Raw genomic sequence first — 288,358 nt, 5'->3', positions numbered from 1 at the left:
GCGAAGCTCTGCCACGAGATCGACCTGTTGAAGGAGAAGAACGCCGGCTGGAAGAAGCTAGATTGCGCCATGGATTAGCTTTGTACAGCAGTAGTATCGATGGATTGCGCCATGGAGCAAAACTTGAAATTAAAAAAAGGTGGTACTTATAGAGAGCGCTAGTCGCCAAATTATGCATATAGTACTATTAAAAAGGCTAGTCATAATAATGGTGTCCAGCACAACCCACCCCTCAAATAAAACTAAGAGGGTGCATGGATACGTTTTAGTCCCATGACTAAAATTAGTGGGACTAAAACATGCTAGCCTCACCAATGCTTGGATCCAAATACTAAAAAGGCTAAAATCAAGTTAATGAGCATTTATTATCCTCCAAACCCTCCAATCCAGAACTCGCCTGTGTTAAAGGAGAGGAATTAAATGAGTAGAGAGAGGACTAATCCACATTTTAGTAGGGGTACCCCTGACTAAATTTTTTTAGTCTCAAGACTAGTTTTAGCCCCTCTTTAGTCAGGGGTGCTTGGAACTTTAGCCTCTTAAAGAGACTATTTTTAGTCAGACTAAAATAAGTCCCTTGGATCCAAGCACTCTCTAAGCATCCTGGAATTCTTTGACAAAACTAAGCACCCTGAAATTCTTTGACAACTAAACTGCTGGCTATATGATGTTGGCCATATATATTGTACGTATATAATGTGAAGAAACGAGTGGTAGTACTATACCAACTAAAAGATGAAATGTAAGAAATACTAGTATGTAAGTACTGAAGAGTTAAAGTAACGAGAAGAAACATAACATAGTTCTGATGGGGGCTCAGCACAACACACCCCTCAAATTAAATTAAGCACACCTAAAATTAAACTTTGCAACTATTCCGGTAGACACTGCATTAGAACCACCATGAGCAACGACACTGCCACCTTACTCGGAGTCCTCGTCCACGTCCTCGACTTCATCCTTGTCCCTCTTCCTCTTGGCTGATACTTCTTTGCTTGCACCACACACTTGGCTGTTGCTCTTCACCCAACCCTTGTAGATATTGAAGCAAAGGTAGCCATCCATTGCAGCGTAGTGGATGTGGTCTATATCTAGTACATTCCGCTGCCATGCATGACGATGAAATGAGTATAGAGGTTTCTCCAGTTTACCGTACGAAGGATGAACCATGGCTCCTGCCAGGGTCAGCATTGAAGGCTGACGAGCGGACACCAGCCGATTCTTCTGGAGGTCAAAGGTGTTGCCTACAACGAGGCCTATCCGATGCAGGACTTCTTTGTTGTTACCAAAGTCTACAATAACGAATTTGACAAGGTTGCTCTTGAGGAAGTCCTTAAAATCCTGGCACTCAACCTCGGCATGGCATATGTGGTAGACCAAGCATAAGTCATGCACGCAAACCTGGATCACGGCGGGCTTCTTCCTCTCTTCGTCCTTTAGATCCTTCTCTCGTCCCAGGACTGTGGTGTACTCAACATCTAGCCCAGTGGCCCACTCATCATCTGAGTCTTCGAACGTGCGTCTGAAGTGAGAAAGGCATCCTTTCACCATCGCGGAAGAACGGGTGTAGATGACGTCGAACTCATCACCGGTGATGTTTCTAACCTTGTACTCACCGCCGATCGTGGAGATTTGGGACGCCGTGGATTTGGGAGGAGGGTTAGGATTAGTGGAACTGCCGTAATGTGAATGGATGGGACGACTAGGAGCGAACTGTCGTAGTATTGAAGGATGTGCGGGGACGAGTAGGAGCGAATTGCCAGCATGCGAACGGCAGGGTAGTGGATTTCCATTCTCCCATGATACGGGCTTCCGAGAGCCCTTGGATCAGAGATCGAATGGTTGCATGGCGTGATTCTAGACCTATGGGTGAATATCCTATCCTGGAGGGTTATTCTGCAAATTTTCAGCAACTTAGCATGCGACCGTTTGATCTCAGATCCAAGGGCTGCCAGCAGCCCGTATCATGGTGGCGCCTACCACGACCGTCGCGTCGCTTGCGCGGTCGTGCCTTTGGAGATTTAATACGGTGCGTTAGGCTATCTGATGTTGGCATGTCATACATAGTCATCACTTAGTCACTCATACTACAACAAGGTTGGCTATAAGTGTATTTTTTTACTCCTCTCTATCTCTTTCTTCGTACTCAAGGAAGAAACGGTGCTAAGCGCGTGTATTTATTGCATTTGCCAAGGAGTGACCTCTCCCAATGAAATGGTGTTGCTAAGTTTGCTTCATTTAATTATCTATAGACTCAAAATTGTCTTTTCACCTAGGTACACGCGCTTAGCACCGTTTCTTCCTTGGGTCACCAAACTAGTCTCTCTCTTCTTGATTAACTTACCACATCAGACTTTATGCTTATGTGGCAAGCTTAAGCACCTGTAGGAGCAAGTGAAAGTAAGTACAATAGTGCTCTTTACATGGCATTTTTGCATATGTGGAGGAAGGACGGGCAAGGAAAAATTGGAGAAGCGGGCTCTCATGCAAGAGCCAGCCTCTACTACATGGTGGAGCATTGGGAGAGGCACCTGTATGGAGGTGGTCAGGAATCTAGGAGACTCACGCCGGTCGTAGCGCCGCAGTTAAAATGATAATGGCAAGTCAAATCACGGGCCCCACCTGTCCAGCAGTAACTCGCTGTCAAATCACACATCCCTACATTTCCAGCAGCCTACTCCCTCGTCTTCTCGCGTCTCTGTCGAACCGACTGGGCGGAACTGCCCCACCGCCTACCACGCAGGAAAAGCCCCGCCCTCGACTTTTAAATAGTATACAGTATACTAATTTTGTATCCATGGATTGCGCCCGCGCCATGGAGCAAAGCGTCTAGAAAACGGAGGAGAGACGGTGGTCTTGCAATAGAGAAGAGGGAGAGGCGAGACGGTGGTTTTGGAATGGAGATAATGGAGAGGAGAGGAGGTGGTTTTGCAATGGATAAGAGGGAGAGGAGCGTGCGGCAGCGATTTAGGATTGGACGAGAGGGCCGGCGCGCTCTGACTGGATCAAAATCAAAATCAATTTGGTGACATGCATTCACATTTTGCTTGTCAAATACAGTACGTGGTCAAACTTTGATCCAAAATACGCGAAACAACAAAAAAATACTTCCAAGACCAGCGCCGCTCTTCCGCTCTTCTCCTCTTAAACCAGCGCCGCTCCTCTCCCGTTCCAATCTAAATGCAGTGCCACTCCTCTCCTCTTCCATTTCAAAACCACCGCCCTCCTCTCCTGTTCCAGTCCAAAACCAGCGTCGCTCCTCTCCCGTTCTAATCCAAAACCAGCGCTGCTCCTCTCCTCTTCCATTCAAAAACCACCGTCGGCGAGTGAAGGTGCTGTGGAGAAGTAGATCGATGGAGGAGTACAACCGATACGTGAGGATCGCAGACGGCGACCCTGTGAAGCTAGCTTGGATGTTGGAGATACAGTCTTGGTTTGACAACAAGGACCAACTAGCGGCGACGGCGACATCCATGGCCAAATATATGCAACAGAGCGAAAAGGCGGCGATACTCCCGGAGGGAGTCGCGCCGGAGTACATAGAGGTGCTCCTCCGGGCCATGGAGCAAACAGATTCACCGAATCCGATCTAGAGGGAGCGGTGGTGGGAGTATCGATCCCAGATGGAGCATCCACCAGAGATTGAAGGATCGAGCATCTACGGGGTGCCGTTTGTGAGGGTGTCCTGCCAGAGCAAGCCGGTGGAGTCTTCGTCGACCGAACCCAACTACAAGAGGAGAAAAGCAGTTGGCCCGACGACGCTTCCCCGCCATCGTCTCCCTCGCCGTTCACATCGTCTCACGGGGCGGTTGCCTGCCGCCGAGGAATAGGAGGGGGCTGCCTCCCAGCCTAATAGTCGGGCAGGTTATAAATTGTCAGGAGGAGCTTAGGGTTGTCAGTATTTGCAGGTTGTGATTTGTGTTTTGTGTTGTGTATTTTGAGAGTACTTTCAGATATGAATGTCTTTTGAATTTCAGATTTGCATTATTGAGCATATGAAGTATTTTATGAATTCTAGATATCTAATTTCGCACTTAAAAATGTAGTTTTATAGGAGTATAAAAGTGCAGACAATTTGATTCTCAGAGAAGAAACTGCAAGTTTCAGTTTCAGATAAGAAACTGCAAGTTCAGTTTCAGATAAGAAACTGCAACTTTCAGAGGCAGAGCATTTATATTAACACGGCCTTTTCAAATAGGATTAACATCATATTGGAAGTTTTATTCATGGTCGAAAATGGAACTACCAGCCAGTTAACATCATGCTGATCAACATTCATGCATAGCACATCTTCATATGATGCACAGTCAAAATGCCCACACAATGTCGAGTGTGCGAAACACAAAGAAAACGAGTGGCGAAGTTTTGGCAAGTGTTTGATGTGGTTTTGGGCTGCCCTGTCTAGGCTTTCATTTTTAACATGCGCAGCCCACGTCCTCGGATGGGAGGTCCATAGGCCTGTTTGTATTTTCTTAGGGCCGTCATGTATCGAACGGCCTATGGACCTCCCATCCGAGGTTTTATTTTTGGCAGCCCAATTTATGTATTTTTTTGAAGAAAACACAGAGGTCTGTTCTATTTTTATATAAGAATAGGAACGCCAGGTCCAACTTATGTTTCCCTTCTAACTATATTGTATATATTTAAATTATTTTATATGTTGACTGTTTAGTTCACATAATTTCCAAATAGATGACCGCTCTCGCGATCCCCTTCGCCCCCGCCACCACCTCCACCCTCGCCGCCGCCCCCGCCACTACCTCCACCCTCGCCGCCGCCATAGATCTCGCCACCACCCCCCGCCTCCTGACTCCGGGCGTGCCTGCCCCCCTCAGCAAGTCCGCTCGCGCGCCCCATGGAGTCGCCGGCCATATCCACGGGGGAATGGCTGGAAGACAGGCAGATGTACAAGATGCATCTCCCACATGTCTACAAAGCCTTCCCGCGGATTCTCCAGTCGCTCGACTCCATCGCGCCAACGGTGCTGCGGGAGACTCGAGGGAGGAGATGGAGGGAGCGGGCGATGCGGATCCGCGATGACGCTCTCTCCTGGACCCAGTGCACGCGCGAATGGAGGGAAGCAAAGGAGGAAGCAGCGAGGGAGGAAGCCAAGGAGGGACCGAATCCGTTCTCTCACTCGCGCAGGTATGCTCGGATGTGAAAGGATCATGTGGATTGGGAGCTGCTGAATCTAGCCCTGCGGATCTACTTCGAAGGAGATTTCTCGGAGAAGCACAGGATGCCCCACCCAAGTGAGCCGCCGATTGCGTTCGTTTGATGGGCGAAAGTGTGATGGCTAAGTTGGGACTCCCCTGCAGGGATTTGAACTTTCGAAAGCCGTGCCCGCGGTTATGGGCAGATGGGAATTTGTTAATGTCCGGTTGTAGAAAACCTGAAGTTGACCTTAATTAAAATGCATCAACCGCGTGTGTAACCATGATGGTCTCTTCTCGGCGGAGTCCGGGAAGTGAACACGGTGTTGGAGTTATGCTTGACGTAGGTTGTTCTAGGATCACTTCTTGATCATAGTTGTTCGACCGTGCTTTTGCCTTCTCTTCTCGCTCTCATTTGCGTATGTTAGCCACCAAATATGCTAGTCGCTTGCTGCAGCTCCACCTCATACCTTTTACCTTACCCATAAGCTTAAATAGTCTTGATCGCGAGGGTGTGAGATTGCCGAGTCCCCGTGGCTCACAGATACTTCCAAAACGAGCTTGCAGGTACCGATGAGTCCGTGCAGATGACACAACCAAGCTCAAGAAGGAGCTCGATGAAGATCTTGTCCTTTGTGTTGTTTCCTTCTAGTTGATCAGTAGTGGAGCCCAGTTGGGGTCGATCGGGGATCTGTGTAGCATTTGGGGTAGTCTTCTTTTATTTTGGTTCCGTAGTCGGACCTTGAGTGTATCTGGATGATGTAATGCTTTATTCATGTATTGTGTGAATGTCAGGACCCTGATTCCAAGTCACATCGATCTAGCTGGTAACACCTCATATCTCTTTGCGACCTCACGCATGGTATCCCTCGGGTGTCGCCTTACCATGGCCCGGGACCGTTTGCGCCTTTTGGCTCACGTATATGATAGTGTCGCTAGCATCCATATGACAGAGAACCCGGGCCGACATGACTAGTCGTGAACCCAAAGTGGCACTAACTTATGGGGAAAAGCATACATGAATCAACATCGAGCATGTCGGTCAGCAGCGTGTGAATCTGGGCTGTAGCACTGGGCTAACAGGACTCCGGAAACCCGGGCTATAGCAGGCTAGGCAGGACTCCGGATGTCACCGCGTGACATTTCCCCGAAGGGACAGACACATGAATGTAGTGAATTACATGCCGGCTAGTCAAGTGCTCCGGAGCAGTAGTGCTGGGCTAGCAGGACTCCGGTGAACCGGGCTGTAGCGGACTACTATGGCTCATGGAAGCACAAGACTACATTTCCCCACAAGAGAGGCTACCAAGGATAAACAACTAGGTTGTCGGATCCCACACATACCAAGCATTTCAATCATACACACAATATGATCAATATGTGCAAAAAACATGGCATCACAACAAGACTCTACGACTCAGAGTATTATTCATTAGGCTCCAAGGAGCGAGATATTACAAACATGGGTCTCATGACCCAACATTCAGAGCACACAAGTCAAAGCACATGCGGAAGCTTAACATGTCTGAGTACAGACTTCTACAAAGGAAAAAGGATGAGAAGCCTGACTATCTACTAGATCCTGCCGAGGGCACAAGATCGTAGCTGAGGTATCAAGCTAAACGTCGAAGTCCACACGAAACTACTAGCGAGACTGACGTCTCTCTGCAAAACATAAAATAGGCAAACATGAGTACAAATGTACCCAGCAACACTTACATCAGAACTATCTACATATGCATCGGTATCAACAAAGGGGTGGTGGACTTTAACTGCAGCAAGCCAGCTTTGACTCGGTGGCTATCCTGAACTACGAATGCAAGTAACTCTTTTGAGGTCGCGCACACGAGTCCACAAATTCACCATAGCAATACACCACTATGGATCCGCTCCCGTCTCCCTGTGAGAACGCCATCCATAGCACTCACGCTTATCTTGCGCATTTTAGAGTATCCACTTTCACTTATCTATGAACTATGCAAGGGGTCCAAGTTTCCATATCCGAGGAATCCGGCTATTCGAATAGATAATGATAACTATGTAGGGGTGTACTTCTTCACACATGCTCTCGCCACTTATCGCCCTGTACACGTCATGTACCTCGGTAACCTTCAAGCGGAAGCCGGGCGAGGGAGTCGGCCATGACCTGACTAACCAACAAGTCTCTAGTCCAGTTTATCACCAATTCGGGTTCCATCCGCCAGGAGATCTGGCCGGGGTGTCGCTCATGGCCCCAAACGATGCATACAGGGTTCCCAAGCCCACCATCCGGGTGCCACTTGGTACACCGGGCCACGGTGCCTAGTCTGTCCCAAGCCCACCTATACCGGGTGCCACTTGGTAGACTACTAACACTACCTACAAACACCAGAAACTAGTTGCAACTCCTGGATAGAGATTAGGTTGATTAATAAGTCGAGAGGGGCACTTAAGCATTCCAATGCGTGGTAGTAGCTGTTCATGGATCACAAACACAGAACTCAGTTCCTAAGAACGGCTGCAATGAGACAACCCACCATGTACTCCTACATGGCCTCTCACCGCTACCTTTACCAAATCATGTTCACACACTTAGCTCTCAACAGTAGGACATGTTCACCACATTCCAATTCATCCCCGATGAATCAGACCTGACTCAACTCTAAGCAGTAGCAGGCATGACCAACAAACATGAATGAGTAGGCACATCAGGGCTCAAACAACTCCTACTCATGCTAGTGAGTTTCATCTATTTACTGTGGCAATGACTGGTCATGCAGAGGAAAGGGTTCAGCTACCGCAGCATGTAATAGTTGAAACATTGTTGTCTTAATGCAGTAAAAGAGAGCAGGAGCGAGAGAGTGGGATTGTATCGGAATGAACAAGGGGGTTTTGCTTGCTTGGCACTTCTGAAGATAGTATAGCAAGAGCAGAGCAGCAGCGCGAGCGAGAGCTAAAGCAGCAGCAGGTCCTACTGATGTGGACGTCGCCGCCAAGGGAGCGGCACCGTGGAGGAAGTGGTCGGCGACGCCGCCGTGGATGGAGCCGCGCCGTGTCGGCTCGGGACTGAGCGCCGGCAGCACTGTGAGATCGAATCAAGAAGAAAATGCGGCGATTAGTGTACAACCTCTTTGGTGGCGCCGATTAGGCCACAGCTTCATCCGAGGAAATGGTGATGATGATGCTCTTCCGGTGGTGCAGGTGAAGACGGCGGTGTGGTAATGGAGGTGGCGCGAAAGACGAGGGGAACGTCGGGGCAGCTCCTTGGAGGTGGAGGACGGTGTGGCTGAACTGGCGGGATGATGAGATCGACGACGGATCCTCATCCGGTATGGTGGATGAGGGACGTCGAGGTGTTGGTGTGGATGACGTCGTCGGGGAAAAGGCTCCGGCTGGGTGGCGGACGGAGCAGGGTGTGGGGTTTCGTCGCGGGTTTTCGTGGCCTCGGTGTACGAATGGGTGGGCGGATGGGATGGCAGCGAGGAACCATGGCTTAGAGACGCGCTTGTCCGAAATGTGGGGTAAGTTACGAAAGTACCCCCACCAATTTGAGGCGGTTCTTTCGGTTCAGGGGTACCACGGGCATTTCGCGTGTCGGGATTTCACAGGAGGTGGGATTTTCTGCGCGCGTTGTAGTTTCGGAATAGCAAGGCGCGGGTTGAGATGGAGGGAGTTGTTGGAGCACAACGAGACAAAGATATATCTTAAATATTTCGGGCTAACAAGGCGCGGGTTGAAGAGGCGGGAGTTTCCCAGCACGGTAGACAGAGACGCTAGCTTGAATTTTCGACATAACAAGGCACGCCTTGAAATTTCGGAAGAACAAGCTTAACGTGTACCCCCCAAAAAAAGACAATTTGCACCTCAACACGCACAACACACACACAAACACCATCTAGAGTAGAGTAAGGTACACGTGCATTGCACACATGAGATTTGGCAACCAAATTATGAATAAATACCACATTATAGCATGCAACATTTGAGTCATATATGCATGATGTAGATGTTCATTTAATTCTTATATTTCATTTCATTCAAAATCATCTAGTTTTTATAAGAAAGCTAATCTATTTTAAGATTCATGGAATTGTGCGTCGTAAGACATAAAGTAAAAACAAATAATAGCAAATCATGTAGAAAAACATTTGGGCAATTCTGATACGGAAGATTCTAGAACAAATAAGAAGTGCTTGTGTTTTGATGTTTGTGCATTATGCTTAAATTCAACCATGGAGTCTTCTAGATTATACATGTGGCGAAATCTGGTGGAATCTAGATGATATCCAACGGCCAGTAGTGCTCAAATTTGCCATCTTTGGACCATCGGATTCGCCTCATCCAACGACCATCTTTCAAAGTTAAAGTTACCCGCACACAATATAAAAAAAATATAAAATATAAAATATATATATAGGGGTATAGATATAGATATGTGATGCAAAAGCCGCCCGTCATCTCCAATTAGAATAGTGTGTCCATGCACGGATGCGACGTGGGCAAATGATGTCTGCCATCGATATCTCAAATTCAAATCAGTCTGACCATGTTCAATGTGTATACATTACAACATGCTTGTTTCCAAACCACACCGCGCAGATCTCTGTTATATTCATGCATGCATGGGTTTCAAACATCAGGATCTCTTATTCAAATATTTGAATTCAGCTTTACATTGATTGTGACCTCACCTATTCAGCTATTCTTTTACACCCACACAGTAGTCTTCTCTTTATAATTGTACCACTAACCTTCTCTCGTGCATGCATGCACACACACTACCAGTCGGCATTATCCATCGCACGCATGCAATCTTTTTCTTCAGGTCGGTCTCCCATGAAGGCACACACCAACACACATCCCCCTCTCCATCATATCGGGCATTCTTTATCTCTCACGCGTGCATGTGCAACGATCGATGTTCCTCTATGTATGTGTGTATATAGCTAGGTCTTTCATAGTTCTCCACACAAACCGATCAATCGATATATCCAGTGAGGTCTCACCCTCTTTCCCACGTCCACATCGATCAATCTATACCTCTCTATATAGGATTAACATATATAGCTAATACACCCACATTAATTATGTATCCAACGTCCCTCTCTCATCATCCATGCCTTCCGCTTCATCTCTCAGACGTGTGCACAATGGCGAAGACAGGGGGCAGTAAGGGACCTGCCCCCTCCCCCCTAACATCACTATATATCAAGGCTAATATGAATGTGATCATTAGACAATTGCTGCTAAAAATGGTTTAAGTTCATGAATTGACCCTCCTCGTAAAGGATTAGCAATGCTTGGCCCCCTAGCTCATTTATTTTTCATGGCTCCACCACTACGCGCATCAGCGCACGTGTTCGCCCTCTCTCTCTCTCTAAATATCGATCTCGCACTTGTGCATTCCTTCATAGTCTCCCTCCACTCGGCCCCTTGCACCATCTTCTAGCCCCCACCGGATTTTGCCACATGTACAATCTAGCAGACTCCATGGTTGAACTTAAGCATAATGCACAAACCTCAAAACAACAGTGATTCTCTTTTATTCTAGAATCTTCCGCATCCTAACTGCCCAAACTTTTTTCTAGTTGAATTGCCATTATTTGTTTTTACTTTATGCTTTACAACGCACAATTCCATGAATCATAAAATAGATTAAGGGCTTCTTTGATTCAAAGGATTCTCAAAGGAATTTTGGAGGATTCTAATCATTAGGAATTTTTCCTATCTTGGTTGTTTGATTCGTAGGATTGTAAACCATAGGAATTTTTCCATATGATTCATTTGCACTAGATTTCATAGGAAACATCCCATCCACTAAAACCTCTTTGAAAGAATTCTGCGTTTTTTCTATGCACAATCAAACACTCGTACAATCCTGTAGGATTCAAGACGACATTCCACTATAATCCCATGTTTTTCCTATTCCCGCGTTCTTAGTTTTTTATAAAAACTAATTGATTTTGAATGAGATGAACTATAAGAATTAAATGAAGGGCTACATCAGGCATATATGACTCAGAGCTTACATGCTATAGTGTGGTATTTATTCATAATTTGGTTGCAAAATCTGTTGCGTGCAATGCTCGTGTACCTTACTAGTACTTCGAGTATGTGCAAAACACGTAAATTAGAATACCAATGGCACGCTACACAGTGTCTCTCTTACAGTTCATGAAGCCACGTTGCACATGTGTAGGCATTGTCGCGACCTCCTTGCGTGGATTGATCACAGTGACGTGCTGCTGGTTCCAGAAGAATGTACTCGTCCTCCCTGAGCCATACTGGCGGTACATGCACGAAGCGAAGATGTGCACGCACGCCATGCACGCACTCATTCCTCGCAAGCACACGCGGGTACACGGGCGGACACAATTTTGTACCAAGATCCACCCCATGTGATAATTTGACGCATGTAAAGTCATTCACTTCATTGATGGTCAATTAATACAGCACATGCAAATTGAGTGGACGTGAGGGCGGAAGAAAGACATTATTACTCCACTGCGCGCATGCGAGTAGTTAAATCATGGGTTGCTAGTAGTACTTCCATTGGTCTCCTTCGTATTTTGTGACAATTTTTGACAGTAACATAATATTTACGCATTTGAGCAGTGTAGTAGTACTTGAAATTTATGTTCTGCTAAACTCATCGGGAGCCGTTTCGGCCTCGAAACCAAAACCATCAATTAATCTTTACCTTGTTCCCATCACATTCGAAAGCCTGCTCACACCTACTAGGAGTATGTACCAAACCTAAACGTGTTCCCACTATGCAGGTATTAGTACTAGTGCTAGTACTTAGGTTATAAAAAGGGGAACTACCTAACCGAAAATCACTCTACCTTTCCTCCTCATAAGTGCTTCTTCTTCGTCCGTCGTTGCCATGGCCGGTGAGCATAGCTCTAGGTCGAGAACTACTCGTAACAAGGGAGCGGCAACCAAGGTTGCGGGAAAAAAAGAGAGGGCTCGCCGCCACGCAGAGACCTCGAAACATCTCTCACGGGCAGGCGATGGCTCCCAGGAGCGCCCTAGCCATGGAGGCGAACATGCCGAGCCGGTGGAGCTGGAGTCGTTATCCCTCGACGACATGCCCGATCAGCTCAATAAGAAGAAGGAGTTCATACAAGGCTTGATGGAGTTGCTGAAGGAGAGCCTCTACGACATGCCTGCTGAGCTCAATCAGCAGGGGGAGTTGACCGCCGGTTTGGTGATGCTGCTGAAGAAGAGCATTGCCTCGGAGAAGACAATGCGAAGCTTTGCCACGAGATCGACCTGTTGAAGGAGAAGAACGCCAGCTGGAAGAAGCTGCATGAGAATAGTAGTTCCTCGATGAAGATGTTGCAGGACCTCGCCATGGAACAGAAGGAAGAGTTGGCGAAGCTCCGCATCGAGCACCTGGCTGCTGTCAAGGTACGTAATATGGCCGTGGAACAGATGATGAAGGCTCGCGTCGAGAAATGCCGCGTCATGGACACAATGATGACGATGGCGGAGGAGACGCGCAAGGAGATGGAGGTCGTGGAGGCGATGAAGAAGCAGTTACGACTCCACGGCGAATTAGATCATTTGGGGTGATAATCTTCCTTCTTCTTTTGCTCCTGTGTTTCATCTTTTGCTTCGGGTGTTTCGCCGCACGTGTCACGTTCTCTGCGAGGCATGAATAGAACAAAGTTTTTTTGAGGAAATGAATAGAACAATGCTAACAATGAGATGACTAGCAAATTAGATCATTTTTATCGCCATATGGCACTGGGCTGCCGTGTTTCGTGCTCCTCCGTCGCTGTACTACTCTAGTGGAGAACTTGAGTATATCGCACGGTTCTTTGCTCCTCCTCGATCAGGTCGTCGGCGCATTTATACGAGCAGTCAAATCACAAGGCCCCGCCTTCCAGCAGTAATGAGCCGTCAAATCACAAAGGCCCTCGCATCTCGTGAAACCGACCAAGCTAGACTACCCCGCCCTCTAGCCTTTTAAAAATGTATACTTTTGTACAACAGTAGTATCGATGGATTGCGCCATGGAGCAAAACTTGAAATTAAAAAAAGGTGGTACATATAGAGAGCGCTCGTCGCCAAATTATGCATATAGTACTATTAAAAAGGTTAGTCACAATAATGGTGTCCACCACAACCCACCCCTCAAATAAAATTAAGAGGGTGCATGGATATGTTTTAGTCCCATGACTAAAAGTAGTGGGACTAAAACATGCTAGCCTCACCCATGCTTGGATCCAAATACTAAAATGGCTAAAATCAAGTTAATGAGCATTTCTTATCCTCCAAACCCCCCAATCCAGAACTCGCCTGTGTTAAAGGAGAGGAGTTAAATGAGTAGACAGAGGACTAATCCACATTTTAGTAGGGGTACCCCTGACTAAAATTTTTTAGTCTCAAGACTAGTTTTAGCCCCTCTTTAGTCAGGGGTGCTTGGAACTTTAGCTTCTTAAAGTGACTATTTTTAGTGAGACTAAAATAAGTCCCTTGGATCCAAGCACCCTCTAAGCATCCTGGAATTCTTTGACAAAACTAAGCACCCTGAAATTCTTTGACAACTAAACTGCTGGCTATATGATTTTGGCCATATATATTGTACGTATATAATGTGAAGAAACGAGTGGTAGTACTATACCAACTAAAAGATGAAATGTAAGAAATACTAGTATGTAAGTACTGAAGAGTTAAAGTAACGATAAGAAACATAACATAGTTCTGCTGGGGGCTCAGCACAACACACCCCTCAAATTAAATTAAGCACACCTGAAATTAAACTTTGCAACTATTCCAGTAGACACTGCATTAGAACCACCATGAGCAACGACACTGCCACCTTACTCGGAGTCCTAGTCCATGTCCTCGACTTCATCCTTGTCCCTCTTCCTCTTGGCCGATACTTCTTTGCTTGAACCGCACACTTGGCTGTTGCTCTTCATCCAACCCTTGTAGATATTGAAGCAAAGGTAGCCATCCATTGCAGCGTAGTGGATGTGGTCTATATCTAGTACATTCCGCTGCCATGCATGACGATGAAATGTGTATGGAGGTTTCTCCAGTTTACCGTACCAAAGATGAACCATGGCTCCTGCCAGGGTCAGCATTGAAGGCTGACGAGCGGACTCCAGCCGATTCTTCTGGAGGTCGAAGGTGTTGCCTACAACGAGGCCTATCCGATGCATGACTTCTTTGTCGTTACCAAAGTCTACAGTAACAAATTTGACTAGGTTGCTCTCGAGGAAGTCCTTAAAATCCTGGCACTCAACGTCGGCATGGCATATGTGGTAGACCAAGCATAAGTCATGCACGCAAACCTGGATCACGGCGGGCTTCTTCCTCTCTTCGTCCTTTAGATCCTTCTCTCATCCCAGGACTGTGGTGTACTCAACATCGAGCCCAGCGACCCGCTCATCATCTGAGTCTTCGAACACGCGTCTGAAGCGAGAAAGGCATCCTTTCACCGTCGCGGAAGAACGGGTGTAGATGACGTCGAACTCATCACCGGTGATGGTTCTAACCTTGTACTCACCGCCGATCGTGGAGATTTGGGACGCCATGGATTTGGGAGGAGGGTTAGGATTAGTGGAACTGCCGTAATGTGAATGGACAGGACGACTAGGAGCAAACCGCCGTAGTATTCAAGGACGTGCGGGGACGAGTAGGAGCGAATTGCCAGCGTGCGAATGGCAGGGTAGTGGCTTTCCATTCTCCCATGATACGGGCTTCCGAGAGCCCTTGGATCTGAGATCGAATGGTTGCATGGCGTGATTCTAGACCTATGGGTGAATATCCTATCCTGGAGGGTTATTCTACAAATTTTCAGCAACTTAGCATGCGACCGTTTGATCTCAGATCCAAGGGCTGCCAGCAGCCCGTATCATGGTCGCGCCTACCACGACCGTCGCGTCGCTCGCGTGGTCGCGCCCTTGGAGATTTAACACGGTGCGTTAGGCTATTTGATGTTGGCATGTCATACATAGTCATCACTTAGTCACTCATACTACAACAAGGTTGGCTATAAGTGTATTTTTTTACTCCTCTCTATCTCTTTCTTCGTACTCAAGGAAGAAACGGTGCTAAGCGCGTGTATTTATTGCATTTGCCAAGGAGTGACCTCTCCCAATGAAATGGTGTTGCTAAGTTTGCTTCATTTAATTATCTATAGACTCAAAATTGTCTTTTCACCTAGGTACACGCACTTAGCACCGTTTCTTCCTTGGGTCACCAAACTAGTCTCTCTCTTCTTGATTAACTTACCACATCAGACTTTATGCTTATGTGGCAAGCTTAAGCACCTGTAGGAGCAAGTAAAAGTAAGTACAATAGTGCGCTTTACATGGCATTTTTTCATATGTGGAGGAAAGAGAGGCAAGTGTCAGGACCCCGATCCTAAGTCACACCGATCTAGCATGTAACACTTCATATCACTTTGCGGCCTCACGCACAGTATTCCCACGGGTGCGACCTTACCTGGCCCGGGACCATTTGCGCCTTTTTAGCTCACGTATATGATAATGTCGCTAGCATCCATATGATAGAGAACCCGGGCCGACATGGCTAGTCGTGAACCCAAAGCGGCACCAACCTATGGGGACAGGCATACATGAATCACATCGAGCATGTCGGTCAGCAGCGTGTGAATCCAGGCTGTAGCACTAGGCTAACAGGACTCCGGGAACCCGGGCTATAGCAGGCTAGGCAGGACTCCCGATGTCACCGCGTGACATTTCCCCGAAGGGACAGACACAGGAACGAAGTGAAACACATGTCGGCCAGTCAAGTGTACAAGCAGTAGTGCTGGGCTAGCAGGACTCTGGTGAACCGGGCTGTAGCAGACTACTATGGCTCATGGAAGCACTAGACTACATTTCTCCATAAGAGAGGCTACCAAGGATAAACAACTAGATTGTCGGATCGCACACATACCAAGCATTTTAATCATACACACAATATGCTCGATATGTGTAAATACAGCATGGCATCACTACATAACTCTACAACTCAAGTATTTATTCATTAGGCTCCGAGGAGCGGGATACTACAAACATGGGTCTCATGACCCAACAATCATAGCATACAATTCAAGCACGTGCGGAAGCTTAACATGTCTGAGTACAGACATCTATAAATGAAAAAGGCTAAGAAGCCTGACTATCTACCAGATCCTGCCGAGGGCACAAGATCATAGCTGAGGTATCAAGCTAAACGTCGAAGTCCACGTGGAACTACTAGCGAGACTGAAGTCTCTCTACAAAACATAAATTAAGCAAACGTGAGTACAAATGTACCCAGCAAGACTTACATCAGAACTAACTACATATGCATCGGTATCAACAAAGGGGGTGGTGTAGTTTAACTGCAGCAAGCCAGCTTTGACTCAGTGGCTAACCTGAACTACGACTGCAAGAAACTCTTTTGAGGTGGCGCACACGAGTCCACATATTCACCATATCAATACACCACTATGGATCCGCTCCCGTCTCCCTACGAGAACGACATCCATAGCACTCACGCTTATCTTGCGCATTTTAGATTATCCACTTTCACTTGTCTATGAACTGTTATAGGCAACCTAGAAGTCCTTTACCACGGACGCGGCTATTCGAATAGTTTTATACCCTGCAGGGGTGTACTTCATCACACATGTTTCCACCACTTAGCGTCTGCACACGACATGTGCTCGACAGACTTCAAGCGAAAGCCGATGTGGGTGTAGACTACGACCTGACTAACCGCACAAGTCTCTAGTCCAGGTTTATCGCCTATTCGGGTTCCATCCGCGAGGAGATCCGGCCGGAGTTTCGCTCACAGCCCCAAACGATGTGTGCAGGGTTCCCGAGACACCAAACGGGCCCCCGGTACACTGTGCCATGGTGTATCTACCGCATCATAGCCCACCCCTAGGGTCAGCGCTATGCACGGCCGCCAACACATATCCTATAAACACCAGAAACTAGTTGCAACTCCTGGACAGAGGACGAGAGGGGTCAGTAAGTCGAGCGGGGTCATATTGCAGGGCCCAATGTGTGGTAGTAGCTGTTTCATGGATCACAAACACAGAACTCAGTTCCTGAGAACGGTTTCAATGAGACAACCCACCATGTACTCCTACATGGCCTCTCACCGCTACCTTTACCAAATCGTGTTCAGACACTTAGCTCACACACAGTAGGACATGTTCATCACTGTTCCAATTTATCCCCGATGAATCAGACCTGACACAACTCTAAGCAATAGCAGGCATGACAAACAAGCATGAATGAGTAGGCACATCAGGGGTCAAACAACTCCTACTCATGCTAGTGGGTTTCATCTATTTACTGTGGCAATGACAGGTCATGCAGAGGATAAGGGTTCAACTACCGCAGAGAGTAATAGTTCAATCGTTGTTGTCCTAATGCACTAAAAGAGAGTAGGAGCGAGAGAGTGGGATTGTACCAGAATGAACAAGGAGTTTTTGCTTGCTTGGCACTTCTGAAGATAGTAATAGCTCTTCATCGGTGTCATCGAACTCATCATCGGAACCACGTTTACTGAGAGGGGACAAAACCGGCAAACAAGGAAGAAACACAATCAATGCAATGCAACAATATGATGCATGCTCATGACATGGCAAAATGAGTGTGTTTTGGCTAATGCAACAAAAAGTCATTTTAATTTAAGTGGAATTCAAAACTATATCAAATTCCAACTCCAAACCTATTATGAAATTTGCCCTAATCATGTTTCATCCTAATAAGTGAGGTTAACTTGCTCAAACATGCATGGAAATGGTACATATGGATTCCTTGAATTTTTCTGATAATTTTTCATATATAAATTATTTCATTTGGAGTTACGGTTGAATTTCTATGATTTTTAGAAGTTTAGGCAATTTTCTGGAATTCCTGGATTATTTTAAAATCTAGAAAATCACTTACTGCGTCAGCATGATGACAGCACGACGTCAGCAAGGTCAAGAGGGTCAAAACTGACCTGTGGGGTCCATTGGCCAGTGAGTCAGACACTAATCCCGCGTTGACTTGGGCTTTGACCCGCTGCGGGGCCCATTGTCAGTGTCCAAAAGTGGTTTAGCTGGCGGTGATTAGCACTAATTACGCGGCCACGTCACCACGCCGGAGTTTGGCCGGCGGCGACCTCAAGTCATGGCGGAGTCCGCTTGGGATTCAGCTACGGACGACGGTTTTGGGCGAGGTTTGCGGCTATGGGTTGCTGGCACACGCGCGCATCCAGTGGTGGCAGCGACTGGAGCTGGGGTGGCCTGTAGCGGCCGCGGCGGCGAGTTGGGCGGCGGCCGGAGTTCGGCCGGCAATGGTTTGGGCGATGCCGAGCAAGGGAGGAGCCGTGGTTAGTCGTGTTAGACTCACGGAAGTGCTGTGAGTGCAACGGTGAGCTCGAACGCCGGGTTGCATGACCGTAGCTACGATGGCCCGGCGGGGAGCTTCGGGCTCGATCAGAAGACGGGGCTAGGGAACAGCAACGGAGGGGGAGAGCGAGGCGGAAACAACAGGAGCTCACAGGGAGGTCGAAGAACAGCTCAGCGGGCTTGGGGACGTCCTCGGTGGCGCGAATCGACCGGCGGTGATCCACAGGTCCGAGGAGGAAGAAGAGCTCGGGGTCGTTGTCACGGAGCTCCTGGCGGTGCCTGGATTGGTGCAGAGGACGCGGGGGTCGAGGCGGAGCTTGTGGCATAGCTGGATGGGCGTGGGGAGGTCGATGGCAGCGGCGAACGACGGCGGTGCGTCCATGGAGGCTTCGGCCATGGCAGGGAACGGGCGAGGGGGTGAGCAAGGGAGGGAGAGATCGATCCCTACGGTTCTGGGGGGTGGCGTGGTGCTACGGAAGGCTCAGAGCGCTTCGGGGAAGTAGGAGGTGGCTCGCGCGTGGACACGCGCGGCATGCACACGCCTTCGTCCTCCTGGCAGAGGAGGAAGACGACAGGGAGGAGGCCAGTGGGCTGGGCCAGCGAGCTGGGCCGGCCAGGCAAGTGGCCCAGGTAGGTCCTTCTCTCTCTCTCTCTTTCTTTTATTTCTATTTTTCTTTTGTTCTGTAAGTTTGTGGCATTACTAAAAATATCTAGGCACTTTCAAAAATCACCAAACTGTGCATGCCCAATGTTTAGAATATATCAAACATGGAACATTTTGGTTTGGGATTATTTGGACATTTTAAATATTTTATAGTATTTAAGTGCCCAAATTCAAATACAATAAGATTTAATTCAAAAATCCAGAATGGCCTAGAAATATGTGCATGACTTTTGGCAGAGGTTTTCACCTTTAACAAAAATCATGAACTTTTCTAAAGGGCAATTGGGATCATTGAAATTATTTTTTTATTGAACCTAGTTGAATTCATTTGGTGCTAGGGTTTCAACAATCCCCATTTCAAGTTTCATGAAATTTAAACATGATGCATGGATGTAAAGCCACTAGTTACAAGCAAACTCTAGGGCTGTGACAACTCACCCCCACTAAACAAGAATCCCGTCTCGAGATTCAAGACGCGAGGTAAGAAGACAGAGGGGACACAAAGCTAACACGATCTTCATGATCCAACTGTCCTTCTCAAAGATGTTGATTCATTGCTTCAATTTTATCTTGACGTCTTTGCTTTCGAGATCTCCATCCAGCACAATGATGGCAGAAAGAAACTCTACAGGAATCGATCTCCTCGAAGATCGAGTACTCAGGATCAACTCAGGGAGTGAGACGTTGAAACATCTCTTGATCTGAGAGACAAAACACACATCGGGGGTGATGGAAAGAAGCGGATGACAAGGGTTCAAATTGGTAGACAAAAATTCCACACCTAAGAGGGTGGTGATCGGTGTCAACGTAGCGAGGACTTAGGTTGCCAAGATACCACAATGAGACACCTTAAGGAAGGTGACTCGCAGAAATATTCCCTTAAGTGGCAAAAAGAATTACTTTTGATCCATAGATCATTGAGACTCTCTATACCAACCTAAGGCAATTCACAAACGATCCTTTGACGGAGTTCGAGAGAACGACATACTCGGGCTAGAATGGATGATGTGGACTACCTTGTTGAAGAAAATGCGATGGATGATTTGCTTATCATCGAAAATGGATGGACCCCATGGTAGGACCACTTTGAAGATGATCCTGATCAGTAATTACTGAGAAGGGTAGTCCGTAGTAGGATGACACAATGGCGGTGCAAGCTGGGAACAAAATGCAAATGCTGGGAATGATTCTAGTAACTGGGGAGAACTCAACAGTCGAGAGTGAGTCCACTGTTTGAAAAGGTTATAACATAACCGAGGAAACTGGAAGCAAATCCCAGTTAACGCCAACGGTAAAACCTGGTGCTTGCGCGTGCTCTCAAGAACTTGAGCATCTCCATATTCATCAAGGTTTTACCAATATCTGTGTCAACGATCCTGGCAACACAACATACCACCATGATGAATGGTGATGGGTGATGCAGATGCAAAGGAAGATAACACTTTCTCAGATTTCACCTTAGCGAGGCCAAGGGAACAAAATCTGGATGATCGACCGAGAGACATATAGCACTCCGCTTCTAATGTTCTCCTTGATGTGCTAATGTATCCCATTCATAGATATGGTTTGATATATAGAACATCAAGTAAAAGGTCGGACTTCGGGAGCACAAGAATCCGTAAGGATTAACTACGGAGGTAAATCCTATGAAATCCTCATGGGGAGATGGCCAACTTTCTTCAATCGAGATACTACAATAATAGGTCTTCCGGCTGGATGTGTTGGCCACGACATCCACTTACCGGTTATCGAGAGACCAATATTATAGTTCTTGGAAAATGCTCCAACCATCATATCTGCCTGAGATTCAGATCTGGTTGGTGTCAGGATATTCCAGACTCATCGAGTCTAGAAAGGAAAATGAAAGTTTGCAACACAAATCGACGATATGACGTTGCGAGATTCTCGGGGAATGAACTGCAATAGCAAGCTCCAAAACATGAGCTGGTTCTGCTACAACATGTGAACACGTTGTCCCAGACAAGTATGACCACATAGTAGTCTTATAATAAAACACTACCGAGTTCTGGTGGGGAACCATCATTGAGGATATCGAAATCTTGTGCATGACCTAGGATAGCACAACAATTTCTTTTCCTGGAACAGGTCAATCAATGGCAAATAGCATATGGAATGAAGATGATTAGTCTATCAGACCATGGAATACTTCGCACATGCATGACTGACTTGGGATGATTCCAGAGGAAGCAAAACTAACTTTCTCGAACTCACGGCGGCAACTTGCACCAAATGCACGTGAATCAGAGGAAGTCACTTCTTTCATCCAACATATGCTTCATGAGCTAGCATGAAGAGATGTTTTCAAAAGTTTCCAACACTCGCTTAATGTTCGACAAAATCATGGAGAGGACATGGATGTTGTCGATGGGCTCAACAACAATTCATCCAGGTTTCCATATAAATGGAATTCCATAATTAAGTGAACATGGTGATAGCATTGGTCAGACCCAAAGAATATAATGATGTATGCTCGAGGGATCAACCACGAGTAAGACAACATTATGAACATCGTTGGTTCTGATTTGATTTGATGATAGCCCATACTTAAATCAAAGTTTTGATACGACAATAGGTCCAACAACTGATCACAGGGACCAATCGATGAAGGTATCATCTATCTTCAACACACACAAATATATCCCTTGAGATGAACTAAGCTGGCAAGCTTTTATCTTCCAACTCTCCAAGTTATTGTTTAGCTTAACCAACTAGCTCAGGGGGTAACCGACATAGATTCTTGGAGAATGGCTGGTTTGCAAGAAACCAACTTGATCATGAACTCCACATAGCGGTTAGGTGACAACCTGGTAATACTTCTGAGAAGATATTCGGAACATCACGAACCACCGATATGTTACTAAGCTCGAGAACAATCTTGCTTTTCAGGGCAAGACAATGTGATCAAGAGAGTGATGGATTGACACACTCCTAACTCATTGATCGAAGAGTGCACCAGAAACAAGGATTAGGTAGCACAATCTACCTTAGAACGATGATTCAATAACCAATATGCTAAGAATGAAGTTATGGTCCTTTAACTACCAAGCAACGGGGTTGCTAGGAGTATTGATTTCACACATCACAATTCACTTGTCGACATTCCGGTTGCAACAACACAAAAACCGAGAAATGAATAATGATGGAGAGAGTATCACGACGTCAAGAATTCATGAGAGATGCTGCAATTCCTATGACAATCCTGACATAAAGGGGGTAATACTCCGAGGTAGAACAGAACAAAAGCTGGATTGGCATTTTGATCTGTGGAAAACAACTACTTTGACCAGTCAAAGAAATGGATGAGGTGCTGGAGTTTGTTTCTCCTAGTCATTCCGGAATAGAATGGCTCGATGGACCACAAGAATAATAGGCATCGATAACACGAATGCATGACATAAACTTGGCTATCAACTGATAGACAAGGATCGGAATACAACTACAGAGGGACAACTCAAAGGAATATATATCTTTCTGAGTTGTGGATGCATAGGTTAGTATGTCGAACAAGTTCAACATATTTCTTCCGGATAACCATGCTGAGAGGTAGGACTGGCAGAGTCACAATTATGAATGGAGAACTCCTCAAGAGTACTCTGATTGTGATCTTTTGATCCAACAAACTTCTGCCATAAGTGGTTCATAGTATTTGGAAGAAGGAAATACCACAGACCTCGAGGACTAATGCAAAGGTTAATAATAACCTAAAGGAACGAGCAAACACTATCAACATGAAGTAAGTGGAGTGAATCTTGGGTCAGGAACCCAAGAGTAGAATACCTACTACTAAGTAACATTGCGGGATGCTTTCGAGAATGATGGCCAAAGTCATCACACTTGGGACACAAAGCATTACTATATTACTGGGTGGTTCTCTAGGACACCCAGGGTCATAATAATAGTTCCAACATATATATCGAGGCAATAGAATACCTCAACACACTGGTTAGTGTGATTAATCTGGCCCAAAATACATCGAACACAGGAGAAAGGGATTTGCAAATGCATCAGATTGTTTAGGAACCTGGGATGACTCGGATAGCATAACGACTATAAATGCTCAAAAAGATTTGAGACATCCTACAAAATGGTGGCATAACCACTCAATACACAATATCAAGGTTCTGAGGCCAGCTATGAACATATGGAAGTAGTAGGAGCTGAACTGAGGCTCAAACCCAACAATCCTAGGCAACTACGGTTTAGTAACACGTCATCCTGAGAGATAGAAGAGAAGCCTAGTTCTTAACCCCGTAGAAAAGATAAGATGACTCAGATCAGAAGGTCATGAGGATAAGGAGTAAAAGAGCCTTACGTTCCCTTCCACAATAATTTCCCTTACACAACAAAAGCATTTCTAGACACAACTTCGACCATTTTGGCTTGGTAATCCTACAGGCAGTCAGGCTCTGATACCAACGCTGTCAGGACCCCGATCCTAAGTCACACCGATCGAGCATGTAACACTTCATATCACTTTGCGGCCTCACGCACGGTATTCCCACGGGTGCGACCTTACCTGGCCCGGGACCGTTTGCGCCTTTTTGGCTCACGTATATGATAATGTCGTTAGCATCCATATGACAGAGAAGCCGGGCCGACATGGCTAGTCGTGAACCCAAAGCGGCACCAACCTATGGGGACAGGCATACATGAATCACATCGAGCATGTCGGTCAGCAGTGTGTGAATCCGGGCTGTAGCACTGGGCTAGCAGGACTCCGGGAACCCAGGCTGTAGCAGGCTAGGCAGGACTCCGGATGTCACCGCGTGACATTTCCCCGAAGGGACAGACATAGGAACGAAGTGAAACACATGCCGGCCAGTCAAGTGTCCTGAGCAGTAGTGCTGGGCTAGCAGGACTCTGGTGAACCGGGCTGTAGCAGACTACTATGGCTCATGGAAGCACTAGACTACATTTCTCCATAAGAGAGGCTGCCAAGGATAAACAACTAGATTGTCGGATCCCACACATACCAAGCATTTCAATCATACACACAATATGCTCGATATGTGTAAATACAACATGGCATCACAACATAACTCTACAACTCAAGTAATTATTCATTAGGCTCCGAGGAGCGGGATACTACAAACATGGGTCTCATGACCCAACAATCATAGCATACAATTCAAGCACATGCGGAAGCTTAACATGTCTGAGTACAGACATCTATAAATGAAAAAGGCTAAGAAGCCTGACTATCTACCAGATCCTGCCGAGGGCACAAGATCATAGCTGAGGTATCAAGCTAAACGTCGAAGTCCACGTGGAACTACTAGCGAGACTGAAGTCTCTCTGCAAAACATAAATTAAGCAAACGTGAGTACAAATGTACCCAGCAAGGCTTACATCAGAACTAACTACATATGCATCGGTATCAACAAAGGGGGTGGTTTAGTTTAACTGCAGCAAGCCAGCTTTGACTCAGTGGCTAACCTGAACTATGACTGCAAGCAACTCTTTTGAGGTGGCGCACACGAGTCCACATATTCACCATATCAATACACCACTATGGATCCGCTCCCGTCTCCCTACGAGAACGACATCCATAGCACTCACGCTTATCTTGCGCATTTTAGATTATCCACTTTCACTTGTCTATGAACTGTTATAGGCAACCTAGAAGTCCTTTACCACGGACGCGGCTATTCGAATAGTTTTATACCCTGCAGGGGTGTACTTCATCACACATGTTTCCACCACTTAGCGTCTGCACACGACATGTGCTCGACAGACTTCAAGCGAAAGCCGATGTGGGTGTAGACTACGACCTGACTAACCGCACAAGTCTCTAGTCCAGGTTTATCGCCTATTCGGGTTCCATCCGCGAGGAGATCCGGCCGGAGTTTCGCTCACAGCCCCAAACGATGTGTGCAGGGTTCCCGAGACACCAAACGGGCCCCCGGTACACTGTGCCATGGTGTATCTACCGCATCATAGCCCACCCCTAGGGTCAGCGCTATGCACGGCCGCCAACACATATCCTATAAACACCAGAAACTAGTTGCAACTCCTGGACAGAGGACGAGAGGGGTCAGTAAGTCGAGCGGGGTCATATTGCAGGGCCCAATGTGTGGTAGTAGCTGTTTCATGGATCACAAACACAGAACTCAGTTCCTGAGAACGGTTTCAATGAGACAACCCACCATGTACTCCTACATGGCCTCTCACCGCTACCTTTACCAAATCGTGTTCAGACACTTAGCTCACACACAGTAGGACATGTTCATCACTGTTCCAATTTATCCCCGATGAATCAGACCTGACACAACTCTAAGCAATAGCAGGCATGACAAACAAGCATGAATGAGTAGGCACATCAGGGGTCAAACAACTCCTACTCATGCTAGTGGGTTTCATCTATTTACTGTGGCAATGACAGGTCATGCAGAGGATAAGGGTTCAACTACCGCAGCGAGTAATAGTTCAATCGTTGTTGTCCTAATGCACTAAAAGAGAGTAGGAGCGAGAGAGTGGGATTGTACCAGAATGAACAAGGAGTTTTTGCTTGCCTGGCACTTCTGAAGATAGTAATAGCTCTTCATCGGTGTCATCGAACTCATCATCGGAACCACGTTTACTGAGAGGGGACAAAACCGGCAAACAAGGAAGAAACACAATCAATGCAATGCAACAATATGATGCATGCTCATGACATGGCAAAATGAGTGTGTTTTGGCTAATGCAACAAAAAGTCATTTTAATTTAAGTGGAATTCAAAACTATATCAAATTCCAACTCCAAACCTATTATGAAATTTGCCCTAATCATGTTTCATCCTAATAAGTGAGGTTAACTTGCTCAAACATGCATGGAAATGGTACATATGGATTCCTTGAATTTTTCTGATAATTTTTCATATATAAATTATTTCATTTGGAGTTACGGTTGAATTTCTATGATTTTTAGAAGTTTAGGCAATTTTCTGGAATTCCTGGATTATTTTAAAATCTAGAAAATCACTTACTGCGTCAGCATGATGACAGCACGACGTCAGCAAGGTCAACAGGGTCAAAACTGACCTGTGGGGTCCATTGGCCAGTGAGTCAGACACTAATCCCGCGTTGACTTGGGCTTTGACCCGCTGCGGGGCCCATTGTCAGTGTCCAAAAGTGGTTTAGCTGGCGGTGATTAGCACTAATTACGCGGCCACGTCACCACGCCGAAGTTTGGCCGGCGGCGACCTCAAGTCATGGCGGAGTCCGCTTGGGATTCAGCTACGGACGACGGTTTTGGGCGAGGTTTGCGGCTATGGGTTGCTGGCACACGCGCGCATCCAGTGGTGGCAGCGACTGGAGCTGGGGTGGCCTGTAGCGGCCGCGGCGGCGAGTTGGGCGGCGGCTGGAGTTCGGCCGGCAATGGTTTGGGCGATGCCGAGCAAGGGAGGAGCCGTGGTTAGTCGTGTTAGACTCACGGAAGTGCTGTGAGTGCAACGGTGAGCTCGAACGCCGGGTTGCGTGACCGTAGCTACGATGGCCCGGCGGGGAGCTTCGGGCTCGATCAGAAGACGGGGCTAGGGAACAGCAACGGAGGGGGAGAGCGAGGCGGAAACAACAGGAGCTCACAGGGAGGTCGAAGAACAGCTCAGCGGGCTTGGGGACATCCTCGGTGGCGCGAATCGACCGGCGGTGATCCACAGGTCCGAGGAGGAAGAAGAGCTCGGGGTCGTTGTCACGGAGCTCCTGGCGGTGCCTGGATTGGTGCAGAGGACGCGGGGGTCGAGGCGGAGCTTGTGGCATAGCTGGATGGGCGTGGGGAGGTCGATGGCAGCGGCGAACGACGGCGGTGCGTCCATGGAGGCTTCGGCCATGGCAGGGAACGGGCGAGGGGGTGAGCAAGGGAGGGAGAGATCGATCCCTACGGTTTTGGGGGGTGGCGTGGCGCTACGGAAGGCTCAGAGCGCTTCGGGGAAGCAGGAGGTGGCTCGCACGTGGACGCGCGCGGCGAGCACGCGCCTTTGTCCTCCCGGCAGAGGAGGAAGACGACAGGGAGGAGGCCAGTGGACTGGGCCAGCGAGCTGGGCCGGCCAGGCAAGTGGCCCAGGTAGGTCCTTCTCTCTCTCTCTCTCTCTTTCTTTTATTTCTATTATTCTTTTGTTCTGTAAGTTTGTGGCATTACTAAAAATATCTAGGCACTTTCAAAAATCACCAAACTGTGCATGCCCAATGTTTAGAATATATCAAACATGGAACATTTTGGTTTGGGATTATTTGGACATTTTAAATATTTTATAGTATTTAAGTGCCCAAATTCAAATACAATAAGATTTAATTCAAAAATCCAGAATGGCCTAGAAATATGTGCATGACTTTTGGTAGAGGTTTTTACCTTTAACAAAAATCATGAACTTTTCTAAAGGGCAATTGGGATCATTGAATATTTTTTTATTGAACTTAGTTGAATTCATTTGGTGCTAGGGTTTCAACAATCCCCATTTCAAGTTTCATGAAATTTAAACATGATGCATGGATGTAAAGCCACTAGTTACAAGCAAACTCTAGGGCTGTGACAGCAAGGAAAAATTGGAGAAGTGGGCTCTCATGCAAGAGCCAGCCTCTACTACATGGTGGAGCATTGGGAGAGGTACCTGTATGGAGGTGGTCAGGAATCTGGGAGACTCACGCCAGTCGTAGCGCCGCAGTTAAAATGATAATGGCAAGTCAAATCATGGGCCCCACCTGTCCAGCGATAACTCGATGTCAAATCACACAGCCCTACGTTTGCAGCAGCCTACTCCCTCGTCTTCTCGCGTCTCTGTCGAACCGACTAGGCGGAACTGCCTCGCCGCCTACCACACAGGAAAAGCCCCGCCCTCGACTTTTAAATAGTATACAGTATACTAATTTGTATCCATGGATTGCGCCCGCGCCATGGAGCAAAGCGTCTAGAAAACGGAGGAGATACGGTGGTCTTGCAATAGAGAAGAGGGAGAGGCGAGACGGTGGTTTTGGAATGGAGATAATGGAGAGGAGAGGAGGTGGTTTTGCAATGGATAAGAGGGAGAGGAGCGTGCGTCAGTGATTTAGGATTGGACGAGAGGGCCGGCGCGCTCTGACTGGATCAAAATCAAAATCAATTTGGTGACATGCATTCACATTTTGCTTGTCAAATACAGTACGTGGTCAAACTTTGACCCAAAATACACGAAACAACAAAAAAATACTTCCAAGACCAGCGCCGCTCTTCCGCTCTTCTCCTCTTAAACCAGCGCTGCTCCTCTCCTGTTCCAATCTAAATGCAGCGCCGCTCCTCTCCTCTTCCATTTCAAAACCACCGCCCTCCTCTCCTGTTCCAGTCCAAAACCAGCATCGCTCCTCTCCCGTTCTAATCCAAAACCAGCGCTGCTCCTCTCCTCTTCCATTCAAAAACCACCGCCGGCGAGTGAAGGTGCTGTGGAGAAGTAGATCGATGGAGGAGTACAACCGATACGTGAGGATCACAGATGGTGACCCTGTGAAGCTAGCTAGGATGTTGGAGATACAGTCTTGGTTTGACAACAAGGACCAACTAGCGGCGACGGTGACATCCATGGCCAAATATCTGCAACAGAGCGAAAAGGCGGCGATACTCCTGGAGGGAGTCGCGCCGGAGTACATAGAGCTGCTCCTCCGGGCCATGGAGAAAACAGATTCACCGAATCTGATCGTGAGGGAGCGGTGGTGGGAGTATCGATCCCAGATGGAGCATCCACCAGAGATTGAAGGATCGAGCATCTGCAGGGTGCCGTTTGTGAGGGTGTCCTGCCAGAGCAAGCCGGTGGAGTCTTCGTCGACCGAACCCAACTGCAAGAGGAGAAAAGAAGTTGGCCCGACGACGCTTCCCCGCCATCGTCTCTCTCACCGTTCACATCGTCTCATGGGGCGGCTGTCTGCCGCCGAGGAATAGGAGGGGGCTGCCCCCCCAGCCCAATAGTCGGGCAGGTTGTGAATTGTCAGGAGGAGCTTAGTGTTGTCTGTATTTGCAGGTTGTGATTTGTGTTTTGTGTTGTGTATTTTGAGAGTACTTTCAGATATGAATGTCTTTTGAATTTCAGATTTGGAGTATTGAGCATATGAAGTATTTTATGAATTCTAGATATCTATTTTTAGCACTTAAAAAAATGTAGTTTCATAGGAGTATAAAAGTGCAGACAATGTGATTCTCAGAGAAGAAACTACAAGTTTCAGTTTCAGATAAGAAACTGCAAGTTTAGTTTCAGATAAGAAACTGCAACTTTCAGAGGCAAAGCATTTATATTAACACGGCCTTTTCAAATAGGGTTAACATCATGTTGGAAGTTTTATTCATGGTCGAAAATGGAACTACCAGCCAGTTAACATCATGCTGATCAACATTCATGCATAGCACATCTTCATATGATGCACAGTCAAAATGCCCACACAATGTCGAGTGTGCGAAACACAGAGAAAACGAGTGACGAAGTTTTGGCAAGTGTTTGATGTGGTTTTGGGCTGCCCCGTCTAGGCTTTCATTTTTAGCATGCGCAGCCCACGTCCTCGGATGGGAGGTCCATAGGCCTGTTTGTATTTTCTTAGAGCCGTCATGTATCGACCGGCCTATGGACCTCCCGTCCGAGGTTTTATTTTTGGCAGCCCAATTTATGTGTTTTTTTGAAGAAAACACAGAGGTCTGTTCTATTTTTATATAAGAATAGGAATGCCAGGTCCAACTTATGTTTCCCTTCTAACTATATAGTATATATTTAAAGTATTTTATATGTTGACTGTTTATTCACATAATTGGCAAATAGATGACCGCTCTCGCGATCCCCTTCGCCCCCGCCACCACCTCCACCCTCGCCGCCGCCCCCGCCACTACCTCCACCCTCGCCGCCGCCATAGATCTCGCCGCCACCCCCCGCCTCCTGACTCTGGGCGCGCCTGCCCCCCTCAGCAAGTCCGCTCGCGCGCCCCATGGAATCACCAGCCATATCCACAGGGGAATGGCAGGAAGACAGGCAGATGTACAAGATGCATCTCCCACATGTCTACAAAGCCTTCCCGCAGATGCTCCAACCGCTCGACTCCGTCGCGCCGGCGATGCTGCGGGAGACTCGAGGGAGGAGATGGAGGGAGCAGGCGATGTTGATCTGCGACGACGCTCTCTCCTAGACCCAGTGCACGCGCGAATGGAGGGAAGCAGAGGAGGAAGCTGCTTGGGAGGAAGCCAAGGAGGGACCGAATCCGTTCTCTCACTCGCGCAGGTATGCTCGGATGTGCAAGGATCATGTGGATCGGGAGCTACTGAATCTAGCCCTGCAGATCTACTTTGAAGGAGATTTCTCGGAGAAGCATAGAATGCCCCACCCTAGTGAGCCACCGATTGCGTTCGTTTGATGGGTAAAAGTGTGATGGGCTAAGTTGGGACTCCCCTGCAGGGATTTGAACTTTCGAAGGCCGTGCCCGCATATATGGGCAGATGGGAATTTGTTAATGTCCGGTTGTAGAAAACCTGAAGTTGACCTTAATTAAAATACATCAACCGCGTGTGTAACCGTGATGGTCTCTTCTCGGCGGAGTCCGGGAAGTGAACACGGTGTTGGAGTTATGCTTGACGTAGGTTGTTCTAGGATCACTTCTTGATCATAATTGTTCGACCGTGCTTTTGCCTTCTCTTATCGCTCTCATTTGCGTATGTTAGCCACCAAATATGCTAGTCGCTTGCTGTAGCTCCACCTCATACCTTTTACCTTACGCATTAGCTTAAATAGTCTTGATCGCGAGGGTGTGAGATTGCTGAGTCCCCGTGGCTCACAGATACTTCCAAAACCAGCTTGCAGGTGCCGATGAGTCCGTGCACATGACGCAACCAAGCTCAAGGAGGAGCTCGATGAAGATCTTGTCCTTTGTGTTGTTTCGTTCTAGTTGATCAGTAGTGGAGCCCAGTTGGGGTCGATTGGGGATCTGTGTAGCATTTGGGGTAGTCTTCTTTTATTTTGGTTCCGTAGTCGGACCTTGAGTGTATCTGGATGATGTAATGCTTTATTCATGTATTGTGTGAATGTCAGGACCCCGATTCCAAGTCACATCGATCTAGCCGGTAACACCTCATATCAATTTGCGGCCTCACGCACGGTATTCCCTCGGGTGTCGCCTTACCATGGTCCAGGACCGTTTGCGCCTTTTGGCTCACATATATGATAGTGTCGCTAGCATCCATATGACAGAGAACCCGGGCCGACATGACTAGTCGTGAACCCAAAGTGGCACTAACTTACGGGGACATGCATACATGAATCAACATCGAGCATGTCGGTCAGCAGCTTGTGAATCCGGGCTATAGCACTGGGCTAACAGGACTCCGGGAACCTGGGCTGTAGCAGGCTAGGCAGGACTCCGGATGTCACCGCGTGACATTTCCCCGAAGGGACAGACACAGAAACGAAGTGAATCACATGCCGGCCAGTCAAGTGCTCCGGAGCAGTAGTGCTGGGCTAGCAGGACTCCGGTGAACCGGGCTGTAGCGGACTACTATGGCTCATGGAAGCACAAGACTACATTTCCCCACAAGAGAGGCTACCAAGGATAAACAACTAGGTTATTGGATCCCACACATACCAAGCATTTCAATCATACACACAATATGCTTAATATGTGTAATACAACATGGCATCACAACAAGACTCTACGACTCAGAGTATTATTCATTAGGCTCCGAGGAGCGAGATATTACAAACATGGGTCTCATGACCCAACATTCAGAGCACACAAGTCAAAGCACATGCGGAAGCTTAACATGTCTGAGTACAGACTTCTACAAAGGAAAAAGGCTGAGAAGCCTGACTATCTACTAGATCCTGCCGAGGGCACAAGATCGTAGCTGAGGTATCAAACTAAACGTCAAAGTCCACATGGAACTACTAGTGAGACTGACGTCTCTCTGCAAAACATAAAATAGTCAAACGAGAGTACAAATGTACCCAGCAAGACTTACATCAGAACTATCTACATATGCATCGGTATCAACAAAGGGGTGGTGGAGTTTAACTGCAGCAAGCCAGCTTTGACTCGGTGGCTATCCTGAACTATGAATGCAAGTAACTCTTTTGAGGTGGCGCACACGAGTCCACAAATTCACCATACCAATACACCACTATGGATCCGCTCCCGTCTCCCTGCGAGAACGCCATCCATAGCACTCACGCTTATCTTGCGCATTTTAGAGTATCCACTTTCACTTATCTATGAACTATGTAAGGGGTCCAAGTTTCCATATCCGAGGAATCCGGCTATTCGAATAGATAATGATAACCCTGCACGGGTGTACTTCTTCCCACACGCTCTCGCCACTTATCGCCCTGTACACGTCATGTACCTCGGCAACCTTCAAGCGGAAGCCGGGCGAGGGAGTCGGCCACGACCTGACTAACCAACAAGTCTCTAGTCCAGTTTATCGCCTATTCGGGTTCCATCCGCAAGGAGATCCGGTCGGGGTGTCGCTCACGGCCCCAAACAATGTGTACAGGGTTCCCAAGCCCACCATCCGGGTGCCACTTGGTACACCGGGCCACGGTGCCTAGTCTGTCCCAAGCCCACCTGTACCGGGTGCCACTTGGTAGACTACTAACACTACCTACAAACACCAGAAACTAGTTGCAACTCCTGGACAAAGATCAGGTTGATTAATAAGTCGAGAGGGGCACTTAAGCATTCCAATGCGTGGTAGTAGCTGTTCATGGATCACAAACACAGAACTCAGTTCCTAAGAATGGCTGCAATGAGACAACCCACCATGTACTCCTACATGGCCTCTCACCGCTACCTTTACCAAATCGTGTTCACACACTTAGCTCTCAATAGTAGGACATGTTCACCACATTCCAATTCATCCCCGATGAATTAGACATGACTCAACTCTAAGCAGTAGCAGGCATGACCAATAAACATGAATGAGTAGGCACATCAGGGCTCAAACAACTCCTACTCATGCTAGTGGGTTTCATCTATTTACTGTGGCAATGACAGGTCATGCAGAGGAAAGGGTTCAGCTACTGCAGCATATAACAGTTGAAACGTTGTTGTCTTAATGCAGTAAAAGAGAGCAGGAGCGAGAGAGTGGGATTGTATCGGAATGAACAAGGGGGTTTTGCTTGCCTGGCACTTCTGAAGATAGTATAGCTCTTCATCGGTGTCATCGATCACATCGTCGAAACATCCTCTACCGAGGGGAAAAAACCACCGGCAAAGACAGAAAGAACACTATCAATGCAATGTTCGATATGATGCATGATCATAACATGGCAATATGCTGTTGATTTGAGCTAATGCATCTAGCTATGATTTAAATGAAGTTGGTTTGAATACATGATTCAAATTCCAACTCCATATATACTTATTTAAATGCCCTTTATTTGTTTTGTCCAAAACAGAGGACAAACATTGTTCAAACATGCATGAAAATGGTATAGATGGATTCCTTGAATTTTTTTGATAATTTTTCATATATATATTATTTCATTCTGAGCTACGGTTGAATTTCTATGATTTTTAGAAGTTTTAGACATTTTCTAGAATTTTCTAATTATTTAAAATCCAAAAAATGATTTACTGCGTCAGCATGACATAGCTGTGATGTCAGCAGGTCAACTGGGTCGGCAAGGTCAAACCTAACCTGTGGGACCCATACGTCAGTGTCTCAGACTGGTTTGGTGGATGACAGGTGGGACCGGTCCACGTTGACTTGACCAAAGTCAAAGCTGACACGTGGGGTCCACACGTATTAGTACTAATCTTAACAGAAAATTAGACTAACCTAATTATGCTCGGGGACCCACATGTCATTGACATAGGCAACAACTAAACATGATTAGCACCTAAACTAATGGTGCCACGTCAGCCACCGGCGTTTAACCGCCGGCGACGACAGGCCGCGGCGGTGCCCGCGTCGAGTTTGCTCTACGGGCCACCGTTCGACGAGCGGTTTGCGGCTACGGGTTGCTGGCGCTTGCGCGCATCCAGTGGTGCTCTCAGCTTCGCCGGAGATGACCCAGAACGACGACGGTGATGGCAAGTGCGGCGGCCGGCGTTCGGGCGTCGAACGAGTCGACGGTGCCGGGCATGGAAGGAGCCACGGTTAGGTGCGTTGGACTCGTGGGGGTGCAGTGAGCTCAGTGGTAAGCTTGGACGCGTGCTTGCACGGCCGTAGCCGCGGTGGCGACATGGCCGATGGCGAGGAGCAATCGGCTCCGATGGCCAGGGTGGCTAGAAGGCACGGGCGAGCACGGGGAGAGAGGGGAAAGAGGCACGGGCTCACGGCGAATCTGGTAGAGGCAATGGTGAGGCCGGGGAGGGACTGGAGCTCGCGAATCCCCGAAGAGTTCGCCGCCGGCCAGAGGTTGAAGACGATGTCGTGGGCGACGCTGCAGGGCTTCCGGCGGGGCGCAGCTCGGTGGAGAGGAAGAGGGGGTCGAGGCGGAGCCTCTGGACTCATCGGTAGGGCGAGGGGTTGACGGTGGCTGCGGCGGCAGCGAGCGGCAGCGACGGCTCCGCTCGGCTTCGGGAGAGAGAGCGAGACAGAGGAGGGGGAAAGAACACGAGAGAGTGAGAGGGGCCTGGGGGGTGCGTGGCGATGCTAGAAGGGCCGAGGCGTCGCGGTGGAGGCAGGAGGTGGTCGGGCGTGCGTCGGCCATGCGCCCATCCTCCTGGCAAAGGAGGAAGACGACAGGGGAGGGGGCCAGGTGGGCTCGGCCTGCCACTTGGGCCGCCAGGTAAGTGGCCAGGCGAGTCTCTCTCTCTCTCTTTCTGTTATTTAATTTGTTCTCTTTTCTATTTTTGCTATTATGTTTTGATTTAGTTCAAAGACCAAACCATTTTCAAAATTCATGAAAATAATTGTGTGAACTAAATGGACTTCTCCAAAGCTACACAACAATTTTCAGAATTATTGAACATATATTTATTATATAATAAATATAGATCCAATTCAAATAGTTATTGAATTAATTTGAAATGCCCAAAATAAATATTTCTGAAACTCCAAAAATATTGGTTTTTATTTTACCTCTTGCCAATATTTTTACAGAATAACATGAACATTTCCTTGGACTCATTTGAAATGATTTTTAATGTTGATTATTTCTGAAGTGATTTCTGAGGGTTTCAACTAACCTCAATTCAACTTTCAGAATTTAGACATGATGCACACATGAAGGGCTAGCCTAGAGCATACCAAAACTAGGGATGTGACAGTGAAGTGGCGATTGTAAGCCAACTATGTATCTCTTTTCCCTATGTATTACATGGGTTGTGTGAAGATTACCTCACTTGCGACATTGCTTTCAATGCGGTTATGCCTCTAAGTCATGCTTCGACACGTGGGAGATATAGCTGCATCGAGTGCGTTACAAGTTGGTAATCAGAGCCTTCCCCGACTTTAGGAGCCCCCTGCTTGATCGAATCGCTGGCGTTGTTGAGTCTAGAAAAATGTTTTGAGTCATTTAGGAATTATACATATATCGGAGAGTTAGGAATTCTTTTCACTCCTCAGTCCCTTCGTCGCTCTAGTGAGGCATCCTGACGTAGAGTTTTGACTCTTCTCATCTCAAATTTCACTAAAAAAAAATTTAGGATCACCCGGGTATCTTGGAATCATTCTGATGGTTTTGTGACGAGAACATTGTTCTTGGTGCCTCCTGACATTTAGGGATTGTAGCAGAGTCCCGGGGAGTTGAGCTCCGAGGTGTTGTCCTCACAATTTTATCGTTGCAGTTCTGGAATACCTGAGTTTAGTTTCGCCGACATCGAAAATCTCTTTTATGCAGTTGTTGGTGAGATAACCTCGACGCCACCCAGTACTGGGTGGGAGTTCGGGAGTATTGCCATAACTCGTATAACGGATGCTTTTCGAAGGTTGAGGTAAACGATTTCCGAAGGTTTCTTGGTTATGTGTTGAAGCATGGGTACAGCTGGATGTAGGATTTGCTAGTTTTGGGTGAGATATTATGCTTCCCCTGTATCCCCAACACCTGATTGCATAGCCGGAAAATTTCGGGAGTTTATAAGTGGGAATTCAAGTAGCTCTTAGGATATCTTTTCCGACAGATGTATGATATGAAATTGGGGTTTGACGTCTAGTGGTCCGCCTATCCACGGTTGGTTTTACAGTGGTCTCGTTGTGTCTTAAAGAGTCCTTGGCTATGCCAACTCGGGGATGCTTCGTATGTCATGTGCACTGCCTTGTCCATGATGGTGCTGTACGATCGAGCCCGTGTAGGCCGCACCACGAAAACTTCGGGCGAAATCTCTATCATATGTTTGTTCCGGCTTATTCTGCAAGCCAATCCTTTGTTTTGTTTTGAGTTGTGGTATTCGAGTTGCTTCAATGTCAAGTGTTGATTCCATACCTTTTCTAAATGGTGTTCTCATATTCCTATGAGGATACTTATCCTTCTCGATCATCGAGTTTGTCTTTTCAATTCTTTTTAACCGGTGTGCTCCTCTTCAAATGGATCCAATCTTGTCAACATTCACAAGATCAATTATCGGTTCTTCTCAACGGTGTTTGCTTCATCCGTCTTCAAGTTGCCTTTGTTTTCCCACCCTCCCTCCCTTTGTTTCTTCGAGGACCCAGATTTCTTCATCAGGTATCCATTTTATTCTTGTGAAGTCTCTTCATTCTTTTCTTTCAATGTTCATATCCGATGATTCTCATGAAGATTCTAACGAAGCTTCAAGCTCGTCACTCTTCACTCATTTCTTCTCCGGTGGATTTAATTCAAGCTTTGGTATTGAGCATACTCCTTTTCTTTTTGCCCAATGCCTACTTATGCCGGTGCACCTCTTAATCTTCCCTGCTTGCTATTCTTTTGTTCCGGAGTGCTAGAGATATCTCAGAAGATTCGTGTTTCCACTCTTAATCCGTTCAAGCTATTTTGAGGATGTTATCTCATTCAAGCCTTTTAATTCAACCGGTGCAATCTCTCCTTTTAATCGTTCAACGGTGTATCTTTTCAGTGGGCCCTAACCCACAGGTCTTTTCCCAGGATCTTACCTGACTCTTCTTATTTTGCCAGAGCTTTTCAAAATCATTTCAAAGATTGACATAAGAATGATTTATCATCAGTAAAATGTCTTTCTCCAAGATCTTTCAAATTCTTTTCATCGTTGGCTCAACCTTCCCATTCTTCATTCCGGAGTGTCTAAATAATTCATGGTGGTGTTTCTTGTCGTCATTCTCGGATTTTGAAGACCGAAGAAGAGTTTCTTTTAAATCTTGCCCCATTCTCTGCCATCCTCCCATAATTGTTTCGGTTGTGAGTATTTCTTTTCACCCATCAAGAGTAATTCAGAGTATTTTCAGTTTGATTCTCTGAAGGCCATCATTTCGGGATTATTCATTCTAGCTTTCATCTCTCATCCTCCTAATTTTAGCGATGCATCGATCAAATATCCTCTAATCAGTGCATGATCTCTTCGTTCTCTCATATATAATTTCTCTCAAGCATCTTCATTCATTTGCTAATTCTTCCCGGTGTTTTCTTTATCTTCTCTTCGTTCATTTTTAATTCTTACGGTGGTTCGTTCAAGAGTTCTCGTCATTCGTTATCATATCAATTTATTCGTTGTTTCTATCCTACCGGTGGTTCGTTGAAGATTTTCTCGAGTTTATGCGATATCTCTCTTAATCCTTTCTACGAGAATAAGTAATATGCCAAATCCGCTGCTTGTCATCAATTTAAATTGGTGAAGGATACACATAACATAATTCTTATTCTTGTTTCATCCAAGTGATTAATTCCTTATTCCGGAGCCTCATCAAAAGTCTTGATCTCAATTATTCATCTTTCTTTTCCAGGGTTCCAAGCTCTCTCAATTTATTTCATCGCGTAGATCCATCTAATCATTGCAAGGATTCACCTTGTGTTTTCAACATCTCTTTCTTTTCATTCCTTTGTTTAACGGAGTTCTTCATGGAGGTTCTACATGATAGTTCACCAAGGATTTAATTCATTCTTGAAGTTTTCATCGAGATTCTTTTCTAAGGAGCTCAAGTATTCTTCATCTTGCAATCCGGAGTGCAATTATTTCTACCGTATCATTAGAGGTGGTGTTATGTCATTCTTCATAACTTGAGTTCATGTTTCATGATTCACATGTTGTCAAGAATGAGGTATCTTAAATCCATCAATCTCTTCATTGGAGTTATCTTGGGTTATAATTCACCTAAAGCCTTCCCGAAGGATTGTTGCTATTTATGGTGCTTATAAAGGACCCAAGTTCTTCTTTATCCTCCCGGTGAAATAAGTTTCTCGTCTCCTTGTTCTTACCAATCAAATCTATTCCGTGAGTGGCAGGATTTCACCTCAAGTTCTTGAGATGTTTTTCATAAGCCCTCAACAAGCCTGTTCTTTCGTTGTTGATTTCCCAACAACTCTGATAAATCCTTCTTTTTAAGGATGCTCTCTCAAATTCATTTGAGGTAGAACATGTTGTTTTCTTCTCTGTTCTTTTCATTGCATTCTTTAATTTCTCCCGGAGGCATTGTGTTGTTGCTCTCTTCAACCCATCTTCTTGTTTTGTCAAGATCATTTTCTTTCCTTTGCTTATCCATTTAACCGGAGTGCTTTCAACTTTGTTCTTCTCTGTTGCTTTCTTTCTTTCTTTTTGCTCAACCTTTTCAAGGTTCTTTGGTCTCACTCGTTTGTCAAAGAAGCAACTTAGTTTTACCTCTTCTCTTTTCTCTCCCGTTTTCCCTCCGGCGCCGTTCTAGATCTTGGGACGAGATCCCCTTATAGTGGTGGAGTGTTGTGATGCCCCGAGGCCGAGGTGCCAGGTGTCTTCCAGTATTCGCTGGCATTGTCATGTCATTTGCTTGTGTGTTGCATCTTATCATGTCATCATGTGCATTGCATCATCATGTTTTAAAACTTGCATCCGTCCGGGTTCCCCCAGTTCCGTCCGTTGTCCGTTCTGAGCCCAACCACACTCGCACGCGCCCGCGGCATGTCTGAAATAGTATTTTACAAGTGGCCAGAAAATGTTCTCGGAATGGGATGAGAGTTGACGTGTGGTCTTATTATAGTGTAGATAGACCGCCTGTCAACTTTCATCGCATTTGGAGTTCGTTTGATAGCCCAACCGTTAAACTATAGCGGCAGTATAGCCGGTCTTTTCGTCGGACGTTTTCGGTCTCCGGAAACAGATGTCGGGCCCTCTCTCTCTCTTCTCCCCCTCGCAGTCTTGCCACAGCCCACCTAGTCCATCCTCCTTCCCCTCTTCGCTTCCGGAGTTGTCCGATGCGATCGCATGGTCCGAAACCCTCTCTGCTCAGTGCATCAACCCCCCTCGCACACGCGTCCGAAAAGCTGTCCCGGACCCGACCCGAGCAGTCGCCACCGTTGTGTCCGGATCATCCCCAAACATCTACAAAACGTCACCGTTTTCTTATTTGGACTCCCTAGCTATTTTATTCGCGACCGTCCGATCACGATCGGAGGGTTCCGTTAGCCCCTAACCTAACCCACCAGCGTATATAATGGGCAACCCTAGGAATTAGGGATCTTGTCCCATCTTTCCCTTTCGACTACCGCCACTCTCTCATCGGGATCCTCCCCGATCCACCCACCTCCTCTCCCTTGAATTCCCCATCGAGCCAACCACAGCCACCCACCTTTCTTCCTCGTTTAGCGACCACCGCATCTCCCCTGCCAGTTCCACTTAACCAGCGCCGCCATTGTCTCCCTTGGGTTCCCTTCCGATTCCCTCGTTACAGCGACACCCAGTCACCACCACCTCCCTGCCTCGCTCCTCCAGCCCAAGCTGCTCGTCCCCGTCGGCGACCAAAGTCACCAGGATCCCGCTGCTGAAGCAAGTAGCTTCACCTCGCCGCCCCATGCGGTACGGTGACCCCTGCTGCCGCTTGCCTCTCCCTTCCCCTCACGCTCCTCTCCTTCTCTCACCTCTCTGTTTTTCTTCAGGAAACTGCAGCAACGCGCCTCTGCCTTGCCGGAGTTCAAGCCGCACCGCGCCGCCCCACAGGAACTTCCGCTGCCTCGCTGATTCCACGCCTTCGGGTCGCCATCCCTGCCGGACCTGCAGGACGCCAAGTCCAACGCCGTGCTTCTCCTCTACCCCGAGCTCCTCCCATGGCGCCCTCGTTCCTGAGCACGTCGACCCCGCCGCCTTGATTTCCTGTGCCGAAGCACCACCTCGCGCACCTCCATCCTCGAGAAGAAGCTCGACCTGCTGCCGGCGACCTCGCCCTCCGACGACCTCCATCGCCCAGGGCCCCGGCGACCTCTCCGCCATGGCCTCCGCCGCCGCACCAGCGAGCGCGACGCGGGAGCACCGCCTGCGTCGCTGCTGCCGTCTCGAACCTCTCCTGCCGCTCCTTCATGGACCCCGCGCCAAGTACGTGCCTCGCCAGAGTGGTCCTCACCGCCGCCCTTCTCCCTCCACCTTGCCCGCTCGCCGGAGCTCGGGCGCTGCTCTGCTTCGTGCCCGCTGGCCCTGTCGTGCGCTGCTCTGCTTCGGCCAAGCCTCCCCGTTGACCCGTTCAAGCGCCAACGTGGGCAGCCACCTGGGCCTCAAGCCTCCCCGTGGCCCAGATCTGTAAGCCCAGCCGCAAGCCAGCACCAGGCCTCCCTCCTCCACCGAATGGGCCAAGGCCCAGCGCGCACACTCCTCACCCCAGCCGGCCCAGTTCGCCTCTGCCTCACGTGTCAAGTCCATGGGTGAGCAGCCCAGTTCTTCTCAGATTCAGCCCATTGTTGTTTTTTTCTGTGCGCTGCGAATTTGTCCATTTAACCTGAGACTGCAGTTTTTACAGAGAGGTCCCTAAACTTCATGCATATAATAACTTAATAACCGTGCATCAGATTAAAATAAATTATATATGAAACTTGCTTAGAATTTTGTGTAGTTTAATAATTTCCCACTTTCATGCATGTTTAAAATGTTTAAACTTGTTGTTTGCATTAATTTTCTCCTATGCCATGCTAAAATGATTTATTTCATAACTAAATAACCGTAACTCAGAATTTAATAAACTTTATATGTATATGGGGTAGAAAAATGCCTAGTTTAACATGGTGGCATAACTTTGCATGTTTCACAACTATAAAATATGGTTTATGGAAGAACAATACTAAACCTAATATATGTTTATGAGGGTTTTACCGGAATTGTTGTTGTTGTTTCTGGCCTCATTTAAACTTGCTTAAATATGTAGTTTTCTTTTGCTTCACCCTCTTGCCATGTTTAACAACATTTAATATTGATGGGTACATAAACGAGATCGAACTAAATAACTTGTTGTGGTGTTTCGTTAATATGCAACTCGTTGCATAGTGAGCTCCACTTAATTTGTAGAATTGCTTGTGCACTTTGCCATGCCATGCTTCATTAAACCGGACATGCATCATACTTGGTTGTGCATCATGCCATGGTCATGTGTTGGTTGTTTACTATGTTGTTTGCTCCTTTCCGGTGTTGCTTCTTCGGGTTGGTTCCGATAACGTCGTGTGGTGAGGATTCGTTCGACTTCGTCCGTTTGTCTTCTTCTTGGACTCGTTCTTCTTCCTTGCGGGATCTCAGGCAAGATGACCATACCCTCGAAATCACTTCTATCTTTGCTTGCTAGTTGCTCGCTCTTTTGCTATGCCTATGCCGCGATACCTACCACTTGCTTATCATGCCTCCTATATTGTTGAACCAAGCCTCTAGCCCACCTTTTTCCTAGCAAACCATTGTTTGGCTATGTTACCGCTTTGCTCAGCCCCTCTTATAGCGTTGTTAGTTGCAGGTGAAGATTGGAGCTTGTTCCACGTGGGAACATGGATATTTTGTTGGGATATCACAATATCTCTTATCTAATTAATGCATCTATATACTTGGTAAAGGGTGGAAGGCTCGGCCTTATGCCTGGGGTTTTGTTCCACTCTTGTCGCCCTAGTTTCCGTCATATCGGTGTTATGTTCCCGGATTTTGCGTTCCTTACGCGGTTGGATTATAATGGGAACCCCTTGACAGTTCGCCTTGAATAAAACTCCTCCAGCAAGGCCCAACATTGGTTTTACCATTCGCCACCTAGCCTTTTTTTCCCTTGGGTTCTGCAGACTCAAGGGTCATCATTATTTTAACCCCCCGGGCCAGTGCTCCTCTGAGTGTTGGTCCAACATGTCAGCCACCGGTGGCCACCAGGGGCAACTCTGGGCTGGCCTATCGGAAGTTTGGACAATCTGAGTGTGCCCTGAGAACGAGATATGTGCAGCTCCTATCGGGATTTGTCGGCACATTCGGGCGGTGTTGCTGGACTTGTTTTACCATTGTCACGGATGTCTTGTAACCTGGATGCCGAGCCTGATCGGATTTTCTTGGGAGAAGGAATATCCTTCGTTGACCGTGAGAACTTGTGATGGGCTAAGTTGGGACTCCCCTGCAGGGATTTGAACTTTCGAAAGTCGTGCCCGCGGTTATGGGCAGATGGGAATTTGTTAATGTTCGGATGTAGAAAACCTGAAGTTGACCTTAATTAAAATACATCAACCGCGTGTGTAACCATGATGGTCTCTTCTCGGTGGAGTCCGGGAAGTGAACACGGTGTTGGAGTTATGCTTGACGTAGGTTGTTCTAGGATCACTTCTTGATCATAGTTGTTCGACCGTGCTTTTGCCTTCTCTTCTCGCTCTCATTTGCGTATGTTAGCCACCAAATATGCTAGTCGCTTGTTGCAGCTCCACCTCATACCTTTTACCTTACCCATAAGCTTAAATAGTCTTGATCGCGAGGGTGTGAGATTGCTGAGTCCCCGTGGCACACAGATACTTCCAAAACCAGCTTGCAGGTGCGGATGAGTTCGTGCAGATGACGCAACCAAGCTCAAGGAGGAGCTCGATGAAGATCTTGTCCTTTGTGTTGTTTCGTTCTAGTTGATCAGTAGTAGAGCCCAGTTGGGGTCGATCGGGGATCTGTGTAGCATTTGGGGTGGTCTTCTTTTATTTTGGTTCCGTAGTCGGACCTTGAGTGTATCTGGATGATGTAATGCTTTATTCATGTATTGTGTGAAGTGGCGATTGTAAGCCAACTATGTACCTCTTTCCCCTATGTATTACATGGGTTGTGTGAAGATTACCTCACTTGCGACATTGCTTTCATTGCGGTTATGCCTCTAAGTCATGCTTCGACACGTGGGAGTTATAGCCGCATCGAGGGCGTTACAGAAAGGAGAAGTGAATTCAGGAGATCCACGCCGTGCTGCGAGATGGGAATGCTTGACTGGACTCCTGCCCACTAGCACGCCACCGGAGCCGGAGCAGGTGGATCCCCTACCTTACCTCTCCCCCAAACCTGCAGAAGATTGAAATTAGGCTTGCAATCTGCTTCGATTGAGCTGTCTAGTGGTTATTTCTGCTTCCTGAGAGACAACATCTGGCTGGAGGATGAGAAGGAACCAGGAACTCCGACGAATTTCCCCTATCACAATGGGGGGGAGCGCCGGTTGGGCAGTGGTACAGCGCACCTCCGCCCCAAATGGGGGCACAATCTGGCAGGCTCCTGTAATTGCCCAAGATCAATCTGCTGGTGGTTCTAACTCTCAGATCAGTGGGAAATCTCAAGGCAAGAATCAGCAAAAGAAGAGATAGGACATCCAGAAAACTGCTCCTGCCCCTGCTTCGGGCCTTATGGCATACTCTGAGGTGATCTGCTACAACTGTGGGGAACCAGGGCATCATTTGGATAAATGTGTCAAGCCCAAGAGTTGTTTTATCTGCAAAATGGTTACCCATAAACTTGAGAATTGCCCTGTCAGAAGGAAAACCCACAAGTTCTGCTAGATATGTTGGAAGTGCTGCTCCAGGATTATGTTCACCATTGACAGAATTTTCTGTGACAGAGAATTAGATAGTTTTTCCCCTTTCTAGTTGTAGAGCTCTGCCCAGATTTGGTAGTGACCACACTCCTTTGCTCTGGGACTCTGGTCTTAACCAAACTCCAGAGAGCAATAGTTTTAAATTTGAAAAGTGGTGGTTTCTTAGAGAAGATTTTACTGAGCTAGTCAGGAAAATCTGGAATGAGCCTACTGGGAGCAGCTGCCCGCTAGAAAATTGGCAGATCAAAATCAGGAGATTTAGAAGAACTACTAGAGGGTGGAACTCCAATGAGGAAGCTAATCTTAGAAGATACAAAAGGCTTCTCCTCCTTGAGTTTGGTTCTCTATATATTAAGGCAGAAACCACTGAGCTCTCTGAGGCTGAGACTAATAGATTAAACTTTGTCCATGGAGAGCTCAAGAAAATTTGGATTCAACAAGAAATCAAATCCAAACAAAGGTCTAGAGATAGGAACATTAAGGAGGGTGATAGAAATACTGCTTACTTCCATGCAGTAGCTAACTAGAGGAGGAGGAAAACCCTCATTCACTCCCTTGATGGCCCGAATGGCCCTGATACTGAGGTAGATGAGATGCTAAAAGTGGCTAGTGACTTCTACAAAGACCTTTTTAAGAAAGAAAACCCTTCTGGGTTCTCTCTACAAAACAATTTTTTCTCTGCTTCTGAAAAAGTCTCTCCTGCTGAAAATGAGCTGCTAGAAGCCCCTTTTTCAGAGACAGAGGTCAAGAAAGCCATTTTTAGCTCTTATCCTGATGGGGCTCCTGGTCCTGATGGGATTCCCTTCTTGTTTTACCAGCATTTTTGGGACTTGGTGAAAAATGATCTCTTAGATCTTTTCCAAGCCTTTCATAGAGGAGAGTTGGATCCAACAACTTACTCATGGGGGGTCTGTTGGGGTCAAGTTAAATAACTGTGAAAGTGATTTTTTCCTTGCTGGTAAAGGCCTTAGGCAAGGTGACCCCATCTCCCCGCTTTTGTTTAATTTAGTAGTGGACGTTCTTACTAAAATGCTGAGCAAAGCTGCTGATCATAGTCTGATTGCAGAGCTCTGTCCTGGGTCTGCTCTGGTGGCATCATCTACCTTCAATATGCAGATGATACCATCCTTTTCTTAGACAATGACTCCACACATGCTAGCAATCTGAGAACTGTTCTAACCTGGTTTGAACAAGTCTCAGGCATGAGAATCAACTACTCTAAAAGTGAACTCATCCCTATCAACATGGATGATCAGGAATTAGCTGACTTCCTCTCTATTCTAGTCTGTAATAAAGGTAACTTCCCCATTAAGTACCTAGGTATCCCTCTCCACTATGATAAACTGAGAGAGAGGATATCCAACCCCTTCTGGATAAAATCATTAAAAGGATTGCTGGGTGGAGGGGCAAACTTCTCTCTTACAGAGGTAGATTGATCCTCATACAAGCTTGTTTGGCTAGCATTCCAGTGTATCTCCTCTCCTTCTTCAAGTTCCCTAAATGGGCAGTGAACCTCATCAATTCTCAGATGTCTCATTGCTTGTGGAATGATTTTGAGGGAAATAGGAAGCTACACCTTGCTAATTGGGCCCTAGTCTTTATGAAAAAAGATTTTGGAGGCCTAGGCATACCTAACCTCCAAGAAATTAACATCTGTCTTCTAGGGTCTTGGATTAAAAGATTCTATGAGGAAGACATGAAACCCTGGAAGCTTCTTATTGCCCACAAATACCTAGGAAATAAACCTAATATTTTTGTCCCTTCCTCCAACCCTAAGACCTCTAGATTCTGGAAAGGATTAAAATCTATTATGCATGCTGTGAAATTTGGCTACAGATGGAACATAGGGGATGGGAGCAGAACCAGGTTCTGGGAAGATACTTGGTTTGGCACATCCCCCCTAGCAGTCCAATTTTGGCCTATTTACTCTATCCACAATGAGCTTAACAAAAGTGTCAATGAAGTTTGGGATGGTCAATGCCTAAAACTCTCTTTTAGAAGGAACTTTAGTGATAGACTCATGGAACAATGGTTCCAGTTGGAGAAATTGCCAAAAGCATTACCTTTGCTGCCGAGCCGAATGCCCTGATTTGGCAGCTAGACAATAAGGGGAAGTATTCCTCCAGCTCCCTCTATCATGTTATCAACTTTAGAGGGGTTCAACCCATGTTTATCCCTGCTGTCTGGAAATTGAGAGTTCCCCCTAAAATTCATGTATTTCTCTAGCTTCTCTCCAAAAAAAATTGATGACTAGGGATAACCTTCGGAAGAGACACATCATCAAACCCCTTGATTGTGTTTACTTCTTGGAATAAGAGTCTTGTTCTCACCTATTTTTTGAATGTATAGTTGCTAAACATCTCTTGGCCCACATTGAGGAATATTTCTCTAGTCAGATTGGCTCATCCTTCGAATCTGTTGCCAGATTCTGGATTGCTACCAAAAAGTGCTCAGTTTTAAACACTGTTAGCTCAGCTGACCTTTGGTGCCTCTGGAAATATATAAATGCTATGATTTTCAGTAACACCTCCTGGATTTCCATTTCGCAGGTCTTGAGGTTGATCAGGAACATGGTGAGGAACTGGGCGATTCTCTCCTCCGGATCGGACAAGGACAAGTTGATGAGCTTCGTGGAAACCCTAACAAGATCCCGATCCCTCCAGAAACCGTTGGCGATCGCTTGTGGCTGAACAAGGCTCAACCTGCTCTGGGGCTGGACCCGTGGGCTCGTCTCAAGATCTTTGATGAAGATGATGGGCACCTGGCGCCAAAAAAGAGGGACATCCACCATGCTACGCCTTCCAGCCCGGTGTCTCCTCTTTCTTACTGGTCGCCGCAAGCTAACACGGCCCCTCGGCTGAAGACCATGAAGGCTTCGCTGGACCCTCCTTGTGTCATTTGAGTGCTCTATCCGCTCTGCCTTTGGCGCGCCCCCTACCTCGTGGGCCCCCTGGTGGCCCTCCGGTGGCCATCTTCTGCTATATGAAGTCTTTCGATGGGAACAAAAATAAGAAGCCATCTTCTCGGATGAAACTCCGCCGCCACAAGGCGGAACCTTGGCGGAACCAATCTAGGGCTTTGGCAGAGCTTTTCTGCCGAGGAAACTTCCCTCCGGGAGGGGGAAATCATCGCCATCGTCATCACCAACGCTCCTCTCATCGGGAGAGGGCAATCTCCATCAACATCTTCATCAGCACCATCTCCTCTCAAAACCCTAGTTCATCTCTTGTATCCAATTCTTGTCTCCAAGTCCGGGATTGGTGGTAGTAGGTTGCTAATAGTGTTAATTACTCCTTGTAGTTGATGCTAGTTGGTTTATTTGGTGGAAGATCATATGTTCAGATCCTATATGCATATTAATACCCCTCTGATTATGAACATGAATATGCTTTGTGAGTAGTTACATTTTTCCTGAGGACATGGGAGAAGTCTTGCTATTAGCAGTCATGTGAATTTGGTATTCATTCGATATTTTGATGAGATGTGTGTTGTCATCCCTCTAGTGGTGTCATGTGAACGTCGACTACATGAAACTTCACCATTGTTTGGGCCTAGAGGGAGGCATTGGAAGTAATAAGTAGATGATGGGTTTCTAGAGTGACAGAAGTTTAAACCCTAGTTTATGCGTTGCTTCGTAAGGGGCTGATTTGGATCCATATGTTTCATGCTATGGTTAGGTTTACCTTAATACTTTTGTTGTAGTTGCGGATGCTTGCAATAGAGGTTAATCATAAGTGGGATGCTTGTCCAAGTAAGGACAACACCCAAGCACCGGTCCACCCACATACCAAATTATCAAAGTACCGAATGCAAATAATATGAGCGTGATGAAAACTAGCTTGACGATATTCCCATGTGTCCCCGGGAGCGCTTTTCTCTATATACGAGTTTATCCAGGCTTGTACTTTGCTACAAAAAGGATTGGGCCACCTTGCTGCACTTTATTTACTTTTGTTACTTGTTTCTCATTACAAATTTTCCTATCACAGAACTATTTGTTACCACTTATTTCAGTACTTGCAGAGAATACCTTGCTGGAAACCGCTTATCATTTCCTTCTGCTCCTCGTTGGGTTCGACACTCTTACTTATCGAAAGGACTACGATAGATCCCCTATACTTGTGGGTCATCAGGTTCCTGGTCGAGTGCTGGAATGGAAGAAGTCTTCTGCCCGATGTGGTGCTGACGTGGCTCTGTCGCTGGTTCGGGTCCACTGCAAAGAAGCCCGAGAAGAGAAGCTGGCTGCGATCAAAGTTGCCAACACAAAAAGGCATGACTTCCAATCCTTCATGGAAACCTTCATTGCTGCTGCCACTCGGATCCCTGATGGAATCAATCTGGACGAGTTCGTCGAGCCTGCAAACCCTCCTCCTGCAAAGTGAACAAACTTTATATCTCGCCTTAAATTTTCCTCGGAATGCCGAGTGATTTTGTAACTGTTAAACTCCTTCGGGCCTGATGCCCGAGTACTTTTATCTGCGTTCTGGAACTTTAGGATTTGTCTGAACTTGGTTTATCTTCTGAATGTGCTTGTGTTTGCCTTCGAGTGGAACTTGTTCTTCACTCGGAATAGTCTTTGTACTTGAAATGCAGTTCTGAGGAGGATGTCCCAGTCGACCTGCACCTCGTCGACCTTGCAGATTAGGATGGAGTGCATGTTGTATTTGTGGCGCAGCTCTGAAGAGAAGGTTGCAGTCGACCTGCACCACATCGTCCTTGCGGATGAGGATGGAGCGCACGTTGTATTTGTGGCGTAACTCCGAAGAGAAGGTTGTAGTCGACCTGCACCTCATCATCCTTGCGGATGAGGATGGAGCGCACATTGTATTTGTGGCGCAGCTCCAAAGAGAAGGTTGCAGTCGACCTGCATCTCATCGTCCTTGCAGATAGGGATGTGTCTCAAACTTAGGCGAGTACTGGACTGCAGCTAAGCCCCCGAGTGAGAGGCTTGCTCATCACTCGGTAGGATTTTTTAAACTTAGGCGAGTACTGGACTGCAGCTAAGCCTCCGAGTGAGAGGGTTGCTCACCACTCGGTAGGATTTTTCAAACTTAGGCGAGTACTGGACTGCAGCTAAGCCTCCGAGTGAGAGGGTTGCTCACCACTAGGTAGGATTTTTCAAACTTAGGCGAGTACTGGACTGCAGCTAAGCCCACGAGTGAGAGGCTTTCTCATCACTCGGTAGGATTTTTCAAACTTAGGTGAGTACTGGACTGCAGCTAAGCCCCCGAGTGAGAGGCTAAGCCCCTGAGAGAGGGTTGCTCACCACTCGGTAGGATTTTTTAAACTTAGGCGAGTACTGGACTGCAGCTAAGACCCCGAATGATAGGCTTGCTCATCACTTGGTAGGATTTTTCAAACTTAGGCGAGTACTGTACTGCAGCTAAGCCCCCGAGTGAGGGTTGCTCACCACTCGGTAGTATTTTTTAAACTTAGGCCAGTACTGGACTACAGCTAAGCTCCCGAGTGAGAGGCTTGCTCATCACTCGGTAGGATTTTTCAAACTTAGGCGAATACTGGACTGCAGCTAAGCCCCGAGTGAGAGACTTGCTCATTGATACGTCTCCAACGTATCTATAAAATTTGATTGCTCCACGCTATGTTATCTACTATTTTGGGCAATATTGGGCTTTATTAGCCACTTTTATATTATTTTTGGGACTAACCTATTAACCGGAGGCCCAGCCCAGAATTGCTGTTTTTTGCCTATTTCATTGTTTCGAAGAAAAGGAATATCAAACGGAGTCGAAACGGAACGAAATCAACTGGAGAAGTTATTTTTGGAAGGAAAGCTACCGGAAAAGCTTGGAGTGCACGTCAGGAAAGAAGGGAGGTGCCCACGAGGGTGGGGGGCGCGCCCACCCACCTAGGGCGCGCCCCCCTGCCTCGTGCCCCCCTTCGGTCTCCTGACGTATCTCTTTCACCCATATATACCTACGTATCCTAAAACTTCCAGAACGCACAATAGATCGTAAGTTCCGCCGCCAGAAGCCTCCGTAGTCACCGAAAATCAATCTAGACCCGTTCCGGCACCCTGCCGGAGGGGGCAATCCTTCCCCGGTGGCCATCTTCATCATCCCGGTGCTCTCCATGATGAGGAGGGAGTAGTTCTCCCTCGGGGCTGAGGGTATGTACCAGTAGCTATGTGTTTGATATCTCTCTCTCTCGTGTTCTTGAGATGATACGATCTTGATGTATCACGAGCTTTGCTATTATAGTTGGATCCTGTGATGTTTTCTCCCCCCCCCTCTACTCTCTTGTAATGAATTGAGTTTCCCCTTTGAAGTTCTCTTATCGGATCGAGTCTTTAAATATTTGAGAACACTTGATGTATGTCTTGCCGTCGATATCTGTGGTGACAATGGGATATCACGTGATTCACTTGATGTATGTTTTGGTGACCAACTTGCGGGTTCCACCCATGAACATATGAATAGGGGTTGGCACATGTTTTCGTCGTGATTCTCCGGTAGAAACTTTGGGGCACTCTTTGAGGTTCTATGTGTTGGTTGAATAGATGAATATGAGATTGTGTGATGCATATCGTATAATCATACCCACGGATACTTGAGGTGACATTGGTGTATCTAGGTGACATTAGGGTTTTGGTTCATTTGTATCTTAAGGTGTTATTCTAGTATGAACTCTATGGCTATTTGTGACACTTATAGGAATAGCCCAATGGATTGATTGGAAAGAATAACTTTGAGGTGGTTTCATACCCTACCATAATCTCTTCGTTTGTTCTCCGCTATTAGTGACTTTGGAGTGACTCTTTGTTGCATGTTGAGGGATAGTTATGTGATCCAATTATGTTAGTATTGTTGAGAGGACTTACACTAGTGAAAGTATGAACCCTAGGCCTTATTTCCTATCATTGCAATACCGTTTATGCTCACTTTTATCACTTGCTACCTTGCTGTTTTTATTATTTCAGATTACAAATACCTTTATCTACTATCCATATACCACTTGTTTCACTATCTCTTCGCCGAACTAGTGCACCTATACAATTTACCATTGTACTGGGTGTGTTGGGGACACAAGAGACTCTTTGTTATTTGGTTGCAGGGTTGCTTGAGAGAGATCATCTTCATCCTACGCCTCCTACGGATTGATAAACCTTAGGTCATCCACTTGAGGGAAATTTGCTACTGTCCTACAAACCTCTGCACTTGGAGGCCCAACAACGTCTACAAGAAGAAGGTTGTGTAGTAGACATCAAGCTCTTTTCTGGCGCCGTTGTCGGGGAGGTGAGTGCTTGAAGGTCTATCTTTAGATCTTGCAATCGAGTCATTTTGTTTCTTGTTTTATCACTAGTTTAGTTTGTAAAAGAAAACTATAAAAAATATGGAATTGAGTTTGTCCCATACGCTTCACCTTTTTAATATCTTTCATGAGTACGATGGAAAGGATAATTGTGCTCAAGTGCTAGAAGAATAAATCTATAAAATGTTTGGCACTTAATATTTGAATGATGAGAATGATTGCAATGTTGTTAGTACGAATTCTTTGAATATCCATGATACTAATGATGATTGCACTAGTTATGATGAAAATGTCTCCTATAAACATGTCAATTTTTATGGAGTGCATTGGGTTTGCAAGTATACATCAAATAGGGAAGATAGATATTGCAAGAGGCATAAGTATTTAGAAACCGAATTGTTGCAAGAAGAGCTAGATGAATGTGCTGAAAATTTAAATTTTCTTAGCCCTACTTGTGAACTTTGCAATGAACGTGATCACTTTAGTACCCAATAAAAAATGTTTCATGATCGTATCGTGTCCAAAAATTGTGATGACTTGATTTCCCTTGCACATCATAATGAACTTAGTTTGCTCTTGGGTTATGAAGAAATTAAACGTATAACTAAGGATATTCCAAAATTTGCCCTTGATAAAGTTCTTCATTTTGATCTAGAGAAAATTTATATGTATTGTGCGGTGAATTGTATTGGAAATCCTTATATTGCCAATTACATAAAGAAAAGAAAACAAATAGAGCATGAAGAGAATACTAACGAAAGGGAAGAGACTTCCCAATATCCTCCTATTATTTCTTATGATGAATCAGGTAACGAGGAGGAGCCTTCTACTCAACCAATCTCATTAATAAGGAGCTCCAAAAAGAGGATTGAATCCACACATGATGTGGTGAAGAAGAAGAAAAGAAAAAGGAAGAGAGGTAAAAATATATCTCTCCCAAATAGTGCTACTCCTATTACTATTGTGCCTCATGAAAATATAATTTTGGAAGATAATGATACTTCTTATAATCTTGAAAATCTTTTTCGCACTTGCTTGGAAGAATATGATAATTGCTATACTATTGGTGCTATCCATACTATTAATTATGAGAGTGATTATGCTTATGATATGAAAAGGCCCAAGCTTGGGGATGCTATCTTTGATGAAGATGATGTTTTTGAGAATATATTTGCTGCAATTAATGTTTGTCCCAATATTGGGGATGCTACGCTTAATGAAGAAGATATTTTTAGTCTCCCAAGTTTTGATATGCAAATTTATAATGATGATAGCATGCCTTCTACTTATGATAATTATTGTGATGATACTTATGGTATAAAAAATAGTGATGATTATATTTATAAAACTTGTCATGATTATGATTACCCTTTTTCTGAACATTACTCTTTTAATGTGGAAACAATTTATAGTATTCAAGTCTCTTATGATACTCCCACTATTCCGAATGAGAAGAATTTTGCTTATGTGGAGAATAATAGAAATTCTATGCTTGTAGATCATGAAAAGAATGCTTTAGGTGCTGGTTATATTGTTGAATTCATTCATGATGCTATGGAAAATTACTATGAGGGATGAACATATGCTTTTAGAAATTGCAATAATATCAAGTTTCCTCTCTATGTGCTTAAAGTTTTGAAGTTATGCTTGTTTTGCTTTCCTATGCTAGTTGATTATTGTCCCATAAGTTGTTTGCTCACAAAATCCCTATGCATACGAAGTGGGTTAGACTTAAATGTGTTAGTCATATTCTTCATGATGCTCTCTTTATGTTACAATTCTTATCTTTTATGTGAGCATCGTTTAAATCATCATGCCTAGCTAGGGGCGTTAAACGATAGCGCTTGTTGGGAGGCAACCCAATTTTATTGTTGTTCCTTGCTTTTTGCTCCTGTTTAGTAATAAATAATTCATCTAGCCTCTGTTTAGATGTGGTTTTTTGCTTTTAATTAGTTTTTGTGCCAAGTAGAACCTTTGGGAAGACTTTGGGAAAGTCTTGTTGATCATGCTGTAAAAAACAGAAACTTTAGCGCTCACGAGAATTGCTGCCATTTTTATTTGGAAAGTGCTATTTAGTTAATTCTTTTTGAAGATGATTAATAGATAAATTTCTCAGGTCCAGAAATTTATTTGATAATTTTATGAGTTCCATAAGTATACGTTTGATCCATATTACTACAGACTGTTCTGTTTTTGACAGATTCTGTTTCCGATGTGTTATTCACTTATTTTGATGAATATATGGCTAGTAAAATAGTTTATAAACCATATAGAAGTTGGAATACATTAAGTTTAACACCAATATGAATAAATAATGAGTTCATTACAGTACCTTGAAGTGGTGATTTATTTTCTTATACTAACGGTGCTTACGAGTTTTCTGTTAAGTTTTGTGTTGTGAAGTTTTCAAGTTTTGGGTAAGGATTCGATGGACTATGGAATAAGGAGTGGCAAGAGCCTAAGCTTGGGGATGCCCAAGTCACCCCAATGAAATATTCAAGGAAAACCAAAAGCCTAAGCTTGGGGATGCCCCGGAAGGCATCCCCTCTTTCGTCTTCGTTCATCGGTAACTTTACTTGGAGCTATATTTTTATTCGCCACATTATATGTGTTTTGCTTGGAGCGTCAATTTATTTTATTTAGTTTTGCTTTCTGTTTGAATAAAATACCAAGATCTGAAATTATTAAATGTTAGAGAGTCTTCACATAGTTGCATAATTATTCGACTACTCATTGATCTTCACTTATATCTTTCAGAGTAGTTTGTCATTTGCTCTAGCGCTTCACTTATATCTTTTAGAGCATGGTGGTAGTTTTATTTTGAAGAAATATATGAACTCTCATGCTTCACTTATATTATTTTGAGAGTCTTAAATAGCATGGTAATTCGCTTAAATAATCCTAATATGCTAGGCATCCAAGAATAACAAAATTCTCTTATGACTGTGTTGAATACTATGAGAAGTTTGATACTTGATAATTGTTTTGAGATATGGAGATGGTGATATTAGAGTCATGCTAGTTGAGTGGTTATGAATTTGAGAAATACTTGTGTTGAAGTTTGTGATTCCCGTAGCATGCACGTATGGTGAAACGTTATGTGATGAAGTCGGAGCATGATTTATTTATCGATTGTCTTCCTTATGAGTGGCGGTCGGGGACGAGCGATGGTCTTTTCCTACCAATCTATCCCCCTAGGAGCATGCGCGTAGTACTTTGTTTCGATAACTAATAGATTTTTGAAATAAGTATGTGAGTTCTTTATGACTAATGTTGAGTCCATGGATTATACGCACTCTCACCCTTCCACCATTGCTAGCCTCTCTAGTACCGCACAAGTTTCGCCGGTACCATAAACCCACCATATACCTTCCACAAAACAGCCACCATACCTACCTATTATGGCATTTCCATAGCCATTCCGAGATATATTGCCATGCAACTTTCCACTGTTCCATTATTATGACACGCTTCATCATTGTCATATTGCTTTGCATGATCATGTAGTTGACATCATATACGTGGCAAGGCCACCGTTCATAATTCTTCCATACATGTCACTCATGAGTCATTGCACATCCCGGTACACTGCCGGAGGCATTCATATAGAGTCATATCTTGTTCTAAGTATCGAGTTGTAATTCTTGAGTTGTAAGTAAATAAAAGTGTGATGATAATCATTATTAGAGCATTGTCCCAGTGAGAAAAGGATGATGGAGACTATGATTCCCCCATAAGTCGGGATGAGACTCCGGACGAAAATAAATAAATAAAAGAGGCCAAAGAAGCCCAAATAAAAAAAAGAGGCCATAAAAAAAGAGAAGGACCAAAAAATGAGAGAAAAAGAGAGAAGGGACAATGCTACTATCCTTTTACCACACTTGTGCTTCAAAGTAGCACCATGATCTTCATGATAGAGAGTCTCCTATGTTGTCACTTTCATATACTAGTGGGAATTTTACATTATAGAACTTGGCTTGTATATTCCAATGATGGGCTTCCTCAAAATGCCCTAGGTCTTCATGAGCAAGCAAGTTGGATGCACACCCACTTAGTTTCTTTTGAGCTTTCATAAACTTATAGCTCTAGTGCATCCGTTGCATGGCAATTCCTACTCGCTCACATTGATATCTATTGATGGGCATCTCCATAGCCCGATGATACGCCTAGTTGATGTGAGACTATCTTCTCCCTTTTTGTCTTCTCCACAACCACCACTCTATTCCACCTATAGTGCTATATCCATGGCTCACGCTCATGTATTGCGTGAAGATTGAAAAAGTTTGAGAACATCAAAGGTATGAAACAATTGCTTGGCTTGTCATCGGGGTTGTGCAAGATTTAAATATTTTGTGTGGTGAAGATAGAGCATAGCCAGACTATATGATTTTGTAGGGATAACTCTCTTTAGCCATGTTATTTTGAGAAGACATAATTGCTTTGTTAATATGCTTGAAATATTATCATTTTTATGTCAATATTAAACTTTTGTCTTGAATCTTTCAGATCTGAATATTCATACCACAATTAAGAAGAATTACATTGAAATTATGCCAATTAGCACTCCGCATCAAAAATTCTGTTTTTATCATTTACCTACTCGAGGACGAGCAGGAATTAAGCTTGGGGATGCTTGATACGTCTCCAACGTATCTACAATTTTTGATTGCTCCATGCTATGTTATCTACTGTTTTGGGCAATATTGGGCTTTATTATCCACTTTTATATTATTTTTGGGACTAACCTATTAACCGGAGGCCCAGCCCAGAATTGATGTTTTTTTTGCCTATTTCAATGTTTCGAAGAAAAGGAATATCAAACGGAGTCGAAACGGAACGAAATCTGGAGAAGTTATTTTTGGAAGGAAAGCTACTGAAAAAGCTTGGAGTGCACGTCAGGAAAGAAGGGAGGTGCCCACGAGGGTGGGGGCGCGCCCACCCCCCTAGGGGGCGCCCCCCGCCTCGTGCCCCCCCCTTCGGTCTCCTGATGTATCTCTTTCACCCATATATACCTACGTATCCTAAAACTTCCAGAATGCACAATAGATTGGGAGTTCCGCTGCCAGAAGCCTCCGTAGCCACCGAAAACCAATCTAGACCCGTTCTAGCACCCTGCCGGAGGGGGCAATCCTTCCCCGGTGGCCATCTTTATCATCCCGGTGCTCTCCGTGATGAGGAGGGAGTAGTTATCCCTCGGGGCTGAGGGTATGTACCAGTAGCTAAGTGTTTGATCTCTCTCTCTCTCTCTCTCTCATGTTCTTGAGATGATACGATATTGATGTATCGCGAGCTTTGCTATTATAGTTGGATCCTATGATGTTTTCTCCCCCCCTCTACTCTCTTGTAATGAATTGAGTTTCCCCTTTGAAGTTATCTTATCGGATTGAGTCTTTAAAGATTTGAGAACACTTGATGTATGTCCTGCCGTGGATATCTATGGTGATAATGGGATATCATGTGATTCACTTGATGTATATTTTGGTGACCAACTTGCGGGTTCCGCCCATGAACCTATGCATAGGGGTTGGCACACGTTTTCGTTGTGATTCTCCGGTAGAAACTTTGGGGCACTCTTTGAGGTTCTATGTGTTGGTTGAATAGATGAATATGAGATTGTGTGATGCATATCGTATGATCATACCCACGGATACTTGAGGTGACATTGGAGTATCTAGGTAACATTAGGGTTTTGGTTGATTTGTATCTTAAGGTGTTATTCTAGTACGAACTCTAGGGCTGTTTGGGACACTTATAGGAATAGCCCAACGGATTGATTGGAAAGAATAACTTTGAGGTGGTTTCGTACCCTACCATAATCTCTTCGTTTTTTCTCCGCTATTAGTGACTTTGGAGTGACTCTTTGTTGCATGTTGAGGGATAGTTATGTCATCCAATTATGTTAGTATTGTTGAGAGGACTTACACTAGTGAAAGTATGAACCCTAGGCCTTATTTCCTATCATTGCAATACCGTTTACGCTCACTTTTATCACTTGCTACCTTGCTATTTTTATTATTTCAGATTACAAATACCTTTATCTACTATCCATATACCACTTGTTTCACTATCTCTTCGCCGAACTAGTGCACCTATAAAATTGACCATTGTACTGGGTGTGTTGGGGACACAAGAGACTCTTGGTTATTTGGTTGCAGGGTTGCTTGAGAGAGACCATCTTCATCCTACGCCTCCTATGGATTGATAAACCTTAGGTCATCCACTTGAGGGAAATTTGCTACTTTCCTACAAACCTCTGCACTTGGAGGCCCAACAATGTCTACAAGAAGAAGGTTGTGTAGTAGACATCACTCATCACTCGGTAGGATTTTTCAAACTTAGGCGAGATGGATTCGCAGCTAAGCCTCCGAGCGAGAGGCTTGCTCATCACCCGGTAAGATTTTTCAAACTTAGGCGAAATGGATTCGCACCTAAGCCTCCGAGTGAGAGGCTTGCTCATCCCTCGGTAGGATTTTTCAAACTTAGGCGAAACGGATTCACAGCTAAGCCTCCGAGTGAGAGGGTTGCTCACCACTCGGTAAGATTTTTTAAAACTTAGGCGAAACGGTTTCACATCTAAGGCCCCCACTGGGGGATTTAGAACATATAAAAAAGGAACAACAATCATTTAAGAAACTGTAAAACTGTGTCTTTGATAATCAAACTAAAGGGTATTTCTTATTACATCTCAACAGTCTGAATGCTTAAGTGTAAAAGGGGCGGACTAGGTCCACATTCCAAGCGCGTGGCTTGTCTTTCTTGTGCTCGACATTGTATAAGTGGTATGCTCCATTGTGGAGCACTCTGGTGATAATGAAGGGGCCTTCCGAAGTAGGGGCGAGCTTGTGTGGTTTCTGCTGATCCACTCAAAGAACCAAGTCTCCTTCTTGAAATGCTCGACCCCTCACGTTTCTGGTGTGGAATCGACCCATGTCTTGCTGATAAATGGTCAACCGGATCAGGGCCATCTCTCTTTCCTCTTCCAGGAGATCATATGCGTCTTGTCGAGCCTGTTCTACTTCATCTTCTGAGAAAAGGTCGACTCTGTGTGCATTGTGAAGCAAGTCACTCGAAAGTATAGCTTTAGCTCCATAGACCAAGAAGAATGGAGTTCAGCCAGTCGATCGATTAGGAGTTGTCCTCAAACCCCAAAGCACCGATGGAAGTTCATCGACCCAGGCGCCTGCCACGTGCTTGAGATCACGCATCAGTCAGGGTTTTAGTCCTTTGAGAATCAATCCGTTTGCTCTTTCGGCTTGTCCATTCGACTGGGTATGGGCGACTGAAGCATAGTCGACTCGAGTGCCTTGGGAAGCGTAGAAGGCTTTGAACTCATCAGAATCGAAGTTCGACCCATTGTCAGTGATGATGCTGTGCGGAACACCATATCTGAATGTTAACTCTCTGATGAAACTGACCGCAGTACTGGCTTCAAGACTTTTGATAGGTTTGGCTTCAATCCATTTGGTGAACTTGTCGACTCCCACGAGTACATGAGTGAAGCTGATGCTACCCGTTCTCAGGGGTCCAACCATGTCCAAACCCCAAACAGAGAAGGGCCAGATGAGTGGAATGGTCTTCAGGGCCGACGCAGGCTTGTGAGACATGTTGGAATAAAACTGGCAACCTTCACATCTGTCGACTATTTCTTGTGCCATCTCATTTGCCCGTGGCCAATAAAATCCCGCTCGCTATGCTTTGGCCACAATGGTCCGAGAGGACGCATGGTGACCACAAGTCCCCGAGTGGATGCTGTTGAGGATCACTCGACCTTCTTCTGGTGCTATGCATTTCTGGCTGACTCTAGTTACACTTTCTCTAAACAGATGCCCTCTTATCACAGTAAAAGCTTTGGATCGGCGGACGATCTGTCGGGCCTCTTCTTCGTCCTCTGGGAGTTCCTTCCTAAGAATGTACGCAATGTACGGCACTGTCCAGTCAGGAGTGATGACGAAAACCTCCATGATCAAGTCGACCACGGCCGGGCCTTCAACTTCAGTCGGATCAGTGGTGCTCTTTGGTTGTGGGGGCACTTCAGTGAAAGGATCTTCCAGGACTGAAGGTGTATGAATATGTTCCAAAAACACATTACTGGGAATGGCTTCCCTCTTGGAACCTATCTTCGCCAAATCATCCGCTGCTTGATTTTTCAGTCGGGGTATGTGATGGAGCTCTAAACCTTCAAACTTCTTTTCTAACTTTCTCAATGCATTACAATAGCCAGTCATAGCCGGGCTTCTGATGTCCCACTCCTTCATTACTTGATTAACCACCAAATCTGAGTCACCGTAGACCATGAGGCGACAGACGCCGAGTGAAATGGCCATACGCAACCCGTACAAAAGTGCCTCATATTCAGCTTCATTGTTGGAGGAATCAAAATGAATCTGGAGAACATAGCGGAGCTTGTCGCCTCGGAGGGATACCAATACTACCCCAGCACCAGAACCATTCAGCATCTTAGATCCATCAAAGAACATGGTCCAATGGTCCGAGTGAATCTGAGTCGGCAGTTGTTGTTTGATCCACTCGGCAAGGAAATCTGCTATTGCCTAGGACTTGATAGCCTTCTTTGCCTCAAACTTGATATCCAAGGGAAGGAGTTCAATCGCCCATTTTGCCACTTGACCAGTTGCATCTCTGTTGTTCAGAATTTCTGACAATGGTGCGTCGCTGACGACTGTAATGGAGTGATCAGAGAAATAATGTGCAACCTTCTTTGTGGTCATGTAAATCCCATAAACAAGCTTCTGATAATGTGGATATCTTTGCTTGGATGGAGTCAGAACTTCAGAAACATAGTATACTGGGCGCTGAACTTTATAGGCTTTTCCTTCTTCTTCCCGCTCGACCGTGAGTACTATACTGATAACTTGTCCAGTGGCTGCAATATAAAGCAGCAAACGCTCTTTGATGATTGGGGCAGCGAGCACCGGCTGGGTGGAAAGTAGGTCTTTGAGTTCTGCAAATGTTGCATCAGCTTCAGGAGTCCACTCGAACTTGTCAGATTTCTTCATCGGTCGGTAAATAGGCAATGCCTTTTCACCGAGGCGAGAAATGAATAGACTCAAGGCGGCCAAACAACCAGTAAGCTTCTGGACATCATGCACACGCACAAGGCGCTTCATCTGGAGTATGGCACCAACTTTTTCTGGGTTTGCGCCAATCCCTCGTTCGGAAACGAGGAAGCCGAGTAACTGTCCGCCAGGAACTCCGAATGTGCACTTTGATGGCTTAAGACTGATAGCATATCTTCTCAGGTTGGCAAAGGTTTCAGCACGGTCAGCTAGTAGGTCGGAACCCTTACGCGACTTGACCATAATGTGATCCATGTATGCTTCCACATTCCAACTGATTTGGGCGAGCAGACACTTCTGAATCATCCTCATGAACGTAGCTCCAGCATTCTTGAGACCGAATGGCATGGTGACATAATGATAACCCACAAGTATAGGGGATCGCAACAGTTTTCGATAAGTAAGAGTGTCGAACCCAACGAGGAGCTAAAGGTAGAACAAATATTCCCTCAAGTTCTATCGACCACCGATACAACTCTACGCACTCTTGACGTTCGCTTTACCTAGAACAAGTATGAAACTAGAAGTACTTTGTAGGTGTTGTTGGATAGGTTTGCAAGATAATAAAGATTACGTAAATAAAAAGTAGGGGCTGTTTAGGCAAAGACACAACTAAATTAGTTTTAGTAGAGAGCTTGTCGTCAAGAGAAAGTTATTTGTCCCTAGGCAATCAATAACTAGACCGGTAATCATTATTGCAATTTTATATGTGGGAGAGGCATAAGCTAACATACTTTCTCTACTTGGATCATATGCACTTATGATTGGAACTCTAGCAAGCATCCGCAACTACTAAAAATCATTAAGGTAAAAACCCAACCATAGTATTAAAGCATCAAGTCCTCTTTATCCCATACGCAACAACCCCCTTACTCGGGTTTGTGTTTCAGTCACTCACGCAACCCACTATAAGCGAATCATGAACGTATTGAAACACCCTACAGCGGGGATCCCTCACGCTTGCGCGACACGGAGAGCACCATAGGACAGCACAATAATAAAACATGCAACTCAAACCAATCTTGATCATCAAATAGCCCATAGGACAAAACGGATCTACTCAAACATCATAGGATAGCCATACATCATGGGGAAATAATATATAGCGTTGATCACCATGTTTAAGTAGAGACTACAGCGGGTAAGAGAGGGGTTACACTGCGCATAGAGGGGGGGAAGAGTTGGTGATGATGGCGGTGAAGTTGTTGGTGAAGATTGCGGTGATGATGATGGCCACGGTAGTGTTCCAGCGCCACCGGAAGAGAAGGGGAGAGGGGGGCCCTTCGTCTTCTCCTTCCTTGACCTCCTCCCTAGATGGGAGAAGGGTTTCCCCTCTGGTCCTTGGCCTCCATGGCGTGGGAGGGGCGAGAGCCCCTCCGAGATTGGATCTGTCTCTCTGTCTCTCTCTGTTTCTGCGTTCTCAGATTCTACCCTTTCACCGTTTCTTATATTCCCGGAGATCCGTAACTTCGATTGGGCTGAAATTTTAACATGATCTCTATCCAGACATTAGCTTTCTTGCGGCGAAAGAAGGGAACCAACCGCCTTACGGGGTGGCCACGAGGGTCAGGGGCGCGCCTGCCCCCCTGGGGCGCGCCCCTTGCCTCGTGGCCCCCTCGGGCATCGTCTCGCGTGGATTTTTCTTCCCAAAAATCATATATATTCCAAAAAAAATCTCTGTCAGTTTTTATCCCGTTTGGACTCCGTTTGATATGGATATTCCGCGAAACAAAAAACATGCAACAAACAGGAATTGGCACTGGGCACTGGATCAATATGTTAGTCCCAAAGATAGTATAAAAAGTTTCCAAAAGTGTATGAAAGTTGTAGAATATTGGCATGGAACAATAAAAAATTATTGATACGACGGAGACGTATCAGCATCCCCAAGCTTAATTCCTGCTCGTCCTCAAGTAGGTAAATGATAAAAAAGATAATTTTTAATGTGGAATGCTACCTAGCATAATCTTGATCACATATCTAATCGTGGCATGAATATTAAGACACGAGTGATTCAAAGCAATAGTCTATCATTTGACATAAAAACAATAATACTTCAAGCCCACTAATAAAGCAATCATGTCTTTTCAAAATAACATGGCCAAAGAAAGTTATCCCTACAAAATCATATAGTCTGGCTATGCTCCATCTTCACCACACAAAATATTCACATCATGCACAACCCCGATGGCAAGCCAAGCAATTGTTTCATACTTTTGACGTTCTCAAACCTTTTCAACTTTCACGCAATACATGAGCGTGAGCCATGGACATAGCACTATAGGTGGAATAGAATGGTGGTTGTGGAGAAGACAAAAGGGAGAAGATAGTCTCACATCAACTAGGCGTATCAACGGGCTATGGAGATGCCCATCAATAGATATCAATGTGAGTGAGTAGGGATTGCCATGCAACGGATGCACTAGAGCTATAAGTGTATGAAAGCTCAAACTGAAACTAAGTGGGTGTGCATCCAACTTGCTTGCTCATGAAGACCTCGGGCGTTTGAGGAAGCCCATCATCGGAATATACAAGCCAAGTTCTATAATGAAAATTCCCACTAGTATATGAAAGTGATAACTCAAAAGACTCTCTATATGAAGAACATGGTGCTACTTTGAAGCACAAGTGTGGTAAAAGGATAGTAACATTGCCCCTTCTCTCTTTTTCTCTCATTTTTTTTGTTTTTTGGTGGGCTTCTTTGGCCTCTTTTTTTTGGGGGGGGGCTTCTTTGGCCTCTTTTATTTATTTTTAAAGTCCGAAGTCTTATCCCGACTTGTGGGGGAATCATACTCTCCATCATCCTTTCCTCACTGGGGCAATGCTCTAATAATGATGATCATCACACTTTTATTTACTTACAACTGAATATTACAAATCAATACTAGAACAAAGATATGACTCTATATGAATGCCTCCGGCGGTGTACCGGGATGTGCAATGATCTAGCGTAGCAATGACATCAAAAAATGGACAAGCCATGAAAACATCATGCTAGCTGTCTTATGATCATGCAAAGAAATATGACAATGAATGCTCAAGTCATGTATATTATGATGATGATGGAAGTTGCATGGCAATATATCTCGGAATGGCTATGGGAATGCCATTATAGGTAGGTATGGTGGCTGTTTTGAGGAGGGTATATGGTGGGTTTAAGGTACCGGCGAAAGTTGCACGGTACTAGAGAGGCTAGCAATGGAGGAAGGGTGAGAGTGCGTATAATCCATGGACTCAACATTAGTCATAAAGAACTCACATACTTATTGCAAAAGTCTATTAGCTATCGAAACAAAGTACTACGGACATGCTCCTAGGGGGATAGATTGGTAGGAAAAGACAATCGCTCATCCCCGAACGCCACTCATAAGGAAGACAATCAATAAATAAATCATGCTCCGACTTCGTTACATAACGGTTCACCATACGTGCCTGCTACGGGAATCACAAACCTCAACACAAGTTTTTCTACTAATCCACAACTACCCACTAGCATGACTGTAATATCACCATATTTATATCGCAAAACTATTGCAAGGAATCAAACATATCATATTCAGTGATCTACAAGTTTTATGTAGGATGTTATGACTAACCATGTGAATGACCAGTTCCTGTCATCTCTCTAAATAGATATAAGTGAAGCAAGAGAGTTTAATTCTTTCTACAAAAGATATGCCCACGCTCTAACAAATATAAGTGAAGCAAAAGATCATTCTACAAATGGCGGTTTTCTATGTAAAGAGAAACATGCAATCCAAACTTCAAATGATATAAGTGAAGCACATGAAACATTCTATAAAGCCATACTCAAAAGATATAAGTGAAGTGCAACGAGCATTCTATAAATCAACCAAGGACTATTCGTACCAGCATGGTGCATAAAAGAAAAATTAAAACTAAATGCAAAAGACGCTCCAAGATTTACACATATCACATGAACGAAACGAATCCGAAAACATACCGATATTTGTTGAAGAAAGAGGGGATGCCTTCCGGGGCATCCCCAAGCTTAGACGCTTGAGTCTCCTTGAATATTTACTTGGGATGCCTCGGGCATCCCCAAGTTTGAGCTCTTGCCTCTCTTCCTTCTTCTCACATCGAGACCTTCTCGATCATCGAACACTTCATCCACACAAAACTTCAACAGAAAACTCGGTAAGATCTGTTAGTATAATAAAGCAAATCACTACTCTAAGTACTGTTGCAAACCAATTCATATTTTGTTTTTGCATTGTGTCTACTGTAATATAACTTTTTCACAAGCAAACTATGCATCAAAAACAGAATCTGTCTAAAACAAAACAGTCTGTAATAATCTGAACATTCACCATACTTCTGATACTTGAAAATTCTGCCAAAATTAGGAAAAATAAAAAATTTGTATAGAAATACAGTGCAAAAAGAATCAGAACCATTTGACGTTCCAGCTAAAAATGTAAAATCGCGTACTACAGCCAAAGTTTCTGTCCTGCACCATACAAACCATCAAGCATCTAAAACATCCTAAAGGCAAACCTTGGAACATTATTTTTATAATACAATGGAATTGTACAAGGGGATAATTATTTTTATTGAAAAGTTTCTGTAATCAAGATTCACAAAGTTGTCGTGAGCAGGAACAAAGTTCAAGGAGCTCTCCCACTTCAACAATGCTTGTCTTTCTCACTTTCACTTTCCTTTTTGAAAAAGTTTTGGGTTCCCCTCTTTATTTTTGTTGTTTTTAAACTATATAAAAGCACTCAACAGAAATAAATGACTCTCTAAAACTTCCGGGTTGTCTCCCTGGCAGTGCTTTCTTTAAAACCATTAAGCTAGGCATGTAGTGCTCAAGTAGTGAATCCACCCGGATCCCAAGATATATCAAAGCCAATTTTAATTAACAATGATTTGTAATTTAGTAGTGAGCACAAAGTAACATATATCATGCAACAACGAAGTCTAACTCTCTTCCTATGCATCGGCATGTCATAAAAGAATAATTCATGCACACAAAGTAAAGGCCAATGCATAGTATAAACAGTTTCTTGCAATTTTATCATGTGGGAAACATAGAGAGGTGGAGATATAGTTCCTCTCTCATAATAATTGCAAGTAGGAGCAGCAAGCACATGCATATTATATCTATCAAACTTATCATGTGTAATAGTAAAATGCAACCCATCAATATAATCCTTAATAAGTGCAAACTTCTCCGATATAGTGTAGTCGGGAGAATTCAAAAAGAAAATAGGACTATCATGTGTGGGTGCAATAGCAACAATTTCATGTTTAACATAAGGAACTATAGCAAGTTCATCTCCATAAGCATAATTCATATTGGCATCTTGGCCACAAGCATAGCAAGCATCATCAAAAACGGATATTTCAAAAGAATCAACGGGATCATAGCAATTATCACAGCATTCATCCTTCGGTAAGCATGAAGGGAAATTAAACAATGTATGAGTTGAAGAGTTACTCTCATGTAGCGACCCGACCTCAGATGGTCAAGTCTCTGTGCTTCAGTGTCATCCCTGGATCGGTAATGCTGACACACACAGTACTTCGAAGGATTTATAACAGAGTAGCAATCACACACTATTACATCGAATGTCTCAAGAGAGAACTTATTACAATAATATGGCTTAAGGCCATCTAATACGATAACAACGGAAGGCTTGGAAGATAAAGTGAGTCCATCAACTCCAACGGCATAGCTGAGCTGCACGGCAACGACCTAACGAACCTTACTCCTCGTCTGAAAAGTCTGCAACATAATACATTGCAGCCCGAAAACGGGTCAGCACATGGAATATGCTGGCAATATAACACAGTAGAGCAAGAACGGAATAATGCTATCACTATATGCATATATGGCTGGTGGAAAGCTCTATGGTTATAGTTTTTGCGAAAAGCCAATTTTTCCCTACAACAAAGGAATAGATTTTAATTTAACTATCATGGTAGTTGAAACATCATTGAGAAGGTTCCTCCAATCAATCCCAATTAAAGTGATTAGCAACCCAACAATATTAATTAAACATGATGAGATACATGTGATAACCCAAGTACTAGATACTCAAGAGTTGTCCATCACCGGGGACACGGCTAACCATGATTAGATTGTACACTCTGCAGAGGTTTGTGCACTTTTCCCCACAAGACTCGATCGCCTCCGTTGGATTTCTCGCACTACAGGGTGTTTGAGAAACGGATGACCGAGACACAGTCTTTCAGAAACATTAACTCTATACTCCGGACAGACCATACCAAACCTACATCCCACTACCTGCTGATCTGCCTCTTCAAGAGCTTCACGTAACTTACTCAACTATGCTAGAGCCCATAATAGCTTGTGGCTGCACACGGAAGTTTCTAGCATGAATCATCTCAGTTCCCTTTGAGCCTGGGTGGCGGTCCATAGGAAGATCACACGGGTACTCCGGGATTTCCAAAAAATACAGGCAACACTGGGTACTCCAGGTGCCTCAATCCACCCAGATGTTAATTTAAGTTGCCACCTTAAGTTGAACCATTAATTAACAAACTCACATCTGTCATGGATTTCACTCAAACCCAAACCACGTCTACGAGCATAGCATAGCATAGTAATATAAGCAAGCGTAGAAGTAACTCCCAAGGGTTTGATTGTAACAGGGCAGTAGGTTCTACCTCATCAACTACTTCCCAACCCACATGTTAATGACATCCTAATCATGCAATGTTTGAGGATTGGAACTAATGCATAAAAACTGGGTGATAAAGGGGTATGATCAAAGTGTTACTTGCCTTGCTGACGATCCGCGAATCCTAGAGACTCGTAGTAACACGCTTCGCACTCCGGGAATTCTATCACAAGCAAACAATAGCATACATAAGTAACAAGCAACGATGCACAAGCAAAACTCAAATAAAAGAGTTTGACTAGAAAGTTCAAATTAAGAACTCCGGTACGCAAAAAGAATCAAATCAAACGGAGCAACGAAACTCAAACGGCAAAAGAAAGAAGCTTCGTTTACTAATCTGAAACTAGGTCAAATTTTAGAGTAGAAAAATCTTGTTTGAGTTGGTTAAATGGAAGAGGGTTTCGAGACGAAACTCCAGGCGCTTGAATCGCCTGATTCCGACTCACGAGCGAAAAGAAAAACAGAAACTAAGATCGGATCAGAAATCGCGATCAGAGAAAAAAATCACGGAATAAATCCAATAAAAGAAAACTGACGAACAGACTAACGAACGAGCGTTCATTAGCTGTATCTAACGGGCGAAGAACCGTTCATTAAAACGAACGTTCGGACGAACGTCCGCTAACTAGAAGAACCGAGAAAAACCGGCGAAACCGAAAAAAACGGATCTAGGGTTTCTAAAAAAACCGAACGGTCTTTATATAAAAATCGGCGGCGGAGTCCGGCGGCTACCTCCGGCGAGAGGTCCGGCGAGGCAAGGTGCGGGAGGCGGGGCGGCGGCTCGCGGGGGCGGCGGCGGGGCTAGGCAGCGCGGGGCGGCGGTGGCTGCGGTGGGGTGTTGGGGGTGGCGAGGCGGCGGTATATAAGGGCGGGGGCGGCGACGGCTTGGAGTAGGGGCCAAGGCGGGGCGGGCGGAGTCCAACTCGGACTCCGGTTCGAGTTGCGGCGGTGGCGCGCGCAGGAGGCGTCGGCGGCGGCTGGGCCGGCTGGGCCTTAGGCCCAGTCGGGCGCGGGAACTCTCTCTCTTTTTTTTAATAATTCCACCAACAGAAAAAAATCCTAGAAAAATAAATAAACATCTAAAAATGCCAAAACAAAATTTCACCGTCTAAATAAAACATTTAGAACAAGATGAACATTTCCTTGGCCCTAAAATGCAATTTTGAAAACATGCAATTTTTCTAATGCAAATAAATCCGAATAAAAACAACAACAAAACAATTTAAAGATTTTAATATTTTTCCTCCAATATTTCATTTATTTTGGAGAAGTCATATTATCTCCTCTCTTTAATTTTTAATGTGAAATATTTTTTTGGAGAGAAATAATTAAAATCAAATCCTTGTTTCATTATTTGATAAAAGAATCAAATATGAAAACCGGGAAATCCCCAACTCTCTCTGAAGGTCCTTGAGTTGCTTAGGATTTTCGAGGATTACAAAACGGAAAAGCAATAAAACATGATATGCAATGATGATCTAATGTATAACATTCCAGATTGAAAATTTGGGATGTTACAAGCCTACCCCCCTTAGGATGAATCTTGCCCTCGAGATTCGGGCTGGCTAGAAAATAGTTGCGGGTGGTCTTTGCGGAGATCATCCTCTCGTTCCCAGGTGGCTTCATCCTCGGTATGGTGGCTCCACTGAACTTTGCAAAACTTGATAACCTTACTGTAGGTGACTCTGCTAGCAAACTCAAGAATCTTAACTGGTTTCTCCTCATAAGTCAAATCATTGTCCAACTGAATCGCCTCCAGGGGTACTGTATCTCTTAGCGGTATATCTGCCATCTCAGCATGACACTTCTTCAGCTGTGAAACGTGAAACACGTCATGAACTCCTGACAATCCCTCGGGTAACTCCAACTTGTAGGCAACTTCTCCCATCCGTTCCAAAATATGATACGGTCCTACAAATCTCGGGGCTAACTTTCCCTTAACTCCAAAACATTTCACTCCTCGCAAGGGTGATATTCGCAGATATGCTCGATCTCCAATTTCATAGGTTACCTCCTTGCGTTTTGAGTCTGCATAACTCTTCTGCCTAGACTGAGCAATCTCAGTCTGTCACGAATCAATTTTACCTTCTCCTCAGACTCCTTGATCAAGTCTGGTCCAAACAACTGTCGGTCTCCTACCTCGTCCCACATCAACGGTGTTCTGCACCTTCATCCATACAGGGCTTCAAATGGTGCCATCTTCAAACTGGCTTGATAGCTATTGTTGTATGAAAACTCTGCGTATGGCAAACTGTCATCCCAACTAGATCCATAATCTAGCGCACAGGCTCTCAACATGTCCTCCAAAATTTGGTTGACTCTCTCTATTTGTCCATCCGTCTATGGGTGGAATGTTGTACTAAACTCCAATCTCATGCCCAAAGTCTGGTGCAACTGGTGCCAAAACTTTGACGTAAACTGTGTTCCTCGATCTGATACGATGGTCCTCGGAACTCCATGCAGACATACGATCCTGGACATATATATCTTGGCCAACTTTGTACTTGTATAGGTGGTTTTCACTGGGATGAAGTGAGCTACTTTGGTCAAGCGATCAACTACTACCCATATGGAGTCATATCCCGCTTTGGTCCTGGGCAATCCGGTGATAAAGTCCATGCCCAGTTTATCCCACTTCGATTCGGGTATCGGCATAGGCTGTAACAGTCCTGCTGGCTTCTGATGCTCTGCCTTCACGCGCTGACATACATCACATACGGCTACATATTCGGCAATATCCTTCTTCATACCGGCCCACTAGAAACATTCCTTCAAATCCAAATACATCCTGGTGTTTCCAGGGTGTATCGAGTATGGTGAGTCATGGGCCTCTTGAAGTATTAACTTCCTGATCTCCTGGTTATTGGGCACATAGATTCGGTCCTCAAACCATAGGGTATCGTGCTCATCTTCACGAAAACCTTTGGCCTTTCCTTTGCCCATCTTCTCCTTTATCTCGGCAATCTCCTTGTCATCCTTCTGAGCTTCCCGGATCTTGCCCAACAATGTAGACTGAACCTCCATTGTTGCAACGAAACCTCTTGGAACAATCTCCAATCGAAGTTCCATGATATTCTCTACTAACTCCTTCGGCAATCCCTTACTTTCAAGGATATTAGCATAACTCTTCCGGCTCAAAGCGTCTGCTACGACATTGGCCTTTCCTGGATGATAGTGTAGCTTCATGTCATAATCCTTTATAAGATCCAACCATCTCCCCTGTCTAAGGTTCAGTTCCTTCTAGGTGAAAATGTACTTCAAACTCTTATGGTCCGTGTACACATCACAAAGGTTTCCAATAAGGTAATGTCTCCAGGTCTTCAATGCATGCACTACGGCTGCTAACTCCAAATCATGAGTGGCATAGTTCAACTCATGAGGTTTTAGTTGTCGTGAAGCATACGAAACAACTCTCCCGTCCTGCATAAGCACACATCCAAGTCCTAAGCGTGAGGCACCGCAGTACACTTGGAACTCCTTATGTATAACTGGCAGTGTTAGCACTGGCGCTGTAGTCAAACGTTTCTTCAACTCCTGGAAACTTGCCTCGCAATCTTCCGTCCATTTAAACTTAGTATCCTTCTTCAACAGTTCAGTCATTGGCTTTGCAATCTTGGAAAAATTCTCGATGAATCTCCGGTAGTATCCTGCGAGTCCAAGAAAACTGTGGATCTCGCTAACTGAAGTGGGTGCTAACCATTCAGTGACTAACTGAACCTTGCTGGGGTCTACTGCTATACCTTCTCCTGATATAACATGTCCAAGGAATTTGACTTCCTTCAACCAAAATTCGCATTTGCTAAACTTAGCATACAACTGGTGTTCCCTGAGTTTCTCGAGAACTAAGCGCAAATGCTCCTTGTGCTCCTCCTCGTTCTTCGAGTATACCATAATATCATCAATAAACACCACAACAAACTTGTCCAAATACTCCATGAACACCTTGTTCATCATGCTCATGAAATAGGCAGGGGCGTTAGTCAGTCCAAATGACATGACCGTGTACTCGTATAATCCATATCGTGTTGTGAACGCTGTCTTTGGTATATCCTTCTCTCGTATCTTCAACTGATGATACCCTGATCGCAAATCGATCTTCGAAAACACTTTAGCTCCTTGCAACTGATCAAACAGATCGTTGATCATCGGCAGTGGGTACTTGTTCTTAATCGTCACTTCATTTAATGCTCGATAATCAACAACCATCCTCAGGGATTTATCCTTCTTCTCAACCAAAAGTACTGGGGCTCCCCAAGGTGATGAACTTCTTCGGATGTATCCTTTCTCCAATAACTCCTTGATCTATTTCTTAATTTCTTCCAGATCATTTGCGGGCATCCGATAGGGTCTCTTGGATATTGGTCCAGTACCTGGCAATAGCTCTATTAAAAACTCAATGTCTCTATCCAGTGGCATGCTTGGTAATTCCTCTGGAAAAACATCCGGGTAATCCTTCACTATAGGCACTTCCTCCTGAACAACTCCCGTAAGGGCATTCACCTGACTCCTCCTAGGCACATGCCTAGATACATACTTAATCCTTTTTCCTTCCGGGGTGGTGAGATAAATCGACTTACTAGCACAGTCAATGCTTCCTCCAAACTTTAACATCCAGTCCATACCCAATATCACATCCAATCCTTGTGACTCCAAGATAATTAGGTCGGACGGAAAAACATGTGTACCAATGGTTAAGGGTATCTGGTCACACCATCGGCTAGCCATATACTCTGTTCTGGGTGAACTCAATAAAAGAGGGGTCCTAAGGGTTTGGGTTGGTAGCTTAAACTTATCCACGAATCCCCTTGATATGTATGAATGCGATGCACCAGTATCGAAAAGAACAAGAGCGGTAAATGACTTAACCAAAAACTTACCTATTACTGCGTCCGGCTGCTCTTCAACCTCCTCCACGTTAACGTGGTTCACTTGTCCTTTGTTGAATGGATTTGGCTTCTTCCCAGCGCTCCCATTTCCATTTCCATTCTTTCCTTTAGGGCACTCCGTGGCGTAGTGTCCAGTCTTCCCGCACTTGAAACTAGTAACATGACTTAAGTCCCTTTTGGCGGGTGTGGCTGGGTTGGGGCGGTTATGATTATTCTTGGTTCCGTTCCCATTCCCATTCTTAGATCCATTGTGGTTATGCAATCCTCCTCCAGTGTGGTTGTGACCTCCATGATTATGAACAAGTCCTCCCAAGTTCGGGGTTAGGCGAGGCTTCTGTGGAGCTCCTGAGTTATACTTCCCTTGTCCATACTTTCTATTGCGGCTCTCAATCTGCTGCTGCTTCCCTTCAATCATAAGAGCCTTATCTACCAACTCCTGGTAGTTGTTGAAGGTTGCTACCATCAACTGCATACTCATCTCATCATTCAGCCCTTCCATAAACTTCTCCTGCTTCGCGGCATCTGTGGCCACATCATCAGGGGCGTAGCGAGATAACTTGCTAAACTCATCCATGTACTGAGCCACAGTACGGTTCCCCTGGCGTAAGTTGCGGAACTCCCGCTTCTTCATTTGCATAGCTCCAGTGGAGACATGGGCTGTGCGGAAAGCTTGCTGAAACTGGTCCCAAGTGACATTGGCTATAGGAAAACTGGCTGTGTAATTCTCCCACCATGAGGCTGCTGGTCCACCCAATTGATGTGCAGCAAAACGCACTCTCTTAGCATCTGTGCAACCTACGGTGGTCAACTCCCTTCCAATACGGCATAGCCAATCGTCCGCAACTATGGGCTCGGTGCTACTAGAAAACACCGGCGGCTGTAACCTTAGAAAACGGGCTAGGTTGTCCACGGGCGGCGGGTTGTTGTTGTTGTTACCCTGATTTTGAACTAGCAATTGCATCAACGCATTCTACTATTGGATCAACTGGGTGAGCTCCGGTGGGAAGGAAAAACCGGTGTCACGTCTCGGAGGCATCTGAGGGGTTTAGATGGAAGAGATTAGAATAGAAAAGAGGTCTAATGAGAAAACACTACCCATATGCACATGAGACAAACACACTCAATTCACTCAATCAATCAAGCAAGGGCATACAAACGATCTAGAACTATCGCACAAGTGCTCAACTACTACTAAATACATGGGAGAATACTAGTAATATATGGTAGTCATCTAGAAATTTTGATCGGTGGAAGACTCCATGATGTCTGGTCCAGCTTCGTCTTCAAAGTCATCATCACTAGGATCGGAATTGGTGTCGTCGATGATGATGTAGTTGTCCGGGCAAGTGGGATCTTTGTCTTCGTCTCCCGGTGCTGGTCCTCCCATGAATACTCCGATCTTCTTGACTAGGTCGTCATTCTTCTCCAGTAGGGTCTTGATTTCCTCCTCATATCCATCGTGTGTAAACTTGAGTTCTTCCTCCAGTTCGATGATCCTAGTCTTCGCCTTCTTCAAGTCCATCATGTCTGCGCACATCTGGTTTTCCTGACGTTGGATGTGCTGGTTTAACTCCTGGATGAAAGCTGCAATGGATCTATCCTTCCTGGTGCTGATTACTTCCCATTGCTCGTCTCGACGCCCACATATTTGGTAAATAGTGTCCTTAAGCTCCCTCTTGTAAACTTATCCAATGCGTCCCATGGTAATGTGGGCTGCCATGCCCTTGCCTAGACTCCAGGTGGGTGCTTCGAAAGAAAACTCTATGGGTTTAGAAGTTGGCGAGAACGTTCTTCCTGGAACTTGTACTTGAATCATCCAGCACTCCTCTTCAGGTAAAGTGGCGTTGTATGTCCCGGTGAAGCTTGGTATTCCAATGTTTAAGTACCTAGTGACTTCCTTCAAGTGGCGTCCAAACAGGGTGTCTTCATCCGGTCGTGCAAACTTGTTCTTCATCTACGTCATCCTAAAGAGTAGAAAATGGAGAGGAGTCTGAAATGAGAAGAGAAGTGTGACCTAGGGTTTATCTTAGTGGTCGTGTCCTACACTCAGCGTGTGCTCTGATACCATCTTGTAGAGACCCGACCTCAGATGGTCAAGTCTCTGTGCTTCAGTGTCATCCCTGGATTGGTAATGCTGACACACACAGTACTTCGAAGGATTTATAACAGAGTAGCAATCACACACTATTACATCGAATGTCTCAAGAGAGAACTTATTACAATAATATGGCTTAAGGCCATCTAATACGATAACAGCGGAAGGCTTGGAAGATAAAGTGAGTCCATCAACTCCAACGGCATAGCTGAGCTGCACGGCAATGACCTATCGAACCTTACTCCTCATCTGAAAAGTCTGTAACATAATACGTTGTAGCCCGAAAACGGGTCAGCACATGGAATATGCTGGCAATATAACACAGTAGAGCAAGAACGGAATAATGCTATCACTATATGCATATATGGCTGGTGGAAAGCTCTATGGTTATAGTTTTTGCGAAAAGCCAATTTTTCCCTACAACAAAGGAATAGATTTTAATTTAACTATCATGGTAGTTGAAACATCATTGAGAAGGTTCCTCCAACTCAATCCCAATTAAAGTGATTAGCAACCCAACAATATTAATTAAACATGATGAGATACATGTGATAACCCAAGTACTAGATACTCAAGAATTGTCCATAACCGGGGACACGGCTAACCATGATTAGATTGTACACTCTGCAGAGGTTTGCGCACTTTTCCCCAAAAGACTCGATCACCTCCATTGGATTTCTCGCACTATAGGGTGTTTGAGAAACGGATGACCGAGACACAGTCTTTCAGAAACATTAACTCTCTACTCCGGACAGACCATACCAAACCTACATCCCACTACATGCTGATCTGCCTCTTCAAGAGCTTCACGTAACTTACTCAACTATGCTAGAGCCCATAATAGCTTGTGGCTGCACACGGAAGTTTCTAGCATGAATCATCTCAGTTCCCTTTGAGCCTGGGTGGCGGAGGGAGTCCTGGATTAGGGGGTGTACGGATGGCCGGACTATACCTTCAGCCGGACTCCTGGACTATGAAGATACAAGATTGAAGACTTCGTCCCGTGTCCGGAAGGGACTTTCCTTGGCGTGGAAGGCAAGCTTGGCGATACAGATATGCAGATCTCCTACCATTGTAACCGACTTTGTGTAACCCTAACCCTCTCTAGTGTCTATATAAACCGGAGGATTTTAGTCCGTAGGACAACATACACAACAACAATCATACCATAGGCTAGCTTCTAGGGTTTAGCCTCTCTGATCTCGTGGTAGATCTACTCTTGTACTACCCATATCATCAATATTAATCAAGCAGGACGTAGGGTTTTATCTCCATCGAGAGGGCCCGAACCTGGGTAAAACTTCGTGTCCCTTGCCTCCTGTTACCATCCGGCCTAGACGCACAGTTCGGGACCCCCTACCCGAGATCCGCCGGTTTTGACACCGACATTGGTGCTTTCATTGAGAGTTCCTCTGTGTCGTCGCCGTCAGGCTCGATGGCTCCTACGATCATCAATAGCGATGCAGTCCAGGGTGGGACCTTCCTCCCCAGACAGATCTTCGTGTTCGGTGGCTTCGCATTGCGGGCCAATTCACTTGGCCATCTAGAGCAGATCGAAAGCTATGCCCCTGGCCGTCAGGTCATATTTGGAAGCTTAAACTACACGGCTGACATCCGCGGGGACTTGATCTTCGACGGATTCGAGCCACTGCCAAGCGTGCCGCACTGTCACGACGAGCATGATCTAGCTCTGCCGCCGAACAGTGCCCTGGAGGCCGCACCCGCATCGACTTCGACCCTTAATTCGGAGCCAACTGCGCCGATCGAGGATGGGTGGTTGGACGCCGCCTCGGGGGTTGCGATCCCAACAGCGATCGAGCCGAACATCAGCCCCGCACTCTGCGAGACTCGTGACTCCAAGGAGCCGGACTCCTCTCCGGACTCCGAACCCTCCGCGCCCCTGCCGATCGAATCCGATTGGGCGCCGATCATGGAGTTTACTGCCGCAGACATCTTCCAGCACTCGCCTTTCGGTGATATTCTGAAGACACTAAAGTCTCTCTCTTTATCAAGAGAACCTTGGCCGGACTACGGTCAGCAAGGTTGGGATACGGACGATGAAGGAATTCAAATCCCACCCACCACCCACTTTGTAGCCACTATCGACGATTTAACCGACATGCTCGACTTCGACTCCGAAGACATCGACGGTATGGACACCGATGCACGAGACGATGAAGAACCAGCGCCTATCGGGCCCTGGAAAGCCACCTCGTCATATGACATATACATGGTGGACACCCCAAAAGAAGGAGATGGTGATGGAACAGCGGAGGATGACCCCTCCAAGAAACAGCCTAAGCGCCGGTGTCAGCGGCGCCGCTCAAAATCCTGCCAAAACAAATACGGTGATTCAAGCATGGGAGATAATAATACTCCGGAGAGTGCCGAAGAAAACCCCCTCCATCAAGATTCAGCACAGGAGGATGGAGAAACCAGCCCTCTTGAGAGAGCGGCAAACAGAGAGGTCGAGGACGATAATCATATGCCTCCCTTCGAAGACGAGGCAAGCCTCGACGACGATGAATTCGTCGTACCAGAGGATCCCGTCGAGCAAGAGAGTTTTCAATGCAGGCTTATGGCCATGGCAAGAAGCCTCAAGAAAAAACAACAACAGCTTAGAGCTGATCAAGATTTGCTAGTCGACAGATGGACTGAAGTCCTTGCGGCCGAAGAGCATAAACTCGAACGCCCCTCCAAGAGCTACCCAAAGCGCAGGTTGCTACCCAGATTAGAGGAGGAAGCACTTGATACGGCCGACCGGCCACCTCGTGGCCGTGACAGAGAGGCCTCTCAGCCCTCCACTCAAGCCACACCCCGTACCAAGGCACGGGAAAATGCACCAGACCTACGAGATATGTTGGAGGACAAGGCAAGGCAAACATGATCGATCTACGGATCGCGTGGGCGCCCCACGACTCGAAACAATAACCGTCACGCTGGACATAAATCCGGTAGGGCCAAACATAGTAGACAAAGCTCATTGGAGCTACGTCGTGATATAGCCCAGTACAGAGGCGCCGCACACCCACTATGCTTCACAGACGAAGTAATGGGTCATCAAATCCCCGAGGGTTTCAAACTCATAAATATCGAATCATATGATGGCATAATAGATCCTGCGGTATGGATTGAGGATTATCTCCTTCATATCCACATGGCCTGCGGCGATGATCTCCACGCCATCAAATACCTCCCACTCAAGCTCAAAGGACCAGCTCAGCATTGGCTTAACAGCTTGCCAGCAGGATCAATCAGTTGTTGGGAGGACCTGGAAGCCGCATTCCTCCACAATTTCCAGGGCACTTACATGCGACCACCAGACGCTGATGACCTAAGCCACGTAATTCAGCAGCTAGAGGAATCAGCCAGGCAATTCTGGACACGGTTTCTAACAAAGAAAAATCAAATAGTCGACTGTCCGGACGCACAGGCCCTAGCAGCCTTCAAGCACAATATCCGTGACGAGTGGCTCGCCCGGCACCTAGGACAGGAAAAGCCGAAATCTATGGCAGCACTCACGACACTCATGACCCGCTTTTGTGCGGGAGAAGACAGCTGGCTTGCTCGTAGCAACTATATGACCAAGAACCCTGGTAATTCGGATACCAGGGACAGTAGTGTCAGGTCGCGTCGCAACAAGCAGAAGCGCCGCATTAACGGCGACAATGCTGAGGATACGACAGTTAATGCCAGATTCAGAGGCTCTAAATCCGGTCAGTGGAAAAAGCCATTCAAAAGGAATCCTAGGGGCCCGTCCAGTTTGGAACGAATACTCGACCGCTGGTGCCAAATACATGGCACCCCCGAAAAGCCGGCCAATCACACCAACAGGGATTGTTGGGTGTTCAAGCAGGCAGGCAAGTTAGACGCCGAAAATGAAGAAAAGGGGCTGCATAGCGATGACAACGAGGAGCCCTGGCCGCCAAACAACAGTGGACAGAAGGGTTTTCCCCCACAAGTGCGGACGGTGAACATTATATATGCAACCCACGTCCCCAAAAGGGAGCGGAAGCGCGCGTTATGGGACGTATACGCGGTAGAGCCAGTCGCCCCAAAGTTCAACCCATGGTCCTCCTGCCCGATCACCTTTGATCGAAGGGACCATCCCACTAGCATCCGTCATGGCGGATTCGCCGCATTGGTTCTAGACCCAATTATTGACGGATTTCATCTCACTAGAGTCCTTATGGATGGCGGCAGCAGCCTGAACCTGCTTTACCAGGATACAGTGCGGAAAATGGGCATAGATCCTTCGAGGATTAAGCCCACCAAAACGACCTTTAAAGGTGTAATACCAGGTGTAGAGGCCAACTGTACAGGCTCAGTCACACTTGAAGTGGTCTTCGGATCTCCGGATAATTTCCGAAGCGAGGAGTTAATCTTCGACATAGTCCCATTCCGCAGTGGCTATCACGCACTGCTCGGGCGAACCGCATTCGCCAAGTTCAATGCGGTACCGCACTATGCATACCTTAAGCTCAAGATGCCAGGCCCTCGAGGAGTAATTACGGTCAATGGAAACACCAAACGCTCCCTCCAAACGGAGGAGCACATGGCGGCCCTTGTAGCGGAAGTACAAAGCAGCCTCTCTAGGCAGTTCTCCAGTCCGTCCACTAAACGACCGGACACCGTCAAGCGCGCCCGGAGTAACCTACAACAAGACCGCCTGGCACGATCTGAGCAGGCATAGCAATGCGGCCCCAACCCCAGCCCTCGCAAAAAGGCGACGCCAGTACTTCGCGTACATAACTACGCTCTAGAGATACCATGGGTACAGGGGGAGGGGCACCATCACGGCACGCCCGAAACACGGCTTAAACCGTACCAGGGGCTGCCGATTTTTTAATTTTCTCTTACTTTCAGGACTCCATCCTTCGGAAGGCCTGTTCGGCAGTTCAATTGCCGCACAAACAATGCAAGAACCAGGGAAGCAGACAAGCCACGCCACATTACGAAACTCCCAGGTGGTCTCTATCACGAGCAGTATACCTGTTTCGCATACTATTCCGCAGCTTGCCCCTGGAACGGACATGTTAAATAATCCAACCTTTTGCTTATCGCATTATTTGTATCGTTCTGCTTTGATCGCAGCCCTCTTTAATAAACAATGCATAGCTTTTGTCTATTTTTGCATTACTCTTTTTTTAATATATGTTCCTTAACGACATGTTGCACCCGTACACTTTGGTACGGCCAAAATACGCCAGGGCTTCAGTACCCCTCAATATGGTGTGAGAAGTCCGAACACTTTAACAAGTGCGGCACCCCGAACTTATAGCATTATATGCATCGGCTCCGAATCATGTCTTGGGTCAATAGTTGGGTTTGCCCGGCTCCTATGTTTTGGTGCCTTACGTTCCGCTATATCGGCTAAGGTAGCACTAGGAGAACCACTGCGATTGTGCCCCAGTTGAGCTGGGTCGAGCACCTCAGTGTGGAAAGCTAAAACTGACTGTCATGATGAAGCGAGAGCTGGTCGCTGTTCGAGAGGTTTTTCGAGTCCCTAAAGACTTATGCCGCTTAGAGCGAGGAGTCGGCTCTGTCCGGCCAAGGCGTGGATAATGCCCCGAACTCGGTCTTCCGAATACCAGGGGCTTCGCCGAAATTTAAAATTATAGAATTCTATGGCTAAGTGAGAGTGTTCATGCATTATAGTCCGATTGCCTTGTTCGTTGGGCTGAGCGCCTCCCTCGAAGGACCCAAACATGGGAAAAAGAGCACTCAGGTTTATCCCCGAACACACCAGCACTAGCGGCACGGGGGCAGAAGCCTACGACTCGCCATCTCTTAGAATTGATAAACAGCCGCACAGAAGGTAATATTTTAAATTCCAACAGCATTGCTTAGCGCATATGAACAAGTTTTCAGCGCACAGGACAAAATGAGCGAGTTTTACTCAAAAAATACATCCTTGGAACATTCATCCGCCACAAGGCAGGCACCCATTAGAACATCCTTATAGTAATTCTCGGGCCTACGATGCTCCTTCCCCGGCGGTGGCCCGTCCTTCACAAGCTTCTCAACATCCAGCTTGCCCCAGTAAACCTTAGCACGGGCAGGGCCGTACGGGCACCTTCAATGCAGACGGAGCGCTTGATGACTTCGAGCCTCGGACAGGCCCCCACGAGCCGCCGCACCAGCCCGAAATAGCTCCCAGGCAGAGCCTCTCCAGGCCATAGCTGAACTATGAGGCCCTTCATGGCCTGTTCGGCCGCCTTGTGGAGCTCGACCAGTTGCTTCAGCTGGTCGCTCAGGGGCACGGGGTGTCCAGCCTCAACGTACTAAGACCAGAACACCTTCTCTGTCGAGCTGCCCTCCTCGGCTCGATAGAATGCGGCGGCATCGGACACACTCTGGGGAAGATCTGCGAACGCTCCTGGAGAGCTCCGGATTTAGGTAAGTAACAAATAACTCACGTTTATGTGTTTGCTTTGCATAAAGAATGCCTTACCCGCCGCTATCTTCTTCACCTCATCCAACTCCTGGAGGGTCTTCTGGGATTCGGCCTTGGCAGACTTGGCATTTTCAATAGCCGCCGCGAGCTCGGACGCTCGCGTCTTTGAGTCAAGCTCCAAACTCTCATGTTTTTTCATGAGAACCTGGAGCTCTTGCCGCACCTTGCCAACCTGGGCCTCATACTTCTCCCGCTCGGTGCGCTCCGTGGCCCCCCTCTTCTCGGCCTCGAGCAACGCTTGCTTAAGGGTCGCCACCTCAGACGCGGCCCCTACAATAGCCACGATAATCCTGTCATTTTTTGCAATTGCACCTTTATACATATATTTAAACAAGGTATTTCTTACCTTCATTGTCCTCGAGCTGCTTCTTGGCACGCCCAAGCTCTTGCTTGGACCGCTCGAGGTTCTGCTTTAGCGTGTCCACTTCCGCAGTCAGTGCGGCAGACGCAAGCAGAGAAGCCTGCATACGCATATTGACTCCTTTTTGTTAGACTCCTGCAAATTTTATTTGATCCCCTATTCGACTTTTCTTCCCGAACGCCAAACAGAGCATCAGGGGCTACTGTCTATGCGGTAATATTATTTACACATTCTTTACTTACCTCAAAGCCTGTTAAAAGGCTAGTACAAGCTTCAGTCAGTCCGCTCTTGGCGGACTGAACCTTCTGGACCACCGCACTCATAATGGTGCGGTGCTCCTCGTTGATGGAGGCGCCTTGGAGCACCTCCAACAGATTGTCCGGTGCCTCCGGTTGGACGGGGGTCACCGGCACGGTGGGCTTGCTCCTCTTGGAAGGAGGTCCCCCGCCGGACTCTGGAACCTTTGAAGGTTCCGGAGCAGTGTCCGGCCTAGAGCCGGACTTGGAGCCCTGGGGGGTTTCATCCCCTTTACTCCTGGAGTCTGGGAGGTCGCCTTGTGGCGCCTCCAGGACCACCTCCTCCCGGCTTGGAACCTGTTGGGACAACACTTCGGTGTCATCCGTAGGGCGGGGGGAGGAAGCCGTCGGAAGCGAGTTCACATCCGATGAGTCCAGTGAGCCGCTCGATGACGCGTCGAGCCGGTCTTTGGGTGGGCTGGATAAACATATTCGACATAAGGGAAAGCTGTGCAATAAACGAATACTATGAATTACTCTGGTATCCGGATACTTACGATTTTGCCAGGGGCTTGGCCCAGAGTGGCCACTCCTCTCCGCGGTCGTCGGCGTCGGTGGAGTAGTCCGGAGGAAGGTTTTTCCCCTTCTTGGACCCTTCGGCCTCCCCAGTTGGGGCGGCCTTCCTTTTCTTCCCTTCCCCCGCTGGAGGGGGAGGGGTCTCTTCTTCCTCCTCCTTGTCTTCATGGGAGGAGTGCATCTTGGAGTCGTGGGATGAGGGATCCGACACCTCCAGGCGCCGGGCAATCTTTTGAGTCCCCGTGGCCTTCTTCTTGGCCTTCTTCTCCGGCACCACATGGGGTGCCGGAACCAGCAGCTTCGCCAAACGAGCGTCCGCCGGGCCTTCGATCAAAGGAGCCGGACAGTTGATCTGTCCGGACGTCTCGTGCCAATCCTGTCAAAGGTAAGGGAGCTTAGATCCCGCATGGAGTCAAACTATGAAAAACTGATACCCTGTAAAAGAAAAAAACAGCTTACCGCATGAGCGTGACGCTGCGTACTGAATCCGCGATCCTCGGTAGTGGATGCGGGGGCCTCTGCGCCCTTGAAAAGCACCTTCGAGGCATCTTCGTACGTCGTGTCGAAGAGCCTGCTCAGAGTTCGGTGCCGCGCCGGGTCGAACTCCCACAGGTTGAACGCCCGTTGTTGACACGGGAGGATCAAGCCGATGAGCATAACCTGGACTACGTTGACAAGTTTGAGCTTCTTGTCCACCAAGGTCTGGACGCATGTTTGGAGTCCGGTCAGCTCTCCTTTTTTACCCCACGACAGGCCCGTCTCCTTCCAAGAGGTAAGCCGCGTAGGGGGTCCGGATCGAAACTCGGGGGATGCGACCCATTCGGGGTCGCGCGGCTCTGTCACATCCCTAGTTCTGGTATGCTCTGGGCTAGCTAGTCATGTGTTGCATCATGTTTAAATTGCTTTTAAACTTGAAATGGGGATTGATCCAAACCCTAGCACAAATGAATCCAACTAGGTTCAAATAAAAATCATTTTCATTGAACCCAAAATGCCTTTGGAAAAGTTCATCATTTTTGAATTGGTCTAGAACCTCTGCCAAAAGTGGTGCACATTTTTCTAGGACACTTTGGATTTTTGAATTAATCCATAAGTATTTGAATTTGGACATTTAAATCTTATAAATATTTCTAATTGTCCAAATAATCCTGAAAGTACTTGAGGGCTGTTGAGAAATATTTCAAAGGTGCCTAAAATTATTTTCAGGATTTTACCAAGTGGTTTAGTATTTTTTACTAAATCAAAAACAACAGCAGAAAATAGAAAACCAGAAATAAAAGGGAGAGAGAGAGGCTCACCTGGGCACTTACCTGGCGCTCTAGCCCACCTGGCAGCCCACTGGCCGGCCCAGCACCGTGTTGGCCCGTGCCAGCCACCTGCTTCCTCTCGCTAGGCAGGCAGAGAGGAGCGCGCCCATCGCAGGCCGAGCTCGCCACGCAGCTCCCTGGCCGCCTGCCCCGATTGGACAGCGTGGCCACGCCTCGAAGCCACTCCTCGGCGCCGCCCCAACCCCGCCGACACCCCCATTCTCCCCCTGGCTCTCTCCCTCGTCCTCTTCCTCTATGGCCGACGTGCCCGTAAGCCGCCGCCGCCGTAGTCGACGCCACTGCCTTTCCATCGACCGCACGTCGTGCTTGCGAGCTCCGCCACGTTGCCTTCTACCTCTCCGTCAAGCCATGATACGCCGGACGCCCCGTGGAGCCGTCACCGCCGTCTTCTTCACCACCGGCCACCGGAGATTGCCTTCACTGCCCCGTCGACCTCAGCGCGTCCCCGAGCCTGCTGAGCATCTCGTCGCACCCGCCGTGAGCTCCTGCTCCTGCTCCCCCTCTCCGTTTTTCCCCTCGAGCGCTGTAGCCGTCGCCTCACCTGCAACCGAACGCCGGCGCCGCCCCGAGCTCATCTCCGGCGAGCTCCGGCCGTCCCTACTGCCACCACTTGCCGCGCTAGATGCGGGTGAGCTCCAGCTCCCCGTAGCTGCCCTTGGCTGCTCGTTTGGGCGCCAGGGGAGCGAACCCGAGCCCCTCCTCCGCGGCCTGTGGTCGCCAGCGTTTAGCCGTCGGTTAAACGCGTCGTTAGGCACTATTTACCCACCTTAATTACCCCCTGACCCACTTACAGATGGGCCCCAGCCGTTAATTAACCACAAGGTTATTCCCTGTTTAATTTAAGCTAATGGCCGTGGCCCCACCGGTCTGTTTGACCTTGCCACCTCAGCGTTGACCGACCCCACTAGTCAGCCTCTGCTGCTGCCACTGTTACACTGACATGCGGGACCCACTGGTCAAGGTTGACCTGGGTCAGCGCTGCTGACCTACTGACGCAGGCATGACGCAATGCTGATGCAGTAATTGACTTTTGGGTTTTAAATAAATCAGTAAATTCCAGAAATAGCCAAAACTTCTAAAAATCATAGAAAATCAACCGTAACTCCAAATGAAATAATTTATATATGAAAAATTATCAGAAAAATGCAATCTATCCATCTGTACCATTCTCATGCATGTTTGAACAAGTTAACCTCACTTACTAGGACAATTCATGATTATAGAATAAATGGTAATTAGTTTTGGAGTCGGAATTTGCTATAGGTTTGAATTCCACTTCAATGAATATGACTAACTATTGCACTAGGTCAATTCAGTACTTTAATATGACATATCATTCATATGAATGTGCATTGCATTGATTGTGGTTCCCTTTTGTGTTTGCCGGTGGTTGTTCCCTCTTAGTAGACGATGTTTCCGACGATGTGATCGATGACACCAATGAAGAGTTATGTTATCTTCAAAAGTGCCAGGCAAGCAAAACACCCTTGTTCATTCCGATACAATCCCACTCTCTCGCTCCTGCTCTCTTTTACTGCATTAGGACAACAACGATTCAACTGTTACTTGTTGCGGTAATTGAACCCCTTTCCTCTGCATGACCTGTCATTGCCACAGTAAATAGATGAAACCCACTAGCAAGAGTAGGAGTTGTTTGAGCCCTGATGTGCCTACTCATTCATGCTTGTTGTCATGCCTGCTACTGCTTAGAGTTGAGTCGGGTCTGATTCATCGGGAATGAATTAGAATGTGGTGAACATGTCCTACTATTGAGAGCTAAGTGTGTGAACACGATTTGGTAAAGGTAGCGGTGAGAGGCCATGTAGGAGTACATGGTGGGTTGTCTCATTGAAACCGTCCTCAGGAACTGAGTTCTGTGTTTGTGATCCATGAACAGTTACTACCACACATTGGGTTCCGGTAACTCGGCCCCTCTCGACTTATTAATCAACTTGATCTCTGTCCAGGACTTGCAACTAGTTTCTGGTGTTTGTAGGTAGTGTTAGTAGTCTACCAAGTGGCACCCGGTACAGGTGGGCTTGGGACAGACTAGGCACAGTGGCACGGTGTACCAAGTGGCACCTGGATGGTGGGCTTGGGAACCCTGCACACATCGTTTGGGGCCGTGAGCGACACCCCGGCCGGATCTCCTTGCGGATGGAACCCGAATAGGCGATAAACCTGGACTAGAGACTTGTGTGGTTAGTCAGGTCGTGGCCGACTCCCTCGCCAGGCTTCCGCTTGAAGGTTGCCGAGGTACATGACGTGTACATGGTGGTAAGTGGCGAGAGCGTGTGTGAAGAAGTACACCCCTGAAGGGTTATCATTATCTATTCGAATAGCCGGATTCCTCGGGTATGGAAACTTGGACCCCTTGCATAGTTCATAGACAAGTGAAAGTGGATACTCTAAAATGAGCAAGATAAGTGTGAGTGCTATGGATGGCGTTCTCATAGGAAGACGGGAGCGGATCCATAGTGGTGTATTGGTATGGTGAATATGTGGACTCGTGTGCGCCACCTCAAAAGAGTTACTGGCAGTCGTAGTTCAGAATAGCCACCGAGTCAAAGCTGGCTTGCTGCAGTTAAACTCCACCGCCCCCTTTGTTGATACCGATGCATATGTAGCTAGTTCTGATGTAAGTCCTGCTGGGTACATTTGTACTCACGTTTGCCTATTTTATGTTTTTGCAGAGAGACGTCAGTCTCACTATTAGTTTCGCGTGCACTTCGACGTTTAGCTTGATACCTCAGCTACGATCTTGTGCCCTCGGCAGGATCTGGTAGATAGTCAGGCTTCTCAGCCTTTTTCATTTGTAGTTGTCTGTACTCAGACATGTTAAGCTTCCGCTTGTGCTTTGACTTGTATGCTCTGAATGTTGGGTCATGAGACCCATGTTTGTAATATCTTGTTCCTTGGAGCCTAATGAATAAATACTTGAGTCGTAGAGTCTTGTTGTGATGCCATGTTGTATTTACACATATCGAGCATATTGTGTGTATGATTGAAATGCTTGGTATGTGTGGGATCCGACAATCTAGTTGTTTATCCTTGGTAGCCTATCTTATGGGGAAATGTAGTCTAGTGCTTCCATGAGCCATAGTAGTCCGCTACAGCCCGGTTCACCGGAGTCCTGCTAGCCCAGCACTACTGCTCCGGAACACTTGACTGGCCGGCATGTGATTCACTTCGTTCTTGTATCTGTCCCTTCGGGGAAATGTCACGCGGTGACATCCGGAGTCCTGCCTAGCCTGCTACAGCCCGGGTTCCCGGAGTCCTGTTAGCCTAGTGCTACAGCCCGGATTCGCACGCTGTTGACCGACATGCTCGATGTTGATTCATGTATGCCTGTCTCCATGGGTTAGTGCCGCTTTGGGTTCACGACTAGCCATGTCGGCCCGGGTTCTCTGTCATATGGATGCTAGCGACACTATCATATACGTCAGCCAAAAGGCGTAAACGGTCCCGGGCCATGGTAAGGCGACACCCGTGGGAATACCATGCGTGAGGCCGCAAAGTGATATGAGGTGTTACTAGCTAGATCGATGTGACTTGGGATAGGGGTCCTGACAGCTTTGGTATCAGAGCCTGACTGCCTGTAGGATTACCAAGCCAAACTGGTCAAAGTTGTCTCTAGAAATGCTTTAGTTATATAAGGGAATTGATTGTGGAAGGGAACGTAAGGCTCTTTTTACTCCTTATACCTCATGGCCTTCTGATCTGAGTCAACCTCTTCTCTTCTACGGGGATTAAGAACTAGGCCTTCTCATCTATCTATCAGGATGACATGTTATTAATCCATAGACTTATAGGATTGTTGGTTTCAAGCCCCAGTTCAGTTCCTACTACTTATGTGTGTTGTTAGTTGATCTCAGAACCTTGATGTGGTGTTGTTGAGTGGTTATGCCACTATCTTGCAGGATGTCTCAAATCTTTTTGAGCATTTACAGCCGTTATGCTGTCCGAGTCATCCCAGGTTTCTAAATAGTCTGATGCATTTGCAAATTCCTTCTTATCGTTTTGAAGTTCCGTTGTGCCAGATCAACCACACTAACTAGTGTGTTGAGGTACTTCATTGCCTCGGAATTTGTGTTGGAGCTATTATTATGACCCTAGGTGTCTAGAGTATCACCTAGTAACCTAGCCATGTTTTGTGTTCCCAATGTGATGATTCTGGCCACCATTCTCGAAAGCATCCCGTGATGCCATTTAGTAGTAGGTATTCTACTCCTGGGTTCTTGACCCAAGATTCACCCTTCTTACCTCGTGTTGATAGTGTTGCTCGTACCTTTAGGATATTAGTAACCTTTGCAATAGTCCTCGAGGTCCGTGGTATTTCCTTCTTCCAAATACCATGAACTGCTTATGGTAGAAGTTTGTTGAACCAAAAGATCACAATAAGAGTGCTCTTGAAGAGTTCTCCATTCAAATTGTGAATCTGCCAGTCCTTCTTCTTCTGCATGGGTTATCCGGAAGAAATATGTTGAACTTGTTCGACATACTAATCCATGCGTCCACAACTCAAAAACAATTATATGTTCCTTGAGTTGTCCCCCTTTAGTTGTATTCCGACCTTAGCCTATCAGTTGATAGTCAAGAGTATGTGTGCATTCGTGTTTATCGGTGCCTTTTATTCTTGTGGTCCATCAAGCCATTCTATTTCAGAATGACTAGGAGAGGCAAACTCCAGTACCTCATCCATATCTAGGATTGGGTCAAAGTAGTTGTATTTCGCAGATCAAAATGCCAATCCAGTTTTTGATTCTGTTCTATCCTGAAGTATTACCGTCTTATGTCAAGAATGTCATGGGAATTGCACACCATATTATGAATTCTTGACACAGTGATACTTCTCGCCATCATTATTCATTCCTCGGTGTCATTTTGTCGTAACCGGAATGCTGACAAGTGAATCGTGATGTGTGAAATCAATACTCCTAGCAACTGTGTTGCTTGGTAGTTAATGGACAATAATCTTATCCTTAGCGTGTTGATTATCGAATCATCACCCTAAGGTTTATCGTGCTACCTAGTCCTTATTTCTGGTGCACTCCTTGATCAATGAGTTAGGATTGTGTCAATCCCTCACTCTTTTGATCATATCATCTTGCCTTGAAAAGCAAGGTTGTTCTCGAGCTTAGTAACATATCGGTGGTTCGTGATGTTCCGAATATCTTCTCGGAAGTATTACCAGGTTGTCACCTGACCGCTATGTTGAGTTCGTGGTCATGTTGGTTTTCCTCCAAGCCACCCGTTCTCCAAGAATCTGTGTCGGATATCCCTGAGCTAGTTGGTTAAGCCAAACAACAACTTGGAGAGTTGGAAGATGAAAGCTTGCCCGACTTAGTTCTTCACTAAGGGATATCTCGTGTGTGCGTGTGTGTGTGTGTGTGTTGAAGAAAGATGATATCTCCATCGATTGGTCCTCGTGGTCAGTTGTTGGATCTATTGCCTTGTCAAAACTTTGACTTGAGTATGGGCTATCGTTAAGTCAAATCAGAACCAACGATGTTCGTAATGTTGTCTTACTCGTGGTTGATCCCTCGAGCATACACCGTTACATCTCTTGGTCTAACCAATGCTATCACCGTGTTCACATGATGGTGGAAGTCCGGTGATATGGAAATTCTGATGAGTTGCTGTTGAGCCCATCAACAGCATCTTGTCTCCCCCATGATTCATGTTGAACATCAACCTAGTGTTGAAAACTTTGTAAGCAATGCCTTGGTGTTCCGTTCATGGAGCTTATGCTTGGATGGAAGAAGTGACTTCCTCGAATTCTTGTGCATTTGGTGCAAGTTGCCGCCGTGAGTTCGAGAAAGATTGGTTTTGTGTTCCTCTGGAATCATCCCAAGTCAGTCATGCATGTGCGAAGTATTCTATGGTTTGATAGACTGATCATCTTCGTTCCATATGAATTCCTAGCACACAAGCCACTGAGTGATTTGTTCAAGGTAAAGAAGTCCAATTTAAGTGCACAAGACTTTGATATCCTCGATGATGGTTTCCCACATGAACCCGGTAGTATTTTTATTATAAGACTACTATATGGTCATGCGTGTCTGGGACAGCATGTTCACATGTTGTAGCAAAACTGCTCATGTTTTGGAGTTTGCTATCATAGTTCATTTCCTGAGAATCTTGCAACGTCATCTCGTCGATTTGTGTTGCAATCCTTCCTTTCAGACATGATGAGTCTGGAATGTCCTGACCCCAACTAGATCTGAATCTCAGGCAGATATGGTGGTTGGAACGTTTTCCCAAGAACTATACTAATGGTCTCTGTAACCCGATAAATGGATGTCGTGGCCAACACACCCAGCTGGAAGACCTATTATTGTAGTATCTTGATTGAGAAAGTTGGCCACCTCCCCATAAGGATTTCGTAGGATTTACTTCCATAGTTGTTCCTTATGGATTCTTGTGCTCCCGAAGTCCGACCTTTTACTTGATGTTCTAGATACCAAACCATATCTATAAATGGGTTACGCTAGCACATCAAGGAGAACATTAGAAGCAGAGTGCTAAATGTCTCTCGGTCGATCATCCCAATTTTGTTTCCTTGGCCTCGCTAAGGTGAACTCTGCGGAGGTGTTATCTTCCTTTGCATCTGCATTCTCCACCGACATTCATCATGGTAGTACGAGGTGTCACCAACATCTTGGCACGGATGTTGGTAAGACCTTGATGCGTATGGAAATGCTCAAGTTCTTGAGAGCACGCTCAGGCACTAGGTTATATCCTCGGTACCAATTGAAGCGTGCCTTCCGTTTGCCGAGTTGTTCTATAATCATAGTTCCTTTCTGATTTGAGTATGTCATTCCTTCAAACTCCTTCAAACAATCATTTGTGAATTTCCTCAGGCTGGTATAAGAGTCTCAATGATCTATGTATCAACAGTAATTCTTTTTGCCACTTAAGGGAGTAATTCTATGAGTCACCTTCCCCGAGGTGTCCCGTTATGGTATCATGGGCAACTTAACTCCTAGCTACTTTGAAACCCCCCTCACCATCTATTTAAGAGTCGAATTGTTGCCTACCAATTTGAACCCTTGTCATATGTTTCTCATCCATCATCTTTGATGTGGGTTTTGCGTCTCAGCTCAAGGGATGTTTCTACGTCTCATTTCGTGAGTTGATCTAGTGTTCATTAAGATCAATGATCCATTCTTATGAGGTTGTCTTGCTCTCTTGTCGCCATGTTGGATGAAGTTCTCGAAGGAAAGGATGTCATAATCAATATGATGTAGCGGATCAACATCTCCGAGAAGGGCAGTTGGATCATGAAGATCGTGTTATTAGCTTTGTGTCCCCTCTGTCTTCTTACCTCACGTCTTGAATCTCGGAACGAGATTCTTGTTTAGTGGGGGTGAGTTGTCACATCCCTAGTTCTGGTATGCTCTGGGCTAGCTAGTCATGTGTTGCATCATGTTTAAATTGCTTTTAAACTTGAAATGGGGATTGATCCAAACCCTAGCACAAATGAATCCAACTAGGTTCAAATAAAAATCATTTTCAATGAACCCAAAATGCCTTTGGAAAAGTTCATCATTTTTGAATTGGTCTAGAACCTCTGGCAAAAGTGGTGCACATTTTTCTAGGACACTTTGGATTTTTGAATTAATCCATAAGTATTTGAATTTGGACATTTAAATCTTATAAATATTTTTAATTGTCCAAATAATCCTGAAAGTACTTGAGGGCTGTTGAGAAATATTTCAAAGGTGCCTAAAATTATTTTCAGGATTTTACCAAGTGGTTTAGTATTTTTTACTAAATCAAAAACAACAGAAGAAAATAGAAAACCAGAAATAAAAGAGAGAGAGAGAGAGAGAGAGAGGCTCACCTGGGCACTTACCTGGCGCTCTAGCCCACCTGGAAGCCCACTGGCCGGCCCAGCACTGTGCTGGCCCGTGCCAGCCACCTGCTTCCTCTCGCCAGGCAAGCAGAGAAGAGCGCGCCAGCGCAGGCCGAGCTCGCGACGCAGCTCCCTGGCCGCCTGCCCCGCTTGGACAGCGTGGCCACGCCTCGAAGCCACTCCTCGGCGCCGCCCCGACCCCGCCGACACCCCCATTCTCCCCCTGGCTCTCTCCCTCGTCCTCTTCCTCTATGGCCGACGCGCCCGTAAGCCGCCGCCGCCGTAGTCGACGCCACTGCCTTTCCCTCGACCGCACGTCGTGCTTGCGAGCTCCGCCATGTTGCCTTCTACCTCTCCGTCAAGCCATGATACGCCGGACGCCCCGTGGAGCCGTCACCGCCGTCTTCTTCACCACCGGCCGCCGGAGATCGCCTTCACAGCCCCGTCGACCTCAGCGCGTCCCCGATCCCGCTGAGCATCTTGTCGCACCCGCCGTGAGCTCCTGCTCCTGCTCCCCCTCTCCGTTTTTCCCCTCGAGCGCTGTAGCCGTCGCCTCACCTGCAACCGAACGCCGGCGCCGCCCCGAGCTCATCTCCGGCGAGCTCCGGCCGTCCCTACTGCCACCACTTGCCGCGCTAGATGCGGGTGAGCTCCAGCTCCCCGTAGCTGCCCTCGGCTGCTCGTTTGGGCGCCGGGGGAGCGAACCCGAGCCCCTCCGCCGCGGCCTGTGGTCGCCAGCGTTTAGCCGCCGGTTAAACGCGTCGTTAGGCACTATTTACCCACCTTAATTACCCCCTGACCCACTTACAGATGGGCCCCAGCCGTTAATTAACCACAAGGTTATTCCCTGTTTAATTTAAGCTAATGGCCGTGGCCCCACCGGTCTGTTTGACCTTGCCACCTCAGCGTTGACCGACCCCACTAGTCAGCCTCTGCTGCTGCCACTGTTACACTGACATGCGGGACCCACTGGTCAAGGTTAACCTGGGTCAGCGCTGCTGACCTACTGACGCAGGCATGACGCAATGCTGATGCAGTAATTGACTTTTGGGTTTTAAATAAATCAGGAAATTCCAGAAATAGCCAAAACTTCTAAAAATCATAGAAAATCAACCGTAACTCCAAATGAAATAATTTATATATGAAAAATTATCAGAAAAATGCAATCTATCCATCTGTACCATTCTCATGCATGTTTGAACAAGTTAACCTCACTTACTAGGACAATTCATGATTATGGAATAAATGGTAATTAGTTTTGGAGTTGGAATTTGCTATAGGTTTGAATTCCACTTCAATGAATATGACTAACTATTGCACTAGGTCAATTCAGTACTTTAATATGACATATCATTCATATGACTGTGCATTGCATTGATTGTGGTTCCCTTTTGTGTTTGCCGGTGGTTGTTCCCTCTTAGTAGACGATGTTTCCGACGACGTGATCGATGACACCGATGTAGAGTTATGTTATCTTCAGAAGTGCCGGGCAAGCAAAACACCCTTGGTCATTCCGATACAATCCCACTCTCTCGCTCCTGCTCTCTTTTACTGCATTAGGACAACAACGATTCAACTGTTACATGTTGCGGTAGTTGAACCCCTTTCCTCTGCATGACCTGTCATTGCCACAGTAAATAGATGAAACCCACTAGCATGAGTAGGAGTTGTTTGAGCCCTGATGTGCCTAATCATTCATGCTTGTTTTCATGCCTGCTACTGCTTAGAGTTGAGTCGGGTCTGATTCATCGGGACTGAATTAGAATGTGGTGAACATGTCCTACTATTGAGAGCTAAGTGTGTGAACACGATTTGGTAAAGGTAGCGGTGAGAGGCCATGTAGGAGTACATGGTGGGTTGTCTCATTGAAACCGTCCTCAGGAACTGAGTTCTGTGTTTGTGATCCATGAACAGTTACTACCACACATTGGGTTCCGGTAACTCGGCCCCTCTCGACTTATTAATCAACTTGATCTCTGTCCAGGAGTTGCAACTAGTTTCTGGTGTTTGTATGTAGTGTTAGTAGTCTACCAAGTGGCACCCGGTATAGGTGGGCTTGGGACAGACTAGGCATAGTGGCACGGTGTACCAAGTGGCACCCGGATGGTGGGCTTGGGAACCCTACACACATTGTTTGGGGCCGTGAGCAACAACCCGGCCGGATCTCCTTGCGGATGGAACCCGAATAGGCGATAAACCTGGACTAGAGGCTTGTGTGGTTAGTCAGGTCATGGCCGACTCCCTCGCCAGGCTTCCGCTTGAAGGTTGCCGACGTACATGACGTGTACATGGTGGTAAGTGGCGAGAGCGTGTGTGAAGAAGTACACCCCTGCAGGGTTATCATTATCTATTCGAATAGCCGGATTCCTCGGATATGGAAACTTGGACCCCTTGCATAGTTCATAGACAAGTGAAAGTGGATACTCTAAAATGCGCAAGATAAGCGTGAGTGCTATGGATGGCGTTCTCGTAGGAAGATGGGAGCGGATCCATAGTGGTGTATTGGTATGGTGAATATGTGGACTCGTGTGCGCCACCTCAAAAGAGTTACTGGCAGTCGTAGTTCAGGATAGCCACCGAGTCAAAGCTGGCTTGCTGCAGTTAAACTCCACCACCCCCTTTGTTGATACCGATGCATATGTAGCTAGTTCTGATGTAAGTCGTGCTGGGTACATTTGTACTCACGTTTGCCTATTTTATGTTTTTGCAGAGAGACGTCAATCTCACTATTAGTTCCGCATGGACTTCGACGTTTAGCTTGATACCTCAACTACGATCTTGTGCCCTCGGAAGGATCTGGTAGATAGTCAGGCTTCTCAGCCTTTTTCATTTGTAGTTGTCTGTACTCAGACATGTTAAGCTTCCGCTTGTGCTTTGACTTGTATGCTCTGAATGTTGGGTCATGAGGCCCATGTTTGTAATATCTTGTTCCTTGGAGCCTAATGAATAAATACTTGAGTCGTAGAGTCTTGTTGTGATGCCATGTTGTATTTACACATATCGAGCATATTGTGTGTATGATTGAAATGCTTGGTATGTGTGGGATCCGACAATCTAGTTGTTTATCCTTGGTAGCCTATCTTATGGGGAAATGTAGTCTAGTGCTTCCATGAGCCATAGTAGTCCGCTACAGCCCGGTTCACCGGAGTCCTGCTAGCCCAGCACTACTGCTCCGGAACACTTGACTGGCCGGCATGTGATTCACTTCGTTCTTGTATCTGTCCCTTCGGGGAAATGTCACGCGGTGACATCCGGAGTCCTGCCTAGCCTGCTACAGCCCGGGTTCCCAGAGTCCTGTTAGCCCAGTGCTACAGCCCGGATTCGCACGCTGTTGACCGACATGCTCGATGTTGATTCATGTATGCCTGTCTCCATGGGTTAGTGCCGCTTTGGGTTCACGACTAGCCATGTCGGCCCGGGTTCTCTGTCATATGGATGCTAGCGACACTATCATATACATGAGCCAAAAGGCGCAAACGGTCCCGGGCCATGGTAAGGCGACACCCATGGGAATACCGTGCGTGAGGCCGCAAAGTGATATGAGGTGTTACCGGCTAGATCGATATGACTTGGGATCGGGGTCCTGACAGGCTCGATGATGTAAAACCACCCCGATTGCCACCCCTTCAGGGTCTCCATAAAGGAGCCCTCGAGCCATAAGACGTTGGGCATCTTGCCCACCATGGCGCCTCCGCACTCCGCCTGGTTGCCGCGCACCACCTTCGGCTTGACATTGGAAGTCTTGAGCCATAGGACGAAATGGGGGCGGATGCGGAGGAAAGCCTCGCACATGACGATAAACACCGAGATGTTGAGGACAAAGTTCGGGGCCAGATCGTGGAAATCCAGGCCATAGTAGAACATGAGCCCCCGGACAAATGGGTGAAGAGGGAAGCCCAGTCCGCGGAGGAAATGGGGGAGGAACACCACCCTCTCATGGGGCCTAGGGGTGGGGATGAGCTGCCCCTTTTCGGGAAGCCGGTATGCGATGTCGTTTGACAAGTATCAGGCCTTCCTCAGTTTTTTGATGTGTCCCTCCTTGACGGAGGAGATCATCCACTTGCCTCCCGCTCCGGACATGGCTGGAGAAGGTTGAGGTGGGGAGTGCGGACTTGGGCGCTGGAGCTCGAGTGTGCGAGAATGGATAAGCAAGGGAGGAAGAAGGCGTAGGTGAAAAGGTGGATCCTTATCCCCTTATATGGGTGGACGCAACTACGTGTCCCCACCAGCCTGGTAAAACTTGCTTATCTCCAAGCGTCGTAATCAATGGCGCGATTGGGTTACCCGCGCCCGTATTGATGAGAATCCCGGAATAAGGGGACACGATCTCTACTTTAACAAGATGTGCCAAGGAAACCGCCTCGCATGACGCGCTGAGGTGGGATAATAAAATGACTCGGATAAAGGCTTGGCCGTGGTGTGTCACACTACGGAATACGTCAGCAGGTTAGATTTGTGTAAATATTATTCTCTTTATGGCAATATGTGGAAACTTATTTTGCAGAGCCGGACACTATCTTTGTGTTCAAAATCTTCTATGAAGTACTTGGAGGAGGAACCCGCCTTGCAATGTCGAAGGCAATCTGTGCGCCGGACTCGTCGTCATTGAAGCCTGGTTCAGGGGCTACTGAGGGAGACCTGGATTAGGGGGTGTCCGGATGGCCGGACTATACCTTCAGCCGGACTCCTGGACTATGAAGATACAAGATTGAAGACTTCGTCCCGTGTCCGGAAGGGACTTTCCTTGGCGTGGAAGGCAAGCTTGGCGATACGGATATGCAGATCTCCTACCATCGTAACCAACTTTGTGTAACCCTAACCCTCTCCGGTGTCTATATAAACCGGAGGATTTTAGTCTGTAGGACAACATACACAACAACAATCATACCATAGGCTAGCTTCTAGGGTTTAGCCTCTCTGATCTCATGGTAGATCTACTCTTGTACTACCCATATCATCAATATTAATCAAGCAGGACGTAGGGTTTTACCTCCATCGAGAGGGCCCGAACCTGGGTAAAACATCGTGTCCCTTGCCTCCTGTTACCATCCGGCCTAGACGCACAGTTCGAGACACCCTACCCGCAGATCCGCCAGTTTTGACACCGACAGTGGCGGTCCATAGGAAGATCACACGGGTACTTTGGGATTTCCAAAAAATACAGGCAACACTGGGTACTCCAGGTGCCTCAATCCACCCAGATGTTAATTTAAGTTGCCACCTTAAGTTGAACCATTAATTAACAAACTCACATCTGTCATGGATTTCACTCAAACCCAAACCACGTCTACGAGCATAGCATAGCATAGTAATATAAGCAAGCGTAGAAGTAAGTCCCAAGGGTTTGAATGTAACAGGGCAATAGGTTCTAGCTCATCAACTACTTCCCAACCCACATGTTAATGACATCCTAATCATGCAATGTTTGAGGATTGGAACTAATGCATAAAACTGGGTGATAAAGGGGTATGATCAAAGTGTTACTTGCCTTGCTGACGATCCGCGAATCCTAGAGACTCGTAGTAACACGCTTCACACTCCGGGAATTCTATCGCAAGCAAACAATAGCATACATAAGTAACAAGCAATGATGCACAAGCAAAACTCAAATAAAAAGTTTGACCAGAAAGTTCAAATTAAGAACTCCGGTATGCAAAAAGAATCAAATCAAACGGAGCAACGAAACTCAAACGGCGAAAGAAAGAAGCTTCGTTTACTAATCTGAAACTAGGTCAAATTTTAGAGTAGAAAAATCTAGTTTGAGTTGGTTAAACGGAAAGAGGGTTTCGAGATGAAACTCCAGGCGCTTGAATCGCCTGATTTCGACTCACGAGCGAAAAGAAAAACAGAAACTAAGATCGGATCAGAAATCGCGATCAGAGAAAAAAATCACGGAATAAATCCGATAAAAGAAAACTGACGAACGTTCGGATGAACGTCCGCTAACTAGAAGAACCGAGAAAAACTGGCGAAACCAAAAAAAACGGATCTAGGGTTTCTAAAAAACCGAACGGTCTTTATAAAAAACCGGCGGCGGAGTCCGGCGGCTACCTTCGGCGAGAGGTCCGGCGAGGCGAGGTGTGGGCGGCGGGGCAGCGGCTCACGGGGCCGGCGGCGGCAAGCGGCGGCGGCGGCGGGGCTAGGCGGCGCGGGGCGGCGGTGGATGCGGTGGGGTGTTGGGGGTGGCGGGGCGGCGGTATATAAGGGCGGGGGCGGCGACGGCTTGGAGTAGGGGCCAAGGCGGGGCGGGCGTAGTCCAACTCAGACTCCGGTCCGAGTGGCGGCGGCGGCGGTGGCTGGGCCGGCCTGGCTCGGCTGGGCCTTCGGCCCAGTCGGGCGCGGGAACTCTCTTTTAAAAAAAAATAATTCCACCGATAGAAAAAAATCCTAGAAAAATAAATAAACATCTAAAAATGCCAAAACAAATTTTCAACGTCTAAATAAAATATTTAGAACAAGATGAACATTTTCTTGGCCCTAAAATGCAATTTTGAAAACATGCAATTTTTCTAATGCAAATAAATCCGAATAAAAACAACAACAACAACAACAATTTAATGATTTTAATATTTTTCCTCCAATATTTCATTTATTTTGGAGAAGTCATATTATCTCCTCTCTTTAATTTTTAATGTGAAATATTTTTTTGGAGAGAAATAATTAAAATCAAATCCTTGTTTCATTATTTGATAAAAGAATCAAATATGAAAACTTGGAAATCCCCAACTCTCTCCGAAGGTCCTTGAGTTGCTTAGGATTTTCGAGGATTATGAAATGAAAAAGCAATAAAACATGATATGCAATGATGATCTAATGTATAACATTCCAAATTGAAAATTTGGGATGTTACATCTCATTAGAAGGTGGGCACGAGTGATCAATCCGCTCTTCCTCCTTTTGTTCTTCGCTCTCCTCCTCATCTTTTTCATCCAATGAGCTCACAGTTTCATCAACTTCTTCTTCCATAGATTCCTGCGAAATATTAGTCTCTTCTTGGACAGCGGAGACTTTCTCAATAAGTGCATTAATATCGGAATTGTATTCATAATTCTCATAGCAATATTTAAGGATAGCTAAATTTTCAGGTCTATAAATCGGATCATCAAAATCTTCAAACTCTTTAAACATAGATTCAATTTCATAAGCACCCATAAAAGCAACAAATTCTTCTATTTGTTCCACATCATAGTAATCATATATACCATTAGCATAAGAAGCTAAGATTTTATTATCATTAAATTCGCATAAAAAGGGAAGATGTGGAGCCTTCATCCTAGAGCAACAAGTATAATCATATCTCAAGCATAGTTTCCTAGCATACCAATTCAATATATGAATTTGATCCCATAATAGTTTCCCTTTTTGTGTAAAGCGGTAATCCCTAAAGTATTCACGTTGATCCAATGTTACTCCCATTACATAATTGAATGGGGTTTTCTCAGGATTATTAAAGTAGTACATAATATCTTTCACATAACCAGCATCGAGGGTTTTAGGAGGTTCCCCATCTCCATGAGCAGCAAGTACACCTAAATTTTTTGGTATTTCGTGTTCCATATCCATAACTAAAGATAAATAACAACTAAGAACAGCAAATAAAAATTACTTAGTGATAAAGTAAACAAGCACACACGAGAATATTCTCCCCACGCTATTGCTCCTCGGCAACGACGCCAGAAAAAGGTCTTGATAACCCACAAGTATTGGGGATCGCAACAGTTTTCGATAAGTAAGAGTGTCGAACCCAACGAGGAGCTAAAGGCAGAACAAATATTCCCTCAAGTTCTATCGACCACCGATACAACTCTGCGCACGCTTGACGTTCGCTTTACCTAGAACAAGTATGAAACTAGAAGTACTTTGTAGGTGTTGTTGGATAGGTTTGCAAGATAATAAAGATTACGTAAATAAAAAGTAGGGGCTGTTTAGGTAAAGACACAACTAAATTAGTTTTAGTAGAGAGCTTGTCGTCAAGAGAAAGTTATTTGTCCCTAGGCAATCGATAACTAGACCGGTAATCATTATTGCAATTTTATATGAGGGAGAGGCATAAGCTAACATACTTTCTCTACTTGGATCATATGCACTTATGATTGGAACTCTAGCAAGCATCCGCAACTACTAAAGATCATTAAGGTAAAACCCAACCATAGCATTAAAGCATCAAGTCCTCTTTATCCCATACGCAACAACCCCCTTACTCGGGTTTGTGTTTCAGTCACTCACACAACCCACTATAAGCGAATCATCAACGTATTGCAACACCCTACAGCTGGGATCCCTGATGCTTGCGCGACACAGAGAGCACCATAGGACAGCACCAATAATAAAACATGCAACTCAAACCAATCTTGATCATCAAATAGCCCATAGGACAAAACGGATCTACTCAAACATCATAGAATAGCCATACATCATTGGGAAATAATATATAGCGTTGAGCAATATGTTTAAGTAGAGATTACAGCGGGTAAGAGAGGGGTTACACCGCTGCATAGAGGGGGGAAGAGTTGGTGATGATGGCGGTGAAGTTGTTGGTGAAGATTGCGGTGATGATGATGGCCACGGTAGTGTTCCGGCGCCACCGGAAGAGAAGGGGAGAGGGGGGCCCTTCGTCTTCTCCTTCCTTGACCTCCTCCCTAGATGGGAGAAGGGTTTCCCCTATGGTCCTTGGCCTCCATGGCGTGGGAGGGGCGAGAGCCCCTCCGAGATTGGATATGTCTCTCTGTCTCTCTCTGTTTCTGCATTCTCAGATTCTACCCTTTCGCCGTTTCTTATATTCCCGGCGATCCGTAACTCCGATTGGGCTAAAATTTTAACATGATCTCTATCCAGATATTAGCTTTCTTGTGGCGAAAGAAGGGCACCAACCGCCTTATGGGGTGGCCACGAGGGTCAGGGGCGCGCCTGCCCCCTCGGGCGCCCCCTGCCTCGTGGCCCCCTCGGGCATCGTCTTGCGTGGATTTTTCTTCCCAAAAATCATATATATTCCAAAAAAATCTCCGTCAGTGTTTATCCCGTTTGGACTCCGTTTGATATGGATATTCTGCAAAACAAAAAACATGCAACAAACAGGAACTGGCACTGGGCACTGGATCAATATGTTAGTCCCAAAAATAGTATAAAAAGTTGCCAAAAGTGTATGAAAGTTGTAGAATATTGGCATGAAACAATCAAAAATTATAGATACGATGGAGACATATCACATAACAAAAGCACCTGAATGGTGTGATGAAAGATGTTTTTATCTCATCGGGTCCATACAGTCGGATCTGATGGTACCCAGAATATGCGTCTAGAAACGACAAACTCTCACACTCCGCAGTCGAGGCGACAATCTGGTCGATGCGGGGGAGAGGAAAATGATCTTTTGGGCAAGCCCGATTGATATGCTTGAAGTCGATGCACATGCGAAGTGAGTCGTCCTTCTTGGGGACCATGCCAACATTGGCGAGCCACTCGGAGTGGTAAATCTCTCGAATGAACTCAGATACCAGGAGCCGAGCCACTTCCTCACCAATTGCTTTTCTCTTCTGTACGGCGGACCGTTGAAGATGTTGCTTGACTGGTTTTACTTTCGGATCGACTCGCAAATGATGCTCAGCCAGTCCCCTGGGTACACCTGGCATGTCAGAAGGTTTCCATGCAAAGATGCCCTAGTTCTCATGGAGGAACAGGATGAGCGCTTCTTCCTATTTGCTGTCGAGTGATGTTGAGATATGAGTAGGAGCAGCATTAGGATCGGTCGGGTGAATATGAATCGGCTTGGTTTCACCAGACGACTGAAATGCAGAATCTGTGGCAGGCTTCTTGGAGCGCAGCAAATCACTCGGATCTGCATTTTTCTGGTATTCTTGCATTTCGACTGCTGCCATTTGTGCATCGGCGATTTTTCAGCCCTTCTGGAAGCACTCTTCTGCCTTCTGCTGATTGCCAGTGATAGTGATCACTCCTCTGGGACCAGGAATTTTCAATTTGAGGTACACGTAACATGGTCAAGCCATGAAACATGCATAGGCATGCCTACCCAGAATAGCATGATAAACACTCTGGAAATCCACTACTTCAAATGTCAACTTTTCCTTGCGGTAATTCTTGGAATCACCGAAAACCACATCAAGGGCGATCTGGCCGAGTGATTCAGCCTTCTTGCCAGGTATAACGCCATGGAAACTCATATTACTTTCACTGAGCTTGGACATCGGAATCCCCATTCCCTTGAAGGTTTCAGCATAAAGCATATTCAGGTCGCTACCACCATCCATCAGCACTTTAGTCAGTCGAGTGCCTTCAACAACTAGGTCGACCACCAACGCTTGCCTCCCAGGGGTGACTATACGTGCTGGATGGCCAGACTGGTCGAACGTGATGGCAGTCTGGGACCACTTCAAATAACTTGGTGTTGCCGGAGCAACCATGTTCACTTCTCTTTTGGTAACTTTCAATCGACTTTTGCTCTCAACATTAGCAAAAATCATCAGAATGGAGTTGACGTTGGGAAAACCATCATCATTCTCTTCCTTATCCTCACCCTTGTCCGACTCTTTTTCCTTCTCCTTGGGTTGTTTCTCTCGGAACTGCTGGATCAGGAGTTGACACTGCCGAGTGGTGTGCTTAGGATAAATCAGATTACCCTCTTCATCTTTCTTGGTGTGAATGTGGCATGGTAAATCCAACACATCATTTCCGTCTTGATCTTTCACTTTCTTGGGGTTCCCGGGCCCTTTGGGCTTCCCCTTGAATTTTACTTGAGCCACAACCAAAGCCTCACTAGGAGTAGCTAGCTCAGCCTTACGCTTCTGTTTCCGATTGGAAGTACCTCCACCGGTGTCCTGTGCGACTGTTTTGTGCTTGCCACTCCGGAGTCGGTCTTCTTCTTCGCCGTTAGCGTATTTGGTGGCAATCTCCATCATCTCAGTCAGGGACATATCTCCTGTCCGATCGAATTTCAGATTCAACTCCCGATACTTAACGCCTTCTTTGAAGGCACAAACTGCTTGGTGATCTGACACATTCTCCACTGTATGGTGTAACGTGATCCATCTCTGGATATAGTCTCTCGGGGTTTCATTCGGTTTTTGCACACAATGCTGCAATTCAGTCAACCCTGCTCGTCGCTTGCAAGTACCTTCAAAAGTCCTAACAAACACTCGGGCGAGTTCCTCCCAACTGAATATACTGCCGGGTGCTAACTAGTTCAACCATGCCCCGGCCGAGCCTTCCAACATCAGAGGAAGGTGCTTCATGGCGACTTCATCATTGCCACCACCAATTTGTACAGCCACTCGGTAGTCCTCAAGCCAAGTGTCAGGCTTAGACTTTGCTGACTCCAGTCGCCAACCTAAAATTGGGAGGAATCACTGCGGCTCTGATGGCTCTGCTGAAACACTCGGGACGTGAAACGTGCACTCTGCCGCCAGTCGGATAATCTCTGTCATGGCCTTCTCTGTGTGCTCTGTTCTTGTCGACCAGACCTTGAACGAGAATAGATCTTGCATCAAATCCTGGCTCCCTTGGGTCAACTGGTATTCTTCGCTCGCCGCTGTGAGGGCGTCTGTCATGCCGCCGAGGCACATATGACCCACTCCTTGGAGGAGGCGTGGGCACTCGACGACGGTCATCATGGCCGAGGCGGTGATCATATTGCTCGTGGTTTCTGTACTGATCTTGCATGTGCCCACGTCCTTCACACCGTGGGGGCGATCTTGGGCTGTGGGCCGACTGTACTGTATCCTCCATCACGGACCTGATATGAATCCTATTCCGCGACTGAGACACTACTGTGTTCTGCACTCTAGCTGCTCGGAGTAAGGCCCGGGTCTGCATCAAACCTCTGCCAGCCTCCGACTGGGAAGGCTGGATTGACTCTGCTATTCGGACTACAGCTGTGAGATTTTGAATCAGAGTGCGGTATACCTGAGTTTGAGGCGGAAAAAGCTGCTGTCGACTGGATTCAGGGATCCACTGCTGAGCACGCTCATCGAGTGCATGCTACAGGTTCTCCAGTCGAGTGCGCTCAGCCAAGTTGGCCAGGCGCGCTTCCTCCAAGGCCCGGGCCTCGGGGGTTTCTCCAACGATAGGAGCACTACTAGGAAAAGGCCTACTAATGGCGCACCGGTTTTTCCTACTAATGGCGCATCACCGGTGCGCCATTAGTAGCACGCCACTAGTAATTTTTACTAATGGTGCACCATCCAGTAAATAGGTAGTGCGCCATTAGTTTTGCTCATGGTGCGCCACTAGTGTCTGCTATACTAATGGTGCACCACATGGTAGTGCGCCATTAGTAACAATTTTTTTAATTTTTTTTTCTTAATCTCAGGTCACTATTTCACCAATTAGATATCCAACACATATATATACAACAAGCATCCATATAACAATCATAGCCAACACACAAGTTCCATCATATATACATACATAGCCAACACATAGTTCCATCATTACATATTACAAAAGTTTCACATTGTTCATCCAACACCGTTATCCATCAATTCACAAAAGTTTCACATTGATACAAAATAAAAACACAAATGGAAAAGAAGCACTCCATCCATGCAAGCTTCCGTGAATTAAATCAAATCTGCAAAATGATAAACAAGAAGTTAGAAGAAGAAAAAGAAGAAGACTAGAAGAATACTAGAAGAAGAAGAACACTAGAAGAAGAATAAGAAGAATTTTGGAAAAGAAGAAGAATAAGAAGAAGACTATAAGCTTATTATGTAAACTTGATCATTTTGTGCTAACATAAGTTATTTTGGAGCTAACCTATAGGAAACTAAGCATATAAGCTCTAAGTTAGTATATTAGAGCCAACTTAGGTAAAATGAAGCTAACCTATGTCATTTTGGACAAGAAGAAGAATAAGAAAAAGACTATAAGCTTATTATGTAAACTTGATCATTTTGTGCTAACATAAGTTATTTTGGAGCTAACCTATAGGAAACTAAGCATATAAGCTCTAAGTTAGCATATTAGAGCCAACTTAGGTAAAATGAAGCTAACCTATAGGAAACTAAGCATATTAGAGATAACATAGGTAACTAAGTATATATATATCATTTTGGAGATCTGACATACCTGACAAAGTTTAGTTCTCATGCATTGTTCTTCTCCTTCTCCTTCCTCAGCCTCATGCGCCAAGAGCGGCGAGGCGGTGGAGGCGGTGGAGGCAGTGGGATGTAGTCTTCTACCTCAATTGGCGTGGTCATGTCGCCCAGCTGTGGGATCGCCGGCGCCACCACCGGTGCGTGGTCATTGTCAGGCACCACCACCATCGCGAGGCCACCTTCAGGCACGACCATCGCTAGGTCATCCTCAGCCACCTCCATCTCTTGCCCATGGTCAGCCACCACCATCTCTTGCCCTTGGTCAGCCACCACCAGCGCTAGGTCATCCTCAGCCTGATGCCCATCGTCATCCTGCAGCTCCTCATCCCCACTCTGCTCCTCTTCTCCCGCACTCCAGTCCAGATCATCCTTCTTGTTGTCTATGCTGCTGCCAGAATCGCTGCTGCTTTTGCTATAGCCAGAATCGCTGCTGCTTTCGCTACAGCCATAGTCGCTGCTGCTTTGGCTGTAGCCATCGTCGCTGCTGCTGCTCCCATTACCCGTCCAAATGCAACAATGACCATTAACAATCGATGTGAGACAAAGCCAAATGTAGAGGAATAAGAAGAGGCAGAACGTACCGGCATCATAATCTTCAACGTAGCGCATGCGACACATAGTCGTGTTGAACACCTTCATGATGAGCATGGTGGCGTCATCGTCGTACCTGAAGAGAAGGAAGTACCCCAGCCGCAGGTCGTAGGCACGGTAGAACTTCTCCCACCCACGAGACAAGTACATGTGGCACTCCTTGATCACCAACTCCACATCCCACAGCCTACGAAACCCACTGCCGGCCTGTCGCAGCTTCACATTATTTGGCGGATCTTCACCCATCAGCATGTTCATAAAACTGTCAGGCAGCCTTTGTAGTTTGGGATAATGAGTGCTGTAGCAAACAACAGATATCATAATGAGATGGGTGAAGGGGAGATCTCTTGTTTTATATACCTGCGTCATGGATGATACTGAAGTCCCAAGTATGATAGTGAAGAACTCGGAAGCATCCAACTCGTACTGCGGTGTCGCAGAGCGGCGGTGGCTGCTTCCCACCATCTCTGATAAGCAGCAGAAGAGACCAATTAGTACCCTTACAACAGATCATAAAACATGCATGATAACAGGCATCACAAGTAATTCAGAGGCATCACAAGTAATTTAGAAATTGTGAAACAAGCCTTTCAATGTACGAACTTGAAAGAACTACTAAGGCTTCTGCGATAGTTCAGAAAAGTAATGATCAATTCTCTCTATTTCTGTTTCTAGTTCACATAGTTTGATAACTTGGATGCACAAAGGCTATTGGTGCAGTATCATAAGGTTCCATATCATGTAGAAGAAAAAAAGATAGGTGACAATAGCAAGCACACATCGGAGCAGACATTAGCAATATATGACAGAAATGTACATGCTGATTAACAAGCTTGGGTTTAGCAGTAATATTCTGAGAAAATATTTTCTTGAAGCCTGAACAAGTGGCTTTCCTTTTTAAAAACAAAACCAAAACCATGACACAATCACTTGACAACATCTATTGACTACATTAGATGGAGAACTACTCAAGCGGTGCAAATAAGCAAAATTGCCAAGCTAGTGCACCAAGTCCAAATTCAGTTAAAGCAAGCTCTTCCTACTGCAAGGATATTGAGCTTTCGAATTGTAGAGAATTTGTTACTTTCACTTGCCATAATCTACTCCAGCTAGTTGCTGCAAGTGGGTGCAATTATAAATTGCATGGCTACAGAAAATATGAGGACAAGCAAGTGGGTGCAATTATAAACTCACTTACAATAACAAGCAAGCACATCAAAATCTGAACCAGTATCTGAGCTAGTACTCCAAACTGTATGTAGAATGTGCTCCTACTAAAAAACAGGACATTGTGCCTGTCAAATATGCAGTTCTCCTTATCAACCTACCTAGCAGTAACAAAACCAAAAAAACTCATGCGGCACCTACATGAGTAGCAGGAGTATTTCTGAATTGTGATGCTAGGTTATTAATTTCTTACAGAGTGCACCATTTAAAGGCATTGATGTGATTATTTCTCTGCAATTATGTATCCTAAACTAGCAAGGTTATATTTAAAGGCATTTACAGAGTGCACCATTTAAAGGCATTAATTATGTATCCTAAACTAGCAAGCTATTAACATGTCACTTGATAAAACATGGAGAGAACTACCTAAAGCGATGCAAAGCCTGCTTTGAAGAACGATTTAGAGAATAATAAGAAGCCACACAAAGCTAACAGCAGCAAATTAGCACCAGGCAGAAGCAAAAGGGAACGAATTACTACTACCCTTTACACTAGCACTGACCCTTCACAGTAGCAAAAGATGTCTACATACTCGCACCATTCGTCCATCCATCTAGCAAGCAACTAGCACAATTCAACCAACCATCAAGCAAACCATCTACTACCTAACATCAACACACATCCATCTATCCAACATCCATTGATCCATGTAAATAGCAGCATGGACAAGAGAGGAACAGGGAACAGAGAGATGAACAAGGAACATGGAGGTGAGTAAGGAAGAGGGGCTCACCACGGGCAGCGTGTTGAAGGAGAGCAGCCGCCGGCCACGCGCAGGGAGAGACGGCGAGAGGTGGCAACGATGGTCACGGCACCATCCTTGGTTCGCCGGCTGCTGCTGGGGAGACCGGAGGCGGAGGACGGCAGGGGCCGGCGGGGTGGGCGCGTGCGTCGGGGCCGAGGTCGCCGGTTGCTGCATGGGTCGGAAGAGGCGCTCGCTCGTCCGAGGTGGAGGAGAGGAGCGGGCGGCGGGGCGAGGAACCCTAGCGCGAGGGTCGGGGCGGCAGGGGTGGGGGCGCGGGGGGGCGGGGGCGGCAGGGGTGTGGAGTCCGGCGAGGGTCGGGGCGGCGGGGGTGGGGGCGCGGGGGCGCGGGGGCGGCGGGGGTGGAGTCCGGTGAGGGTCGGGGCGGCGACGGCGTGGGTCGGGGCAGCGCGCGGGTGGATCTGGTGGCGAGGGAAAGAGGGTCGAAGGGGATCTGGCGAGGGAGAGGGAGGATAGCTTACTAATGGCGCACCACTCCTCGGTGCGCCATTAGAGATCTTTTTTTTAGATAGCAATGGCGCACCCCGCAGCAGTGCGCCATTAGAATGTTTTTTATTACAGTTCGAGCACAGGTTATATTGCACCTAACCCAAACCACATCAGAACCCGCCCATTAGCCCGACTGGTCAGCACGCAGCACACACACTAGGAGGTCCTGGGTTCGATTCCCAGGCTCCGCAATATTTTTTTGCATTTTAAATGTTGTTTGATATTTATTTGTGTTTAAATATGTTCCAACTTGATTAAATCATAACGGTAATATTTTTTTATAAAAACAGTAATAATTTTTTAAAAAATATGTTCAAATTTGTTTCTTGAAAATATCATCGGCGGTGGCGGTGGAGCGGGGGAGGGTGCGGGGGGTGCCCGTTGGCGGCGGTGGAGCGGGGGAGGGTGCGAGGGGCCGGGTGCTCATCAGCAGCGGTGGAGGGGGATCGAGATCGAGTGTCCTCACCACTGGCTCGCATCCTTAGGGTGACTCAGCATCTTTTTATTTGTCTCCGGATCATTTCCGTCATCTTCCCGCTTCTTCTCCTCCCTATCCGCGTGCCAACGCAGGAGCTTTGCTACCTTAGGGTCCGCGAAATACCGCTGCAGACGAGGAGTGATCGGAAAGTACCACACCGATTTTCGAGGAGCTTTCTTCCTCTTCTTGTATCGAGTGACGCCGCACACCGGACATATGGTAGACTCCGCGTGCTCGTCCTGATAAATGATGCAATTGTTCATGCACACATGGTATTTCACGTGCGGTAAATCTAAAGGACACACGATTTTCTAATGCAGTGCGCCATTAGTAGTTTTGCAAAAAAGTAAAAAAAAATAATTTTTATACTAATGGTGCACCGTTGCACAATGCGCCATTACTAGTTTAAACTAGTAATGGCGCACTGTGCAACGGTGCGCCATTAGTAGTTTTGCCAAAAAGTAAAAAAGAAAACAAATTACTGATGCACTTTGTCGCCAGTGCGCCATTAGTAGTTCTAACTACTAATGGCGCACTTTGCCCGGATGCGCCATTAGTATGTTTGAAAAAATGGAAAAAAAATTGTTACTAGTGGCGCACCTTTTGTCTGGTGCGCCATTAGTGTCTTCCACACTAATGGCGTACCTCCACCTGGTGCGCCATTAGTATATAGTAGTGGCGCACCACTTCTCTGGTGCGCCATTAGTGTCAATCCTATCTTTAGCCCTTTTCCTAGTAGTGGAGTGTGAAGTGCATCCATATTGCGGCGGCGAAGCTCTTCCCTCCGCTGCAAAGAAAGGGGCTCGGGGCGGTACTCTTCATGAATGCACGATGGATCACCGCCGCCATCACCACCGTCATCGCGGGGAAAGCTAGGACGACTGCGTGGTCCGTTGACCATCAAGACTTCTGCCGCAGGATCGCTGCTATCGCACTCGGATGCGGTCTCGACGGAGCCAGTCAAACAGGCCATAGCGAGTTTCGTCTGGCTTGATTGCCGCGACTTGTAAGGTGGCCGACTGGTGGGCCACCGCGTGTCTCACCCACCGCTGGAGCCGCGACCGACCGGAACGCTTGTGCTGGCAAATAGCGGGGGACGAAGACACCATAGGAGCCCATCGATACTGGGTCGACGGTTGCCTGAGAAGGACGCCGCGGACGCATGTGCGAAAGTGTGTCACCCCGCGGACGGGGAGCGCATCGATGTAGAGTGGAGCTTCCTGAAGCCAAGCGGAGTCGTCGGCGATGAAAATGAGCACGCCAAAATGGATCTCGCGGCCCTCAACCAGTCCGCCGGCGGAAACCATGATGATGAGAATCGAAAAAAATTGCAAATCCACCAAAAAGTCGCTAAGACATTAGCCCCACGGTGGGCGCCAACTGTCATGGATCTAAGACTAACAGTAGAATGGGGGGTAGGTATGAGGAGGCAAGATCCTAGCTATGGCGAAGTTGTACACACGAGTTTTACGAGTTCAGGCCCTTCGCGGAGGAAGTAACAACCCTACGTCTCGGTGCCCGGAGGTGGTCGACTGGATTATGTATGTGTGTGTTTACAGGGGGTGCAAACCCTTGTGCCAGTGGAGGGGGTGGCTTATATAGAGTGCGCCTAGACCCCAGCCAGCCCACGTTACAAGGGTTTTAAGGTACATCAAGAGGGGGCGTTACTAGTAACGCTAGCAATAAAGTGACATAAATGTCTATTAAGTCTATGAAGTAAATGTCTGACAGTTGCCGTGTAGAGTGACTTTAGATCTTCTGTCTGTTGAGTGGTAGTTATCGTGGTCTAGTGACCTCGAGTCTTCTGAGTGGGATGCTTCGAGGTCGAGTGGATTATGCTATCCCTTGAATGCTTTTGATTTTAGGATGATGTCCTAGGGGAGGGTGTCTAGGTCAGCCCTATGACCCTACCCTAGGTACATAGCTTCATCAGCGGCCACCCTTGAGGCCTTTCTCTCCTTTCCCGTATGGCCCATTAAGGCCCAATACGAATTCTCGTAACTCTCCGGTACTCCGAAAAATACCTGAATCACTCGGAACCTTTCCGATGTCCGAATATAGCCTTCCAATATATCGATCTTTATGTCTCGACCATTTCGAGACTCCTCGTCATGTCCACGATCTCATCCGGGACTCTGAACAAAATTTGGTCATAAAATCACATAACTCATAATACAAATTGCCACAGAACGTTAAGCATGCGGACCCTACGGGTTCGAGAACTATGTAGACATGAACGAGACTCATCTCTGGTCAATAACCAATAGCGGAACTTGGATTCTCATATTGGTTCCTACATATTCTACGAATATCTTTATCGATCAAACCGCATAACAACATACGTTGTTCCCTTTGTCATCGGTATGTTACTTGCCTGAGATTCGATCGTCGGTATCTCAATACCTAGTTCAATCTCATTACCGGCAAGTCTCTTTACTCGTTCCATAATGCATCATCCCGCGACTAACTCATTAGTTACATTGCTTGCAAGGCTTATAGTGATGTGCATTACCGAGAGGGCCCAGAGATACCTCTCCGATAGACGGAGTGACAAATCCTAATCTCGATCTATGCCAACTCAACAAACACCATTGGAGACACCTGTAGAGCATATTTATAATCAACCAGTTACGTTGTGACGTTTGATAGCACACAAGGTGTTCCTCCGGTATTCGAGAGTTGCATAATCTCATAGTCAGAGGAACATGTATAAGTCATGAAGAAAGCAGTAGCAATAAAACTGAACGATCATTATGCTAAGCTAACAGATGGGTCTTTTCCATCACATCATTCTCTAATGATGCGATCCCGTTCATCAAATGACAACACATATCCATAGCTAGGAAACTTAACCATCTTTGATTAACGAGCTAGTCAAGTAGAGCCATACTAGGGACACTCTGTTTGTCTATGTATTCACACATGTACTAAGTTTCCGGTTAATACAATTCTAGCATGAATAATAAACATTTATCATGATATAAGGAAGTATAAATAACAACTTTATTATTATCTCTAGGGCATATTTCCTTCAGTCTCCCACTTGCACTAGAGTCAATAATCTAGTTCACGTCGTCATGTGATTTAACACCAATAGTTCACATCTTTATGTGATTAGTTCACATCTCCATGTGACTGATACCCAAAGGGTTTACTAGAGTCAATAATCTAGTCCACATCGCTATGTGATTAACACCCAAAGAGTGATCATGTTTTGCCTGTGAGATAAATTTAGTCAACGGGTCTGCCACATTCAGAGCCGTATGTATTTTGCAAATTTTCTATGTCTACAATGCTTTGCACAGAGCTACACTAGCTAATTGCTCCCACTTTCAATATGTATCTAGATCGAGACTTAGAGTCATCCAGATCGGTGTCAAAGCTTTCATCGATGTGACTCTTTACGACGAACTCTTTGTCACCTCCATAACCGAGAAACATTTCCTTATTCCACTAAGGATATTTTTGACCGTTGTCCAGTGATCCACTCCTGGATCACTATTGTATCCTCTTTCCAAACTAATGGTGAGGTACACAATAGGTCTGGTACACAGCATAGCATACTTTGTAGAACCTATGACTGAGGCATAGGGAATGACTTCTCATTCTTTTTCTATTTTCTTCCGTGGTCGGATTTTGAGTCTTTACTCAACTTCATACCTTGCAACACAGGCAAGAACTCCTTCTTTGACTGTTCCATTTTGAACTACTTCAAAATCTTTTCAAGGTATGTACTCATTGAAAATATATCAAGCGTCTTGATCTATCTCTATAGATCTTGATGCTCAATATGTAAGTAGCTTCACTAGGTTTTTCTTTGAAAAAACTCCTTTCAAACATTCCTTTATGCTTTCTAGAAAATTTTACATTATTTCCGATCAACAATATGTCATTCACATATACTTATCAGAAATGATGTAGTGCTCCCGCTCATTTTCTTGTAAATACAGGCATCACCGCAAGTATGTATAAAACCATATGCTTTGATCACTTTATCAAAGCATATATTCCAACTCCGAGATGCTTGCACCAGTCCATAGATGGATCGCTGGAGCTTGCTCACTTTGTTAACACCTTTCAGATCGAAAAAACCTTCTGGTTGCATCATATACAACTCTTCTTTAAGAAATCCATTAAGGAATGCAGTTTTGACATCCATTTGCCAGATTTCATAAAATGCGGCAACTGCTAACATGATTCGGACAGACTTTTAAGCATCGATACAAGTGAGAAAATCTCATCGTAGTCAACACCTTGAACTTGTCAAAAACATTTTTTTTTGACAATTCAAGCTTTGTAGATACTAACACTACTATCAGCGTCTGTCTTCCTCTTGAAGATCCATTTATTCTCAATGACTCATCGATCATCGTGTAAGTCAATAAAAGTCCATACTTTGTTCTCATACATGGATCCCATCTCAGATTTCATGGCCTCAAGCCATTTTGCGGAATCTGGGCTCATCATCGCTTCCTCATAGTTTGTATGTTCTTCATGGTCTAGTAACATGACTTCCAAAACAGGATTACCATACCACTCTGATGTGGTCCGTACTCTGGTTGACCTATGAGGTTCGGTAGTAACTTGATCTGAAGTTTCATGATCATCATCATTAGCTTCCTCACTAATTGGTGTATGAATCACTGGAACTGATTTCTGTGATGAACTACTTCCCAATTCGGGAGAAGATACAATTACCTCATCAAGTTCTACTTTTCTCCCTCTCACTTCTTTCAAGAGAAACTCCTTCTCTAGAAAGGATCCATTCTTAGCAACAAAATATCTTGCCTTCGGATCTGTGATAGAAGGTGTACCCAACAGTTTCTTTTGGGTATCCTATGAAGATGCACTACTACGATTTGGGTTCGAGCTTATCAGTTTGAAACTTTTTCACATAAGCATCGCAACCCCAAACTTTAAGAAATGGCAACTTTGGTTTCTTGCCAAACCATAGTTCATACGGTGTCATCTCAACGGATTAGATGATGCCCTATTTAACGTGAATGTAGTTGTATCTAATGCATAACCCCAAAACGATAGTGGTAAATTGGTAAGAAACATCATAGATTGCACTATATCCAATAAAGTACGGTTATGACGTTCAGACACACCATTATGCTGTGGTGTTCCAGGTGGCATGAATTTGTGAAACTATTACACATTGTTTTAGTTGAAGACCAAACTCGTAACTCAAATATTCGTCTCTGCGATCAGATCGTAGAAACTTTATTTTCTTGTTACGATGATTTTCCACTTCACTCTGAAATTCTTTGGACTTTTCAAATGTTTCAGACTTATGTTTCATCAAGTAGATATACCCATATCTGCTCAAATCATCTGTGAAGGTCCGCGAGCCTCAACCCTCATCAAACCGCATACATCAGTATGTATTATTTCCAATAAGTCAGTTGCTCCCTCCATTGTTCCGGAGAACGGAGTCTTAGTCATCTTGCCCCCATGAGGCATGGTTTGCAAGCATCATGTGATTCCAAAAGCCCATCAGCATTGAGTTTCTTCATGCGCTTTACACCAATATGACCCAAACGGCAGTGCCACAAATAAGTTGCACTATCATTATTAACTTTGCATCTTTTCACTTCAATATTATGAATATGTGTATCACTATGATCGAGATCCAACAAACCATTTTCATTGGGTGTATAACTGATACGTCTCCAACGTATCTATAATTTATAAAGTGTTCATGCTATTATATTATCAACCCTGGATGTTTTACATGCATTTATATGCTATTTTATATGATTTTTGGGACTAACCTATTAACCTAGTGCCCAGTGCCAGTTTCTGTTTTTTCCTTGTTTTTGAGTTTTATAGAAAAGGAATATCAAACGGAGTCCAATTGACGTGCCAATTTTTGATGATTTTTATGGACCAAAAGAAGACCCCGGAGTAAAAGAGTTGGGCCAGGAGAGTCCCGGGGCGTCCATGAGGGTGGGGGGCGCGGCCACCCCCCAGGCATGTGGTCCTGCCTCGTGGACGCCGCGGGCACCTCCTTGACGTGAGATCGACGCCAAAAATTCCTATAAATACAGAAACCTCGGAAAATTAACCTAGATCAGGAGTTCCGCCGCCAGAAGCCTCCGTAGCCACCAAAAAGCATCTAGGCCCTCGCTGGCACCCTGCCGGAGGGGCCATCATCACCGGAGGGCATGGAGGAGGATCCCGGAGGGGCCATCATCACCATGAAGGCCAAGGACCAGAGGGAGAACCTCTCCCCATCTAGGGGGGAGGCCATGGAGGAGGAAGCACAAGGGGGAGAACCTCTCCTCCTCTCTCTCGGTGGCACCGGAGTACCATCGGGAGGGGAATCATCGCCGCGGTGATCGTCTTCATCAACATCACCATCCTCATCTCTTTTACGCGGTCCACTCTCCCGCACCCCGCTATAATACCTACTTGAACTTGGTGCTTTATGCCACATATTATGATCCAATGATGTGTTGCCATCCTATGATGTTTTGAGTAGATATCTTTTGTCTTTGGGTTGATTGATGATCTAGATTGGTATGAGTTGTATGTTTTACTTTGATGCTGTCCTATGGTGCCCTCCATGTCGCGCAAGCATGAGGGGTTCCCACTGTAGGGTGTTACAATACGTTCATGATTCGCTTATAGTGGGTTGGTGAGTGACTGAAACACAAACCCGAGTAAGGGGGTTGTTGTGTATGGGAATAAAGAGGACTTGATGCTTTAATGCTATGGTTGGGTTTTACCTTAATGATATTTAGTAGTTGCGGATGCTTGATAGAGTTCCAATCATAAGTTCATATGATCCAAGTAGAGAAAGTATGTTAGCTTATGCCTCTCCCTCATATGAAACTGCAATAGTGATCACCGGTCTTGTTAACGATTGCCTAGGACAATTCAACACCGATCCACCATTATTCCACACTCGCTATTTATAATATTTAATAATATATTCTAACAGCACCTACTTTCATATTTTAGCTCCCCGATATCATACAAAGTTATCCACTTCATACCCACAACATAGTTTTATTTCTCGTTTCTAGTTGGAAACAAACGTTCGGTGTACGTAGAGTCATATCAGTGGAAGATAGGGCTTGAGAGAATATTGATCTTACCTTTAGCTCCTTGTGGGTTCGACACTCCATACTTATCACTTCCACCTTTGGAAATTGCTATGATGATTCCTTGCACTTGGGGATTATCAAGCTCTTTTCTAGCGCAACTGCTGGGGAGCAATAGCGTGGAGTTGATATTCTCGTGTGTGTTCTTGTTTGCTTTCTTCACTAAGTAGATTTTGTTTTCCTTTTTGTTTATGTTTAGTTGTGGGTGAAACATACAAAAAAATTTAAAAGAATGAAAATACCAAAAAAATTACTTACCTCTCATGCCTAAAAAGTTTTTCAAAAAGAGAAGTGATTGGAAAGTTATGCATTGAAGAAGTGAGGGTCGACCTTGAGCACTCGTGTTCATGCTCACAGAAACAATGTAGAATTTTTCAAGCAAGTTTCTCTGTAAATAATTATCCCCTTATATATATCCATTGTATTATAAAAATAATGTGTCAAGCTTTGGTTTTAGGATGATTAGATTGCTTGTTTACTATGTGCAGAACAAAAACAGAAACTTTGGCTGTAGCGCGTGATTTTACATTTTTTTACTGGAAAGTCAAATGGGTATGAAACTTTTTGAACATTACTTATGTATAAATTTTTCAAATTGTCAAATTTATTTCATAATTTTTGGAGATACATAAGTTTACTAAACCTTAAGATTACTACAGACTGTCCTGTTTTAGACAGATTCTGTTTTTGATGCATAGTTTGCTTGTTTTGATGAAACTATCGATTTATATCAGTGGATTAAGCCATGGAAAAGTTATATTACAGTAGCTAAAATGCAAAAACAAAATATGAATTGGTTTACAACAGTACCTAGAGTAGTGATTTGCTTTATTATACTAACGAATCTCACAAAGTTTTTGTTGAAGTTTTTTGTGGATGAAGTGTTCGAAGAACGAGGAATTACCGATGTGATAAGAATAAAGAGAGGAAAGAGCTCAAGCTTGGGGATGCCCAAGGCACCCCAAGTAAGGGCGTGTTCTGAAGTCCTCCACGCTCCACACTCGGCAAACTTCTCGCGAGAAGTTAGGCCGAACGCTCTTAGCTTCGTGGAGCCAGTTTCTGGAAGCTGTACCGAGCCGTAGTGCGATTTGGTGGAGTAAAAGAAGCTAGGATTTCGCAGCTTCGCGGAATCCTCAGAAACGCGGAGTTCGTCAAATTACGCATGATGCCACCGCCAAGTGAGTTCTGGTAACGGTTCGTGCGATCCCGATTCTTATGTCGCCCGCCGTCCTCTCGATCGTTGGATCAGGCAGCGTGAACGCATCCTGACGCTCACCTCCAAACTGGGCCAAGTCCAGTCTCTCTCCTCCTCTCCCGAGTAGTCCTAAGGCCTCTTTTCCTCTTGAGTTAGATGGGCTTTTGACCGTCCAAGCGGGCTGCCAGCCCGCCTAGCGTGGAGAGGAGCTGGAAGCACATACAGAACGGTGCTAGCTTCTCGCTACAGGTGGAGTTTGGAGCGCGGCTGAGAAGCTGTGGAGTTGAGCGACGCGGAGGACTTCCGAACACGCTCTAAATATTCTAAGGATACTCAAGCATCTAAGCTTGGGGATGACCCAGTTGGCATCCCATCTTTCTTCTTCAACAATTACCGGTATACCTCGGTTTTTGTTTCGTTCACATGATTTGTGTCCTTTGTGTTTTTTGTTCTTCCTTTATGAACCATGCTAGTATTATATATCCCTTCATTGATTTATAGAATGCTTCATGTGCTTCACTTATATCTTTTAAGTATGATCTTATAGAATTGCTCTTTGTGCTTCACTTAAATCTTTTGAGTATGGTTTTATAGAATGCTTCGTGTGCTTCACTCGTACATTTTAAGCTTGGACATTGGTTAGTTTGTATTAATTGTAGAATTCTCCATGAACTTCACTTATATCTTTTGGAGTATGAATAATACTATCATCTAAAGCGGGTTTGGAAGAGTGTCAACTCTAGGAACTAGTGATCCCGCTATTCCGAATGAGAAGAATTTTGCTTATGCGGAGAGTAGAAAAATTTCTATGCTTGTATATCATGAAAAGAATGCTTTATGTGATGGTTATGTTGTTCAATTCATTCATGATGCTACTGAAAATTGTTATGAGGGAAGAATATATGCTTGTAGGAGTTGCAATAATACCAAGTTTCCTCTCTATGTGCTTAAAGTTTTGAAGTTATCCTTGTTTTTCCTTCCTATGCTAGTTGATTCTTGTTCCCATAAGTTGTGGACTCACAAAATCCCTAGGCATAGGAAGTGGGTTAGGTTTAAATGTGCTAGTCATATTCTTCATGATGCTCTCTTTATGCTCAAGTCTTATCTTTCATGTGAGCATCATTGAAATCATCATGCCTAGCTAAAAGGCATTAAAGAACAGCGCTTGTTGGGAGACAACCCAATATTTACCCTTACTATTTTTGTGTGTTTACATGATTAATATACTATAGTAATCATGTTTTATAGCTTTTTTTCAATAAAGTGCCAAGTAAGACCTTTGGGAAGACTTGGGTGAAAGTTAATGTGATCTTGCTGTAAAAAACAGAAACTTTGCGCTCGCGAGATTAGCTGCCATTTTTTTTACAGAAGAGTGATTTGGTGCTGATTCTATTTGAAGAAGATTAATAGACAAATTCCTCACGTCCACCAATTTATTTCATAATTTTTTGAGTAGCATAAGTATGGTTAGTGTTCAGATCATTACATACTGTTCTGTTTCTGACAGATTCGGTTTTCATTGCATAGTTTGCTTGTTTTCTAGTTTCTATGACTTATATTCCTCAATATAAATTATAGAAATGATATGGTACAGTAGGCATTGTGTGAGAAAAATTACGATCTTTGTCTTTGACAGTACCAAGGTGAATGGTTTACTCTTTATCATACTAACCTATCTCACGAAGTTCCATTAAGTTTTGTGTGATTGAAGTTTTCAAGCTTTGGGTGAGATATCGATATGAGGAGAATAAGGAGTGGAAAGACCCTAAGCTTGGGGATGCCCGAGACACCCCAAGGTAATATTCAAGGAAGACTCAAGCGCCTAAGCTTGGGGATGCCCCAGAAGGCATCCCCTCTTTCGTCTTCAAAACTATCGGTATACCTTACTCGGAGCTATATTTTTATTCGTCACATGATATGTGTTTTGCTTGGAGCGTATTTTCAATTTTACTTGTTGTTTGAATAAAATCATTGGATCTGAGTTATTAAATGAAAAAGAATCCTCCCATGGCTAGTTAATTATTTGACTACTCAGTGTCCTTCACTATTATCTTTTGGAGTAGTTTGTTATTTACTCACGTGCTTCACGTATATCCTATGAGTAAATGGTTGAATAATTGAATATCATAAATCTGAATTTATATATGTTTCATATGCTTATACAATGGGGAGTAATGACTTCACATAGAATAATTATAGGTAGAAAACTTATTGAAATTTAGCAAACGTAGAATTGGTCACTTGTACAATTCATGAAAGAATATTGAAGGAAGAGAGATTTCACATATAAATATACTATCTTGGACATCTTTTGTAATTGTGAGCACTCATTAAAATATGACATGCTAAAAGGTTGATGTCGGACAAGGAAGACAACGTAATGGGTTATGTTTTCTCATATCCGAAATAAAGTATATTGTCTTGGATCATCCAACATGTTGAGTTTGCTTTTCCCCCTCATGCTAGCCAAATTCTTTGCACCAAGTAGAGATACTACTTGTGCTTCCAAACATTCCTTAAACCAGTTTTGCCATGAGATTCCACCATACCTACCTATGGATTGAGTAAGATCCTTCAAGTAAGTTTTCATCGGTGCATGCAATAAAAATTTCCCTCTAAATATGTATGATCTATTAATGTGGAGAAAATAAGCTTTATACGATCTTGTGATGTGGAAGAAATAAAAGCGACGGACAGCATAATAAAGGTCCATATCACAAGTGCCAATATAAAGTGGCGTTCTTTTGCATTAAGATTTTGTGCATCCAACCATAAAAGCGCATGACAACCTCTGCTTCCCTCTGCGAAGGGCCTATCTTTTACTTTTATCTTCTACCTTATGCAAGAGTCATGGTGATCTTCACCTTTCCTTTTTACATTTTATCATTTGGCAAGCACATTGTGTTGGAAAGATCCTGATATATATATCCAATTGGATGTAAGTTATCATGAACAATCATTGTTGACATTACCCTTGAGGTAAAAGGTTGGGAGGCGAATCTATAAGCCCCTATCTTTCTCTATTTCTGATTAAACTTTGAACCCATAAATATCACGTGAGTGTTAGCAATTGTGAAATATTAAATGATAGTTGAGTATGTGGAGTTTGCTAAACCAAAGCTCTGACATAGACCCTTCCTGAAAATAAGATGAATTGCAATTGTTTGATGACTGAGAATATAGTTTGTTAGTTTCAAGAAAGTTTATGATATATACTTTAACATGTGAATAGCTTGTTACTTGATCATGAAAAGTTTTATGAAGATGAGCTACTGTTATGATATATATTGATGTTATAAAAAGTGATTGAAACTATCATTGATGAAACTTATGCACTTGCTAGCATTCACATTTCATAAATTATTTCTTTTATCATTTACCTACTCGAGGACGAGCAGGAATTAAGCTTGGGGAAGCTGATACGTCTCCAACGTATCTATAATTTATGAAGTGTTCATGCTATTATATTGTCAACCTTGCATGTTTTATATGCATTTATATGCTATTTTATATGATTTTTGGGACTAACCTATTAACCTAGTGCCTAGTGCCAGTTTCTGTTTTTTCCTTGTTTTTGAGTTTTACAAAAAAGGAATATCAAACGGAGTCCAATTGACGTGCCAATTTTTGATGATATTTTATGGACCAAAATAAGACCCCAAAGTAAAAGAGTTGGGCTAGGAGAGTCCCGGGGCATCCACGAGGGTGGGGGGCGCACCCACCCCCCAGGCATGTGGTCGTGCCTCGTGGACGCCTCGGGCACCTCCTTGACATGAGACCGACGCCAAAAATTCCTATAAATACAAGAAAATTAACCTAGATCGGGAGTTCCGCCGCCAGAAGCCTCTATAGCCATCGAAAACCAATCTAGGCCCTCTCTGGCACCCTGCCGGAGGGGGCCATCATCACCAGACGGCATGGAGGAGGATCCCGGAGGGGCCATCATCACCATGAAGGCCAAGGACCAGAGGGAGAACCTCTCCCCATCTAGGGGGGAGGCCATGGATGAGGAAGCACAAGGGGGAGAACCTCTCCTCCTCTCTCTCGGTGGCACCGGAGTACCATCGGGAGGGGAATCATCGGTCATCGCCGTGGTGATCGTCTTCATCAACATCACCATCATCATCACCATCATCATCTCTTTTACGCGGTCCACTCTCCTGCACCCCGCTGTAATCCCTACTTGAACTTGGTGCTTTATGCCACATATTATGATCCAATGATGTGTTGCCATCTTATGATGTTTTGAGTAGATATCTTTTGTCTTTGGGTTGATTGATGATCTAGATTGGTATGAGTTGTATGTTTTACTTTGATGTTGTCCTATGGTGCCCTCCGTGTTACGCAAGCATGAGGGGTTCCCACTGTAGGGTGTTGCAATACGTTCATGATTCGCTTATAGTGGGTTGGTGAGTGACTGAAACACAAACCCGAGTAAGGGGGTTGTTGCGTATGGGAATAAAGAGGACTTGATGCTTTAATGCTATGGTTGGGTTTTACCTTAATGATCTTTAGTAGTTGCGGATGCTTGCTAGAGTTCCAGTCATAAGTGCATATGATCCAAGTAGAGAAAGTATGTTAGCTTATGCCTCTCCCTCATATGAAACTGCAATAGTGATCACCGGTCTTGTTAACGGTTGCCTAGGACAATTCCGCACACCGATCCACCATTATTCCACACTCGCTATTTATAATATTTAATAATATATTCTAACAGCACCTACTTTCATATTTTAGCTCCCCGATATCATACAAAGTTATCCACTTCAAACCCACAACATAGTTTTATTTCTCGTTTCTAGTTGGAAACAAACGTTCGGTGTACGTAGAGTCGTATCAGTTTTAGATAGGGCTTGAGAGAATATTGATCTTACCTTTAGCTCCTTGTGGGTTCGACACTCCATAGTTATCACTTCCACCTTTGGAAATTGCTACGATGATTCCTTGCACTTGGGGATTATCAATAACCATAGAAGGTTTTATTCATGTAAACAGAACAACAATTATTCTCTAACTTAAATGAATAATCGTATTGCAATAAACATGATCAAATCATATTCATGCTCAACGCAAACACAAAATAACATTTATTTAGGTTCAGTACTAATCCCGAAAGTATAGGGAGTGTGCGATGATGATCATATCATTCTTGGAACCACTTCCAACAGTCATCGTCACTTCACCCTTAACTAGTCTCTGTTCATTCTGCAACTCCCGTTTCAAGTTACTACTCTTAGCAACTAAACTAGTATCAAATATCGAGGGGTTTCTATAAACACTAGTAAAGTACACATCAATAACATGTATATCATATATACCTTTGTTCATTTCGCCATCCTTCTTATCTGCCAAGTATCTAGGGGCAGTTCCACTTCCAGTGACCCTTTCCTTTACAGTAGAAGCACTCAGTTTCAGGCTTGGGTCTAGCTTTGGGCTTCTTCATTGGAGTGGCAACTTGCTTGCCATTATTCTTGAAGTTCTCTTTCTTTCCCTTTCCCTTTTACTTGAAACTAGTGGTTTTGTCAACCATCAACATTTGATGCTTTTCTTGATTTCTACCTTCATCGATTTCAGCATCACGAAGAGCTTGGGAATCGTTTTCGTCATCCCTTGCATATTATAGTTCATCACTAAGTTCTAGTAACTTGGTGATAGTGACTAGAGAACTTTATCAATTACTATATTATCTAGAAGATTAACTCCCACTTGATTGAAGCAATTGTAGTACCCAGACAATCTGAGCATATACTCATTGGTTGAGCTATTCTCCTCCATCTTGTAGGCAACATACTGTAAGAGGTCTCATACCTCTCGACACGGGCATGAGTTATGAAATACCAATTTCAACTCTTAGAACATCTTATATGTTTCGTGGCATTCAAAACATTTTTGAAGGCCCGGTTCTAAGCCGTAAAGCATGGTGCACTAAACTATTAAGTAGTCATCATATCAAGCTTTGTCAAACGTTCATAACATCTGCATCTGCTCCTGCAATAGTTATGTCACCTAGCGGTGCATCAAGGACATAATTCTTCTGTGCAGCAACGAGGATAATCCTCAGATCACGGATCCAATCCGCATCATTGCTACTATCATCTTTCAACATAGTTTTATCTAGGAACCTATCATAAATAAAATGGGGAAGCTATACGCGAGCAATTGATCTACAACATAGATATGCAAATACTATCAGGACTAAGTTCATGATAAATTTAAGTTCAATTAATCATATTACTTAAGAACTCCCACTGCTACCTCTTGAGGACTTGCATTGGTTTTCCCTTGAAGAGGAAAGGGTGGTGCAGCAAAGTAGCGTAAGTATTTGCCTCAGTTTTTTAGAACCAAGGTATCAATACAGTAGGAGGCTACGCGCGAGTCCCTCGCACCTACACAAAACAAATAAATCCTCGCAACCAACACGATAAGGGGTTGTCAATCCCTACACGGTCACTTACGAGAGTGAGATCTGATAGATATGATAAGATAATGTTTTTGGTATTTTTATGATAAAGATGAAAAGTAAAATAAAAGCAACGAAAACAACTAAGTATTGGAAGATTAATATGATGAAGATAGACCCGGGGGCCATAGATTTCACTAGTGGCTTCTCTCAAGAGCATAGGTATTTTATGATGGGTGAAAAAATTACTATTGAGCAATTGACAGAATTGAGCATAGTTATGAGAATATCTAGGTATGATCATGTATATAGGCATCACGTCCGAGACAAGTAGACCGACTCCTGCCTGCATCTACTACTATTACTCCACACATCGACCGCTATCCAGCATGCATATAGAGTATTAAGTTCATAAGAACAGAGTAACGCCTTAAGCAAGATGACATGATGTAGAGGGATAAACTCATGCAATATGATGAAAACCCCATCTTGTTATCCTCGATGGCAACAAGACAATACATGCCTTGCTGCCCCTACTGTCACTGGGAAAGGACACCGCAAGATTGAACCCAAAGCTAAACACTTCTCCCATTGCAAGAAAGATCAATCTAGTAGGTCAAACTAAACTGATAATTCGAAGAGACATGCAAAGAGAACCAATCATACATAAAAGAATTCAGAGAAGATTCAAATATTGTTCATAGATAAACTTGATCATAAACCCACAATTCATCGGCCTCAACAAACACACCGCAAAAGAGGATTACATCGAATAGATCTCCACAAGAGAGGGGGAGAACTTTTTATTGAGATCCAAAAAGAGAGAAGAAGCCATCTAGCTAATAACTATGGACCCGAAGGTCTGAGGTAAACTACTCACACTTCATCGGAGAGGCTATGGTGTTGATGTAGAAGCCCTCCATGATTGATGCCCCCTCCGGTGGAGCTCCGCAACAGGCCCCAAGATGGGATCTCGTGGATACAGAAAGTTACAGCGGTGGAATTAGGGATTTGGGTCCGTATCTGATCGTTTGGGGTACGTAGGTATATATAGGAGGAAGAAGTACGTTGGTGGAGCAACAGGGGGCCCACGAGGGTGGAGGGTGCGCCTGGGGGGTAGAGGTGCCCCCTACCTCGTGGCCTCCGTGTTGGTTGCTTGACGTAGGGTCCAAGTCTCCTGGATCTTGTTCGCTCCAAAAATCACGTTCCCGAAGGTTTCATTCCGTTTGGACTCCGTTTGATATTCCTTTTCTTTGAAACCCTAAAATAGGCAAAAAAAACAACAATTTTGGGCTGGGCCTCCGGTTAATAGGTTAGTCCCAAAAATAATATAAAAGTGGATAATAAAGCCCAATAATGTCCAAAACAGAAGATAATATATCATGGAGCAATCAAAAATTATAGATACGTTGGAGACGTATCAAGCATCCCCAAGCTTAATTCCTACTCGTCCTCGAGTAGGTAAATGATAAAAATAGAATTTTTGATGTGGAATGCTACTTGGCATATTTTCAATGTAATTTTTCTTAATTGTGGTATGAATATTCAGATCCGAAAGATTCAAGACAAAAGTTCAATATTGACATAAAAATAATAATACTTCAAGCATACTAAATAAGCAATTATGTCTCTTCAAAATAACATGGCCAAAGAAAGTTATCCCTACAAAATCATATAGTCTGACTATGCTCTATCTTCACCACACAGAGTATATAAATCATGCACAACCCCGATAACAAGCCAAGCAATTGTTTCATACTTTTGACATTCTCAAACTTTTTCAATCTCCATGCAATACATGAGTGTGAGCCATGGACATAGCACTTTAGGTGGAATAGAGTGGTGGTTGTGGAGGAGACAAAAAGGGAGAAGATAGTCTCACATCAACTAGGCATATCAATGGGCTATGGAGATGCCCATCAATATATATCAATGTGAGTGAGTAGGGATTGCCATGCAACGGATGCACTAGAGCTATAAGTATATGAAAGCTCAACAAAAGAAACTAAGTGGGTGTGCATCCAACTTGCTTGCTCACGAAGACCTAGGGCATTTTGATGAAGCCCATCATTGGAATATACAAGCCAAGTTCTATAATGAAAAATTCCCACTAGTATATGAAAGTGATAAAAAGGAGACTCTCTAATATGAAGATCATGGTGCTACTTTGAAGCACAAGTGTGGTAAAAGGATAGTAGCATTGTCCCTTCTCTCTTTTTCTCTCATTTCTTTATTTGGGCCTTTTCTCTTTTTTATGGCCTCTTTTTTTCGTCTGGAGTCTCATCCCGACTTGTGGGGGAATCATAGTCTCCATCATCCTTTCCTCACTGGGACAATGCTCTAATAATGATGATCATCACACTTTTATTTTCTTACAACTCAAGAATTACAACTCGATACTTAGAACAAAATATGACTCTATGTGAATGCCTCCGGTGGTGTACCGGGATATGCAATGACTCATGAGTGACATGTATGAAAGAATTATGAACGGTGGCTTTGCCACAAATACAATGTCAACTACATGATCATGCAAAGCAATATGACAATGATGGAGCGTGTCATAGTAAACGGAGCGGTGGAAAGTTGCATGGCAATATATCTCGGAATGGCTATGAAAATGCCATGATAGGTAGGTATGGTGGCTGTTTTGAGGAAGGTGTATGGTGGGTGTATGATAACGGCGAAAGGTGCGCGGTATTAGAGAGGCTAGCAATGGTGGAAGGGTGAGAGTGCGTATGATCCATGGACTCAACATTAGTTATAAAGAACTCATATACTTATTGCAAAAATCTACAAGTTATCAAAGCAAAGTATTACTCGCATGCTCCTAGGGGGATAGATTGGTAGGAAAAGACCATCGCTCATCCCCGACCGCCACTCATAAGGAAGACAATCAATAAATAAATCATGCTTCGACTTCATCACATAACGGTTCACCATACGTGCATGCTATGGGAATCACAAACTTTAACACAATTATTTCTTAAATTCACAACTACTCAACTAGCATGACTCTAATATCACCATCTCCATACCTCAAAACAATCATCAAGCATCAAACTTCGCATAGTATTCAACACACTCATAAGAGAATTTTATTATTAATCTCATATACCTAGCATATTAGGATTATTTAACAATTACCATGCTATTTAAGACTCTCAAAATAATCTAAGTGAAGCATGAGATATCAATAGTTTCTATAAAACAAATCCACCACCGCACTCTAAAAGATATAAGTGAAGTACTAGAGCAAAACTATATAACTCAAAAGATATAAGTGAAGCACATAGAGTATTCTAATAATTTCCGAATCATGTGTGTCTCTCTCAAAAGGTGTGTACAGCAAGGATGATTGTGGTAAACTAAAAAGAAAAGACTCAAATCATACAAGACGCTCCAAGAAAAACACATAACATGTGGTGAATAAAAATATAGCTCCAAGTAAAGTTACTGATAGAAGTAGACGAAAGAGGGGATGCCTTCCGGGGCATCCCCAAGCTTTGTCTTTTAGGTGTCCTTAGATTATCTTGGGGGTACCATGGGCATACCCAAGCTTAGGCTCTTGCCACTCCTTGTTCCATAATCCATCAAATCTTTACCCAAAACTTGAAAAGTTCATAACACAAAACTTAAAGTAGAAAATCTCGAGAGCTCCGTTAGCGAAAGAAAACAAAAGACCACTTAAAGGTACTGTAATGAACTCATTATTTATTTATATTGGTGTTAAACCTACTGTATTACAACTTCCCTATGGTTTATAAACTAATTTACTAGCCATAGATTCATGAAAATAAGCAAACAACACACGAAAATCAGAATCTGTCAAAAATAGAACAGTCTGTAGTAATCTGTAGCTAGTGCAAGATCTGGAACCCCAAAAATTCTAAAATAAATTGCTGGACATGACGAATTTATCTGTTAATCATATGCAAAAATAATAACTAAATATAACTTCACAAATAAAAATGGCAGCAGTTCTCGTGAGCGCTAAAGTTTCTGTTTTTTACACCAAGATTAACAAGACTTTCCCCGAGTCTTCCCAATGGTTCTACTTGGCACAAAAACTAATTAAACACAAAAAACACAACCGAAACAGAGGCTAGATAAATTATTTATTACTAAACAGGGGCAAAAATCAAGGAATAAAATAAAATTGGGTTGGCTCCCAACAAGCGCTATCATTTAACGCCCCTAGCTTGGCATAAAAAGCAAGGATAGATCTAGGTATTGCCATCTTTGGTAAGTAATTCTTCAATGATGCATCTACCATCCTTAGGAATTTCTTTCTTTTTACTGATTATCAAACTTTTAGGCACAAGATCGAAAAAATCATTAGCAGCAAATGGTTCCTTAATGATAGCAAAAAGATTAGGATGAACACTTATAGATTTGAGATCCGCAGTTTCTTTGCTAGAGGATTCACCTTTATTTTCAGGAACATACATAAGCTTGGCAATTTTAGTAGGAGGACTTGGAGTATTCTTTACGGAAGAAAAAGCGGTTCCCAAGTTGGTAATGACACCCTCAAGTTTATCGATTCTAGTGGAATCATGATTTTTTTCTTTCATTAACTATAGGTTCCTTCTCTTTAATATTTTTGAAAGTTACTCCTACTTTAGATCCATATTGGGTAATTTGGTTGTGGATCTTTTTATCGAAATTTTCAATTAACTCAACGGTAGCAACTTTATTTTCAATAATTTCAAGTTTTTGCATTACATGCTCCAAAGTTAACATAGTTCCATTAACGAAAAGAGGTGGTGAGCCAAACAAATCTATCATAGCATTATAAGAATCAAAAGTACGGCTACCCAAGAAGTTCCCTCCGGTAATGGTATCAAGGATATATCTGTTCCAAGGAGTAGTGCCTACATAAAAATTGCAAAGAAGAATGGAAGTAGATTGCTTCCAGGTAGATCTACTTTGAGCACTGCAAATTCTATACCAAGCGTCTTTTAGATTTTCTCTCTCCCTTTGCTTAAAATTTAGAACTTCATTCTCAGGAGACAACGGAGAAGATAGCGGACTCGCCATAACGACAAGTAAACGAGGAATGGGCAAAAAGAGGCAAATAGAGAAAGAGAGGGAGGATAGAGAGAGAGAGGGCGAATAAAATGGCAAGGGTGAAGTGGGGGAGAGGAAAATGAGAGGCAAATGGCAAATAATGTAATGCGAGAGATAAGGGTTTGTGATGGATACTTGGTATGTTGACTTTTGCGTAGACCTCCCTGGCAACGGCACCAGAAATCCTTCTTGCTACCTCTTGAGCACTTGTGTTGGTTTTTTCTTGAAGAGGAAAGGGTGGTGCAGCAAAGTAGCGTAAGTATTTCCCTCAGTTTTTGAGAACCAAGGTATCAATCCAGTAGGAGGCTACGCGCGAGTCCCTCGCACCTACACAAAACAAATAAATCCTCGCAACCAATGCGATAAGGAGTTGTCAACCCCTACACGGTCACTTACGAGAGTGAGATCTGATAGATTTGATAAGATAATATTTTTGGTATTTTTATGATAAAGATGCAAAGTAAAATAAAAGGCAATGAAAACAACTAAGTATTGGAAGATTAATATGATGAAGATAGACCCGGGGGCCATAGCTTTCACTAGTGGCTTCTCTCAAGAGCATAGGTATTTTACGGTGGGTGAACAAATTACTGTTGAGCAATTGACAGAATTGAGCATAGTTATGAGAATATCTAGGTATGATCATGTATATAGGCATCACGTCTGAGACAAGTAGACCGACTCCTGCCTTCATCTACTACTATTACTCCACACATCGACCGCTATCCAGCATGCATCTAGAGTATTAAGTTCATAAGAACAGAGTAACGCCTTAAGCAAGATGACATGATGTAGAGGGATAAACTCATGCAATATGATGAAAACCCCATCTTGTTATCCTCGATGGCGACAATACAATACGTTCCTTGCTTCCCCTACTATCACTGGTAAAGGACACCGCAAGATTGAACCCAAAGCTAAGCACTTCTCCCATTGCAAGAAAGATCAATCTAGTAGGCCAAACTAAACTAATAATTCGAAGAGACTTGCAAAGATAACCAATCATACATAAAAGAATTCAGAGAAGATTCAAATATTGTTCATAGATAAACTTGATCATAAACCCACAATTCATTGGTCTCAACAAACACACCGCAAAAGAGGATTACATCGAATAGATCTCCACAAGAGAGGGGGAGAACTTTGTATTGAGATCCAAAAAGAGAGAAGAAGCCATCTAGCTAATAACTATGGACCCGAAGGTCTGAGGTAAACTACTCACACTTCATCGGAGAGGCTATGGTGTTGATGTAGAAGCCATCCGTGATTGATGCCCCCTCCGGCGGAGCTCCGCAACAGGCCCCAAGATGGGATCTCGTGGATACAGAAAGTTACGGCGGTGGAATTAGGGTTTTGGCTGCGTATCTGATTGTTTGGGGGTACGTAGGTATATATATAGGAGGAAAAAGTATGTCGGTGGAGCAACAGGGGGCCCATGAGGGTGGAGGGCACGCCTGGGGGGGTAGGCGCGTCCCCTACCTCGTGGCCTCCCTGTTAGTTGCTTGGCGTAGGGTCCAAGTCTCCTGGATCTTGTTCGTTCCAAAAATCACGTTCCCGAAGGTTTCATTCCATTTGGACTCCGTTTGATATTCCTTTTCTTCGAAACCCTAAAATAAGCAAAAAAATAGCAATTCTGGGCTGGGCCTCCGGTTAATAGGTTAGTCCCAAAAATAATATAAAAGTGGATAATAAAGCCCAATAATTTCCAAAACAGAAGATAATATAGCATGGAGCAATCAAAAATTATAGATACGTTGGAGACGTATGACACACTTAGATAGACATCCCTATAATCATCTAAGTGATCACGTGATCCATGTCAACTAAACCATGTCCGATCATCACGTGAGATGGAGTAGTTTTCAATGGTGAACATCACTATGTTGATCATATCTACTATATGGTTCATGCTCGACCTTTCGGTCTCCAGTGTTCCGAGGCCATATCTGCATATGCTAGGCTCGTCAAGTTTAACCCGAGTATTCCGCGTGTGCAAAACTGGCTTACACCCGTTGTATGTGAACGTAGAGCTTATCACACCCGATCATCACGTGGTGTCTCAGCACGAAGAACTATCCCAATGGTGCATACTTACGAAGAACACTTATACCTTGAAATTTAGTGCGAGATCATCTTATAATGCTACCGCCGAACTAAGCAAAATAAGATGCATAAAGGATAAACATCATATGCAATCAAAATATGTGACATGATATGGCCATCATCATCTTGTTCCTTTGATCTCCATCTCCAAAGTACCGTCATGATCTCCATCGTCACCGGCATGACACCATGATCTCCATCATCTTGATCTTTATCAACGTGTCGTCACATGGTCGTCTCGCCAACTACTGCTTTTGCAACTATTGCTATCGCATAGCGATAAAGTAAAGCAATTGTATGGCGCTTGCATCTTATGCAATAAAGAGACAACCATAAGGCTTCTGCTAGTTGCTGATAACTTTAACAAAACATGATCATCTCATACAACAATTTATATCTCATCACGTCTTGACCATATCACATCACAACATGCCCTGCAAAAACAAGTTAGACGTCCTCTACTTTGTTGTTGCAAGTTTTACGTGGCTGCTACGGGCTTCTAGCAAGAACCGTTCTTACCTACGCATCAAAAACCACAACGCGGTATAGTGATTGCTTTTTGATCTTCAGAAAGAACCTTGTTCATTGAATCTGATTCAACTAAAGCTGGAGAAACAGACACCTACTAGCCACCTTTGTGCGAAGCACGTCAGTAGAACCAGTCTCGCGTAAGCGTACGCGTAATGTCGGTCTAGGCCGCTTCATCCAACAATGCCGCTGAATCAAGAATCAACTAGTGACAGCAAGCAATAGATATATATATACCCACGCCCACAACTCCTTTGTGTTCTACTTGTGCATATAACATCTACGCATAAACCTAGCTCGGATGCCACTGTTGGGGAATGCAGTAATTTCAAAAACATTTCCTACGCACACGCAAGATCATGATGATGCATAGCAATGAGAGGGGAAGAGTGTTGTCCACGTACCCTCATAGACTGTAGGCGGAAATGTTATGACAACGCGGTTGATGTAGTCGTATGTCTTCACGATCGACTGATCCTAGTACCGAAAGTACGGCACCTCCGCAATCTGCACACGTTCGGCTCGGTGACGTCCCACGAACTCACGATCCAGAAGAGTGTCGTGGGAGAGCTTCGTCAGCACGACGGCGTGATGACGGTGTTGATGATGCTACTGGAACAGGGCCTCGCCTAAGCAATGCTACGATGTGACCGAGGTGGATTATGGTGGAGGGGGGCACCGCACACGGCTAAGAGATCAATGATCAACTTGTGTCTATGGGGTGCCCCTGGCTACGTATATAAAAGATGGAGGGAGGAGGAGGCTGGCCCTCATAGGGCGCGCCCAAAGTGTGGAGTCCTACTAGGACTCCCTAATCCTAGTAGGATTCCACCTCCCATATGGAATAGGAAAAAGGGAAGGGAGAAGGATATGGAAGGAAGGGGGCGCCCCCTTTCCCTAGTCCAATTCGGACCAGTCCATGGGAAAGGGGTGCGGCCACACTTGAGGCCTTTCTCTCCTTTCCCGTATGGCCCATTAAGGCCCAATACGAATTCCCATAACTCTCCGGTACTCCGAAAAATACTCGAATCACTCGAAACCTTTCCGATGTCTGAATATAGCCTTCCAATATATCGATCTTTATGTCTCAACCATTTCAAGACTCCTTGTCATGTCTCCGATCTCATCCGGGACTCCGAACAAACTTCATCAAATCACATAACTCATAATACAAATCATCACAGAATGTTAAGCGTGCGGACCCTACGGGTTTGAGAACTATGTAGACATGACCAAGACTCATCTCCGGTTAATAACCAATAGCGGAACCTGAATGCTCATATTGGTTCCTACATATTCTACGAAGATCTTTATCGGTCAAACCGCATAACAACATACGTTGTTCCCTTTGTCATCGGTATGTTACTTTCCTGAGATTCGATCGTTGGTATCTCAATACCTAGTTCAATCTCGTTACCGGCAAGTCTCTTTACTCGTTCTGTAATGCATCATCCCGCAACTAACTCATTAGTTACATTGCTTGCAAGGCTTATAGTGATGCGCATTACCGAGAGGGCCCAGAGATACCTCTCCGATAGACGGAGTGACAAATCCTAATCTCAATCTATGCCAACTCAACAAACACCATTGGAGACACCTGTAGAGCATCTTTATAATCACCCAGTTACGCTATGATGTTTGATAGCACACAAGGTGTTCCTCCGGTATTCGGGAGTTGCATAATCTTATAGTCAGAGGAACATGTATAAGTCATGAAGAAAGCAGTAGCAATAAAACTGAACGATTATTATGCTAAGCTAACGGATGGGTCTTGTCCATCACATCATTCTCTAATGATGTGATCCCGTTCATCAAATGATAACACATGTCCACGGCTGGGAAACTTAACCATCTTTGATTAACGAGCTAGTCAAGTAGAGGCATACTAGGGACACTCTGTTTGTCTATGTATTCACACATGTACTAAGTTTCCGGTTAATACAATTCTAGAATGAATAATAAACATTTATCATGATATAAGGAAATATAAATAACAACTTTATTATTGCCTCTGGGGCATATTTCCTTCAATTTTATAGCAACTTTATATCATTTATTGGCACTAACCTATTGATCCAGTGCCCAGTGTCAGTTGTTGTTTTTTGCTTGTTTTTTACATCGCAAGAAATCATTATCAAATGGAGTCCAAACACAACGAAACTTTATGTGAATTTTTCATGGACCAGAAGACCACCAGTGGGCCAAAGAAGCACCTGGGGGTGCCCCGAGGGGGGCGCGCCTGGGCCCCAGGCGCGCCCAGGTGGGTTGTGCCCACCTTGGTGACCTCCCACACCCCCTCTTTACCCTATAAATTTACAAATATTTCGAAAACCCTCAGGGTTACCCTAGATCAGAAGTTCTGCCGCCGCAAGGCTCTGTAGCCATGGAAAACCAATTTAGACCCTTTCCGGCACCCTGCCGGAGGGGGAATCATCTCCGGTGGCCATCTTCATCATCCCGGTGGCCACCACGATGAGGAGGGAGTAGTCCACCCTTGGGGCTGAGGGTTTGTACTAGTAGCTATGTGCTTAATATATCTCTCTCGTGTTCTTGAGATGTCATGATCTTGATGTATTGCGGGCTTTGTTAATATAGTCGGATCATATGGCGTTTTCCCCTCTCCATCTTGTTCTGATGAATTGAGTTTTGCCCTTTGAGATTTCGTTGTTATCGGATTGAATACTTTTATGTATTTGAGAACACTTGATATATGTCTTGCAATTGAAAACTCGTGGTGACAATGGGGTATCGTATTGATTCACTTGATATATGTTTTGGCACTTAACTCACGGATTCCCGACGTGACATTGGGGTAATATATGCATAGGGGTTGATGCACGTTCTTGTCTTTGTTTCTCTGATAGAAATCTTGGGGCACTCTTTGAAGTTCTTTGTGTTGGATTGAGTATTATGAATATGAATTTGCTTTGGTGTTATTTTAGTATGAACTGTAGGATAGATCGAACGGAAAGAATAGCTTTGTGTTATTTTAGTACAAACTCTTGAATAGATCGAACGGAAAGAATAGCTTTGAGGTGGTTTCGTACCATACAAACAATTTATTCTTATGTTCTCTGCTAGATAGGAACTTTTGAGTGATTCTTCATCGCACTTTGAGGGATGGTTATATGATCAACTATATTAGCATTGTTGAGAGGTTGCACTAGCGAAAGTACGGACCCTAGGCCTCATTTTCAAGCATTGCAATACCGTTTTTGTGCCCATTTATTATTTGCTACCATGCTGTTTTTATTTATTCAGATTATAAAAATATATTTCTACCATCCATATTACACTTTTATCACCATCTCTTCGCCGAACTAGTGCACCTATACAACTTGCTATTGTATTGGGTGTGTTGGGGACACAAGAGATTTCTTGTATTTGGTTGCAGGGTTGTTTGAGAGAGACCATCTTCATCCTAAACCTCTCATGGATTGATAAACTTTAGGTCATCCACTTGGGGGAAAATTGCAACTGTCCTACAAAACTCTGCGCTTGGAGGCCCAACACGTGTCTACAAGAATAAAGTTGCATAGTAGACATCAAGCTTGCGTTGGTTTTTCCCTTGAAGAGGAAATGGTGATGCAGCAAAGTAGAGTAAGTATTTCCCTCAGTATGAGAACGAAGGTATCAATCCAGTAGGAGACAACGAACAAGTCACCGAATACCTGCAGAAACAATCAACAACTTGCACCCTACGCGATAAAGGGGTTGTCAATCCCTTCACGGTTACTTGCAAAAGTGAGATCTGATGGAGATAGGTAAACAGTAAAGTAAATATTTTTGGTATTTTTGGTTTATAGATCGGAAAGTAAAAGATTGAAAAGGAAGTAAATCGGAAACTAAAATTGTAGATCGAAAACTTATATGATGGAAAATAGACCCGGGGCCATAGGTTTCACTAGAGGCTTCTCTCAAGATAGAAAATATTACGGTGGGTGAACAAATTACTAGCGAGCAATTGATAGAAAAGCGCAAAGTTATGACGATATCTAAGGCAATGATCATGAATATATGCATCACATCCATGTCAAGTAGACCGACTCCTGCCTGCATCTACTACTATTACTCCACACATCGACCGCTATCCAGGATGCATCTAGAGTATTAGGTTCATAAAGAAAGGAGTAACGCTTTAATCAAGATGACATGATGTAAAGGACTTAACTCAAGCAATATGGTGAAAACCCCATCTTTTTATCCTTGATGACAACAATACAATACCTTCCTTGTTGCCCCTACTGTCGCTGGGAAAGGACACCGCAAGATTGAACCCAAAGCTAAGCACTTCTCCCATTGCAAGAAAAACCAATCTAGTTGGCCAAACCAAATTGATAGTTCGAAGAGACTTGCAAAGATATCAAATCATGCATATAAGTATTTACATAAGATTCAAATAATATTCATAGTTAAGCTGATCATAAATCCATAATTCATCAGATCTCGGCAAACACACCTGTAGGATCAAAAGTATGTCTAGAGGGGGGTGATTAGACTACTTGACCAAATAAAAATATAGCCTTTTCCCAATTTTAGTTCTTGGCAGATTTTAGCTATCTTAGCACAAGTCAAGCAATCTCCACACAATTCAAGCAATCATGAAAAAGATTATATGAGCAGCGGAAAGTAAAGCATGCAACTTGCAAGAATGTAAAGGGAAGGGTTTGGAGGATTCAAACGCAATTGGAGACACGGATGTTTTTGTCGTGGTTCTGATAGGTGGTGCTATCGTACATCCATGTTGATGGAGACTTCAACCCACGGAGGGTAACGGTTGCGCGAGTCCACGGAGGGCTCCACCCACGAAGGGTCCACGAAGAAGCAACCTTGTCTATTCCATCACGGCCGTCGCCAACGAAGGACTTGCCTCACTAGCGGTAGATCTTCACGAAGTAGGCGACCTCCTTGCCCTTAAAAACTCCTTGGTTCAACTCCACAATCTTGTCGGAGGCTCCCAAGTGACACCTAGCCAATCTAGGAGACACCACTCTCCAAGAAGTAACAAATGGTGTGTTGATGATGAACTCCTTGCTCTTGTGCTTCAAATGATAGTCTCCCCAACACTCAACTCTCTCTCACAGGATTTGGATTTGGTGGAAAGAAGATTTGAGTGGAAAGCAACTTGGGGAAGGCTAGAGATCAAGATTCATATGATTGGAATGGAATATCTTGACCTCAACATAAGTGTAGGTGGTTCTCTCTCAGAAAATGTGTATTGGAAGTGTAGGTATGTTCTGATGGCTCTCTCCACGAATGAAGAGTGGGTGGAGGGGTATATATAGTCTCCACACAAAATCTAACCGTTACACACAATTTGCCAAACTCGGTGGGACCGAATGGTTTAACTTGGCCGGACCGATTCAGCAAACCTAGTGACCGTTAGGATTTTCGGTGGGACTGAGATGCAACTCGGTAGGACCGATATGGTTAGGGTTAGGGCATAACGTAATCTCGGTGTGACCGATTACACAAACTCGGTGGGACCGATTTTGGTAATAAGCTAACCAGAGATTGGTCAGGTAAACTCGGTGGGACCTGTCAGCGTTCTGGGAACGGGGGTCCCCAGACTTGCCTGCCTGCGGCCTGCGGCGTGGCTCAAAGGGGGCCCAACACGGCCCATCTTCACCAACACAAACCCAAGACCCTCGCGAGGGGCCAAGCCTCGCGGGGCGGATGGCGCGGAGCTTCCTCAGGCACGGCCTCGTCAGGCTGGCTCACGAGGAGGCGGAGAGATCAAGGCAGGGTACCTCACGAGGTGCCCATGACGCAAGCCATGACGACTCAGGGCGCCAGGCGGGTGCCAGCCCGCGCAGCGTCCTCCTTTCCTCTTTGGTGCAAAGTGGGTAAGCGCAGCCGCGGAGTACCGAGGCATCAGGCGAAGGTTTCCATTTCGGTGCAACGAGACCAAGACCAGGAGGACTACGAGACGGAGGTCATCGTGGAGCCCAAGACGGCGTCATCACCAGAGCTTTGCGCAGGCGAAGACTACTTTTGTCAGGATAGCTGATACTTGTTGTCCCCCTTCAAATTAGCCCACCATTGTTGGCTCCCTTCCCGCTCGATATTTGGGAAGAGGACCAGGGCCTCTATAAATAGGACCAGCCACCCACAAAGAGGGGGTTTTTTCGGTCGGTTGGCTGGGGGCAGAGAGAGAGAGAGAAGGTGACTGAACTCCACTGAGCAGTTCATCGCCCCAGCCAAGAACAGACCCTCGCGAGGCTGTTCTTCCTTGTATTGTTCATCATCATCAGCCCAAGAGGCAATCCACCACACCACACACTGGAGTAGGGTATTACACCACAACGGTGGCCCGAACCAGTATAAACCTTGTGTCTCTTGTGTTGTTCTTTCCTTAGTTTTAGATCCTAGCATGGCAGAGGGGTGCAGGTAGGTAGGAGGCGAAATCTCCGCGCGCACCCTAGTGTTCGAACCTCAAGGGTCTGCCGGAACCCGAAATCCGACATTTGGCGCGCCAGGTAGGGGTGCGCTGGAATTCGTCTTCCACCGCTCCATGCCCCGTCGCGTCACCATCAGCATGCCCGGCGACCAGGAGGGCAACCCAGACCCATGGGCGGCATGGCCCGCCAGCGCAGAGCCGCTCGCCTCGGGCGACCCCGTGCCCCAGGCAGCTCGCGGTCCGCAGGGCGCTGCGGGCCGCGGGCGACACGGACAGGCTTCGACAGCTCTCACACCGCGGCAGGCGCGGTCGGCAGGAAGGGCCTCCAATCACGCCGCGACCACGACACCGTACACCCGCCGGGAGCAAGCGAACTCGAGGGCCGCGCTCACGGTGGCCCGAGAGCTGCTACAGTGCAGACTGCTGGAGGGCGGCCGCGACGTGCTGCTGGAGCGGGTGGCAGAGCTCATGGGCTTCGACGCCTTGGGGCTCACCCCTTCTGCACCCAGCTCCCATCTCCAACCCAGGGCGGCCCGCGCGGGGCCCCGCGCGCGCCCGCGGGCTCCATGGCTACTCCAACACCTGCGAGGCTGTCAGCACCGGACCGGCGGCGGCGCAGCCCCCGCTCCTAGTCCGCGAAGAAGAAGGACTCGATGCGACCCGCGGCCCCAGTGGACAGCCGCGCTGCCACCCCACGATAGGCGCGTCAGGCAGGACCGCGTGGCGCGCAGAGCACTACGGCGTGGCCTTCGGGGTGATGGCGCCAGAGGAATACATGCCCCTCATGATGGACCAAGGACACCCACACGAGGGCGAACAAGGCTCGCTCCTCAGCCCAATCTGGGGGGACGAGGCGCCAGAAGCTGAGCCCTTCCAGGAGTCTCGGGATGGTCCCACTGGGCACGCTGGAGGCAACGATTATCGGGTACCGCTAATTCTTCAGCAGGCATACGCTAACCATGGATCACAGGAGGTGCAGGTTGTCACAGCGGGCAGCTGCCCCGCTCCCACAGTCTCCTACCCCTCGGGAGGAGGGCGCAGGGGTCTGCAGGAGAGGGGCAGGGATTCGACATCACCACCGTGGCGTTCGGAGCAAGGTGTTCTCAGGAGGTAGGCCCTCCGCTGGGGAGGTGCCCCAGGGCCTGCCCCCGGCGGAGGACCCGTGGTCGTCGGGGGGACCGCTGGCGACTGCTCTACCCCATCGGCGGCGTCCTGGTTTCCGGTCATCGTTGATGGCACTAGAGTGTGGCGCAAGGCGGGGCCCTCATCTGGCGATATGAAGCAAGGCCAGTACCTGTGAAGAAGGCCCAGTGCCTGTGAAGCTCGCCGCCCCATGACACTCTCACGTAATAATGAGTGGGGCTGTACATGCCCCGGAGTCTCAGGGGTGCCGGCCTCAGGCCCTGGGGCTCCCTCCCACGCCCAGTGGCAGCACTTAGCTCCGCGCTGGTGAGAAGACGTCCAAGACTAGACTAGGTGCCGGACGCGGCCATTTGTTTGCTTTCGTTGCTCTTCCCCTTGGTTGTCGCTTTCCCCCGCTGGATTCAAGTTGGATTCGAATTTGAGATTTGCGTGTGTTCGGGGAAGGGGTGCTTAGTCTCGTTCGAGAAATTTCTCGCGTTTTGGTTACCACTTCGCCTCAGCCGCCTCCCCTCGCGAGCCCCTCGCGAGCCGGGTCAGGCCTAGCTTGCGCGCAGCCCAGACTGCCGCCGCCGCGTCCTCTCAGGAGGGTGTTTTACTGCAGATCCTACGGATTCAATCAGGGGACACTCAGGACACCACAACCCCCCGTGGGCTGCCTCAGGGCCAGCACGGAACAAAGGTAAACTAGCCGACCAGCGTGTCGCTTAAGCCAGCCACTTGGCACGGGCGCATGGGCGATGTAGCGTCTACTAATACGATAAACACAAGTTTTACATGAGGGGCTCCCCCTCCAAAATGCTCTCACAGCTATCAGGCCAAAACCTGAGTTCTATTCATGCAGGGTGAGGAAGCAGGAATGATGCACAATCAGTCGGATGAATCCCCCAATGCGTCCTCGGGAGCACCACCAGAGCTGTCCATCAAGCCGCCCTCGTCAGCCGCCACGATCACGTCGTCATTGTCCGAGGCGAAGGCCCTGATAAGAGCGTCCACATTGTCTTCCACCCAGTGCGCCAGCTCGTCTCGGACGGCCTAGGGGACTGGGGCGATGGCGGCGTCAAAATCAAAGTGGGGATCCATGTTCCGGAGGTGGCTGAAGACGCGGGAAAAGGCGCGCCTGAGCAGGGCGCGGCTCCTCTCGTCCACCAACCTGTCAGCCCTGGTCGACCGCGCCTCCAGCTGCGTCACCACATCAGTGAAGAACTGAAGATTGCCCGCGTAGTTGACTGCGTGCGGCTTGCCGACGGCCTCCTCGCAGATGTTGCCCAAGGCCGCGTTGGCTCTCTCCCGGAGAGTGGCGAGCATGGGGCCGTACTCATGCTCCAAGATCCGCCGCTGATGTATCTCGTCCGCATTCTGGCGCGCGACGGCCTCAGCCTCCTCCACCCGCTGGTGAAGAAGGAGCACCTCAGCCTGGGAGGTGGTTAACTCACCTCGCGCCACCTCAAGGGCGGCCCAGAAAGCATCGGCCCGCCGCGCCGCCTCCTCCAGCTTGGCCCTCAAGGCGGCAGTCCTGCCTTCAGCTTCAGCCCGGATCAGCCCCAGCTTCTCTTCGAACTCGTGCTCAAGGTTCAAGTGCGCCATCGCCACTCGACGTCCGACCTCCTCCAGGACGCGGGCTTCCTGTGCGGCAACATCATCCTCCCCCTGCGTCACCAAGCGCTCCCTCGTCTCCAGACGCTCGTACCCACAGGTACGTTCGGCGGCTTCCAGCGTCAGCGCCTCCTCACGCTTCTAGAGCTCTGCTGAGTCGCCAGAGGCCACCTTCATCGACGCGAGGGCTGCCTCGCGCAGCTCCACCTGCTCCTCCAGCGAGTGGCACCAGGCCAGAAGCTCCCGAGCCCGCTCCTCTGCAACTGTTCGCCGCTGGTCAGCTTCCCGAGCCTCCTCAGCAGCCCGAGACCGGGCCTCCCGACAGGCCACCAGCGACGCCTTGGCCTCTGCTTCATCAAGATCACGCTGACGGCGCGCAAGGGCGATGGCGCCCTCCAGCTCGCGCCTCTCTACAGCCAGGCGCAGGCCCTCGGCCTCAAGGCGCGCGTCTTCATCAGCAAGCTCCTCACCAAGTAGGCTCACTGCGTCAGTCACCCTTTGAAGGAATCCTTGGCGGAGAGCGCGACGCTCCCGAGTGCGCTCGAGCATGTCTTCCACACCATCATCTGCCCCAAGCAAGCGCCGGGGGCCGCGAGTCAGCACTCCCCCTCCGGGCTGGGGGCTGGGGGCTGGCACCCTCACGACGGCCGGGCACGCCGCGTCAGAAGCCCGGCCTGGGGCCATCCCATCCTCAGGAGAAGAGCGCAGGAAACGCCTCAGCCAACCGCAGTCCACGACCAGGCGAGAAGCCCATGGCAGGCTAGCTATGCCACGAGAAGGCCCGCGAAGGAGGATCGCGAGGTGCGCGGGGCCACGATATGCCTCGGGATGGTTCGCCTCTTCAATCGCCCTCGCCACAAGGGCTCCGCTGCTCGGAGTGCTTGAGGACGGTGGAGGGGGAGAGGTCAAGAGGGACGGCTCCTCAGCCGTCTCCGCAAGCTCGGCTGGAAGGGGCCTGCGGAGCAAGGGTCAGTACAAGTAACAGAAGGATCGGGAGCCGGGAAAGGAGAAGGCTTACTCATCAGTGGCGAAGTACTTGCTACGCTTCAGCAGGCGACAAGGGTAATCGTCGCCCAGGGCCTCCCTTCTCTTCCGGAGAGCCCCAAAGTCCACGCGGAACCGGCCCAAGAGTTGGGCGCATGGATCAACCTTCGACGAAGACGGAGCGTCAAGGCGATCTGTGGCAGGGGCGCCTGCCTGACGTGCGCTGCCAATCGCCTCCTCAAGAGACGCAGCTGGAGCCTCAAGGGCCCTAGTCGCAGGCACTGAGGGCAGCTGCTCGTCACCCTCAGCCTCAGCGGCACGGGCCCCAAGAGCTGCTTCCTCATGAGCCTCGCCCGGCGCTGTCACCGCGCCGGGAGCCCCCTCAGCCTCTGGCGCCTCATGCCTCCCTGCTCCGCCACTCGAGGATGAGTTGCCTTGGCCGACTGGAAGGGCAGTCACCACCACTAGGTTCTCGCGAGGCCCCTGAAGGCCGGCGGGGCGCGGCCCCCACTCATCAAAGACAGGCATCTACTTCACAAAGTCGCCCCTGCTCTAGCAGAGGTACAGCAAGGCCCCTCCCTGCCGGACGCTACCGGGGTTGGGGTCCCCAGCCAGGGTCAAGAGCGCCGTCCTCAGCACCTCAGGAGTCAGGTCCTCTTCCTGGAGCCTCATACGATCCTCGCGCCCACGAAAGGCCCACATCCGGCGAGAGTGGCGTTGAAGAGGAGCAACGCGGCATAGCAGGAACTCCTTCACCACATTGGGCGCTGTCACGCCAAACGACCTCAAGAGCGCGAAGCGGCGCCAGACGAAGACGAGCCGGGGGCTCTCAAGCGTCTCCTGGCCCCATCCTGAATTGGGGACGGCAGGTGAGGTCGGCTCCAATAGCAGGGGGCTGGCACCCCTGCGTCCACATACAGCCATCGCTCTGGGAACCCAACCGCGGGCAGGGGGAGCTTGAAGTCAATCCCAGAGGCCGCTGTCTCAGGCGTGGCAACGAAGCTCACGCAAGCCCAGCATTGGGTAGGGTCGACAAGATGCAACAAGAAGAAGTGGTGCAGCAAGGCAACCGAAGGAGGGATGCCCACCATAGCTTCGCAAACAAAGGCGAAGACCGAAAGGAGGATGATGGATTCAGGACCTAGATGCATCATGTGGATCTGATAGTGGGAAAGCACGGCGTTGAAGAAATCAGAAAAGGGAGGAACCAGACCCGCCCACAGGGCGTCAGCAAGATACGGGACCTCGGTGGCTGTCCTGTCGATGGAGAAGTGGGACGTAGGCCAGGCCGTCGTCCTCCTGCATTCATTGAAGATGGTGGCCAGAGCCAAGCTGACCTTGCCCAAGCCCTCGGCGGGGGCCGCCGACGGCGGCGGGCAAGGCGGAGACACGGGTTTCTTCCCTCTCCCCTTCTTCGTCGGAGCCATGGCGATGGGAAGGGGGGGAAGGTTCGAGATCAGGTTGAAAACAAAAGCCGGAGTTCGAGCGGAAGGAGGACAGAGGGCACTCGAGCAACAGAAAAGGGAACGGATGTGTACGACTACGGGTCCGCCTAGCGTGGCGCAAAATAAGGAGGGCGTGGGGGAACAGTGCCGCCCACGACCAATCAACCGCCACGCGGCGTCTAAGGCCGCAGGCTGTTAGGGCCCGCAGCGCTTCGCTCTTGCCCTTCCGCCTCCCTGCACGGCCAAGTCCGGGCGCGCCTTGGGCCCGGGGGCTACTGTCGGCGTTCTGGGAACAGGGGTCCCCAGACTTGCCTGCCTGCGGCCTGCGGCGTGGCTCAAAGGGGGGCCCAGCACGGCCCATCTTCACCAACACAAACCCAAGACCCTCGCGAGGGGCCAAGCCTCGCGGGGCGGATGATGCGGAGCTTCCTCAGTCACGGCCTCGTTAGGCTGGCTCATGAGGAGGCGGAGAGATCAAGGCAGGGTACCTCATGAGGTGCCCGTGACGCAAGCCATGACGACTCAGGGCACCAGGCGGGTGCCAGCCCGCGCAGCATCCTCCTTTCCTCTTTGGTGCAAAGGGGGCAAGCACAGCTGCGGAGTACCGAGGCATCAGGCAAAGGTTGCCATTTCGGTGCAACGAGACCAAGACCAGGAGTACTACGAGACGGAGGTCATCGTGGAGCCCAAGACGGCGTCATCACCAGAGCTTTGCACAGCCGAAGACTACTTTTGTCAGGATAGCTGATACTTGCAATCCCGCTTCAAATTAGCCCGCCATTGTTGGCTCCCTTCCCGCTCGATATTTGGGAAGAGGACCAGGGCCTCTATAAATAGGACCAGCCACCCAGAGAGAGAGGGGTTTTTTTCGGTCGGTAGGCTGGGGGCAGAGAGAGAGAAGGTGACTAAACTCCACTGAGCAGTTCATCGCCCCAGCCAAGAACAGACCCTCGCGAGGCTATTCTTCCTTGTATTGTTCATCATCATCAGCCCAAGAGGCAATCCACCACACCACACACTGGAGTAGGGTATTACACCACAACGGTGGCCCGAACCAGTATAAACCCTGTGTCTCTTGTGTTGTTCTTTCCTTAGTTTTAGATCCTAGCATGGCGGAGGGGTGCAGGTAGGTAGGAGGCGAAATCTCCGCGCGCACCCCAGTGTTCGAACCTCAAGGGTCTGCCCGAACCCGAAATCTGACAGGACCGATTCGCTCATCTTGATGAGACCGAAGTGTTACAAAAGGGAAACAGAGAGTTTACATTGCAATCTCGGTGGGACCGGTCGCTCATCTCGGTAAGACCGAAACGTTACAAAGGGAAACAGAGAGATTACAATCCCATCTCGGTGAGACCGAGATCCCTATCGGTGAGACCGACTTGCCTAGGGTTTGTGGCAGTGGATATGACATTTGAAACTCGATGGCGCCGGATAGAAAGAATCGGTGGGGCCGAGTTTGACTTTTGGTTTAGGTCATATGTGGATGTGGGAAGGTAGTTGGGGGTTTTGGAGCATATCACTAAGCATTTTGAGCAAGCAATCCATTAAGCAACACCTCATCCCTCCTTGATAGTATTGGCTTTTCCTATAGACTCAATGTGATCTTGGATCACTAAAATATAAAATGTAGAGTCTTGAGCTTCAAGCTTGAGCCAAACTTTTTGTCCTTAGAATTTTGAGGGATCCACTTTCCTCATCCATGCCATGCCATTCATTGAGCTTTTCCTGAAATATTAATCTTGGAATAATGTTAGCTCAATGAGCTATATGTTGTTAGGAATTACCAAAACCACCCAGGGATAGTTGCTCTTTCAATCTCCCCCTTTTTGGTAATTGATGACAACATATAGATCAAAGCTTCGACAAATGATAATAAGAGTGAAAGATATTGTCGCTTTGAGAAGTATGTGAAAAGCAAGAGCTCCCCCTAAATTTGTGCATATCTTAAGATTTGCTTTGGACTGCAAATTCACAATGAGTTAGGATCATGGGTTACTCTTCCATGTCACATACATCTTGGTGGAGCGCTCAAAATAATAAAGATTGAATACATGCACTCATCACCAAGCAAAGTGAATGATCATATAAGGATAAGTAAGATAATATCATCTAACAAGCATAAGTGTAGCCTATGATCAACCACATGATCATCAATGTCTCACAGATAATAGCATAGTATCTCAAGCAATCAAAAGACAAATAAAGTTCAATCACCAAAGCAAGAGAGAATAAAAAGCAACGCTCAAAGCCTATGATCTATACATGTTTCTCCCCCTTTGGCAACAAGTTACCAAAAAGTTCCTAGAAAATGCATAGTACTATGTCGTCTCTCAGGCTTGGTCTTCAGGTGGTGGTGTCCGGAGAACTCCAAGAACGAAGGCTTCAGTCGAAGTAGATGGAGCTGATGGAGTAGGTGCTGGAGCTGGTGGCACTGAAGCTGTAGCTGGTGCAGATGAAGTGGCTCTGGTGTCTGTTACTGGCACTGCAGTTGATCTCTGAGCTCGAGGCACTCTGGAAAATGCATCAGTGGTTGTTCTGCCCTTCCTCTCCTGCATATCATCTTGTAGCTGCTCCACAACTGACTGAATCTCAGTTACTTTGACATCTAAATCATAGAATTTTTGCTCCACGATTCTTTCCAAGCTCTCCTGGTTTTGAGTCAGGGTGGCCAACCCTTTCTCAATCCTTAGAGTTGATGCTATCAAATAACCAAGCTGGTCCTGCTTGCTTTTCAAAAAGTACTCAGATGCCTCCTCTTGAGTTGGCATCTTGGCAGCCTTCTCTTTCTTTGCTTTCTCCTTCTTCTCTTGAGCTTGTACTAATGATGGTTCATTCTCATTCATCACAACTTGATTGTCCTCGAAGTCTGGGTAGATAGGCAAGTGTTCCTTATCCAACAGGTATGTGCCTGTGCCCATCTTTGAGTTTATCAACTGCTGGATTTGTGGGGCATATCCACAACTTCTTTTCTCATCTGCTGCAGTCCTCTTGATAGTCTCAACTATAAGGCTCATGACCTTGAACTTCTATGGCACATCAAATATATGTAGCAAGTTAATTGCATGGCCTCTGATCATTCCGTGATCACCAGACTTGGGCAAGAAAGTGTGCCTAAGAATCCAATTGATTGTAGGCACCCCTGACAGCAAGTGTTTTACTGACCCAAACTGGTGAGTCTCAAGATCATCTTCAGGAATCTCCTTGTACATGTTTGCCATAGAGTTGTGATCCATCTTCTTCTTGGCATAGACATCCAAGTCATCTTCTTCTTCCTTAGGAGCATTGATCAGATTTGCCCATTCCTCAATAGTTGAGTGGTACCTTGTACCCTCAGATATCCATACTATCCTGCCATCTGGATAGAAGTGTGTTGTGGAGTAGAATTGCATTATGAGCTCCTCATTCCACTTTGTGAGCTTCTGCCCAACAAAGTCTGCAACTCCACAAGCACTGAAGCTGTCAAACACACCAGGATAGTGTTCCTCATTTTCCTTGATATACTTCCAGTCGACCCACCTCATTTCACACACTATAGGCTTCTTGTCCAGCAGCACTGTCTCATAGAAATCTTGTTGTTCCTTTGTGTGGAACCTGTAATCAACATCAGTTCTTCTTGTAGCATATGGGTCTGTCTCTCTCCATTTCCTCAGTCCTGAGTCTCTCTTGATCTTCATGTTCTCAGCCACAAGATGAGCATCATTGTGGTCTGGAATCTTGGGTTTGAGCTTCCTCAGGACTTGTCCTTCATCATCTTCATCAGAAGCAACTTCAGGCACTGGGGACTTGTTCTTCTTAGCAGCTAGTATACTCCTGGTATTCCTCTTAGGTACACTCTTGGGCTTGGAGGCTGCTTTGGGTGCTTCTTTGGGCTTTGATGAAGCAGCCCATGTCCTGATAGCATCACCCATAAGCTTCTGTGCCTTGGGTGCTGGTGCAGCAACCTCTTCTTCTTCCATCATGGAAGCCTTTCCAATCACTCTGGCCATGGTCTTCTTGACCCTTTCCTTCCTTTTCTTCCCTTCTGCAGCAGCCTCTTTGGGTTCAGATCCCAAAGGGACTTGAGTAGATGCTCTGGCCTTAGACATTGGAATTCTCTTTGCAGGAACCTTTTGCTTCATGCCTGGCTTGGTGGCAGCAGCAGTGCTATATTCCTTCTTAACCACTTTCTTGTTGGAAGTGGCCTCATCCTCAACTGCCACATAGTCTTCATCCTCAGATTCAGAGGTCTTCTTCTTTCTGGCCCTGGTGGAAGCTTTGGGTAAGTTGCTTGGGGTACTCCTTCTACCATCATCTGAACTGTTAGAGGGACTAGTGCCCTCACTCAGGTGAACCTGCTCCTCTGACCTGTTCTGGCTGTCACTCTGATCAGACATATTGCAAACACTGACAGCAGACCCTGTGAATAGATATAGATGAGATAGAGTGGATGAGCATCACAAAATGCATAGGTTTTTGCAAAAGAATGAGTCAAAAACTTAGTTTTAGTTTTCCACAGAAAGCATTTTGGATCAACCGATTTGTAAACTCGGTGATACCGAAGCAGCTGTTGGAACCTAAACTAGTGAACTCGGTCAGATCGAGTCACAGTTCGGTGGCACCGAGACTGCTAGGGTTTCACAAAGTCCTGAACTTGGTCACACCGATTTGCAATTCTCGGTCACACCGAAAATTACATGTGCAATGGCCTGAGCCAAATCGATGGTACCGAGTTCCACAACTCGGATGGTCCGAGATGGTTTCGGCGGAAACCTAACCCTAAATTTTCAATTCAACTCTAATCTACGGAGTCTTTTGACTGGATAGAAGTGTTTCAATCGTGGTAAGAATCATAGTGAACTCAATGTGCTAGGAATCGGACGGGGATAGCCCTGTGATCGAGTCCATACCCTAGTTCGGCGATGAACTCGCTACGGCGGCAACGGCGGGGAAGAATTCTGTTGACCGTGGCGGAGACCAGCGACAGGAGGCGGCTGGCGACGAGGAAGACAATCCGGAGACCCTGGAGGCAGAGCCAGCTATGCGCAGGCGAAGGGGTTTCGGAGAAATTTCCAAAATTTTGCCCGTGAGTATATATAGCCCGACCCTGTCGGTGTGACCGAGTGGAACAACTCGGTGGCACCGAGATTCATAACTGCAAACAGTTACTGAAACTCGGTGTGACTGAAAGGTTCAAATCGGTTGCACCGAGATTGAAAACCTAGATCGACTTAGTGATCTCGGTATGACCGAAGTGGATGAATCGGTCAGACCAAAATGCACAAAGAAGTTTTGGAAGTTTAAGTCTATGACGAATCGGGGACTCTGAGTGCTCCTCACACAGAGTGGTTCGAATCTGACTTGATCAAATTTTGTGATGTAGCATGAATAGAGTTTGAGACGAGAAAAGCATAGATAGCTAGAGAGGGTTCTTAGGCATTCTTGTCCATCCACTTGGCAAAAGAAAAGAAAACCAATCAATCGAAACAACAAGTGGATGTCCTCGAATGAGTAAAATATGCAATCAACATGCTCACACAATAAAATGGCAATTGAAATATGTGGCAAAGCATGCACAACCAATTCTAGCATCTATCAAACAATTTGCGATGACTAGGTCATCTATATATGAGTATATTGACTTAGGAGTCAAATGAGAACATTTGATCATAGGTCATACTCATCGTTTAAGCACAAGTGGGGTTACCACTTTTACATAAAGCATTGTTGTGTTCACACCATTAGAGTTGCTTTAGCTCAATTCTTAGAGTAAAGCTCCCCCTAGATGTGAGATCCCCCCTAAGAGGGATGAACTAACCTTGGGTTTTGTCGATGATGACTTCATGTAGATGTTGAAGATGTGGATGCTCAATGTTGATGTAGATCATTTGAAGCTATCCATTGGAGTGAGTTGCACTTTCAATACCTACACGGGTTAGTCCCACAAGGAACAAACAAGGATACCCATAGACATAAAGTGATGCACACACAAGATGATGTCTATGAAAGCTTTTAGGTTACCTTGTCCCTTGTCTTACCAACAAGAGGGTTTGTGACTCCTTGAACTAGTGCAAGATGTGGAAGTTGATTGCACTTGTTCTTGCCAAGATGATAAGAGTGAAGTATGTTGGCGGAGTCACCCTCAAGAACTCTCTAGTTCTTCTTCTTCGGGATCCACACCATCTTGATGGGAATCCTCGGTATTGTAGTTGTACTTGATGAAGTGGAACTTGAAGTAGTCTTGGGAACCCACTTGACCAAGGACTTAGGAGCTTCTTCAAATGCATCAATTTCCTCTTGAAGCTTGTCCTTGCCTTTTTGCTTGTGGTCTTGTGCTGGAAGATCATCTTGAGCTTGTGTCCCTTTGAAAGAAGTAGGATCATACTTCTCTTGTTGAGGAACAAACTTCGTCTTGGGGTATTGATCTTCTTCCCACTCAACTCCATTGGCATTGAACTTTCGTTCAAAACCAACACCTTGATTCTTCCGGTGCCTTCCTTACTTGCATACAATTTCCTCGAATTGCTTACTTTCGGCAAGGCTCTTGTAAACACCTTTCTCTATAATTCCCTTCAATAAGCTATTTTCTTGCTCAAGTGTAACTTGGCTAAGAGAATCATTAGTGGAATCAAGAGAACTACTAGAAGCAACAATATTGGATTTAGCATGATTATTGTTACTACTAGAGGAAGAATCTTTCTTGTTCTTGTTACTAGACTTGACTTGAGGCATGTAAGTGGATAAGAGTAAACGCTTGGCAATGTAAGAAGAAATTTTCTTGCGAAGATCATCATTGATTGCTTTTAAGAACTCATGCTCTTGCTCAAGGTTGAGCTTTTCAAAGCGTAATTTCTCATGAGTCCTTAAAAGTTCTTGATGATCTCCTAAGATAGTTTCATGAGCTAACTTAAGAGCGTTTAGTTCTTTAGTTAGAGACTCAATCTTCTCCTTATCATTTTCATTCATTTTTATCTTGATTAGCATGATTAATTGACGTTTCATCATAGTATTCATCACTAGAGTTGTCAACAAGTAAATCATCATCACCTAACAAGTCATCTTCATCACTATTGAAATCAACATACTCGGGGTGTGATACCTTTGGGCCTTTAGCCATGAAGCATGTTCCAACTCCTTCATTTGGTGAGTCAAATATGTCGTAGGAGTTGGTTGTCACAAGTGCTAGACCGGCAACACCTTCATCTTGAGTATATTCGGAGTCGGAGTGATAGCTTCTCTCGGAGTGGTTGTCGGAGTCGGAGCCGGATACCCATTCACCAACATGAGCTTGATGTCTTCGTTTTGTGTAGCTCCTTGATGACTTGTCCTTTCTTTCTGAATCCTTGCTTCTCCGTGAGGGTCTTCGTTCATAACGATCATCTCTTCTCCTTCTTTCTCTAGATGGTGATTCTTCTCTTCTACTTCTTCTCTTGGGAGAATCTTCTCTTCTCTTGTAGGGGGGCGTACACTCATTGGAATAGTGTCCGGGCCTTCCACAATTATAGCAGTTTCGCTCTCGACTAGAAGATCTTTTGTCATTATAGGACCTTGACTTGGAGCTTCTCTCTTTGCTTCTACTCTTGTAGAACTTGTTGAAGTTCTTCACCATTAAGTTCAATTCTTCATTGAAGGTTTGTTTCTCACTTGATGATGTGGGGGCTTCACATGAGGCTTTGTAAGCACCACTTGATTTGTTGTGAAGTTCCTCTTTATCCTTGAGTGACATCTCATGAGAGCAACAATTCTTCCGATGACTTCCGTTGGCTTGAGATCTTTGTAATTGGGCATCATTTGGATCAATGTGCACATGGTATCATATTTTCCATCCAAGGCTCTTAGGATCTTCTTGATGATGAATCTATCGGTCATCTCTTCACTCCCTAAGCCGGCAATCTCATTTGTGATAAGAGCAAGCCTAGAGTACATTTCAGCAACACCTTCACCATCCTTCATTTTGAACTTGTCAAGTTGACTTTGAAGCACATCCAATTTGGATTCCTTGACGGAGTCGGTACCTTCGTGCATATCAATCAAAGTATCCCAAATTTCCTTTGCATTCTCAAGACGGCTGATTTTGTTGAATTCTTCGGGGCACAATCCATTGAAGAGGATATCACAAGCTTGACCGTTGTATTGCAGCATTTTCAACTCTTCCGCGGTGGCTTCACGGTTCGGTTCTTTCCCGTCAAACAATTCACCTTGCAAGCCAATACACACAATAGCCCAAACGGCGGGGTTATGTCCAAGAATATGCATTTTCATCTTATGCTTCCAACTAGCAAAATTAGTGCCATCAAAGTAAGGACCTCTACGGTGATAATTTCCCTTGCTAGACGCCATACTCTCCTAGGTTGTGAAACCAAGGCTATGACCGCCAAAAGCTATGGAAATCAAAGCAAATGGAGACCAAAGCTCTCATACCACTTGTAGGATCGAAAGTATGTCTAGAGGGGGGTGATTAGACTACTTGACCAAATAAAAATCTAGCCTTTTCCCAATTTTAGTTCTTGGCAGATTTTAGCTATTTTAGCACAATTCAAGCAATCTCCACACAATTCAAGCAAGCATGCAAACGAGTATATGAGCAGCAGAAAGTAAAGCATGCAACTTGCAAGAATGTAAAGGGAAGGGTTTGGAGGATTCAAACGCAATTGGAGACACGGATGTTTTTGTCGTGGTTCCGATAAGTGGTGCTATCGTACATCCACGTTGATGGAGACTTCAACCCATGGAGGGTAACGGTTGCGCGAGTCCACGGAGGGCTCCACCCACGAAGGGTCCACGAAGAAGCAACCTTGTCTATTCCATCACGGCCGTCGCCAACGAAGGACTTGCCTCACTAGCGGTAGATCTTCACGAAGTAGGCGATCTCCTTGCCCTTACAAACTCCTTGGTTCAACTCCACAATCTTGTCGGAGGCTCCCAAGTGACACCTAGCCAATCTAGGAGACACCACTCTCCAAGAAGTAACAAATGGTGTGTTGATGATGAACTCCTTGCTCTTGTGCTTCAAATGATAGTCTCCCCAACACTCAACTCTCTCTCACAGGATTTGGATTTGGTGGAAAGAAGATTTGAGTGGAAAGCAACTTGGGGAAGGCTAGAGATCAAGATTCATATGATTGGAATGGAATATCTTGACCTCAACACAAGTGTAGGTGGTTCTCTCTCAGAAAATGTGTATTGGAAGTGTAGGTATGTTCTGATGGCTCTCTCCATGAATGAAGAGTGGGTGGAGGGGTATATATAGCCTCCACACAAAATCTAACCGTTACACACAATTTGCCAAACTCGGTGGGACCGAATGGTTAAACTCGGTCGGACCGATTCAGCAAACCTAGTGACCGTTAGGATTTTCGGTGGGACTGAGATGCAACTCGGTAGGACCGATATGGTTAGGGTTAGGGCATAACGTAATCTCGGTGTGACCGATTACACAAACTCGGTGGGACCGATTTTGGAAATAAGCTAACCAGAGAGTTGGTCAGGTAAACTCAATGGGACCGATTCGCTCATCTCGGTGAGACCGAAGTGTTACAAAAGGGAAACAGAGAGTTTACATTGCAATCTCGGTGGGGCCGATCGCTCATCTCGGTAAGACCGAAACGTTATGAAGGGAAACAAAGAGATTACAATCCCATCTCGGTGAGACCGAGATCCCTATCGGTGAGACCGATTTGCCTAGGGTTTGTGGAAGTGGCTATGACATTTGAAACTCGGTGGTGCCGGATAGAAAGAATCGGTGGGGCCGAGTTTGACTTTTGGTTTAGGTCATATGTGGATGTGGGAAGGTAGTTGAGGGTTTTGGAGCATATCACTAAACTAAGCATTTTGAGCAAGCAAGCCATTAAGAAACACCTCATCCCTCCTTGATAGTATTGGCTTTTCCTATAGACTCAATGTGATCTTGGATCACTAAAATATAAAATGTAGAGTCTTGAGCTTCAAGATTGAGCCAAACTTTTTGTCCTTAGAACTTTGAGGGATCCACTTTCCTCATCCATGCCATGCCATTCATTGAGCTTTTCCTGAAATATTAATCTTGGAATAATGTTAGCTCAATGAGCTATATGTTGTTAGGAATTACCAAAACCACCCAGGGATAGTTGCGCTTTCAACACAGCAGAAAAGTATTACATCGAATAGATCTCCAAGAACATCGAGGAGAACATGGTATTGATAATCAAATAGAGAGAAGAAGCCATCTAGCTACTACTATGGACCCGTAGGTGTAAACTACTCACGCTTCATCAGAAGGGCAATGGTGTTGATGTAGAAGCCCTCCATGATCGAATCCCCCTTCGGCAAGACGCCGGAAAAGGCCCCTAGATGGGATCTCACAGGTATAAAAGGTTGCGGCGGTGGAAAAGTGTTTTCATGGCTCTCTCTGTTGGTTTTGGGATATATGAAAATATATAGGCGAAGAAACTAGGTCGGTGAAGGAAATATTCCCTAGAGGCAATAATAAAGTTATTATTTATTTCCTTATATCATGATAAATGTTTATTATTCATGCTAGAATTGTATTAACCGAAAACATGATACATGTGTGAATACATAGACAAACAAAGCGTCACAAGTATGCCTCTACTTGACTAGCTCATTAACCAAAGATGGTTATGTTTCCTAGCCATAGACAAAGAGTTGTCATTTGATTAATGGGATCACATCATTAGGACAATGATGTGATTGACTTGACCCATTCCGTTAGCTTAGCACTTAGTTTGTTGCTATTGCTTTCTTCATGACTTATACATGTTCCTATGACTATGAGATTATGCAACTCCCATTAACCGGAGGAACACTTTGTGTGCTACCAAACGTCACAACGTAACTGGGTGATTATAAAGGTGCTCTACAGGTGTCTCCGAAGGTACTTGTTGGGTTGGCGTATTTTGAGATTAGGATTTGTCACTCCGATTATCGGAAAGGTATCTCTGGGCCCACTCGGTAATACACATCACTTAAGCCTTGCAAGCATTGCAACTAATGATTTAGTTGCGGGATTATGTGTTATGGAATGAGTAAAGAGACTTGCCGGTAATGAGATTGAACTAGGTATTGAGATACCGACGATCGAATCTCGAGCAAGTAACATACTGATGACAAAAGGAACAACGTATGTTGTTATGCGGTTTGACCGATAAAGATCTTCGTAGAATATGTAGGAGCCAATATGAGCATCCAGGTTTTGCTATTGGTTATTGACCGAAGACGTGTCTCGGTCATGTCTACATAGTTCTCGAACCCATAGAGTCCGCATGCTTAAAGTTCGATGACAGTTATATTATGAGTTTATGTTTTTTTATGTACCGAAGGTAGTTCGGAGTCCGGGATGTGATCACGGACATGACGAGGAGTCTTTAAATGTTCAAGACATAAAGATCGATATATTGGACGACTATATTTGGATGCCGGAATGGTTTCGGATGAGACCGGGATAATACCGGAGCACCGGTAGGTTATCGGAACCCCCCGGGAGGTATATGGGCCTTAATGGGCTTTAGTGGAAAGAAGGGGAAAGGAGCAAGGGAGGGGGCGCCCCCCAAGCCCAATCTGAATTGGGAGGGGGGCGGCCCCCCCTTTCCTTCTTCCCTCTTTCCTCTTCCTTCCCTCTCCCTCTCCAAATAGGAAAAGGAGGAGTCCTACTCCCGGTGGGAGTAGGACTCCCCCCTTGGGCGCGCCTCCTCCCCTTGGCCGGCCCTCTCCTCCCCTCCTTTATATACGGAGGAGAGGGGCACCCCATAGACACAACAATTGATCTCTTGGATCTTTCAGCCGTGTTCGGTGCCCCTTTCCACCATAGTCCACCTCGATAATATTGTAGTGGTGCTTAGGCGAAGCCCTGCAACAATAGAACATCAACATTGTCACCACAACGTCGTGCTAACGGAACTCTCCCTCAAAGCTCGGCTAGATCGGAGTTCGAGGGACGTCATCGAGTTGAAGTGTGCAGAACTCGGAGGTGTCGTGTGTTCGGTACTTGATCAGTCAGATCGTGAAGACGTACGACTACATCAACTGCGTGGTGCTAATGCTTCCGCTTTCGGTCTACGAGGGTAAGTGGACTCACTCTCCCCTCTCGTTGCTATGCATCACCATGATCTTGCGTGTGCATAGGAATATTTTTGAAATTACTATGTTCCCCAACAGTGGCTCCGAGCCTGGTTATATGTGTTGATGTTATATGCACGAGTAGAACACAAGTGAGTTGTGGGGGATACAAGTCATACTGCTTACCAGCATGTCATACTTTGGTTCAGCGGTATTGTTGGATGAAGCGGCCCGGACCGACATTACGCGTACGCTTACGCGAGACTGGTTCTACCGACGTGCTTTGCACACAGGTGGCTAGCGGGTGTCAGTTTCTCCAACTTTAGTTGAACCGAGTGTGACTACGCCCGGTCCTTGAGAAGGCTAAAACAACACTAACTTGACGAACTATCGTTGTGGTTTTGATGCGTATGTAAGAACGGTTCTTGCTCAGCCCGTAGCAGCCACATAAAACTTGCAACAACAAAGTAGAGGACGTCTAACTTGTTTTTGCAGGGCATGTTGTGATGTGATATGGTCAAGACATGATGCTATGTTTTATTATATGAGATGATTGAAGGAAATATGCCCTAGAGGCAATAATAAAGTTATTATTTATTTCCTTATATCATAATAAATGTTTATTATTCATGCTAGAATTGTATTAACCGGAAACATGATACATGTGTGAATACATAGACAAAGAAAGAATCACTAGTATGCCTCTACCTGACTAGCTTGTTAATCAAAGATGGTTATGTTTCCTAGCCATAGACAAAGAGTTGTCATTTGATTAACGAGATCACATCATTAGGAGAATGATGTGATTGATTTGACCCATTCTGTTAGCTTAGCACTTGATCATTTAGTTTGTTGCTATTACTTTCTTCATGACTTATACATGTTCTTGTGACTATGAGATTATGCAACTCCCGTTTACCGGAGGAATACTCTGTGTGCTACCAAACGTCACAACGTAACTTGGTGATTATAAAGGTGCTCTAGAGGTGTCTCCAAAGGTACTTGTTGGGTTGGCTTATTTCGAGATTAGGATTTGTCACTCCGATTGTCGGAGAGGTATCTCTGGGCCCACTCGGTAATACACATCACGTAAGCCTTGCAAGCATTGCAACTAATGAGTTAGTTGCGGGATGATGTGTTACGGAATGAGTAAAGAGACTTGCCAGTAACGAGATTGAACTAGGTATTGAGATACCTACGATCGAATCTCGGGCAAGTAACATACCGATGTCAAAAGGAACAACGTATGTTGTTATGCGGTTTGACCGATAAAGATCTTCGTAGAATTTGTAGGAGCCAATATGAGGATCCAGTTTCCGCTATTGGTTATTGACCGGAGACGTGTCTCGGTCATGTCTACATAGTTCTCGAACATGTAGGGTCCGCACGCTTAAAGTTCGATGACGGTTATATTATGAGTTTATTGTTTTTGTTGTACCGAAGGTAGTTCGGAGTCCCGGATGTGGTCACGCACATGACGAGGAGTCTCGAAATGTTCAAGACGTAAAGATTGATATATTCGGCGACTATATTTGGATACCGGAATGGTTCCGGATGAGATCAGGATAATACCGGAGCACCGGGAGGTTATCGGAACCCCCCGGGAGGTATATGGGCCTTAATGGGCTTTAGTGGAAAGAAGGGGAAAGGAGCAAGGGAGGGGGCGCGCCCACCCCCAAGCCCAATCCGAATTGGGAGGGGGCCGGCCCCCCTTTCCTTCCTCCCTCCTTCCTCTTCCTTCCCTCTCCCTCTCCAAATAGGAAAAGGAGGAGTCCTACTCCTGGTGGGAGTAGGACTCCCCCTTGGGCGCGCCTCCTCCCCTTGGCCGGCCCTCTTCTCCCCTCCTTTATATACGGAGGAGAGGGGCACCCCATAGAGACAATAATTGATCTCTTGGATCTTTTAGCCGTGTGCGGTGCCCCTCTCCACCATAGTCCACCTCGATAATATTGTAGCGGTGCTTAGGCGAAGCCCTGCGACAGTAGAACATCAACATCGTCACCACGCCGGCGTGCTGACGAAACTCTCCCTCAAAGCTCGGCTAGATCAGAGTTCGAGGGACGTCATTGAGTTGAACGTGTGCAGAACTCAGAGGTGCCGTGCGTTCGGTACTTGATCGGTCGGATCATGAAGACGTACGACTACATCAACCGCGTTGTGCTAATGCTTCCGCTTTTGGTCTATGAGGGTACGTGGACTCACTCTCCCCTCTCGTTGCTATGCATCAGCATGATCTTGCGTGTGCGTAGGAATTTTTTTGAAATTACTACGTTCCCCAACAGTGGCATCCGAGCCTGGTTATATGCGTTGATGTTATGTGCACGAGTAGAACACAAGTGAGTTGTGGGCGATACAAGTCATACTGCGTACCAGCATGTCATACTTTGGTTCAGCGGTATTGTTGGATGAAGCGGCCCGGACCGACATTACGCGTACGCTTACGCGAGACTGGTTCTACCGACGTGCTTTGCACACAGGTGGCTGGCGGGTTTCAGTTTCTCCAACTTGAGTTGAACCGAGTGTGACTACGCCCGGTCCTTGAGAAGGTTAAAACAGCACTAACTTGACGAACTATCATTGTGGATTTGATGCATAGGTAAGAATGGTTCTTGCTCAGCCCGTAGCAGCCACGTAAAACTTGCGACAACAAAGTAGAGGGTCTAACTTGTTTTTGCAGGGCATGTTGTGATGTGATATGGTCAAGGCATGATGCTATCTTTTATTGTATGAGATGATCATGTTTTGTAACCAAGTTATCGGCAACTGGCAGGAGCCATATGGTTGTCGCTTTATTGTATGCAATGCAATCTCCCTGTAATTGCTTTACTTTATCACTAAGCGGTAGCGATAGTCGTAGAAGAAATAGTTGGCGAGACGACAATGATGCTACGATGGAGATCAAGGTGTCGCGCCGGTGACAATGGTGACCATGACGGTGCTTCGAAGATGGAGATCACAAGCACAAGATGATGATGGCCATATCATATCACTTATATTGGTTGCATGTGATGTTTATCTTTTATTCATCTTATTCTGCTTTGATTGACGGTAGCATTATAAGATGATCTCTCACTAAATTTCAAGATAAAAGTGTTCTCCCTGAGTATGCACCGTTGCCAAAGTTCGTCGTGCCCAGACACCACATGATGATCGGGTGTGATAAGCTCTACGTCCATCTATAGTGGGTGCAAGCCAGTTTTGCACACGTAGAATACTCAGGTTAAACTTGACGAGCCTAGCATATGCAGATATGGCCTCGGAACATGAGACCGAAAGGTCGAGCGTGAATCATATAGTATATATGATCAACATAGTGATGTTCACCATTGAAAACTACTCCATTTCACGTGATGATCGGTTGTGGTTTAGTTGATTTGGATCACGTGGTCACTTAGATGATTAGAGGGATGTCTATCTAAGTGGGAGTTCTTAAGTAATATGATTAATTGAACTTCAATTTATCATGAACTTAGAACCTGATAGTATTTTGCATGTCTATGTTTGTTGTAGATAGATGGCTCGTGTTGTTCTTCCGTTGAATTTTAATGCGTTCCTTGAGAAAGCAAAGTTGAAAGATGATGGTAGCAATTACACGGACTGAGTCTGTAACTTGAGGATTATCCTCATTGCTGCGCAGAAGAATTACATCCTAGAAGCACCGCTAAGTGCCAAACCTGCTGCAGGAGCAACACCAGATGTTATGAACACCTGGCAGAGCAAAGCTGATGACTACTCGATAGTTCAGTGTGCCATGCTTTAGGCTTAGAACCGGGACTTCAACAACGTTTTGAACGTCATGGAGCATATGAGATGTTCCAGGAGTTGAAGTTAATATTTCAAGCAAATGCCTGGATTGAGAGATATGAAGTCTCCAATAAGTTCTATAGCTGCAAGATGGAGGTGAATAGTTCTGTCAATGAGCATATACTCAAAATGTCTGGGTATCATAATCACTTGACTCAACTGGGAGTTAATCTTCCTGTTGATAGTGTCATTGACAGAGTTCTTCAATCACTGCCACCAAGCTACAAAAGCTTCGTGATGAACTATAATATGCAAGGGATGAATAAGACAATTCCCGAGCTCTTCGCAATGCTAAAGGCTGCGGAGGTAGAAATCAAAAAGGAGCATCAAGTGTTGATGGTCAATAAGACCACCAGTTTCAAGAAAAAGGGCAAAGGGAAGAAGAAAGGGAACTTCAAGAAGAATAGCAAACAAGTTGCTACTCACGAGAAGAAACCCAAGTCTGGACCTAAGCCTGAGACTGAGGTCTTCTATTGCAAACAGACTGGTCACTGGAAGCGGAACGGCCCCAAGTATTTGGCGGATAAGAAGGATGGCAAGGTGAACAAAGGTATATGTGATATACATGTTATTGATGTGTACCTTACCAGAGCTTGCAGTAGCACCTAGGTATTTAATACTGGTTCTATTGCTAATATTTGCAACTCGAAACAGGGACTACGGATTAAGCGAACACTGGCTAAGGACGAGGTGACGATGCGCGTGGGAAATGGTTCCAAAGTCGATGTGATCGCCGTCGGCACGCTACCTCTACATCTACCTTCGAGATTAGTTTTAGACCTAAATAATTGTTATTTGGTGCTAGCATTGAGCATGAACATTATATCTGGATCTTGTTTAATGCGAGACGGTTATTCATTTAAATCCGAGAATAATGGTTGTTCTATTTATATGAGTAATATCTTTTATGGTCATGCACCCTTAAAGAGTGGTCTATTTTTGATGAATCTCAATAGTGGTGATACACATATTCATAATGTTGAAGCCAAAATATGCAGAGTTGACAATGATAGTGCAACTTATTTGTGGCATTGCGGTTTGGGTAATATTGGTATAAAGCGCATGAAGAAACTCCATACATATGGACTTTTGGAATCACTTGATTATGAATCACTTGGTACTTGCGAACCATGCCTCATGGGAAAGATGACTAAAACGCCGCTCTCTGGAACTATGGAGCGAGCAACTGATTTGTTGGAGATCATACATACTGATGTATGTGGTCCAATGAATGTTGAGGCTCGCGGCGGGTATCGCTATTTTCTCACCTTCACAGATGATTTAAGCAGATATGGGTATATCTACTTAATGAAACATAAGTCTGAAACATTTCAAAAGTTCAAAGAATTTCAGAGTGAAGTTGAACATCATCGTAACAAGAAAATAAAGTTTCTACGATCTGATCGTGGAGGAGAATATTTGAGTTATGAGTTTGGTCTACATTTGAAACAATGCGGAATAGTTTCGCAACTCACGCCACCCGGAACACCATAGCGTAATGGTGTGTCCGAACATCGTAATCGTACTTTACTAGATATGGTGCGATCTATGATGTCTCTTACTGATTTACCGCTATCATTTTGGGGTTATGCTTTAGAGACGGCCACATTCACGTTAAATAGGGCACCATCAAAATCCGTTGAGACGACACCTTATGAACTATGGTTTGGCAAGAAACCAAAGTTGTTGTTTCTTAAAGTTTGGGGCTGCGTTGCTTATGTGAAAAAGCTTCAACCTGATAAGCTCGGACCCAAATCGGAGAAATGTGGCTTCATAGGATACCCAAAAGAAACAGTTGGGTACACCTTCTATCACAGATCCGAAGGCAAGACATTCGTTGCTAAGAATGGATCCTTTCTAGAGAAGGAGTTTCTCTCGAAAGAAGTGAGTGGGAGGAAAGTAGAACTTGATGAGGTAACAGTACCTACTCCCTTATTGGAAAGTAGTTCATCATAGAAACCCGTTCCTGTGACGTCTACACCAATTAGTGAGGAAGCTAATGATGATGATCATGTAAACTTCAGATCAAGTTACTACCGGACCTTGTAGGTCAACCAGAGTAAGATCCGCACCAGAGTGGTACGGTAATCCTGGTCTGGAGGTTACATTGCTAGACCATGACGAACCTACGAACTATGAAGAAGCGACGGTGAGCCCAAATTCCGCAAAATGGCTTGAAGCCATGAAATCTGAGATGGGATCCATGTATGAGGACAAAGTGTGGACTTTGGTTGACTTGCCCGGTGATCGGCAAGCCATCGAGAATAAATGGATCTTCAAGAAGAAGACTGACACTGACGGTAATGTTACTGTGTATAAAGCTCGATTTGTTGCAAAATGTTTTCGACAAGTTCAAGGGATTGACTACAATGAGACCTTCTCACCCGTAGCGATGCTTAAGTCTGTCCGAATCATGTTAGCAATTCCCGCATTTTATGATTATGAAATTTGGCAAATGGATGTCAAAACTGCATTCCTGAATGGATTTCTGGAAGAAGAGTTGTATATGATGCAACCGGAAGGTTTTGTCGATCCAAAGGGAGCTAACAAAGTGTGCAAGCTCCAGCGATCCATTTATGGACTGGTGCAAGCCTCTCGGAGTTGGAATAAACATTTTGATAGTGTGATCAAAGCATATGGTTTTATACAGACTTTTGGAGAAGCATGTATTTACAAGAAAGTGAATGGGAGCTCTGTAGCATTTCTGATATTATATGTGGATGACATATTGTTGATTGGAAATGATATAGAATTTCTGGATAGCATAAAAGGATATTTGAATAAGAGTTTTTCAATGAAAGACCTCGGTGAAGCTGCTTATATATTGGGCATCAAGATCTATAGAGATAGATCAAGACGCTTAATTGGACTTTCACAAAGAACATACCTTGACAAAGTTTTGAAGAAGTTCAAAATGGATCAAGCAAAGAAAGGGTTCTTGCCTGTGTTACAAGGTGTGAAGTTGAGTAAGACTCAATGCCCGACCACTGCAGAAGATAGAGAGAAAATGAAAGATGTTCCCTATGCTTCGGCCATAGGCTCTATCATGTATGCAATGTTGTGTACCAGACCTGATGTGTGCCTTGCTATTAGTTTAGCAGGGAGGTACCAAAGTAATCCAGGAGTGGATCACTAGATAGCGGTCAAGAACATCCTGAAATACCTAAAAAGGACAAAGGATATGTTTCTCGTTTATGGAGGTGACAAAGAGCTCGTCATAAATGGTTACGTCGATGCAATCTTTGACACTGATCCGGCCGATTCTGAATCGCAAACCGGACATGTGTTTTTATTAAACGGTGGAGCTGTCAGTTGGTGCAGTTCTAAACAAAGCGTCGTAGCAGGATCTACATGTGGAGCGGAGTACATAGCTGCTTTAGAAGCAGCAAATGAAGGAGTCTGGATGAAGGAGTTCATATCCGATCTAGGTGTCATACCTAGTGCATCGGGTCCAACGAAAATCTTTTGTGACAATACTGGTGCAATTGCTTTGGCAAAGGAATCCAGATTTCACAAGAGAACCAAGCACATCAAAAGACGCTTCAACTCCATCCGGGATCAAGTCCAGGTGGGAGACATAGAGATTTGCAAGATACATACGGATCTGAATGTTGCAGACCCGTTGACTAAGCCTCTTCCATGAGCAAAACATGATCAGCACCAAGGCTCCATGGGTGTTAGAATCATTACTGTGTAATCTAGATTATTGACTCTAGTGCAAGTGGGAGACTGAAGGAAATATGCCCTAGAGGCAATAATAAAGTTATTATTTATTTCCTTATATCATGATAAATGTTTATTATTCATGCTAGAATTGTATTAACCGGAAACATGATACATGTGTGAATACATAGACAAACAAAGCGTCACTAGTATGCCTCTACTTGACTAGCTCGTTAATCAAAGATGGTTATGTTTCCTAGCCATGGACAAAGAGTTGTCATTTGATTAATGGGATCACATCATTAGGAGAATGATGTGATTGACTTGACCCATTCCGTTAGCTTAGCACTTGATCATTTAGTTTGTTGCTATTGCTTTCTTCATGACTTATACATGTTCCTATGACTATGAGATTATGCAACTCCCGTTTACCGGAGGAACACTTTGTGTGCTACCAAACGTCACAACGTAACTGGGTGATTATAAAGGTGCTCTATAGGTGTCTCCAAAGGTACTTGTTGGGTTGGCATATTTTGAGATTAGGATTTGTCACTCCGATTGTCAGAGAGGTATCTCTGGGCCCACTCGGTAATACACATCACTTAAGCCTTGCAAGCATTGCAACTAATGAGTTAGTTGCAGGATGATGTGTTATGGAACAAGTAAAGAGACTTGCCGGTAACGAGATTGAACTAGGTATTGAGATACCGACGATCGAATCTCGGGCAAGTAACATACCGATGACAAAAGGAACAACGTATGTTGTTATGCGGTTTGACCGATAAAGATCTTCGTAGAATATGTAGGAACCAATATGAGCATCCAGGTTCCGCTATTGGTTATTGACCGGAGACGTGTCTCGGTCATGTCTACATAGTTCTCGAACCCGTAGGGTCCGCACGCTTAAAGTTCGATGACAGTTATATTATGAGTTTATGGTTTTTGATGTACCGAAGGTAGTTTGGAGTCCCAGATGTAATCAAGGACATGACGAGCAGTCTCAAAATGTTCAAGACGTAAAGATCGATATATTGGACGACTATATTTGGATACCGGAATGGTTCCAGATGAGATCGGGATAATACCGGAGCACCGGGAGGTTATCGGAACCCCCCGGGAGGTTTATAGGCCTTAATGGGCTTTAGTGGAAAGGAAGGGAAAGGAGCAAGGGAGGGGGCGTCCCCCCCCCCAAGCTCAATCCAAATTGGGAGGGGGGCCGCCCCCCCCCTTTCCTTCCTCCCTCCTTCCTCTTCCTTCCCTCTCCCTCTCCAAATAGGAAAAGGAGGAGTCCTACTCCCGGTGGGAGTAGGACTCCCCCCTTGGGCGCGCCTCCTCCCCTTGGCCGGCCCTCTCCTCCCCTCCTTTATATACGGAGGAGAGGGGCACCCCATAGAGACAACAATTGATCTCTTGGATCTTTTAGCCATGTGCGGTGCCCCTCTCCACCATAGTCCACCTCGATAATATTGTAGCGGTGCTTAGGCGAAGCCCTACGACAGTAGAACATCAACATCGTCACCACGTCGTCGTGCTGACGGAACTCTCCCTCAAAGCTCAGCTGGATCGGAGTTCGGGGGACGTCATCGAGTTGAACTTGTGCAGAACTCGGAGGTGCCGTGCGTTCGGTACTTGATCGGTTGGATCATGAAGATGTATGACTACATCAACCGCGTTCTGCTAACGCTTCCGCTTTCGGTCTACGAGGGTACGTGGACTCACTCTCCCCTCTCGTTGCTATGCATCACCATGATCTTGCGTGTGAGTAGGATTTTTTTTGAAATTACTACGTTCCCCAACAGTCGGTGGAGTCACGCGGGGCCCACAAGGGTGGGGGTGTCGTGGTTCTAAGTCTGACAGTAATGTAGGGGGGTAAGTATGGAGAGGCAAGATCTTAGCTATGGAGAAGTTGTAAGCACACGAGGTTTACGAGTTCAGGCCCTTCTCGGAGGAAGTAATAGCCCTACGTCTCGGAGCCCGGAGGCGGTCGACTGGATTATGCATATATGGTTTATAGGGGTGCGAACCCTTTACACTAAGGAGGGGGGTGGCTTATATAGAGTTCGCCGGACCCCTCCGGCCCTCAGTTATGCAGGGTTTTAAATACATTAAGGTGGGGCGTTACTGGTAACGCCCTTAATAAAGTGCTATGATGATCATAAAAGCTACTTAATAACCGACCGTTAGCGTGCGGAGTGCCTTTAGGTCTCCTGGCTGTCGAGTGGTTTGGTCGTGGTCGAGTGATCGCTTCTTGGTTGAGTGTCTCCGAGTCTGTCGAGTGGAACACTTCCAAGTCGATTGAAAGGTGATTTCTTCTAGAGATGTCCTTGGGTAGGGCAGTTTGGATAGGTCCATGACCCTACCCTAGGTACATAGCTTCATCATTAGCCCCCGAATGGATCGAGGTTTGAGTGGGGAAGGAGTTGAGAATTTCCCCGACTCATTTTTCATGCCATGAGCATATATGGTTTCGGATCAATGAACCTGAGTGATGACGGCAACTTCCTTTTCAGTTGCCTTGATCCATTCTTACTTTTTTGTCGAGTGAGTTTCTTTACTTGAAAGGCTCCGAGTGACGGTGCGGAGGAGATCTTCGGTCTGACAAGTTGTTCTGTTGCCCGCAGATTTTGCGGGATTCGAATTTTGGGAAGCGCGCGGGACGGGGGAGGCCGCAATAATCGGATGGGATAGAGCGGAGCCGCCTCGATCCTCGCGTCACCTTTTTTGCCACATATCGCGCGCGCGATTGTTACGGGATTTGACAGGGCCGCCCGGGCCTACCAGTCAGCCACTTGGAAGCGGCCTCATATAAGGCGTCGGACCAGGGTCTCTCGAACAGTGCGTCCCCATTATCTCTTCTCCTCTTCACGCTCCCTCGCCGCGCTCGCTCTCGCCCCAGCGCCACCACTCCGTACGCGTCTCACCGGCGACGATGGGGAAGGAGAAGACGGCGGCTCTAGAGCGGGCAAAGAAGGCGACGGCGAGGTCGAAGGGGAAGGCGACCAGTCGGGGCGGATCCTCCTCGCGAACCGGCCTGCCGAAGGGCTGGATCCAGGGCGACTGGATCCGCTCAACGATCACCCAAGAAGGCCTCGACGACCCAGACGAAGGAGGGCTGATCCCCTATGAATCGGCGCGGCTTCTGGGGAAGGAATCCGAGCCCCAACCTTGGGAGGGTGAGCGTGTTCTCCTTTCCACCCACGTCGACCGTGGATTTTCCTTGCCTCCTCACCCTTTCTTTCGGGGATTTCTGAACTTCTTTGGGGCACAACTCCACCACTTCACTCCCAACACAATCGTTTATCTCGCTACTTTCGTTTCTTTGTGTGAGAATTTCCTAGGTTGTCGGCCTCACTGGGGCCTTTTCAAGCACATTTTCACTTGTCGCTCCCAGACGGTGAAAAAGGCCAATCCGAGTGACGAGAGGACTCAAGTGATTCAGATGTGTGGGGGTCTTGGTGTTCAGATGAGAGGGAAAAGTTCCTTTCCGGCCATGATTCTTCTCGACTCAGTTCGCGGATGGCAGTCGACCTGGTTTTACTGCAAAGACCAGTCGACGCCAGGGCAGTCGACTGGCCTCCCTCCTTTCACCATGGACCGAGTGAGGAAACCCTCCCCTTTGAAGGTGCTCCCGGAGGAGAAGGCGCAGGTGAGGGTGCTGGTAGAGCGAGTGGTCCAGCTTATCCGTGACGGGGTCACCGGTATGGATCTCTTGGAGGTCTTCCTTCAGCGGCGCATCCAGCCTCTTCAAGCCCGAGACCATCCGATGTGGATGTATTCGGGTCTTCAAGACTCCACTCGGATTCACCCGGAGGAGGTCGATGATGACACACTGGAGAAGTGGTTGTCGGGGATGACCGGAAACAAGGACAACCCCAGGGGAGCCAGGAGAGTTCCTCCATTCGACCAGTCTCACGTACCAGAGAAGGTCCGATTCTGAGCTTTTATTTGTAATCTGAATTCACTCGCGCAGCTGCCTATACTGAGTCGACTGACTTTGTTCTCCCTGCTTTCTTTCAGGCCATTATCGAAATGTATTCAATGCCCAACGGAGAGCAAGAGCAGGACCCGGAAGGAGAGGCGAGCGGCGGCGACAGTGGCGAATGGGATTCTGACGGTGGAGGGGACGAAGAAAGCGATGATCCAAGTGACGAAGAAGAAGTCAAGTCACCTCCTCGCAGGGAGAGGCGGTCCAAACTTGACCAAGAACGACCGAGCGCCCGTGAAAAGGTGATTGCTCAAGCTGGTCGGTCTTCAAAGCATCCTCGGACCTCTTCGCCAACTCCGACTGAAAAAGCGTCAAAGCATCCCAAAGTCGCAGAGCTGAAGCTTCAGAAGGCGTTGCCGAAGATTAAGATTGACATCCCCGTCGCTTCTGCGTGAGTGTCTCCTTTTATCTTCACTCGACGCCCTGTGTTGTTTGTTTTTCTTGTTTTAACCGGATAAACTTTGGAGCTGGCAGTGCTGCTACTTCCGGGACCTCAGCTTACAGGGACGATGATGAGGTGATGGAGGATGCGGTCACTTCTAATCTGGGTATGATTTCTGCCATTCTGTCTTTATTTTGGTCGATTCGTCTGCAATGTGTACCATTGGGTGATGTGATTTTGTCGATTGAACTTTGAACAGCCCCTAACATTATTGCCCTCCCTAATGATGATGATGAAGAGCCCGAGAGGCCTTTGACGAGGAAAAATAGGCAAGCTCCTGCGAGCGAGGTGCCACAATCGTCGCCGAGGGCGGAGCCAGTCGTTCAGGACGCTGGTGATGCCAATCGGGGTTCTGTTACCTTCGCTGTGCCATTGTCGAGTGCCTTGCCTTCCTTGTCGACTGCTCAGGCCCCTGTCGACCCGCCTTCAGTTTTTGCGACCCATCATGTCCTAGAGGACGAAGTGAATGCTGCCAAGGAAGCCATACGCCAGGCGGGCATTATGATGGAGAAGATGAAGACGGTGCGGGACGCCAACCAGGCCGCCTATGATGCCAGCTCGGCTCTCCAGAGCAACATTCAGGTTAGTTGGTCGCCGCTTCTTCTGTTAGGATATGCTACCTGAAGACTCTTTCCGAAAATCTTTGCATCTGTACACCCACTGGGTGCGTCGATTGAATTTTTGAACTAGTGGGGGCACGCTGAGTGCACCCACTTGGTGTAGTCCCCGAGACTACGGTGGACTGCTGGCAGTCGACCGTAGTCTTTGCATTTTGTCGAGTGTAAACCGAACTGGTAGTTTGTCTCTTCCACTCGATCTGGTCGAGTGGGATCAGAACCGGTGGGGGCACGCAAAGTGCACCCACTGGGTGTAGTCCCCGAGACCGCGGTCGACTGCTGGCAGTCAACTGTGGTCTGAGTTCTACTTTCTCTCCCTTTTTTTACTCCGTGCACTCGACTCCGGCGGGCCGGTCGAGTGGGATCAGAACCGGTGGGGGCACGCAAAGTGCACCCACTGGGTGTAGTCCCCGAGACTATGGTGGACTGTGGGCAGTCGACCGTAGTCTTAGTACTTATTGTCTTTGTCGTTTTTTGCTGTAAAATAACTTCTCCCCTTTGATTTCAGAAATCTTGTGATCTTGGAGCTCGCTTTGCTGACTTGGAGAAACAGCAGATTCAACTGAACCTTGACTTGGAGCTGGCAAAGACAGAGCTGCAAAAGGTCAAGGACGGCGCCACTGGTAAGATGAGTTTGTCGACTGGTCTGTCTTAGGCTTGAGTACCCTTCTGCTCTTTCTGAATCAATCATCATTTCTTTGCAGAAAAACTGAGAGAACCTCTGGAGAAGAAGGATCAGGATTTGGCTGCTGCTCGAAAGGAGGCTGACAACAGGACCGTTCTGGCTGAACAGAAACTGGCTTTGGTCGGTCAGTTGGAAGAAGAGAATACCAAGATGAAATCTGCTCTAAACGAAGCCAACAAGGAGTGCTCGCGCTGGAAGAAGGAGAATCTCGAAGATGGAAGGCATCGCTCGCAGGAGGGACGATCTGGAGAGCTATCTGAGGAGCCTTGCCAAGAAATTGTTCATCAAGCTTGAAGGTACGCATTTTGTTCCGACTGATGTTTTTTTGTCGACTCGGCATACGAAAATTGACTTATCCTTGGACCGTGAATGCAGAGTTTTTCTAGAACTTCGAGGAGGAGACTGGGCGGATTGAGCCAGGTTTGGACCCAATCAATTCTCCTGTGAAAGATGAAACTGCCATGAACCTGCTCCGACTAGAATCCCGCATCGACGGTGTCGTGGACTACTTGGATCGACTGAAAGTCGCCACATCGCGGATCGACCCGGCACTTTGGCCAGAGGCCACGCTCCAGAATGATCTTGAGTCCCTGATGACTCGACTTAACGAGATCCCTTACCGAGTGTAGGAGTGGAAGAGATCTTCTGCCCGGTGTGGCACCGACGTGGCTCTGTCTTTGGTTCGTGTCCACTGCAAGGAGGTGCGACAAGATAAACTGGCAGCAATCAAGGTCGCCAACACCCAGAAGCATGACTTTCGAACTTTTATGGAGACTTTCATCGCTACAGCCACTCGGATCACTGACGGCGTTGACCTGGACGAGTTCGTCAAGCCTGCCAGCCCTCCTCCTGCGGAGTGAACAAACTTTTATGCCTCACCTTAAATTTGCCTCGGAATGCCGAGTGGTTTTTGTAACCGTTAAACTCTTTCGGGCTGAATGCACGAGCACTTCGATCTGTGGTCCAGAACCTTTAGGATTTATCTGAACTTGGTTTATCGTTGAATATCTTCATGAATCCCCTGCCGAGTGGAAATCGTTCTTCATTTGAGACAACTTTTGTATTTGTGGCGCAGCTCCGAAGGAGAAGGTAGCAGTCGGCCTGCACCTCGTCGTCCTTGCGGGTCGGCGATGGAGCACTTGTTGTATTTGTGGTGAAGCTCCCAAGGAGAAGGTGACAGTCGACCTGCACCTCGTTACTGCAGAGCGGGATGGAGCGCACGTTGTATTTGTGGCGAAGCTCCCAAGGAGAAGGTGACAGTCGACCCGCACCTTGTTATTGCAGAGCGGGATGTGTCTTGTACTTAGGCGAGTACTTGGACTGCAGCTAAGCCCCCGAGTGGGAGGATTGCTCTCCACTCGGTAGGATTTTTTCAAACTTAGGTGAGTGTCGGACTGCAGCTAAGCCCCCGAGTGGGAGGATTGCTCTCCACTCGGTAGGATTTTTTCAAACTTAGGCGAGTGCCGGACTGCAGCTAAGTCTCCGAGTGAGAAAACTTAGGCGAGTACTGGACTGCAGCTAACCCCCCGAGTGGGAGGATTGCTCTCCACTCGGTAGGATTTTTTCAAACTTAGGCGAGTGCCGGAATGCAACTAAGTCTCCGAGTGAGAAAACTTAGGCGAGTACTGGATTGCAGCTAAGCCCCCGAGTGGGAGGATTGCTCTCCACTCGGTAGGATTTTTTCAAACTTAGGCGAGTGCCGGACTGCAGCTAAGTCTCCAAGTGAGAAAACTTAGGCGAGTACTGGACTGCAGCTAAGCTCCCGAGTGGGAGGATTGCTCTCCACTCGGTAGGATTTTTTCAAACTTAGGCGAGTGCCGGACTGCAGCTAAGTCTCCGAGTGAGAAAACTTAGGCGAGTACTGGACTGCAGCTAAGCCCCCGAGTGGGAGGATTGCTCTCCACTCGGTAGGATTTTTTCAAATGTGGGCGAGTGCCGGACTGCAGCTAAGTCTCCGAGTGAGAAAACTTAGGCGAGTACTGGACTGCAGCTAAGCCCCCGAGTGGGAGGATTGCTCTCCACTCGGTAGGATTTTTTCAAACTTAGGCGAGTGTCGGACTACAGCTAAGTCTCCGAGTGAGAAAAATTAGGCGAGTACTGGACTGCAGCTAAGCCCCCGAGTGGGAGGATTGCTCTCCACTCGGTAGGATTTTTTCAAACTTAGGCGAGTGCCGGACTGCAGCTAAGTCTCCGAGTGACAAAACTTAGGCGAGTACTGGACTGCAGCTAAGCCCCTGAGTGGGAGGATTGCTCTCCACTCGGTAGGATTTCTTCAAACTTAGGCGAGTGCCGGACTGCAGCTAAGTCTCCGAGTGAGAGAACTTAGGCGAGTACTGGACTGCAGCTAAGCCCCCGAGTGGGAGGGTTGCTCTCCACTCGGTAGGATTTTTAAATACTTAGGCGAAACGGGTTCGCAGCTAAGCCTCCGAGTGGGAGGATTGCTCTCCACTCGGTAGGATTTTTAAATACTTAGGCGAAATGGGTTCGCAGCTAAGCCTCCGAGTGGGAGGCTGGCTCACCACTCGGTAGGAAATTTATTTTTACAAACTTAGGCAAAGCGGATTCGCAGCTAAGCCACCCACTGGGGGATTTCTTACGCAAACAAAAACAATAACAATCACTGGGAAAATTATAACGCTCTTGTCTTTGATAAATAAACTACAAGAGTTTTTTCTTATTACATCTCATCCGAGTGAGAATTCAAGTATAAAAGGGGCGGAGTAGCTCTGCATTCCAGGCTCGTGGCTCATCAATCTGGCGATCGACATTATAGAGGTGATACGCTCCATTGTGGAGGACTCTGGTGACTATGAAGGGGCCTTCCCAAGTAGGAGCGAGTTTGTGTGGTTTCTGCTGATCCACTCGGAGGACTAAGTCTCCTTCTTGGAAGGCTCGACTCTTCACATTTCTGGCATGGAATCAAAGCAATTCTTGTTGATAGATGGTCGAACGGATCATGTCCATTTCTCTTTCTTCTTCCAGGAGGTCGACTACATCCTGCCGGGCTTGTTCTGCTTCTTCTTCTTCAGAGTAGAGCTTGACTCGAGGGGCGTTGTGAAGCATGTCACTCGGCAAGACTGCTTCGGCTCCGTAGACCAGAAAGAATGGGGTTCTTCCGGTCGATCGGTTCGGGGTCGTCCTCAATCCCCAAAGAACTGATGGAAGCTCATCGACCCATGCACCTGTTGCGTGCTTGAGATCGCGCATCAATCGAGGTTTCGGTCCTTTGAGAATTAGACTGTTTGCTCTTTCCGCCTGTCCATTCGACTGAGGGTGAGCGACCGAAGCATAGTTGACTCGTGTGCCCTGAGAGGCGCAAAAGGCCCTGAATTTGTCGGAATCGAAGTTTGACCCATTGTTAGTGATGATGCTGTGCGGAACTCTATATCTGAATATCAACTCTCTGATGAAACTGATAGCAGTGCAAGCATCAAGATTCTTGATAGGCTTAGCTTCAATCCATTTGGTGAACTTGTCGACTGCTACTAGCACATGAGTGAAGCTGCTCCTGCCCGTTTTCAGTGGTCCAACCATGTCCAGCCCCCAAACAGCAAAGGGCCAGACGAGTGGAATGGTTTTCAGAGCTGACACGGGCTTGTGCGACATATTGGAGTAATACTGACATCCTTCACATTTGTCGACTATCTCTTTTGCCATTTCATTGGCCTTTGGTCAGTAAAATCCCGCTTGGTATGCTTTAGCCACTATGGTCTGAGAGGACGCATGATGACCACAGGTCCCCAAGTGGATATCGTCAAGGATCATCTGACCTTCTTCTGGTGTTATACACTTCTGACTGACTCCAGTCGCGCTTTCTCTATACAACTGTCCCTTTATGACTGTAAAGGCCTTGGATCGACGGACGATCTGTCGAGCCTCTTCTTCATCCTCTGGGAGTTCTTTCCTTAGGATGTACGTGATGTACGGTACTGTCCAGTCGGGAGTGATGACCAAGACTTCCATGATCAGGTCGACCACAGCTGGAACTTCAACTTCAGTCGGATCCGTGGCACTTTTTGGCTGCGGGGCCTCTTCAGTGAAGGGATCCTCCTGAACTGATGGTGTGTGGATGTGTTCCAAAAACACATTGCTGGGAATGGCTTCTCTTTTGGAACCTATTTTTGCCAAATCATCAGCTGCTTGATTTTTTAGTCGGGGTATGTGATGAAGCTCTAACCCCTCGAATTTCTTCTCCAGCTTTCTCACTGCATTGCAATAACCAGTCATGGCTGGACTTCTGACGTCCCATTCCTTCATCACCTGATTAACCACCAAATCTAAGTCGCCATAGACCATGAGGCGACGGACGCCGAGTGAAATGGCCATGCGCAACCCATATAAAAGTGCTTCATATTCCGCCTCGTTATTGGAGGAATCAAAGTGGATTTGAAGAACATATCTGAGCTTATCTCCTCGGGGAGAGACCAACACCACCCCAGCACCGGAACCATTCAGCATTTTGGAACCGTCGAAGAACATGGTCCAATGCTCCGAGTGAACCTGAGTCGGCAGTTGCTGTTCAATCCACTCAGCGACGAAATCTGCTATTGCCTGGGACTTGATAGCTTTCTTTGCCTCGAACTTGATATCTAGAGGAAGGAGTTCAATCACCCATTTTGCCACTCGACCAGTTGCATCTCTGTTATGCAGGATCTCTGACAATGGAGCGTCGCTAACGACTGTAATGGAATGATCAGAGAAGTAGTGAGCAACTTTCTTTGTGGTCATATAAATCCCATATACAAGCTTCTGATAATGAGGATATCTTTGCTTCGACGGGGTCAAAACTTTAGAAATATAATATACTGGGCGCTGAACTTTGAAGGCTTTTCCTTCTTCTTCCCGCTCAACCGTAAGTACCGTACTGACGACTTGTCCTGTGGCTGCGATGTAAAGCAGCAAAGGCTCCTTGTTGATTGGGGCAGCAAGCACCGACTGGGTGGAGAGCAGAGCTTTGAGCTCTGAAACGCTGCATCAGCTTCGGGAGTCCGCTCGAGCTTGTCGGACTTCTTCATCAATCGGTAAAGAGGCAATGCCTTTTCACCGAGACGAGATATGAATCGACTTAAAGCGGCCAAGCAACCAGTAAGCTTCTGGACGTCGTGCACTCGCACAGGACTTTTCATTCGGAGTATAGTACCGACTTTTTCTGGATTGGCGTCGATTCCCCGTTCGGAAACGAGAAACCTGAGTAATTTTACGCCAGGAACTCGGAATGTGCACTTTGATGGATTAAGCTTGATATCATATCTCCTGAGGTTGGCAAAGGTTTCAGCAAGGTCAGCCAGCAGGTCGGAACCCTTCCGTGACTTGACCGCAATGTCATCCATGTATGCTTCCACATTCCGACTGATTTGAGTGAGCAAACACTTCTGAATCATCCTCATGAATGTGGCTCCGGCATTCTTGAGGCCGAACGGCATGGTAACATAACAGAAGCACCCGAATGGAGTGATGAAAGCTGTTTTGATCTCGTCAGGTCCATACAGACGGATCTGATGGTACCCGGAATAGGCGTCTAAAAAAGACAGTCGCTCACATCCCGCAGTCGAGTCGACTATCTGATCGATGCGGGGGAGAGGAAAATGACCTTTCGGGCAGGCCCGATTGATATGTTTAAAGTCAATGCACATGCGAGGTGACTTGTCCTTCTTGGGGACCATGACAATGTTGGCAAGCCACTCGGAGTGGTAGATTTCTCGGATGAACTCCGCTGCTAAGAGCTGAGCCACCTCCTCGCCAATAGCCTTTCTCTTCTGGACGGCGGACCGTCGGAGATGTTCCTTGACAGGTTTTACTTTTGAGTCGACTCTTAGCCGGTGCTCAGCCAGCTCCCTGGGAACACCCGACATGTCAGAAGGCTTCCATGCGAAAATGTCCCAGTTCTCACGGAGGAACTAGATGAGCGCTTCTTCCTATTTGGAGTCGAGTGTTGTTGAGATATGAGTTGGAGCAGTGCTGGGATCGGTCGGGTGGATGTGAGCTGTCTTCGTTTCGCCAGACGACTGAAAAGCTAATTCTGTAGCGGGCTTCTTGGCTCACAACAAATCACTCGGGTCTGCAGTCTTCTGGTATTCCTGCAGTTCCACCACTGCCATCTGAGCATCAGCGATCTTTGAACCTTTCTGAAAACATTCTTCTGCTTTCTTCCGATTGCCCGTAATAGTGATCACACCCTTGGGGCCAGGCATCTTCAATTTGAGATACACATAACATGGTCGGGCCATGAAGCGTGCATAAGCCGGCCTGCCCAAAATAGCGTGATAGGCACTCTGGAAGTCTACAACTTCAAACGTCAACTTTTCTTTGTGGTAATTCTTGGAATCACCAAAAACCACATCAAGAGCAATCTGGCCGAGTGATTCAGCCTTCTTCCCAGGAATGACTCCATGGAAACTCATGTTGCTGGTACTGAGTCTGGACATTGGAATGCCCATCCCTTTCAACGTCTCAGCATATAGTATGTTCAAACCACAGCCACCATCCATCAAGACTTTGGTCAGTCGAGTGCCTTCAACAACTGGGTCGACCACCAAAGCTTGCCTCCCAGGGGTGGCAATGTACATTGGGTGATCGGACCGGTCGAATGTGATGGCAGTCTGAGACCACTTCAGATAACTGGGTGTCGCCGGAGCAACCATATTCACCTCTCGGTTGATGACTTCCAGTCGACTTTTTCTTTCAACATCAGCAAAAATCATCAGGGTGGAATTGACCTGGGGGTATCCATCGTCACTATCTTCCTTGTCCTCAACTTTGTTCGACTCCTTTTCCTTATCTTTGGGTTGCTTGCCCTGGAACTGCTGCATCAAGAGTCGACACCGTCGAGTGGTATGTTTCGGGTAAATGAAATTACCCTCTTCATCTTTCTTGGTGTGGACGAGACACGGCAAATCCAACACATCATTTCCGTCCTGGTCTTTAACTTTCTTGGGGTTCCAAGGTCCTTTGGGTTTCCCCTTAAACTTTCCTTGAGTTACAGCCAAGGCTTCCCCAGGAGCAGCTGGCTCGGCTTTCCGCTTCTGTTTCCGATTGGAATTTCCTCCGGTTTCTTGAGCAACTGACTTGAGCTTGCCACTCTTGAGTCGATCCTCATCCTCACCATTAGCGTACTTGGTGGCAATCTCCATCATCCGATTCAGAGACATATCTCCGGTCCGACTGAATTTTAGATTCAGTTCTCTGTACTTGACGCCTTCTTTGAAGGCACAGACTGCTTGGTGGTCAGGCACATTCTCTACCGTATGATGTAACGTGATCCATCTCTGGATGTAATCCCTCAAAGTTTCATTCGGCTTCTGCACGCAAGACCGCAGTTCCATCAGCCCTGCCGGTCGCTTGCATGTTCCTTCAAATGTGGTGACAAACACTCGGACGAGATCTTCCCAAGTGTAAATGCTGCTGGGTGCTAACTGGTTCAGCCACGCTTTGGCCGAGCCCTCCAACATCAGAGGCAGGTGCTTCATGGCCACTTCATCATTGCCACCACCAATCTGGACGGCCACTCGGTAGTCTTCAAGCTAAGTATCGGGCTTGGACTCACCAGTGAACTTACTGACTCCAGTCGCCAACCTGAAGTTGGGAGGAATCACAGCGGCCCTGATGGCTCTACTAAAGCACTCTGGCCCCGAAACATGTGCTCTGCTGCTGGTAGGTGCATCTCTGTCGTGACCTTCTCGGTGAGCTCTGTTCCTGTCGACCAAACCTTGAACGAGAATGGATCTCGCATCAAAGCCTGGTTCCCTGGAGTCGACTGGAATCCTTCGCCCAACACTACGAGGGCGTCTGTCGTCCTGCTGTCGAGGAGCATACGACCCATTCCTCGGGGGAGGGGTGGGCACTCGACGTCGATCGTCACGATCGAATCGGTGATCATATTGCTCACGGTTCCCGTACTGATTACGCCAGTCCCCACGTCCCTCGTGCCTCGGGGGCGATCTTGGGCTATGAGTTGACTAGACTGTGTCTGCGGCAACGGATCTGCTGTGAATCTTGTTCCGCGACTGAGAAACAGCGGAATTCTGGTCTCCTGCTGCCCGGAGTAACGCTCTGATCTGCAGCAAGCCTCTGCCAGCCTCCGACTGAGAAGGCTGAATCGACTCTGCTATACGGGCTGCAGCTGCTAAATTCTGAATCGGAGTTCGATATACCTGCGGGGGCGGAAAGAGCTGACGTCGACTGGATTCGGGAACCCGTTGCCGCGCACGCTCGTCAAGTGCTCGCTGGAGGTTCTCCAGTCGAGTGCGCTCGGCCAAGTTTGCCAGGCGCGCGTCCTCCAAGGCACGAGCCTCGGGGGTTTCTCCAACGATAGGAGTGTGCAGTGCATCCATATTCCGGCGACGAAGTTTTTCTCTCTGCAGCGACGTGAGGGGCTCGGGAAGATATTCCTCATGGGGACGCAACGGGTCGCCTCCACCCGCGCCTCCGTCAGTGCGGGGAAAACCGGGAGGACTGGGCGGTCCATCGACCATCAGAACCTCCGCCGCCGGATCACTGCTGTTGCACTCGGATGCGGTCTCTGCGGAGCCAGTTGACAGATCGAACAGGCCGTAGAGGGATTCATCGGGCTCGATCGCCGCGACTTGGGGGGTGGCCGACTGGCGTGCCACCGCGTGTCTCACCCACCGCTGAAGTCTCGACCGACTGGAGCGCTTGCGCCGGCGGGAAACAGGGAGGGATGACAGCACAGGAGCCGACCGATGGTGGGTCGACGGTTGCCGCAAAAGGATGCCGCAGACGCACGCGCGAAAGTGCGTCGCCCCGCGGACAGGGAGCGCGTCAACGTCGAGCGGAGCCTCCTGAAGCCAAGCGGAGTCGTCGGCGATGAACGTGAGCGCGCCGAGACGGATCTCGCGGCCCTCCACCAAAACTCCGCCGGAAATCATGATGATTCGGATCGGAAAAGATCGCAACTCCTCCAACAAATCACTAAAACACCTGCCCCACGGTGGGCGCCAACTGTCGTGGTTCTAAGTCTGACAGTAATGTAGGGGGGTAAGTATGGAGAGGCAAGATCTTAGCTATGGAGAAGTTGTAAGCACACGAGGTTTACGAGTTCAGGCCCTTCTCGGAGGAAGTAATAGCCCTACGTCTCGGAGCCCGGAGGCGGTCGACTGGATTATGCGTATATGGTTTACAGGGGTGCGAACCCTTTACACTGAGGAGGGGGTGGCTTATATAGAGTTCGCCGGACCCCTCCGGTCCTCAGTTATGCAGGGTTTTAAATACATTAAGGTCGGGCGTTACTGGTAATGCCCTTAATAATGTGCTATGATGATCATAAAAGCTACTTAATAACCGACCGTTAGCGTGCGGAGTGCCTTTAGGTCTCCTGGCCGTCGAGTGGTTTGGTCTTGGTCGAGTGATCGCTTCTTGGTCGAGTGTCTCCGAGTCTATCGAGTGGAACACTTTCAAGTCGATTGAAAGGTGATTTCTTCTAGAGATGTCCTTGGGTAGGGCAGTTTGGACAGGTCCATGACCCTACCCTAGGTACATAGCTTCATCAGGGGGCGCGCCCTCCGTCCTTGTGGCTGCCTCGTGGCTTCTCTGACTTGCACTCCAAGTCCTCTGGATGTCTTCTGGTCTAAGAAAAATCATCGCTTTTCTGCAAAACTCTAAAATAAGGAAAAAAAACATGAAGGAACTGGCATTGCGCTCTAAGTTAATAGGTTAGTCCCGAAAATAATATAAAATAGCATATTAATGCATATAAAACGTTTAAAACAAATAATATAATAACATAGAACAATCAAAAATTATAAATACGTTGGAGACGTATCAGTTACAAACTCCGTGGATTCACAACTGATCAATTTATCCTGTGCGGCGGCTGATAAATGATTTTTTAGCCACCATAGAACAGTAGTTCTACGGTATTTTCATTAATTTAGAAAATATTTACAAGTACATAGTATAAAAGGAAACGAATGTCAACTCAACCAATGCCAATTCTAGGAATCATGGGGATTGTATTAGTTAAGTTGTTCTATCCAAAATCTGATCTATATAACACATGTGACCTAGGTCGCTACACTCCGCTTCGGCCCAAGCCTACCGGCGACAGTCCTCGCTCCGCTCGCTCGTTAGAAGTTACCCATTATCTTTATACTTGAATTTGGATCACAACATAAAAGGAAGGCTACATCCGTTTATTTTTGTCTCGCAACAGTGTGTTGGGATTGAATTGGGAGTTTGCTAAGTTATTTAATTCCTGTCCAAATGGAAAAAGACAAAATGAAACCTAAACTTATTTTAAAATAAAATCTGTAACTACCTTACATGTAACTAGTGGGGCCAATTAAAAATATGTTAACTTGTAAAGTTTGGTTGAAATATGAAATGTTCCGACCAGCAAAAAAACCAAATTTTTTTTATTCGCACAAATTGCCATTTTCTACAAACTGAATGTATTTGTATACTCGTCCAACAAAACGTAGGTTTTTGGATTTTTTTTTGAAGGGGTTTTTGGATATTTTTAGGTGAACCTGTCACGAGTTAAATGCTCCATATATGATAGTTTGAGGAGGGGGGGGGGGGTTACATGAGCCAAAAAAATAGTAGGACATACATCTTTACATATTGCTAAATCTTAATCAACTGAGACTAGTCGATGCTATATTCATGAGATCTGTACAAAATTTTCTTTTTAATCTTTTCTTTGTTCTTTTATACATTATGTCATTTGATTGAGACTTGGTTAAGTCTGAGACGACTATGATCTAACCACACCCTACTTCTTTTAGCAATCCAAACTGGGCACAACTAACTATTTCTGACCCTGCAAGAAAAACTAATTATTGCTAAAGGCAAACTAAAAGGAATTCCGGGGTAGGCGAAGAGCGCATGACAAACATGAATTCGATCCAAAATAAAAAAAGAAACTTGTTGTAAATTTACCAAACTATATAGGATTGACAATTTTCAATCTGAAAATAGTATTAGAATTTTTCAGTGGTGCCTGCATATTTCTGAAACCAGCATCCAACCCATTTTTGGTCGGAGGACTGTGGCGAGGCACAATGGAATGGCACTATGAGATGTAGGGCTCTGGAGAAGTCAACTAACCTTTCCTCATAATGCCAGCCATTATTAGATTCTTTGAAAATGTTTTTTGCGACGGTTATCATATTTGCAACGAAAGATTCACAAGTAACTTGCAAATGTTACTTTACATATAACAATAGCAGACGAATGAGTGTGTTGCATAGACTAAGCTTGGAACCACTGGTGGGTTTGAATAGTCTACTTTGTGTTATCCATGGCAACTTGCAACGCGTTTGGTATTTGGCACTGTTGAGCTCATCTGAAGTTGGCGCGCAATATATATATATACGTGAGGCATAGCCCAGTTCTCCACTGCCATTGGTGAACTGAGTTGTCTCGTCCCAATGGAGCCGTTGTGGGTTTTCGTTGGTGCATTATTGGCAGCCACAGCAGTTCATGTCGCCGGTCAGCAAGAAGGTTGATTTCTCACCTCAAGTGCATGTGGATCGTATCCATATATACATACAGCACAAAAATGTTTTGTAGATATTTCATTAGGAATCAAAATAGCCGCTTTTGATGGGTATATTCTAACTCTATTCGTCCTGGTTGTGTAAATATGTGTCATGCATCAATCAGGTTTTCTGAGCATCGACTGCGCCCTGGATGCCAAATTCAACGGACGCAGAGACACCTACACAAACATCGCCTACGTCTCCGACGATCCGTACGTTGACGGCGGGAAGAATCATAGGGTAGCCGCCGAGTTCGATGACAGTTCTACAGCCGAGAACCTCCGCACACTCAGGAGCTTCCCGTCTGGCTTACGGAACTGCTATACCCTCCCAACCGAGAGCGGTGGCAAGTACCTGGTCCGGATGGTGTTCTTCCACGGGGAATACGACGGGAAGACCAGTCCGTCGTTCGAGGTACACTTGGGCAGCAACTACTGGGACACGTTCCGGAACAATGACTACTGGTGGTCCGAAGCGGTCTTCGTCGCGTGGGCGAGCTGGGTGCCGTTGTGCCTGGTGAACACCGGCGGCGGCACGCCATTTGTGAACACGGTGGAGCTGAGGCCGCTCTTACCCTCGCTTTACCCCCAGGTCACTGTCAACGAGTCGATATCCGCCTTTGCAAGGAGAAATCTGGGGGCAAACACTAGTTACCGGTACGTTTGAAGTCTTCCAATGCTTTTTTTTATTCTTGCTTTTTGCGTGGTACTATACCGTGGTTTTGGATTACATCGCCGTCCAAGAAATGCAATACAAGCCGACCATAAGCCACAATATCCCCACAAGGTGGCTCCTCAATCATTCCCATCTTTTTTTTAACACGGTACAGACACGGCGCTTATATATACACACACATACACTCATCTCTATGAATATGCACATATACCCTATCTCTATGAGCATCTTTGAAAGATTGAGCCGGCATATCATTTCAAGATTGACGAAGTCACCAAATCACCTCGTAGTCGACAGAAACGTCTCCTAGACGTATCGCCGGAAATGTTAAAAGAAATCCAAAAATAAATGCAAGTATCAAAATTTAAATTCTGATGGACTGGAGATACCATAGGTTGGTTCACAATCTTTCCCATCTCTCACAACCCATCTATCTACTTATTTTACCCAAATAATAAGTGCCATACATGTGGCACGAAACACTCCAACCCTGACGTTTTTTACAACTAAAGTTGACATCCCAAAAGAAAAAAACAAACTCAAAAAATAAACTGAAACTTGCCATCCGACAAGAAAGTTAGCATGCTTGACAACTAAATTGTCATCCTTATGTCATCAAATTTGTCATAAAAAAATGTTTGAAGTTGCCATGTATTCGTGTCACACGTATGACACTTATCAAGGTCTTTATTTCATTTATTATATACTAAAAGCATAACAAATAGAAATATATAGAGATAATCCTCAAAGAAATGTAAAATATACGGCTATTGATTTTGTGGATCTTCATACCTAATAGACCACGACAAACTAGATCATTAGATATTCATAATTATACCAAACTAGATCACACCTGTTAGATTTTCATAATTGTACATCTAAAAGAATAACTGTAACTAAATAGGTCACCTTTGTCGAATCTTCGTAGTTGTACTTAAATAGATCTTTTTTATCAAAAAAGGCTTTCACCCCGCTTTATATATAAAGCACCGATCATCAATCACCCAGTACAAACGCACGCCACCACAACACACATACCCAAGGCAGGATACATAGGCGCTGAGCGTAGCAACACCATCCCTAGCACTACCGCCGCGAAGAGATGAAGCCACATATGACGAACCATGAGCTCCAAGGCGGGGCCTTCAGAAAGGGAACGACACAGGAGCGCCGCCACCGCCCGATCCGAGGATCAGAGTTTCCCCTGGAGCCGAAGGACGGGCAATGAGAGCCGCGACGACGCCTTCAAAAAGGGAACGAGCTTCGTGTCGCCTGTTTGTCCAAAGAAAGGACATGTTTTCACCACGGCCAACACTCACCGCTACCCAACGCCACACCTCGGCAACCACGCCGCCCACACGGCCATAGCCACCTGGCAGCACCAAGCCACATGCTCTGGCCAAGAGCATCGCGCTACCACTACCAGGGCCGCCGCCCCGGCATCCAAGACCTAGACACCGCCTCACCCAAGACCTGCCGCTACCCCAACCAAAGAGATGAGTGGAAAGGTCCCACCTTTCGCACCCCTTGGCGACCCCCAGCGTCGAGACCCAATAGGCAGGCCAGAACTGGCATCCATCAGCCTGTCCTGCAGCCCCGAGCGCGAGACGAGCTTGGTCATGCAGCACCGTGAGGGGGACGAGGTCAGTCCTGCTGCACCGTGCGCGAGACGAGCGAAGTCCTGCCGCACCTTGCGCGAGACGAGCTCGGTCCCGCCGCACCGGGCGCGAGACGAGCGATGGATCGCGGCTCGAGAGGGCCAGCCCCTCGATGGAAGTAGTGCCCGGACGACGAGGAGATGGGGCGAAGGTCGAAATGGTCCGAACGGGGACAAGCCGAAGCCGGAGAAGCCGGCCGCTGCCGCAGTTAGAGTCACCGAGCCACCGTGAAGCCGCCACGACACCGGGAGGCCACCACCAGTGCCGGACCTCCCCGCGCCGCCGCCCACGGCCAGAGCAACGACCATGCCAGGCCGCTGCTCACCCGCGTCACCCGACGAGCTCCAAGCGTCGGAGCCGCCAGACACGCACCACCAATGCCACACGCCGGAGCACCAGCCACCACCACAGAACATGCGCGTCCACGCTCTAGCCAACACCACCGGAAGCCCCACCACCCCACCGGAGCAGCATAGCCACCAGCAGCACCACCACCACCTTAGCAGGGCCGTCAGCCATCCCCGCCGCCACCATCCGCCACCACCAACTAGATCTGGGCAGAGACACCTAGATCCGCCGCCAGAGCAACCCGACTCCCCGGAGCCCCACAAGCCGACGCCAGAGGGAGGGGGAGAGTGGAGCACTCCTACGGGCCACCACGACGTCGGGGATGGGGAGGGAGCCGGAGCAGAGGAAGGCCGCAACCCGACGGCGACGGGCAGGAGGGGGCGCCCTGCGACGCCGGCCACCTGCACGCGGGAGGAGACGCCCTGCCGCCGCCCGCGTCACGCGGCCTTTGGCCGGTGACGCCATCGCCGGCGGCGAGGAAGGAGAAGCCGAGGCGAGGAGCTGGGGCGGCGGTGCTAGGGTTGCCGTCCAGAGTCGCCCGCGGGAGCGACTCGGGGGCATGCGTTTTTCTGGCTCTTCTGTTTTCCCTCTCGTTCTTCTATTCTTCTTTTGGGCTCAGCAATGAACAACAATAGATCTTTTTTGGGGGTACCCAAACAGATCACAACCATTAGATCTTTATAACTGTGCCTAAATACCATTAGATCTTCGTAATTATATGGCTAAACATATCACAATCATTAGATCTTCATGGTTGTACCTAATATAAGTAGATCAGGGAAGTTAGATTTTACAATAATAGCTAAATAGATCATGGTCACTGGATCTCCACAATTGTACTTAAACTTCACAACCATAATATAAGAGCGTTTTTGACACTAGTAGTGTCAAAAACGCTCTTATATTATGAGACGGAGGAAGTAACTTTATATAGATCCAATTTTATTTTATTTTTGCACAGAAGACCATGGGAGTCGTTCCTTCGCAAAACTTTACACGCGAGTACAACACTAGACCATGTTTGTTGCAAAATAGTTTCAGAATTGTTTGACTTCTTTGCTATCTTTTAAATATATTTTTTGAACGTGGGTGCGCCTAGAACCACGTTTCAGTGGATATTTTCGACGGTCCCTCAAAGTAAAATGAAAAAGATATGTAAACTTATTGTGTCTGAGCGCAATAGAATCATATGCAAAAGATGCATTAAGGTTTCCAGAGATAGTCTCAAGAAGAAAACAATTCACTTATGTTTATTTGTAAGGGAAAGCTGTGGATGAACCCAGGCAAACTGCACCCCCTTATCTAGCTTCCCATTTTTTGCATCGCGATCTATATATAGACACATTTCTCTTTTTTATTTCTTCCAAATAAAATAACATATGAACTTCAAACTTTGCAGGACAACAAAACATTATAAGTGCAATGTGGGGAAAAAGGGATTTTTCATGCAACATAAATACTTGAAATATTATTATTTTACTAAAAAAAGACATTTTATATATTTATGCTAGACCAAAAATCCGAATTTTTTTCACACATTGTAGTTCTGAAGTTTCACTGATCTGCAAATTTTGAAGTCCATATATTGTTTCATTTGAAAGAAATAAAAAAGAATTTTATTTTCATGTAGTAAGCTAGTTCGCTATCATAGATCTCAAAGCAGTGTTGAAGGGTAAGCGTAAGGACAATAGCGCGTTGGGCTTAGAAAAACCTTTACTTTTTTTAATGATGGATTGTCATTTTGCATGAAGGTTTCCCGACGATCCATATGACCGCTTCTGGGGATGGAAAGTCAGCTCGTTGTGGGCAAACCTTTCCACCAAAGAGACCATCCAGCAGGAAGACAACTACGCTGTGCCCATCCCTGTTCTTCGGACAGCCGTCGCTCCTGTCAACAATGCCACGGTGCTAAACCTCGGTACATGGGAAACGTACAAAAGTTCATTCGAGTTTAAAATTTTTCTACACTTCTCCGACATCCAAAACACCCAGCTCCGACAGTTCCACATCTACTTGAACGACCATGAGTGGTACAAGAAATACAGCCCCCCGTATCTGATCGCTCATTCTCTGTATTCTATTGGCTGGTACAAGGCTACAGAAGGCACGTACAATATTACTCTTGCAGCCACCAATGCATCTGTGCTGCCTCCGATGATCAACGCATACGAGATCTTCAACCTCATCCCCCACGACACTCCGAGGACGTCCCCCAAAGACTGTGAGATGCCTCCCCTCGTCCCTATATATATATATTTCCATACCACTCATTTATGTCACTGCAGGCTATGATTTTGATTTTGATTTTTTGAGAAATATGATTTTGAATTTCAGTTTCAGAAATATTTCATTCATTACTCAAATCACTAAATTTTAGTGATTTTGTTTTTCATTTCGGCCAAAGGTCCAAAATTTTCTGAAACTGAATTTGACTGAGATCCAATCAAATATTTTGAAAATTCAATAAACATTTACAAATAATTTGAATTTCTGTGTACTACCGAAATTGCTGAAACATTTTGACCGAATGGCAATTATTTTAGAATGTACCAAAATTAATGAAATTTCACTGAAATTGAGAACCATGCTGTAGAAAGAGTTGGTTTACTCCTTGCAAATGCACTTGCTTCGTTCATAAAAAAGATGCTCTCCTCAAAACAGCAACTTAGAATTCATCATGGTCAGGACAGTGTATGATCAGTTGAAACAAGAAGACATTCCAACTTCAATGTATATCTAAGCATGGGGAAATTAATAAAAGTTAAATGCAAATGACTTTGCAACCAGTTACACATAGACTAACTATTATTGAGAAAAATTGCATTCATGCAAGTGAAGCACCAAAGTTAATTGTTAATCTTGCAAAAACGAAAAATGATTAACTCAAGGAGTATGGCTCTTACATCATTTTCTAGTGATTAAAACCACAACGAGCATGAATGGGTTCTAACAGTTTAATTGCTGAACATCATTCGTTGTAATTATTGTCAGTTCTTTTTAACAATTAGAGTGTATTTTGGGCAGCCTGTGCACCGATCGTACCACAAGGGTGGACCACAAGATATTACATACATGAAGTATATATAAGATGGAGATTTAATTCTCATAGTCCACTAAATAAATAAATTCTTGCTACAATATACTCAAAAACTGCATGGTATATACCACAAAAAATATAAAAAATATCAAGCACATTTTCCCTAGAAGGTATCTCTTTTAAGCACATCTTATTGAAATTTTTAGTTGCAAATAACATGAATACCCAGTGTTGCATCGCAAAGATAAATGGGATTTTTGAAGTACATTCATACTCCAATGATGAATGGGTTTAAGTGAAAGAGCAAGTCTAGAGCAAAGTAGAAGTATGTTTTGTAGTGTGTGTGTGCGCGCACGCGTAATATATATTGGGCTTAAGCTCAACCATAGATTCTTCGAGATAGTACATTTGACAAAATCCGATGCAGTAAAGAGAAAATTCAATGGCCCACGGTGCTCAATTTGCCACATCTCTTTCATTGGATTGGCTTCATCCAATCGAATGGACTATGCTACAAAAACTACAATATTTATTTATCTATATAATACCGATATAAAAAGGCCGAAAGGAACAGATCCAATTAATCTTGACTATCAATTCATGTCAAACCAAGGACTTAGATTACTCCAATGATGAATGCTCAGCATGTTTAATGCAATTAATGTCGTACCAAATATTAACGTATGTGATAATTACATAATTAACACGTACTATGTGATAATCACAATCAAGCCTAAAAGAAACAAGAAAGAATGAAGAAAAAGAAACAACTACAGCTCGAGAAAGCGTGGATGACCCGCCACTGCTGCGTCCTCTGGATTCGTCCCACCACCGTCCAAGGCTTCGCACCGCCGCGTACCAAGTAACATCTCCAAGAAAAAGCGACGCGGACGAACTTTTGCTTGCATGTGCGGATGTGCGTACACCACTAGGTTCTGTGGTCTTTAGGTAGTGCCATCACGACGAGCCCAGTCCGGCCAGAGCGAAGTTACAACCCGTCATCTGAAGGCGGTGCCTCCCCCCTCCGTGCTGGCAATCTTCGCGCCCACCACACGGGCGAGGGTACCACCCGGATGGCAGCGGCCTACCCACGCACACACAAACGTGTTTGATTAAATGCCGCAAGGATTTTCTCACTGGTAAGTCGATCCTACCTTGTCAGTTCAGGAGGCGGGATGTGTGTGTGGGAAGGGGGGATTAAACTTTTGTTAAGTATCTGCGGTGAGCTTAAATTTCTCAAACCTGCACTTTTCTGATGCATGTAATTTCTCTCGGTTCTGTTTTGAAAAAAGAGGTCGTGACCTCTTTTTTACATACGGCAAGAAAACCACAGTATGAGAGATACCATGGTTTATTAAACTACAGTATTTCTTTCATCCAAACACCTCAAAGTATCTAAAACCATGTTTTTTTTTTAGAAACCACGGTATTCCTCAAAAACTGTAAAATTACTTTGCATCCAAACGCCCCCTAAGTTCCGAGTTTTGTTAATATGTTTTCTGGATATAATTGACTGGCGCATCATGAAACTGCATCTATGCATTCAGTGATCAAAAAGTGTTATTTATGAGGATGATCATTCTTTTTTTCCTGACCACTCCTTTTCTTTCGCGATGGTAGTCGACACAATGATGGCTATCAAACTCGAGTACGGAGTAAAGAAAAACTGGATGGGTGATCCATGCTTTCCTGCCAACTATCGTTGGAGTGGCGTGAACTGTAGCGGCGTAACTGCTAACACAACGCGGATAATATCTCTGTGAGTATTATTTGGATGGTATTTCATCTTGCGTGTGCAAATATGTAGCCTTTGCGTTATGTTCTAATATTAATTGTCATGCAGGGATCTGTCAGACAGTAACTTGACTGGAGTGATATCTGATAACTTCACACTGCTCACAGAACTCCAATATCTGTAAGTATTGGATAATGAGGATAACTGTGATATATACAAATTTGTCATAAATAGATATGATTAGTGGATGGCGGGCAAGTGTATAAAGTGCGTAATACTTGCAGATACTTGCTTTTTTATAGCTATGTTCTACTCCCTCCGTCCCAAAATAAGTGTCGCTGATTTAGTAGTAAATAAGCTACACTTATTTTGGGACGGAGGGAGTACTATCCATAATATCTGACATCTCCATTTGACATGGAACGGGGAGCCCCTTGTATCTGTTTTCTGTAGTTGAGGGAAGAACACCAACAGGATCCACTTGAGAGGACTTCTATTTGGATAGTTTTTGTTGCCATTGTTACAATGCTAAGAACATCGTTCAATGTCTAAACTACATGTCATTTTCTACAGGGATTTATCTGGCAACAGTCTGAATGGACCAGTTCCAAAGTCCCTCTGTAAAAGGAGTGCAGGATCACTCATTTTCAGGTTTGGGTTTTCTTCTTGAGGTTTCGTTTTCTCTGAATGTGCGCTCGGCTGAATATTTAAGGTTGCTTTTTCCACGAAAGTAACTCTGAACTGATTGTGATAAGAAAAAAAAACTCTGAATTGATTGTCTGATGCAATTTCACTATTTCAGGTATCAATCTGATGAAGATATGTGCAAAAAAACAACAATAAGTCCGCCTCCATCAAAAAATAGAACAGCCATAATATCTATTTCAATAGTGGTTCCCATGTTGGTAGTGGCTATACTTGTTCTGGCATGTTTGATCTGGAGGGGAAGGAGAAAGCCCAAAAGTGTGTATGCTCTACTCTTTTAACAACATATGGTTAGGTTGATTGATTATTAACTAATAAGGTTTGCTACATTTAGTGTTTCTGTAATATAACTGACATTTGTGCAACCAGTTTCTACACATGATCCTCCCAGGGAACCAGAACTTCAGAGTGCTCCTGAAAGTAGAAAAAGTAATGGGGATCAGCTGCAAAATACTGAGAACCGCCGATTCACATACAAGGAGCTAGAGAAGTTTACTGATAAATTCCAACGGTGCATTGGTAAAGGAGGTTTTGGACTCGTGTACTACGGCCGTTTAGAAGACAATGCTGAGGTTGCTGTCAAGATGCGTTCTGAATCATCATCACATGGACTTGATGAGTTTTTAGCCGAGGTACTTTAATTCTCCCCTGGTTCAGAAAGTTTTCAGTTTGAAATGTAAGTTTGTTGAGTCACCACAGTGAGTTTACATGCAAATTAAGATATTTTCCCTTTGCACTATGTCTCTTTACATAGGTCAATAGCTTGACAAAGGTGCATCACAGGAACCTAGTTTCTTTGGTTGGTTACTGCTGGGAGAAGGACCATTTAGCACTGGTTTATGAGTACATGTCCCAGGGCAATCTTTGTGATCATCTGAGAGGTTTGTCCATTCGCAAACCTAATGAATTGATAACAAATTTTGCAGTTGTCCTAAAATTTCATAAAAAGTTAGAACTTCAATGGCTATGTATCTTGAATGCTTTTAATGTATTTATCTAAAAATAGTTCGAGGGTGTCTACGTCTCTTCCTTGTGAAGTGCCTGCAACCGTCAGTAACAGCTAGTAATGTTTGCTTATATTGCTTGTTAAAAAAACATTTTGTTTACCATTGGCTGACGAAGTAACAACCTTAATGCATCTAATTCATTCAATATCCGACACAGAAGAGTAGGAAGACTGTGAGACCATAACGGAATTGCAAATGGAGAAATATTGCATAAACATATGAACATTGCCATGTAAAGCTGTTGATACAATTCTGCTCTCTAACTGTGACCATGCCTGTATATGAAGGGAAAAATGGTGCTGGTGAAACCTTAAGTTGGGCGACACGTGTACGAATCGTGCTCGAAGCTGCACAAGGTATGGTTTAGTGGAAAGATATAGTTTTCTTAAGCGTATTTGTTATAGATGGCCTGCTCTTCTTTTTAGTCAAGTTTTGAAGGACTTGCTATGATATGTGTAGGCCTGGATTATCTGCACAAGGGATGTAGCTTGCCAATAATTCACCGGGATGTGAAAACCAACAACATTCTCCTAGGTCATAATCTAAAGGCGAAAATAGCTGATTTTGGACTTTGCAAGACCTATCTTAGTGACATGCAGACCCACATATCAACCAATGCGGCTGGGACAGCAGGTTACATGGACCCCGAGTATGTCTCTTTCTATACTATAAAACTTTCGTGCCTCTTTCTCATATATGGCATTGTTGCTTAATCCAAATTAGGTTTCTAATAGGTGGGTTACCTGCTATGTCTTAGGTACTATCACACTGGCTGGCTCACTGAAAGCAGCGATGTCTATAGCTTCGGTGTTGTTCTACTTGAGGTAGCAACCGGTGAACCTCCGGTACTGCCGGGCCAGGGCCACATCGTTCAACGTGTGAAGCAGAAGATTGCCACTGGCAACATCACCACGGTGGCAGATGCACACCTTGGAGGTGAATATGATGTCAACTCCATGTGGAAACTGGTCGACACCGCAATGGCGTGCACAGCGGATGCTGCTGTCCGAAGGCCAACAATGGCTGCCGTTGTGGCGCAGCTGAAAGAGAGCCTTGCGTTGGAGGAAGGTCGTGAGGACAGTAGCATCAGGGGAAGCATAGTGAGTACTACTTCTGCCCCGATGTCCGCGTTCGGTCCATCAGCAAGATAAATCTGCGACTTTACCCAGATGTGTTTCATCGCATCATTGATGGGTCTCTCTAGTATATTTTTATGGAATTGCAAGGTCTTCATTACCAACTGTTTATTCTGAATTGTTTGTCATGCTAGGGCAAGCTAATATTTATGTTGTGTTGTGCTCTCTGGAATTCGACCATATGTTTGCACGCAATAAGGTCTGCGTGAGCTGTGAGCAGGTATGGAGCTAATTCCGATACATGATTGTAATATAAGAAGAACCTACGGCTTGGTTAGTAGTCTAATCAGTTGGAAATGTGGTGCAGTGTGGTGATGCATTGATTTGCTTCAGTGTTGCTACCTTTGAATTTCACATTGCTTTTGCTTTGATCCGCTGCTTTCGCGAGTAGTATTTTGTCCATTTTGAGTTTTGTGACTACAAATTGTTGCATTTGTATTGGTTGAATTATTGTAGGTTGTCATTCTGTTGACAACACTTGTTTAATATAAAAGGGTCATTTTTATTCATAATGATAAGTATTTTCGAATGAAGGGAGTATAACGCTTACGCACCCACCTAGGAAACAGCCTGTTTTCTTTGGTTCAGACCACTACGAATGAACCTGCACCTAAAATAGTGGAGCAATCCATCTCCACCTTCAACCTAAAACGGAGAATCTATTTCTAGTGGCAACCTTCGAACTAAGTTTTCATTAAATTTGTAGAACGATGAAGAGACACAACGTGTTTAATTATGAGGTCCCGGGAGTATAATGAGGGAATGAAAATGGCAAGAGTTCATCGCTTGCTCACCTTTTTTCCTTTTTTTGCGGGGCCGGAGCAAAGAACCTGGGCACCCCGTGATGGTCTGCTGCCGCGCATCCAGTTTAGGCACCCACCCAGGCAATGCCCTGCTAGCAGCAGACGTCCACGCACCTGATGCATCATCAGAGCTTGGCCCTTTCCCGACGCACGTTGTCTTGCCGCCTACCCCTGCGTTCAAGGTGTTTGACGAAACGACGCTGAACTCGCCGAGCTGGCCGCCGTGTCAAGACCTCGTCCTCGTCAACCGCTTGTGGCCACGCGACGTGCCCCTCCCGTCCACGCTCTTCGCCATCACCACCCCTCCTCACCCGCCTCTTCGTCGGCACGTGGGAGTTACCGGGCACGGCCGCCGTATGTGGCGCTTCCTTTCCCCACCTTCTCGAGCTCGGCGTCTGTTGCGTTGAAATGGAGCACGGCGTGGTCGTCCCTGTCGCCAGAAGCCCCGTCCTTGAGGCTTGAGATGCTCGACATCCTGGGATGCATGAATGGGTTGCGCTTGCGCGTACGCCTCGACACTTCGGCAGCAACAGCCTACGGTGAGCGCGAATCAGCTGCTCGAAAATGGAGAACATCCCCGTGGTAAAGGCTCCACGCCTCCAGCGGCCCATCCTGTCAGCAGCTGCACCCGTTTGGATACTTGGAGCCAGGTCCTGCAGGTCTCAGACACCGTCGTCATGGTACATTTCACGTTTCTACTCCTAGCTCGGTCACGCGCTCGCCGGGGGTGACGTCGAGCAGCTCGGAGCCGACTCTAGGCCCTTGCTTACGCAGACCTTATGTTTACGAAAGGAAAAAGTTCAAAATAAACCTTGAACTTGTGAACAAAAGCTAAAGGGAAACGTTTGTAGTCGGCGTGCCGGTCGAAGCTTCGGCCGGTCACGCGCGACCCGTTCAATACTTTTTCCAACATGTGGCTAGCCAGGCATGCGGCCTCTCTCCCATGGTGAGACGCTTGGCTGATGGGCCCACTAACCACTAGCATCAGGCCTTATCCTTTCGTCCAGGCTTAACATCCATTCATTTTTCTCGCCATCAACGCCCGCGGCTCCGGCGAGCACACTCCCCACCTGCCCCTCCGCTACTCCAGCGAGCGCCGCGCTCCGGCGAACACGCTCCCCACCTGCCCCTACACTGCTCAGGCGAGCGCCGCTCCCCACCTGCCTCCGCGCTGCTCCGGCGAGCGCCGACCCCACCTGTGCTGGAACGGCTACTACATCGCGAACGAGCGGATGAGATGCTGGAAAGCCTTGGTGGGAGCTGCAAGTGGGGATTTTTTTTTTTGCTACAACTGGTGTTTTGTTTTAATGGAATCAGCAATATTTTTTGCTACGATCCAGATTTTGGAAGTGCTTTTTTACTGGAACAGTCTAAATTTTTGCTGGAACCGCGAACCATTTTGCTACAACCGTGTATGGTTCTTGTTACTACCGGTGTTTTGTGGATTTGTGCTACATCTATCACCATGACATCGTCTGTTTTTCCAGTCGATTTTTTTGCTACAACCATGTTATGATTTTGTTGGAGCCGAAGACAAATTTTGCTACATCCAGCCACGGCGGCGATGGCTTTTTTCTTCGATGGGATCGACAACCAATTTTTGATACAAACAGTGAGCAGTTTTGCTTCAACCAACATCTTTTTTAGCTGGAACCATTGGATTTTTTTGCTGGAGCCTATGCTTTTCCAGAGATGCAAAACTATTTTCGATACAACTGGCAAGGAATTTTGCTTCAACCAATATCTAATTTTGTAGGAACCAGCAATTCCAAAGCTGCGACAAGCAAAGCTTCAATTTATTTTTCATTTTTTTGCTATCACCGTTTTCTAGTTTGCTGGAAGCATCACCTTTTTTTTTGCTACCACCCGTTGTTTTTGGATGCGAATCATGGCATCGTCGTCATTGATTCTGCAAGGGCGAGGGAGAGAGGTGAGGGGATGGGCAGCACCGCCGAGCAGGGGAGCTGCAACCAGCAGCTCACCGGCGTCGAGCGCCTCGGCGGGCGGACGGGCTGACAAGCGTTGGTGGCCCCATGGCCGGGGCGGCGGGCGGCCGGGGGGATGGGCGTCGACCGAGGCGACGAGCGCCGCAGTGGGCAGCCAGGCTGACGAGCGTGGGTGGCCCCATGGCCGGGGCGACGGGCGTCGTGGCGGGCGACAGGGGTGACGGGCGCCACAGGTGAGGCGACCAGCATAGGAAGAGGACGAAGTGAGGGGGCACATCCAACGGCTAGGCGCGTAGGATCGTACGGTCCTGCGTAGACCGGCCGAAGATTAGTGCCCAAAGCTAAATCAAATCTTGAACTCTCAATCTCTGAAATTAGCACACCAAACTCTTTAACCCCGGTCTATTTTGAATCTTGAGAGGATCTAACCGGTATTCGTTGAATTGGGCCGGCCCATTAACGTAGTTGCTCTCGCTGCTCTTGTTTTTCTTTGTTTTTTTGTTTCTTATTTTTTCTTTGGTTTTTCTTCGGTTTTCTTCTGTTTTTGTCTTCATTATACTTTTCTTCTCTGGTTTTTCTTTCTTCATTGTTTTTTTTATTTTCTTCATATTGTTTTTTTTGCTTTTATTTTGTTTCTTTACATGTAACTGATTTTATTTTCTACACAAGTCTAATTATTCTCAGTACCCAATGTGCATATTTAGCGCAGACATGAAATAATTTTTGATACACTTTTGACATTTTTCAAATATATCACGTACATTTTTTGAAATACATGTTTTCAATACTCTTTTTAATACACGGTAATAATTTTCCAAATACATGTTTTACTTTTTTAACAACAATAAATATTTTATAAACTACATGAACATTTTTTTACATTGTTACACAATTTTCAAATTGTATACACTTTTTTCAAACACATGTCACATATAGTATTTTAAGGGTATGATACATTTTTCTACATCACGCAAACATATTTTTTACATTGTATACACTTTTTTTAAATGTCACAAGCACATTGTTTGATTCTTTTTGAATCACACGTATATATTTTTTTAGATTGTAAAATTTGTTTTTGAAATGCCACATACATTTACCCAAATTTGTGATATTTTTTAGATGTCACAAAAATTTCTTTACACATTTGGTCAGGTTTCAAAATTTGTTCCTAGTTTTACAATTTTCAAAAGGTGTTCACATTCTTCAGGTTTCAAAATGTGTTTGCTTTTTCAAAATTGTTTGCTATTTCAAAATAGTTGTACGTGCAGATTATTAGCAAGCTGCGTGCTCCTAAAGTTAAGCTAATTAGCACCGCTGGTTAGGCACGTACCTGGGCAGCGTTGGTTCCATGGCCGGCCAAAAGCAGCACCCACGCAACGGCGACGAGAACAAGTAATTTAGCCATCGTCGCCTCGGCTAATTTGCTTTGCGCTCAATAAGGTACGTGGTGATGAGGAGAACACGCCGCACATGCGCTTATATATAGAGAGAGGCCGGTTTCATCCTGATACATTTGGAAATGTTGGCTAGTTGTCTGCACTAGTGGCTAGCGGGATGAGCTCAACTCGGCCAGGTTCCAAGTTCGACTCTGCCCGAGTAGTTTTTTTCACGTCGTGCTTTTTCGCGCTTTAAGAAAGAGAAGAAATACTTTTTACGTCATGCGTTAAGAAAAAGGAAAAAAACTCGCTTCGTACCTGATGGGCCGGCCCAATCGAGTCGACAGCCAACAATCCCGGGATTTAACATGCCACATTGACAATCCCTGTTTGGGAACTCATTTAAGGTTGAAAATAAACCGGGATCAAAGAGTTTGGTATGCTGATTTCCTGGATTTGAAGTTTGGGGTTTGATTTAGCTTTCGTCTACAAGTTCAAAGTTTATTTTAGACTTTTTTTTATGAAATGATTACTGAGAGGGTTGTTTTTCTTTTTTGAAAAGAATTATTGAGAGGGTTGTTTGTTATGCTGTATACCCCCTCAGGGAAAGCTATCGCACGAAAGCCCTCTCTGAAACGGTATTTTTGACCAAACTAAAAGAAGAAAACTACATGAGGTATCAGACAATGATCTCGTAGGCATGGCTTCCGAGGTCGCCGACACCTTCATAGTCGTCCCCGCCACCGTCACCGCTAATGTCCGAGCTATCATCATCCTTACAGTGGCAGAAGGCCCGCCAGGTGTTGTGGCAACCCTGATTGGCCGCCACTACGTGCTCGCGGCATAGCTGCTGGGCTAGCTATGTGTGGTGCAGAAACTTGGGTGCCTCTGCCTTGCAGCGATTGTCGGCAATCGAGTCCGGCTTGCGCCGCCGCTCGCCTTTGAGCTGAGCCAATTGCTCGGACTCGGTAAGCCCAACTTTGAGGACCTGCTCACTTATCGAGCAATGATGGCAAGCAGAGATCTCCGTGGTAGTCCTAAACCGATCAGTGGCGCAGGCCTCCGCGAGGTCGGGGTCAAGGAGGACCCAGGCCAAGGCGACATCCGACCGCGTGAACACCGCCTAGCGCGTCGTGGCGGTGGAGGATGAGCGGCCACCACTCCCACCATGGAAGACGGCAAGGCGGCCGTGCGTGTTGGCGACCGCCGTATAGGGCGGCTCCTCCTTCTTCATGGAGACCAGGCGCCACTAGCTCCTGGACTGCCGAAGGGGCGATTTTCGGTGACGCCACCTCCTTGTCGCGGTGGAGATGGCTGCGAGGCGGGGACGTCAGCTCCTCCTTGATGCGGTATCCGATTTGAACGTTGTGGTTGCTCAAGAGCGGTGGCGAGTGCGGCACCAGACCGCGGTAATAACGGGACTGCTCGAGCAGCGGCTCCACCTTCTACCCGAACTCCTCGTCCGTCATTGCGGCCTCAACCAGAAGGGGCAGCTGCTGATGCTCCTCGTCGTGGACAAGATGGGCTCTGGCTTCACAGAGGAGGGAACGGTGGACGTCGACAGGCTCGAGGACCGTGGGCGGCGGCGCCACGATCTGGAGCTTCCCTCGGATCTAAAGAGGCGTCACTTGTTGCCGTAGGACTTTTCCATCGCCGCGGTGTGGGGACGAGTGGAGATGCGAGGCGAGGGGGTAAGGTAGGGTGTAGGATTTCTCAGCAGTAACCGGGCAGCTTAAATAGTCGGGACAGACGAATCGACGCGGCTTCAATGCGGCCAGCGACCAGAGTTAGTTTCTCGGTTGCCGCGCTGGTCAATCAACGCCAATACGGTATGCGACGGCCAATGTCATGTCACGTCCACTTTGATCGGTATGAATGCGGCGCGGAAAGTGGATTGACGGTTCGAGACAGAGGGAAGGAAGGTGTTCTTGGAAGGGTCTGCGTTGTCGGATACGTGCGTGGCAGGCGTCCGAATTCCTTCAAACCGCCCCTTAGTTCGGTTTTTATTTGTAGGATTTTAGACATCCGGACCAAACAATTTTGATTATTGCCGTGATAAATAATATCTAAACCATTTGGTCCAAACATTTAAAGACAATTTGGTGATGTGCATTGGAGTTGCCCTAAGCCCATAGAGCTGATGGACACTTGGTCAAATCCAAAATCAGTCAGGAGCCTCGTAAAACACTCCCTGTTCATGGTCCTTTTGCTAACACGAGGTAGCACAGCCGAGATGGTCCCTGATCCACCAATTCACACCTGCCGATTTGAGCGCTGGGCCGCTGATTTGGTTGACAGGAGTAAATTGCGAAGTACCACAATTAAGGCATTGGAAGCATATTAGTATTAAGTTTGGTAATTTTTATGTGTCAGTATCAAGTCTGGGGCTAGGCGTTACAAAAAGATCTAAATCGCGTATAAACACGTATTGACGGTGTATCTGACCGATGGGGCCCGCATGTCAGCTGCCGAGGGGCATTTTTTTTGCAGAAACCCCCCGCACTTCCTTCGTCCTCACGTGCGGCAGCGCCCGATCTGGATCGAGGGAAGGAGCCCCTCGAGCCCGAGCTCCTTCGTCTTCAGTAACCCCCGCCCCGCCCTGGCCTCCTCCTCGCCGCGCCGCCGCCGGTCACCGGAGCACCACCACCGGCGACCAGGACCAGGACCAGGCCATCCCCGCACCCTGCCTCTCTCCTTCTCTTCCTCCTTCCATTTTTTCTTCTCTCTCTCTTTCTCACTCGAAGCTCTCTCTCTCGACGCGCCGCCTTGGTTCCTGTCATCCCCACGAGTGAAAGAGGGGGGAGACAGAAAGGGATCCATGCCGGTGGCTGAGTGGGTTGATGGGAAGGGGGAGGTCGCTGGAGGAGGGGGGAAGGGGGACGGCGCCGGGCGGGGGATCTGGCCGACAGCGAGGGAAGGCGCGGTCGGCTGCTGGGGTTTGAGCTGCTGCAGCGGAGGGGGGAGAGGGCACGACGCGAGGAGAGGCCACGGCGGAGAGGGAAGGCGCGAGTAGAGGCCGCGGCGGTGCGAGCAGGGGCAGCTCCGGCGCAAGCGGGGGCCGTGGTGATGCGAGTGGGAGCTCGGGCTCGAGGGATCCTCCCCTCGATCCAAACCGGGCGCCGCTGTGCGGGGGGTTTCTGCAAAAAAAAATGCCACGCCAGCAGCTGACAGGCAGGCCCTGCCGGTTAGATACACTGTCAATACGCGTTTATACACGATTTAGACCTTTTTGTAACGCCTAGCCCCAGACTTGGTACCGGCATGTAAAAATTACTAAACTTGGTTCCAATCTGCTTCCAATGCCCCAATTATGGTACTTCTGTGCAATTTACTCGGTTGAGAGGGACCCTCAACATATCATGCTATAGTATTTCAAATTTGTAGCGATATCTCATAACTCGTTTAATTATGATGAGGTCCCAGAAGTCTAATTTGCCAATGAAAAACATCAATAGTTCATCTCTCGCTCATTGTATTGCAAGTTGGGGCACTAAAAATTTAACTATTTGGTGTTTTTCTTTTTTTATCTGGCGTGAGAATTTTTTTATCTATTTAATTTGCCATTTGATTGAAAAGTACTATTACTTTATTTTTCAGCTAGTATATTGTTCAACTTAGGCCATCTGATCTGTTGATTGGACGGCCTATATTTGGCCATTCTTACCGTAAAAAGCCTCAAACTATATATAATGCTTTTATACAAGGTCGCCGCCGCATTAGTTTGATCCAACGAATTGCATCGTCAACTAATAATATAGAACTTGTCCGGCCGATTCCCGGGCAAGTGCGATTATTATCAAGGGGCTGTTCGGAATCACTCTGCTTTGTAACTCCGCCGTGGAGCGGAGCGGCATGCAGTTCAATTTTAGCGAGCGGCGAAAGGGGTGCTCCACCCGCTCCGCTCTCTGGCAGAGGAGCAGAGAATTCCCAAACACAGCCTAAATGTGGCATTCATTTTTCATCCCCTGTCATTAGAGAAGTAGTCAGAAAAATAAGAGCTAATATCACCATCAGTATGCAAATTTGCACAACGTTAACTAATCCATGCATAAACTTGCAAAAACCATTAACGTGGTCACCGAACTTACAATGCCGTAACACTTTGGTACAAAAGACTCGAGTAGCTGCCAGATTGGACGCCACATAAGCGAGTGGCACGCGCCAACGCTGTGTTGGCAAGGTGATCCTCTTTCACCACTTATTTTTGTGATTGCTGCAGATGTATTACAAACCATGATGAATGAGGTCATGCATAACAACATGATCCAATCTCCACTGATTCATCTGTCATGTTCTGATTTCCCTGGCATTCAATATGCGAATGACACCATCTTAGTAGCAAATGCTGATAGAAGACAACTTGAGCATATTAAGAATTTGCTACTACACTATGCTACCTACACTAGACTTAAGGTCAACTACTCCAAATCAACCCTCATTGCCATCAACACTCCTATGGATAAGATGGAAGATCTCTCACAACTCTTGGGCTGCAACATTGGCACTCTTCCACACAAATACCTGGGCCTACCACTCTGCTACACCAAACCTAAAGTTAAAGATTATATGCCCATGCTGAAGAGAATTGAAAATAGACTGTTGGGATGCTCCACCCTCCTATCCACAGGAGACAAACTTACTCTCACCAAGTCGGTCTTCTCAAGTATGCCTATTTTTTCATGTGCACTCTCTGGATTCCCAAGACAGTAGTCAAGCAAATCAACACCTATCTCATGAATTGCTTCTGGCGAAAATATGAAACACAAGAGAGAGGATCATTATTGATTTCATGGGAACAAGTATGCAAACCTAAAGCACAAGGTGGTCTTGGGGTCTTAGATGTTCATCTGCACAATCAAGCCCTACTCATGAAGTTCCTCCACAAGTTCTTCAACAAAGAAAACATTACATGGGTGAAAATCATCCGGGAAGCATATTATTAAGACTCCCTACCTAGGGACAAACTGGTTGGTTCCTTTTGGTGGAAAGGCATCATGAAAACTCTGCACACTTACAAACAACATGCAATATGCAAACCAGGTCAAGGTGACACTACCCTTTTCTGGCATGACAAATGGATGGGAGAACCTTTGTATATTTCAGCTACATGAGCTTTTCTCTTTTGTCATCAACGAAAGGATCACTCTGAAACAAGTCCTAGAGCAACATGAGCTCGGTCAAATATTCCATAGACCACTTTCACTACCAGCCTTCAACCAGTTCAACTCCCTTCAGACCCACATTCAGAGCATCCCACAATCTGTTGAGAAAGATAGATGGTGTTACTCTTGGACTAGGCCACAATACTCTTCAATGAAAATGTACAAGAACATCTCTGGGAAGAATGAAGCATACTCCCTCTTTAAGAAGATTTGGAAAACCTCCTGCAGGCTCAGACACAAGATCTTCTTCTGGCTATTACTGCATGACAGAGTTAGCACAAGGAACCTACTACAACGCAGAAATATGTTTTTGCCTGACTATAATTGTGCATTGTGTGCGGAGGGAACAGATGAAACTCTCATCCATCTTTTTTGGAATTGCCCTTTCTCACTAAGCTGCTGCATAAGCTTGGTACCTACCAAGCAAAGAGGGCACTACAAAAAAATACATTTCCGTGATGATACATGTTTGTCACAGTAGGTCATGTTTGTTGTCATGCATGTACATCCATGACGATTTTATGACAGAATCAAGATAGTTATACCTGTGCTGTTGTAGAAGTGTTCCATGACATTATCAAAATTATCATCACGGAAGTGTCCACTTCCATGGCGATAAATCGCGCGTCACAGAAGTGCTTTCGTCAAGGGTGACCGACACGTGGCATCCACCGTAACGGAACGCCGTTAAGCTATCGGGTCTGGTTTTGGATCCGATATCATCATTGGCTGGAGGAAACACGTGTCGACTCACCGTTGGGACAGATGTCATCCACTCATTGGACCCAAGGCGCCTATGATACGTCAACACGTGGCACGGCCCAACAGGGCCCATTCCTGTGAAAAGGCCGACCTGTTTGACTTGGTCAAAAGGTGGCGGGCTGGCCCACGGAAAGCCTGTTAACGGCATGTTCGCATATAGCTCATTACAACCCGCTAACTCACGACCCGTTACGGCCTACCGGAATTAGACCCGGTAGCGTCATCTGGGCCGTCCAATATGATTCCAGCCCATTGTAACTTCCGGCCCATGTATGGCCCATGACGTATTTCGGCCCATATGAGTCCCTTTGTAACTCTTGGCCCATTAACGGCCCGTGGTGAAACCGGCCTGTAATAAACAGTGTATCACTTTATACCCATTAGCGGCCCATTATTCCATTGGGTCATTTCCAGCCCGTGTTACCTTTCGGCCTTCTCAGGGCCCATTAATTCTTGGGCTCATTTCTAGCATTCGGTTACTTACGGCCCGTTTCTGGCCTTTTCTGCTTATGGGCCAAATTCAGCCCGTGGATACAGTCGGCCCATTTGTGGCCCGTTAATCTGTTGGGCCATTTTCATAGCATCATCAAATACGGCCTATTAACGACCCGTTATGGTCAGCCCATAAAACGTACGGTTTCCACTCTAGCCCGTTTACGGCCCCTTATACAGCCCGTACAAGGCCCATAGGTGAGACGACCCATAGAAGGCCCATTGATCCGACGGCCCATAGAAGGCCCATTGATCCGATGGCTCATAGAAGGCCCATGGATCCAACGGCCCATAGAAGGCCCATGGATCCGACAGCTGATAGAAGGCCCATGGATCCGACAACCCATAGAAGGCCCACGGATCTGACGGCCATAGAAGGCCATGGATCGTACGGCCTGTAGATGGCCCATGGATCGTACGGCTTGTGGAGGGCCATGGTCACTACAACGTTTGGGCGAGTTGGCCCCCGTTTGAACGATATAGCATATTCAAAGAATTATCCTACTCTATACTATCACCTGTAAAAAACACACACTATACAATAAAGAGAGTAAGGCATAGAAACGTAGAATAATCCTACACTATACAATAAAGGAATTACAGCCGATTATTGATACGTCTCCAATGTATCTATAATTTTTGATTGTTCCATGCTATTATATTATCTGTTTTGGATGTTAATGGGCTTTATTTTACACTTTTATATTATTTTTAGGACTAACCTATTAACCCAAGGCCCAGTGCAAATTGCTATTTTTTTGCCTATTTCAGTGTTTCATAGAAAAGGAATATCAAACGGAGTCCAAACGGAATGAAACCTTCGGGAGCGTGATTTTTCCGAACAAACGTGATCCAAAGGACTTGGAGTGGACGTCAAGAAACAGACGAGGAGTCCACGAGGTAGGGGGCGCCCCCCTCGTGGCTCAACCGACCTACTTCTTCCTCCTATATATGTTCACATACCCCGAAAATATCCAGGAGCACCACGAAACCCTATTTCCACCACCGCAACCTTCTGTATCCAAGAGATCCCATCTTGGGGCCTTTTCCGGAGCTCCGCCGGAGGGGCATTAATCACGGAGGGCCTCTACATCAACTCCATGGCCCCTCCGATGATGTGTGTGAAGGAAATATGCCCTAGAGGCAATAATAAAGTTATTATTTATTTCCTTATATCATGATAAATGTTTATTATTCATGCTAGAATTGTATTAACCGGAAACATAATACATGTGTGAATACATAGAGAAACAGAATGTCACTAGTATGCCTCTACTTGACTAGCTCGTTGATCAAAGATGGTTATGTTTCCTAACCATAGACATGAGTTGTCATTTGATTAACGGGATCACATCATTAGGAGAATGATGTGATTGACTTGACCCATTCCGTTAGCTTAGCACTTGATCGTTTAGTTTGTTGCTATTGCTTTCTTCATGACTTATACATGTTCCTATGACTATGAGATTATGCAACTCCCGTTTATTGGAGGAACACTTTGTGTGCCACCAAACGTCACAATGTAACTGGGTGATTATAAAGGTGCTCTACAGGTGTCTCCAAAGGTACTTGTTGGGTTGGCGTATTTCGAGATTAGGATTTGTCATTCCGATTGTCGGAGAGGTATCTCTGGGCCCACATGGTAATGCACATCACTATAAGCCTTGCAAGCATTGCAACTAATGAGTTAGTTGCGGGATGATGTATTACGGAACGAGTAAAGAGACTTGCCGGTAACGAGATTGAACTAGGTATTGAGATACCGACGATCGAATCTCGGGCAAGTAACATACCGATGACAAAGGGAACAACGTATGTTGTTATGCGGTCTGACCGATAAAGATCTTCGTAGAATATGTAGGAGCCAATATGGGCATCCAGGTCCCGCTATTGGTTATTGACAAGAGAGATGTCTCGGTCATGTCTACATAGTTCTCGAACCCGTAGGGTCCGCACGCTTAATGTTCGTTGACGATATAGTACTATGAGTTATGTATGTTGGTGACTGAATGTTGTTCGGAGTTTTGGATGAGATCACAGATATGACGAGGAACTCCGAAATGGTCCGGAAGTAATGATTGATATGTGGATAGTAGTGTTTGATCTCCGGAAGGGTTCCAGAATTCACTGGAAGGGGTTTCCGGATGTTTCCCGAAATGTTTGGGCACGAGAACACTTTATCTGGGCCAAAGGGGAAAGCCCACGAGGCTTTTGGAAAGTGCAAAAGGAAGTTTTGTGGAGACCAGAGGCTAGACGCCAGGAACCCTGGCGTCTAGGGGGTAGACGCCGGGAACCCTGGCGTCTAGCCCTGGAGTCCGAGAAGGACTCTTGCCTTTCGGGTGAAACCGACTATGAGGAGGCTTTTACTCCAAGTTTCGACCCCAGGGCTCAACATATAAATAGAGGGGTAGGGCTAGCACCAAAGACACATCAAGAAACACCAAGCCGTGTGCCGGCAACCCCGTCCCCTCTAGTTTATCCTCCGTCATAGTTTTCGTAGTGCTTAGGTGAAGCCCTACGGAGATTGTTCTTCACCAACACCGTCACTACGCCGTCGTGCTGCCGGAACTCATCTACTACTTCGCCCCTCTTGCTGGATCAAGAAGGTGAGGACATCACCGAGCCGAACGTGTGCAGAACTCGGAGGTGCCGTGCTTTTGGTACTTGGATCGGTCGGACGTGAAGACGTACGACTACATCAACCGCGTTGATATAACGCTTTCGCGAACGGTCTACGAGGGTACGTAGACAACACTCTCCCCTCTCGTTGCTATGCATCACCATGATCTTGCGTGTGCGTAGGATTTTTTTTGAAATTACTACGTTCCCCAACAGTGGCATCCGAGCCTAGGTTTTATGCGTTGATGTTGTGCACGAGTAGAACACAAGTGAGTTGTGGGCAATATAAGTCATACTACTTACCAGCATGTCATACTTTGGTTCGGCGGTATTGTTGGATGAAGCGGCCCGGACCGATATTACGCGTACGCTTATGCGAGACTGGTTCTACTGACGTGCTTTGCACACAGGTGGCTGGCGGGTGTCAGTTTCTCCAACTTTAGTTGAACCGAGTGTGGCTACGCCCGGTCCTTGCGAAGGTTAAAACAGCACCAACTTGACAAACTATTGTTGTGGTTTTGATGCGTAGGTAAGAATGGTTCTTGCTAAGCCCGTAGCAGCCACTTAAAACTTGCAACAACAAAGTAGAGGACGTCTAACTTGTTTTTGCAAGGCATGTTGTGATGTGATATGGTCAAGACATGATGCTAAATTTTATTGTATGAGATGATCATGTTTTGTAACCGAGTTATCGGCAACTGGCAGGAGCCATATGGTTGTCGCTTTATTGTATGCAATGCAATTGCGCTGTAATGCTTTACTTTATCACTAAGCGGTAGCGATAGTCATGGAAGCAAAAGATTGGCGAGACGACAACGATGCTACGATGGAGATCAAGGTGTCGCGCCGGTGACGATGGTGATCATGACGGTGCTTCGAAGATGGAGATCACAAGCACAAGATGATGATGGCCATATCATATCACTTATATTGATTGCAAGTGATGTTTATCTTTTATGCATCTTATCTTGCTTTGATTGACGGTAGCATTATAAGATGATCTCTCACTAAATTTCAAGATAAAAGTGTTCTCCCTTAGTATGCACCGTTGCGAAAGTTCGTCGTGCCCAGACACCACATGATGATCGGGTGTGATAAGCTCTACGTCCATCTACAACAGGTGCAAGCCAGTTTTGCACACACAGAATACTCAGGTTAAACTTGACGAGCCTAACATATGCAGATATGGCCTCAGAACACTGAGACCGAAAGGTCGAGCGTGAATCATATAGTAGATATGATCAACATAGTGATGTTCACTGTTGAAAACTACTCCATTTCACATGATGATCGGTTATGGTTTAGTTGATTTGGATCACGTGATCACTTAGAAGATTAGAGGGTTGTCTTTCTAAGTGGCAGTTCCTAAGTAATATGATTAATTGAACTTTAATTTATCATGAACTTAGTCCTAATAGTATTTGCATATCTATGTTGTAGATCAATAGCTCGTGTTATTGCTTCCCTATGTTTTATATGTGTTCCTAGAGAAAACTAAGTTGAAAGATGATAGTAGCAATGATGCGGACTGGGTCCGTGATCTGAGGTTTATCCTCATTGCTGCACAGAAGAATTATGTCTTTGATGCACCGCTAGGTGACTGACCTATTGCAGCAGCAGATGCAGACGTTATGAACGTTTGGCTAGCTCAATATGATGACTACTTCATAGTTTAGTGCACCATGCTTAACAACTTAGAATCGGGATTTCAAAGACGTTTTAAACGTCATGGACCATATGAGATGTTCCCGGAGTTGAAGTTAATATTTCAAGTAAATACCCGAGTTGAGAGATATGAAGTCTCCAACAAGTTCTATAGCTAAAAGATGGAGGAGAATAGCTCAAGTAGTGAGCATGTGCTCAGATTGTCTGGGTACTACAATTGCTTGAATCAAGTGGGAGTTAATCTTCCAGATAAAATAGTGATTGACAGAATTCTCTAGTCACCATCACCAAGTTAGTAGAACTTTGTGATGAACTATGATATGCAAGGGATAACGGAAACGATTCCCAAGCTCTTCGTAGTGCTGAAATCGACGAAGGTAGAAATCAAGAAAAGCATCAAGTGTTGATGGTAAACAAAATCACTAGTTTCAAGTAAAGGGACAAAGGGAAGAAAGGGGAACTTCAAGAAGAACAGCAAGCAAGTTGCTGCTCAAGTGAAAAAACCCAAGTCTGGACCTAAGCCTGAAACTGAGTGCTTCTACTGCAAAGGGACTGGTCACTGGAAGCGGAACTACCCCAAGTAATTGGCGGATAAGAAGGATGGCAAAGTGAACAAAGGTATATTTGATATACAGATTATTGATGTGTATATTACTAGTGTTCGTAGCAACCCCTCGGTATTTGATACCGGTTCAGTTGCTAAGAGTAGTAACTCGAAACGGGAGTTGTAGAACGAACAGAGACTAGTTAAGGGTGAAGTGACGATGTGTGTTGGAAGTAGTTCCAAGATTGATATGATCATCATCGCACACTCCCTATACTTTCGGGATTAGTGTTGAACCTAAATAAGTGTTATTTGGTGTTTGCGTTGAGCATGAATATGATTTGATCATGTTTATTGCAATACGGTTATTCATGAAAGTTAGAGAATAATTGTTGTTCTGTTTACATGAATAAAAACTTCTATGGTCATACACCCAATGAAAATGGTTTGTTGAATCTCGATCGTGGTGATACACATTTTTATAATATTGAAGCCAAAAGATGCAAAGTTAATAATGATAGTGCAACTTATTTGTGGCACTGCCGGTTAGGTTATATTGGTGTAAAGCGCATGAAGAAAATCCATGCTGATGGACTTTTGGAATCACTTGATTATGAATCAGTTGATGCTTGCGAACCATGCCTCATGGGCAAGATGACTAAGACTCCGTTCTCCGGAACAATGGAGCGAGCAACAGATTAGTTGGAAATCATACATACTGATGTATGTGGTCCGATGAATATTGAGGCTCGCAGCAGGTATCATTATTTTCTGATCTTCACAGATGATTTGAGCAGATATGAGTATATCTACTTGATGAAACACAAATCTGAAACATTTGAAAAGTTCAAAGAATTTTAGAGTGAAGTGGAGAATCATCGTAACAAAAATAAAAGTATCTACGATATGATCGTAGAAGTAAAATATTTGAGTTACGAGTTTGGCCTTCAGTTAAAGCAATGTGAAATAGTTTCACTACTCACGCCACCTGGAACACCATTACAGTGTAATGGTGTGTCCGAACATCGTAACCGTACTTTATTAGATATGGTGCGATCTATGATGTCTCTTACCGATTTACCACTATCGTTTTGGGGTTATGCATTAGAGACAGCTACATTCACATTAAATAGGGCACCATCTAAATCCGTTGAGACGACACCATATGAACTACGGTTTGGCAAGAAACCTAAGTTGTCGTTTCTTAAAGTTTGAGGTTGCAATGCTTATGTGAAAAAGTTACAACCTAATAAGCTCAAACCCAAATCGGAGTAGTGCATCTTCATAGGATACCCAATAGAAAATGTTGGGTACACCTTCTATCACAGATCCGAAGGCAAGATAATCATTGCTGAGAATGGATCCTTTCTAGAGAAGGAGTTTCTCTCGAAAGAAGTGAGTGGGAGGAAAGTAGAACTTGATGAGGTAACTATACCTGCTCCCTTATTGGAAAGTAGTTCATCACAGAAATCTGTTCTTGTGACTACTACACCAATTAGTGAGGAAGCTAATGATGATGATCATGTAAACTTCAGATCAAGTTACTACCGGACCTTGTAGGTAAACTAGAGTGAGATCCACACCAGAGTGGTACGGTAATCCTGTTCTGGAGGTCATGTTACTTGACCACGACGAGCCTATGAACTATGAGGAAGCGATGATGAGACCAGATTCCGCGAAATGGCTTGAGGCCATAAAATCTGAGATGGGATCCATGTATGAGAACAAAGTGTGGACTTTGGTTGACTTGCCCGATGATCAACAAGCCATAAAAAATAAATGGATCTTCAAGAGGAAGACGGACGATGATAGTACTGTTACTATCTACAAAGCTAGAATTGTCGCAAAAAGGTTTTCGACAAGTTCAAGGTGTTGACTATGATGAGAGTTTCTCACTCGTATCTATGCTTAAGTCTGTCTGAATCATGTTAGCAATTGCCGCATTTTATGAAATCTGGCAAATGGATAAACAAAACAGCATTCCTTAATGGATTTATTAAAGAAGAGTTGTATATGATGCAACCAGAAGGTTTTGTCAATCCTAAAGGTACTAACAAAATATGCAAGCTCCAGTGATCCATCTATGGACTGGTGCAAGCATCTCGGAGTTGGAATATACGCTTTGATAAGTTGATCAAAGCATATAGTTTTATACAGACTTGCGGTGAAGCCTGTATTTACAAGAAAGTGACTGGGAGCACTACAACATTTCTGATAAGTATATGTGAATGACATATTGTTGATCGGAGATAATGTAGAATTATTCTGCAAAGCATAAAGGAAGTTTTGAAAGGAGTTTTTCAAAGAAAGACCTCGGTGAAGCTGCTTACATATTGAGCATCAAGATCTATAGAGATAGATCAAGACGCTTGATAAGTTTTTCAATGAGTACATACCTTGACAAGATTTTGAAGTAGTTCAAAATGGAACAGTCAAAGAAGGAGTTCTTGCCTGTGTTACAAGGTGTGAAGTTGAGTAAGACTCAAAACCCGACCACGGCAGAAGATAGAGAGAGAATGAAAGTCATTCCCTATGCATCAGCCATAGGTTCTATAAAGTATGCCATGCTGTGTACCAGACCTATTGTATACCCTGCCCTGAGTTTGGCAAGGGAGTACAATAGTGATCTAGGAGTAGATCACTACACAGCGGTCAAAATTATCCTTAGTGGAATAAGGATATGTTTCTCGATTATGGAGGTGACAAAAAGGTTCATCGTAAAGGGTTACGTCGACGCAAATTTTGACACTGATCCAGATGACTCTAAATCTCAATCTGGATACATATTGAAAGTGGGAGCAATTAGCTAGAGTAGCTTTGTGCAGAGCATTGTTGACATAGAAATTTGCAAAATACTTACGGATCTGAATGTGGCAGACCCGTTGACTAAACTTCTCTCAAAAACAAAACATGATCACACCTTAGTACTCTTTGGGTGTTAATCACATAGTGATGTGAACTAGATTATTGACTCTAATAAACCCTTTGGGTGTTGGTCACATGTTGATGTGAACTATGGGTGTTAATCACATGGTGATGTGAACTATTGGTATTAAATCACATGGCGATGTGAACTAGATTATTGACTCTAGTGCAAGTGGGAGACTGAAGGAAATATGCCCTAGAGGCAATAATAAAGTTATTATTTATTTCCTTATATCATGATAAATGTTTATTATTCATGCTAGAATTGTATTAATCGGAAACATAATACATGTGTAAATACATAGACAAACAGAGTGTCACTAGTATGCCTCTTCTTGACTAGCTCGTTGATCAAAGATGGTTATGTTTCCTAACCATAGACATGAGTTGTCATTTGATTAACGGGATCACATCATTAGGAGAATGATGTGATTGACTTGACCCATTCCGTTAGCTTAGCACTTGATCGTTTAGTTTGTTTCTATTGCTTTCTTCATGACTTATACATGTTCCTATGACTATGAGATTACGCAACTCCCGTTTATTGGAGGAACACTTTGTGTGCCACCAAACGTCACAATATAACTGGGTGATTATAAAGGTTCTCTACAGGTGTCTCCAAAGGCACTTGTTGGGTTGGCGTATTTCGAGATTAGGGTTTGTCACTTCGATTGTCGGAGAGGTATCTCTGGGCCCACTTGGTAATGCACATCACTATAAGCCTTGCAAGCATTGCAACTAATGAGTTAGTTGCAGGATGATGTATTACGGAATGAGTAAAGAGACTTGCCGGTAACGAGATTGAACTAGGTATTGAGGTACCGACGATCGAATCTCGGGCAAGTAACATACCGATGACAAAGGGAACAACGTATGTTGTTATGCGGTCTGACCGATAAAGATCTTCGTAGAATATGTCGGAGCCAATATGGGCATCTAGGTCCCGCTATTGGTTATTGACAAGAGAGATGTCTCGGTCATGTCTACATAGTTCTCGAACCCGTAGGGTCCGCACGCTTAACGTTCGTTGACGATATAGTACTATGAGTTATGTATGTTGGTGACCGAATGTTGTTCGGAGTTTTGGATGAGATCACAGATATGACGAGGAACTCCGGAATGGTCCGGAAGTAAAGATTGATCTGTGGATATTAGTGTTTGATCTCCGGAAGGGTTCCAGAATTCACTGGAAGGGGTTCCAGATGTTTCCCGAAATGTTTGGGCACGAGAACACTTTATCTGGGCCAAAGGGGAAGCCCACGAGGCTTTTGGAAAGTGCAAAAGGAAGTTTTGCGGAGACCAGAGGCTAGACGCCAGGAACCCTGGTGTCTAGGGGGTAGACGCCGGGAACCCTGGCGTCTAGCCCTGGAGTCCAAGAAGGACTCTTGCCTTTCGGGTGAAACCGACTTTGAGGAGGCTTTTACTCCAAGTTTCGACCCCAGGGCTCAACATATAAATAGAGGGGTAGGGCTAGCACCAAAGACACATCAAGAAACACCAAGCCGTGTGCCAGCAACCCCGTCCCCTCTAGTTTATCCTCCGTCATAGTTTTCGTAGTGCTTAGGCGAAGCCCTGCGGAGATTGTTCTTCACCAACACTGTCACCACGCCGTCGTGCTGCCGGAACTCATCTACTACTTCGCCCCTCTTGCTGGATCGAGAAGGCAAGGACGTCACCGAGCCAAACGTGTGCAGAACTCGGAGGTGCCGTGCTTTCGGTACTTGGATCGGTCGGACGTGAAGACGTACGACTACATCAACCGCGTTGATATAACGCTTCCGCGAACGGTCTACGAGGGTACGTAGACAACACTCTCCCCTCTCGTTGCTATGCATCACCATGATCTTGCATGTGCGTAGGAATTTTTTGGAAATTACTACGTTCCCCAACAGTGTGAGTAATTTACTTCAGACCTTCGGGTCCATAGTTAGTAGCTAGATGGCTTCTTCTCTCCCTTTGAATCTCAATACAAAGTTCTCCTCGATCTTCTTGGAGATCTATTCGATGTAACTCTTTTTGCGGTGTGTTTGTTGAGATCTGATGAATTTTGGGTTTATGATCAAGTCTATCTATGAACAATATTTGATTCCTCTCTGAAATCTTTTATGCATGATTGGTTATCCTTGCAAGTCTCTTCGAATTATCAGTTTGGTTTGGCCTACTAGATCGATCTTTCTTGCAACGGGAGAAGTGCTTAGCTTTGGGTTCAATCTTGCGGTGCTCGATCCCAGTGACAGAAAGGGAAACGACACGTATTGTATTGTTTCCATCGAGGATAAAAGGATGGGTTTATATCATATTGCTTGAGTTTATCCCTCTACATCATGTCAACTTACCTAAGGCGTTACTCTGTTCTTATGAACTTAATACTCTAGATGCATGCTGGATAGCGGTCGATGTGTGGAGTAATAGTAGTAGATGCAGGCAGGAGTCGGTCTACTTGTCATGTACGTGATGCCTATATACATGATCATGCCTAGATATTCTCATAATTATTCGCTTTTCTATCAATTGCTCGACAGTAATTCGTTCACCCACCGTAATACTTATGCTATCTTGAGAGAAGCCACTAGTGAAACCTATGGCCCCCGGGTCTATTTTCCATCATATAAGTTTCCAATCTATTTTACTTTGCAATCTTTACTTTCAATCTGTATCATAAAAATACCAAAAATACTTATCTTATATTATTATCTCTATCAGATCTCACTCTCGTAAGTGACCGTGAAGGGATTGAAAACCCCTTTATTGCGTTGGTTGCGAGGTTCTTATTTGTTTGTGTAGATACGAGGGACTTGCATGTGGCCTCCTACTGGATTGATACCTTGGTTCTCAAAAACTGAGGGAAATACTTACGCTACTTTGCTGCATCACCCTTTCCTCTTCAAGGGAAAACCAACGCAGTTCTCAAGAGGTAGCAAGAAGGATTTTTGGAGCCGTTGCCGAGGAGTCTACACACAAGTCAAGACATACCAAGTACCATCCCAAACTCTTATCCCTCGCATTACATTATTTGCCATTTGCCTCTCATTTTCCTCTCCCCCACTTCACCCTTGCCGTTTTATTCGCCCTCTTTTTCCGTTCCCCTTCCTTTTTCTAGTTCATCTCTTTTTGCTTGTTTCTTGTTTGCTTGTGTGTTGGATTGTTTGCCATGATGGCTTTACCTAAAGGTTTTGATCCTCACCTTAAAAGGTTGGAAGAAACTGAAAACAACGTTAGAAGTTTTATGTCCTTGTAGTTTGAGTATAATAATTTCTTCAGAAATGAGCTTAAAGAACAAAAAAGTTTTATGGGATACATGAATAAAGAGCTCGATGATATGTCTAAAGAATTTTATGGTTTGAAATCTCAGTTTGCTCATCTTGAGAACTTAATAGACCAAATTTCGGATAAGCAGGCCACCTTAGTTAATAAGATGGCCGCCAAACTGGGAGAATTTGATGATGATAATAAGGATGAAGATCTAAAAGTGATTGGTGTCCCCTATTAAATCTTTGTTTTGCAATATGAATCTTGATAATGATGGGACTGGAGATGAGTCAACTTTAGTTAGAAGGCGTCCCAATGATTCAGAGTTTTTAGATCTTGATGCAAAAATTGATAAAAGTAGGATTGGAGAGGTCAAAACTTTAAATAGCAATGAACCCACTATCTTAGATTTCAAGGAATTTAATTATGATAATTGTTCTTTAATAGATTGTATTTCCTTGTTGCAACCCGTGCTAAATTCTCTGCATGCTTATAGTCAAAATAAAGCTTTTACTAAACATATCGTTGATGCTTTAATGCAATCTTATGAAGGAAAGCTTGAATTGGAAGTTTCTATCCCTAAAAAACTTCATGACGAGTGGGAACCTACTATTAAAATTAATATTAAAGATCATGAATTCTTTGCTTTATGTGATTTGGGTGCTAGTGTTTCCATGATTCCTAAAACTTTGTGTGATTTGCTAGGATTCCGTGAATTTGACGATTGTTCTTTAAACTTGCATCTTGCGGATTACACCATTAAGAAACCTATGGAAAGAATTAATGATGTTCTTATTGTTGAAAATAGGAATTATGTGCCCGTAGATTTCATTGTTCTTGATATAGATTGCAATCCTACATGTCCTATTATTCTTGGTAGACCTTTCCTTAGAACGATTGGTGCAATTATTGATATGAAGGGAATATTAGATTCCAATTTCCGTTAAGGAAGGGCATGGAACACTTTCCTAGAAATAAAATTAAATTACCTTATGAATCTATTATGAGAGCCACTTATGGATTGCATACCAAAGATGATAATACCTAGATCTATCCTTGCTTTTGTGCCTAGCTAGGGGCGTTAAACGACAGCGCTTGTTGGGAGGCAACCCAATTTTATTTTTGTTTCTTGCTTTTTGATTCTGTTTAGTAATAAATAATCCATCTAGCCTCTTTTTAGATGTGTTTTTATGCTTTTAATTAGTGTTTGTGCCAAGTAGAACCTTTGGGAAGACTTGGGGAAAGTCTTTGCGATCTTGCTGTAAAAAACAGAAACTTTAGCGCTCACGAGAATTCCTGCCATTTTTTTATTCGAGAGTGATATTTAGTTAATTCTTCTTGAAGATGGTTAATAGATAAATTCCTCACACCCAGAAATTTATTTTAGAATTTTTGGGGTTCCGGAAGTATCCGAAACCTACAGATTACTATAGACTGTTCTGTTTTTGACAGATTCTGTTTTTCTGTGTTGTTTGCTTATTTTGATGAATCTATGGCTAGTAATAGAGTTTATGAACCATAGAAAAGTTGGAATACAGTAGGTTTAACATAATTATAAATAAAGAATGAGTTCATTACAGTACCTTGAAGTGGTGGTTTGTTTTCTTTTACTAACGGAGCTCACGAGATTTTTAAGTTTTGTGTTGTGAAGTTTTCATGTTTTCGGTAAAGATTTGATGGATTATGGAACAAGGAGTGGCAAGAGCCTAAGCTTGGGGATGCCCAAGGCACCCCAAGGTAAAATCCAAGGACAACCAAAAGCCTAAGCTTGGGGATGCCCCGGAAGGCATACCCTCTTTCGTCTTCGTCCATCGGTAACTTTACTTGAAGCTATATTTTTATTCGCCACATGATATGTGTTTTGCTTGGAGCGTCTTGTATGATTTGAGTCTTTTATTTTTAGTTTACCACAAACATCCTTGCTGTACACACCTTTTGGGGGAGACACACATGAATTGGGATTTATTAGAATACTCTATGTGCTTCACTTTTATCTTTTGAGTAGGATAATTTTTGCTCTAGTGCTTCGCTTATATCTTTTAGAGCACGGCGGTGGTTCTATTTTATAGAAATAATTGATCTCTCATACTTCACTTATATCATTTTGAGAGTCCTTTAGAACAGCATGGTAATTCACTTTGGTTATAAATTTTAAATGCTAAGAGAAGTTGTATGCTTGATAGATGGTTTTGAGATATAAAGGTGGTAATATTAGAGGTGTGCTAGTTGAGTAATTGTGAAATTGATGAATACTTGTGTTGAAGTTGGCAAGTCCCATAACATGCACGTATGGTAAACGTTGTGTGACAAATTTGAAGCATGGGGTGTTCTTTGATTGCTTTCCTTATGAGTGGCGGTCGGGGACGAGCGATGGTCTTTTCCTACCAATCTATCCCCCTAGGAGCATGCGCGTAGTGCTTGGTTTTGATGACTTGTAGATTTTTGCAATAAGTATGTGAGTTCTTTATGACTAATGTTGAGTCCATGGATTATACGCACTCTCACCCTTCCATCATTGCTAGCCTCTTCGGTACCGTGCATTGCCCTTTCTCACCTTCAGAGTTGGTGCAAATTTCACCGGTGCATCCAAACCCCGTGATATGATACGCTCTATCACACATAATCCTCCTTATATCTTCCTCAAAACAGTCACCATACCTACCTACTATGGCATTTCCATAGCCATTCCGAGATATATTGCCATGCAACTTTCCACCATTCCATTTATTATGACACGCATCATCATTGTCATATTGCTTTGCATGATCATGTAGTTGACATTGTATTTGTGGCAAAGCCACCATGCTCAAAATTTTCATACATGTCACTCTTGATTCATCGCAATCCCGGTACACCGCTGGAGGCATTCACATAGAGTCATGTTTTGTTCTAAGTATCGAGTTGTAATTCTTGAGTTGTAAGTAAATAAAAGTGTGATGTGTTGGGGAACGTAGTAATTTCAAAATTTTCCTACGCACACGCAAGATCATGGTGATGCATAGCAACGAGAGAGGAGAGTGCTGTCTACGTACCCTAGTAGACCGAAAGCGGAAGCGTTAGCACAACGCGGTTGATGTAGTCGTACGTCTAAATGGCCCGACCGATCAAGCACCGAAACTACGGCACCTCCGAGTTCTAGCACACGTTCAGCTCGATGACGTCCCGCGAACTCCGATCTAGCAGAGCTTCACGGGAGAGTTCCGTCAGCACGACAGCGTGATGACGGTGATGATGTTGCTACCGACGCAGGGCTTCGCCTAAGCACCGCTACGATATGACCGAGGTGGAATATGATGGAGGGGGGCACCGCACACGGCTGGGAGAGATCAACAGATCAACTTGTGTGTTTAGAGGTGCCCCCTGCCCCTGTATATAAAGGAGCAAGGGGGGAGGCCGGCCGGCCCTCTATGGGCGCGCCAGGAGGAGGAGTCCTCCTCCTAGTAGGAGTAGGACTCCCCTTTCCTACTCCTACTAGGAGGAGGAAAGGAAGGAGGAGAGGGAGAAGGAAGGAGAGGGAGGAAAATGAGGAAAGGGGGGCCGGCCCCCTAGTCCAATTCGGTTTGGGCTAGAGGGGCTGCATGCCCTGCGTCCTCTCTTCCACCACTTGGCCCATGAGGCCCATTACTTCTTCCTCGTATTCCCGTAACTCCCCGGTACCCCCGAAAATACCCGAATCACTCGGAACCTTTCCGATGTCCGAATATAGTCGTCCAATATATCGATCTTTATGTCTCGACCATTTCGAGACTCCTCATCATGTACCTGATCTCATCCGGGACTCCGAACTACCTTCGGTACATCAAATCACATAAACTCATAATACAATCGTTAGCGAAACTTTAAGCGTGTGGACCCTACGAGTTCGAGAACTATGTAGACATGACCGAGACACGTCTCCGGCCAATAACCAATAGCGGAACCTGGATGCTCATATTGGCTCCCACATATTCTATGAAGATCTTTATCGGTCAGACCGCATAACAACATACGTTGTTCCCTTTGTCATCGGTATGTTACTTGCCCGAGATTCGATCGTCGTCATCTCAATACCTAGTTCAATCTCGTTACCGGCAAGTCTCTTTACTCATTCCGTAATACATCATCCTGCAACTAACTCATTAGTTGCAATGCTTGCAAGGCTTGTAGTGATGTGCATTACCAAGTGGGCCCAGAGATACCTCTCCGACAATCGAAGTGACAAATCCTAATCTCGAAATACGCCAACCCAACAAGTGCCTTTGGAGACACCTGTAGAGCACCTTTATAATCACCCAGTTACGTTCTGACGTTTGGTAGCACACAAAGTGTTCCTCTGGTAAACGGAAGTTGCATAATCTCATAGTCATAGGAACATGTATAAGTCATGAAGAAAGCAATAGCGACAAACTAAACGATCAAGTGCTATGCTAACGGATGGGTCAAGTCAATCACATCATTCTCCTAATGATGTGATCATGTTAATCAAATGACAACTCATGTCTATGGTTAGGAAACATAACCATCTTTGATCGACGAGCTAGTCAAGAAGAGGCATACTAGTGACACTCTGTTTGTTTATGTATTCACACATGTATTATGTTTCCGGTTAATACAATTCTAGCATGAATAATAAACATTTATCATGATATAAGGAAATAAATAATAACTTTATTATTGCCTCTAGGGCATATTTCCTTCAGTCTCCCACTTGAACCCAAAGCTAAGCACTTCTCCCGTTGCAAGAAATATCAATCTAGTAGGCCAAACCAAACTGATAATTCGAAGAGACTTGCAAGGATAACCAATCATGCATAAAAGATTTCAGAGAGGAATCAAATATTGTTCATAGATAGACTTGATCATAAACCCACAATTCATCAGATCTCAACAAACACACCGCAAAAAGAGTTACATCGAATAGATCTCCAAGAAGATCTAGGAGAACTTTGTATTGAGATTCAAAGGGAGAGAAGAAGCCATCTAGCTACTAACTATGGACCCGAAGGTCTGAGGTAAATTACTCACACTGTTAGGGAACGTAGTAATTTCAAAAAAATTCCTACGCACACGCAAGATCATGGTGATGCATAGCAACAAGAGGGGAGAGTGTTGTCTACGTACCCTCGTAGACCGTTCGCGGAAGCGTTATATCAACGCGGTTGATGTAGTCGTACGTCTTCACGTCCGACCGATCCAAGTACCGAAAGCACGGCACCTCCGAGTTCTGCACACGTTCGGCTCGATGACGTCCTTGCCTTCTCGATCCAGCAAGAGGGGCGAAGTAGTAGATGAGTTCCGGCAGCACGACGGCGTGGTGACAGTGTTGGTGAAGAACAATCTCCGTAGGGCTTCGCCTAAGCACTACGAAAACTATGACGGAGGATAAACTAGAGGGGACGGGGTTGCTGGCACACGGCTTGGTGTTTCTTGATGTGTCTTTGGTGCTAGCCCTACCCCTCTATTTATATGTTGATCCCTGGGGTCGAAACTTGGAGTAAAAGCCTCCTCAAAGTCGGTTTCACCCGAAAGGCAAGAGTCCTTCTTGGACTCCAGGGCTAGAAGCCAGGGTTCCCGGCGTCTACCCCCTAGACGCCAGGGTTCCTGGCGTCTAGCCTCTGATCTCCGCAAAACTTCCTTTTGCACTTTCCAAAAGCCTCGTGGGCTTCCCCTTTGGCCCAGATAAAGTGTTCTCGTGCCCAAACATTTCGGGAAACATCTGGAACCCCTTCCAGTGAATTCTGGAACCCTTCCGGAGATCAAACACTAATATCCACATATCAATCTTTACTTCCGGACCATTCCGGAGTTCCTCGTCATATCTGTGATCTCATACAAAACTCCGAACAACATTCGGTCACCAACATACATAACTCATAGTACTATATCGTCAACGAACGTTAAGCGTGCGGACCCTACGGGTTCGAGAACTATCTAGACATGACCGAGACACTCTCTTGTCAATAACCAATAGCGGGACCTGGATGCCCATATTGGCTCCTACATATTCTACGAAGATCTTTATCGGTCAGACCGCATAACAACATACATTGTTCCCTTTGTCATCGGTATGTTACTTGCCCGAGATTCGATCGTCGGTATCTCAATACCTAGTTCAATCTCGTTACCGGCAAGTCTCTTTACTCATTCCGTAATACATCATCCTGCAACTAACTCATTAGTTGCAATGCTTGCAAGGCTTATAGTGATGTGCATTACCAAGTGGGCCCAGAGATACCTCTCCGACAATCGAAGTGACAAATCCTAATCTCGAAATACGCCAACCCAACAAGTACCTTTGGAGACACCTGTAGAGCACCTTTATAATCACCCAGTTACATTGTGACGTTTGGTGGCACACAAAGTGTTCCTCCAATAAACGGGAGTTGCATAATCTCATAGTCATAGGAACATGTATAAGTCATGAAGAAAGCAATAGCAACAAACTAAACGATCAAGTGCGAAGCTAACGGAATGGGTCAAGTCAATCACATCATTCTCCTAATGATGTGATCCCGTTAATCAAATGACAACTCTTTCTCTATGTCTAGGAAACATAACCATCTTTGATTAACGAGCTAGTCAAGTAGAGGCATACTAGTGACACTCTGTTTGTCTATGTATTCACACATGTATTGTGTTTCCGGTTAATACAATTCTAGCATGAATAATAAACATTTATCATGATATAAGGAAATAAATAATAACTTTATTATTGCCTCTAGGGCATATTTCCTTCAGTCTCCCACTTGCACTAGAGTCAACAATCTAGTTCATATCGCCATGTGATTTAATACCAATAGTTCACATCACCATGTGATTAACACCCATAGTTCACATCGACATGTGACCAACACCCAAAGGGTTTACTAGAGTCAATAATCTAGTTCACATCGCTATGTGATTAACACCCAAGAGTACTGAGGTGTGATCATGTTTTGCTTGTGAGAGAAGTTTAGTCAACGGGTCTGCCACATTCAGATCCGTAAGTATTTTGCAAATTTCTATGTCAACAATGCTCTGCACAGAGCTACTCTAGCTAATTGTTTCCACTTTCAATATGTATCCAGATTGAGATTTAGAGTCATATGGATCAGTGTCAAAATTTGCATCGACGTAACCCTTTACGACGAACCTTTTGTCACTTCCATAATCGAGAAACATATCCTTATTCCACTAAGGATAATTTTCACCAATGTCGAGTGATCTACTCCTAGATCACTATTGCACTCCTTTGCCAAACTCAGGGCAGGGTATACAATAGGTCTGGTACACAGCATGGCATACTTTATAGAACCTATGTCTGAGGCATAGGGGATGACTTTCATTCTCTCTCTATCTTCTGCCGTGGTCGGGTTTTGAGTCTTACTCAACTTCACACATTGTAACACAGGCAAGAACTCCTTCTTTGACTATTCCATTTTGAACTACTTCAAAATCTTGTCAAGGTATGTACTCATTGAAAAACTTATCAAGCATCTTGATCTATCTCTATAGATCATGATGCTCAATATGTAAGCAGCTTCACCGAGGTCTTTCTTTGAAAAACTCCTTTCAAACATTCCTTTATGCTTTGCAGAATAATTCTACATTATCTCGGATCAACAATATGTCATTCACATATACTTATCAGAAATGATGTAGTGCTCCCACTCACTTTCTTGTAAATACAGGCTTCACCGCAAGTCTGTATAAAACTATATTCTTTGATCAACTTATCAAAGCGTATATTCCAACTCCGAGATGCTTGCGCCAGTCCATAGATGGATCACTGGAGCTTGCATATTTTGTTAGTACCTTTAGGATTGACAAAACCTTCTGGTTGCATCATATACAACTCTTCTTTAATAAATCCATAAAGGAATGTAGTTTTGTTTATCCATTTGCCAGATTTCATAAAATGCGGCAATTGCTAACATGATTCAGACAGACTTAAGCATAGATACGAGTGAGAAACTCTCATCGTAGTCAACACCTTGAACTTGTTGAAAACCTTTTTGCGATAATTCTAGCTTTGTAGATAGTAACACTACTATCAGCGTCCGTCTTCCTCTTGAAGATCCATTTAATCTTAATGGCTCGCTGATCAATGAGCAAGTCAATCAAACTCCATACTTTGTTCGCATACATGGATCTCATCTCAGATTTCATGGCCTCAAGCCATTTCGCGGAATCTGGGCTCATCATCGCTTCCTCATAGTTCGTAGGTTCTTCATGGTCTACTAACATGACCTCCAAAACAGGATTACCGTACCACTCTGGTGCGGATCTCACTCTGGTTTACCTACGAGGTTCGGTAGCAACTTGATCTGAAGTTACATGATCATCATCATTAGCTTCCTCACTAATTGGTGTAGTAGTCACAGGAACATATTTCTGTGATGAACTACTTTCCAATAAGGGAGCAGGTACAGTTACCTCATCAAGTTCTACTTTCCTCCCACTCACTTCTTTCGAGAGAAACTCCTTCTCTAGAATGGATCCATTCTCAGCAATGAATATCTTGCCTTCGGATCTGTGATAGAAGGTGTACCGAACATTTTCTTTTGGGTATCATATGAAGACGCACTTCTCCGATTTGGGTTTGAGCTTATTAGGTTGAAACTTTTTCACATAAGCATTGCAACCTCAAACTTTAAGAAACGACAGCTTAGGTTTCTTGCCAAACCATAGTTCATACGGTGTCATCTCAACGGATTTAGATGGTGCCCTATTTAACGTGAATGTAGCTGTCTCCAATGCATAACCCCAAAACGATAGCGGTAAATCAGTAAGAGATGTCATAGATCGCACTATATCTAATAAAGCACGGTTACGATGTTCGGACACACCGTTACACTGTGGTGTTCCAGGTGGCGTGAGTAGTGAAACTATTTCACATTGTTTTAACTGAAGGCCAAACTCGTAACTCAAATATTTTACTTATGCGATCATATCGTAGAAACTTTTATTTTGTTACGATGATTCTCCACTTCAGTATGAAATTCTTTGAACTTTTCAAATGTTTCAGACTTGTGTTTCATCAAGTAGATATACTCATATCTGCTCAAATCATCTGTGAAGATCAGAAAATAACGATAACCGCCGTGAGCCTCAACACTCATCGGACCGCATACATCAGTATGTATTATTTCCAATAAGTCAGTTGCTCGCTCCATTGTTCCGGAGAACGGAGTCTTAGTCATCTTGCCCATGAGGCATGGTTCGCAAGCATCAAGTGATTCATAATCAAGTGATTCCAAAAACCCATCAGCATGGAGTTTCTTCATGCGCTTTACACCAATATGACCTAAACGGCAGTGCCACAAATAAGTTGCACTATCATTATTAACTTTGCATCTTTTGGCTTCAATATTATGAAAATGTGTATCACCATGATCGAGATCCAACAAACCATTTTCATTGGGTGTATGACCATAGAAGGTTTTATTCATGTAAACAGAACACCAATTATTCTCTAACTTACATTAATAACCGTATTGCAATAAACATGATCAAATCATATTCATGCTCAACACAAACACCAAATAACATTTATTTAGGTTCAACACTAATCCCGAAAGTATAGGGAGTGTGCGATGATGATCATATCAATCTTGGAACCACTTCCAACACACATCGTCACTTCACCCTTGACTAGTCTCTGTTCATTCTGCAACTCCCGTTTCGAGTTACTACTCTTAGCAACTGAACCAGTATCAAATACCGAGGGGTTGCTACGAACACTAGTTAAATACACATCAATAATATGTATATCAAATATACCTTTGTTCACTTTGCCATCCTTCTTATCCGCCAAATACTTAGGGCAGTTCTGCTTGCAGTGACCGGTCCCTTTGTAGTAGAAGCACTTAGTCTCAGGCTTAGGTACAGACTTGGGTTTCTTCTCCTGAGCAGCAACTTGCTTGCTTTTCTTCTTGAAGTTCCCCTTCTTCCCTTTGCCCTTTTCTTGATACTAGTGGTCTTGTTAATCATCAACACTTGATGCTCTTTCTTGATTTCTACCTTCATCGATTTCATCATCATGAAAAGCTCGGGAATCGTTTTCGTCATCCCTTGCATACTATAGTTCATCACGAAGTTCTACTAGGTGATGGTGACTAGAGAATTCTGTCAGTCACTATTTTATCTGGAAGATTAACTCCCACTTGATTCAAGCGATTGTAGTACCCAGACAATCTGAGCACATGCTCACTGCTTGAGCTATTCTCCTCCATCTTTTTAGCTATAGAACTTGTTGGAGACTTCATATCTCTCAACTCGGGTATTTGCTTGAAATATTAACTTCAACTCCTGGAACATCTCATATGGTCCATGACATTCAAAACGTCTTTGAAGTCCCGATTCTAAGCCATTAAGCATGGTGCACTAAACTATCAAGTAGTCATCATATTGAGCTAGCCAAACGTTCATAATGTCTGCATCTACTCCCGCAATAGGTCTGTCACCTAGTGGTGCATCAAAGACATAATTCTTCTGTGCAGCAATGAGGATAATCCTCAGATCACGGATCCAATCCGCATCATTGCTACTAACATTTTTCAACATAATTTTTCTCTAGGAACACAATAAACTGGGAGCAACATCTCGAGCTATTGATCTACAACATAGATATGCTAATACTACCAGGACTAAGTTCATGATAAATTAAAGTTCAATTAATCATATTACTTAAGAACTCCCACTTAGACAGACATCCCTCTAATCTTCTAAGTGATCACGTGATCCATATCAACTAAACCATGTCCGATCATCACGTGAGATGGAGTAGTTTCAATGGTGAACATCACTATGTTGATCATATCTACTATATGATTCACGCTCGACCTGTAACATCCCAAATTTGCAATTTGGAATGTTATACACTAGATCATCATGCATATCATATTTTCATGCATTTTGGTTGATCCTAGAAATTTCACGCAACTCAAGGACCCACGGAGAGAGTTGGAGATTACGTTATTTTCATATTTGAGTTCTCTCAAATTTTGGAAAAGAGGATCATTTGATTTATTTATTTCATCTTCAATTATTTTTCCAATATCAAAAAAATGAGAGAGGGAATAATATGACTTTCCCAAAGTTAGGAAAAATGAAGATTTAATGAATAAGTCAAGTTTTGGTTTTGCCGGAATTCTTTTGCGTTTTTTTGGATAGGGAAAAATGCGCGTTTTCAAAAAATTGCATTTTAGGCCCAGAGAAAAGTTCATTTTGTTCGACTCATTTTTAGGAGTCGGGGAAAATTCACTTTAGATTTTTCGGAGTTCGTTTAGTTTTCTTTTCTTTTGTTTTTCTGCGCGCGTAACCGTTTAAAAAAAAGGAGACCGCAGCGCCCGCCTGGGCCAAGGGCCCAGCCGGCCGGCCCAGCCGCCCCGTGCGCCAGGCGCAGCCGCCAGCCCCGCCGCCTGCCTTGCGCCGCCCCTAGGCCGAGTCCTAGTAGGACTCTAACCCCCCTCCTATTGCTTGCCCCCTCCCCCAAGAAAACCCCCCCACCTATATATATACCCCCATAACCCCCCCTCTCCCCACACCACCCCAAGCCCCAAGCCGCCGCCGCCTTAAGCCGCCGCCGCCTTAAGCCGCTGCCGCCGCCCTAAGCCGCCGCCCGAAGCCCTGCCTCCCGAGGTAGCCGCGCCGCCTCTTCTTTTCCTCGGTTCGGTTTTTCTTCTGGAAAACCGTTCCGGTTCTTCTCTTTTTTCTTCCGGTTTTTCTTCCGGCTTTGCTTCGATTTTCTTCCGAAACCCTATATCGGTTTTCATTCTTCTTTCGGACCGTTCATCTCAACGAACGTGATCACCGATTTTTCCCGGTTAACGACGCCCGTTTGTTTAACCGTTCGTCTCTTTCTTTTCGTCGGATTTATTCCGCGATCGTGATCTCAGATCCGATCTTCGTTCTAGTCTTTCTTCCCGCTCGTTTATCGGAATCAGGTGATTCAAGCGCCTGGAGTTTCATCTCGAAACCGCCGTTCCGTCTAATCAACTTGAACAAGCCTTTGCTATAGTAAAATTTGACCTAGTTTCAACTTGCTAGAACCGAGTTGTTTTCTTCCGCCGTTTGTTTTTCCGTCGTCTGTTCGGTTCTTTCTTTCTTTGCAACCGGAGTTCTTAAGTTGAACTTTCTGGTTCGTTCTCTTGTTCGAGTTTTTCCTGTGCATTAGATGAGTACTTATTGTGTGCTTGTTGTTTGTCTGCGATAGATCACCCGGATTGCGCCGCTTGTTACTTCGAAATCCTAGGACTCGCAGATTCTCAGCAAGGCAAGTAACACTTTGATCATACCTTTTCTACAACCCATGTTTTATTGCATTAGATCAATCCTCTCACATTGCATGATTAGGATCTAATTAAATTGTGGGATGGGAGGTAGATGAGGTAGTACCTATCACCTGTATTATTATGAAACCTTTGGGAGTTACTTCTATGTTTGCTTATTATGCCATGCTATGCTAGTAGACGTGGATTGGGTGAGTGATATCCATGACAGATGTGAGATTGATAATTTAATGGTTTACCTAAGGTGGCAACTTAAACACACATCTGGGTGGATTGAGGCACCTGATGTCTATCAGGACTTGCCTGTTTTTATTTCGGACCGCCACCCAGGCTCAAAGGGATCATAAGATCATTCATGCTAGTGACTTCCGTGTGCAGCCACAAGCCATTATGGGCTCTAGCATAGTTGACTAAGTCGTGCGAACTCTTACAGGGTAGACTAGCAGATGTAGGGGAAAGTAGGTGTACCGGTCTATCCATCGTAAGGTGCTAGCGCTTCTGAAAGACTGTGTCTCGGTCTTCCGTCTTCTCAAACACCATGTAGTGCGAGAAACCAAACGGAGGCGATCGAGTCTTGTGGGGAGAAGTGCGCAAACCTCTGCAGAGTGTAACAAACTAATCATGATTAGCCGTGTCCCCGGTTATGGACAACTTGAGTATCTAGTACTTGAATATCATGTGAATCTCAACATGTTACTCTAATTAATATTAATGGGTTTTAATTACTTAATTGGGATCGGAATGCTATCAACCATTCTCGATGTTTAACAACTACCATGATAGTTAAATAAATTTATTCCTTTGCAGTAGGGAAAAACTGGCTTTACGCAAAACTGTAACCATAGAGCTTTCCACCAGCCATATATGCATGTAGTATAGCTGTTTCATTCCATTACTCTCTATGTGTTACATTGCCAGCATATTCCATGTGCTGACCCGTTTTCGGGCTGTAACTTCTCATGTTGCAGACTTTTCAGACGACGAGTAAGGTGCTTTTAGGTCGTGGTTCTATACTCAGTGATGCCGTTGGAGTTGATGGACCCATTTATCTTCCGAGTCTTCCGCTGTTATCGTTATTAGATGGCCTTAAGCCATATTTATTGTAATAGGTTCTCTTTGAGACAACGATGTAATAAGTGTGTGATTGCCACTCTGCTATAAGTCCTTCGATGTACTGTGTGGTGTCAGCATTACTGATCCAGGGATGACACTGGAGCACAGTAGACTTGATCCATTCGGGTCGGGTCGCTACAGAGATGGTATCAGAGCACACGCTGACTGTAGGACACGACCACTAACTTAAAGCCATAGATCACCATTCTCTTCTCATTTTCTAACTCCTCATCTTTTCTACTCTTTTACGATGACGAACGCGAAGATTAAGTATGCTCAACCGGATGAAGGCACACCATTTGGATTTCACCTGAAGGAAGTCACCAAGTACCTGAACATTGGATTACCAAGCTTCACGGGAACCTTCAACGCCACTCTGCCTGAAGAGGAGCGCTGGAAGATTCAAGCTCACGTTCCGGGAAGGACATTCGCGCCAATCATGAAGCCTATAGATAGTGTCTTCAATGCACCAACCTGGAGTCTGGGAAGGAGCATGGCAGCTCATATCACCATGGGACGCATTGGAGAAGTTTATCAAGAAGACCTCAAGGACACTATCTACCAGATTTGCGGACGCCGAGATGAACAATGGGAGTTAGTCAGGACCAAGAAGGATAGATCCATTGCATCTTTCATCCAGGAGTTAAACCAGCACATTCGACGCCACGAGAACCAGATGTGCAATGATATGATAGAGTTGAAGAATGCGAAGGCAAGGATCATCGAGCTAGAAGGAGAACTGAAGTCTACACGCAAGGACTACATGGACGAGATCGTAGCTCTAGCGAGACACAATGGCAATCTTAAGCAGGAGATCGAAGAACTCAAGAGGAAGTTAGCATCCAAGGAGGAAGACGAGTACATCGCCTGTCCGGACAACTACATCATCATCAACGACACCGATTCGGATCCAAGTGAACCCGACTTTGAAGACGAAGCTGGAGCAGATATCATGGAGTCTTCCACCGGTTCAAATTTCTAGATGACCACCAGATAGTAGTAGCATTTCCCCCTGTAAACATTATAGTCGAGCACTTTTGCGATAGTTTTAGACCGATTGTAAGCCCTTGTTTGATTGGATGAAGTGATTTTGTGTGCATTTGCTCATGTGCATTGGGGTAGTGTTTTCCCTTTAGACCTCACTCTATTCTTAATTCTCGTCTTTTCTAAACCCTCAGATGCCTCCGAGACGTGACAATGGATTCCCACCGGAGCTCACTCAGTTGATCCAGCAGCAGAATCAATTGATGCAGATGTTAGTCCAGAACCAGCAGAACAACAACAACAACAACCCACCACCACCACCACCTGTTGACCACTTAGCCCGATTCCTTAGGCTGAATCCGCCGGTGTTTTCCAGTAGCACCGAGCCAATAGTAGCAGACGATTGGCTCCGCAAGATAGGAAGGGAGTTGACCACTGCAGGATGCACGGATGGTGAGAAAGTGAAGTTTGCCGCTCACTAGCTTGACGGACCCGCGGTAGCATGGTGGGAGAATTTCACAGCCACTTACCCAGTTGACACTATCACATGGGATCAGTTTCAGCAAGGTTTCCGCACTGCCCATGTTTCAGCAGGAGCTATGGCCATGAGAAGCGTGAGTTTCGCAACTTACGCCAAGTCGGAAGGACAGTTGGCCAGTACGTTGACGATTTCAGCAAGTTAGCACGTTATGCCCCAGATGACGTTGCTACGGATGCAGCTAAGCAGGAGAAGTTTCTGGAAGGACTGAATGATGAACTAAGCATGCAGTTGATGGTAGCGAGTTTCAACAACTACCAGGAGTTGGTAGATCGTGCCATCATGATTGAAGGGAAGCAACAGCAGATTGAGAACCGCAAGAGGAAATATGGACAGGGGAAGTATAACTCTGGAGCCCAGCAGAAGCCCCGTTTTGCCCCTAAACCGGGATTTCAGTTTCAGCACACCCATGGAGGAGGTAGCTCGCACAACCATAATGGCCACAAGAATGGTAATGGGAATGGAGGAAGCAACGGCCAGAACCGGACCACCCCATTGACCCCAACCAAGAGAGATCTGAGTCAAGTCACTTGTTTCAAGTGTTCCAAGACCGGACATTATGCCAATGAATGTCCCGAAGGCCAGAATGGAAATGGCAATGGAAGCTATGGGAAGAAGCCGAACCCTTTCAATAGGGGACAGGTGAACCACGTTAATGTGGAGGAGGTTGAAGATCAGCCCGATGCAGTAATCGGTAAGTTTTTGGTTAAGTCATTTACCGCACTCGTTCTTTTCGATACCGGTGCATCGCATTCATACATATCAAGGGGATTTGTGGAAAAGTATAGCCTGCCCACTAGGGTACTTAAAACACCTATGCTAGTAAGCTCGCCAGGAGCAGAGTACATGGCCAGACAAGGATGTTTCCAAGTACCATTAAGTATAGGAAGGCATGTTTTCCCAACAGATTTAATTATTCTGGAATCCCAAGGTCTGGATGTGATTCTTAGTATGGATTGGCTGTCGATGTATGGAGGAAACATCGATTGCGCCAGTAAGACAATTTTGCTTACCACACCAGAAGGAAGAAGGATCAAGTATGTATCCCGGCATGTGCCAAACAGGACACAAGTAAACTGCCTAACAGGAGTTGTGCAAGAGGAAGTACCAGTGGTGAAGGATTTTCTTGATGTATTTTCCTGAGGAATTACCAGGCATGCCACCGGATAGAGACATTGAGTTTTTGATTGAGTTATTGCCAGGTACAGGCCCAATATCGAAGTGACCGTACCGGATGCCAGCAAAGAATTTGGTGGAAATTAAGAATCAGATTAAGGAGTTATTGGATAAAGGTTACATTCGCCCAAGTTCTTCGCCTTGGGGATCACCCGTACTTCTAGTGGACAAGAAGGATGGATCATTAAGGATGGTTGTTGATTATCAAGGATTGAATGAAGTAACCATCAAGAATAAGTACCCACTGCCAATGATTAATGATCTGTTTGATCGTTTGCAAGGAGCTAAAGTGTTTTCCAAGATCGATTTGCGATCAGGGTACCATCAATTGAAGATTCGAGAGCAGGACATACCTAAGACAGCATTCACCACAAGATATGGACTGTATGAGTATACCGTTATGTCATTTGGATTGACTAACGCACCTGCCTATTTTATGAACCTGATGAACAAGGTGTTTATGGAGTTTTTGGGATAAGTTCGTCGTAGTGTTCATTGATGACATCCTGGTTTATTCGAAGAATGAAGAGGAGCATAAGGAACATTTGCGTTTGGTTTTGGAGAAACTAAGGGAACATCAGTTATACGCCAAATTTAGCAAATGTGAGTTTTGGTTGAAGGAAGTTGGATTCCTCGGACACGTTATATCCGGAGAAGGTATAGCAGTTGAACCCACTAAGGTTGAGACCGTAACCGAATGGGAATCACCAACGACAGTTGGAGAGATCCGGAGTTTTCTTGGACTCGCAGGATACTACCGGAGGTTCATTGAGAACTTTTCAAAGATTGCAAAGCCTATGACTGAATTGTTGAAGAAGGATACTAAGTTCAATTGGACTGAGGAATGTGAGGCTAGTTTCCAGGAATTGAAGAAACGCTTGGTTACCTCACCAGTATTGATTTTGCCAGATCAGACCAAGGATTATGAGGTGTATTGCGACGCTTCACGTCGAGGACTTGGAGCAGTGCTTATGCAGGAAGGGAGAGTTGTTTCGTATGCTTCACGGCAACTGAAGCCTCATGAGTTGAATAATGCCACGCATGATTTGGAGTTAGCAGCCGTAGTGCATGCATTGAAGACGTGGAGACATTTCCTCATTGGAAATCATTGTGAGGTGTACACGGATCACAAGAGTTTGAAGTACATTTTCACTCAGAAGGAGTTGAACCTCCGACAAAGGAGATGGTTGGAGCTCATCAAGGATTATGACATGAGATTGCATTACCATCCCGGAAAAGCTAATGTAGTAGCTGACGCATTGAGCCGTAAGAGCCATGTCAACACCCTAGTGACGGGAGAAGTACCAAAGGAGTTAGCAGAAAACCTTCGTGAGCTATGTTTGGAAATAGTTCCGAGAGGCTATGTAGCAACATTGGAGATTCAGTCAACATTGATGGATAAGATCAGAGAAGCTCAGAAATCTGACAAGGAGATTGCTGCTATAAAAGAGAAATTGAGCGAAGGAAAAGCAAAGGGATTTCGTGAGGATGAGCACGATACTTTATGGTTTGAGGACCGTGTTTATGTGCCCAATGACCCGGAGATCAGGAAGTTGATTTTGCATGAGGCACATGATTCACCGTATTCGATTCACCCAGGGAATACCAAAATGTATTTGGATTTGAAGGAAACATTCTGGTGGACCAGAATGAAGAAGGATATTGCAGCATATGTAGCAGTTTGTGACGTATGTCAGAGAGTAAAGGCAGAGCATCAGAAGCCAGCAGGATTGTTACAACCATTGCCGATACCCGAATGGAAGTGGGATAAGATAGGCATGGATTTTATCACAGGACTACCAGGACGAAAGCAGGCTATGACTCGATATGGGTGGTAGTTGATCGTTTGACAAAGGTAGCACATTTCATTCCAGTTAAGACCACTTACACCAGTGCTAAGTTGGCAAAGATATACATGACTAGGATCATTTGTTTGCATGGAGTTCCGAGGAGTATCGTATCAGATAGAGGAACTCAATTTACCTCAAAATTTTGGAATCAGTTACATGAAACTTTAGGAACCAGACTAGAGTTCAGCACAGCTTTTCATCCGCAGACAGATGGACAGACCGAGAGAGTCAATCAGATTTTGGAAGATATGCTGAGAGCTTGTGCACTAGATTATGGATCTAGCTGGGACGATAACTTGCCGTATGCGGAGTTTTCTTATAACAACAGTTACCAAACCATTTTGAAGATGGCACCTTTCGAAGCTTTATACGGAAGGAGGTGCAGGACACCGTTGTCATGGGACGAAGTTGGAGACCGTCAATTCTTTGGACCAGATTTGATTAAGGAGTCTGAACGGAAAGTTAAGTTGATTCGCGATAGGCTCAAGGTAGCCCAGTCCAGGCAGAAGAGCTACGCAGATTCAAAACGCAAGGAGACAGTTTACGAAACTGGAGACAGAGTTTACCTTCGTGTATCCCCACTTCGAGGAGTTAAGCGCTTTGGAGTTAAGGGAAAATTAGCACCGCGCTTCGTTGGACCGTACAAGATCTTGCAACGTATGGGAGAAGTCGCTTATAAGTTGGAATTACCAGAGGAGCTGTCAGGAGTTCATGATGTATTCCATGTTTCTCAGCTGAAGAAATGTCATGCCGAGATGGAGGAGGTACCGCTAAGAGATACCGTGCCACTCGAAGCGATTCAGTTGAAGGACGACTTAACGTATGAGGAGAAGCCAGTCAAGATTCTCGATTATGCCAGCAGAGTTACCCGCAGCAAGGTTATCAAGTTTTACAAAGTTCATTGGAACCACCACTCAGAGGATGAAGCCACCTGGGAAAGAGAAGAAGATTTGCTCAAGGACCACCCTCACCTATTTTCTAGCCAACCCGAATCTCGAGGGCGAGATTCATCTTAAGGGGGGTAGGTTTGTAACATCCCAAATTTGCAATTTGGAATGTTATACACTAGATCATCATGCATATCATATTTTCATGCATTTTGGTTGATCCTAGAAATTTCACGGAACTCAAGGACCCACAGAGAGAGTTGGAGATTTCGTTATTTTCATATTTGAGTTCTCTCAAATTTCGGAAAAGAGGATCATTTGATTTATTTATTTCATCTTCAATTATTTTTCCAATATCAAAAAAATGAGAGAGGGAATAATATGACTTTCCCAAAGTTAGGAAAAATGAAGATTTAATGAATAAGTCAAGTTTTGGTTTTGCCGGAGTTCTTTTGCGTTTTTTTTGGATAGGGAAAAATGCGCGTTTTCAAAAAATTGCATTTTAGGCCCGGAGAAAAGTTCATTTTGTTCGACTCATTTTTAGGAGTCGGGGAAAATTTACTTTAGATTTTTTGGAGTTCGTTTAGTTTTCTTTTCTTTTGTTTTTCTGCGCGCGTAACCGTTTAAAAAAAGGAGACCGCAGCGCCCGCCTGGGCCAAGGGCCCATCTGGCCGGCCCAGCCGCCCCGTGCGCCAGGCGCAGCCGCCAGCCCCGCCGCCTGCCTTGCGCCTCCCCTAGGCCGAGTCCTAGTAGGACTCTAACCCCCCTCCTATTGCTTGCCCCCTCCCCCAAGAAACCCCCCCCCACCTATATAAATACCACCATAACCCCCCCTCTCCCCACACCACCCCAAGCCCCAAGCCGCCGCCGCCTTAAGCCGCCGCCACCGCCCTAAGCCGCCGCCCGGAGCCCCGCCTCCCGAGGTAGCCGCGCCGCCTCTTCTTTTCCTCGGTTCGGATTTTCTTCTGGAAAACCGTTCTGGTTCTTCTCTTTTTTCTTCCGGCTTTGTTTCGGTTTTCTTCCGAAACCCTAGATCGGTTTTCATTCTTCTTTCGGACCGTTCGTCTCAACGAACGTGATCACCGATTTTTCCTGGTTAACGACGCCCGTTCGTTTAACCGTTCGTCTCTTTCTTTTCGTCGGATTTATTCCGCGATCATGATCTCAGATCCGATCTTCGTTCTAGTCTTTCTTCCCGCTCGTTTATCGGAATCAGGTGATTCAAGCGCCTGGAGTTTCGTCTCGAAACCGCCGTTCCGTCTAATCAACTTGAACAAGCCTTTGCTACAGTAAAATTTGACCTAGTTTCAACTTGCTAGAACCGAGTTGTTTTCTTCCGCCGTTTGTTTTTCCGTCGTCTGTTCGGTTCTTTCTTTCTTTGCAACCGGAGTTCTTAAGTTGAACTTTCTGGTTCGTTCTCTTGTTCGAGTTTTTCCTGTGCATTAGATGAGTACTTATTGTGTGCTTGTTGTTTGTCTGTGATAGATCACCCGGATTGCGCCACTTGTTACTTCGAAATCCTAGGACTCGCAGATTCTCAGCAAGGCAAGTAACACTTTGATCATACCTTTTCTACAACCCATGTTTTATTGCATTAGATCAATCCTCTCACATTGCATGATTAGGATCTAATTAAATTGTGGGATGGGAGGTAGATGAGGTAGTACCTATCACCTGTATTATTATGAAACCTTTGGGAGTTACTTCTACGTTTGCTTATTATGCTATGCTAGTAGACGTGGATTGGGTGAGTGATATCCATGACAGATGTGAGATTGATAATTTAATGGTTTACCTAAGGTGGCAACTTAAACACACATCTGGGTGGATTGAGGCACCTGATGTCTATCAGGACTTGCCTGTTTTTATTTCGGACCACCACCCAGGCTCAAAGGGATCATAAGATCATTCATGCTAGTAACTTCCGTGTGCAGCCACAAGCCATTATGGGCTCTGGCATAGTTGACTAAGTCGTGCGAACTCTTACAGGGTAGACTAGCAGATGTAGGGGAATGTAGGTGTACCGGTCTATCCATCGTAAGGTGCTAGCGCTTCTGAAAGACTGTGTCTCGGTCATCCGTCTTCTCAAACACCATGTAGTGCGAGAAACCAAACGGAGGCGATCGAGTCTTGTGGGGAAAAGTGCGCAAACCTCTGCAGAGTGTAACAAACTAATCATGATTAGCCGTGTCCCCGGTTATGGACAACTTGAGTATCTAGTACTTGAATATCATGTGAATCTCAACATGTTACTCTAATTAATATTAATGGGTTTTAATTACTTAATTGGGATCGGAATGCTGTCAACCATTCTCGATGTTTAAAAACTACCATGATAGTAAAATAAATTTATTCCTTTGCAGTAGGGAAAAACTGGCTTTACGCAAAACTGTAACCATAGAGCTTTCCACCAGCCATATATGCATGTAGTATAGCTGTTTCATTCCATTACTCTCTATGTGTTACATTGCCAGCATATTCCATGTCCTGACCCGTTTTCGGGCTGCAACTTCTCATGTTGCAGACTTTTCAGACGACGAGTAAGGTGCTTTTAGGTCGTGGTTCTATACTCAGTGATGCCGTTGGAGTTGATGGAACCATTTATCTTCCGAGTCTTCCGCTGTTATCATTATTAGATGGCCTTAAGCCATATTTATTGTAATAGGTTCTCTTTGAGACAACGATGTAATAAGTGTGTGATTGCCACTCTGCTATAAATCCTTCGATGTACTGTGTGGTGTCAGCATTACTGATCCAGGGATGACACTGGAGCACAGTAGACTTGATCCATTCGGGTCGGGTCGCTACACGACCTTTCGGTCTCCCTGTTCCGAGGCCATATCTGTTATATGCTAGGCTCGTCAAGTTTAACCTGAGTATTCCGCGTGTGCAACTGTTTTGAACCCGTTGTATTTGAACGTAGAGCCTATCACACCCGATCATCACGTGGTGTCTCAGCACGAAGAATTTTCGCAACGGCGCATACTCTGGGAGAACACTTGTACCTTGATAATTAGTGAGAGATTATCTTATAAAGCTACCGCCGAACTAAGCAAAATAAGATGTATAAAAGATAAACATCACATGCAATCATAATATGTGACATGATATGGCCATCATCATCTTGTGCCTTTGATCTCCATCTCCAAAGCATCGTCATGATCTCCATCGTCACCGGCATGACACCATGATCTCCATCATCTTGATCTATATCAATGTGTCGTCACATGGTTGTCTCACCAACAATTGCTCTTGCAACTATTGCTATCGCATAGCGATAAAGTAAAGCAATTATTTGGCGCTTACATCTTATGCAATAGAGAGATAACCATAATGCTTTTGCCTGTTGCCGGTAACTTCAACAAAACATGATCATCTCATACAACAACTTATATCTCATCACGTCTTGACCATATCACATCACAACATGCCCTGCAAAAACAAGTTAGACGTCCTCTACTTTGTTGTTGCAAGTTTTACGTGGCTGCTACGGGCTTAGCAAGAACTGTTCTTACCTACGCATCAAAACCACAACGATAGTTTGTCAAGTTGGTGTTGTTTTAACCTTCGCAAGGACCGGGCGTAGCCACACTTGGTTCAACTAAAGTTGGAGAAACTGACACCCGCCAACCACCTGTGTGCAAAGCACGTCGGTAGAACCAGTCTCGCGTAAGCGTACGTGTAATGTCGGTCCGGGCCGCTTCATCCAACAATACCGCCGAACCAAAGTATGACATGCTGGTAAGCAGTATGACTTATATCGCCCACAACTCACTTGTGTTCTACTCGTGCACAACATCAAGGCATAAAACCTAGGCTCGGATGCCACTGTTGGGGAACGTAGTAATTTCAAAATTTTCCTACGCACACACAAGATCATGGTGATGCATAGCAACGAGAGAGGAGAGTGTTGTCTACGTACCCTCGTAGACCGTAAGCGCAAGCGTTAGCACAACGTGGTTGATGTAGTCGTACGTCTTCACGGCCCGACCGATCAAGCACCGAAACTACGGCACCTCCAAGTTCTAGCACACGTTCAGCTCGATGACGTCCCGCGAACTCCGATCCAGCAGAGCTTCATGGGAGAGTTCTGTCAGCACGACGGCGTGATGACGGTGATGATGTTGCTACCGACGCAGGGCTTCGCCTAAGCACTGGCACGATATGAGCGAGGTGGAATATGATGGAGGGGGGCACCGCACACGGCTGGGAGAGATCAACAGATCAACTTGTGTGTTTAGAGGTGCCCCCCTGCCCCTGTATATAAAGGAGCAAGGGGGGAGGCCGGCCGGCCCTCTATGGGCGCGCCAGGAGGAGGAGTCCTCCTCATAGTAGGAGTAGGACTCCCCTTTCCTACTCCTACTAGGAGGAGGAAAGGAAGGAGGAGAGGGAGAAGGAAGGAGAGGGAGGAAAAGGAGGAAAGGGGGGCCGACCCCCTAGTCCAATTCGGTTTGGGCTAGGGCGGCCGTGCGCCCTGCCTCCTCTCTTCCACCACTTGGCCCATGAGGCCCATTACTTCTTCCTCGTATTCCCGTAACTCCCTGGTACCCCCGAAAATACCTGAATCACTCAGAACCTTTCCGGTGTCCGAATATAGTCGTCCAATATATCGATCTTTACATCTCGACCATTTCGAGACTCCTCGTCATGTACCTGATCTCATTCGGGACTCCGAACTACCTTCGGTACATCAAATCACATAAACTCATAATACAATCGTCACCGAAACTTTAAGCGTGCGGACCCTACAGGTTCGAGAACTATGTAGACATGACCGAGACACGTCTCCGGCCAATAACCAATAGCGGAACCTGGATGCTCATATTGGCTCCCACATATTCTACGAAGATCTTTATCGGTCAGACCGCATAACAACATACGTTGTTCCCTTTGTCATCAGTATGTTACTTGCCCGAGATTCGATCGTCGGCATCTCAATACCTAGTTCAATCTCGTTACCGGCAAGTCTCTTTACTCGTTCCATAATACATCATCCCGTAACTAACTCATTAGTTGCAATGCTTGCAAGGCTTAAGTGATGTGCATTACCGAGAGGGCCCAGAGATACCTCTCCGACAATCGGAGTGACAAATCCTAATCTCGAAATACGCCAACCCAACAAGTACCTTCGGAGACACCTGTAGAGCACCTTTATAATCACCCAGTTACGTTGTGACGTTTGGTAGCACACAAAGTGTTCCTCTGGTAAACGGGAGTTGCATAATCTCATAGTCATAGGAACATGTATAAGTCATGAAGAAAGCAATAGCGACAAACTAAACGATCAAGTGCTATGCTAACGGAATGGGTCAAGTCAATCACATCATTCTCCTAATGATGTGATCCCGTTAATCAAATGACAACTCATGTCTATGGTTAGGAAACATAACCATTTTTGATCAACAAGCTAGTCAAGTAGAGGCATACTAGTGACTCTCTGTTTGTCTATGTATTCACACATGTATTATGTTTCCGGTTAATACAATTCTAGCATGAATAATAAACATTTATCATGATATAAGGAAATAAATAATAACTTTATTATTGCCTCTAGGGAATATTTCCTACATGATGATCATCATTAGAGCATTGTCCCATGTGAGGAAAGGATGATGGAGACTATGACTCCCCCATAAGTCGGGATGAGACTCCGGACGAAAAAAAGGGGCCATAAAAAAAGGAAAGAAGGCCCAAATAGAAAAAATGAGAGAAAAAGGGAGAAGGGACAATGTTACTATCCTTTTTCCACACTTGTGCTTCAAAGTAGCACCATGATCTTCATGATAGAGTGTCTCTTATTTTGTCACTTTCATATACTAGTGGGAATTTTTCATTATAGAACTTGGCTTGTATATTCCAATGATGGGCTTCCTCAAATGTCCTAGGTCTTCGTGAGCAAGCAAGTTGGATGCACACCCACTTAGTTTCTTTTATGAGCTTCCATATATTAATAGCTCTAGTGCATCCGTTGCATGGCAATACCTACTCCTTGCATTGACATCAATCGGTGGGCATCTCCATAGCCCATTGATTAGCCGCGTCAATGTGAAACTTTCTCCCTTTTTGCCTTCTCGCACAACCTCACTCGTCATATTCTATTCCACCCATAGTGCTATGTCCATGGCTCGCGCTCATATATTGCGTAAAAGTTGAAAGAGTTTGAAAAGGCTAAGTATGAAACAATTGCTTGGCTTGTCATTTGGGTTTTGCATGATGGGAGCATTTTGTGTGATGAAAATGAAGCATAGCCAAACTATATGACTTTGTAGGGATAAGTTTTCTTTGGCCATGTTATTTTGATAAGACATAATTGCTTGATTAGCATACTTGGAGTATTACTATTTTTATGTCAACAATAAATTTTATATTGAATCTTTCGGATCTGAACATTCATGCCACAATAGATAAAAATACATTGAAGAACATGCTAGAAAGCATTCCACATCAAAAATTCTATTTTTATCATTTACCTACTCGAGGACGAGCAGGAATTAAGCTTGGGGATGCTGATACGTCTCCAACGTATCTATAATTTTTGATTGTTCCATGCTATTATATTATCTGTTTTGGATGTTAATGGGCTTTATTTTACACTTTTATATTATTTTTGGGACTAACCTATTAACCCAAGGCCCAGTGAAAATTGCTGTTTTTTTGCCTATTTCAGTGTTTCGCAGAAAAGGAATGTCAAACGGAGTCCAAATGGAATGAAACCTCCGGGAGCGTGATTTTTGGAAAAAACATGATCCATAGGACTTGGAGTGGACGTCAAGAAATGGACGAGGAGTCCACGAGGCAGGGGCACGCTCTCCCCCTCGTGGGCCCCTCATGGCTCAACCGACCTACTTCTTCCTCCTATATATGTTCACATACCCCGAAAACATCCAGGTGCACCACGAAACCCTATTTCCACTGCCGCAACCTTCTGTACCCAAGAGATCCCATCTTGGGGCCTTTTCCGGAGCTCCGCCAGAGGGGGCATTAATCACGGAGGGCCTCTGCATCAACTCCATGGCCCCTCCGATGATGTGTGAGTAGTTTACTTCAGACCTTCGGGTCCATAGTTAGTAGCTAGATGGCTTCTTCTCTCTCTTTGAATCTTAATACAAAGTTCTCCTCGATCTTCTTGGAGATCTATTCGATGTAACTCTTTTTGCGGTGTGTTTGTCGAGATCCGATGAATTGTGGGTTTATGATCAAGTCTATCTATGAACAATATTTGATTCTTCTCTGAAATCTTTTATGCATGATTGGTTGTCTTTGCACGTCTCTTCGAATTATCAGTTTGGTTTGGCCTACTAGATTGATCTTTCTTGCAATGGGAGAAGTGCTTAGCTTTGGGTTCAATCTTGCGGTGCTCGATCCCAGTGACAGAAAGGGAAACGACATGTATTGTATTGTTGCCATCGAGGATAAAAGATGGGGTTTATATCATATTGCTTGAGTTTATCCCTCTACATCATGTCATCTTACCTAAGGCGTTACTCTGTTCTTATGAACTTAATACTCTAGATGCATGCTAGATAGCGGTCGATGTGTGGAGTAATAGTAGTAGATGCAGGCAGGAGTCGGTCTACTTGTCACAGGCGTGATGCCTATATACATGATCATGCCTAGATATTCTCATAATTATTCGCTTTTCTATCAGTTGCTCAACAGTAATTCGTTCACCCACTGTAATACTTATGCTATCTTGAGAGAAGCCACTAGTGAAACCTATGGCCCCTGGGTCTATTTTCCATCATATATGTTTCCAATCTATTTTACTTTGCAATCTTTACTTTCAATCTAAATCATAAAAATACCAAAAAAATACTTATCTTATCATTATTATCTTTATCAGATCTCACTCTCGTAAGTGACCGTGAAGGGATTGACAACCCCTTTATCTCGTTGGTTGCGAGGTTCTTATTTGTTTGTGTAGGTACGAGGGACTTGTGTGTGGCCTCCTACTGGATTGATACCTTGGCTCTCAAAAACTGAGGGAAATATTTATGCTACTTTGCTGCATCACCCTTTCCTCTTCAAGGGAAAACCAATGCAGTGCTCATGAGGTAGCAATTATACCCACTGGGCATTATGGTTCGGCACCAGAGATAATAAGCATACACAAACAACAAATTACATACACTAGGCAAATACAGCTCCTACATCATGGACGCGCATCAACATAACTTACCATTTGAACTATAATCTCTTCAGAAAATAGGATTGGCCAGATTTAGATAACACAAATTTTAGTCTGCAAAATCTCCAATTCCTTCGTTGTTACCTCAGTGTCTTGTTTCATTTTTCTGACTCCTGCATCTAATAACTGCATGTCCAGTCTCAACTTGTTGATTGTACATTGAGAATCATGTACACGTTGTCTTGCCACCTCTAGTTGATGCTCGAGAACATTAGCACATTCCAATTCCAATCCATAATCATTCGGTAACGGCAATGCCGCACTGCTCGCAGATCTTTGTGTTGATGTCACTTCATCCTGAAATGTTTTTGTAAGTACACATGACTAGGGCAAAAATATAGTTACAACAGTGAAGCGAGCAAGACAGACTATTTTGTACATGGCAATAATGTTACACGTCATGAAGCATAAGCAGGTGATATTTTAAAAATTATAAAAAAGGTAGTCTGTGCAGCCTGCATACAGAAATCTCTCTTAGCTCACCAGAGGAGCATGATGTTGGGGCCCAATCCAAAACATAGACAATTTACAAATTTAGACAACACGTTGCGTAGAAGTAAGCAAGCCGTTGGCCATTCTGTAGCTCAATTAAAGTCTTAGCGAGCATAATGAAGAGCAGAGGGTTTCATACAAACGTACTACAACAAGCAAAACTATGCAATCATTAGCCTAGTATAAACTAGATTGTGAGGCTCATGCAACAATAGTTGGTTAATAGACTTCAAAGCTTCAGGCACACTTCGGCAGAGTAATTAAATGGTAAGGCCTTTAATTATGTCAACTAATAGTTATACATGTACCCAACATCAGGCATCATTCTTTGGGCATCTCATTAACTGAGGATAAATAAAGCTGAAAAGAGCAAATTAACTATGCCTGAAACAAACAAGGAATTGAACTATTGAGTTGGATACAGTGACTTACCTTAACATGTTGAAGAGGCTCAGCGCAGCTCCTACTTCTCTTGCAAGGCTCCTTCCTAACATCTTGTACATGGAAATCCTCAATCTTATCTTCATTGCACCCCCTCTACAAGGTGACACAAACTAGTTACTCATCTCCTTGGAAGATAAATATGCATACTTTCCAGTCTCTGAACATAGAAGGATGAGATTATAACAAAACAAGACCACATAATGAAACATGTCATATCTCTTGCACTTGCACACAGTGAAATGAGCATTTACTATGTCTGCACTATGTAAAAACTAGGCATATCTTCGAACTGGATCTCCTATGAGTTAGAAAAGGCCCCACTATGGCAGCCCTTAGTGTTTAAATCATTGACAAGCTCTGTTAGAGTGTTAGGTCAAGAACAACAAGTAATCAAAGCAAACAGTCCTAGCATGGTTGGCTGATGCAAACAAGCAATTGAACAGATGTGTGAGCAAATCTTACATATTAAGAACAGAAGCAAAGAAGGAGGCTTAAAGTCCATCACTTGACTGACCAGATTTAAGGGGCATTTAAACATCGTGTGCAACGTATGAACTAACATAAACATTGCATATTCCAGATTCTACAATGGAATGCACATGTATTAGGTTATGCCATGTATGATGATGCCTAAATGTACACTATAGCAAGCAGGAGTGATTCATCATTGCACGCACAATTGAATTGCAGGTTAAGGGCCAGTTCTATTCCGCCTTTTCAGGGCTTATTGTCAAAATAAGCCATAAAAGATGTAAAGAAGTCATTTTTGAGTTATGGGCTTGGGCTTAACTAATTTCGCTTTGGAGGGGGGTGTTTCGGGTAGAACCTCACTAAAAATTGAAGGGAAGGGGAATAGTGAAATGACTCTGTTGTCTGCATATATTACACTCAAAATGCAACTGCTGACGCCCGCGTCACACCTCACCCTCAAGTAAAAACAAACACGCAAGCGTTCATTGCCCTGCCTGCTTGCATCTCCTCTCCCCTTTCCCTCTACCTCAATCCCCTGCCTGCAGCACTAGGGTTACTCCAGCGAGCCGTCGCCGCTGGTCCCATCTTGCCTGGTCCTCGACGATGCTCTATCCAGCTAGGCTACATGGCCGGCGGGTAGGGGCAAATCTCCCTAGATGCTCCTCCTTCTGGCACTGCCCCTCATTCCCATGGTCTCCAGCAGCTGCTCCACTGTGGTTTGTCCAACGCACTACTCCGGTAGGCGCTGCACAACTACGACTGATGCCACACTGCGGCAGAAGGCACCTTATTCCCCCTCCCCACCTCCTTGGCCATGGCCTTGAGTTGCTGTTAAAGGATGAGCTCATCCAACAAGGTGAGGATCTCCTCTAATTTTTTGCCAAATTTTCATTCTGATCCACTATACGATGAATTGCTATGAGCTGCTTCTGCTGCTGCTATATGATGCATTGCTATGAGCTGCTCCTGCTGCTGCTATATGATGAATTGCTATGAGCTGTTGTTGCTATATGATGAATTGCTATGAGCTGCTGCTTCTATATGATGAATTGCTATGAGCTGCTGCTACTATATGATGAGTTGCTATAAGCTGCTCCTGCTGCTGTATGATGAATTGCTACGAGCTGCTCCTGCTGATGTTATATGATGAATTGCTACGAGCTACTCCTGCTGCTGCTATATGATGAATTGCTATGAGCTGCTCCTCCTGCTACTATATGATGAATTTCTATGAGCTGCTACTGGTATATGATGAATTGCACACTGCTACTGCTGTATGATGAGTTGCTATGAGCTGCTGCTGCTATATGATGGTTTCAGGTGCTGCTGCTATATGATAATAACCAGCCACTTGGACCATCGAATTTCAATAAATAATTGTTCTTCATTTAATTGTGGGTCATGCATTCTTCGTTTAAATTAGGCAATGGGATCTCTATGAAAAACATTGACCAAAGTAGATTGTGCCAAGTAGATGGTATCTTTGTATTTGCATTTTGAGCAAATAGTGATGGTATGTTTTCCTATCATATTAATTACTGCACTGGGTTCAATTTGTGATGTTTGCAAGTCAAATTAATTTTCATATGGGCAGCAAAATGAAAAAAATATAATGTAATCTAGACTTTTCACTGATCATACCAAAGATAAGCTGAAAACGCAATGAAAAGAACTGGTTGGCTTATTACATGGAGATTATATTCATAGGTGCTTATTTTCTTAGGATAACTCGTAATAACTGTCCCTATGAAACTTGGCCAATAGAACTGACATACAAATAACATGTCACGATGATTGCAATGGAGGAGTGATGTACCATAGCACACTGTATAGGCTCACCAATGCCTCTTCTATTTTTGCGATGTTCCATGAAATTGCCACATACATCTTATACTTTCTCATTGTGTAACCTTATCTGCAAGTTGACACGGCTAATTTCAGACATCTCTACATGATAATACATTGCATATCCCTTGCGCATATTTAAACCACCAATTAATGATTGTGTGCGTAGCATAAACTAGCCATGACTCTGTGTGCTGGACTAGCAGGCACTCTAAGGGAGCCTAATGTAGTGCACTGGAATTCCTACATGCCACCTACGATTTTGTGTAATGTACTGCCTCTATTCCTAAATATATGTCTTTGTAGAGATTCCAGTATGGACCACATACAGATGTATATAGATGCATTTTCGAGTGTAGATTCACTCATTTTGCTCCGTATGTAGCCTATAGTGGAATCTCTAGAAAGACTTGTATTTAGGAACAGATGTACGAGTTAGTATCATGTATGACATCTACATATCTAATTTAGCAGCCAGTAATAGAAATCATTGTCTTCACAAAGGGATTACTGGTCGAAAATCCTAGCAAAGCACGCTGGCAGGCACAAAACAATACAAGAGAGGAGATAGAGACGCACTTACAAGATCATAGCAATGCCTCAGTCAGGATCTTGGTTGGCCAAGCTGTTAGATCCAGAAGAAACATCGTCCTTGTAGTTTTTGCCAACTGCATAACAGGTAACAGCGACCTGTTAGTATATTTGAAGTACATCGGGCAGGTGATGCTGGACGGGTTTAAAGGTGACAAATACCTAGGCCGTGGCGGGTGCTTGGCATCTTGCCAGACGGTGGGAATTAGGTTAGAAATGTCAAGGGTGATGACGCTGTGCTGGCTGTCGGGGTCTGGTAAGGAGATCTAGAACCGTCGAGTAGGGTGTTTGTGGAGTGGCTCCGGTAGGGTGGACTACGGTGTGGGCGAAGCGGATCTGTGGCCATGGACGAGCACGTAGGTGAAGCTGCTCTGGTGGTTGGGTTAAGGATGGTGTCGACGATGCGGATCTGCGGCCGTGGACGGGGCGTCAGAAGTTGCTCCGATAGGTTGGATGAGCGTGCGAGGAAGCGGATCTAAGGCCTGGACTTGTGAGCTGGCAAAGCGGCCCCGGTAGGGCTGATAATGGTATAGGCGAAGCTACTCCGGTGGGGTTGACGATGGTGTCGGCGAAGCAGCTCCGGTAGGGTTGAGGAAGGTGTCGGCGAAGAGGATCAGAGGCCGTCGACGGGGGCGTCGGTGGGGCAGCTCCGGGGGTGTGTGGATGAAGCGTCTCTGGTGGGGAGTACGAATGAGCCACTGCAGATGCGCTGCGGTTGATGAGAGTACCGGCGAAGTAGATCCGGTGTCGTGGACAAGGCCGACACTGAATGGGCTGTGGTATAGTGGTGGATGAGCAGTCTACTTGTTTCTAGGAGAGGTGGGAGGGGTACATGCGGCCGCAGAAGCAAATCCGGTGAGGTGGACGCCGCTGGCAGTGAATGGGCTCTGGTACGCCAGTGGATGAGCAGTCTAGGGGTTCGAGAGGGGAGGGGAGAAAGGTCGATGAAGTACGGACGGCGTGATGTAAGATGCTCTGGTGCTGTGGAGTTAGTCATTTTTGCGGGAGGGGGAGAGGAAATGGGGGTGCCGTGTAGTGGGGGGAACCGGAAGTTACCAAAGCAGCCCCGACCTCTTATGTAGATGAGGGCGGTATTGTAACTGTTGGTCTCCGTGCACCAAGGACAACAGGGGAATTTCGCATGCTAAATACTAAGGTGGCGGTAATTTTAGAAGGAGGAGGGAGATTTTGCCGCCCGCGGGATCGTTCGTATCCCGTTTCAACTAATTTTGGACCGTGCTAGCGGGAAGGTCATGCGAGACTGTGTACACGGGGCATGCGTCAGCAGTTAATAACTGGTGTGAAGTCCACCCCAGAAAAAAGACAATAACTTGGGATGATGCACCGATAACTTGGACGTTCGCATGGGTGCGACCAATCGTACGGGTGTAGTGGCGCGTTCACAAAAAATGGGATCAAACGCTCAGCCTATGTATTTCTCGTGTAAATAGATAATTTAGTGCAATTGGTTATTTACTTTAAACATAATGCATCGACGTGTTAGTGTAGAGGCGCACAAAAAGAAATGGATATTGTAGTCCGCTACTTAAAAGTGTTACCTCATATGATTATATAGCCTCCATTTCATAAATTGCGAACCCGTTGAATTCATATATGAATATTACATATATTACTTCATAATAGAACCTTAAATCATCCAAGACTAATGATTTTGAATGCAAGAGTAACAATGGTGCACGTATATGATAGCCACATTGGTTGTTTGTAGAAACATCATTGTAACTTTGGCATGCACAACTGAAAATGTTTATTTAAATAGAAAAAATGTGATATGTGAGTGTCCAATCTTTATAGCGTTGAATCGATATTGTACCTTTGGCCACGATACAAAGTAGATATTGATTTATGTTTAAGCGATGCACGTCCACGATCACTAGATAGTGATACGTGAATGAATTGTGCAATCTCTCTCACACGCATACATATCTCATTTCCCTATGGGCATCGAAATCACACACGCGCACTTCGTGTATTTCTCTCCCTCTGTCAAGGTTAGAATTCATCTTTCTACCCCGTCCTACAAGTCTCTCACACAGAAACACACACGCTCTCTCTTTCGAACACGCCCACCCATTTAATTCCGCCCACCCATAGCCATTAATGTCTCAAAGTATAATAATGTCTCTCACACATATGCCTAAGGTTAACTCGAGTTCCGGAACCATATGAATACATACAATGGGATTCCAGCAGAGCAACTTTTGTTTTGAGATTTCGCTCTCTCTCTCTCTCTCACACACACACGCTTGCATTTACATGCACACCATTTTGTTTATCTTCGTGATGCTTTAAGTATGCCTCGCATAAATGCTATCTACCTATCCCTTAATATAGCTAGATATGTGTCACACAAACTCCTTCTCCCTACTAGCAAGATGCCCATGCATTGCATGGAACATCAAGATGCATTTGTATGAGTAGTTTATCTTGTGGGAGAAAAGGATAAACGAGGGAATGCCTTATTTGTAAATGCGGAGAGGGGTGTGGGTATCTTTTTGCAAAATTGCCACAATTTCCTTCCTATCCGTCGGATATAAATCGGATGGCCTATATTGCAGGATGGTAGGAACACCATCATCACCAAATTTGTTTTTATAAGAGTAGAGATATGTAAGTGTCACTGCCCCCTCCGACACACACAACCACACACACACTTCCCGACACCGAAGGAGTAGGGTGACACCTCGATCTTGATATTAATCTATCGGCTGGCTTCTCTCTCAATCACACACACATGCACACAAACTACCCAACACTGAAGGAGTAGGGTGGCACCTCGATCTTGATAGTAATCTATCTACTCCTCTTTCAAACACACACACACACACTCGCTAGTTGTGCCTCTGTGCCTGCTGCGCACACTCTCGATATGTCTTTCTCTCCCTCCCCCTCCCCCACCCCAACAATGACAGCAGAAGGATGACAACTCAATCTGATTGTAATCTGTCAATTGGTTTCTCTCTCGAACATTGTGTCTCTGTGCCTTGCTCAGTAGCCCCCTCGATATGTAGACTTCTCGCGCGCGCACAACTTTAGTGACGATGACGCTAAACCCAGTGTGCCTCGTTTTTACCGGCCTCATGTGATAGTTTTCACCCTATTTTCTGTTAATTAACAAGGCAACCTTTTCTTTGTTACTACTAGTGAATATGAAATCATTCGGGGCAGACATAAAATATATCACTTCAACCCAATTATCGCAGTAACTATTTTAAAAGAAACTAGCTAGATGCTCGTGCGTTGCACGGAACATCAAGATGAATTTGTATGAGTAGTTTATCTTGTGAGAGAAAAGGATGAACGAGGGAAGGCCGTATTTGCGAACGTGGAGAGGGGTGTGGGTATATTTTTGCAAAATTGCCATAGTTTCCTTCCTATCCGTTAGATATAAATCAGACGGCCTATATTGCAGGATGGCACGCACACCATCATCACCAACTCTGTTTTCTACTCCCTCCGTTCCTAAATATTTTTCTTTTTAGAGATTTCAACAAGTGAGTACATATGGAGCAAAATGAGTGAATCTACACTCTGAAATATGTCTACATACACATCCGTATGTGGTAGTCCATTTGAAATCTGAAAAAGACAAATACTCCCTCTGTTCCTAAATATAGGACCTTTTAGAGATTCTACTATAAACTACATACGGATGTATATAGACATACTTTAGAGTGTAGATTCACTCATTTTGCTCCGTATATAGTCTATAGTGGAATCCCTAAAAGGTCTTATATTTGGGAACAGAGGGAGTATTTAGGAAAGGATGGAGTATAAGAGTAGACATGGAGATATATCTCCAGCATGGTCTACAACAAAAATGTGTTGGACTGGTTAGCGCCGGATGCTCGCAACGCGATGACATGAGTTCGAATTCTGTCTTTAACTTTAGATTTTTATATTATATATTACTTATTTAATATATACTTCTTTCGCTACTGTACTGACAGTGGAACCGACAGAGTACTTAGAATACAAGATTACGGATGGACTTGTTTCTTTTGAACTTTTTGTACGAAGTTGTAGCCACCCTGCAAGTCATGTACACTGTACATGCAATTAACTTTTTATAGAGGGATAATCATACACGCAATTAACTCAAATGGATTCGATGTCACTCTATTATTTCTAGCATAAGAGCATCTCCAACGGCAACCGGCAAATTTCCTCCCGCTTCCTTCCGTGGAGGACGACATCAAATGCCAGCGACATACATTTTCACAACTCTAACCAACCAGATGAAATTCGTGCAAACACGGACTAATTTCATATAAGCATGAAGGATTTCGTATAAAAAAGCCAAATCTTCATATAAACATGATGGATTTCATTACATTTACATGAAGTAAGCGGTGCCAATCCGGCTCTCTTAGTATAATTAACACTCCTTCCGTCCGGAAATACTTGTCCTAGAAATGGATGTATCTAGACTTATTTTAGTTATAGATACATACAATTTATCCATTCTTAGAACAAATATTTCCCGCTAGCTGGAGAGGGAGTACATAATCTAAATGGTTGCCCGCGGATCCCTTTGTCTTCCTCATGTGCGGCAGACACTTGCGGGGTCGACGAAGGACCTCGAAAGAGACGAAGCAGCAAAGAAACCACCTGAATGCGCAGTCGTCGCCTCGGTGGTCGCCTTCATGGGACCCAAGTGGCAGCGGCCTCCCGTGTTCTACTTCTCCTCGATGATGGCAGCGGACACGGAGAAGTTGGCCACCGACTCATCGCTCTCCATGCACCCGGCTTCTGTCTCTGCCTGCATGGCGCTGCCACAGGCACGGGAGGCGTGCCCACAGACACTGGTGGCGTGGTACGACGCGGCAGCGACGATGCCCGTACCGGTGTGCTCGCTGCCATGTCGGCATGGAGAAACTCGCCACTCCTCATCGAGCTGAACTGGAGCGGCAACTGGCTCCGTCAGGCCAAGCGAAGATGGTGAAGCACCGAGCGGCCTCGCCCGTATCCGGGTAATATGCCGGAGAACGGCTCCTCGGAAGCCATCGGAAGAGTGGAGAAAATGGTGAAGGGGGAGATGGGGGAGCAGCGGAGGGGTGCGATTCTTGCCCGCTGTCTGTCTGGCCTCGTGTAAATAGAGGGCGGACGGTAGGAGCTTGGCCGGCGTCTGGCCTCGTTTAAACTGAGGGCGGATGGGAGGAGCTTGGCCGCTGTTGCGTTTAATTCTGGCCTGCTCATGAACAGACGTGTGGCCGGAGTAGGTTCCTCGGTTTACATGCTGGTTTAATGGAGGCGAGGAGGCGTGTTCAGCCGGGCGTGCAGCGGGCGGTGTTGTACTATTCGATTTGACAGCGGGCGACAGAGTTCCCGATACGGCTTTAATGCAGACGAGGGAGGGAGTAGCGGTTCCTGAAATGTTGAACGGCCAATTCATCCTCCTTCAATTAATGCATGAGGGAAGTAATGGGAGGAGGACCGGGAAAAGAGGCTGCATGATGTGTATGCAACGCAGTTTGCCCTCATATAAAGGCGCCCCTCCATTCCAATGCATCTACCACATCATACGCACCTAAGCATTCGCCTAAGCACCTACACTACGCGCAAAAGTCCTCGCTCCAGACCCATGGCGGCGATGCGCGCGAGCGGCCAGCGGCTGTGCCAGATGGTCCACGACACCGGCCTGCGGCATGGCGCCGAGATTGTCTCCAGACGGTGTTGGCAACCGGCTGGTGGATGGCCGCCGTCGACGCCAACTACGACTCTTAGTTAGACCAGATGATCGTTGCCACCACCAACAAGTTCACCGTCTTCAAGAAGCTCACGGACGACATCGCCATACTCCTCCAGCCCGCGCACCCAGGCTCCTCATTGCCTTCCACCCTAATCGGCCTCCATGGCTGGAACCTCTTTCAAGCACTGGTGGCCCTGCGACTGCCCGCCGTCGCCACGAAGAATGTCCACCTGGAGGTCGCGCTCGCCGCGAGGCACCTCGCCCTGCAAGAATTCGTCGACCTACACATCCACGTGTACGAGCAAATCGTGTACATAGGTATCTACAAGGCCAGTGAGGACGCTACGACGCCGACCTTCCTCATCCGGCTGGAAGCCTTGGATGCCTTTGCTGAGAAGCACCTCGACCTCGCCACAAAAGCCGCCGCTCCTTAGCCGCCGGTCGATGGCCCGACGCACTAAGTTGGGGAGGAGGAGGTCGTACGTTGATGGATTCATGTTTCTTCTTGCCTTCTGTAACCACCACTGCAATCGCATCATCATCATGACCTTAATTCTTATTGTGCTGTATCATTCTCGTTCCAGTCAATACCGACATGTGCGGTCCCTTTGCTTCATTATATGCATCACTGTAACTAGTACTCCATTCGTCAATTTATAAGTTGTGCTTACATTTTCATCAACTTCGTGCAACTCGCGGGCATCTTGCTAGAAACACTAGAACATGTCGGACCGCGTGTGGCCAAACCGACGATGCGCCAACGTAGCTACTATGTACCCTGCTTATCTGGCGGGAATAGCCCTGCCCTAGCATTTCCAATCGTTATTTCTATCTATTGATCGTGCCAAGGAGCAGAACCAAAATGTTACAATTTATACATGTTTCACTACTCCTACTCCTATAAAAGACTTAGTTGGTGATGGTGGTGTGTCTGCCATCCGTTGTTTCTGACCATTAGATCTGCATCTAACGGCTGTGAGGTAAGTTGTGGTATTTTTACAACAATAGCCCACTTCTCTGCCCTAATTTGCAGAAAACCCCTTATTATCTTGAAAGCAACCACATCCCTCCCTCACCTCATCGAAACAGCTTGAGAAATATATTTTGAGTGAAAAGTACTCCCTCAGTTCCTAAATATTTGTCTTTCTAGAGATTTCAATAAGTGACTACATACGGAGCAAAATTAGTGAATCTACACTTCAAAATATGTCTATATAATCCATATGTGATAGTCCATTTGAAATCTCTAAAAAGATAAATATTTAGGAACAGAGAGGGTAATATATTAGGAGTATATCCAAACAAGAGTGATTTCATTCAAGTTTGTGAACAAGTACTACTATTCTACTACTTTGGATCCGTCGCAACGCACGGGCACATTGCTAGTAAAAGGAAAAGGCCTGCAGCGTTCACGTCGCACTCCCCCCCCCACACGCCCGGGAATCGGGAGTACTCCACGGATCGTCTGGCACGACACATAGCTTAGGGAAGGCGTGTTGCCTAGCATTTTCACTTTCATGTGGGACCGCCGTTGAGCAAACCGACTATTGGCAAACTGCACCCCGCCCGCCGCCGCGTTGGAAAACAGAAATGTGGGGAAGATCTAGCTGTAGCACGGAAGCCAAGAAATTTGGTGTCATATGGGGCTCATTGATAGAGTAGGAGCATTCCGTACTACTCTACTCCTACTAGTACCAAGTTTGTACTATACAACTAGTAGGTACGTGCACGACACAACATCGTAGGAACAAAAAACGGGAAGATCTTGTTTTGGGTGATTTATCTTTTTTTAGTCAGCGTAGTATGAATAATATGATGTGGGGGCACCCATGAAGCTTATGTGGCTTGGTTGCATGGCTACGAAAGGTTAGAGAAAAATAAATAGATAATGTGTCTAGAGTGCACTCCACTAAATAGATATACTTTGGATCCGTTGCAACGGGCCGGCACATCTATATCTATACCCCCCTATATAGTGTGTGAATAACTTTGAAAGTTGGTCGTTGGATGAAGCCAATCCGACGGTACAAAGATGGCAAATCCGAGCACTACTGGTCGTTGGATATCATCTACATTCCACCAGATTCTGCCACATGTAGAATCTAGAAAACTCCATGGTTGAACTTCATTCATGACTAACTTTGCCGCAACTAAGATTAGGCAAAGTGTGTCTGCCACAAAAAATGTGGCTAGCAAAATGGCCACCACAAGTGTGGGAAGATTTGGCAAGAAGTTGAGTCTATGACATGTGGACCATGTAGCTAGAAAAGTGTGGCAAGCCACAAGTGTAGAAATGAACCAAATACATGCTTGATGGGTTTGGTAGGGTGTATGAAGGGTGCATGATCCCAAGAGTTCCCTTCTCGGCCCACTTTTGGGTGTTTGGTAGAGTGTATGGAGGGTGCATGAGTCCACACTAGCTTAGCACAAATACACTAGAATCATGCATGAAGAGAGCATACATGAAGAGGGGTGTTGAGTTGAGCATGCATTCAGAGGGAACAACTGTGCTGAGACGAGAACGCAACCAAACACACTTGTGGCACACCTAAGCTTAGGCGTGGCAACCTTAGGCTGCAAACCAAACATCTATACCCCTATATAGTGTGTGAATAACTTTGAAAGTTGGTCGTTGGATGAAGCCAATCCAACGGTACAAAGATGGCAAATCCGAGCACTACTAGCCATTGGATATCATCTACATTCCACCAGATTTTGCCACATGTAAAATCTAGAAGACTCCACATGTAGAAGCATAATGCACAAACCACCAGAGTCTCATGCGTGCAATGCACGTGTACCTTACTAGTAGTTGGGAGTAGTAGTAAGAAACAAATTCTGGGTTTGGCATGAGCTCATACTGCAGGAGCACCACAAGGCCTGCCACAGGAGTTACATTTCCCTCTCGGGGCCCACGGGCCCGAACTTCAGTGGCTTAGTGCCCAGCCTATGAGTCAATGACATGCAGACCTTAAATGCGGCTGGCCCACATGTCATTCTCATGGTGGTGGTGTGGTTCATGACTCACTCGTTCGAGATGAACCGGCCGGTGGTGGCGTGGCCATGGCGAGGGTGCCACAGCTGGGCGTCGGGGCGTTACGAGGCGTAGATGGCCACACCGGCGGGTACTACGTGTAGTACAGAAGTACTCCAGCCGAGGATTGATGCCCGGGACGAAATGTGTCACAGCCGCTGGATGAAAATTTGATGGTGCGGGAGTATGGATCGGAGCACAGCAGCAGAGCAGGCAAACCATGTCCAATCGGGTGTGGCTGTGGTGGAAAGTTGATGGTCACCGCAGTTCAGCTGGCCCGCATGTCATGCACACAAAGGCAGAGGAGCGGTGGGGCCGAGAGGGATGAGGCGCACATCGAGGGGATGAGGATCCCCTGACGTGAACAATCCTACCATTCCTTCACTAACATGTGGGACCCCCAAGTGTGGGTCCCACCTGTTAGTGAAGGAAAGGCAGGGTAAGACAGTGATAGACATGTCAGAGGGTCCATGTCCACGTCGGGGGACGTCATGCTTAAAGGTAGGGTTGGAGCGGCATTGTGGGAATCGCGTGTGGGTGTGGCAGTGGTAGAAACAAGAAACGTGATGGCCGTCGTGGTTCAAATTCCATGGACAAGCTATCATGTTTGCTGACACATGTATATCAAAACTAGAGTGTTTATATTTCAAGCACGTGAAAAAGTATTATTCTACTACTTTGGATCCATTGCAACGCACGGGCCATCACATTGGTAGTAGTAGTGTCTATCTCTATCTCTGGAGGCCTTCCCTCGTTCATCCTTTTCTCTCACAAGATAAACTACTCATACAAATGCATCTTGATGTTCCATGGAACGCACGAGTATGTTTCCTTGGGGGTCTCTCCAGCGCAGCGTGGCCGTAGTTGCAAGTTGACGCCCCTTGAGATGCCGACGTTGATTTTTGATTGTTCCATGCTATTATATTACCCATTTACGATGTTTATGGGCTTTATTATACACTTTTATATTATTTCTGGGACTAACCTATTAATCGGAGGCCCAGCCCAAATTGATGTTTTCTTGCCTATTTTTGAGTATAGCAGAAAAGGAAAACCAAACGGAGTCCAATTGACCTGAAACTTCACGGAACTTATTTTGGGACCAGAAGAAGGCCAGGAAGTAGAAGAATTGGGCCAGAAGAGTTTCGGGCTGCCCACGAGGGTGGGGGGCGTGCCCACCCCCTGGGCGCGCCCCCTGCCTCATGGACAGCCCGGACACCCCCTACCTTGTTCCCGACTCCAACACCTCTTATATAACCCAAAACTTCCAGAAAGAATAGATAAGGAGTTCCGCCGCCAGAAGCCTCCCTAGCCACCGAAAACCAATCTAGACCCGTTCCGGCACCCTGTCGGAGGGGGGAATCCCTCTCCGGTGGCCATCTTCATCATCCCGGCGCTCTCCATGACGAGGAGCGAGTAGTTCACCCTCAGGGCTGAGGGTATGTACCAGTAGCTATGTGTTTGATCTCTCTCTCTCTCTCTCGTGTTCTTGAGGTGGTACGATATTGATGTATCGCGAGCTTTGCTATTATAGTTGGATCTTATGATGTTTCTCCCCCTCTACTCTCTTGTAATGGATTGAGTTTTCCCTTTGAAGTTATCTTATCGGATTGAGTCTTTAAGGATTTGAGAACACTTGATGTATGTCTTGCATGTGCTTATCTGTGGTGACAATGGGATATCACGTGATCCACTTGATGTATGTTTTGGTGATCAACTTGTGGGTTCCGCTCGTGAACTTATGCATAGGGGTTGGCACACGTTTTCGTCTTGACTCTCCGGTAGAAACTTTGGGGCACTCTTTGAAGTTCTTTGTGTTGGTTGAATAGATGAATCTGAGATTGTGTGATGCATATCGTATAATCATACCCACGGATACTTGAGGTGACATTGGAGTATCCAGGTGACATTAGGGTTTTGGTTGATTTGTGTCTTAAGGTGTTATTCTAGTACGAACTCTATGATAGATTGAACGGAAAGAATAGCTTTGTGTTATTTTACTACGGACTCTTGACTAAATCGATCAGAAAGGATAACTTTGAGGTGGTTTCATACCCTACAATAATCTCTTTGTTTGTTCTCCGCTATTAGTGACTTTGGAGTGACTCTTTGTTGCATGTTGAGGGATAGTTTTATGATCCAATTATGTTATTATTGTTGAGATAACTTGCACTAGTGAAAGTATGAACCCTAGGCCTTGTTTCAACGCATTGCAATACCGTTTGTGCTCACTTTTATCATTAGTTACCTTGCTGTTTTTATATTTTCAGATTACAAAAAACCTATATCTACCATCCATATTGCACTTGTATCACCATCTCTTCGCCGAACTAGTGCACCTATACAATTTACCATTGTATTGGGTGTGTTGGGGACACAAGAGACTCTTTGTTATTTGGTTGCAGGGTTGCTTGAGAGAGACCATCTTCATCCTATGCCTCCCACGGATTGATAAACCTTAGGTCATCCACTTGAGGGAAATTTGCTACTGTCCTACAAACCTCTGCACTTGGAGGCCCAACAACATCTACAAGAAGAAGGTTGTGTAGTAGACATCAAGCTCTTTTCTGGCGCCGTTGCCAGGGAGGTTAGCGCTTGAAGGTATATCTTTAGATCTTGCAATTGAATCTTTTTGTTTCTTGTTTTATCACTAGTTTCGTCTATAAAAGAAAATTACAAAAAATGGAATTAAGGGTACCTCATATGCTTCATCTTTTTAACGTCTTTCATGAAAATAAGGATTCCAATAATTGTGCCAAAGTGTTAGAAGAATAATGTATTAGAATGTTTGGCACTAAATATTGGAATGATGAGCATGATTGCAATGTTGTTAGTATGAATTCCTTGAATATCAATGGTACTAATGATGATTGCACTAGTCATGATGAAAATGTCTCTTATAAGCATGTCAACTTTTGTGGAATACATAGAGCTTGAAAGTACACACCAAATAGGGAAGATAGATTTTGCAAGAGGCATAAGTATTTGGAAACTAAATGGTTGCAAGAAAGGCTAGATGTTTCTGCTGAAAATTTAAAATTTCTTCACCATACTTGTGAACTTTGCAATGAACATGGTCATTTAAATCTCAAATGCAAATTGTTTCATGATCTTATCGTGTCCAAAAATTGTGATGATTTTATTTCCCTTGAACATAATAATGAACTTAGTTTCCTTTTGGGTTATGAAGAAATGAAACGTATAACTAAGCATATTCCAGAATATAACCTTGAGAAATTCCTCGATATTGATCTAGAAGAAATTTTTATGTATTGTGTGGTGAATTGCATTGAGAATCCTTATATTACCAATTACATAAAGAAAGGAAAACAAATAGAGGATGAAGAGAATAGTAATGAAAGGGAAGAGGCTTCCCAATATCCTCCTATTATTTCTTATGATGAATCAGGTAACGAGGAGGAGCCTTCTATTCAACCAATCTCATCAATAAGGAGCTCCAAAAAGAGGATTGAACCCACACATAATGTGAAGAAGAAAAATAAAAGACGGAGAAGTAAAGGTGAAAAGGTGTCCCTCCCAAATGATGTTGCCCCTATTACTCATTGTGATGATGATAATTGCTATACTATTGGTGCTATCCATACTATTAATGATGAGAGTGATTATGCTTATGATATGAAAAGGCCCAAGCTTGGGGATGCTATGTTTGATGAGAATGCCATGTTTGAGAATATATTTGCTGCAATTAATGTTTGTCCCAAGCTTGGGGATGCTATGTTTAATGAAGATGATATTTTTAGCCTCCCAAGTTTTGATATGCAAATTTGTTATGATGATAGCATGCCTCCTACTTATGATGATTATATTGATGAAAGTGGGTTTGGAAGAGTGTCAACTTTAGGAAGTAATGATCCCACTATTTTGGAGGATGTTGAATCTTATTTTGATAATTATGAAAGTGGATTTGGAGAGGTCATGACTTTATTTAGTAATGATTCCACTATCTTGGAAGAGGTTTCAATTGATTATGATGATAACAAAGTTGCTACTTATGATAATTATTGTGATGACACTTATGCTATAAAAATTAGTGATGATTATATTTATAAAACTTGTCATGATTATGATTACCCCTTTTCTGAACATTACTTTTTTAATATGGAAACAATTTATAGTATTCGAGTTTCTTATGACACTCCCACTATTCCGAATGAGAAGAAATTTGCTTTTGTGGAGAGTAATAAAATTTCTATGCTTGTAGATCATGAAAAGAATGCTTTATGTGATAGTTATATTGTTTAATTCATTCACGAAGCTACTGAAAATTATTATGAGGGAGGAATATATGCTTGTAGGAATTGCAATAATATCAAGTTTCCTCTATATGTGCTTAAAGTTTTAAAGTTATGCTTGTTTTGCCTTCCTATGCTAGTTGATTATTGTTCCCATAAGTTGTTTGCTCACAAAATCCCTATGCATAGGAAGTGGGTTAGACTTAAATGTGCTAGTCATATTCTTCATGATGCTCTCTTTATGTTTCAATTCTTATCTTTTATGTGAGCATCATTGAAATCATCATGCCTAGCTAGGGGCGTTAAACGATAGCGCTTGTTGGGAGGCAACCCAATTTTATTTTTGCTCTTTGATTTTTGCTCCTGTTTAGTAATAAATAATTTATTTAGCCTCTGTTTTGGTTGTGTTTTTTGTGTTTAATTAGTGTTCGTGCCAAGTAGAACCGTTCGGAAGACTTGGGGAAAGTCTTTTTGATCTTGCTGTAAAAAACAGAAACTTTAGCGCTCACGAGAATTGCTGCCATTTTTTAGTGGATATTTATATTTAGTTAATTATTTTTTAAGATTATTAATAGATAAATTTATCACGTCCAGAAATTTATTTTAGTATTTTTGGGGTTCCAGAAGTATTCGAAACCTACAGATTACTACAGACTGTTCTGTTTTTGACAGATTCTGTTTTTCGTGTGTTGTTTACTTATTTTGATGCATATATGGCTATTAAAAGAGTTTATAAACCATATAGAAGTTGGAATACAGTATGTTTAACACCAATATAAATAAATAATGAGTTCATTACAGTACCTTGAAGTGGTGGTTTGTTTTCTTTTACTAACGGAGCTCACGAAGTTTTTCTTTTAAGTTTTGTGTTGTGAAGTTTTCAAGTTTTGGGTAAGGATTTGATGGATTATGGAACAAGGAGTGGCAAGAGCCTAAGCTTGGGTATGACCAAGGCATCCCAAGGTAAAATCCAAGGACAACCAAAAGCCTAAGCTTGGGGATGCCCCGGAAGGCATCCCCTCTTTCGTCTTCGTCCATCGGTAACTTTACTTGGAGCTATATTTTTATTTGCCACATGATATGTGTTTTGCTTGGAGCGTCTTGTATGATTTGAGTCTTTGCTTTTTAGTTTACCACAATCATCCTTTCTGTACACACCTTTTGGGAGAGACACACATGAATTGGAATTTATTAGAATACTCTATGTGCTTCACTTATATCTTTTGAGTTGGATAATTTCTGCTCTAGTGCTTCGCTTATATCATTTAGAGCACGGTGGTGGTTCTATTTTATAGAAATAATTGATCTCTCATGCTTCTCTTATATCATTTTGAGAGTCCTTTAGAACAGCATGGTAATTCACTTTGGCTATAAATTTTAAATGCTAAGAGAAGTTGGATGCTTGATGGATGGTTTTGAGATATAAAGGTGGTAATATTACAGGTGTGCTAGTTGAATAATTATGAAATTGATGAATACTTGTGCTGAAGTTGGCAAGTCCCATAGCATGCACGTATGGTAAATGTTATGTGACATCCCGGTACACCGCCGGAGGAATTCATATAGAGTCATATTTTGTTCTAAGTATCGAGTTGTAATTCTTGAGTTGTAAGTAAACAAAAGTGTGATGATCATAATTATTAGAGCATTGTCCCATGTGAGGAAAGGATGATGGAGACTATTATTCCCCCACAAGTCGGGATGAGACTCCGGACAAAAAATAAAAAAATAAAAAAAGAGAGAAAAAAGAGGCCATAAAAAAGGAGAAGGCCCAAAAAAAAGAAAAAAAGAAAAAATGAGAGAAAAAGAGAGAAGGGACAATGTTACTATCCTTTTTCCACACTTGTGCTTCAAAGTGGCACCATGATCTTCATGATAGAGTCTCCTATGTTGTCACTTTCATAAACTAGTGGGAATTTTTCATTATAGAACTTGGCTTGTATATTGCAATGATGGGCTTCCTCAAATGCCCTAGGTCTTCGTGAGCAAGCAAGTTGGATGCACACCCACTTAGTTTCTTTGATGAGCTTTCATATATTTATAGCTCTAGTGCATCCGTTGCATGGCAATCCTTACTCCTTGCATTGACATCAATCAGTGGGCATATCCATGGCCCATTGATTAGCCGCATCAATGTGAGACTTTCTCCCCTTTTGTCTTCTCACACAACCTCAGTCATCATATTCTATTCCACCCATAGTGCTATGTCCATGGCTCGCGCTCATATATTGCGTAAAAGTTGAAAGAGTTTGAAAAGGCTAAGTATGAAACAATTGCTTGGCTTGTCATCGGGGTTGTGCATGATGAGAGCATTTTGTGTGACAAAAATGAAGCATGGCCAAACTATATGATTTTGTAGGGATAAGTTTTCTTTGGCTATGTTATTTTGATAAGACATAATTGCTTGATTAGCATACTTGGAGTATTACTATTTTTATGTCAACAATAAATTTTTATCTTGAATCTTTCGGATCTGAACATTCATGCCACAATAGAGAAAAATACATTGAAGAATATTCTAGAAAGCATTCCACATCAAAAATTCTGTTTTTGTCATTTACCTACTCAAGGACGAGTAGGAATTAAGCTTGGGGATGCTTGATACATCTCCAATGTATCTATAATTTTTGATTGTTTCATGCTATTATGTTACCCGTTTTGGATGTTTATGGGCTTTATTATACACTTTTATATTATTTTTGGGACTAACCTATTAAACGGAGGCCCAGCCCAAATTGTTGTTTTCTTGCCTATTTTTGAGTATCGCAGAAAAGGAAAACCAAACAGAGTCCAATTGACCTGAAACTTCACGAAACTTATTTTTGGACCAGAAGAAGGCCGGGAAGTAGAAGAATTGGGCCAGAAGAGTCTCGGGCTGCCCACGAGGGTGGGACCGCGCCCACCCCCTGGGCGTGCCCCCTGCCTCGTGGACAGCGTGGAGACCCCCTGCCTTGTTCCTGACTCCAACACCTCTTATATAACCCAAAACTTCCAGAAAGAATAGATCGGGAGTTCCGCCGCCAGAAGCCTCCGTAGCCATCAAAAACCAATCTAGACCCGTTCCGGCACCCTGCCGGAGGGAGGAATCCCTCTCCGGTGGCCATCTTCATCATCCCGGCGCTCTCCCTGATGAGGAGGGAGTAGTTCACCCTCGGGGCTGAGGGTATGTACCAGTAGCTATGTGTTTGATCTCTCTCTCTCGTGTTCTTGAGGTGGTACGATCTTGATGTATCGTGAGCTTTGTATTATAGTTGGATCTTATGATGTTTCTCCCCCTCTACTCTCTTGTAATGGATTGAGTTTTCCCTTTGAAGTTATCTTATCGGATTGAGTCTTTAAGGATTTGAGAACACTTGATGTATGTCTTGCATGTGCTTATCTGTGGTGACAATGGGATATCACATGATCCACTTGATGTATGTTTTGGTGATCAACTTGTGGGTTCCGCTCGTGAACTTATGCATAGGGTTTGGCACATGTTTTTGTCTTGACTCTCTGGTAGAAACTTTGGGGCACTCTTTGAAGTTCTTTGTGTTGGTTGAATAGATGAATCTGAGATTGTGTGATGCATATCGTATAATCATACCCACGGATACTTGAGGTGACATTGGAGTATCTAGGTGACATTAGGGTTTTGGTCGATTTGTGTCTTAAGGTGTTATTCTAGTATGAACTCTATGATAGATTGAACGGAAAGAATAGCTTCGTGTTATTTTACTACGGACTCTTGATTAGATCGATCAGAAAGGATAACTTTGAGGTGGTTTCATACCCTACAATAATCGCTTTGTTTGTTCTCCACTATTAGTGACTTTGGACTGACTCTTTGTTGCATGTTGAGGGATAGTTATATGATCAAATTATGTTATTATTATTGAGAGAACTTGCACTAGTGAAAGTATGAACCCTAGGCCTTGTTTCAACGCATTGCAATACTGTTTGTGCTCACTTTTATCATTAGTTACCTTGCTGTTTTATATTTTCAGATTACAAAAAACCTATATCTACCATCCACATTGCACTTGTATCACCATCTCTTCGCCGAACTAGTGCACCTATACAATTTACCATTGTACTGGGTGTGTTGGGGACACAAGAGACTCTTTGTTATTTGGTTGCAGGGTTGCTTGAGAGAGACCATCTTCATCCTACGCCTCCCACGGATTGATAAACCTTAGGTCATCCACTTGAGGGAAATTTGCTACTGTCCTACAAACCTCTGCACTTGGAGGCCCAACAACGTCTACAAGAAGAAGGTTGTGTAGTAGACATCAGCAGGTAAGATGAGTTTGATCACGTAGTAAATGCATTCTAAAGACTACTTTCGTGTCCATTTCCTAATTCTCCTCCTGCCCACTGTTTCACAGGTCAGCCTCGGTGCGAGTGGATATTGTCTTTCATATGTACAGGAGGGTACCAACATCAATTTGCACAATGTTTACGACGGTGACACCATTCCCGTAGAACCTTTGTCCAACATTGGGATCAGCCATGCAACGGGCCACCGCATGAATTGGTACGATGGAACCACTGTGAGATTGAATAAGATAGCACGAACGTTGCACATGGCGGTCAAAGGTGGACCATGCTGTCTGCGGCCGATTTGTTGCCGTACGAGTACGAAGACGCTGTGCTCCTTTCTAACCACATCTTCGCGATGACAAACCAGGGGACTTGTTTCGTATGGGACACATCCTACGATATACTCCTTCTCTCCCAATTTATTTGTTTTGAATCTTTTCATTTTATAAGTTTCAAATTCAAATTTAGAGCTCCCCATCACATGTTGAGATTGCAATGTCTATTAAATCGTTGCGTGCATGTATAGTAAAGAAACAAATCTCAAGTTTGGCATGAGTTCGTGCAGCGGTAGCACCAGGCTGGCGCAGGAGTTACATTTCCCTCTCAGGGCCCTCGGGATTGAGCTTCAGCGCCTTACTACACCTGCCTTTGAGTCAATAACATGTGGACCCGATAGGTGGCTGGTCCACATGTAATGCTCCCGAAGGCAGAGGGGCAGTGGGGCCGAGAGGGGTGATCCGCAGGTCGGGGGACGTGTGGTGTCATGGGTCCGTGCGGTGTCGTGGGAATCACATGTGGCTGTGGTAGAAACTTGATGCTCGCCACATTTAAGGTGGTCCACATGTCATGCACACAAAGGCAAAGGGGCGGTGCAGCCGAGAGGGGTGAGGCGCATGTCGGGGGACGTGGTGCCGTGGGTTGGAGCGGCGTCGTGGGAATTGCGAGTGGCAGTGGATGAAACGTGATGGTCTCCGTAGTTGAACTTCCATGGACAAGCTGTCATGTCTACGGACACATGCATTACATACCGATCACTGGAAGGAGTAGTAGAGAAAGCTAGGCGGATAAATAGTTCCTTATAGTCAAGCGGACCCACGCTACTACTTGTTCCAAAGACATGCACACCATCAAAATAGTCCATCTATATCAATATACACCGAGAGGGAATAATTTTTTTGTACAAGAGAGGAAATAGTTCATCCATCCATAATGCCCTGCTACTGGTGCAGCCTTATCTTATTCTTCTTCTTCTTCTTCTCATTTTCTGTGGGAGACGGCTTCGCAACAAGCTCTTTGGACCTTGTAGCTACCTCGAAACTCGCACGGGCATCGAGGGCAACATATTTTATCCGCTCGTACGTCAAGGGATAATTCTCCCATCTAGACGACCTTAATGCCACCGTCTCGTCACCGTTCTGAAGATTTTTACCGAGCAGAAAATTTGCTACGTCGAATAGGGATGGTTTCTGTTTATCACAATCTTCTACAGGAATTTTGATTCTGGTTTGTAGGTCAGCGATGCTTTTTCAAATAAAGGTTGTATGGCTCCATCTTATGTTTGCCCCCTTCGTTGGCTGCCCCACAGAAGTATATGTCCTCCCGAGACAAGAAATCGTGAAGCTCACCTGGTATGGAGGGTGCGTGTATGATGTGGTACAACAAAACATCATCTTCGAGGCAGAGTTGAAGGATGGTGGCGCGTTGGATCTTCCCAGTGGCACGCTACGTGTACTCTGCATCGAGACCGATGACCCTCGTCTCTACCTTTTCGAGGGAGTCGGATACATTGTTGATCCACTTCTGAAAAACCCTTGGGTGGACGGTGACGGTGGAAACTATGCTCAACGAGCCTTCGATGAGGACATGTTGGAAGCTAAAAACCTACATCTCGATCTCTTTCGCCATTTGGAACCGCTGGAACGGAGGGCTATGGTTTGGATAATTAGGATTAGATGGCTAGTCTAACTGAAGTAGTAGATGATTATTTAAAGAGGTTAAAACAATGTGAACGCGGTGGGTTTTGGATGCAAATGAAGATGAAGGGGAGGTGAAGAAGCCGAGGAAAATCGGTTCCCGATGGAGAAGTAAATGGGAGAAGTGGCATGTAGGCAGTTGATTAGACGGCTAGGTAGACTAAACGAAAAGGCTATGCGGGTAGACTGAGGAGTCGTACCTGGTCGTGTACGTGCCCATCCTTCCTGATAGGTGGGACCTATGCAAACAGATAAAAAATGTGTCGTAGCTGGTTCAGATGGATATTGGCGCGTGTGTGGGAGACACAACATTCTCTGGTTAAGGAATACACGGTTATCCTCATCAAAAAAGAAAAGTCCCATCTTCGCGCTTCCGCATGCACGAGAATTTGGTTATGCTCGCAATATGGATGATACCTAGAGGATGAAGTGAACAGGCATGCTAGCATGGGGGACCTATTTCCGCTATCTAGTACTGGAGTACTCATGTTCCTACTACTAGTAGTAGTACAACTGTGGTACACTTGATGGTCAAAATACTATTCATTCGGTCCTCATAGTGAAGTGACAACACCCTGCACCTGACACTAGTCCAGGCGGCGTGTTCGGGTTACCAAAGTCGGCCTCACCCTGTGCACCGTGCAGTCTCTCACCACCGCTGTACTCATCTCCCTCTCCCCTCCCATAGCACCACTCCATCTCCGTCTCCATCTCACTGTGCCCCCGTGTATCGTCACCTCGCTCGCATCGATAGCCTTCTCCCCCGTAAATCAAGCCCCCCAAAACCCCCACCTTCCAAGCTCCACCATGGCCGAACGCGGACCGCGCAATATCCATATGAGCCGCGATTGGAGCAGTCTCCCCAGTGACATCCTCGACCTCTGTTGTTCGTGTATGGATATGTTGAGCGCCCTGCGGCTGGCTGCATGCTCGAGGGACATGCACACGGCCATCGTCGAAGCGAGGCCTAAGCTTTTCAAGACACCCTGCTTGCTGCTATCTGGTCTTGCGAGATCGGCTCACCATGATACGGAGGCGTACATGATGGAGAAAATTCCTTATTTGACACTATCTTAAAATCTGGTTCCTTATTTGACACTGGAAATATTTTTCTTCCCTATTTGACATTAGTCCTAAATTTTATTCCCTATACGACACTTCCGTCCATTTTGAGCCTAAATGATACCTGAAAAGACGATTTTGCCCCTCATGTGGTATGTGTCTGCGCGCGTGTGTGCTGTTGCGTGCGTGGGTGCACGCGCACATGTGTGCTGCTACTGCATGTGTGTGTGCATGTGTGCTTCTATGCATGTGTTTGCTACTGCGTCTGTACGTGCACGCGCCTGTGCGTGTGCTGTTGCGTGCCTATGTGCTGCCTGCGTGTGTGCTGCTGCTGCGTGTGTGTGTATGTGTGTGTGCGTACATGTGTGTTGCTGCGTGTGTGTGTGCACATACGCGTGCGTGTTGTTGCGTGTGTGTGCGCGTGCGTGTTGTTGCGTGTGTGTGCGCGTGCGTGTGTGTTGGTGCATGTGTATGTGTTGCTGCATGTGTGCTCCTGCCCTCACACTGATGTTGCATGTGTGCACTATTGGCCCCCACACACATATCACATGAGGGACAAAAGAGTCTTTTCAGGTGTCATTTAGGCTCAAAATGGACGGAAATGTCATATAGGGAATAAAATTTAGAACTTGTGTCAAATAGGGAAGAAAAACTTTTCCCATGTCAAATAAGGAAGCAGACTTTAAGATAGTGTCAAATAAGGAATTTTCTCTACATGATGCCCCTCGACTTCAATCCGATCTCCATTAACCAAAATTTCTTTGCAGGTATGTAGTGGGTCGCCGTACATCATTTCCCTCGACTTCGATCCGATCACCATCGCCCGAAACTAGTTGGCAGGTATGTACTTGGTCGGCATGAACTCCCACTAGATGGCTGCTTTCAGAGAAGGGGAAGACGGTAAAAAGTTGGCGCTCGTGAACTTCCAGACCTCCCATGAGATTATCCTTCCTCCGTTGGATTATATAGAGTTTTATCATCGTGGTCCAAGTCATCTAGATTACCACGTCAGTTGGACGGACCTTGTCTTGCAGAAGATTGTAATCTGCCAAGTGCCCACACGACATGCGAATTACGCAGACTTCAAGATAATTGCCTTGTTCAACCGCGGACTCGCCTATCTTTACGCTAGTGCCTTCTTTAGCTGGAGAAAACTCAGCTCGCAATGGATCATCGTCAAAGCTGATACACACTTCTGTGATGCTATTGAACACAATGGCATCATCTACGTTATCGACAAAGCAGATGGCACCACATATTGCTGGGACGGCGCATGTAAGTTGTTTCCTTCTCATGTTAATGATGACGCCATGATACTGTTTGAACTTTTTGTGATGATTGGCATATCCCTGTTTGAGCAGAATTTGAGTTGAACTATGGCAATGTATTAGAGACGCCGTAAGTCAGCTATATTTCGAATGAGTTAATTCATGCGATTGTGACCATGTCATTACAGCCAATTTGTACCCCTGAATAATCAAATGGTTAGGAATATATGGATATTCTCCTTATTTTACGGTAATCTATATACTACTACTAAATATGAGTGTGTATCATGTTAGTTTCCTCATTTTCATGATGTAGAAACATGCACCACACTATTGGTTTCATCTAACCAAGGTTGTCAGAATCGCGATTTTGAATCGGATCGGAGCTCCGATGGTAAGATCGCAAATCGTAGAATCTTCACTATCAGGATCGTAGAAACGTAGATTCTATGAACTAAAATCGTAGAATCATAGGGGTTAGTTTGGATCGTAAAGTCGTAGAATCGTATAACAGATTCGCGATTCTGACAACCTTGCATCTAACCATACATTAAGAAAGTAAATGTGCATATGGAGAACTCTATATTTGGAAGTAGTGAAATCCTGTAATGCTTACCATGTGTACATACCTATATTCGCCCTTCAGCAATCAATGGCTAGAATAATATCCTCACAAAAAAATTTCCCACAGAACACGAGTATATAACAATGCATGGTCTGTTAGTTACCTTGAAGAATTTGTTTGTGAGGACAAAACATGATTACATAACATGCATGACATGGTAGTTTCCTGTGAAGAATCGATTGCGAGATAACATGAGTATAACCATGCATGGCACTTCTATATTTTCGAACCCAGTATACATTTCCCTGTATTTTCCTCCTAGTTCCAACAGGGACATATCAATGATGTTTCTTGCATTATCCTACTCATACTCCGAACCATGCTGATCTTACATTAACAATGCATGTCCTTTTTGATATGATGCAGTGTCCCTATAGTTACTGCCCTTTGTAATCACACCACCTTCGCCAAAAATAGGGAAGCACAACTGGTTCCTCGCTCGATCAGACGACGGCAAAAGACCGATGATCATTCGGACACATGAGCCGAAAAAGTTATATTGCAAAAACCCCACTGTATACAAGCACCATGAAATACGTGAGTATCCGGACAGTGGTTGTTACGTCTATGAGCAGGATACCAGCTTGTTGGGGCCTTCAGGATTTTTTAGTTGGAGGCGGGTAAACAACCTTGGTTCACACTCTCTGTTTCTCGGACTCAATTATCCGATTAACCAGGAGATCACCGTTGGCAAGGACCTTGATGGAAGAGAGGCTCTGTTTGCTATGGAAAACTGTGTCTACACGGCGAGCCCTAGGAGTTCGGGAGTAAACTCCCCTGATTGTCAACAATACAGCCTGCAGCCAAAAGAAGGTGAGAATGACAAAGGCATCCGGATTAACTTTGATCCTTGGATGTCTCAATTACGACAGGCAGTGATGTGGTTCAAGCCTTCAGGTTGATAGGTAATTGGGTTGTTGCCTCGAAAGGGTGGAGCACTGGTGTCTCCAGATCATTGGTCGCTGAAGCGGGGCTGCAAATTATGATGGTGTTGGATCATCTCTTCGAATGACTTTGTTGTCTTTGTTGCTTGTTCTAGATGGGTAGTTCTTTCTTTTGTTATGCATATTCCTTGTCATTTGGTCATCCTCGTCTATGTCACTCTTACTATGTAACAGTTGCCTCTGTTTAGAATGTCATTCTCGTCTGGATCACAAGAGTCTGAGCACTGCAGATGGGTGCGTTTTGGTGGTGTAGCAAGACTTCTTATGAACAATGATGTCTTGCTATTTATGTCAGTAGTAGTCACTAGTCAGTGTTTGAATGTTGTATATATCGTTGTTTCGAACTGTTTATTGTCTTGAACTACTGGTGGGCTAAATGAGGGCATCACCATTCTCCAGTGTTCAGAGTGTATCTCCTTTTTTCAAGTTATATAAATTGAGCTCAGTGTCTTTTCGATGATGTACACTTGTTTGGGCCAGTGAGGTGTCGTTGAATATAGGCCGAGTAGTAACGCAATGCCAAACAAGTCAATTATGACTCTCAGGCCGGGCTCTCAAAAGATCCTAAAAAGGTCGGGCTCTCCAAAAAAGAAAGAATAAGGACTCTTAGGCCGACATGTGGGCACCACCAGTGTTTTCATGCGCTTGCGCGTCGAAAGCATATTGGCGCGTGTTCGAAATTCATGCTACCTTTTCATCCCCAATCTCCTGCCCCTCCCCCACCTCTGGAATCTCGATTCCTACTCTAGTTCCCCTAAATCCCCCTCCTGTACTCCCTGTACTCCAGCGCACTATCATGTCATCGGTCAACGCAGATCTCCGAGCCGGAGATCCTAAGGTCCGTCCTGCCTTCGGTCGCTGCGTGCTGTCGCTCAACAGTGGCATGGCGGCGCTTGACGACTAGTTTGCCGGCAAAGTGCTGATGGTAACCATCAACGGCGACTGGCCTCCCGTCTCGCCGGGCGACCTTGTCAAAGCTCTTGGCATTGCTCACGGCATCCAAATAAGTGACTTTCTCATCAAAGTCTGTCCGCCACCGGCTGATTTCTTCGTCAGGTTCCAGACAACTTTGGACTACAGTCATGTGTTCGAATCTTCCCCGCGTTTGTTCTGCTATGGCGCGCTGGTGAGCTTTGATCGGTGGCACCCAGGATGGGGCTCGGTGCCCTCTGTTCTTGAGTTTTTAACAAATCTTACCTTCCACGACATGCCTCGACGTTCTTGGAACAGCGAGTCCATGAATGAGCTTATCAACGACCTTGGAGGTGAGCTCGTAAGTATGTTTGTTCCTCCAGACAGCTGGGCTCTAATGGTTATGGCATGGATGAAGAAGCCGTCTACCATACCGAAGGTGATTGGTGTTGAGATACCGGTGCAGGAACCGGGGTTGTACTATTCGTCGCCACCAAGGCCGTCGTGGACCACGTTAGCGATGTACCTGTATCGAGTGTTCGTGCATGTCAAAGAAGTGGTCAATCCATCAATCGAATTCCTGCTGCCACCGCTGGTGCCAGGGTCCGTCGATGACGTCCATTACAGGAGTCAACGTCAGACTTTCTGCGTGTTTCTCGGAACGATGGATGGCACAAGGCCTACTCCATCGCGCGGTGGAGGCCGCTGCATTTTTGGGAGAAGAGGCAGGGCTGGCTGCCTGGATGTGCTCTAATTTGAGGTAACAACTGAATCTTGTCATATACTAGTTAAATCCGAGCTATAGGTGTGAAGCACTGATGTGCCAGTACATTTGATTGTGACCTGTTCTAATTTTGTACCTGAACTTTTTTTAGAAAGGGTTGTACATCAACTTAATATGCTATTAGAACTTATTCTGTTGTCTGTCTGTTTTCTTTGCACAGCATTCAAGATATTTCCCCGTCATTGGTAAAGACAATGAACCGTTATGTACGAGTTCGTTGGTTTCAACATAGCCCTACCCGTAGCGATCCACTGCTTCCATCCTGATTGTGCCGCCTGCGTGAAATTTTTGTATGCAAGTTCAGTGTGCTATGATGTTCTATATGATTGTGTCAACTATATAAGTTTTTACTAAGCATCAGCAATGCATATGGCTGAAAGATGTATTTACGAGCATCGACCGATGGGTCTCTCTCTCTCTCACACACACACACACGCACACACACGCACACACACACGCACACACACACAAGTGGGACCCGTTGAATTATTTCTTTGCTCGTGACAGCTTTTAATTAGGTTCCACTATAATCTAACTTTTTTCTTAAGTTATTAACTGAGCTCAGTGACTTCAAAAAGTTGTACAGAAGCCTTGTTTGGGCCTTTCCGGCGTCGCTGAATGTGGGTTGAGTAGCCATGTTAGGTTGTACTATACTACACAAGCCTTTTTTCAACATCAGCGATGCAACTGGGCTGACAGTTGTACATAATATCCAGGTCAACTTGTTATTCTCCGCCCCGCTGGGCTCCAAACTTTCCTACGAGGTATGCATTAGGCTTAACAAGAAAATGGAGTTTAATAAATAATAAATGGGATGTAATTATAATAACTGGGCAGTAATGCACCAAACGCATAATTAGTTTAAAAAATATATTATTTTTGGAATTTGAAAATTTTAATTTCATTACTTGTTGCGCGCGCAATATTTTGTTGGACTTAACGTAATACAACTTTATTTTGTAATTATATTTAATCTGACTAGAAATTTCGGATAAAAATATTTCGGATCCCATAAAAATGTGGGAAATTATTTTGAATTCTGTTTTGATCGGTTGGTTGAAATTATTAATATTTTTTTAAGAATGGTTGAAATTATTAATCGTTGTCCTAGCTAGAAAATGGGTTGTACTTTTAACAAACTGTAAATGGGTTGTAGTAAATTCTATTAGAATTAAAAAATGGGTTGTACATTCTTACAAATCACAAATGGGCTATATGTTCTCTGCCACACACTTGTGGGCCTTCTAAGTTGACGCTTCCCCTAAAAAAAACTAAGTTGGCGCGTATGCAAGGCTTTGTCAACAACACACGGTTCTGGCAGCTGTGGCCGTTGGATGTCCATCCAATGGATGTCATGCTTCTTCTTCAATCTCGGATATTCTTGCTTCAGCCGCCCAAAAAATGATTCCTCCCCCTGACATCTGGGGGCACCGTTTCAGAGGCTGAACTATGGGCCTACTAAGTTGACGCGTACCAAGGGCTTTATCAACTTAGTCAATATAAACGATTCTAGCTGCAGTGACCGTACAATGTCCATCCAACGGTCGTAGTGCTTCTTCAACCTCTGGTCTTCTTGCTCCAGCCGCTCAAAGCAGCGCCGGTCGTGCCGCGTGCTCCTGTCTCCCGTGGCCGGCTGTGATTCTTCGGAGGCCTCACCGCCCCCTACTACTCCCACCACTGGCCAGGCCATCCCTCTACTCACCCACACCCCCTGTTATTCTGCGGCGATGGCAGCCTCACACCGCAGCGAACCAGCGAACCCTCATACTCCTCTACACGTGGGCATCCACTGCTGCGTCTTCCCCAGCTCCGTGTCGTCCCCTTTCTAGGCCTCGCCGTTGTCCACCGCCCTGGTGCCCTCGGAGCGGCGTGGTCAACGTGGTTAAGGAACGGCTTCCATCGGACATGGACTGTATGTGGAGAGGCTGACAGCTGGGTCCACAGCCGCAGCAAGGAAGTGCCTCCTTATTACGCGGAAAATAATGATTCCTCCACCTGACAGCAGGGACCCACCGGACGGGCAACCGTATTTCGCGAAAAAAACGTTTCCCCCCTGACTATTGCGACCTACCAGCTACATCTTCGCATGCAAGGAAGTGCATCCGGGCAAAAAAAGGATTCGCCCCCCTGACTGCTGGGACCCACCAGCTACATATTCGCACACAAGGAAGTGCCTAACAGTCGGGACCCACCTGGTCGAAGCGTACGTAGCATTGTTATTCTGGTCGCGAATGTGTACGTACATACTAGTTGATGTAGAGGCGCGCACGTGTCGTAGTAGAGGCACGCGCGTAGCATGTACACGTACGTACAGCAGCCAGTGTGCAAGAAATAAAATATGGCCACATACGTACATACGGGTGGGGTTTCGAACGCCTACTCGCGCATACATACGGTCAGGGCTCATGTACATGGCTGGGTCGGAATGGAGAAATAACGTCGTCGCCGCTCGCAAAAAAAAGAGCATCATCGTCATGTTCATGGGGAGGCAACGAAATGCGTCGGGTTCATTGGGAGGCAACGGAACGCGTGGGAGCCAACCGGCTTGGACGGAACATCCGATGGAAACGAGGCCTGGCGTACCGCGGAACGGAGGAAACGGCCTTGTGTTCGACCGGCCATGTTCGAAACGGGATCCTGTTCATCGGGAGGGGTGTGGCGTACCGCAAAACGGAGGAAACAGACCTCCTACGGTCGAAACGGGGTCCTGTTGATCGGGTGGGGTGTGGCGTACCGCAAAACGGAGGAAACGGACTTGTGTTGGAGCGCTATGGTCGAAATGGGGGTCCTGTTCATTGGGAGGGGTGTGGTGTACCGCAAAATGGGACTCCACGGGATACTGTTCATCTCCACTGTCGACCCCCTCGAGCCTCCACGGGCTACTGTTCATCCACCGCCAACCTCCTCCAGCCTCCACCTGCGACTGTTCATCCACGAGCTCCTGTTCATCCAGCCTCCACCGCGCGCTACTCCACCGGCTACTGTTCAACCAGCCCTCTCCACGGGCTCCTGTTCAACCACCCCTCCACGGGCTACTGTTCATCCATCCCTCCACCGTCTACTGTTCATCCAGCCCTCCACAGGGTGGTCCTGTTCATCCAGCCCTCCATGGGGTCCTGCTCATCCAGCCCCAACCGACTCAATCAATCGAGGTCCTGTTCATCCACCCCCACTGGGAACTGTTCATCCAAACCCCCCAAGCAACGCTCACTGTTCACCCAGAGGCAGCACCGATCGGCTTCAGTTAGCAGCAGTAGAGAAGGAATCGCTCGATCGGGTTCAGTTAACAGCCATCGATCGATCGCTCGGGTTCAGTAACGCGTAGCCTGCAGTGCAATCGCTCGGGTTCAGTAGGCGAACGCCTTGCTCGGGTTCAGTTAGAGCCCAACGCCTCGCACCCATGCGCGTGCGTGTACGAGACAAACACGCAAACCTCCATGCATCGCTCGGCCCCGACCACCCACCGTAACAGGGAACACCCCGATATTTTCCTCGCCCTCGCTTCTATCACGGTTTTTTCCGTCATGGACGGCCCCCAAAGATTGTCATGCAGCTACGTCTCCGGCTCGCCCAGGACGAAAAGCCCATCTTCTGTCATGATTTTTTGTCATAGAAGTAGGAGCCCACCACATCTATGATGATACCAGGTTTTGTCACAAATATCGTCATAGAAGTTTCATAAGTATGGCAGAAAAAAATTTCGTTCGGCCCAAAATGTCACGGATGTGTCTTTTTTTGTAGTGGGGATTTCTGTTGGGGAACGCAATAATTTCAAAAAAAGTCGTACGCACACGCAAGATCATGATGATGCATAGCAACGAGAGGGGAGAGTATCATCTACGTACCCTCGTAGACCATAAGCGGAAGCGTTATGACAACGCGGTTGATGTAGTCATACGTCTTCATGATCGACCGATCTAGCACCGAAGGTACGACACCTTCGTGATCTGCACAAGTTCGGCTCGGTGACGTCCCACAAACTCACGATCCAATAGATCTTCGAGGGAGAGTTTAGTCAACACGACGGCGTGATGACGGTGATGATGTTGCTACCGGAACAGGGCTTCGCCTAAGCACCGCGATATTACCGAGGTGGATTATGGTGGAGGGGGGCACCGCACACGGCTAAATGATCAATGATCAACTTGTGTGTCCATGGGGTGCCCCATCCCCCGTATATAAACGAATGGAGGAGGGGGAGGGGCGGCCTCCTAGGCGCGCCCCAAGGGGAGTCCTACTCCCACCGGGAGTAGGATTCCCCCCTTGCCTTGTTGGATTTAGGATAGAAGGGAGGAGGAGGGAGGAGGAAGAAAAGGGGGGCCAACCCCCACCCAATTCGGATTGGGCATGGGGGGCGCCCCCTCCTTTGCTCCTTTCCCCTCTCTCCCACTAAGGCCAATAAGGCCCATATACCTCCCGGGGGGTTCCGCGAACCTCCTGGTGCTCCAGTATAATCCCGATTTCACCCGGAACCATTCCGATGTCCAAACATAGGCTTCCAATATATCAATCTTTACGTCTCAACCATATCGAGACTCCTCGTCATGCCCGTGATCAAATCTGGGACTCCGAACTACCTTCGGTACATCAAAACACATAAACTCGTAATACCGATCGTCACCAAACGTTAAGCGTGCGGACCCTACGGGTTCGAGAACTATGTAGACATGACCGAGACTCACTTCCGGCCAATAACCAATAGCGGAACCTAGATGCTCATATTGGTTCCTACATATTCTACGTAGATCTTTATCGGTCAAACCGCATAACAACATACGTTGTTCCATTTGTCATCGGTATGTTACTTGCCTGAGATTCGATCGTTGATATATCAATACCTAGTTCAGTCTCGTTACCGGTAAGTCTATTTACTCGTTCCGTAATGCATCATCCCGCAACTAACTCATTAGTCACAATGCTTGCAAGGCTTATAGTGATGTGCATTACCGAGAGGGCCCAGAGAACCTCTCCGATACTCGGAGTGACAAATCCTAATCTCGATCTATGCCAACTCAACAAACACCATTGGAGACACCTGTAGAGCACCTTTATAATCACCCAGTTACGTTGTGATGTTTGGTAGCACACAAAGTGTTCCTCTAGTATCCGAGAGTTGCATAATCTCATAGTCATAGGAACATGTATAAGTTATGAAGAAAGCAATAGCAACAAACTAGACGATCATCGTGCTAAGCTAACGGATGGGTCAAGTCAATCACATCATTCTCTAATGATGTGATCCCTTTCATCAAATGACAACTCTTGTCCATGGCTAGGAAACTTAACCATCTTTGAATAACGAGCTAGTCAAGTAGAGGCATACTAGTGACACTTAGTTTGTCTATGTATTCACACATGTACTAAGCTTCCGGTTAATACAATTCTAGCATGAATAATAAACATTTATCATGATATAAGGAAATAAATAATAACTTTATTATTGCCTCTAGGGCATATTTCCTTCAGTCTCCCACTTGCACTAGAGTCAATAATCTAGTTCACATCTTCATGTGATTTAACATCAATAGTTCACATCTTTATGTGATTAGTTCATATCTCCATGTGACTAATACCCAAAGGGTTTACTAGAGTCAATAATCTAGTTCACATCGCTATGTGATTAACACCCAAAGAGTGATCATGTTTTGCTTGTGAGAGAAATTTAGTCAACGGGTCTGCCACATTCAGAGCCGTATGTATTTTGCAAATTTTCTATGTCTACAATGCTTTGCTTAGAGCTACTCTAGCTAATTGCTCCCACTTTCAATATGTGTCTAGATCAAGATTTAGACTCATCTAGATCGGTGTCAAAAGCTTGCATCGACGAAACTCTTTACGATGAACTCTTTTATCACCTCACCTCCATAACCGAGAAATATTTCCTTAGTCCTCTAAGGATAATTTTAACCGTTGTCCAGTGATCTACTCCTAGATCACTATTGTACTCCCTTTCCAAAATCATGCTAAGGTATACAATAGGTCTAGTACACAGCATAGCATAGTTTATAGAACCTATGACTGAGACTTAGGGAGTGAGTCTAGCTAAACTGGTTGGGGGAGTTCATGTACAAACCCAACACCTCGGTTCGAATCCTCATGGAGGCGAATTTAGGTTCCTATTTATTCTTGAGGACCAGGATTTCTTGGTACTCACACATTTATTATTGAGGACTAGGCTCGGTGCAAACCGAGATTAAAAATCCTAGTACTCATACTTAAAAAGGCCATATGCATCCCTAGTTGGTGCAAAGGCTGGGAAGTGAAATTCTCCCCCAATTTTAGAAACAAGATTTGCATGATATGTAGAGGGGAGCCGCGGGCGATGCCGCGGGCGATGTATCGGGCGGCCTCTGCCTCCGGTGAACAGCGGGTAGGGGGTCGGTTTTGGGCGTTGGCTGACGGTGCCGGCGACTCGGAGGACGATGGCGCGGACCCAGACGGTGATGAGTCTCTGGCAGGCTCGCCGACGCCGTCGGACGCGATCTGCGAAGCTTTCTGGGTAGGTTATTCTGAGGACGAGGTGGCGTTGCTTGTCGACCTAGCGATTCCTTGAGACGATCCGGCAAGGGTAGGTCTAAAAGAGGAGGACAACGTCGAGGTGGTTCGCCGCGTCGTCCATCGTCGCACGGCGGCTTCGGCACTCCATCCCTGGTGCGGTCCTCTTCCCAAGGTATGTCTTCCTAAACATTCTCTGTCAGACTATTTTGAAGCGGGGGCTCGGAAGTTGGTCACGAGGAAGAAAAAGAAACGGACGGCGGCGGCTGAAGCGGCTGGAGTGCGGATCCAGCGTTTGAATTCCTTGATTGGCACTGGTGGGCCAGAAGCAGCTGAAGCAAGTTGGGCCTAGCCTTCAGAGAGGCTTGAAGCCTAGTTAAGTCCGAATCAGAGTGGGTCGGTGATAAATGGGTATGAGGCCCTGTTTATCACGGACTCTGTTGGGGATCGTAGAAGAAATTTAAAATTTTCTACGCATCACCAAGATCAATCTATGGAGTCATCTAGCAACGAGAGGGAGAGTAGTGCATCTACATACCCTTGTAGATCGCGAGCAAAAGCGTTCAAGAGAACGGGGTTGAATGAGTCGTACTCGTCGTGATCCAAATCACCGAAGATCCTAGCGTCGAACGACGGCACCTCCGTGTTCAACACACGTACGGAGCGAAGACGTCTCCCACGCCTTGATCCAGCAAGGAGGAGGGAGAAGTCGAGGAAGAGGGCTCCAACAGCAGCACGACGGCGTGGTGGTGGTGGAGCAGCAGTACTCCGGCAGGGCTTCTCGCCAAGCTCTTGCGGAGGAGGAGAGGTGTTGGGGAGGGGAGGGGCTGCGCCTTGGATGTTGTGTGCAGCCCTCCCCTTGCCCCTCTATTTATAGGGGAAGGAGGAAGGGGGCGGCCCCCTCTAGATGAGATCTAGAGGGGGGCGGCGGCCAAGGGGAGGGGGCTTGCCCCCCAAGCAAGGGGGGCGCCCCCCTTAGGGTTCCCCCCCCAACCCTAGGCGCATGGGCCCAAAGGGGGGATGCACCCACCCCATGTAGGGCTGCTTCCCTTTCCTCTACGGCCCATTAGGCCCTCCGAGAGAGGTGGCCCCTCCCGGTGGACCCCCGGAACCCCTCCGGTGGCCCCGGTACAATACCACTATGCCCCCGAACCTTTCCGGTGACCGTATGACAACTTCCTACATATAAATCTTCACCTCCGGATCATTCCAGAACTCCTCATGACGTCCGGGATCTCATCCGGGACTCCGAACAACATTCGGTTATCACATACAAGTCTTCCTAATAACCCTAGCGTCATCGAACCTTAAGTGTGTAGACCCTACGGGTTCGGGAACCATGCAGACATGACCGAGACACTCTCCGGCCAATAACCAACAGCAGGATCTGGATACCCATGTTAGCTCCCACATGTTCCACGATGATCTCATCGGATGAACCACGATGTCGAGGATTCAAGCAATCCCGTATACAATTCCCTTTGTCAATCGGCACGTTACTTGCCCGAGATTCGATCGTCGGTATCCCAATACCTCGTTCAATCTCGTTACCGGCAAGTCACTTTACTCGTTCCGTAATGCATGATCCCGTGACCAACTACTTAGTCACACTGGGCTCATTATGATGATGCATTACCGAGTGGGCCCAAAGATACCTCTCCGTCATACGGAGTGACAAATCCCAGTCTCGATTCATGCCAACCCAACAGACACTTTCGGAGGTACCTGTAGTGCACCTTTATAGCCACCCAGTTACGTTGTGATGTTTGGTACACCCAAAGCACTCCTACGGTATCCGGGAGTTGCACAATCTCATGGTCTAAGGAAATGATACTTGACATTCAGAAAAGCTCTAGCAGACGAACTACACGATCTTGTGCTATGCTTAGGATTGGGTCTTGTCCATCACATCATTCTCCTAATGATGTGATCCCGTTATCAATGACATCCAATGTCCATGGTCAGGAAATCGTAACCATCTATTGATCAACGAGCTAGTCAACTAGAAGCTCACTAGGGACATGTTGTGGTCTATGTATTCACACATGTATTATGATTTCCGGATAACACAATTATAGCATGAACAATAGACAATTATCATGAACAAGGAAATATAATAATAACCATTTTATTATTGCCTCTAGGGCATATTTCCAACAGTCTCCCACTTGCACTAGAGTCAATAATCTAGTTACATTGTGATAAATCGAACACCCATAGAGTTCTGGTGTTGATCTTGTTTTGCTCGAGGGAGAGGTTTAGTCAACGGATCTGCGACATTCAGGTCCGTATGCACTTTACAAATATCTATGTCTCCATTTTGAACATCTTCACGAATGGAGTTGAAGCGACGCTTGATATGCCTGGTCTTCCTGTGAAACCTGGGCTCCTTGGCAAGGGAAATAGCTCCAGTGTTGTCACGGAAGAGAGTCATCGGGCCCGACGCATTGGGAATAACTCCTAGGTCGGTAATGAACTCCTTCACCCAGATTGCTTCTTGTGCTGCCTCCGAGGCTACCATGTACTCCGCTTCACATGTAGATCCCGCCACGACGCTTTGCTTGCAACTACACCAGCTGACTACCCCACCATTTAGGATATACACATATCCAGTTTGTGACTTAGAGTCATCCAGATCTGTGTCGAAGCTAGAATCGACGTAACCCTTTAGGACGAGCTCTTCGTCACCTCCATAAACGAGAAACATATCCTTAATCCTTTTCAGGTACTTAAGGATATTCTTGACCGCTGTCCAGTGTTCCATGCCGGGATTACTTTGGTACCTTCCTACCAAACTTACGGCAAGGTTTACATCAGGTCTGGTACACAGCATGGCATACATAATAGACCCTATGGCTGAGGCATAGGGGACGACACTCATCTTTTCTCTATCTTCTGCTGTGGTCGGGCATTGAGCCGTGCTCAATCTCGTACCTTGCAACACAGGCAAGAACCCCTTCTAGGACTGATCCATATTGAACTTCTTCAATATCTTGTCAAGGTACGTACTCTGTCAAAGACCAATGAGGCGTCTCGATCTATCTCTATAGATCTTGATGCCTAATATATAAGCAGCTTCTCCAAGATCCTTTATTGAAAACCACTTGTTCAAGTAGGCCTTTATGCTTTCCAAGAATTCTATATCATTTCCCATTAATAGTATGTCTTCCACATATAGTATGAGAAATGCTACAGAGCTCCCACTCACTTTCTTGTAAACACAGGCTTCTCCATAAGTCTGCGTAAACCCAAACGCTTTGATCATCTCATCAAATCGAATGTTCCAACTCCGAGATGCTTGCACCAGCCCATAGATTGAGCGTTGGAGCTTGCACACCTTGTCAGCATTCTTAGGATCGATAAAACCTTCCGGCTGCATCATATACAATTCTTCCTTAAGGAAACCACTAAGGAATGCCGTTTTGACGTCCATTTGCCATATCTCATAATCATATAATGCGGCAATTGCTAACATGATTCAAACGGACTTCAGCTTCGCTACGGGTGAGAAAGTCTCATCGTAGTCAACCCCTTGAACTTGTCGATAACCCTTAGCGACAAGTCGAGCCTTATAGATGGTCACATTACCATCCGCGTGTTTCTTCTTCTTAAAGATCCATTTATTTTCTATGGCTCACCGATCAACGGGCAAGTCAGTCAAAGTCCATACTTCATTTTCATACATGGATCCTATCTCGGATTTCATGGCTTCCAGCCATTTGTCAGAATCTGGGCCCGCCATCGCTTCTTCATAGTTCAAAGGTTCACCATTGTCCAACAACATGATTTCCAGGACAGGGTTGCCGTACCACTCTGTGCGGAATGTGTCCTTGTCGACCTACGAAGTTCAGTAGCAACTTGATCTAAAGTTTCATGATCATCATCATTAACTTCCTCTCTAGTCGGTGCAGGCACCTCAGGAACATTTTCCTGAGCTGCGCCACTCTCCGATTCAAGAGGCAATACTTCATCAAGTTCTACTTTCCTCCCACTTACTTCTTTTGAGAGAAACTCTTTCTCTAGAAAGGATCCATTCTTGGCAACAAAGATCTTGCCTTCGGATCTGAGGTAGAAGGTATACCCAATAGTTTCTTTAGGGTATCCTATGAAGACGCATTTTTCTGATTTGGGTTCGATCTTTTCAGGTTGAAGTTTCTTCACATAAGCATCGCATCCCCAAACTTTTAGAAACGACAGCTTAGGTTTCTTCCCAAACCATAATTCATACGGTGTCGTCTCAACAGATTTTGATGGAGCCCTATTTAAAATGAATGTGGCAGTCTCTAAAGCATAGCCCCAAAATGACAGCGGTAGATCGGTAAGAGACATCATAGATCGCACCATATCCAATAGAGTGCGATTACGACGTTCGGACACACCATTACGCTGAGGTGTTCCAGGTGGCGTGAGTTGTGAAACTATTCCACATTTCCTTAAGTGCGTGCCAAATTTGTGACTCAAATATTCTCCCCCATGATCTGATCGTAAGAACTTGATTTTCCTGCCACGTTGATTCTCAACCTCACTCTGAAATTCCTTGAACTTTTCAAAGGTCTCAGACTTGTGTTTCATTAAGTAGACATACCCATATCTACTCAAGTCATCAGTGAGGGTGAGAACATAACGATAGACACCGCGAGCCTCAACACTCATTGGACCGCACACATCAGTATGTATGATTTCCAATAAGTTGGTTGCTCGCTCCATTGTTCCAGAGAACGGAGTCTTGGTCATTTTGCCCATGAGGCATGGTTCGCACGTGTCAAATGATTCATAATCAAGAGACTCCAAAAGTCGATCTGCATGGAGTTTCTTCATGCGTTTGACACCAATGTGACCAAGGCGGCAGTGCCACAAGTATGTGGGACTATCATTATCAACCTTACATCTTTTGATATTCACACTATGAATATGTGTAACATCACGTTCAAGATTAAATAAGAATAAACCATTGACCAGCGGGGCATGACCATAAAACATATCTCTCATATAAAGAGAACAACCATTATTCTCGGATTTAAATGAGTAGCCATCTCGTATTAAACGAGATCCTGATACAATGTTCGTGCTCAAAGCTGGCACTAAATAACAATTATTGAGGTTTAAAACTAATCCCGTAGGTAAATGTAGAGGTAGCGTGCCGACGGCGATCACATCGACCTTGGAACCATTCCCGACGCGCATCGTCACCTCGTCCTTCGCCAGTCTCCGCTTATTCCACAGCTCCTATTTTGAGTTACAAATATGAGCAACCGCACCGGTATCAAATACCCAAGAGCTACTACGAGTACTGGTAAGGTACACATCAAAACATACATATACCTTTGGTGTTGCCGGCCTTCTTATCCGCTAAGTACTTGGGGTAGTTCCGCTTCCAATGACCACTTCCCTTGCAATAAAAACACTCAGTCTCGGGCTTGGGTCCATTCTTTGGCTTCTTCCCGGCAGCTTGCTTACCGGGCGCGGCAACTCCCTTGCCGTCCTTCTTGAAGTTCTTCTTACCCTTGCCTTTCTTGAACTTAGTGGTTTTATTCACCATCAACACTTGATGTTCCTTTTTGATTTCCACCTCCGCTAATTTCAGCATTGAATATACCTCAGGAATGGTCTTTTCCATCCCCTGCATATTGAAGTTCATCACAAAGCTCTTGTAGCTAGGTGGGAGCGACTGAAGGATTCTTTCAACGACCGCATCATCCGGGAGATTAACTCCCAGCTGAGACAAGCGGTTGTGCAACCCAGACATTTTGAGTATGTGCTCGCTGATGGAACTATTCTCCTCCATCTTACAACTGTAGAACTCGTCGGAGACTTCATATCTCTCGACCCGGGCATGAGCTTGGAAAACCATTTTCAGCTCTTGGAACATCTCATATGCTCCGTGTTGCTCAAAACGCTTCTAGAGCCCTGGTTCTAAGCTGTAAAGCATGCCGCACTGAACCAGGGAGTAATCATCAATACGGGACTGCCAAGCGTTCATAATGTCTTGGTTTGCTGGGGGTGGTGCTTCACCTAGCGGTGCTTCAAGGACATATGATTTCTTGGCAGCTATAAGGATGATCCTCAAGTTCTAGACCCAGTCCGTATAGTTGCTACCATCGTCTTTCAGCTTGGTTTTCTCTAGGAAGGCATTGAAGTTGAGGACAACATTAGCGTGGGCCATTTGATCTACAAGACATATTGTAAAGATTTTAGACTAAGTTCATGATAATTGAGTTCATCTAATCAAATTATTTAATGAACTCCCACTCAGATAGACATCCCTCTAGTCATCTAAGTGATACATGATCCGATTCAACTAGGCCGTGTCCGATCATCACATGAGACGGACTAGTCATCATTGGTGAACATCTTCATGTTGATCGTATCTTCTATACGACTCATGTTCGACCTTTCGGTCTTCCGTGTTCCGAGGACATGTATGTACATGCTAGGCTCGTCAAGTCAACCTAAGTGTTTTGCATGTGTAAATCTGGCTTACACCCGTTGTATGCGAACGTTAGAACCTATCACACCCGATCATCACGTGGTGCTTCGGAACAACAGACCTTAGCAATGGTGCACAGTTAGGGAGAACACTTTCTTGAAATTATTGCGAGGGATCATCTTATTTATGCTACCGTCGTTCTAAGCAAATAAGATGTAAAACATGATAAACATCACATGCAATCAAATAGTGACATGATATGGCCAATATCATTTTGCTCCTTTTGATCTCCATCTTCGGGGCGCCATGATCATCATCGTCACCGGCATGACACCATGATCTCCATCATCATGATCTCCATCATCGTGTCTTCATGAAGTTGTCTCGTCAACTATTACTTCTACTACTATGGCTAACGGTTAGCGATAAAGTAAAGTAATTACATGACGTATAAGTTGACACGCAGGTCATAAATAAATTAAGACAACTCCTATGGCTCCTGCCGGTTGTCATACTCATCGACATGCAAGTCATGATTCCTATTACAAGAACATGATCAATCTCATACATCACATATATCATTCATCACATCCTTTTGGCCATATCACATCACACGGCATATGCTACAAAAACAAGTTAGACGTCCTCTAATTGTTGTTGCAAGTTTTTACATGGCTGCTATAGGTTTCTAGCAAGAACGTTTCTTACCTACGCCAAAACCACAACGTGATATGCCAATTTCTATTTACCCTTCATAAGGACCCTTTTCATCGAATCCGATCCGACTAAAGTGGGAGAGACAGACACCCGCTAGCCACCTTATGAAACTAGTGCATGTCAATCGGTGGAACCAGTCTCACGTAAACGTACGTGTAAGGTCGGTCCGGGCCGCTTCATCACACGATGCCGCCGAATCAAGATAAGACTAGTAACGGCAAGTAAATTAACAAAATCGACGCCCCAACAACTTGTGTTCTACTCGTGCATAGAAACTACGCATAGACCTAGCTCTGATACCACTGTTGGGGATCATAGCAGAAATTTAAAATTTTCTACGCATCACCAAGATCAATCTATGGAGTCATCTAGCAACGAGAGGGAGAGGAGTGCATCTACATACCCTTGTAGATCGCGAGCGGAAGCGTTCAAGAGAACGGGGTTGATGGAGTCGTACTCGTCGTGATCCAAATCACCGAAGATCCTAGCACCGAACGGACGGCACCTCCGCGTTCAACACACGTACGGAGCGAGGACGTCTCCCGCGCCTTGATCCAGCAAGGAGGAGGGAGAGGTTGAGGAAGAGGGCTCCAACACCAGCACGACGGCGTGGTGGTGGTGGAGCAGGAGTACTCCGGCAGGGCTTCGCCAAGCTCTTGCGGAGGAGGAGAGGTGTTGGGGAGGGGAGGGGCTGCGCCTTGGATGTCGTGTGTAGCCCTCCCCTTGCCCCTCTATTTATAGGGGAAGGAGGAAGGGGGCCGGCCCCCTCTAGATGAGATCTAGATGGGGGGCGGCGGCCAAGGGGAGGGGGCTTGCCCCCCAAGAAAGGGGGGCGCCCCCCTTAGGGTTCCCCCCCCCCAACCCTAGGTGCATGGGCCCAAAGGGGGGATTCGCCTAGCCCATGTAGGGTTGGTTCCCTTTCCTCTACGGCCCATTAGGCCCTCCGAGAGAGGTGGCCCCTCCTGGTGGACCCCCGGAACCCCTCCGGTGGCCCCGGTACAATACCGATATGCCCCCGAACCTTTCTGGTGACCGTATGACAACTTCCTACATATAAATCTTCACCTCCGGACCATTCGGGAACTCCTCGTGACGTCTGGGATCTCATCCGGGACTCCAAACAACATTCGGTAATCACATACAAGTCTTCCTAATAACCCTAGTGTCATCGAACCTTAAGTGTGTAGACCCTACGGGTTCGGGAACCATGCAGACATGACTGAGACAACTCTCCGGCCAATAACCAACAGCGGGATCTAGATACCCATGTTAACTCCCACATGTTCCACGATGATCTCATCGGATGAACCACGATGTTGAGGATTCAAGCAATCCCGTATACAATTCCCTTTGTCAATCGACACGTTACTTGCCCGAGATTCGATCATCGGTATCCCAATACCTCGTTCAATCTCGTTACCGGCAAGTCACTTTACTCGTTCCGTAATGCATGATCCCATGACCAACTACTTAGTCACACTGAGCTCATTATGATGATGCATTACCGAGTGGGCCCAGAGATACCTCTCCGTCATACGGAGTGACAAATCCCATTCTCGATTCATGCCAACCCAACAGACACTTTTGGAGATACCTATAGTGCACCTTTATAGCCACCCAGTTACGTTGTGACATTTGGTACACCGAAAGCACTCCTACAGTATCCGGGAGTTGCACAATCTCATGGTCTAAGGAAATGATACTTGACATTCAGAAAAGCTCTAGCAGACGAACTACACGATCTTGTGCTATGCTTAGGATTGGGTCTTGTCCATCACATCATTCTCCTAATGATGTGATCCCGTTATCAATGACATCCAATGTCCATGGTCAGGAAACCATAACTATCTATTGATCAACGAGCTAGTCAACTAGAGGCTCACTAGGGACATCTTGTGGTCTATGTATTCATACATGTATTACAATTTCCGGATAACACAATTATAGCATGAACAATAGACAATTATCATGAACAGGGAAATATAATAATAACCATTTTATTATTGCCTCTAGGGCTTATTTCCAACAGACTCCACATCTTTTTGACGCCCTGGCCCGTGCATGACCCCGATCATAAGTCGATCGAAGGACTGCTCATCGCCGCCTCCTAGGGTTCGACGGCGCTTTGCGGTGCCTGGCTTCGCAGCGTGCGGCGCTGGACGAGCAGCTCGTATCCCTCCCTTGTTGGCTATGGTGGGTCGAGGCGGGGCTGCCATGAACGGGCAGAAGGCTTCGGTGGTCGCCGGGAGTGCTCCGGCTGGGCGTGGTGGTGCTGCTCCACCGGTTCAAACATCCAAGGTGGGCGCTGGGACGGCGCAGGTTGCGGGCTCGGCAGGGCGCGGCGGTCGTTCCGGTCCTAGGCCGCTGGCACAGGTTGCGGGTTCGGTGGGGCGTGGCGGTTGTTGTAGGTGTCAAAACCGGCGGATCTCGGGTAGGGGGTCCCAAACTGTGCGTCTAGGATCGATGGTAACATGAGACAGGGGACACAATGTTTACCCAAGTTCGGGCCCTCTCTATGAAGGTAATACCCTATGTCCTGCTTGATTGATATTGATGAATATGGGTGTTACAAGAGTTGATCTACCACGAGATCGTAATGGCTAAACCCTAGGAGTCTAACATGTATGACTACGGTAATGAATGTATCCTTTCCGGACTAACCTCTCCGGTTTATAAAGACACCGGGGGGGTCTAGGGTTTACATAGAGTCGGTTACATAGGAAGGAATCTTCATAGTCGAATGCCCAGCTTGCCTTCCACGCCAAGGAGAGTGCAATCCGGACTCAACTACAGTCTTCGGCCTTCATGTCTTCACAGCCCATCAGTCCGGCCCAATAGATAACAGGCCGGACGCCCGAGGACCCCTTAGTCTAGGACTCCCTCAATGGTTCCGGTCCTAGGACGCCGGCGCCCGGACCGGTCGCGCTAGCACCCGCTAGTGTTGTGGCGCGGCGCGGCAGCAGTCTTCGGCCTCCACAGCCCGGTGCGGTTGCTACTGCTCCTCGCAAGCAGGCACCCGGGATTGGGCAGCAGCCGCAGCAGGCACCTGGGCAGCAGCCGCGAGCAACACCGCCGCCCCAGCAGCGTGCTTTGTGATGACCCACAAGTATAGGGGATCTATCATAGTCCTTTCGATAAGTAAGAGTGTTGAACCCAATGAGGAGCAGAAGGAAATGATAAGCGGTTTTCAACAAGGTATTCTCTGCAAGTACTGAAATAAGGGGTAACAGATAGTTTTGTATAAGATAGGTTGTAACGAGCAACACGTGACAAAAGTAAATAAAGTGCAACAAGGTGGCCCAATCCTTTTGTAGCAAAGGACAAGCCGGAACAAACTCTTATAATAGGAAAAGCGCTCCCGAGGACACATGGGAATAGCGTCAAGCTAGTTTTCATCACGTTCATATGATTCGCGTTCGATACTTTGACAATTTGATATGTGGGTGGACCGGTGCTTAGGTGCTGTTCTTACTTGAACAAGCATCCCACTTATGATTAACCTCTATTGCAAGCATCCGCAACTACAACAAAAGTATTAAGGTAAACCTAACCATAGCATGAAACATATGGATCCAAATCAGCCCCTTATGAAGCAACGCATAAACTAGGGTTTAAACTTCTGTCACTCTAGAAACCCATCATCTACTTATTACTCCAAATGCCTCCCTCTAGGCCCAAACAATGGTGAAGTGTCATGTAGTCGACGTTCACATGACACCACTAGAGGGATGACAACACACATCTCATCAAAATATCGAATGAATACCAAATTCACATGACTACTAATAGCAAGACTTCTCCCATGTCCTCAGGAAAAACGTAACTACTCACAAAGCATATTCATGTTCATAATCAGAGGGGTAATAATATGCATATAGGATCTGAACATATGATCTTCCACCAAATAAACCAACTAGCATCAACTACAAGGAGTAATCAACACTACTAGCAACCTACTAGCACCAATCCCGGACTTTGAGACAAGAATTGGATACAAGAGATGAACTAGGGTTTCGAGATGAGATGGTGCTGGTGAATATGTTGATGGAGATTGCCCTCTCCCAATGAGAGGAGCGTTGGTGACGACGACAGTCATGATTTCCCCCTCCCGGAGGGAAGTATCCCCGACAGAACAGCTTTGCCGGAGCTCTAGATTGGATCCGCCAAGGTTCCGCCTCGTGGCGGCGGAGTCTCATCCCGAAAAGTTCCTTCTTATTTTTTTCTCATCGAAAGACCTCATATAGGAGAAGATGGGCATCGGAGAGCCACCAGGGGGCCCACGAGGTAGGGGGCGCGCCCCCCACCCTCGTGAGCAGGCTGTGGGCCCCCTGGCCTTCATCTTTGGCGTGGATTTTTCTTTATTTCTTTTAAGACGTTCCGTGGAGTTTCAGGACTTTTGGAGCTGCATAGAATAGGTCTCTAATATTTGCTCCTTTTCCAGACCAGAATTCCAGCTGCCGGCATTCTCCCTCCTTATGTAAACCTTGTAAAATAAGAGAGAATAGCCATAAGTATTGTGACATAAAGTGAAATAACAGTCCATAATGCAATAAATATCGACATAAAAGCATGATGCAGAATGGACGTATCAACTCCCCCAAGCTTAGAGCTCGCTTGTCCTCAAGCGAAAAGCCGATAACAATAAATATGTCCTCATGTTTAGAGGTAGAGGCGTCGATAAAAATAAAATACGGACATGAAGGCATCATGATTATTCTTATAACAGCAACATATATAGATTTTGTCATATGATTACTTATGTTCAAGTGATGATCTATTCACAATGCAAGAGTATAAATCATAAACCTTGTTGGGCTCCGACAAACTATAATCTCAGTCATTGAAGCAATTGCAATTTATCATAACATCGGAAAGAGTCTATGTCAGAGCTAACAAGCAAGTCCACATACTCAACTATCATTTAGTCTTCCATAATTGCTAACACTCACGCGATACTTGTGGTTACGGAGTTTTAATCGGACACAGAGAAAGATAGGGGCAAAACATAGGGGCTTATAGTTTTGCCCCACAACCTTTTACCTCAAAGGTAACGTCAACAATAATGGTTCATGCTCCCCTACATCCAATTATATATATATATATTATATCATGTTCTTTCCAACATGCTGAGCTTGCTAAAGGATAAAATAAAAAAGAAAAGGTGAAGATCACCATGACTCTTGCATAAGGTAGAAGATAATAATAAAGGATAGGTCCTTTCCAAAGGGAAGTAGAGGTTGCCATGCGCTTTTATGGTCGGATATATAAAATCTCAATGTGAAAGAACGTCACTTTACATTGCCCCTTGTGATATGAACCTTTATTATGCAGTCTGTCACTTTTATTACTTCCACATCACAAGATCGTATAAAGCTTATTTCTCCCACACCAATCAATCATACATATTTAGAGCAATTTTTATTGCTTTGCGCCGATGACAACTTACTTGAAGGATCTTACTCAATCCATCGGTAGATATGGTGGACTCTCATGGCAAAACTGGTTTAAGGATATTTGGAAGCACAAGTAGTATTTCTACTTGGTGCTGAGAATTTGGCTAGCATGAGGGGGAAAGGCAAGCTCAACAAGTTAGAGGATCCATGACAACATACTTTATCTCAGATATAAGAAAGACATAACTCATTATGTTGTCTTCCTTGTCCAACATCAACTCTTTAGCATGTCATATTTTAATGAGTGCTCCCAATCATAGAAGGTGTCAATGATAATATATCTATATGTGAAAACCTCTCTTTCCTTATTACTTCCTATTAATTGCAACAATGACCAAAGCTATGTCTGCCAACTCCCAACAACTTTTAATCATCATACTCTTTCTATGTGAAGTCATTACTCTCAATAAGATCAATATGAACTTTTTGTTTCTTTTTATTCTTTTTCTCTTTTATTTTATTCACCCAAGATCATGGCAAAATAATCAAGCCCTTGAATCAACACTAATCTTTATTATATATAGCTCACGGACTCGATTACATAGAGAGATCATAAAGCAAAACTCAAAACTAGATCATGCCATAAACTTTATTCTACTAGATCAAGATACTACTAATAGGATCGAACTAAGAAAAACGGTAAAGATAGGAGTTGTGATTGTGATACGATACCAGGGCACCTCCCCCAAGCTTGGCAGTTGCTAAGGGGAGTGCCCATACCCATGTGATAATATCTCCTTGGTTGGTGAAGAAGGTGGTGGTGATGTTGGCTTAGTTGATGGCTTAGGATTCTCCCTTAATTTGCGCTTGAGGACGGCATTTTGATCCCTCAGATCATCAATCTCCCACTCCAGGGTTAATATCTTTTTGCATAGGTCCTGCTTATTTTCCTGCAAGAGACGAAAAGGGATAAACTCGAACTTGGGTTTCTTTACCCTATCAGGGAGACTTGAATTTTTGAACTCCACGTGCATGTCCCCAGGTTGAGGTAATGGTGCTTCATCTTCATCTGAGCTCGTCTCCTCCTTCTCCTTGGGTTCATAGTCCTCTTCTTCCTCCGTGGTCCATCCATTATGTTCCACATCTCCATAGACCTTTGGATTTTCTAAGTAATCATCCACATAGCATTCTCCTTCCGAATCCTGGGAAGACATGTTGATTTAATCTGCAACGGGACAGCTCAAAACAAAGACAGGAGATTTCTGCGTGATACGGGAGTCAAAACCTTCGGGAGAATATATAATGAATTTTTACCGACCAAAATACGTAATGTGCAAGAAAACGGAGTCCGGAAGGCACACGAGGTGCTCATGAGGTAGGGGGCGCGCCCACCACCCTCGTGGGGCCCTCATGTCCTTCTCGGACTGCTACTTATTTTTCTATTTTTCTAAATATTTCAAAACGGAGAAATATTGCCTTAAAAATTGTTTTGGAGTCGGTTTACTTACCGTACCACATACCTATTCCTTTTCGGAGTCTGAAACGTTCCGGAAAGTGTCCCTTATGTATTCCTCCGGGGTTACGATTTCAATAATATTGGTTTCAACATTTATGGGATTACCTGAGATATAATGTTTGATTCTTTGACCGTTTACCACTTTCGGATTTGTGCCCTCGAAGTTGTTGATCTTTATGGCACCGGAATGATAGACCTCTTCGATAACATAGGGGCCTTCCCATTTAGAGAGAAGTTTTCCTGCAAAAAATCTTAAATGAGAGTTGTATAGCAATACATAATCACCTAAATTAAACTCACGCTTTTGTATCCTTTTGTCATTCCATCTTTTAACTTTTTCTTTAAACAACTTGGCATTTTCATAAGCTTGGGTTCTCCATTCATCAAGTGAGCTAATATCAAATAACCTCTTCTCACCAGCAAGTTTAAAATCATAGTTAAGCTCTTTAATAGCCCAATATGCCTTATGTTCTAGTTTGAGAGGTAAGTGACATGCTTTTCCATAAACCATTTTATACGGAGACATACCCATAGGATTTTTGTATGCAGTTCTATAAGCCCATAACGCATCATCAAGTTTCTTAGACCAATTCTTTCTAGACCTATTAACAATATTTTGCAAAATTAATTTGAGCTCTCTATTGCTCAACTCTACTTGACCACTAGACTGTGGGTGATAAGGAGATGCAATTCTATGATTAACATCATATTTAGCAAGCATTTTACGGAAAGCACCATGAATAAAGTGTGAACCACCATCAGTCATTAAATATCTAGGGACTCCAAACCTCGGGAAAATAACTTCCTTAAGCATTTTAATAGAAGTGTTATGATCAGCACTACTAGTTGGAATAGCCTCTACCCACTTAGTAATGTAATCAACAGCAACTAGAATATGTGTGTATCCATTAGAGGCAGGAAAAGGTCCCATATAATCAAATCTCCAAACATCAAATGGTTCAATAACAAGTGAATAATTCATAGGCATTTCTTGACGTCTACTAATATTACCAATTCTTTGACATTCATCACAAGACAAGACAAACTTACGGGCATCCTTGAAGAGAGTAGGCCAATAAAAACCAGATTGCAATACCTTATGTGTCGTTCTATCTCCAACATGGTGTCCTCCATAAGACTCGGAATGACACTTCCGTAGGATCTGTTCCTGTTCATGCTCAGGTACACAACGTCTAATAACACCATCTACCCCTTCTTTATAAAGATGTGGGTCATCCCAAAAGTAATGTCTTAAATCATAGAAAAACTTTTTCTTTTGTTGGTATGTGAAGCTAGGTGGTATAAACTTAGCAACAATATAATTAGCATAATCAGCATACCATGGAGTACTACGAGAAGTACTTATAACATTTAATTGTTCATCAGGAAAGTCATCATTAATAGGTAGTGGGTCATCAAGAATATTTTCTAACCTAGACAGGTTGTCTGCAACGGGGTTCTCGGCTCCCTTTCTATCAACAATATGCAAATCAAATTCTTGTAGCAAGAGAACCCATCTAATAAGTCTAGGTTTAGCATCTTTCTTTTCCATAAGATATTTAATAGCAGCATGATCTGTTTGAATAGTTACTTTAGAATCAACAATATAAGATCTGAACTTATCACAAGCAAATACAACTGCTAAAAGCTCTTTTTCAGTAGTAGCATAATTTCTTTGAGCATTGTCTATAGTCTTACTAGCATAATGAATAACATTTAATTTCTTGTCAACTCTTTGCCCTAGAACAGCACCTACAGCATAATCACTAGCATCACACATAATTTCAAAGGGTAAATTCCAATCAGGTGGCTGAACAATAGGTGCAGTGACTAATGCTTTCTTAAGTATTTCAAATGCTTCTACACAATCATCATCAAAGACAAATGGTATATCTTTTTGCAATAAATTAGTCAGAGGCCGAGAAATTTTTGAGAAGTCCTTAATGAACCTCCTGTAAAATCTGGCTTGACCAAGGAAACTTCTTATACCTTTGATGTCCTTGGGGCATGGCATGTTTTCAATAGCATCAACCTTGGCTTTATCAACTTCAATACCTCTTTCAGAAAATTTGTGCCCCAATACAATACCTTCATTAACCATAAAGTGGCACTTTTCCCAA

At 45.5% G+C, this 288,358-nt stretch overlaps 1 protein-coding gene across 2 annotated transcripts; it reads left to right on the top strand.

Moving 5' to 3' along the window:
• Nucleotides 1-177,951: 177,951 nt before the first annotated feature.
• LOC125509154 (LRR receptor-like serine/threonine-protein kinase IOS1) lies at nucleotides 177,952-188,776 on the top strand. Of its 2 annotated transcripts, XM_087526146.1 has the most exons (13): nucleotides 177,952-178,105; nucleotides 178,268-178,799; nucleotides 182,576-183,045; nucleotides 185,482-185,620; nucleotides 185,705-185,776; nucleotides 186,170-186,247; nucleotides 186,399-186,559; nucleotides 186,671-186,933; nucleotides 187,056-187,182; nucleotides 187,596-187,664; nucleotides 187,768-187,957; nucleotides 188,066-188,408; nucleotides 188,579-188,776. In XM_087526146.1, exons 1-13 carry the CDS (start codon nucleotides 178,033-178,035, stop codon nucleotides 188,651-188,653), a joined length of 2,592 nt encoding a protein of 863 aa, XP_087382272.1. In that variant the 5' UTR covers nucleotides 177,952-178,032; the 3' UTR covers nucleotides 188,654-188,776. The 2 variants fall into 2 exon arrangements, with proteins under 2 accessions (XP_087382272.1, XP_048530015.1); XM_048674058.1 differs by having other exon boundaries at nucleotides 188,066-188,776.
• The last annotated feature ends 99,582 nt before the right edge of the window (nucleotides 188,777-288,358 follow it).

The sequence above is a fragment of the Triticum urartu genome, chromosome 5A (genome assembly GCF_056163025.1).
Source record: "Triticum urartu cultivar PI428250 chromosome 5A, HENAU_Tu73, whole genome shotgun sequence".
In the NCBI taxonomy this organism is placed as follows: Eukaryota; Viridiplantae; Streptophyta; class Magnoliopsida; order Poales; family Poaceae; genus Triticum; species Triticum urartu.
Note: the sequence above shows the minus strand (reverse complement) of the source record. Positions and strands in the feature narration are given on the sequence as shown.

What these genes read in the sequence shown, in the direction of transcription:
- LOC125509154 (XM_087526146.1), top strand. Translation starts at nt 178,033, where the DNA reads ATGGAGCCGTTGTGGGTTTTCGTTGGTGCATTATTGGCAGCCACAGCA. An exon ending in GCAGGTTACATGGACCCCGA is followed by an intron (nt 187,958 to 188,065) that starts GTATGTCTCTTT and finishes GCTATGTCTTAG; the next exon opens with GTACTATCACACTGGCTGGC. An exon ending in GTAGCATCAGGGGAAGCATA is followed by an intron (nt 188,409 to 188,578) that starts GTGAGTACTACT and finishes TTGTCATGCTAG; the next exon opens with GGCAAGCTAATATTTATGTT.